This window comes from Sminthopsis crassicaudata, chromosome 4, assembly GCF_048593235.1.
Source record: "Sminthopsis crassicaudata isolate SCR6 chromosome 4, ASM4859323v1, whole genome shotgun sequence".
Classification (NCBI taxonomy): domain Eukaryota; kingdom Metazoa; phylum Chordata; class Mammalia; order Dasyuromorphia; family Dasyuridae; genus Sminthopsis; species Sminthopsis crassicaudata.
This window is the reverse complement of record NC_133620.1, coordinates 107,846,715-108,135,072: the sequence shown is the minus strand read 5'-3', so window position 1 is coordinate 108,135,072 and position 288,358 is coordinate 107,846,715. Positions and strand designations below refer to the sequence as shown.

The following is a 288,358-nucleotide window of genomic DNA, read 5'->3' as shown; positions in this document are numbered from 1 at the left end:
ACATAGAGTCAAAATGTGCCTCTCTGAAATGTCAACTGTTATTCATAATTCTACTCTATGGAAACCAATAAAATAATTGTTTCTCTCTCTTGTATAACAAGCCTTCAGATTATTTTTTTTTAATTTTCAAGAGTATTTTTTTCCAAATACATGTAAAGATAGTTTTCAACATTAATTTTTTGTAAGACTTTGTATTTCTCCCTCCCTTCCTTACCTTTCTTTTCCCTAAGACAGCAAGTAATCTGATATAGGTTAAATATGTTCAATTTTTAAAAACATTAAGTGGAACTATGCCCAAAGGGATATCAAAACTGTGCATATCCTTTGATCCAGCAGTGTCTCTACTGGGCTTATATCCCAAAGAGATCATAAAGAAGGGAAAGGGACCTGTATGTGCAAGAATGTTTGTGGCAGTCCTTTTTGTAGTAGTCAGAAACTGCAAATTGAGTGGATGCCCATCAGATGGAGAATGGCTGAATAAATTATGGTATATGAATGTTATGGAATGTTACTGTTCTATAAGAAACGATCAGCAGGTTGATTTCAGAGAGTCCTGGAGAGATTTACATGAACTTATGCTAAGTGAAATGAGCAGAACCAGGAGATCATTATACATGGTAACAGGATTATACAATGATCAATTCTGATAGACATGGCTCTTTTCAATAATTAAGGATTAAAGACAGTTCCAATGATTTTGTGATGATGAGAGCCATCTACACCCAGAGAGAGTGGGGACTGAATATGGATCACAGCATAGCATTTTCACTTCTTTTGTTGTTTTTTGAGTGCTTTTTGTTTTCTTTCTCATTTTTTTCCCTTTTTGATTTTTCTTGTGCAGCATAATTGTGGAAATGTATAGAAGAATTGCACATGTTTAACATATATTGGATTATTTGCCTTCTAAAAGAGAGAATGAGGAGGAAGAGGGAGAAAAAACTTGCAACACAAGATTTTGCAAAGGTGAATGTTGAAAACTATATATTTTGAAAATAAAAAGCTTAAAAAATTCTTAAAGACAGCTACTATGTCGCATAATCACAGAATTTCCAAGCTGAAAGCAATCCCAGAGGCCATTTAATTAGAACCCTACCTAGAACAAGAATTCCTTCTAAACCATGTCCAACAAATGACCATCTAGTATTTTCTTCAAACCAGGGAGAACCCATTAGCTCCCATGGGAGCCTGTTATGATTTTCAAAAGCTTTAATAGTTAGAGAGTGTTTTTTTTCCTGCAAGGCTGTTTGTCTTTGCAACTTCCTTGTTTCCCTGTTTGCAATTCTGTTTCTACTCTCTCAGACCAAGCAGAGTACATCTAATTCTTATTCCAAATGACAGTTCTTCAGGTGTTTGAAGATAGCCATCATGCTTCACCATCAAGTATTTTTTAAGTGTCTTATTGATGTTTTTCTTACATTTTTATCCATTTCCCAACAACTCCTTCTTTTCTATTTTAACTGTCATTTGTTACAAAGAAATGCAGCTCAGCAAGATAAATCAGCACATTGGTCATATCTGACAATGAATGCCTCATTTAATAGCTCAAACACTCACTCCTTTCATTGTTCACAATTTTTCTGCCTAGGAGAAGGAGACATGCTTCCCCAAAGACTAATTACAGAATTGATCAAAGTTCTACAGTCTTTGGCTATTGTTTTTCTCATATCATTGTGGTTATTGTGCATTGAAGGATGTTCTTTGTATCCCCAATGGTTAGTACAGTTTTTGACCCATGGAAATAAATAAATTTTTGTTGATTGACTGACTGAGATGTGACCAGATGGGCTCTAGAGATCCAATCTATCAATGAAAAATAAGACTTAAGAGATTGAGCCTAGAGTTAATTTACTCCATGTTAGTTATTGGGAAACATGCATCCTTTCAGAAGAAAATACATTTGAAGTCAGAAAAGTTTCACTTTTCTATGTATGCCCAATGCTTAGTGGAGAGTCTCATATGTCTTAGACAGTTAATAAATCCTTATGGTTTGAGTCACTGGAGTAAAGAAAAGGAAAATGTAGTATATAAAGAGATTATGAGATTTTAGAATAGCAGAGACAAAAGAATTTATGAGAATGATCTTTATTTCCTCAATAAATTATGAGGTTATACCCTCTGTAAAGAGGGAAGGAGAAAAGAATAGTATTGGAGGCTTAAAGATAGAGAAGATTTAGAATAGTCACTATGAAATAATACCATTAAATTTGTTAAGGAAGAGTAATAAGATCACCTCACTGCAATAAGAGCCCAGTTGAGATTAGATAGACTCAGTCATTTGGTCATGAGACTTCCTCCAGCACTGTTCAGTAGCAAATGAAAATTGAGTGGGGGTGGAAGATGGAGATGGTGAAGGTGATCCAGCCCTGCGGTTTGTCAAGGCATGAGCTGCAATATGACAGAGGGACAAGTATTAGAAAGTAAATGACTTGAACTGATGAATTATAGAGTCAAGATTAGGAAAGAAAGGAAATAAAACCAGAGCAGGAAAAATGGAGTGGGAGAGAAGAGAGGAATGAAGGTATTGAAGGACTAGGTAAAGATGAAGAATAAATTAAGGAGGAGCCAGGCTCAGGGAAAGATGGAATGGTAGAAAGTCATGGCCAAATAGGGAAATTTCATAATTCTTGATACTTCTATGGCTTTGGCTGATGATATTCTTGGAATTATTAAATATTAGGCAACTGTTATATCCAGTCTTGCTACTATAGAGCTCAGTGGATATAATGTCAAGCCTGGAGCTAGGAATTCTCATCTCTCTGAGTTCAAATCTAGCCTTAGCACTTATTTGTGACCCTAGGCAAGTCACTTAATCTCATATGCCTTAAAAAATATCATCTAGACCATTTTATTTTATGCTCTCCAACTCAAGCAAACTGAAGGATATTCCACTGGCCCCATCCTGAATACTAAGACAGCCTTTAAAATTTGGTTACTTCCATCCTATCTTTCACCTTTGGCTTGTCTGCCTTTAAGTACATTTGAGGTTGCCTGGTAAAGTAAAAATGGCATTGAATTCAGAATTAGAGGATTTGCATTAATCATTGGCTCTAATTAACAATCTGTGTGACTTGGGACAAATTATCCTAGTTTTACTGCTTCATTGTATCCAGAACAGATTTTGTTTGTACATAGTTGTTTGCATGTTGTCTCCCCAACTAAGTGTGAACTCTTTGAGAACAGGACTGGTTTGACTGGTTAATTGCCTTATTTTGCATCCTCAGTGCTTTGCACCTAACCTGGCACATTTTGTTTTTCAGTCATTTTCAGCCTCTTCATGATCCGTGGTTTTTTATTTTATTTTATTTTTGTTGTTGTTGTTGTTGTTGTTGTTTTGGGTTTTTGTTTTTGTTTTTGTTTTTGTTTTTGTTTTTGTTTTTGTTTTTGTTTTTGTTTTGGCAAAGATACTGGAATGATTTAGCTAATTCCTTCTCCAGATCTTTTGACAAATGAGGAAATGGAAACAAACAGAGTTAAGTGATTTGTCCAGGAATCACACAGCTAGTAAGTGTATGAGGTCAAATTTGAACTCGGAACTCCAGGAACAATAACCTGGCATTCAGCTTAACAAATGTTTATTGATTTGACCTCTTTCAGCATCTCAAGGGGCTTCCCTTTCCTGTAACAGACTATGTGTTAAATTTCACAGGGTAGTAAGAAAATTACCTTGAGTCTTCTTCTGAACTTATTTTTATTTTCTTCTAGAGTCAGAAAGATCTGATTTCAAAGTCATTTAACCTTGTTCAGTTAACCTCAGTTTCCTCATCTGGAAAATGGAGAAAATAATAGCATCTACCTTTCAGAGTTATTGTGAGACTCAAATGGGATAATACATATTAAGCACTTTGCAAATTCTAGAATGTCATATAAGTGTTAGCAGTTATTGTTCTTTGTATTTTTTAATGTTTGATACTCCTCTCTTTTTCTCTCTCCTTTCTTCCCTTCCTTCCTCCCTTCCTCCTTTTCTTCCTTCCTCCCTCCCTTCTCCCTCCCTCTCTCCCTTCTTTATTTCCTTCCTTCCTTCCTTCTTTCCTTATTCCTTCCTTTCTTCTAATCTTTCATTTTATTTATTAGTAAAATGAGCTAGTTGGATCAGATGATCTCTAATGTTCCTTCAATTTAAAATCCTTTGAATATATGATCTTTTAAGCCCTCTATGCCCTTCCTTGGCATTAGCAGTCTGATATCTCCACTAAGTAGGAGAATATTTGCCTTGATCAGTGGGAGCATCCATAAAACATCACTGATGACTTAAATTCTTCACACAAATGAAAAACAATTTGTAACTAGGGACTTGACAGTTCAATGAACTTGGCAGTTTGCCTGGAATCCTGGATGTTTAATGCTAGTTGTGCTGGGTGTCTGTAGAGTGCTTTTCTGTGTATCATGATGGGTCCAGTTCTAATAAATGTGTAAATCAATCTGTCTTTTTCTGAGACCTGGGGGGCCTTTTATGACATGGTCAAGACCCCCAAGATTGCTGAGATGGTTGGTGAGCTGAGGAAGGCTGTTTCAGAAATTAGGTTTCAAATTCACTACTGCCAATGTTGTTCTTAGTCAGAAAGAAAAACAGGGAGAGGGCAAGAAAAAGGAAAAATGCCAGGAGATGATGACATGATCAAGGTAGGAAAGAAAAGAAGCAGAAAAAATGAAGAGGAGAAGAGTTACGGACAAAAGAAGAAGAAAAAGAGCACCTTGGAAGGAGAAAGAAAAGTCAAAAAGTACAGAAAGAAAAATAAAAAAGGGAAATATGGTTAAACTGATAAAACAGTTTAGAAAATATCTTAAAAATAGAGGCTTATGGGGCAGCTAGGTGGTGCAGTGGATAGAGCACAAACCCTGAAGTCAGGAAGATCTGAAATCAAATGTGATCTCTCTCAGACACTTATCTGTGTGACCCTGGGCAAGTCACTTAACCCCAATTGTCCCAGAAAAAAAAAAAAAAGAAAGGAAAGAAAATAAAAGAAAAAGAAAAAGAAAGAAAATCTATTGCTCTATGACTAACAAACTATTCTCTCCATCTCTTCAGGAAACTGAAAGATGAGAAAGAATGGGTGAAAAACAGAAACAAAGAAGAAAGGGAAGGAAGGAATGAGGGAGGGAGAGAGGGAGGAAGGAATATGTTAGACTGTTCTGCTCCCTTATCTCATCTCTGCCTATTTCAATTGACCCCTCCAGAACTTCTTTCCTGCTCTGCTCTTCCTTTCTTGTAATACCTGCTGGGATGCTATTATATAGCTAACAAACTGTCCTTCATATTATATCTTTTCCTAGTAGAAAGCCATCTCTTACCAAAAGACCCTCTTTAGGAGGAAGAGCAGGATTACTGTTTTACAACATTTTACCACTCCTGGAACCTCCTTCCACTACTATCTCATAGTAATTTCTCCACCTTGGAAGTTTATATTGTCTTTTGATCACTTTATGGAGCTGTTGTCATCAATTGACCACTTCCCAACCCCCCCCTCCAGGAAATAGTTCTTTCTCAGATAATTCAAGTAACCAGAGGTTTAAAGTCTATCTATATCTTCATATTGGTGGAGATCAATAACAGTGTTCCTATAGGAGGGGCTTAATTTGTGTTTATAATATTTCAGGCTTGATTTTTAATTTAAAATTTTTGATTTTAAGTCCAAGAGAGGAATGATACCTTATACTTGAGTGTGAGGGCAAGGATTGGGGTGAAGAAGATTAATTTGCTTGAGAATGTGCTCATTGGTAAGAGATTGGTTACTCAATGTTGTTGTTTCTTGTTAAAATGTGAGCTTCTTGAGAACAAAACCAGTTTTGTACATAGTAAGTGCTTAATAAGTGCTTTATTCATTTATTCTTTGTAAAGGGATAGAATAGTGTCTTCTCTCCACATACAGCATCCTAGAGAATAACCCTGATTGCCCTGTCCTAGTTACAGCTTTAATTAAATGTGAATGTTTGAGAGAGAAGAAAGGAGAACTAAGAGGAAAGAGGGGAATGAGAGAAAGACACACATAAGAGACAGAGACAGAGAAATACATAGAGAAACTGAGGACAGAGAGAAAAAAAAGAGCGTCTGAAAGACAGAGAGAGAGGAAGGGAAGAAGAGGTGGAAGAAAGAGAATGAGAGACAGGGAGAGGAGAGGGGAGGAAGAGAAGGAGGGGGAAGAAGAGAATGAGAGGGAGAGAGGGAAGGAAGGGGAAAAGGAGATGGAGAGGGGGAGGGGGAAGAAGGAGTAAGGGAAAGGAGAAGGAGGGAAAGAGAGAAAGGAGGGAGAGGAGGGAAGAGAGAGGAGAGGTAGGGAGGAGGAGGAAGAAAGGAAGAGGGAAAAGGAGAGAGGAGGGGAGAAAAAGAGAGAAGGAAAGGAGAGGGAGAGAGAAAGGAGAGGAAGGAGGAAGAGGGAAGAGGAGAGGAAGAGAGGGAGGAAAGGAGACAAGAGAGGGAGAGAGGGAGGAAGGGGGAGAAGGAAATGGAGAGGGGGAGGGGGAGAAAGGAGTAAGGGAAAGCAGAAGGAGGGGGAGAAGAAGGGGAGAGAGAGAGAGGGAGGGAGGGGAGAGGCAGGGAGGAGGAGGAAGAAAGGGAGAGAAGAAGGGAGAGGGAGAAGGAAAGAAGTACATTACCTTACTAAAGGGGATTTCTTTTCCCTCAGTTACTTTCTGAGGTATTTTCGGGATTGAGGCTTAGGTCTGTGAGGACTGGACTGCTATTATCAGAAAATCAGGTATTCAGTATTAAAGGATCATAGATCAACAAGGTACTTGATTGCTTCACGTCTATAAAAGAGCATTCTTGTCCAGGGTGTGGAGAGGAAAGTCACTGTGAGCTGGGCTCCCTTGGTCACATTCTTGCTCCCTTTGTCAGTTGGGTGTTTCAGCAGGGGACAAAGAAATCTAGCCCATAGATATGTCTTGTGTGTATACAGGACCAGCCTTGAAGAAAATTCTGAAACCTTTGGCTTTCAAAACAGAAAGAACAGTGTCCTGCAGGGGTTAAATTAAAAACTCTAGCCTAAGGCTGAAGGCTGCCTGGATTTTTCATTCCTGGCTCCAGAGCATTCAATAGTCAACAGCTTCATATTAGCTATTATTTAACTGGTTTGTAAATTGTGAAACATCTTCCTCTCAACAACTATCTTCATTTTAGAAATTGAATTTAGAAACTGAGATTCAGAGATGATTTGTCATCACCTCTGCCTGCTATGTGTCAGATATTTTGCTAGACACTGGGAAACAAATGCATTGATTGAAACAATCCCTACTTAAAGGAATTTGTACTTCAGTACTGAATAGTGATCATACATTGACTCGACAGCCAATTAAAAAGCTTTCTCTTAAGGGAAAGGGACCTGTATGTGCAAGAATGTTTGTGGCAGCCCTCTTTGTAGTGGCCAGAAACTGGAAACTGAGTGGATGTCCATCAGCTGCAGAATGACTGAATAAATTGTGGTATACCAATGTTATGGAATATTATTGTTCTGTAAGAAATGACCAGCAGGATGATTTCAGAAAGGCCTGGAGAGACTTACATGGAACTGATGCTGAGTGAAATGAGCAGGACCATTGTATACTTCAACAACAATACTATATGATGTCCAATTCTGATGGATGTGGCCATTTTCAACAATGAGATGAACCAAATCAGTTCCAATAGAGCAGTGATGAACTGAACCAGCTACACCCAGCGAAAGAACTCTGGGAGATGACTATGGATCACTACATAGAATTCCTAGTCCCTCTATTTCTGTCTATCTGCATTTTTTATTTCCTTCACAGGCTAATTGTACACTGTTTCAAGTCCAATTCTTTTTCTACAGCAAAACAACTGTTTGGACATGTATACATATATTGTGTTTGATTCATACTTTAACATGTTTAGCATGTATTGGTCAGCCTGCCATGGAAGGAGGGGAAAGGTTGGAGCAGGGGGTTTGGCAATTGTCAATGTTGTAAAATTACCTATGCATATATCTGGTTAATAAAAACTATTTAAAAAAAAAAAGCTTTCTCTTATTACAGAAAGCTACAAGAAATACTCAGAATGGATCTGAAATGGAGAACATGGCTTTCTATCATAGATGATCATCACATAATTCCAGAAATAGGGATTTCAAGTATCTATATCTATAAGCACCATGAAGAGCAGAAGGGATTGGGATTCTTACCAGTTATCCCTCAAGACTCCAGTCCAACCTCCAGTTCCTCCATGAAGCCTTTTAATTCTTCTTATTTGATTCCATAATATCTTTTTTACTCTTATATACTTAGAATGTATAGTAGAAATCATTTAAACTTTCTTGACCATGAATCCCCAGTATGTTTTTATATATAAATTATAAACATTTTATATAATTAATGATAATATATAAATCATAAACATGTACTACTATACTAATACAGTATAAAACACAAAAATAAAAAACTTTAAATGAAATAAAGATAAAATAGGATTTGATGTTTGTCAATAGTAGCCACTAGAACTTGCAGGCAGCAAAGCCTGAACTTTAGAAAGATCAATTTGGTAGCTTTGTGGAAGATGACAGACTTATTGAGATATAGTTGTAGGGGCAGCTGGGTAGAGCCGTGTATAGTGCACCCCAATTGCTACAGCCAAAAACAAAGGGGGAGAGAGAGAGAGAGAGAGAGAGAGAGAGAGAGAGAGAGAGAGAGAGAGAGAGAGAGAGAAGAAGAAGAAGAAGAAAGAAGAAGAAGAAGAAGAAGAAGATAAGAAGAGAGAAGAAGAAGGAGAGGAGAGAGGAGGAGGAGGAGGAGGAGAAGAGGAGGAGGGAGGAGGAGGAGGAGGAGGAGGAGGAGGAGGAGGAGGATTTGGAGGAGGAGGAGGAGGAAAGATGAGAGGATTTGGACTGGGATGGCAAATGTGTGAGAAAAAAAGATGGGGAAAGTATGAAGAAATTAAGATATTTGGTTATTGAATGGATATATAGGAAAGAGAATGAAAAGTAGGTGACTGAAAGGACTTCAACAATAATAGGAAAGTTGGGGGAAAGGGGTGGGGGGAAGAGAATAAAATAAGGACATCTGTGATTTCTTTCCACCTATCCATGTCTGCTCATCCTGTTCAACTCATTCTGTCCCACCCAAATTGAAAAGGGAGGTGATGACATTCTTTTAGTTTATTGTCCTGGAATGCAGAGTCTTCTTTCTGAGAGACATCAGCCATAGCCAGGAGGCGATATTGGGGCAAGGAGTTGAACGTGTGAGAAGGAGATTTTTGCAATGCCATTGAGGTAGTTACTGTTGATGGACAGTTAGTCCTTAGATTATATATAACTCCCACACCTGGCTCCGAAGGGGAGCCTTTAGGAGAGAGTGGGAGGGAGTAGGATTGTAATGGCGATAAACTGCAGGCCTGGCTATGCCAGGAGGATGAGATCAACTCATCTTCTGACCCTCTGATTGATCACTTACCCCTTGGGGTCATGGCATGTTCTCCCTGAGGGTTCAAACCACAATGTCCACTTTGGAGATTACTTATCTATAGTTGGATTTAGCATTTTATCATATGCTGCTTGTTATGTATATTTTGGCATGCATATTTAGTATATTTTGTGCTGTTTGATGTGTGTTTGCCTTGCTTTATGTGTGACAGCCTTGTCTCCCCGAAGGCAGAGGCTGGAGGTCACAGTCCTAGAATTTACAGGACCCCTGCCTGGCTTATAGTAAACACATAATAAAGGTGGGTTTTTGTTGTTTTTTTATTTTGTTTTTTGAATGATGACTGATTGGGGAGGTGAAGAAGAGGAGGGAAGTGTTTTCATTTGGGGAGGAAAATTAAGTTAAATTCAGCTTCTGTCTGAGGGCAGCTCCCTCTTCAAAGGGAAAAAGGGAACCCCCCAGCAAATGAATCCTTTATAACCCAGCTGCACAGTTTAATGAGCGCAGGTGGGGATGCGACTCCCCAGAGGTGGAGGAATATTTTTGTTTAAGAAATATTTAGGCTTGCATTCTGTTGATGTTTGCTTGCATTTTGTTTTCCTTCTCAGTTTTTTTTTTTCTTTCTAGATCCGATTTTCCTTGTAAAGCAAGATAACTGTATAAATATGTATACATATATTGGATTTAACATATATTTTACATGTTTAATATGTATTGGACTACCTGCCATCTAGGGGAGGGAGTGGGAGGAAGGAGGAAAAAATTGGAACAGAAGGTTTTGCACGAGTCAATGTTGAAAAATTACCCATGCATATGTTTTGTAAATAAAAAGCTTTAATTAAAAAAAGAAAGAATGAAATATTTAGACTTAAGGGCTTTGATGCAATTTTCCATTGAGTCTCCCGAATAGGAAAATGATCTGAAAAACACAGGGAAAAAAAAGGTGAATTATCCCCTCCAAAGCAAAAAGTACAGACGCTTCCCAACTCAAGCTCCCATCCCGCTGAGTAAGTGAGGACCGCTCAGCCTCCCTGCTCAGTGCAGAATTTTGCGGTGAAAGAAACACGTCTGCATCGCGTGACCTCGCTGATTTCTCAGTGACTGATTGTTTCTTGTATTTGTGTTTGGGGTAGGAGACGAGAGACTCATCATAACTGGGAAATCCCCCTCCCCCGCGTGTCCGAGAGCAGCTGAATCTGGGGCACGTGACGAAGGTTTATTATAGGGCAAAAACGTATTTCACTGAGTGACATAAAGACTTGTTGGTTTTCCAGGTGTTTCACCATCCCAGATGCCAATCACTCAGGCTCTTCCAAACTTGCATCACCGCTGATGCTCTGGTTGTAATCTGTTTATCTTCAGTTAATAGTAACGGAGGAATTGGGGAAAGGAGAGAGAAGGGTGGATTACCAGACTGAGATTGCAAATACTCAGGGACGGAAGGCTGGGGGTCCAAGTCCAGAGGTCCTCCCAAACCCATCTTTCCTTTCCCTGAGGTGTTAGTTACACTGTTCTGCCTGAAAGTCCGTCCCCCCATTCTTGGACTTGAATAGGAATTATACGTGGCCAGGCTGCCTTTTGCATCATCCCCAGAAGACGTTTGCAGGGTGCTGGAACCTGCTAGGGCCAGGGCCAACCTGGCAAGCTAAAGTGACTCATCACCTATTATCACAAGAATCAGAGTAACTGGGGACTCTAAGGTTACATTCTCTAAGACCTTGAGGTTTTCAGGGCTGGGATGAGGTCAGCTTCACAAGGCATATTGCCATGTAGGGTAAAGAGCAAGGGCTTAGGATTCAGGGCTCTGGGGGTGTAAAAATCTGAAGTTTGCCATTTCTGTCTGGGTGTCCAGTAACAGGATACTTCCCCTCTGACCTCAGTGTGTCAGTCAATCAAATGGAGAATAAGGAGCTTATTGTCTATCTGTCCTAAAGGCAAGTTGGATCATTCCATTTAAAGCCCTGAGATAACCTTAGGGATCGTCCAGTCCAATTTCTGCATTTTACAGATGGGGAATTGAGTCTCAGAGTACTCTGTGAATTACCTAAAGGCAAACCCTTGATCAGTGGGAGCCTGCATTCCAACTTGAGCTGACTCCAAATGCACAGCTCTTGGCTACACCATGATGTCTGGGTTCATTGTCAGTGGTAAGAGGGAAAGCTTCCTTGGGCATGTGATGGAATACAATGTCTCTTTTCATTAGATGGCACTGCCCAAAATGGATGGAAACAAGTTTCTTAAATGAATTTCAGAACTACTCAGAAATCTTTATTACCTTCAGGAGACCTCCAGGTAGATTTACGGTACATCTTGAGGCTATTAAAAAACACCTATTGGGTGGTATGGGAGTTGACAAAATAAATTAATACCTTTCTGCCTTCCCACCTATCAAGACCACCATTGCTTTTCATAGACTCAAAATATTTTTATTTCAGCATAAAAAAATCCAGCCTTAAGCAAATCAGTTCCCTCATAGAATTATATACATTTTAATAAGCAAGTGCTTATTAAAGTGCTTATTACCTTCTGCTACCACTCTATTTAAGGGGTTCATGGAGGAAAAAGGAAATTCTTTATCTTTTCACAATACTGACTTTTTGTAGTTTTCATTATGTTCCTTTGTACATTTTATTATAGTGTCCTTTCTGTTGTTCAGGTAATTCAGTCATACCTAATTCTTCATGATCCCATTTGAGGTTTTCTTGGCAAAGATAGTGGTTTGTCATTTCCTGTTTCAGCCCATTTTACAGATAAGGAAACTGAGTCAAAAAGGGTTAAGTGACTTAAGAGGTCACTTAAGGGGTAGATATAGCTAGTGAATGTCTCAGACTGGATTTGAACTAGAGTCTTCCTGACCCAGACCAGGCATCCACTGCACCACCTTGCTGCACTATATTGTCTCTAATTATATTGAGTTCTGTTTTCATTTTACCTGTTTTTCTTAGCACAAAATCTATCTCCTCAATGAAGTCTTCCTTGATTATTTTTTCCTGAAATCATCTTTTCCTCCTATGGTATTTGCACTCTTACATTATGGTTACTTATATACATATATATTATACATTTTATGTAATATATCATATATATGTATTATATATATATCATATTATCATATATTATCTTACTGGATGATAAGCACTTGTGAAGAATGTAGATCTCATAGAACTTTGTATTCTTCACAGGATCTAGCATAGTGCCTTTCTTACATACAGTAGGAATATACAAGATATTTACTAATTAACTGAATGAAGAATAAGTATGATAGAGTGCAAAAAATACTAGAACTAGAATTCAGCTCTTGCTAGCTGAAAAGTCCTTTTATCTGTTTAGGCCATAATTTCCCCCTCTCTAAAATGAGGAGTTTGGATCAAATGAAGTCTAAAGTTTACTACTGTTTTGGAGAGGAAGAGGGAAGTGGAGTAGTGTTGCATGGATAGTAAACAACTTCCCTACATTCTTAGACTAATCATATGCTCATGACTCAGCACTGTAGGGGTTTGGTGCTCTGAGATTGCAATTTCCTTAAAGATCAACTGAGTAATCAGTACTTCAGGTTCAGTGGTCAATAAAGAGATTGCTTAATAATCTCAAAGCACCAAACTCCATAACTCTGAGTCACATATATGTAATTGTCTGCAAGTTGGCAGAGAAAGTTTGCTATTGTTTTGTGCATTATTACCTTTTTATCTATTTGATCTCATTTGATCCTGAGAACACTCCTTAGGGGTAAGCAAGACAGATACCTTTGTTGTCTTCCAGAGTCATCAGTAACAGGACCAAGGTCAAGACTATTGATGATGGCCAGGATGCAATGGATAACCTTGGCATCTTCTATGTCTGACTAGGGTCTAAGTGCTCCACAGCAGCTACTTCAGCTTTTCATGGCCATTGGAATAAATTGTTCTCCTCTGCCCATTCTGCCAGGGGAAATCTTCATATGCTTGGGGTAGACATGTTTCTAATTCACCAACAGATTTGAGACCTCCCTAGTTTAGCCCTTTTACTGATTCAGTTTACCTGGGTATGGCTGCTGCACATGCTACAACTACTTGAAACCAATGAGAGAGGTGCTGAAAGGTGGACATCAAAAGTGGATAAGGAGTCCCAAAAAGGGCTCAGCAAGTTCTTATATCATAGGTGCTAGAACTTCTGGAACACCATCCACACACATAGCTAGTAAGTATCTGAAGTCATTTTTGAACTCATTGTTTTCTAACTTCAGGTCTGGTACTCTATCCACTGTGCCCCCTGGCTGCTAAAGCATTCTAAAGCCAGGGTTGGAACCCTGTTCCATCATCAAACAACCTTCTCACAGTGCTCCTTATTCATAGATCTTCAGTCCTGGCCAGAATTATGGCCAGAACAAGGATGGAGGTGTTATAAATGAAGCAGAAAGGAATAGGGAAAAAAATGCCATACTGAGAGAAAGAATGGAATTAGATTGAACTGATAGAAAGGAAAGGGTCATAGATTTTTTTAGCTGAAGAGACTAGAAGTATTGATATGGGAAACCACTTTTGGAGTAAAAAAGGATGGCTTTAACTTTGGAAGCACTGATTTTAAAATGATGGTGACATAGCCAAGTGGAAATGGCCTGGCCCAATGCTTTACACATGGTAGACATTCAGTAAATGGATAGAGATGTTGAATGATTCTATAAATAAATTAATTAATATGTCTTTTAAAATCTTTGATTTCTTTGGTGTAATTATTCCATACTTCACCACTGCAGATCAAACCCCTAAAACTCGTGAGATAAATTTTTGAGTTGCTATGGCCAAAAAATTCATTGCTTAGTGGCTTATTTTGGTGATGAACCTCTTGTCAATTAGCTAGAATGGACACACATACCATTGGTATATATGCACTTGAAAGCTTTCCCATTTAGCTGGATGCAACAGGACCTATGTTCAATTGGTGCAGCCTCTCAGAACCCAAAGAACTCCATGAAGTAAAAGGACTTTAGTGGAAAGAATGAATGAACAAAGTGGGACCCTGGAAAAATTAAAACATTCATTGTAAATTATAGCAAACGCCTACAAGAAAATTCATATCTTCTAACCTCTAATCCTAATCCTAGCATTCATGAACCAAAAGAACCTACATCATATGTCCATAAATAAGACATAGTCTCTGAATGGTATGTACATGCAGTCACACCAGCATTTAGTTACGGAATAGAAAGATTTGAACCTCTTTCTCTCCCTCCCTCCCTCCCTCCTTTCCTCTCTTTCCTCTTTTTCTGTCTCTGTCTCTCTCTCTCGTGTATATATATATATATATATATATATATATATATATATATATATATATATATATATAATATATATATATATATACATAAACATACAAATATATGTGTGTATATATGCATATGTATATGTGATTGTGTATACATATTTATTTACTTATTTACACACACGTTACAACTAATAAAGGAATTTGCTTTCCTTGCTGTGCATATTTGTTACAAGGAATTTGTTTGTCTTTTCTCTCTTTTTTTCCCCAATGGAATGGGAAGTGGGAAGGAGACAGAATTGATTTCTATAAATGAAAAAATTTTTAAATACATTAGGGTGGGATGTTTCAGATACTATTACATGTATTTTCAGATGAGTTCCTTACATTATTAGTTTTACTTAGGGGTTTTGCTTTGATACATAGGGTCTCTCAGAGAATTGAGATAATCTATAAATATTTGTAATGTAAAACAAAACACATCAACAAAATTTTTAAAAATCCAACAACCAGTTGTATGTAATAAAATTCATGATTTCTTATCCAATTGCTTTGATGACTTTAGCTGAAGCAATATAAACCTAAAGAAGAAAAATCAAATATTTCTCCAAAATTTTCTATAGCATTGAGAAATGACGTTTCTAAAATGAACTTTAATTAAAAATAGAATTTTGACAGGTTCAGTGAAACAATAGAAAAGTCCATATTAAAGTTAACAGCATTTGAAATGTAAAACTGCTTGGGGATTGCCTAGCTAGCAGAATTAACCTAGTCTTGAAACTCAATCAATGTCTTCCTTCAGATCAAATCTTCAGATCAATCTTTTAAAAGCTCAGAAATAGAAAACAGAAAGTTACAAAAGTCCTTGGAAGAATGACAGGTTACACATTATTCTGAGTCAACCTAGCTGTAATCCCTTATATAGTAAAGATTTTAACCAAAATGTACAGAACTTCCCAGAGATGACATTTGCTATCCATAAATAATGTATAGTATTTCCAAGGGACTTCTGAAACTTATTTTTTATATTATTGATGTTTTCTTTCTTATAAACCTTTACATCTGAACATATTCCTTTCTCTTCCTTCCTCTTAGAGAACCATTCCTTGTAATAAAGAAAGAAAAAAGGTAGTTTAGCTAAACTATTTAAAATGTCAGCTAAATTTGGCTTTATATACAATTTTTAATACCCATGGTGAAAAGGAAGGAAGGGGATAAATTTTCTCATTTCTTCTCCAGGGGCTAAGCTTGAACATTATAATTACACAATGCTCAGCTTCTTTTTCTTGTTCTTTTCATTTACATTTTTATAGTCATTATGTGTATTGTTTTCCTGGTTCTGATTACTTTGTTCATTCTAAATAAGTTTATGTGTCTTCTTGATATTCTTCATTTTCATCATTTCTGGTTTTGTTTTTGTTTTTTTGGAGGGGATGTTGCAAGGCAATTGGGGTTAAGTGATTTATTTGCCCAGGGTCACACAGCTAGTATTAAGTGTCTGAGGCTGGATTTGAACTCAAGTCCTCCTGACTTCCAAAGTCTCTATCTACTGTGTCATCTAGCTGCCCCACCTGGAAAAATTAAAACATTCATTGTAAATTATAGCAAATGCTTGCGAGAAGAATTCATGATTTTTCCTTTTCATAATTTTTATGGTACAATATCATTCAATGCAAAAATACATCTGATTCCTAGTTCTTTACTGCTTATATGCTGCTATAAATATTTCATAGTACTTATAAAGTGCCAGACTTTGTAAATATTATTTCATTTGACTCTTATAACAACCCTGAGATGCAGGTGCAATGTGTGTGTGTGTGTGTGTGTGTATGTATACTTACATACATACACACACACACACACACACACACACACACTATATATATATATATATATATATATATATATATATATATATATAACATTTTGATCTGTATGGGACCTTTCAGTTTTTAATCTCCTTCCAGTATATAATTAGCAATTAGATCTCTGAATCAAAAGGTAAGAATATTTAGTCACCTTTTATTTTTTTAAAGCAAAATTCCAATTTGAAATTTTTTTTGTTTTGGTTTGAAGATTTCTCTCCAGGTCTCCCAGCATGGAATTTTTTCCTAATATTAAATGTAATTAAATGCTTCTTTCTATTAAGGGAAGAACATTAAATTTGGAATTAAAGGATCTGGATTCAGATCCCACTTCTGATACTTACTCCCTCTGTGATTTGGGGGAAGTCTTTCAACACTTCTTATCTATAAAAGGATAATAGATTGGTCTCTTGTGTGTCTAGATATCTGATTCTGTGATATAACCTTGGTATTACTATTTCATACTCCTTCACATTCCTATATGGGTTGTTGCCTCTGTATGAATGTGTGTGTGCTTACATGCACACAGACATATATTTGGGAGGGATGTATATATGTGCTAATGTCTGACCAACAGGTTTTTCAACCCCATGCTTATAGATAAATGATAGTCTGAAGTCACTCCTCATAAACACAACTTGTCTACTTTTCCTGACTGCAGATGCCTGTCAGGAATAATAATGACTAATAAACACTTGGTGAATGATTGCCAGACTGCTATCTCAATCACCTTTAGAAAGGCTTTTTTGAAGTTATATTTCATTGAGTCTTTTAGACATTTCTCCTTCCTGCCTCCTTGTATCCCATATCTTTGAGGCTCAGTTTCCTCATCTATGAATGGGATATAATAATATTTGCACTATCTGATTTCTAGGTTTGTTGTAAAAAATTACTTTAATAATGTAAATGTGCCTAAAAATACTATGGAAGTTGTTACAATTGTTATAGCAGCAATGGAAAGGGCATCTATAACTACATATATTTCTGGTTTCTTTTCTCTTCAAAATCTTTATAAGAATGAGATTGCACACATATGAAATGTGGATCGAGTTCTGAACTTGTAGTTGGGAAAATCTAAGTTCAAATCTAGCCTTGGATAATTATCAGCTAAGTAACCCTAAACAAGTTACTTAAAGTTTCTGCCTCCTCTGTAAATAGCACCATCCTCTTGGGTTTGTTGTTATAAATATCAAATGAGATAAGGTTTGCAAACCTTAAAACATCATATAAATGTTAGCTATAATTATGATTATGATTATTATTAAAATAATTCCAAAAACAGCCATTAGTATATACCAGGTATTGTGCTAGGTCTCGAGAATAAAAATACAATGAATAAAACAATCTCTTGTCATAATGAGCTTATGTCCTAATGGAAAAGATGAGTATTTCAAAATAATATATATAGAAATGCACACACATATTAGATAGTACAGAATAGTTTATAAGGCAAAGCAAGAAAAGAATAAGCATATAGAGAGCACCTACTTCCTGAGAAATAGGTGCTATTTTGATACCCAGAACCTCATTCATTGGACCACCAGCTGCCTAGCATTTTGGAGGATCACAAAAAGTTTTGTAATATATTTGATGAATATGTAAGAAAGGGACAGTTAGGTTTTTGCATGTAATATTCTACAATTCAATTTTATAGATATGTAGCTGACTAACAGGTGCAGAGAACAAATAAATATGTTGCTGTGCTTATTGTGTGTTGATTTTTTAAAAAACATTTAGTTCAATTAAGCAAAATGCAGCAGCCTTAAAGGCCCTTCTACAACATGGGATCTCCCTGCAGATTCTAAGATCATATAAGATTCCTTGTTGGATACGACAACCAAGATCACTTTGTTCAGTGGTCCTTTGGAAACAGATTTATTACAATTGATTGTCACTGTTGTGAAGAATATCAATCAATCAATCAATCAATAAAAAGCCCCTATTTTGTATTAGGGATAAGAAATAAACAAAGACAAAATGGTCTTTACCCTTATAGTCTACTGGAGAAAGCAATACATCATCTTTATCATCAGTCATTATTACTCTGGTGTCATCTTCCTTGCTTCTATTTAAATTAAACTGCCTCCCAAGATTTTCTATATCTTCCAAACTCACAAATTCCTCGAGAGAGAGAGAGAGAGAGGTCCCTTTCAGGGGTCTTACTTGTCTAAGGTCAGAAAAGAACAAATACAAAAGATCAAAGGCAGCTAGGGGTCCCAACCAACCTGTCCACCAGTGGAAGGAGGTAGGATTTATATGTAAGGTTGCCATGATACTGTGGCCTTTACCCCTCAATGGAATCACATAATGCAACCTAGAGAGTCAAAGTTGAGAGGGCCAACAGCTAGAATATATCTCTTCTTTTAATAGATTCATCACCAAACTCCAATGTGGCCCTCATGGGGATGGGGAGGCAGGATTAAAGAATCACTCAACATTTTGTATGTCACTCTAAAATTCCAAATCCTTTTGCTTTAGACCACCACATATCTGGAAGCAACCAGAGAGTTCATAATCTCCAAAAGGCCAATGTGTCACCATGTCTTTTGGAATCCCCAGAAGTTTCCAAGGGTATATTCATGGTCCCTATAATCTCCCTATATAAGTAAATACAAAACATGTATAAGGAAGATATCAAGTAATTTCTTAGGGCATTACCAGCGGGGGAAATCAGGAAAAGTCTCGGGTAGAAGATGTCATTTGAGCAAAGATTTAAAGGGAACCATGGATTTAAAGACACAGAGGGGAGGAGAAAGTTTATTCCAGGTGTGGATGACAGGAGAGAGAATGTCAGGTATGAGGAACAGCTAGTAAATTAGTTCAGCTGGAGTAACATGTAATAAGCTTAGAAAGGTAGATCTGAGTCTGATTGAGAAGAGGTTTAAATGTCAAAGGAAGAAGTTTTTATTTTCTCTAACAGGCAGCCAGGAGCTGCTATGGTTTTTCACAGGGAAGTGATAGAGTACTTGTGTTTTAGGAGTATCACTTTATGTAAACTGTGAGCATTTTTTTTGTTTTTCTTCCCAGATTATTTTTACCTTCTGAATACAATTCTTCCTTTGCAACAACAACAACAAAATTCGGTTCTGCACATATATATTGTACCTACGATATACTATAAGATATTTAATATGTATGGGAATGCCTGCCATCTAGGGGAGGGGGTGGAGGGAAAGAGGGGAAAAATGTGGAACAGAAGGAAGTACAAGGGATAATGTTGTAAAAAAAAAAATTACCTTTGCATATGTACTGTCAAAAAAAGTTATAATTATAAAAATTAATAAAAAAGGAGTATCACTTTAGCAAGTTATATTATATTGGTAGATTGTCAAAGGAAAAGATTTGTCTCAGAGAGATCAATTAGGAGAATGTTGTGATAAAGCAGGTGATGATGTCCTGAACTAGAATGGTGGCTATGTGATTGGAAATTAGGGAAGAAAGATAAAAGGTAAAATCAATAAAATAGGGTGAATAATTAAATATATGTGACTATGAGTAAGAACTGAGGATGATTCTGAGGTTGTCAATCGGGGTGACTAGAAAGATGATGGTACCCTTGAAAGAAACAGGGAAGGTAGGAAAAGAAGAGGCTGTTGTGGGGAAAGATGTAGCATTCTGTTTTGGACATAATAAGATGAAATGCCTACAGGACGTTCAGTATGATATCCAATGAACTCAACTGGATGTAACTGGAACTCAAGAGAGAGAACAGGACCAGTTGTATATTTAGATCTAGGAGTCATTCATATAGATGATAATTGAGCCAATGGGAGCTGAGGGATGCCTCGAGAGTGTCAAGAGGAGAATAGAGAGCCTAAGACAGAGCTTTGGGATGTAATATATGGATGATGATCTAGGAAATGACCCTGAAGTGGGATTTAGATACTTGACTTCCAGGTCCAGAGCTCTGGCTTCTAAATCACATTACTGCCCAGTCCCACAATCTATGGATTTGTAGTCCATTTGTATGCTTGCCTCGATGCTTTTTGACCTTTTCATCTATTTTCATTAGTCTTGGGGGAACTCCCTGAAAGTTAGACATTTAGTTATTTCCTCTGTGTTCCCATAGTTCATAATAAAAGCCTGTTTAAATCAGGATAGCTCCAGACCTGAGTCAAAGAGCTCCACTCTTGGGCAGAATTTCAGCTCTAGTCCCACAAGCAGGGACTTGTGATAATCAGAGGGCTTCCTGGTTTAGATAAGATCAGACATTCCAAGAATCAGTTTAGTTCCTTGTGGCTGTTTACCTGATCCTCTCAAGGCCAGGGTGAGAGAGAGTAGCCAGGATGCAACCTGGGAGGCCAGGGGCTAGGACCAGAGTCCAGATGAAGGGGGCAGGGAAGTATTTCTTTTATCTGGTCTCACCTTCCCCTAATCTATCTCAAAAGACCCTGATCCACAGGTTTCATGATATCCAGTGTGGTTTCTGGTTCCTATAGAGACTAAGACACATAGCCAAGGAATTGTTATTGTTCAATGGAGAAAAATAAACAACCATAACAAGGGGACTAACATCCCAGGTTCACTGAGTCACTCCTCTACCTCCCCTCCTTCCATTCCCCCAGGGTCTGATGTGTCCTGGCTACCATTTCCTGGTGGTCTTCAGCTCACTTTATCCTTCTCTCTCCTGTTATCTAATCTCTGTTAGTCTATTGGTAACATGTATGGTGCCCAGGTAGTATGGGAAGAGTTTGTTCTGAGGTGAAGCAGGCTGTGTGTGGGGGGAGGGAGTGACAGTGAGAATGGTGGGTGACTTAGGAGGGAGGAGCCACAGTTGCATGGAGGGCATTCCTATTCTAATTGAGGGGTCCCTGGCATTTGGTTCATTCTAAGTTAAATGGCAAGGATAGCACCCAAAGATACACACACACCCAGGGCTCGTCTGGCCATGAAGACTTTGTCACCAGAGATATTTAAATAGGTCACTTGTGACGCTGTGGAAGAAACTCATGTATCAGACCTTAGAGCTGAAACTTAGAGCTGGAAGGGACTCTAAAGGTCAGTGAACCTAACCCCTTCATTTTACAGATGAGGATATTTGGGTAATGAGATATTAAGCGAATTGGCCAATGTCTAAGGCAGATATTGAATTCAGGTCTTTCTGATAAGCCCATTGCTCCAGCCAGAGGAAAGCAGCTAAGTAATATAACCTGACTTCAAATCTGGCCTCAGATAATTACTAGTTGTGTAACTCTGGACAAGTGATTAACCTTGTGTGGCTAGATTTCTAGATTTCTTCAGTTGTAAAATGGGGAAATAATAGTATCTATTTCCCAGGGTTTTTGTGAAGATCAAATGAGATAACATACTATTGTGACCCTCCCTCTCTCCCCCAGGGTTCTCTAGAACTCTTATGGAGAATTGAGTAGGGAGATGAATCCAACTAATATTCCCTCAAGTGAATGGAGGGGCTCCCCTCTACTCTGCTTGTATTATCTGCTAATATTAGATTAGCTTCTACACAGAAATATGTAATCCAAAAGGTATATTCACAAATATCCAAACTTACTTCCCCAACACATGGAAAGCAAAATCTCTCTTCCCTGATATGGATCACCTCAGTCTCTGGGATGATATTAAACAAAGAGAACATTTTGGAAGAAGTAAGTATTAAACTGGGCTCTGGGGGAGGGGGAAAGACATGAATTGGGGGGTATCCTCCAACAATCACCTATCATATATTTAGATTATACATAGTCCTTGGCTTGTGTTTTTTTTTTCCTTTTGAAAGTTATACTGAGTAATCTATGCTATAGGTTATAAATGGGTGCATGTACATATATGTGTGTATTTAGATATATATGCTAGGTTATATATGTCATTTATGGTTTGTTTGCATATGGCTCATATGGAGGCATGAAATCTCTGAAATCTTGTTCATTTGTCTCCAAAGGAGATTGATTCCTGCCCGGAAAGGAAAAGAAGGGGCCACAAGACTGACTACTCTGTTTCCTCTTGTCTGGGGATCAGGAGACAGAATGCCAGAGTAGAATTGCATCTTGTCTAGCCTTCTTAATACTGATGATCCAGGAGCATGATTTTTTTTTTTTTTTAGATTTAGAGACAGACAAAGAAACAAAGAAAGATACTAGCTACACTTAACCAACTTAGACTATTCTTATCTCATACTTGTTACACAAAAAAAATCATTACAAATAATGAATAGTAAATAAACCTGTTTACTCAAACAGGGATTGAGCATCAAAAAATATACAGATTAGCCTGTACTAGAAAATATACAAAGGGAATGAACTCTCCCACTGGAAGCTAAGTGTTTCAATTCAAGTAAGAGAGAGGTCCTATCTCATGTCACCTCCAAAGTCTTTGGGAGGCAATCTGAAAATCAAGGACATAGTCTCTAACCCCCTATATCTGTTGTCCCAAAGATAATCATGATGATAATAGCAATAACAATAATAATAGCTAACATTTCTATAATAACTTAAAGTTTACATATATATATATGTATATATATATATATATACATATATATAATCATTTGATCCTCTCAATGGCACCATAATGGGTACTATCATTACCATTTTTAAAGTAAGAAACTGAGGCTGGAAGAAACTAAGTGACTCACCTAGTGTTACACATTTAGAGAGTGTCTGATGCAGGATTTAAATTGAGGTATTCCTGATTTCAGGTCTTGTACCCTATTCACCTAACTACCTAAAGACAAAGAACCATGTGTGTCCTCTCTTGAAGAAGAAGTGAAGGATGTTTCTCTCCTCCTAAGCTTTCCCACCAACTTTATCTCTCACACAGTCGTACAAAGTTGTGCTAGGGTTCTCTCCACCAATCCAGAATCATATTAACTTAGTACCATGCACTGTCTCTTAGCCAGCTCGATTGGGAGTCAGGTTATATGTGTAAGATCCTTTATTTGGCTCACAGGGTAACAGATTTAAAGTTAGAAGAGAACTTAGAAGCAACTTAGTACAAATCTTTCATTTTGCATTTCAGGAAATGGAATGATGAAGTAATTTAAATAAATTTACACAGGGAGTAATAACAGAGGTCTCAATTGAATTTTTAAGACTATAGCCTCTTGATTCTGGTCAAGCCCACCCCTAAACCATCATAGACAGAGGAGAATCTCATTTGTAAAGAATTTGGAGGAAGGACCCCAAAGACTTTGAGGAAAGTGATCAGGGATCCAACGTTTAATCTTCTTGTTAGTACAATCAGATCTGCAGTCAACCTGTCCTTTTGGCCACTGCCCCCTCCCCAGATATTCTCACCACATGTAAAAGTGTTTTTAGTCACAGATTTGGTAATGCACACAAAAGATACACATCACTGAACAAATGGACTCAGGCCATACAGTTTAATCTTCTTTAGACAATTATCTTTTCTCCCTATGGAACTAATAGTGTTTTATGTAGAAGACAAAAATGGTTAGTAGTCTATTCAAGTTATTTTTTTAGCATAATCATTTCAGTCACCAAACTCCTCGTCTCTCACCTCACAACAACCATCACTCTCAGAATCCTAGCACTCATGCCTCCAGTTTTTCCTCTGGTTCATTTTGAACTGAAAGGGCCTCAGAGGCCCTCTCATCTACTACATATCTGAAAAAGAATTCCCAGTCAGCAAAACCACTATATATATGGTCATTCAGACTTATATGTAAAGATATCTAGTGAAAATTACCTACCTCCCAAAGAAACTCATTCCACCTTTGGAGAGTTTTAATTAATTTTCCTGATTTTGACCCTCTATTTGCCTCTTTGTAGTTTTTCATCAGTGGCTTCTTGTTCTGCCCTTTGGGATTAAGCAAAGAAACAAGAGCACACCTAACCAATCCCTTTTCTACAAAGCACTTCAAATATTTTAATTCAAATATCATGTCCCTTCCACTCAAAGTCTTCTCTAGGCTAAACATTTCTAGTTCCTTCAGCCAATTCTCACATGACATAGACTCAAGGCTCTTTACCTTATTGCCCTTCTTGGGATGCTCTCCAACTTATCAATGTTCTCCCTAAGTGGAGACACCCAGAACCGAACACAAACCTGGGAGATGTTGTCCGACAAAGGCAATCTAGGAGGACTTTGACCTCTTTGTTCCTGGAAACATACGTAGCCTCTCAACTCAGCCTACGATTACATTAGCTTTTTTGGCTACCATATCGCAATGTTGACTCACAATGACTTTGCAGTCTACTCACAAGTCCAGATCTTTTTCTTAGAAACTGCTAACTGACCATGTCTTTCCCATTTTGCACTTTATCTTATCACTGTTAAAATGCTTCTTATGTCAAAAAAATGCTTCTTATGTCTATCCATTTTCCTATCTCATCACAATCTTTTTTTAGATCCTGATTATTATCTAGTCTGTTTTGTGTCATCTGAAAATTTAATAAGCATTCTATGACTTCGTTCAAAGCATTGATAAATATGTCAGACACAAAGCCAAGAACTGATCCCTGGGGCACCCATTGGAGACCTGCCAGCTTTATATTGAACCATTAATGATTATTATTTGAGTCTGGCCATCCCCAAGTTCCAAATCCATTGAATAATGCCCACATTTTATTTAATGTCCACATTTCATTTAACTTGCATTTCTATTTTTCTTAAGAATAGCATTAGATTCATTATTAAATGATTTGTCTAAAAAAACTGGACTAAATATATATATATATATATATTTATGCATATACATACATACACACATATATATACATATACTTATATCAGGGAACTTATATATCTCTATCTATGTATCTCTCTCTTGATCTCTCTCTTTCCCTCTCCCTCTCTCCCTCCCTTCCTGTTTCCTCCTCTGCTTCCCCTCCTCCCTCTCTTCTCTCTCTCCCTCTCTCCTGCGCCCCCTCCTCTTCCTACACTTCTTCCTTCTTCTCTCTCTCCCTCTCCCTCCCTCTCCTTCTCTCTTCCTCTCTCTCTCTCTATCTATCTATCTCTCCCTCCTCTTCCTCTCTCTTTCTCACTCAGGTTCCCTGATCTTCCAGTTTAATTCTTCATAACTGAGTTTTTTACCCTTTCATTTTAGGTGAAGGAAATTGGAGGCTATGGCAGTGAGTTTCAAAGGACAAAAGAGTGAACCACTTATGGTCTAGGAATCTGGAAGTCGAATCCAGGCAGTATTTTGCAATGTTATTTGAAGGACTGTCATGTGGAAGAGAGACATGACTTGTTTTGCTCAGTCCCAAGAACTAAAGTGGTATCCCAGTTAGATGTTACAGATAAGTACATTTAGACTTGATGTAGAGAAAAGTTTCCTAACACTTAAAGTACTCCAAAAGTGAAATGGGCTGCCTTGGAAGTTGATGGATTTACCTTCACTGAAAGTCTTCAATCATACGTTGGATGAAGCCTTGTGGGAAATGTAGAGGTGATCCTTGGGCATGTATGGGTTGGAGTACATTTTCCAAGCTCCCTTTTGATTCTGATGTTTGTAATTCTGAAAAACAAACAAAAAACAAAAGGAAAACTTTAAAATTTTGTTTTAATTGTGTCAAAGTAATACTAATGAATCATTTACCCTAGGAAAGTCCCCTTCCAATTCTTCTTCATCAGTAATCCTGAGTCTTTATGGCTATGCCAAGTCAATACAAGCTCTGGCAAATCAAACGAGTTTCCAGTCAGACATAGTATCTACTATCCAAGGACAAGCTTGGTTAAATGTGAAAAGGTTCATCACTAGGAAGTTGGTGAAAAGCTGATTTTTTTTTTTTTTTTGGCAATTTCAATTCATGAACTTGTCTAATGACTTCCAATCTGTCAATGAAACTAGCACCAAGACTGATGAAATCATAGTTCTTTGGATACTTGAGTAATTTATATGAACAGTTTACTATTTATGGATAATTCATATATGCATGATACCTATGAACGTCCTTAAAATATCTGATAACTTTTTTTTTCCACAACACTTGCCTCTATTTATGTATGCTCGCCTTCTGTTCTCAAGAAATACTTGAATGTTAGAACTGGAAAGGTCCTTTGAGATAATCTAATCCAACATTTTCTCACTCCCACCAATAAGTTTTACACATGAAGAAAGTGAAATGCAGAAAATGAAATTCTTTGTCTGATATCACATACCTAAATGGGAATCAAAGATGAATGTTTTGAGTTTTTAAGGCTAAGTTCAGAAAACTATATATCATATTTCCTCCCTATATAACAAGGCTAACTGTCCTAATTTTTAAAATAGACTTTTATTGATGTTTATTATTTGTATAGTCCCTAGATTTCCCACCAAGTTCTTTTTCCTCTTCCCTTCAAGAGATATCCTTTATGATGAATAATTTTTTAGGAAGGGAAAATATCAACATCAATCAATCAATACAAAAAAATTGATATTATATTCAATATCCCATACCTGAAATCCCCAGTCTCTATAAAGGAATAGAATAATATGTCTTCTATTTCATTTCTGAAGCTAAATTTATCCTTTATAATTTCACAACATTCAATTTCAGTTGTTTTCTGGTGGTTGTTATTTCTGTTAATTTTGTTATAGTTATTGTATACATTATGTTTCTGATTCTGCACACTTCACTTTGTATCAGTTCTTATAAGTCTTTTCTATAATTATCATGTTCATTGTTTCTTGAAGTGATAGCAAGCTCAAATAAAAACAGGATCATATAAAAGGATCTCTGTGAGTCACACATTGATTTAATTTTAAAATAAAATGTTATCTTGTTTAAGTGCATTTTTATTTATTTTGCTAAATATCTCCCATTTACATTGTTTTCTGCTTTGGACTGCACTTGGAAATGATGTAGACTGGTCTGCAGCCTATGTTTGATCTTTCTGTCTTATTGCACAGTATTTTTCCATTACATTCATGTACCATAGTTTAATCTATGGGCTTCTATTTTGTTTTTAGTTCTTTGCTATCACAAAAAGGGTGACAATAAAAATTTTGGCATATCTTTACTGTATTTGTTTTTCTCCAACAACTTCCTCAAGTTATATGCCTAACAGCAATATCACTGGGTCAGAGAGTGCAAACATTTTAGTCACTTTATTTGCAAAATTCCAAATTGCTTTCCAAAATGCTTACACCAATTCACAGCTCCACCTGCAAATGTGCTTGTCTCTCCACATGCTCAGTGTTACTTATTTTTAACAGAAGTAACATTCTTTATATCCTTATTCTTAGAAGCTGGTGATTTTGTTTGCTTTTCTTTATTAGTCTATGAATTCCCTAAGAGCAGAGAGCATGTCTCCTATTCATCTTTAATATAGCTCAGAATAGAGCTCGTAGACAGAAGGTACTCAGACAGCAGTGTTTAAAGGACTGACCAATGCTATTTATATATTCATTTTCTATATGCAAGGCACTGTGCTAGGTACTGAAAATGCAAAGTTAGAATAGCAGCAGTTTTATTGATGAGAAGTTAAGACAAATGTCATAGTCCTTTTAATTTTCTCCATCCAGCCCAACTCTCTGATTTTTATTGAAACATGAGGGTGTATAGCAAGGGGATTAGGGATTTAGAGGAGTTTCTTCACCCCAGTTTCACCTAAATCCTTTGTGATTTTGCTAAGTGGAGTCCATGGGAATCTTCTGGGGAGAGCAGAAATGTAACAGTAATTAAGGGGAATTATATAATCATAATTTAAAATTATGCTGAAGATGTATGAACAAGAATTAGTTCAGAAGGATAGATTAAAATGCCTGAAGGCTTTTAAAGATGCCTATAGGCTGGCTGGAATCTGGATTCTCAAAAGAGTAAAAACAAACAAACAAAAATCGAGGCTATTTTAAGAGCTAAGATCCTAGCAACTGCCAGAGCCATTCAATAAAGAAGCTATACTGAAGTTGAAAAGAAACATATGCATATGGCAGCAAAGAATGGAGAGCAGCTCAGCAGAAATATCCAATAGAGAGTTTATCCATCAACTGGGAGGGTGGGGGGCAACCCTTCCCTCCCTGGTGACTTGTAACTTCTTAGGGGGATGTGCATCCCTTTGTGTGGGTAGGGAGAAGGGGAAGGTAGTGATGATATTTTTCTTTTCATTTACCTATTAGCTGAATGTCTTTTGTTTTGAGCTAATGTGTACTCTGGTTGGTCTCACAAAGGAAATACGCTGGCAGAGTCTCTGGAGCTATAGTTTTTAGTGCATCCTTCTCTACAAAGTGTTTTAAACTTACGGTAGTTTAGAGGCAGAATATGTGAGGATAATCTGAATACTTGATAAAAATATAATTTAGACTTTCCTCTAAGGGAATTTACAATCTGATAAGGGAAATACAAGTACACAAATACGCAAAGGAGAGAGCCAGGCAAAAAAAAAAGCTATGAGAAGTTGAAGAGATTAGTTTTAGGGGAAAATGTGGTACCTTCCTTGATAGGTTCCAAGGAAGGCTTCATGGAGAAAATGGTACCTGAGTTGGTCCCTGAATTCTTTCAAGGGGTAAGTAAAAAAAAATTAAGATTTATATAAGCCTTCCTCACCCCCAAAATTCTGGGGCTTGCATGCACTAGACATAGTCTTTAGGGCTGACTCCCAAAGATTTATTTTCTCCCCTTGGCTTGCTATGCTCCCTATCTAGAGAGACAAATCTCTCTATATTATTCCAAGGTTTCCCTAAATTTGGAGAACAGGGTTCCTAAGCTCTTTCACAAGCACTCAGTCATATATACAAACAAGGATGCAATAATCTATATTTTGTCCTTCAGAAGAGGAAAAAGATGCAAAAACTCACTGCAGCTTAGAAATTTGTTCAGTTGTATCCAACTTTTTGTGTCCCCATTTAAGGTTTTCTTGGCAGAGATACTGACAGAGTTTTTCATTTCCTTCTCCAACTCATTGTACAGATGAAGAAGTGAGATAAGCAGGCGTAAGTGACTCGCCTGGGGTCACACAGCTGGTGTCTGAAGCCAGATTTGAACTCAGAGATATAAGAATTCCTGATTCCAGGCTTGGCACTTTAGCTGTGCTACCTAGCTGACCAACTTTGAAATAGATACAGAAAATATAAGGCACTGAAATAGCCCACAAGTCTCTTGGGAAGTAATTCTTGGAAGGCTACTGAATAGGCAATATATCTCATTGAACCTGCACTGTCTGAATCCCTTACTATAATATTAAGGAGATACTCCTTACTATTCAAAGGTTCAGTCCTATTGCTTCTGCAAGCTAAGGGTCCCATTTACCGCTGCTTTTACCCATGGGGGGGCATTTGAGCAGTCCTTTCCTTTTTCCAAGAAATGATGTTCTTCTTCTTCTTCTTCTAGGTCTCCAAATTTTCTAATTTGGTAAGTCTAGAAGTTGGGGGTCCCTCACAAGGCAGTCCCTGAGGCTGAACCTGGCCAGTATATCTCACTTCCCGGAATACATTCTGAAATCTCCACAGCCTAGGAGGTTGAAATCTCCCCTCCTCTGCATAGTTAGGGCTCAGGAGCATGGCCCATGAGTTTTCCTTTTAGGCTAAATGTGTACTCTTCTGCAGAAAATCTCTAAGGAGCCAGGCTTCTCATTACCATCTCATGGAACTTTTGTTTGCTAATTTAAGACTCTTCACACTACATCACACTACTAAACTCCCACCACTTCAGACCTGAGTGTTGCCATTAAGGGTAAGCATCATTATCATTTCCACTGGGAGAGCCAAAGGCTTAGAAAAAGGAGAATTAGGAAAAAGAAAGTCGGTGATAAAATACTTTAGAACACTAACAGATCTAGAGGTTGAAGGAATCTTGGAAAGCATCCACTCCAATTTCCGTGTTTTACAGATGAGCAAACTGGGGCTCAGAGGAGCTAACTTGTAACTGGAGCCAGTATTGAAACCCTGGTCTTGAGTCTCTTGAGCCAAGGCTCTTTCCACCAATAGTTCTGGTACCCCTCAGTGCCCCATTTTTTCTTCTCATCCTGCCAAGACCAGTTTTTAAAAGACAAACATTCTCCAACTCCCCTGCATTTGTGACTAGCTAAGAGTCTGAGATTCCTTGCTTTTTCATAATTGATCCTTCTCAGTTTAATTAGCTTTTGAGTCAGCTAATCTTCTCTTGCTTTTCACATGCAAAGGATTGCATGTATTTTTAAATGATATAACAAAGCTAGAAAGGTAGGCTTGGCCACAGACAAGGTCTCCTAGCTATTGGTGACAGTACTCCAACCACATACAGCCGTTAGGTAGAACCTTGAAAAAATTGAGCTTGAAACTAAAGCCTTTTTTCCTAACCAACCTTCAGGTTAAGTGATCCAGGTGGTTTTAGATTCTGGGCAAAAGAAAATAATTGGTGTCTTCATTAAGTCAAACCTATAGATTTTTATTAAGAACCTAATATTAGACCAGGATCTAGTTGGGAGACAATAGGAAAACAGCTATGTACAAACAAGATAAATGCAGGATAAATTGGGAAGAGCCTCAGAGGCAAGGCACTAAGATTAAGAAGGCTAGAAGGAGATTTTTGCAGGTAAGAATTAAGCTGAGACTTGAAGGAATCCAGAGAAATCAAAAGGTAGAGGAAGAAGAAGAGAGTCCTAGGGATGGAACACAGCCAGAATCTGGAATCTGGAATGTTGGATGACAGCTAGGAGGCTCGTGTCACTGCATCACAGAGTACATGGTGGGGAAATGGGGGAGGGTATAAGAAGGTCAGTTATGAAGGGCTTTTCAAGTCAAACATAAGATTTAAAAATTCTATCACTACTTTCTGTATTCTTGCTGTTGACTTTTAGTCATGAACTAGATGGACAGGAAAGACAATAGAGGTATCAGAATGGTCACAGCATACCCTCCTCCACAAAACATTGGCATTTTCTTTCTCTGCCCAGAAAAATATCTGTTGATTTGTAGGTGGGATTGTAGATTTTAAGGTCATAAGATCATGAATTTAAAGTTAGAAGGAACTTCAGAGGTCACCTAGACCGATAGTCTAATTTTACAGACAAGGAAACTGAGACCCAAATACTTATACAAAGTCACACAAAGTCAGTGGACAAGATGGGAGGATTTGAACCCAGTTGCTTCAGTTCCAATTCTCCTGCATTCCATGGCTTTGATTTATTTTGCTTTCAGTTTTTTTCCTTCAATTATTTTGTCCTATAAGCCAATGAATGCAAATGGTATCTTTACATGTTTAAAATTCATGTCACCACTTTTCTACCTAAACTTGCTGTCCACTTGTTTTAGTAATGAATTAATAGAGGATACTGACCTTTGAGCTCTCTTCCTCAGGCAGAGTTCCTTAGTTTCTTTGTTGATAGTTTGTTTACCTTGTGTTAATCCCAACAATCTTGTGGTGACTGTGGGCTGGAAGGAATCCCAGAGAGAACTATGATTTCTTCATGGACTATGACCTATCACGGGGTCTCCCAGCAGGTGAATTGTTACTGCCTTCATGGAGTCTCATGGCCAGCAGCAGAGGTGTAACAGAAAAGCAAGTGGCTTTTGTGCCTCAGATGTGAAAATTGGAGGGCACAAAAAACATATAAAATAAGCATCTGTATCCCAAGAACACCTACTCCTTTAGGAGAAAGAAGCATAATTCTATAGAATTTGCTGAAACCACAGAATTAGCTAGTTATGGCTTCAACCAGCACAGTGAAATCCAGATTGGCCCATGAGGAAATCCCAGGGAAATATTACACTATTGCAGCTAAGTTGTTTAGAGGAAATTCAAGAGAGTTGGAGTCAGAAAGACCCGAGTTTAGATTTTGCTTCAAACTCTTACTAGCTCTATGATCCTGGGCAAGTCACCTAACCTCTCACTAACCGGCCTCAGTTTCTTCAACTGCAAACTGGGAATAATAACAATACCTATTATAGTGTTATAGTGAGGATGAAATGAAGTAATACTTGTAAAATACTTTGCAAACCTTAAAGTATTACACAAATGCTAATTATTATTATTATACATTTTACAAATTATAACTAAAATTATCATACATTTAAACAACCAAAATAAATTAAATAATACTAAAATAAAAAGTAATGGAAAAGAAAATCTGAAACTTGATGAAGGAAGTATTTGTTTCTTCTTATTTGGTTTGTAATATCAGTAGAAGGAGAACAAGAAAGATGGAGGGAGGAGAGAGAAACAGAGAGAGAGAGATACAGCGAGAGACAGAGAAACAGAGATGGAGATAGAGACAGAGAGACAGATATTTATATCTATACCAGTACATTTGGCTCTACTGAGCAGTTGTCCTTGTGGAGTGAAATTGAATTGCAAAAAAAAAAAAGTTAAATGGGGCAGGAGCTTCAAACTATTGACTAAATGATATTTTTGCATTATCTTTGGATATGAATTATCCAAACTCACCCTTCTCCCCTTCAAAGTCTTCCCAGAGAGAGACCTCAATGAAAGCATCTTAGAACCATTTACTAGTATCATTAGTAAGACAGAATGGTGTACTGAAAAAGGTCCTGTATTTGGTATCCACAAGCCTGAGTTTGAATTTTACCTCTGGATAAATCTTATTGACCCACCATCTCTGAGCCTAAGATATCTCACTTGTATGCCTTATATTAGTTTATAAAATCCAAAGATGAGGGTCACCTTATTGAATTAGAAGCTATAACTTATTGAGATTTTGGCCTGTCCACCCAGTCCTTAGGAAAACGACTTCTTCAGCAGCTCAATATGATATGATATGATAAGAGACATAAGGGTATGATGGAAACAGCTCATACAAAAGCCAATTGTTAAATTTTCAATGTGATCAATTACCCCCTTGAAAACTGACAAAAGCTACAAACCAGGTTTTAATTTATTGTTTTGATGATTGTCTAGACACAAGAAAATGGTGGAAAAATGTTAATGATGCAAATTAGATTTAAAAGTATATCTTGCTTACATTTTTTTAAAGAGCCAGTAGATAAATTTCTGGATGACAACCTGAAAATGATTATTATAGAAACAGGAAAACAGATCCAAAATACATTTCAGAAGAAGAATAAATGCTTTTATCATCTTGATTATCTTATAGATAAGGAGAAAGAAGTTCATAGATCATCAATTTAGAGTTAAAAGAAGCCTCAGAAGCTGTCGGTAATTCAAGGACTTATCCAGTCACAAAAGTAAAGTGTCAGAGGCAAGAACCTTGTCCAACACTTAGGGCAGAGCCTGGCACTTAGTAAGTACTTTAAAACATCTATTGACTAGCTTCAGAATTCATGTGTTACCTCAATTTGGGAGAGGATCAAAGACATCATGAAGGTGATATCTTGACTTGTTTGTGAATTATATTTAAATGAAGCACAGTTGCTCAGTCTTCTGCTTCATTCTTTTTCTTCCAGAGTTTATGGCAAGATAAAAGTCAAGATAACTGATGATGGTCTGGGATGCCGTAGATGATCTTGGAGCCTTTGGTGTCTACTCAAGCTCCAAGTGCTCCAGAGTAGGTGCTTGAGCCATCATCATGCTCTTTAGAACAAATTGTTGTAATCCACCATTCCACCAGAGCAAGTCTTCACATTCTTGAGATAGATATCCCCCAACTAACAGGGGGACAGGTTTGAGCACCCTCCATTACCCTCAATCTGGTTTAACCCATCTACAATTTTACTGGGATGTAGTCACTGAAGATGCTACAACTTCTTGGAACTACAGGCGAGAGTTGGGTGGCAGATACACAACAAAGATGGATAAGCAGCCATGAAAAGGGCTCAGTGAGCCGTTAGTCCCCCCTGAACATCCCATACCGCCCCTCTTACCTTTGTAACCATGGCTCTATTAATACACCATAGACCCTCCTCATGGCAAGAAAAAAATCCGATCCCGAAGGACCACTGCTTGTCAGGCTACAATTTTTGTTTTAGAAAATATCATCACCATATCTACAATGATATTTCAGTGTCATGGAAGGAAAATTACCTTAATCCTCCCTATCACCTACCTTCTATTGCCCCCTAGTGGCCATGGTTTTCATTGGATTTCAGAACCATCATTACAGAACCCATTGATTGTCAAAGTAGGAAGAAATGGACTTAATGAGATCAACTCATCCAGAGACGTCATTTTTTAAATAAGTATACTGAAGCCCAGAAGTCTCACAGATAATAAGTAACAGATCTGGGAAAAGAATCCAGTTCTTCTGTCTCCAAACCATGTCTCTTTCTACTACACAATTAGTCTCCCAACTCCCCAAAGTGCCTTATTTGTCTAGATTTTGCCCAAGTAAGCCCTCTCCATACCAGCCAGACATGGAGCCTGGAACTAACTTCCAAATTCTTTCCATCACAAAGCTCCATGAGAAGGGTTAAGGGATGATTTTAGACACAGATTGGAGCAATAAATATCAGTGTGATATATTTCTCTAGAACTTTAAGGTTTACTTTCCTCACAACAATCCTGTATGAAGAAAGTAGTCTAAGTATTATTACCCTTATTTTACACTCGAGGAAACCGAGGCTTATTATTCATTTGTGTATAACTCTTCATAACCAGCGTCCGTGGGGTCTTCTTGGCTAGGATACTGGAGTGATCTGCATTTCCTTCTCCAAAGCCAAAATTTAGAGCAGCTATTTGACAAAACAAATATTAGAAACAAGATTTAAACATGGGTTTGGGAGTTCCAAAAGTTGGAACTTTTCCCCCTCTATCAGTCTATCATATAACAGAGCCTTCAGACATGATGATGAGTTTTATTCTCTGTGAATTAATTATAAACCATTTCTGGACCCAGAGTGGAAAGAAGCACTGAACCCTTCTTCCTTTATACTAATGCAACCTCTCATCCCAGACTCCTTTACTTGGTGACTTGGTTTAGTCTTAGGGGAGCTTGGCAGCCTGAGAAAAGGATTATACTCTTTTTTCACACTCTTTGGCTCGTTATATCTTCCACTTAAAGACCACATTTGGCTCATATCTAGAGTTGCCCCAACATGAGGAGTAGAAAAGTACGGATACATAGTATTCCTACTTTTTAAAAGAAGGAAATTTTGTGAGGGTGAGTTGAATTTTCATGAAATATAAAGAGGAATTCTTTATTGTTGCATATATTTCAGAGGTGACAGTTTTTAAGAGATCAAAATATTTATTCAAGAGAGGGCTTAGTCAACCAAGGACCTAAATCTTCCCATTTTCATCCAAAACATACTTTAATCTTTATTCTCATCCTCATTGGAAATGACCAGTTTTAACATGGGACTTGAATCTTAGGGACTGGGTTGAAGTAGAATTTATGTCATACAAAGAAATAATCATGGAAATTCCATACCCCTAAGGAACTTATAAGGAGGAAGAGACAAGACATTCTTGATTTTCCCCATTAATTGAAAGGACTTGAGAGCAAAGCATCTGAAATTCATTGTTATTTGTATTGCATCCATATTATAATATTTTCTTGCAGTATTTTACCTCCATTTATTCTGCTGAAGTTAATATTAAAATTAATTTGCAATCCATGGCACTTTGAACTAGAAAAGGCCTTGGAGTTTATCTTGCTCAAGCCCTCATTTTCCATATGAGAAAACATAAACTCTGAGCAGTCAATATACTTGTCTAAAGCCACAAATCCAATATTCAAATCCAAGTCCTTTGATCTCAGATTCACCATTCTTTCCACTATATTATGGTGGCCTGTTGGTAGCTATGTATCCTAAGAACCAATGATCTACAAGCCTAATGGATAAGAGGGTAGACTATCCTAGGATTCTTATCCTTGCCCACACTTTGACCACAAGTTGAAATTCTATACAATGCAATTGAAAGGTGATTATAATAACTTAAAAATAAACCCATAGAGATACAGGAGTTAGTGGAAACAGCACTAACATTGCCAAAAGAAAATGTGTCCCATTCTCACCATTTATTACTTATATGGCAGTAGACTGGTACATTTTACCTTTCTGAGCCTCAGTTTCCTCATCTGTTTAAAAAAAAAAGAATAATATTATTATAGGCAGTATCAAATAAAAGTAAACTTTTTACCCTGTTAAGCCTTCATGTAAATATAAGCAATTATCTGTATCTGGGTTCCTATACATGACACATTGTCTAATATTCATGAGAGGAACATTAATTATCCAATTAAGTAATACTTAAAGTAAAAACTTGTTTACACTTCTATTAGGAAGGCAAGTCATTAATTTGGAGTAGCATGTTTTTCCTTCACTTATAATAAAAAATTCTATTCATCTCCAGAGAAAGAAATGATGGAATCTAAATGTAGATTGAAGCATATGTTTAAAAAACTTTCTTTTTCTAGTTTTTTTCTGTATTTTCTTTCATAACATGATTAATATGGAAATATATTTTGCATGACTGCATATATATAAGATATCAATTGCTTGCCTTTTCAATGAGGGGAAGGGATAGAAAGGAGAGAGAGAACTTAGAACTCAACATTTTAAAAATGAATGTTAAAATTGTTTTTACATGTAATTGGGGAAAATATTAAATGAATATATAGTTTAAAAACATGTTTTCTCCTTCATTAAAGTCATTATTGCCTATAAACAAATGAAAATATGTTTGAAATTTCTTCAAGTCTGTTGGGAGCTAAATGCACTCAACATTTTTCCTAAATTATGATCCATAATCAAGTTCTACTTGTAATGTCAGGACTAATAAAGAGGTATTGATTTATTAGACTGACAGCTTTTTTAAACATAGTAGTGTCAAAGGGCCCATCTTGTTCATGAATGAGAAGCCTAGGGTATGATAAACACAATAGGATGAATTAGCTCATCAAGGTAGTAACTCAGCATCCTGCCATTTGGTGTCAGGTTTTAAGCCCGCCAGTCTTAAATGTGGATGGGGTGAAGTGGGCCATCCATGGGTCATTAAAAGCATGGATCATCATGCTTTTAATATCCAGTGCAAACTTCATCATCAATCCTCCTTAAAGGTTGGCTCTATGACCTACCTCTAAACTATCATTATATGGAATTTATACATTACTCCTGCTCATATACTCTAAGGTCAATTGACCTTTTTGTACTCTATGTGATTTTCCTGGAATATTCTCCCTCTGCACCATTCCTTTTTGAAATCCCTTGTTCCCTTCAAGGCTCAGTTCATTTGCTGCCTTTCCTGATTTCCCCATTATTTATGTTCCCCTCCTTTCCAGAAAGCATTTTATATTATCTTGTATATGTTTTGTATTTAATTATCTGAGTACAGATTATAGTAACCCAGTTTCCCCATCTCTTACCATCCACAATAGAGTAAACTTTGTATCTGCAGCACTCAGCTCATTCCTACAATGTACCTGACACATAGCAGGGGTTAATAAAGACTATTTGAATTTAAAATACCTTTATCTCTTTGTGATTCTCTCTTCATTCTTTCTTGTCTCAGAATAAAAGGCATATAGTCACCATTTCAAAGTCAAACCCTCTATTTGCATTCCAATTATCACCTCCATCCTTTCCCCCCCACTTTCAATCTTATTGGTATATTTTTACATTACCAACTTTTACAGATTACCTCCCATCTATTTTATGAGTGATTTCTTAAAACAATTAAGTAAAACCAACAATACAGTGACCAATTTGAAAGTACACACATTTTACATATGTCCCTCCCCCCCACCAAAAATAAACAAAAATCCATTTTCTCTTTCTTTCACCTCATCCTGAACCTATTGGGGGAAAAAAGAAAAAGAAAACAAATTTCTTATAACAAATCTGCATAATCAGCAAAAACTTCTCCCAATGCTGCAGATTAAGAAAAAAAACAATGTTTTATTCTGCATAAAGGTAAGCATATTTCGTTATCAATACTTTAAAACAATTGATGCTAAACTCAGATAGAAACAGGACCACTAGAAATAGTCATAGAAATTCATGGAAGCTGCACATTAACTCACATATTAGCATTTTTATGTTCCATTTAATTTATTTTGTTAAATATTTTCCACTTCTATTTTTATCTGGTTTGGCAGCATTGGAAGTGTTGCTGGATAAAAAGAGTCTCTGAGCTACTCTAGAACCAGAAATAGTCTCATAGCTTTCAAAATTTGGAGGTTTGTTCTATTTTTTACAGTGTTGTCATTGTATAAATTGTTCTGATTTTGCTCATTTCTTTCATCAGTTTGTAAAAGTCTTCAAAATTGGTCATCTTTTTAATAATGATGAAATGGAATAAGTTATTCTTCTGGTTCTGTTCACTTCACACTGCATCAGTTCATTTAAGCAACATGTCTTTTAGAAATTGTCTATTTTCTCGTGTTTTACAAATAACATGATATTCTGTCATATTCATATACCACAACTTATTCAGCCACTGCTCAATTGTTGAATATCTTCTTAGATTCTGATTTTAGGTTTTCTTTTTCTTTTTTAAAATGTCAACACAATAAAGAATTGCTATACGTATTTTGAGGTCTTATCTCAAACATATAGGCAATTGAGTCAAATTTATAAAAATAAGAGCCATTCATCAAATGATAAATAATCAAAGAATTTAAACAGGAAGTTTACAAAAGAAGAAATCAAAACTATCTATAATCATATTAAAAATACTAAATCACCATTTACTAGAGAAATGCACATTAAAATGACTCTGAGGGTACCATTGAAGCCTCATTAGAAATTAATTATTAGAATTATTAGAAATGACAAATGCTGGAAGGAATGAGGGAAAACCCATACACTAATAAATTATTGGAGGAATTGTGAACTGGTCGAAATATTCTGGAGAACAATTTCCAAAATTGTTACAGAGCTATAAATTTGTACTTACCTGTTGAACCGCCAAAACTATTCTGTATCCAGAAGAGAGCAAAGAAAAAGGAAAATTACCTACGTGTACAAAAATATTTAAAGCTACTCTTTTGTGGTGATGAAGAATTAAAAATTGAGGGGATGCTCATCAGCTGGGGAATAACTGAACAAGTTAAGGTATATGATAGTGATTATTATTGTGTTATAAGAAATAATGAAGGAGGTGGTTTCAGAAAAAAAATCTGGCAAGACATATGAACTGATGAAGACTGAAGTGAAAAAAATAAGGAGAGATCTTTGTATACAGCAATGTTATAATGATTAATTTTGGAAGATTAAGCTACTCTGATCAATTTAATGATCTAAGATAATTCCAAAAGATTCACAATTTTTAAAAATGCTATCTACCTCCAAAGAGACAACTTCTAAGAGCAAATTGAAATATAATTTTCTCCTTTCCTTTATTTTTATATGAATTGTTGAAACATGTTTTGTATGATTTCACATATATAATTGATATTATTTGCTTGCCTTCTCAGTGTACATAAGAGGGATGGGAAGGCAGGAGAAAATTTGGAACTCAAAATTTAAAAATAAAAGAATGGTTAAAAATATTTTTTTAAATCATATAATATAAAAAGTAGGCAAAATAGATATCTTGATGTTCTTCCTGATCCTTCTCCAAAGAAGACTTGATTTATTGCCAAGAGGGAAAAATAGAGGTTGGAACCAAAAGCTTGACCACTCTGCTCTCCTTAAAGAAAAGTACTGAACTAGAATTATATTTATCGCTCCCTTAAATATTAATAGTCTTAGGAGGATATGATTTTAGATTCAAGCTAACTTTTGATCATTGTTTCTTTATGTAGAAAGGAGCTTTGTACCCCAAGCTTTCTATCCAAGGCTTGACTTCTTTCCCAACAAATATAAATTCCATAATGGACACAATGGAGTTTGTGGTGAAAAAAAAACATTTGTCCAATTTAAAAAATAAAACAAATCAGAGAATATCTGCCAGATAATACAGAGTAAAGGGGCTCTCCCAGTACTAGAGAGGTAACAGCTCAACTGAGAGAGAGAATCCCAGATTTCACTTACAGGGAAGATCCCTGAAGCATTTAGTGTAGCAAGATGAGGATAAGATCATTATATAGACTGCTAGTTTCTCATGTCTGCTTCTTCTCTCTAGTGACCTGAAATACAGTTGGTATCATCTATCTATCTTCTCTCTCAAAGCTGGAAGCCAGAAATACTTGAAGATCAAGGAGAACCAAAGAAACCCCCCGCCAAAGACCTGAAAAGACTGGGGCTTTCTGCTTTCTGTTCTTCTGCTCTTGACAACTCCTCAAGCATATGCAAAGCATTGGAAAGATTCCCACATAAAGGGCCTTTTGGATTCTGATAAGAGAGCTAGAACAAGAGCCAGAGAAATAGATAGATAGATAGAGAGATAGACAGACAGACAGACAGAGGGGTGAAGGGATGGAGGAGTGGAGAGATAAACACATTTATTAAGGGCTTACTGCTATACTTACTACTAAAGATATAAATAAAAACAAATAAAACAGCCTGTGCCCTCAGGATTCTTACATTCTAATAAATTTATAGCAAGTAGAGCCTTTAAGCATAAGCAAATTTGGGAATGCTGGATATGTGGCCTGAGAACTGGACAATCACCAAAATTCTAGGAAATAGCTTAGCTATCATAAAGTCCAGATGAGATATCAATGTCATTATTCTTAAGAATGTCCTTATGGGGGGCAGCAAGGTGGCGCAGTGGATAGATCCGAGTTCAAATGTGGTCTTAGACACTGAACACTTCCTAGCTGTGTGACCCTGGGCAAATCACTTAACCCCAGCCTCAGAAAAAAAAAAATGTCCTTATTTAGTCATGATATAATTTTTTTCCTCCTCTTCCTATAACATCCATACCTGATAACAATAAATTAAATAAATGGGAAAAATTATTAATAATATTTTCAGCAAAACTAAATAATAATATATCAACCAATTCTATAATTTTATATGCCTAGTTCCCCCCCAACCCCTGCACAGAAGAGAAGGAAATGCATTTCTTTAGGTTTTCTTTGAAAACAAGTTTCATCTTTATAATTACACAGTGTTCAATTTTAGGTTTTTTATAATGTCATATTCTTCATTTTTTTATGCATCTCTGTTTTTCTGTGAATCACTTCTTTTGGTATAATCATAGTTCACTAATGTATTTACTTAGTTAATTTGATAAAAATTTATCTTATATTCAGTTCTTTGTTCCTACAAAAAGTAGTGCTATAAATATTCTAAGGCATTAAATAAAAAGAATGTCTATATTTGGAGGCTCCTGTGAACTTGCAGATAACCTGGATGATAGAGGTCTTATGGAACCATATGATCTGCACCCCTAGACCAGGGCTTCTTAAACTTTTTCTACTCAAGACCCCTTTTTGCCTGATAAATTTTTACATGACCCTGGTTATGTAAGTATATAAAATATATACTAATAAAAAATCATAATTTTGTGACCCCCACATTCAGTTACAAGACCCCCATTGGGTCAGAACCACAGTTTAAGAAGCTGTCACTGTTACAATTGCCTTTGACTGATTCTTTTAAAAGACAAAAAAACCAAACAAACATCTAAAATGCACAGCCCTAAATAAATCTTCTTCAATAAGAATGTTTTTCTGAAATACAATTTCCAGTTTTCTTCTTTCAACTCCCTTTACCATAGTTTCAGTACAGAGTCACCATTCCCAAAATCAGTTCTTTCCTTTCCTTCCAGGGTTTTCCAGTAAATTTTCCTCAGATTATTTCTCGGGGGAGGCTTGAGAGGTCACAAGATTCTGGTTGGGTTGCTATTTCTGACTCATTAAACTAAAAGAAATGTTAGGCACAAAAGCGGCAGACAAAGGCCTGCTTTGGATGCCTGGATAATAACAGGTGTGGGAAGTGACTCATCCCTAGATTGGCTGGCACATAGTCACCAAAGAACAGTAAGGAGGGAAAGAGTCGCTTTCTGGTGTGACTAATGGCAGCCTCTCAGGACTGGACCAGTACATCTCACAGAGGGATACCTCAGCAGCCTGCAGTCCAGGGTGGGATGGGCCGTCTGTCACATGCTGCCAGGAGCTTCTGAAAAGACCTCGGACCCCACTCAGGACAAAAGAGGGGAAGGAATTTGAGTCCCAAACAATAATGGACAGTGCGTTGAGAGGCACTGTGGAACAGACTAAGGATGCAGATGGTGGGGGGAACCAACATCAGTCATCCCTGGGGGGAGAGAGGAAGTGCCTTGCTCTGGCACTTGGACAAATCACACTATCTCTATTTGTCCCATACCCCATTTGTAGAATGAGGGTCATAATAACATCAGCCTCCCAGGGTGATTGTACTACTATGACTACTACTACCACTATTACTGTTATTACTACTACCACTACTATGGTACTACTACTACCACTACTATTAATATTACTACTACTACTAGTACCATTATTACTACTATTACTACTAGCACTACCATTATTACTACTATTATTACTACTATCACTGCTACTACTAGTACTAATAATATTACTACTACCAGTATTACTATTACTGCTACTTTGACTACCACTACTACTATTACTATTACTAGCACTAATACTATTACTACTACTTCTATTACTACACCACCACCACTACTACTACTACTACCACTACTACCACTACTACCACTATTACTACTATTACTACTACCACTATTACTGCTACTTTGACTACCACTACTACTATTACTACTACTAGCACTAATACTATTACTACTACTTCTATTACAACACCACCACCACTACCACTACTATTACTACTACCACTACTACCACTACTACCACTATTACTACTATTACTACTACCACTATTACTACTACCACTATTACTGCTACTTTGACTACCACTACTACTATTACTACTACTAGCACTAATACTATTACTACTACTTCTATTACTACACCACCACTACTACCACTACTACTACTATCACTACTACCACTACTACCACTATTACTACTATTACTACTACCACTATTACTGCTACTTTGACTACCACTACTACTATTACTACTACATTACTATTACTATTATTACTATCACTATCACTATTCCCACTATTACATCCTTACCACCACTACTATGACCACTATCACTGCTATAGAGGAACATAGCACTGGTTCTGGAATCAAAGCAATTGGATTCAATCCTGATTCTGCCATTTATTATCCACACCACTTTGTACAAGTCAGTTGACCTCCTTGGACCTTAACCTTGCCTGTATAATGGCACATTGAACTCCTTGACTTCTGGGGTTCTTTTTATTTCTAGTTCAGCGATCTATGAATAGGGGTACAGAGGTACAGTCTTTTCCAATGTCACAGAGCTAGTTAGTAGCAAAATTTTAGAGCTCAGTCCCTGGCTCCCTCTCAGTGGAGTTATATAACTGCGTAGTTATTACAGTCTCTATATTTCTTCCTAACTTACCTCTTCCCACAAGCCTTCCATGTACTTATAAGAGTCAAAAAAAAGTCAAGTTCTTGTTGTATACTCAGGTTCCCAAGGAGGAAACAAGATGAAAGGCGAATTTTTCAGTAAGATCCCCAAGAGCAGGAACCCCAGAAGAGACTGACCTTGATGTGCATGTACACAGATGTTCCCTACATTATGGACTCACAAAAACATTAAACACAAATTTAAGGTCTCCCTGCTTTCCCCTGGTCCTAGGTGACAGAGACACTTAAATGGGTCAAGCTCCAGAGGTCCTGAAAATAGTCTTAGCAGGGTTCTGGCACCTATGTAGCCCCAGGCAAAATTGTAGAGATTGATGTTATCTTCATTGTTTCCAACTTATTTCTCTTTTGTGCCCTTTCCCTAAAACCCCAGGTACCCAATGTCTTTACTTTACTCATTAGCTCCTGTCAAAACTGGCTTTTGAATCCTTCATTCTTGCTTCATTCACTTTCTAATGTCTTAGCTTCATCTAGATTATAAACTCCATAATGGTAAAGATTGAACCATTCCTTTTGTTTGTTTGTTTTTTTGTTTTGCTATCTTTTGTTGTTGTTGTTGTTTATTAAAGCTTTTTATTTTCAAAACAAATGCATGGATAATATTTCAACATTGACCCTTGCCAACTCTTGTGTTCCAAATTTTCCCTCCTTCCCCTCACTCCATGGCAATTCATCTATGTTAAACATGTTAAAGTATATGTTAAATCCAATATGCAATTATCTTGCTACACAAGAAAAATCAGATTAAAAAGTGAAAAAGTGAGATAGAAAACATAATGCAAGCAAACAACAACAAAAAGAGTGAAAATACTATGTTGTGATCCACATTCAGTCCCTACAGTGCTCATCACAGATGACTCTCATCATCACAAGATCATTGGAACTGGTTAGAATGATCTGATCTCCTGGTTCTGCTCATTTCACTCAGCATCAGTTGGTACAAGTCTCTCCAAGCCTCTTTGTATTCATCCTGCTGGCCATTTCTTACAGAACAATAATATTCCATAACAGTCATATACCACACTATATTCAGCCATTCTCCAATTGAGAATTTCCAGTTTCCAATTTCTTGCCACTACAAAAAGGGCTGCCACAAACATTTTTGCACATGTGGGTCCCTTTCCCTCCTTTAAGATCCCTTTGGAATATAAGACCAGTAGAAACACTGCTGGGTCAAAGGGTATGCACAGTTTGATAACTTTTTTGAGCATCGTTCCAAATTGCTCTCCAGAATGGTTGGATTTGTTTACAATTCCACCAACAATGCATCAGTGTCCCACTTTTCCCACATCCCCTCTAGATTGGTCTCTATCTTTTCTTGTCATCTTAGCCCATCTGAGAAATATGTAGTGATATCTCAGAGTTGTCTTAATTTGCATTTCTCTGATGAATAGTGATTTAAAGCACCTTTTCATATGACTAGAAATGGTTTCAATTTCTTCAGATGAAATTTGTTCATATTCTTTGACCATTAATTGGAGAATGTCTTGAATTCTCATAAATTTGAGACAATTCTCTGTATATTTTAGAAATGAGGCCTTTATCAGAACCCTTGAATGTAAAAATGTTTCCCCACGTTATTGCTTCCCTTCTAATTTTGTCTGTGTTAGTTTTGTTTATACAAAAACTTTTTAACTTAATATAATCAAAATCATCTATCTTGTGATCAATAATGTTCTCTAGTTCTTCTTTGGTCACAATTCCTTCCTTCTCCACAGTTCTGAGAGGTAGACTATTCTTTGTTCTTCTAATTTGCATGTAGTATCACTCTTTATGTCTAAATCATTAACCCATTTCAATCTTATCTTGGTATACAGTGTTAAGTGAGGCTCAATGCTTAGTTTATTCCATACTAATTTCCAATTTTCCCAGCAGTTTTTGTCAAATAGTGAGTTCTTATCCAAAAAGCTGGGGTCTTTGGGTTTGTCAAACACTAGATTACTATAGTCATTGACTATTTTGTCCTGTGAACCTAACCTATTCCACTGGTCAGCTAGTCTATTTCTTAGTCAATACCAAATGGTTTTGATGACTGCTACTTTATAATATAGTTTTAGATCTGGTATAGCTAGGTCACCTTCATTTGCATTTTTTTTCATTAATTCCCTTGAAATTCTTGACTTTTTGTTCTTCCATATGAATTTTGTTACTATTTTTTTCTAGCTCTATGAAGTAATTTCTTGGGAGTTTCATTGGTATGGCATTGAATAAGTAGATTAATTTAAGTAGTATTGTTATTTTTATTATATTTGCTCAGCCTACCCATGAGCACCTGATATTTTTCCAGTTGACTAGATCTGACTTTGTGTAGAAAGTTATGTTCATATAGTTCCTGACTTTGCCTTGGCAGATAGACTCCCAAATATTCTATATTATTGACAGTTATTTTAGATGGAATTTCTCTTTGTATCTCTTGCTACTGGACTTTGTTGATAGTATATAAAAATGCTGATGATTTATGTGAATTTATTTTGTATCCTGCAACTTTGCTAAAATTGTGAATTGTTCCTAGTAGTTTTTAGTTGGTTCTCTAAGTATACCATCATGTCATCTTCAAAGAGTGATAATTTGGTTTCCTCATTACCTATGCTAATTCCTTTAATCTCTTTTTCTTCTTTTATTGCCAGAGCTAACATTTCTAATACATTATTTAATAGTAATGGTGATAGTGGGCAGCCTTGTTTCATCTCTGATTTTCTTGGGAATGGTTTTAGTTTATTCCTATTACATCTGATGCTTCTTGATGTGTGCCCTTCATTGTTATACTGTCATCAGAACTTAGTACCATGTGGTATGCTAATGGGGGCTTTAAAAATCCTTATTAAACTAATGAATGAATTTGCAGCTTAAAGTGTTATTTCTCACAGAGCTATTTGCATTCTAATAGGAACAAACTATTTAATGAAATACAAAAAATTTCAGACATCATCCAGGCAATAAAGGAGGGCTTGAGAGCTATAAAAATCCTCCTCTAGCCTCTGAAATCTCATCATCATATAGGCAACCTCCTACTTTACCTAATCAACAAGACACTGTTTAATGCCCTTCCAGATCTTAGTCCTAAGATACTATGAGTCAGGCTTTGGAGAATGCCTTCAGTAACGCATGTTAATTGAGTGTACATCCTCATACTGACTAAGGTGGGAGTATAACAGGAATTTTTAGGAAGGGAGAGATTGAGAGAAAGAGGGGGAAGAGGGAGAGAGATAGGAGATAAACAGAATGACACACACACACAGAGACAAAGAAAGGAGGAGGAAGAGGAGAAGAGAGAAAGAGGAGGAGGAGAAGAGAGAAAGAGGAGAAAGAAGAGGAGGAGGAAAAGGAGAAGAAGAAGGAGGAGGAGGAGAAGGAGAAGAAGAAGAAGGAGAAGAAGAAGAAGAAGAAGAAGAAGAAGAAGAAGAAGAAGAAGAAGAAGAAGAAGAAGAAGAAGAAGAAGAAGAAGAAGAAGAAGAAGAAGAAGAAGAAGAAGAAGAAGAAGAAGAAGAAGAAGAAGAAGAAGAAGAAGAAGAAAGAAGAAACAGCTGGATAGATAGTAGAGAAAATAGGGAGTTAATGAAGATTTTCTAGTAGAGGGTGACATCATTAGGAAAATTTTAGCACTATACAAAGAATAGAATAAAGAGGAGAGATCCTGGATACAAAGAAACCAGATAGGAGGGCCAGTATAGTGATGGGGGAAAAGTAAAAGAAGCTTGAACTAGGGTGGTGGCTATAGGAGTAGAGAAAAAGGAATGAATGGGAGAGCTATCTTGGATGTAGAATCTAAAAGACTTAGAAACTGACCACATATGGAAAAGGAGGAGGAGTGAAGAATCAAGAATGACTTCAAGGTCACTCTGGGCCTTTAATTCCTGGAAATTCCTCCCTAAACTACCAACTGATATAATATGCAATCATTTTACTATTTGCTTTGGAACAGATATTGCTACTCTTGCTGAAAAAAAAAAAATCCACTTATCCTCATTGAGTCATTTTTGAGTCTTCAGGCTCCTATTTGGGGTTTTCTTAGCAAAGATACTGAAGCAGTTTGCCATTTCCTGCTCATTTTACAGATGAGGAAACTGAGGCAAACAGAATTAAGTGACTTAGCCAGGATGACAGACAGTTAAGTATCTGAGGCCAGATTTGAGCTCATGAAGGAAAAGTGCTCCTAACTCCAAGCCCTACATTTGATCCACTGTGCCATCTGGCTACCCCAATATAATAATCATAGTGCAAACCAACTATAAATGCATTTGATTTATCCCTACTTTGAGTTATTTAGGTTAAAGAGTGGATTACTTTACTAATTTGGAGAACAAAAGTACCTAGTTTATTTTCCATCTGAAGAGTACTAGCAATAGACTAAACTAGGAATTCTTAACCATTTCTATGTCATGGACCTTCTTAGAAGTCTGGTAAAGTTACAGATTCTTTCTTAGAAGTTTGTTTTTAAATAATTAAAAGAACTGCTAATTTTTAATTAAAGATGAATGAAAATAAAGAAGTGATTTCCTCTCCCCTACTCCCATCTCAGTTCACAAACCCTTGAAATTCTAATTGTTCTAAATGATGGCTAAGGTCCTTCCAGCTCTTGGTCCTAGACATTGGAGAATGCTACATATGCTTGTTAATTATATAGAATAAGGTGCTTTTCTGGACTTATATTAGCAATCACTTTTCTTTCATAGCTTCAAAAGATGCTCCTACTTCCAACACCCCCCCATCTTGGTACATCTGGGGATTTAGCTTTAATCCAGCAAACTCAATGAGACCCAGTCCCAGGCCCCCAAAGTTCCAGGTGGTTGTAACTTTGAGAAGCCTTTTCCCTGTGAAAACAGACAGAGGCACACCCTGGTGTGGTTCTGGATGGGGTGTGGGCTGAGGAGATCCAGGCTATAAAGAAACTAAAGTCCCCTCCCAGACCAACCTAACCTGTAAACCTGCTCTTTTGCATTCCTTTATTGGAGGCCAGAAAGTCATGCTAACCACGTTACCCCCTAGCTTTTACAGCTGCTCAGATTCTTTTTCCTCTCCACTCTACATCACAGGCATAAAAGTATTATAATAACAACAATAAAAACTACATTTATATAGTGCTTTGAGATTTGCAAAGTGATTTTTTTTATTATTTCATCTTATCTTTATGTCTACCCTGGCAGATAAATGCTATTATTATTTTCATTTTATAGATAAGCAAAGTGAGGCTGAAAGAGATTAAATGACTTGTTCCATTCATACAACTAGTAAGTAACAAATTCAGGTTTTCTTGACCTCAAGTCTAGTGCCAATGTCAAAGTGATGTAATATTGTTTCTAGGAGAGACAATGATAATTTTAAGGTCCCCTGATCTTAGGGGGCTTCTGTTCTAACAATCTGTCTGTGATTCCAAATCGTCTAGCTTTGGAATCTGTGATCCTGAGGCCTTCTGATATAAGAATGCTATTGTTCTCTCAATGATTGTAAAAGTCTTCTGGCCTAGGAATATAATATTTTCACTTAAACTTTAGGGAAGATATATTAGTGATCCTGAGACTCTCTAATCTTAGGATGCTATTGTTCTAACAAGCTTATCTGTTTCTAAATGATTCTAAAGTCTTCTGGCTTTAGGGTAATTCTAGATCTGCTGGTCAGTGATAACCAAATTCCTGAGACCATTCCTCAGTTTTACCTGTAGGCCATAAAATTAGCATATCAAAATATATGAACTAGATAAATTTGTCTCCTTGCTCCAGGTTCTTTGCTAAATTCTCCTGGAATTTAGACTGCTTCAATTGGTGTTACAATTACAATAAACTTTGCCCTTTGATTTGGATATGAGTTCAAGCCTGCAAATTCTTTTGAGACACCTCACAACACCAGTCTATGACCCCCAACCTTTTGGGGTTCCTTTCCAACCTCAACAAAAGCATTCTCTTTCTTGATCATCCAAAGATATTATTTTGGAAATCATCCTTGCTTTAGCTTTGGGATCTCTTCACTTTTTTTTGGATTTCCTCTGGAATCATGGTACAATGGAACAAACTTTAGACCAGGAGTCAGAAAGGGGTTCAGGTCCATGATCTCCTATTAACTTTTTATGTGTCCTTGAATAGATAACTTTTTTTTCCTTCTCTGGACATAATTTTCCTCATCTTAAAAATAAAAGATTGGACAGGAAAATCTCTAAAGCAGAATATCAAATTCCTAGTCCAACAAAACTCTTGAGTGCAGCCTGAACCAAATTAAAATGCAGTAGGGAAATGTTTATCAAATAAACAAAAATATAATGCAACATAGAAAATGTTAATTTGTGGTTTTCTAAGATTACTAGTCTGACAAAAAATCTATTTCTATTTGAATTTCTCACCATTGCTCTAGAATCCCTTTTGGCTTGAAGTCTATGTAACAACAGGCTAAAGTACCTTAATAATGGGTAGGGGTGAGGCAGATGAACTGAGTTCATTAATTCAGCTGATTTTAATAGGGCACAGTAGTATGAAGAAGATGGAAAAAAAGAATTCTCCACATACCCCTTAGCACTCATATCTGGATACTGAGGGAACAAGCATTATTAAGCACCTACTAGGTGCCTTGGCACTTATGTGCTAAGTACTTTATAAATATTTCATTTGATCATCATGACAAACATTAGGAGGGAGATACAATTATTATCCCCATTTTATGATTGAGGAAACTGAGGCAGCCAAAGCTTAAGTGATCTGTCCAGTCTGAGGCTGGATTTAAACTCAGGTTTGTTTGTTTTTTTCCTGAATCCAGGCTCAATGCACCCCAAAATTGCTCTCTAGAGTCAGAAGTCAGGATTCAAATTCTACTCTGACACTTACAATTTGGCAAGTCAGTTAATGTCTGTCACCTTCGGTTTCTTTCACTGTAAAATTGAGGGGTTGGTCTAGGTCAGGGCTTCTTAAATTTTCTCCACTTGAGACCCATTTTTGTCTCAGAAATTTTTACATGACTCCTGGTATAAAGATGTGTAAAATAGGTATACAAATCAAACACTTACTGATAATAAATCATAACTTTTCAGCCTTCACATTCAGTTACAAGACCCTACAATTTAAAAGACTGGGGTCTAAGGGGCCTCAGATTAGGATCTTTGATCCTATGACTTTTGGAAAGCTCATTAAATTAGAAATATAGATTTAAAAAATGCAAAGTTTCCTATTGGGACAATATGGTCCTTGATTTACCTGGATGAACTGACTTTCTGAGGCTCAGAAATCCCCTTGTTGATCAGAGCTGCCCCTGCTCACACCCTCTTCCTGGATTTCTTTGTCTTCCAGATACCTGATTTCTCTCCCTGCTATTCTTTCACTGGGCAGGTTGTGAAGGCCTGGGTCGTGTAACTGTGTTGCCCTCTAGCTGAACTGATGATTCCTTGCATCTCATTCATTCATGAGATCTAGCAGTTGGACTCGTTATGTTGTTCTTCTTGTCTGTCCTTCATTCTCAAAGAGGACCATATCAGGGAGGGGATGCCATGACATGCAAGTGAATTGGATTTGGGTGAGGGTGAACTGGGCAAAGTCACCAGGCTCATTTTTCTCTTGCGTAATCATTTAGGATTCAGGGGCAACATATGGATCAGACAACTGGAAATAGGTCTGGATACAGGAGGAGACATTCTCCTTTTTAAGCTAGGGTCTTTAACAAAGGGATAAAATGTGCTACACACTGATGTATGGGAAAGAGAATAAATGGGAGGAAGGGGCGAGAGGAACTGGCTTTGTCAAGTTGGAGAAAAAGATGTCTTCTAAGGCAATGGGAAAGGAGGAATGGATGGGGGGAGATAGAGAAGTTTTTGAAGTCCAGAGAAAAAAATCGAGTGATCTCAGACTGCAGGGAGTGAGGGGACTCTAACCTTGCAAGAACCATTTGTTAAAAGTTTCGGTGTGAACCCTGACATCTCCAGGGTAGCTAGGTGATAGTGGAAAACTCATTCTCCTCAGTTCAAATCCAGCCTCAGACGCTTAACAATTTGTGTGAGCCTGGGCAAGTCATTTAGCCCTGTTTATCTCAATTTCCTCATCTGTAAAATGAGCTGGAAAAGAAAATGGCAAAGTGCTCCAGTGCCTTTGCCAAGAAGACCCCAAATTGTGAAGAGGCAGATATGACTGTAATGACTGAACATCCTACAGGTGTTAAACATTTACCAGAACTCCTTTATATTGCCCCATAAACATTGCTTAAGCTCAGTAGGAGTGCAATAGAAGGCTCAGAGAATGAAGTCATTACTAGACTAGAAACCTGGTGATTAGAAAATAATAATAATTATACTACTAATAATAACAACTGGCACTTATCATAGGGTTTTAAGGTTTGCAAAGTACTTTATATCCAGGATCTCATTTGAGCCCCACATCATCACCGGAGTGAAGCCATTTGCTGGGAAAGGAAGAGTAGGAATTTGAACAGGTCATTCAGTCACTAGCTTTAATTAGTGACTAGCATTTATTAAGTAGGCTCTGTGCTAAGTGCTTGGGCTACAAAGGAAAAAAACAAACAAACAAAAAAACAATCTCCACTCAAGATGCTATGTGTGTGTGTGTGTGTGTGTGTGTGCAGGGGGCATGTATACATGTTCTATATATGTATAAATGGGAAACTAAGAGTCTTGAAAAGAGTGAAAAATATTGGCAATCCTAGGCTCTGCAAAGACTCTTATGAGGTCTATAATACTGTAATAAAAGGATTACTTGAGCGGCAGTGGGAACCCAAATGAGATTAAGTAACATTAATTGATAACTGATCCAATGAGCTATTTTACAAATTATCTGTGTGATCCTGGGCAAGTAACTGTATCTCTCTTCAATTTGGAGTTGGATCAAGTGATCTCCTAAGGTTCTTTATAATCTATGACCTTGTGAGCTTAATCCTATATCCCTCAACTCAGAACCAAATTTGGGGATTAGCAGGATGAGAATAGCTAAAGGTCAACGGGTCAGAGATTCTAGATAATAATAAGTGGAATCATTGAATTTCTTTTTAGCTCAAAATCTCTGATACCTATGTAAACAGATGAGGTCCATATTGGGTCAGAAGCAAGTGAAGTGAAGAATGGGAGAAGAGAGGACTGAGGAGCAGAGGGCAAAAAGTGAACAAAAGCAAGTTCACTAGGAGTGAGGGCTTGAGTCTGGTGATTCACCTCACATCTATAATCCCAGCTAGAAAGAAGGCTGAGACTGATGGATGTTTTGAGCTCAGGAGTTCTGATGGGCAGTGGGCTAAGCCAACCCATTAACCAATACTATGGTGAGCCCCCAGGATTAGGGTGAGGTAGGGGGACACCAGGAAGGGCCAAACAAGCCAGGGTGGAAACCAAGCAGGTCAAGCTCTGTGCTGATCAGAGAGAGACCTGGCCCATGAAAAGTTCTTTCCTTTGCTTTCCTTTCCAGATGGCAACAAATAGGGAGACCCAGTCTTTAAAAAAGAAGAAGAAGAAGAAGAAGAAGAAGAAGAAGAAGAAGAAGAAGAAGAAGAAGAAGAAGAAGAAGAAGAAGAAGAAGAAGAAGAAGAAGAAGAAGAAGAAGAAGAAGAAGAAGAAGAAGAAGAAGAAGAAGAAGAAGAAGAAGAAGAAGAAGAAGAAGAAGAAGAAGAAGAAGAAGAAGAAGAAGAAGAAGAAGAAGAAGAAGAAGAAGAAGAAGAAGAAGAAGAAGAAGAAGAAGAAGAAGAAGAAGAAGAAGAAGAAGAAGAAGAAGAAGAAGAAGAAGAAGAAGAAGAAGAAGAAGAAGAAGAAGAAGAAGAAGAAGAAGAAGAAGAAGAAGAAGAAGAAGAAGAAGAAGAAGAAGAGAAGAAGAAGAAGAAGAAGAAGAAGAAGAAGAAGAAGAAGAAGAAGAAGAAGAAGAAGAAGAAGAAGAAGAAGAAGAAGAAGAAGAAGAAGAAGAAGAAGAAGAAGAAGAAGAAGAAGAAGAAGAAGAAGAAGAAGAAGAAGAAGAAGAAGAAGAAGAAGAAGAAGAAGAAGAAGAAGAAGAAGAAGAAGAAGAAGAAGTGGGAAAGGTGAAAGATTGTAGTCAGGGCAATAGCAGGATTCAGGATCTGCAAGGTGGTACACTTCTAGGTAAGGGTAGGGCTTAAGGTGTGATCTTAAGTGTGGGTAACTGAAAAGGGGTGGGGATGAAAGACAATAGAATTGAGGAAGCTGAGGAACTATGAGATCAGGGGTTAAAAGAAAGGGTCATCTTGTAGACAGACTCTCAATATGTTACATGGGATGCAGTGGAAAAACAGATGGTGACTCAAGAGATTCCTGGAAATTTACAGATCAATCAAAGGGCACTTAATAAGCTCCTACTTTGTGTCAGGCACTATGCAAGGCAAAAAACAAAATAATTCTTCCCTCCCCCAAAAGTTTAAAAAATATTGGGTAACCACCAGGAGGAGTGTTCAATGTAGTTCAATAAGCATTTGTTAAATTTTACTATAGTCAAGATGCTGGGGGATAAAAAACCAAAAATGAAAGTCTCTGATCTTAAACAAAGAGAGCCTTCAAAATCGGATGGCTGAAATACAATTTAACCTTGCATTGTTTAACCTCTTGTATTCTTTATCTGATTCTTATACCCCTCAACAGACATCAAGCTCCTGATGGGCAAGGAACCAGATAAATGTCCAAAGCTGATTTAGGACTATGACAGCAGCTTTGGGGGAGACATGTTTTACTAAAGACAGAGACTCACTGGCGTGACCCCTTTAGATTGTTCAATAGTCTGATGTTTATCACACCAATGACGAATGAGGTTCCAGGAACTTCATTCTTGCCTAAGAAGAATTTGTGGGTGGAGGAGTTTTGGAGTTTTTGGTAAGCACAAAGTGGGGAATTTGGCAAACACAAAACTTTTAGAAAAAGTCAGAGAAAAAAATGAATAGACACAGAACCCAAGAATAAACCTTTAGGTTTGTTGAGCTCTCCACAATTTATAGTCATTTTATCTGATTCATGGGGATAATACTTGAATGTGTGGGATTTGGGGCAAATCACTTAATTTGTTAAAGCTCAGGTGACACCCCAAATATTTATTTACTAAGTTATGTATAACTTGTGATCTTTGGACAAAGTTCCCACACCAAAGCCACGGGTCTTTAATATATAGATGTGTCATAGAGTTGTTGGGATTCTTAAAGTGCAACATAAATTTGAGTCATTTTCATTATAATTATTTCTCATATGGGAGTCCCTAATATCAAATGAAATAAAAAATCTGACTCCTTATCTCCATTAATATCATTATCCTTATCATCATTGTCAATGTCATCATCATCATCATCATCATCATCATCTTTTACTGTGGAACTAGAATTTGGACTTGGATCTTCTGACTCCAATTGAGGTTTTCCCTCTGCTTAGTGATGTTCCATTCTAAAGACTAGTCTTTTAATAATTTCAAAATTTACTCCACATAGACCTTTGTTATTCAAGGGCTAATTATCCAGTTTATGGGTTATTCAGAACTCTTATTTCAGTTTTCTTTTCACAGACCATCACTTTCTATTCCAATCCATTCATTCATGTTCTTGAATCCTTATTAGTCCTCTGATAGTAGAAGAGCCTTATTTCATTCTCTCCTCAGTTTGAAAGCTCTTTTATACTTTTCCTTCATGCCTGATCTTGTTATGCATATACTTCCAATCTTGTCCCATTTCCTTTCCAAACTAGACTGATTTTTTAAAATGGCCAATCCCACACTGAATTTTTTGAATTAAAATTTTTTTTGCCCACAGTCACACAGCTGGGAAGTGTTAAGTATCTGAGGTCAAATTTGAACTCAGATCCTCCTACTTCAGGGATCTATCCACTACACCATCTAGCTGCCCCTAAAAAAATTTTTAAAAGGTTTAAGATCAAGGAGCAGGGTAGTTTACCTTGCTGGTGCTTCTTGATGGTGAAGCTAGAAGATAGTACAGAGCCATACTCTGGTCACACTACATTTGAAATACTGTGTTGGGTATTACATTTTAGAAAGCTATTGACTGTAGCACAAAAAAAGGGAAGAAGCCATTTAGATGAATAGCAGTTACATCACACAGGAGCTCATGAACAACAGGGAACAATCTTTGGAAACCCCCATTTGCCCTCAGTTCCAAAGACTGACAACCCACTCCATGAGTTAGCTCTGAATCTACAACATATTCTGGTCAAAGGCTTGATTTCTTCAGGGCTCAAACTTACAAAGAATTTCCGACAAAAAATTGTGATGGTAATAAATCGCCTGTCTTTCATGAGAACTAAGTTAAATAATTTGGAAATGAGGAAATTTTCTGATTTCTTAATAAAAAATGAGAAATGAGGAATTAGGATTCATATCCTGAGTCACAAAAGCAAGAGGAAAGTGAGGATGATAATGCTCAATATCCTGATTTTATTCATTCTTAGCAAACATGCATCCTGGGAATAAGGGCCAACTGAGGCAAACTGATTTTCACTGGTTTGTATGAAGAAACTAGAACTTCTCTGGAGGTGGGAAGGGACAGGGACCATGATAGTAGAGGATAGGGAATCATGCCAAACAATGATTGGCTGAAAAAATGGTGAATATTTAGACCAAAAAAATCAAGATTTAGAAGGGCTATGATAGCAGTCTTTGAATGTTGGAAGGGTTCTCACATGAAAGAAGAATTAAATTTATTCTGCTTCATTTGGGAGAGCAGAAACAGGGACTATAGAGAGGCAGAGTTCTTTTTAATATAAGAGAAAATTTCATAATAATTCAAACTGTCTAAAAGTAGAATGAGTAGGCTCAAGAGGTAGTAAGTTGTTGAATTATTTCATTTTGGGTATATTGTAGAGAAGATTTGTGCTTTAATATCAGGTGATTCTGGGAAGAAGAGAGGGAGAAGGAAAGAAAGAAAAAGAAAAGAAGGTTATTGAAATATACTTCTGAAATGCACAGAAGGGATAAGAATGAAAGGTGAATAGTTCTTTCAGACTTCAGATTACATTATGAAGCAATAGCTATTAAAACAATTTAATATTGATTTAAAATAGATCAGTGGAAGAGATTGGACTGGGAGAATCAGAAACAATGGAACTTAGTACTTAATAAACTGGAAAAGATAAATTACTTGGGAATGAACTCCTTATTTGATTAAAAAAAAAAAAAAAAACCTGTTAGGAAGAGCAGGAAACAGTCTAGAAAATATTAAGCTTAGACCAAAACTCTATTCTACTATAATACTAAATAAATTTGTGGCTTGAATATTAAAAATTGTACGCAAAAAAATTTAAGAGAAGCAAATTATATATCCTCTCACAACTGCAGATAGGAGATGTATTTTTGACCAAATAAGGGACTGAGGCAATTACAAAAGATAAAATGGATAACTTTATATGAATCTGAAAAGTTTCTGAACAGTAATAATGATAATGATAATAATAGTAAAATGTTTATATATTTCCTTAAGGTTGGGAAAATGCACTTGATCCTTGTGTCATTGCCAGAAAGGGAACAAAAACAAAAACAACAATAGTTAGCATTTATATAGTACCTATTATGTGCCAGGTACTGTGTCAAGCACTTTCTAGATATTTATCTTTTTTAATCCCCATAGCAATCTTAGGAGCTAAATACTGTTACTAACCCTGTTTTATGGATAGGGAACTGAAGCACAGAGAACTTAAATGACTTGCTCTGACTCACATAGTTAGCATCTAGGGTCAAATATGAACTCACATCTTCTTGACTCTGCCCAGCTCTCTGTTGGGACAAGAAGGGAAGCAATTAAAGGGGAAAAAAAATTTTTGCATCAGATTTCTCAGATAAGGATTTGGTGTCCCAGATATAAAAACAACTAATAGATATGTATGTACACATATATGTTTTCATATGCATGTGTGTATTTCTGCATATATAAGCACACACCTGTATACACATACAAGATCAAGCCATTCCTAATAGTTAAATGGTCAAAGGATATGAACAAACAATTCTCAAAAGAATTGCAAACTATTAACAATCCTGTGAAAGAATGCCTTGAACCACTAATAATAAGAGGGATGAAAATCAAAACAACCATGAGGTTTCACTTTATATTCTGCAAAGTAGCAATAATGACAAAGAACTTGTTGTCATCCTTTAATCATTTCTGTGATGTCTGATTATTCATGACTCCATTTTCTTGGCAAAGTCACTGGAGTGGTTTGTGATTTCCTTCTCTAATTCATTTTACAGATGATGAAACAGAGGCAAACAGAATTAAGTGACTTGCCCAAGATCTGTTGCAGGAGTAAAGGAAAGAGAAGCACACTGCTGGATTGCTGGTGGAGCTGTAAATCAATATAACTATTTTAAAAAGAAATTTGGAATTATTCAAATAAAGTGACTAAATTGTCCATCTCTTTAATTCAATGATTCTACTACTAGGCTCATATGTCAATGAGGACACTATAAGAAAAAAAAAATCCCCATATGCACCAAAATATTTATGGTAGCATTTTCTATGATAGCAAAGAATTGGAAACAAAATAGATACCTAAGAATTGGGAAATGTCTAGACAAATTTGTGGCACATGAACATGATGGAATATTACTATGCTTAAAAAACAACAAATATGATGAATGCATGGAAGCAAAGAAACATTTCTATGCTATGATACAGAGTAAAGTAAGCAGTCAAAGTATATATATACATATATATAAAACATATAAAATGACTAAAGTAATGTAAATGGAAAGAACAATCACAAATCAAAAATGAATGTTGATAAAAATATAAAAAACAAGCATGGCTCCAAAAAAAAGAGATATGAGAAGATGAACTTTCATCTTCACTCCTTTGCAGAGATGGGAATTTCATTGTATATATTTTTAGACTTTCTTGTTTTTTAAATCATTTTTCCTCATTTCTCTCTTTTTTTCCCTTTAAAAACATTGTATACTATATTTGGGGTGGCTCTCTGGGAGAGGGAAGGCTTCCAAGAAATTGTTCTCTGAGAGAAATTTTGGTGACATTTTTAAAAAAGGAATACATGTTGAAAATTCATTTAGTTGTCTTAAAAATCAAGTATTTTTCTGGGGTTTTTTGCTTCATTTAAAAGCAAAAATAAGAATACACTAAGTTACATGTTTCCCAAGTAGATTTGAATCCTCAACTTCCTAACTTCCAAGTCCATTTTTCTCTTCACTATTTGGTACTACTTTGTCTGTTCAGTGATTGAATGACAACAAAAAAGTAAATATGTAGGATTGTCAGTGAATTGTAGTCACAAATTAGATTCAGATCCTTTAGAACAAAGAGTTGAGTCTGTAACCTTTTCTATATCGTGAATCCTTTTGTTAGTCTGGGGAAGCCTAGGACTCCTCAGAATAATGTTTAAAATAAAGGTTAGCGAAAATAAAAATGAAATCTTTCCATCTATGTTCATGGACCTCCTAAAATATATTAATGGATCACTGAGTTTCTCTGGATCCTAAGATCTAAATCTCCAGTTTTAGAACCCTTGTCTTAGAAACTACTCAAAAAAAGGAAACAAAACTAGATGTGGAGAAAGAGCAAATTCCATGTATTGGCCACCAGGTGATGCTGTGGTCTTACTCAAATTAAAAATGGCAGCCCTATAAATGGAACTTGTTCTGAGCTAGAGATCTTTGTGAAGATCTCAGTTGCTCCATAGCTAGACATTTCTTGTAAACCACAGAATCTCCCCTTTCAGAATGTAGGATAGAAAGGGTCACTAATCAAAGGGCAGAAGGCAAGAGTCTTTTTGCATAAATTGAGTCTCATCTCTCACCCCATTCCTTTAAACCAAATTGCTGACCATCATGGGAAGTTTTCTTCTTCTTCTATTGGTATCTAATAATTGGTTTGCATATGTCTGAAATTTTGGAGCAACTTTTAACAACTAACTTGCATTCATACATGGTATCTTAGAAGATTTTGGGGATATCCTGCATGTCACTTTAAGGCTTATAAAACACTTTACTCTGATCCTCACAACAACCCTGGGAGGTAGTTGTGATTATTATCCCCATTTTACAGATAAGAAACCGAGGCCCACAAAGGTTAAAATACTTGCCCAGGGTCACATAGCTAGTTTCTGAGGCAGAATTTGAATTCAGATCTTTATGATTCCAATGGCCAACTAGCTTCTAAGGATCTGAATCCCACGCCCCAGTCTTGTAGATAGCCTTATAGATTCCAAAGTACAGCATAATGGATAATACACTTTGAGTCAGGAAAATCTGGGTTCAAAGCTACCTTGGGAAGATCAGTGAATTTTTCTGAGCCTCAGTTTCCTTAAACATAAAACGGAAATAATGATAACACCTACTTCACAAGGTGCTTGTGAGGAACTAATCATTTAATGTATGTAAAGCACTTTGCAAGAAATGAAACACTCTGTGTGTAATATGTAATTTTAATAAGTATTATTACTCTGTGCAGAGTCCTGGATAAAGCTCTAGGAAGGTAAAGAATCCAGAGGAGAAAAGACAAAAGAGGATCATAGATTAGAACTAGGAGTGACTTTAGGGATCATCTGGTCCAAGAATGTCCAATTAACAAAAATGGGTCACTAAACCATACAGAGGGAAACCTACCTATCTATTGTATATTGACTTAGAAAATCACATGTTAACATTATCTGGATTCTGGTATATTTTTATTTATTTTGTTATTAATTACATTTTAATCTGTTTTGAGATTACTCAGCTGAGAGCTGCATGTTTGACACTTCTAATAGTCTAGCCCACTTATTTTTAAAGATGAGAGGACTAAAACCCAAAGAAGGTGATTTTTCTAATATCACCACAAGTAGGAAAAGCTGGGATTCAAATCCAAGTTGTCTCACTCTAACTTTAGAATTTTTCCTGTCCTCAGAGATCATGGATTGGACAAATACAAGAAAGAGACATGAGAGTATATGCTCCCAGAATATCAGCCTCCTCCTCCAGAGGCAGCATGATGTCTTAGAAAGAGTGCTGGAGGCTTAAGAACACTGATGGATTTAATGTTCAACCATTACTCAATAGGATCAAGAGTGAAGCACCTTCTCTCACCTCTTGACAGAGAGGCCATGGACAATTTTTTGAGACTATAGGCTATTTTTGGATATGGTCAGATATGTATCTGTTTTATGTGATTGTTGATTTGTTACAAGGAAAAGTTTTTTATTTGGAGGAAGTGGAATTGGAGGAGAAGAGGATAGTAATATTGAGGAAGGAAGGAAACAAGGAATAAAAAGGGAGAAAAAGATGGGAAGAAAATAAAGGATAGGAAGGAAGGAAGGAAGAAAGGGAGGGAGGAAGAAAGGAAGGAAGAAGGGAGAAAAAGGGAAGTAAGGAAGGATAGATGGAAATAAACGAACACCACCAAAAAACATTTAAAATTCATGTAGAACAGAAGGACGTTTACAAGCAGGGTAGCTTTTAGAATTAACATGCTGAATTTTGTATATATTTAAAAATAAGATTTGTGGCTTAATACATAAAATTCTGTTTGTATATGGAAAAATATACAGGGTTATGCAACTAGTATATTTTTATATATATAAATGTTCATGTTGGTTGGTATTTATCAAATTTAGCATAAAATAATTTTTAAGTATTTTAAATTTTTAAGTAATTTAAAATTTTAAGCACCTTCTATGTGGCAGGAACTGTGCTAAGCTCTAGGAATATAAAGAAGCAAAAAAACTGACCCTTAACTTCAAGAAGCTCACAGTCTAATGAGAGAAGGAAACAAACTCCATCAAGTCTAAAATAAGAAAACTGAGGCACGGGAAACATTAAGTGCCTTGACAAAGTTCATACAGCTAATAAGTGTCTGAGGGAGATTTTAAACTCAGATCTTCCTAACTTCCTAAGTCCAGTGTTCTATCCCCTACACCCCCCAACTTCCATTTTGTTCAAACAAAGGCACTGGATTTCAGTATAGTCACTTGTGGGCAGTGCCAGTAAAAAGGTAGAAGAGATATAGCACTACTGGAAAGTTAACCTTCAAAATTTAAGTCAATAACTTGGCTGGATCTATGATCTCAGATGTGGATGCTCCACCTAAATATATAGATCATAACTCATTCTTGCTTCCTCATCCTGGGTAACTTTTGTTCACTACTATGAGAAAGATAAGACAAAAATAATCCCTCGTGTGCCTGGAATCCATTTTACTCGTATTCTATCATCATAGCTTTTCTTTTCTTTCTTTTCCTTTTTTTTTTTTTTTTTTTTTAATTTTTTCTTGGAGGGAACCAAAAAAAAAAAAAATCAGAAAGAAAAACCAGATTTGCTGTTTAGGATGGAGGGACCCATTATCTAAATGATAAAGAGAAGTCAATCCTTATTTTACCTCTTTTCTCTATTAGGGAGAATGATCTTTGGCATTAGAAAAATAGAACAAAAATGGTTAACTTGCAGTTAAACATCTCTGCCCCACTCCACAAATAGAGATAATGGCCAGAGAACAGCTAGCTGTTCCTTAGCTAAGTGCAAATCACCAGACCTGAACCAACTACATCTGAAGTACTGAAAGATCTTTTAGATGTGACGGCTCAGCTGCTCCTGGTGATCTTTGATGTTATCTCCATTTTCGGAGAGGGAATGAAAACAGATCGTTAAAACTATAGGCTAGGAGTTTGTTTCCCTTGTGGGCATGGGGATCAGGATATATGGAAAGTGTTATTAAAAGCTTTGTTTCAGGATATTGAGAAATAGAAGGGGTGACAGTGAAATTAAAATGCCAAGTTTTGCACCAAAGAACAAATTTGAGAAGATAATTCTTCCTGATAAGTTGCAAAAGTAGGGGCAGTTGTTTTGAGTCGTTTCAGTTGTGTATGACTATTTATGAGCTTTCTTAGCAGAGATGCAGGAGTGGTTTGCCATGTCCTTTGCCAACTTATTTCACAGATGAGGAAACTGAAGCAGACAGGGTTACGTGACTTGCTCAGGGTCACACAGCTAGTACGTGTCTAAGATCAGATTTGAACTCAGGAAACTGAATCTGATTTCAAGCCCAGTGCTTTACTATAAGGCAATGCAAGTGATGTCAGACTATTTCAGTTGTTGGTTAGTTTTGCTGAACTTCTCCCCTCCATCCCTTATTATTCTTTATTATAAGGAATGGCTTTTTGGAAGGGCAAGGGATGGTAGAATGAGAAATGTATGGGACATTAAATTTTTTTGCTGAGGCAATTGGGGTTAAGTGACTTGCCTAGGGTCACACATCTAGGAAGCATTAAGTGTCTGAGACCAGATTTAAACTCAGTTCCTCTGGACTTCAGAGCTAGTACCCTATTCACTGCCCCTTAAAAAAAAATTATCTTTTAAGAAAGAAAAGATGTGATAGAAAGAGCCAGAGAGAGGACTGTGGGGACTGAATGTGGATCACAACTTAGTATTTTCACTCTTTTCATTGTTATTTGCTTGCATTTGTTTTCTTATTTTTTTTCCTTTTTGATCTGATTTTTCTTGTACAGCATGATAATTGTGGAAGTGTGTATAGAACAACTGCACATAAACATATATTGGATTGCTTGCCATCTAGAGGAGGGGGTGGAGAGAAGAGAGGAAAAAAAATTGGAGCACAAGGTTTTGCAGGGATGAATGTTGAAAAATGCATGAAAACACACATATGTCTTGAAGATTAAAAAGCTTTAAATTTAAAAAAGAAAGAAAAGACAGTGATTTCCTTTTTAAAACAAGACTGAGAGATATAATTTAGTATATTTGGGTTCCAACAAGATATTTATCAAAGTTACTTCTAATACCTTGGTATGGAAGGTGAACATGTACTTATATAGATTCAGAGCTGACCAGACTAGAAATGTCGTGATCAAAGGATCAATATGGAGGGAGATCATTAGTGGAATGACTCAAGGATCTTTTCTTATTCTGATTAACAATTTTTAACAATGATTGAATGAAGATATGGAAAATAAGCTTATGAAATTTGCAGATAAAATGAAACTGAATAGTACAACTAACTTCTTGGGAAATCAAATAAGATATATATATGTATATGTATATGTATATGTATGTATGTATATATAAAATAAGAGTAGTGACAATAATAATAGCCGGTATTTATATAGCATCTACTATGAACCTAGTGCTATACTCAGTATTTTATAAATGTCATCTCATTTGATCCTTACAACAACTCCAGGAGATTGATACAAATTTTACCCTCACTTCACTATTGAGGAAACTGAGGGAAACAGATGTTAAATGATTTAACCAGGATCACACAGCAAGTAAGTGTCTGAGGCAGCATGGGAGCTCCGGCCTTCCTGACACCATGACCAGTACTTTATCCACGATGCCAAATGAACTGAATCCAATAGGGTAGATTTTAATAGAGATCGATTAAATATGGGTTTGAAAAATCAACAATACAATTATAGGATGATTAGGGAAAAGTTCATCTACAGAGACTTGAGGGTTTAAATGAAGTACAGGTTTGATGTGAGTGTGATGTAGCAGTTTAAAAAAGTTAATGTAATTTTGAGCTGCATTAAGAGAGACATAAGTTCCTAGACAATGCTGAATTAATAGCTATATCCTGCCCTGGTTAGACTAATTTGGATTATTGTGTTAAGTTCTGAGCATTTTAGGAAGGATATTAATCTATTGGAGTCTATCCATGAGGTGAGATTATGAGATATACAAAACTCACCATAAAGGATTCATTGAAGAAAATAGGATTGTTTAGCCTGAAGGGGACATGCTTAGCCCAAAGGGACATGATGACAACCTTTAAGAATTCAAAGGGCTTTTCTGTAAACATTAGATGTGTTCTATTTGGTCCCAAAGGATAGAATTAGGGCTAATACCTAAAAGAGGCCAGAATGAAGATTTTGGTATAAAAAAATTCTCTCATTGCTGCCCCAGGATAAAATGGGCTACTAAAAAAAAAGAAAAAAAAAAGTAGGATCTGCAATGACCGTCTAAGTTATCCAGACACACCTTCATTTTATCGATAAGGAAGCTGAAGGTCAGAGAAGTGAAATTATTTCCCCAAGGGTATATACTCACAACAGTAGCAGAATTGAGATTTGAAGACAAGCCCTTGGATTCCTGATATTAATAATAATACTAATAGCTAACATTTGTATGTACCAAGTACTTTACAATTATTATCTCATAATCTTAACAACAGCCCTAGGAGGTGGTTATTATCCCCATTCTAAAGGTGAGAAAACTGAGACAGAGATTGAGTGATCTTGCCCAAGTGTCTGAAGCTAGATTTGAGTTCAGGTCTTCAAATTGTTGAAGGAAAAAAAAAGTGGTCACTCAGGAGTTGGGCCAAACAAAAAGTTCCGGCTTCCTGTGATCAGGCTAGCTCTGAATCTGCGGCCCTGGAGAAATGCAAAATCCAGAGCAGACGGTTTTCTGTTTGAAAGGAATCATTCCTCACATGGAATAACCAAGAATATGGTAGTCTAGAATAGAAGAGAGTAGCTTAAAAGAGAAAAAAAAATAGCTAAGAATAGGAGAGAGTGTAATTTAGAATTAGGGAATTACACCTAGAATGGGGGAGAACAACCTAAATTCAGAATCACCTAGGATAAGCAGAGCAACTTTTCAATGGAATGCTTGCTTCTGGGCCTTTGGGGAGGCTATTTCCAGGAAATTGATAGGAATCAAAGATGCAGCTCCCATGGCTCTTTGGTTGGGCCAGGACAATATATTTACTGTATAAAGCAGAATTAATTTCTCTTTCAATGATAACTGCACCATTTACTATGTTTGTTGCTAAGGAACCACTTGCTATTTTCATATATCCCCAGGTGATGGGGTTGGTGAAGCAGAGAGATTTGGGTAAATGCACATGCCTGAACAGGAATAGGGCCAGGAAAGGACTCCACAGTCATTCTATATCCCAGATGTTTGCAAGAAGATAGATAAGAAAAGAGGATCTGAAACTTAGTTCTAGGTCTCAAAAATGGCAGGAGGATTCTTGGGAGTAGGATATGGCAGTGGTCCAGTGACCTACTTCATCCTGGGGCAGGTAGATAGGATGATCTCTCCATCTCAGGCAGCAAATTCCCAGGAAGCCAAGCTACTGGGCTGGCTTTGAAGGTACTTATGGTAACTGCTTCTTCTCTTCCATTACAGGCATAAAAAGTACAGATTACAATGCAGGTTACAACATAGGTTTCCAGGCCAAAATGATAATAATGATCTGATTATGGAAAGAGAAGAATTTATTAATAAATAAGACTTAGAGAACATTGTGGGATTTAAAATGGATAATTTTACTTACATTAAATTAAAAATTATTTCTTTTTTTACCCTGAGGCAATTGGGGTTAGGTGACTTGCCCAGGGTCACACAGAAATGCTTTGCTTTTTAACAGCAAATAGTTAATTCGTTCAATTTATAGATTTAAAGAATTGCCTGGGGGGAAAAAAAAGGAATTGCTTGAAACAATGAGAATAAGAAACAGAAAGTATGCATGGAAGAACATAAAGTCAGGTCTTCCTTGATTCTATGGTCTACACACTTCCCCAAGCTGAAATAAATATGTTGAGATAATTGTTGACTCTCCTATGTATTTCCTATTCATGATCACTATACCAAATATGTAGGAAAAGAAGTCATTTACCACAGGGGATGGCCAAACACTGAGACTCTCCCTACCTCTTATTCAGTGAAAAGAAATGGTGTCCAGCGTTCACTAGCCCAGGAGTTTCTAACAACATTTCAGCTAGTGTAAGAAAATGGGGAACATGCTACTAGAGATGGTATGGTTTAGTAAGACAAAGATAATTCAGTTGGGTTCAGGTGAAAGATAATTCAGGTGAATGTGAGGATTAGTTAAGAGAAATAATGGATATTTAAAATGTTTTTAGTTTTCTTAGAGAAGGCAGCCAGAAGTGATGGAGAATAATAAATAAAGAGAGCCCCAACCCCCATGCTGGGAGATGGCCAGGAGAAATGCTTATCAATGAAAACTGAATATGAATAATAGCTCAAGACAAAAAGTAAAATAGTCTCCATAGAAATGAGTGAGCACATTCCAAAAGAAACAATCAGCCCTAAAAGAAGACTTCTAAAGACAGATTGAGAAGGTCTAGATCCAGGACAGATAAAGGAGTCTTTCTCTTGGGCTGGTCCAGTGAGGAGCAAAACTCTTCTCCTGAAAAGAAGGTTCGGGCTAATCTGCACCCAGAGAGAGGACTATGGGGACTGAGGGTGGATCACGTCATAGAATTTTCTCTCTTTTTGTTGTGTGCTTGCATTTTGTTTTCTTTCTCATTTTTTTCTTTTTTGACCAGTTTTCTTGTGCTGCTAGATAATTGTGGAAATATGTACAGGAGAATTGGATATATTAAACATAGATTGGATTACTTGTTGTTTTGGGGGAGAGAGTGGGAAGAAGGGAGTAGGAGGAGAAGGAAGAGGAGGATGCATGATCCTGGTCAAGCCACTTAGCCTCTATATAGATTAGTTTCTTCATTTGCAAAATGGAAATAGTAACACTTTACAGGGTTGTTGTGATGATCAAATGAGATAATGTTTGTAGGTACTTTGCGAGATATAAAACAGTATATTAATTATAGCTATTATTTATTAGTATAGATCATAGCATTATGTTAATAAAATTATCATATATTAAAACAAGTCAGAAGCTAGGTGGAACAGTGGATAGAGTGTCAGGCCTGGAGTCAAAAAGACTCACCTTCCTGAGTTCAAATTTGGCTTCACACACTTACCTGAGTGTCTCTAAGCAAGTCTCTTAACTTTGCCTCAGTGTCCTCATCTGTAAAATGAGATGAAGAAGGAAATGAGAAGTCACTCCAATATTTTTGCTGAGAAAACTAGAAATGGGGTCACCATGAATTAGTCATGATTGAACAACAATAAAAGGAGTCAGATTGAAGGAGAAGCTAAGAGAAGCTAGCTTTGGACACCTAACATGCATAAAAGATCAGGATTAACTGAAATATTGTCTCCATCTCCCAGTATGCTCTCCATAGTACCTCCATTGTTTCTCTTTTCATTCCTAATAACCCCATGGACCACTGAACAAATGCCTACCCCATCCCAATAAGAACCCTGTGTCTCAAAATCCAAGAAATATTCTGGTTCAGAAAGGGAAGGAACCAGAGTAAATTAAATAAAGCATTTATTAGGAACTTGTTATGTACCAGACAATGTGTACTAAGGGCAGAGAAAGTAAATGCTATTTAATGACATTGCAGGTGATAATCAGATTTGGGTCACTAAATAGAGTTCTTTCTGCATTCATGAACCAGGCAGTTCTGCCTGACAAGTGAGAGCATCCAATATTTCTATACAATTTAAGGATAATATCCCTTAACTAACCTGTGGGATGATCTTTCTGGTGAGGCCATGTGCTATCTCAGTCATATTTGATAGAGAGAGATTCTGGAATCTTTAGAGATGCTGTCAGCTGGATAATTGGATTCTCTGGGGCTAAGTAATAGTGTATGATTCTGGATAATCTCAGGGGAGGAAAATGTACTTCGGAGCCATAATATCATTGACAACTGGACTTGGCATTCATTCATCCTGCTCTTGTCTTCCAAACAATGGTCTTAAGATGCCCTATGGGCTCACTTTTGCCAAGATTTGTAGAGCATCCTTTGGAAAAGATGTAAATGTGGAGGTGGATATGGTTCAATATTTGCTTTACTAATTCTTCTAGTTTTTTTTCTTCCAACATGAGTTGTGAAAAACCTATTTTTCACCTTGTCAAATACTGAAATATTTGGCCAAAGTTTATAAAACCTTGATTCATGGAGAAATTCCTAAAAATAATAATTATACTTATTGGAGAGATTGAATATATGTCTGACCAGAGGCAGAGGAATAGACCATATGACCTCCCCTGGAAGTCCTCTCAAAAATCCAAACAGAATTAAGCACCCTAAAATTCTCATCATACTCCTCTGTTCCTACTCTCTACCTTACCTGGGAGATCCGTTACTACAGATCCCTTTCCCTACTTGGCAAGGCTTGACAGTGGGTTTTTTCCTAATGATGGTCATGCTTGACATTCCAACTTTCTTGTTTCATTTTGTGAAGTTTCATTTCCCTCATAATAAAAAAAACATTATGAAATACCAGCTCCAGCAGGTTCTGGGGAGGCAGTCATATCTACACTGTCAATCTAAACACCAAGGCTGCTCATTCCCTGTGGCCAGGGTGACAACTCTGGAGACCTGACCCGGCTCCTATATCTCTCCTGCTTCCCACAAATTAAATCTCTCAGACAAAAAGTTCCTCAAGGTCAAAAAAGAAAAACTTGGAATCTTCACCCACACATATATGTCCCTCCATTCCTCGGTATTTCACTAATATTTTTATCCCTAGAGCAACTTCTGGAGTTCTCTTTAACTTCCAAAAGAATTGAGACATGTTGCAGATAATGAATAAATTGAAGCCCAGACAGTGGGATACATTTGTCCAGGATCATACTGAGGATAAATGAAAGAGCAGGGACTTAAGTCTCCTAACTCAATGTTCTTTCCACTAAAAACACTGCCTTCTGTGATCTTTGATCTTTTGTGTATGTCTGTCTTGTTTTGTCAATAAGACCTTAAACTCCTTGATTACAGGGATGGTGGTTTATATTTCTGTGAAAGAAAAAAATATTAATACTATATTCCATGTTTTGGCCATGTCTCACATGTCCTCCAATAACTCCAACAAATGGGGGTAACATTTAAAGGAATCTTAAATAAGACAACAGATCATGAGATGAGGAATCCAGGAGACTTCATGGCTAGAGGACTGGGTCTAGAGTCAATAAAACTTGAGTTCAAATCTACCCTCGGACACTTCCTAGATAAATCAATAACCTCTATCCATATCAGTTTCCTCAACTGCAAAATGGAGATCATGATAGCACCTATCTCCCAGAGTTGTTGTAAGGATCAAATGATATAATTGTAAATTTCTTAATTGATGCTTGATAAATACTAAGTTGGCTCCTTCTTACCCATATTTTGAAATGAAGTTTGGAGCTAACATTCCAAAACAATGACCTTTACTGGATTCCTTCCTTGACCACTCTCTCCATAACTGAAAAAAGATTCCTCCCTATCATTAATATCAACAGTCTTTTTTGGATGAGGATGGGTCATACAATAGTCCCACATCATCACTTCAGGGGATGAGAGAAGAAACTGCCCTTAATGAATCAATAGCCTAAACACTTCTGAGAGTAGGGAAAATGAGATTCTTAAATTGGAACTAAGGATTTTTGACCAAAGGTTAGTTTCCACCCTTAATGCATTTCCTTAGGAAAGACTTTTTGTTCTTGATAACATCATAGAAGGCAAATTTAAAAGTTTTTAGATTAGATTGAAAAGAGTTTATTTCTTAATAATTTTAATTGAACTAAAAAGGAGGTTTTTAATATGTTTCCACACTTCTGGTGTTACTACCTCAGGCCTAATACCTTTTATATAATAGATAAGGGATGTATTGATGACACACTACCATTGACTGACAGGAAAGGAGAACACATTGTCAATGAATATGGGGTAAAATATATTTGAGAAGATAAAATGCATGTGTAGAGATGAGCAAGCTGAAAGCTAAGCACAATGCCAATCAATGAATAAGGGAGATTCATGGGACTTCAATTACTCAGACAGAATGGATTTAAGGGAAATTGTCATCTCTCTTTCTCTCAAAAATCCAGGGAAACTTCCAGGCTCAGCTAATCCTTGCTTTCTCTATGAAAGAGCCAGTAGAAGAGGGACCTGTTGGATATGAAGAACTTCTTAATGCTACCTGAAACAGAAGTAGTAGTAAAAACATTTATCTAGTGCTGTTAGATTTACAAAATAATGTGCTAGGAATCATTATCTTGATCATGAATAATTTCCTATATTATTCTTTCTGGCCTACCCTTTCACTCTCTGATCCTCTCCTCATTCCTCAGCCTTCTTTCCTTCAAAGTCCATTCTTCTCTTTATATGCTGAATCAAATTTTCATTATGTGCTGAATGAAGCAAGTGAAGAAAACATTGTACACAATAACAGCAAGATAGTGTGATGATCAATTGTAATAGACTTAGCTGTTCTCAGCAATACAATGATCTAAGACAATTCTGATAGTCTTTGAATGGAAAATGGCATCTGCACCCAGAGAAAGAACTATAGAGATGGAATGCAAAGCAAAGGGTGCTATTTTCACTTTTTTGTTTCATTTGGGAGGAAGGATTTGCTTGTTTCTTGTGGTTTTCCCCTTTGTTCTGATTTTTTCTTTCCCAACATAACTCACATGGAAATATGTTCAAAATGAATGTACATATATAACCTAGATAGATAAATAGATGGATGGTGGGTGGATGGATAGATGGATGGATAGAAAGAAAGGAAAGGAAAGGAAACAAAAAAGAGAAAAGAAAAGAAAATAAAGAAAACCAAAGAACCAAAGAAAGAACTGTGGTAACCTCCAAGGAGGCACTGTATTTACTGATGCTTGTTAAGTTCCTAATACAAAGAGAGAATAGTGTGGTGAGTCAACAAAGTCTCTTATCATCACAAATTATTGTTGTTTGTCCTTCCTTTTCTAAGAAAACCAATGACATCAGAGGATATTGTCTTAACTTGTACATGAATTGAAGTGAGGCAGGATCACACAAGTGCCTCCTATCATACAGTTTGGCATAGTAGGAAGCGTGCTCTTTTGTTTCATTATGCAAGAGACTTGGATTTGAATCAGGATGTATGGGAGCTATCTTTTACTCCATCAGGAGAAGTGATTGTTAAATCTCCAGTGTGAGCATTTATATCTCAGAAATAGGCAAGCATTACAAATCAAGTCTTGAATCAAATTGCTTTGTTGATTGTCTCTAGATATAAGAAAGTGATGGAGAAAATGTTAATAATTCAGATTGAATTTAAAAGGGTGTCCAGCAATATTTTTTTTCCGGAGACAGCCTGTATTTAAAAATTGATCAGCACCGTTCTAGTTTGACTAATGGCCTCTGATTTTTCTTGTGACTCTGGACAAGTCACTTTATCTAGACTCAATTTCCTCATCTGAAAAATGAGAATAATGATATATGCACTATCTCCTTCCTGGCATTGTTATGGAGAGGACAATTTATAAATCTTAAAATGCTGGAGCATCAGATTTGTTACTAAAAGACCTTGGTTGAAATCCTGGTTCTGCTGATCAGAATTGACTGACTATATGATCTTGTTGAGGGCAGTAGCCCCTTGGTATTCCTTGTTTGATCTACAACTTCCTTTGGGACTTGGACCTTTCATAGAAGATCTGATCAAACTAGTCTGGGCTTGTACCCAGCCCCCCACCGGATCTGAGCTGGCTTGGATAAAGCCCGCCAAAAATCTGGCCTTCAAGGAATTAACCTGAGCTCCGCCCATTACTTCTTCAAGCAGATAAAAAGAGCAAAGCTAGAATCATCTTTGGTTCAGAGATTTGAAAGATGCCAGCTAAGATGCTTGCATCAGAGATTCTCTGTCCCCGCCGCTTTTGGCGTGTATCTTCCTCTATCTAATGCCTTTTACTAACCAGACCTTAACCTTGCTTCCAAACCCTGCAATAAACATGTTTTACCCATCTAGGTTTTCGGCCTGTAAATTCATTTACAGGGGACTCTCACCGCCACTAGACCTGATTTAACTTTGTATCCTTGCGCCGAATCCTAAGGGGGTTGCAGGGGAGCTCCATGTGACTCCCTGTACCCCAAATCCTGCCACTAGACCTCACTTAATCCTATTGAGGTATATACTTCATTATTAGGTATTTACCTCATGATTTGGTTCAAGTTACCTCATCATTTTGAGGTTCCCTATTACCTCATCAATCTTGGAGGCAATTAGATGGTACAGTCAAAAAAGCATGGGGGTCTGGAGTCCGGAATCCAGCCTGAGACATTTAATATCTGTGTGACCACGAGCAAGTCAATTAATCCTGAGATATCCCCAACCCCTCATTAATCCTGAGGATACCTCATCCCCTGAGATATTCAGGATAATAACAAGGTTGTTATGAGGATCCAGTGAAATAAGGATCATGCCTTAAACCAAAACCAAACTGATCCTCATTGGCCAACAATAAGTCCTAGGCCAAGCCCCATTTGGTCATTGTTTGGATCCTGATTGACTCAGATTGAATGTAAATAACAATCTTTTCTGTTTCTGTTTTCTGGCCACTGGACCCAGATGGCTCGGGAGGAACAAGTGAGACAGGTGACTTTGCCCAGCCCTCTCTCATGTAAACCCAATCCCCTTTCATGTCATGGCGTCCCCTCCCTGATGTCACGGTTTTCTTCAAGAACAAAGGACAAACAGCAACAAAGAAATAAGAGTGCCAGCCAAGTGCCTGGCACATAGTAACATTAAATGTTAACTGCTATTATTATCATCATTATATCTTTCTGAACTTTAGTTCCCTTATCTATAAAAGATGCTGGCTGAACTAGCCTGCTTCCAATTTTTTTTTTCCAAGTCTAATTCCATGACCCTATGATCTTGTGTTCTATGTGAGTTATCATCATCATCATCATTATAATGGGATACTAAAAGTAAATATATCAATAAATATTTGTTGAACTAAATTGAATTTCAAAGGAACTGAATTAAGCACAGCCTTTCCTGTTGTCTGTATATAATTCTTTAGGGAATTAGGAAGATTTTGTCAGCTCCGATAGGAGTCTTTAAGCAATATCTTTTCTTTCTTTTTTGTATCCTTCTGAGTTGATTTTCATCACCATTGGATGTTCTCTACTCAGACCCCATATTCCCTATTATTTAGCCCATGAATCATACAAAGCTCTTTGCAGAAAGCAGCAACAGTTTAACACCTCATGTTGAGTCAGTTTTAACAAAGTACAGCCTGAAATACGTCAAAACAATCATGAAGGTGACTCTTCCTGTATGGAACAAACAGTTTTTGCACACAAAAGAATGGGGCCAGAATGAGAATAGGTAGAATAGTGGTTAGAGCCCTGCCCTGAAGTCAAGAATATCCGAGTTTACATTCTGCCTCAGATGCTTACTAGCTGTAGGATCTTTGGAAGGTTGTTTTTTTTTTTTTTTTTTTTTTTACCCTTAGCAGTCTGTTTCCTCATCTGTAAAATGGGATGATAGTAGCTTCTACCTAACAGAGTTGTTCTAAGGATCAAGTAAGACAGCCTGTATAAAGTATTGCATAAATGCTTTGTGTGAAAAGTGCATAAAACATAGGTCATGGTGATTAGAGATGATTTAAAAAAAAAACCCAGAAGTTAATGAAGCTGAGTTTCTGGAGTTCACATTTTTAAAAGGACAGAAGTAGATTAAGGAGGAAATGCTTGGAAACCACCTCATGGCCTGGCAACAGGCCATTTTCCCAGTGAAGATCATGCTGCCCTTCAGAAAAGATTGAGTCTTCCTTGCAGAATTACTTCCTTCTCCTCTAATGTTACTTGGCATCTATTCTATAGACATAGCTGTTTATGTACAAGTTGTTGCCCCCAAGAGAATATATGCTCCTTCAGGGCAGGAGCTTTTGTTTTATTTTTTATTTTATAAAACTAGAATCCCTCCTTTCCTATTCCCTATCTCCATTTTTTCCTGGATGATTGCCCTGGAAGAATTGAAACAACCCAGAGGCTTTTGCCCAGTGATATTTATAGGCTATACCAGATATCAAGGGAATGCCAGATGCCATCTGTACAGCTCCAACTCAAGCCTATCCACTGGGGATATCACAGATAAAGGAAATATTGAAATTTTTCTCTTTCCTTTTTCTATTTGTGTACAAGAGAATAAATAGTATGTGAGGGTATGTGTGGTGGGTGGCGATAAAGATAAAATGTGGAGTACAAACTGAAGGGGGAAGAATAAGAGCTAGAATGATCATACCCAGAAAGTTATATTCTGGAAGTTTTGCTCTTTTAGAATGGGGGAGATATTATTGAAAGATTGGAGAATGAGAGCCAGCCTCTCCCTGCCTGACAATCTGTATTCAGATCATATGGACCAGCAGGAAAGGTTGGGGGTGGGGGTAGGGAATCAATCTTTCTCTCACTAAAGTCAGCAGAGAGCAAGAGATGATGATAAGACTTAGGAATGAGACTCTGCCAAAGCAGCCCTTTTATTTAGGACTGTGAATGATAGAGAAAAGGCCAAATTAGAGAGATTTCCTACAAATGGTGAGGTCCTACAGAGGCCATTGATTGGGAAATGACATTGTGCTAATTACATAAAGCCCAAAAAAACTGCAAAGCCTCCTAAACTGATCCATAACTAATCAAAAGAGTTTAATCTAATTACCAAATGAATGAAGAATGCCTTATTGTCCAGACCAGTTAGATGGACAACCCATAGTGCTTGTTCATCAGTTCATGTCTTAGGAAGGCAGTGTTGATGGATAGTAACAGAGGTGTTCAGAAGAGGGGTGGATTTAAAGTATATTGGTTTTGGACTGTTGAGTCATTGAGTTGCCTACTGGAATCCAGTTTGTTAAAAAAAAAAAAAAAAGTAATAGCTGGAATTTACATGGTGTTTTAAGGTTTACAAAATAACTTTACATATATAAATCTTATTTGATCCTCAGAATTACTGTGTGAGGTAGGTACAATTTTTATTACCATTTAATAGATAGAGAAACTGAAGTTGAAAAGTTAAGTACTTTATCCAGGGTAACACAGCTAAAAAGTATCTGAGCCAGGATTTAAATCCATGTCTTTCTAACACCAGATTAGGCACTATATCCATTTAGTAGGTAAATCTGTCTTTGGGAAAGGTATTTTGACTTTTTTTTGGAACTCAGTTCCCTCCTATGTAAAATGAGCTTATTCCATGAATTGATTTCTAAGGCTTCTTTCAGCTCTAAACCCTATGATCTTGTGAGTGAAACATGCAAACAAAAAGAAGAAGAATGAAGAAAGAAAAAAAGGAGCAGGAAGAGGAGGAGGATGAAGAAGATGAAAAAAGAAGAGAAGGGGGAGGAAGAGCAGGAGAGAAGAAGAAGAAGAAGAAGAAGAAGAAGAAGAAGAAGAAGAAGAAGAAGAAGAAGAAGAAGAAGAAGAAGAAGAAGAAGAAGAAGAAGAAGAAGAAGAAGAAGAAGAAGAAGAAGAAGAAGAAGAAGAAAAAGGAGGAAGAAGAAAAGAAAAGAAAAGAAGAAATGTTTTATGTAAAAGTTCATTTTATTCATATCAAAAAGTGATTCAGATATTCCAAAATGGGACACTTTGAGTACTTCTGATGTATGAAGTTACTTCTTTCAATCCTCAGCTAATGCAGAAGTCTACTGAGTTCCCTTTGAGTTCCACCTTTCCATCAAGGGATTGCCTCTGGCAGACTGTCAGAACTCATCCTTAATGTCAAAATGGGGCTGGTCCTCAGGCTTGAAGTTCCTGTTAGGGCTGCCATCATCATTTAGGATACGACGTGCTGTGTAGCCAATAATAGGATATTTGGCTTTGTATACATTAGTGAAGATATCATCCAGGGACTTTAGCTCTTCTTCTGTGAGTCCAGTCTGAATGAGGAAAAATACAAAAAATAAAACAGTTTAAAGGAAAAGACTGATTTTACATTGGGATTTCTCCTTTCTTTTTTGCCCTCTTCACAAATCAATTGGTAAGGAAAAGAAACGTTTTGACAAAACCAAATGTAGAAAATTTTAAAAATAAATGGCCACTTCAGAATATGTCTTTGGTATATATAACACTAGGCTGGATATAAGATTACATTGTTGTAGGGAGTTCCTAATGAGGAAACTCTTTTTATCAATGAAGATTGGAATCTGTTTTGCAACTTACAGAGAAGGCAGAAAGAAGAAATTAGAGCCAAAGTAAATGAACAATAAGGAATGACTGAACAAAGTATGGTATATCATTATATACAACTGGACTTTAACTAACAGGACAAAATAAAAAGTACATTAAAGACCAGTCTGGGGACTTAAAAGAAATTAGACAGTGGGCACACCCTCTGTTCTGAGTATTAGGCTCCTTTTAATGAAGTCTAACATCACAACTTATACCAATGATTTAAAGAGAAACTGGAAAATGAGGGTGAGCATTGATGAAATATTTGGAGAAGCACCAAGATTTCTGAAGATGACAGGTTTGGGGAAGGGGATCTCAAAAATTACTTACAGTATCATGTGTGAGGTCTGCAGGATCCAAAGACATCTTGGCCACTCCTCTTGTAGAGTCTTTCCCAACCAGAGCATTGTATGGTGCCCCCCTCCCATAGAACTCTGTACCAGGAAAGAAGAAAGATTTACTGAGTGTGGAACTTTAAATAAATGTGTATATCGAGTTAGGTCAAAACTCATCAAAAAGAAATTATCAGCCTGGAGGTAGGGAAAACACAATATCCCAAAGGCAATATATTGTGAACACTATTGAAATAATAATGTCTTATTATTTTATTGTTATAGATTATATTTATGTATATACTTATGTAATATTTTATACCCCTCATTCAAGTATGGACTAAGTTGAGTTTACATCTGAAACATTTACCAGTCAATAAATCCAAAAGTAGTTATTAAACTTCTACTTTATTCCAAATATTATGCAAAGGATTGAGGATAGAAAAGTGAAATAGTTCTTGCCCTCAAGGAGTTTGCATTCTAATGGCAAAGAAAATATGCACACATATAGATAGATATTTAGAATATATTCAAGATGGTTTGGGGTGGCAGGATACTAGAAGCTAGAGGATAAGAATTCCTATAGAAGGTGATAATTGATTCAAATTTTAAAAGACACTAGAGATTCTAAGAAGCAAAAGAGAAAAGGTAGAATATTCCTGGAATGGGAGATAACCAGTGAAAAGGCATAAAGACAAGATAAGATATAAAAAATATCAAGTAGGTTGTAATGGCTAGATCATAGAATATGTGAAGGGAAGGGACAGGCTAGGTTGTAATGCTTAAGAGAAGTCATATTTAATCCTATAGATAAAATGGAGTCACTAGAATTTATTGAGTAGAGGAGTGACATGATCACATTAATGCTTTAGCCTGGAAAATTTTATATGAACTGATGCAAAGAGAAGTGAGCAGAACCAAGAGAACACTGTATACAGTAAAAGCAATTTTGCAACAATGATCAACTGTGAAAAAATTAGTTACGTCAATCAATAAAATCATCAATGACAATTTCAAAAGACTCATGCTGAAAATTACTATTCATATCCAGGGAGAGAGATGATGAACTCTGAATTCATATTGAAGCATACTTTTTTCGCCTTATTTTTCTTGCATTTTTTGGTAACATGATTAATATTGGAAATATAATTTCACAAATAGATTCTTTACCTTCTAATATATCACAATTTCTTTATAACATTTTCACTCTAGCTAATTATCTGAAATAGATTACATTCTATATAGTGTGTAGGTGATGTGGTAGACAAAGAACTAGACCTGAAATAAGGAATATCTGGCTTCAAATCCTGCCTTAGATACTTACTAGCTGTTTCCTCACCTGTAAAATGGAGATAATAGTACCTACCTCCTAGGATTGTTGTGAAAATTGAATGAGATAATATTTATAAAGCATTTTGTAAATGATAAGGTATAATATAAAACTTAGTTTTTATTATGTATGTAATATTATTATATTATTATTATATAATAATCAGACAGTTGAACTGTGCCCCCTTTCTAAGGCACACGCGCACACACACACACACACACACACACACATATATCTACATATACTATAGTAGATATAGTAGTATACTATAGTAGATAAGTAAGGGTTAACTTGTATTGATCAAGTTAGAACCTAGTGTGGAAAAAAAAAACTTTATTATTTATAAATTATATTATTTGAACTTAGCTTATGTGATTAGAAAAGCTTACTGTAGAGGTCAAAGCCATTTCTGGGAAGGTAGATTGCTTTAATCTTACCCGGGTCTAGGGTCAACACAAAGCTTGAGTTTTGAAATTCTCTAAATGTGATTGTTTAAGCTTAGATTTCAATTTTGACCTGCTGTGTGATTTATGTCATACTTGGAACCCTAATGTAAACCTGGCAGAGACTTGACTGTGTTCTGCTCTCTCCCCTAACAAATGATCCCAAAAAATTCTAAAACTCTTTCAGATTTTGGGTTTTGTTCTTGTGATTAGCATTAGCAAAGAATAAAAACTGAGTCTGGTCATGGAAGTCAGGACTTATAAATTTATATGGTACTTTATAATTACACAAAATTCTTTCATGTCCTCAACTACTATGGGAGATAGGCAGGGCAAATATTACCAACACTTCCATTTTATATTTGAGGAAAATTGTGGCAAGGTGGAGTGATCTGCCTATAATCACACAGCTGGAAGAATTGAAATTTAAACTCATGTCTCCAATCTCTAAATCTTGTCCTCTGAACTACAAGTAATCCCCCAACTTTTCTATTGATTCTGCCCTCCAGTCCCTTCCCCCTTCTACCTCCATTTCCCAAGATTCTCATGAAAAGAGAAAACTCAAGGAACTATACAACTCACCCTTTCCAGAAGTGACATCAAATACTACCCCTTTCACTGCCAGGTAAATGGGCTGGTCTTCCTAGAAGGCAAGGAGAAGAGGTGAAAACCTTTTCCTGAAAAATCTAAGGGGCAGACGTAAGATTTTAAAAGATCCCACACCTCCATTGGCCAGGAAGGGCAATCATGTTATTCAGCACTCATTGTACATGTAAGAAATTCAATATAAGTATGACCAAGAATCTCTTCTTAAGGAACTTAATTCTAATCAAGGAGATCTCATACATAACCATGTATCCAGAATGATTGAAAAGTACATAAGATGTTCTAGTGTGTGCAGCCACTGAGTCCCTATCAGTGTTTTTTGAAAGATCATGGACAATAGAAAAAGTACTATAGGACTGGAGAATGACAAATGTTGTCTTGATTTTCAAAAGAGGAAAGATACCAAGAGACTGCAAATTATTGGCCATTAAATCTGACTTTGTTTTCTGGTAAATTCTAGGCCATTTAATTATAGGATTGACTAATGGACTCTGGGGGGAGGGGGAGCATGGGAGAATGATGATCTAAGGAGCTAGCATGACTAACCTTTTGGTAGCTAGGTGGTGCAATAGATAAGTCTCAGGCCTGAAGTTAGGAAGACTTCTTCCTAAATTCAAATTAGACCTTAGATTATTTACTAACTGTATGACCCTGGGGGCAAGTCACTTAACCCTGTTTACCCCAGTTTCCTCATCTATAAAATGAACTGGAGAAATAATAAACACTTTGGTATCTCTGCCAAGAAAAGCCCAAATGGGAACATGGATAGTCAGACACAATTCATGACTAATCTAATTTCCTTTTTTTTTTTTTTCCCCCCTTTTTCTGAGGCTGGGGTTAAGTGACTTGCCCAGGGTCACACAGCTAGGAAGTGTTAAGTGTCTGAGACCACATTTGAACTCGGGTCCTCCTGAATTCAGGGCTGATGCTCTATCCACTGCGCCACCTAGCTGCCCCTTAATGATATTACTAAATGAGTAAATAAAAAAAATATTGTAGATAAATATCTTAGCAAAGCATGAAATCTTTTTTCTATTCAATTGGACACAAGATAAAGAGATATGGATTAGATGGCTAGTACTGTTAAACAGAATTGGAATTATTTGAAAGATTGGACTACAAGAGTCATCATGAAAACATAAAAGATGTGTGATTTTTGTTGGTGTAGGGCATTCTGGGTGTGGGAACTCCAATTCAGGAAGCTCAAAACTTAGTCTATTAGGGAATCGCCTAAAACACATAGAGGTTAAATGGCTTATGTAGTGTTATATGAAAGGGAAAACTAGAGGGCCCAGTGAATGGAGTACTTAGTTTGGAGTCATGAAAACTCATCTTCCTCAGTTCAGTCTGACCCACGACACTTACTAGTTGTGTGACCTTGAGTAACCCTATTTATCTCAGTTCCTCATCCAAAAAAAAAACCAAACAAACAAACAAATAAACAAAAAAAGCTAGAGAAGGAAATGATTGAAATGACTGAACAACAACAACAACAAGCATAAGAGATGCAAGTAAAATCCAGTTTTTCGGAACTTCAAGCCCAGTGTCCTATCACCTATACCTCTCAGAAAGTTATTGATCATTACATGTAAGATTGGAAGTAAGCCTCTACTGGAGTGTCCAAGGGAACTGTCCTTGGTCCTAAGCTGTTTAACTCTATTTTTTCAGATTTAGTATACTTAAATAGTATGCCTGTAAAATTTATAGATGGCACAAAGCTCAGAAAGCTTGTGACCATGTTGGATGACACAATAAGAATTCAAATAGATTTCAAGGGTTTGAATGTTAGATCAAATTTAAGAACAAATGTAAAAATTTATAATGATCCATTTAGAGTTAAAAGAACCAGGCAACCTGCCATCTAAGAGAGGGGGTGGAGGGAACAAGGGGAAAAATTCGGAACAGAAGGGAGTACAAGGGATAATGTAAAAAAAAAAAAAAAAAAAATTACCTATGCATATGTACTGTCAGAAAAAAAATGTTATAATTATAAAATTAATTAAAAAAAAAAAAAAAAAAAGATCCAGGCAACCTGGGTGAAAAGGCCACAAGGTCATGTCATACAATGATAGAAAGTGAAGTGAATATGAAGAATTAAAGTCCTAAGGAGAAATTTAAAGGATTATAGCCAAGAAAAGAGATTAGCTTTGAGGTTTGTTTGCCCAAAGGGAGAATTAGAAGTGGAGTAGATGCTGCAGAGACACAGATTTAGACTCAGTTTAAAGAAAAACTTTCTAATACTTTATAACTATCCAAAAGTGAATTTCCTAGAAGATACTGGACTCCTTTTCTCTAGAGGTCTTCAAACAAAGGAGGATGATCACTTGTTGGAGATGTGGGGGATAGGGTGCTAACAAGCAGAGAAGTCAAAAATCTTTGAACATTACTATTCTCTGTAAAATGTGAGAGGTTAGATTGAAGGATCTTTTGAGTCCTCTCATTTTATGAAATTGTTAAGATTGAGAGTGCCTAAGAGTGAAAGTAATTACAGTGGGATTAAGCCAGAAGACTTCCTGCCAGAGTGTGAGCTTGTGAAATTGATAGAAATTAGGAGCAAAGCAGCAGGAGAAATGATAGGCAAAGAAAAGAAGGTAATGTGAGATTTGATCAGGGGCTCACATTACATAACTAGACCCATATTAAAAACAAGTTTTTAGTTCAACTGAAATTATTAAGGAATAATATTTCTAAAGTTCTTTATACACTTTTCCCTTTATGGAAGTCTGCAAAAGATTTAGTATAATAGCTGACAGTCCAGAGAATGGATCATGAGCAGTAGCCCAATTTAGTGCAAGATGTACCTCTTGCCTATCTCTCTAAGATCATTATCTTCTCTCTTCCCAGAGGGATAAGACCCACGTCTTATCTGGATCAGATATATGCTTCTAATTTTCTTTCCCCATTTCCTGAAAGGATTAAGGTATTAATTAAGGTAATAATTAAGGAATTGATCAGAGGGAGAAGAATCCTTTGATTATTTCGGGTGGAGCTGTGGATAGAGCACTAGACTTGAAATTAGAAGAGCAAAGCTGAAATCCTATCTCAGATACTTAACTTTTTGCGGTTCAGTCTTTTTTCAGTCATGTCCAACTCTTTAAGACCTCATTTGGGATTTTCTTGGCAGCGATACTGGGGTGGTTTGACGTTTCCTTCTCCAGCTTATTTTACAGAGAAAGAAACAGAGTTAATTGACTTGCCCATGTCACCCAAATAGTAGGTCAGATTTGAACTCAGGAAGGTGAGTCTTTTTGACTCCAGATCTAGGACTCTATCTACTAGAGGCCTCTTACTAGCTACATCACTTAACTGTGTGACAAATCCCTTACACCATTTTAGCCTCAATTCATCATCTAGAAAACAGAGATAACAACAGCACTTATTTTTCAGGGCTATTGTGAGAATAAAATGAATTAATATGTATAAAGTGCTTTGTAATTACAGAAATGCTAATATGATTTTGCTTATGACTATGTTGTGGGGGGAGCCCTTGAGGAAAGTGGTCAAAGAAGGAATAATTTTAGGAGAATAGTTCTCTAGGTATGTTCCCCCAAAAGATTAAGTGAATATCAAATTGCTTACTGTCCTGGGGAGGGCAGAGGTAAAAATGGAAGAGAGAAAAAAAATTGGAAATCAAAATCTTAGAAAAACAAAAGTCTAAAACTATCTTTATATGTAATTGGAAACACAGCTTTAGTGATTATCATTCTATCCAAAAAACGTTAACCCCAAATTTAAGAAAAAAAATTCTATTATGATCTTTTCCTTGTTCAAAATTCCTTTAAAAGTTATTTCAAATGGTATTAGAGACATGTCCAAGGACACGGGGATTTTTCTAGGTTGGACATTTCTCTCTCTACCCTCTTCTCTATTTACCTATACATCTTTTAATATAGGATAATATTAAATTAATTTTTTAGAATTGTGGATGGACAGGAAAAGATAATGATGAATGTTGGAGGGAATGTGGGAAAACTGGGACACTAATGCATTGTTGGTGGAACTGTGAAATTCTGGACAGCAATTTGGAACTATGCTCAAAGGGCTATCAAACTATGCATATCCTTTGACCAGCAGTGTTACTACTGGGCCTATATCCCAAAGAGATCTTAAAGGAAGAAAGGGACCCCCCCACATGTACAAAAATGTTTGTGGCAGCCCTTTTTTTAGTAGCTAGAAACTGGAAACTGAATGGATACCCATCAATTGGAGAATGGCCAAATAAGTTATGGTATATGAATGTTATGGAATATTATTGTTCTGTTCGAAACAACCAGCAAGATGAATACAGAGGCTTGGAGAGACTTACATGAACTCATGCTAAGTGAAGTGAGCAGAACCAGGAGATTATTATATATAGCAACAACAAGACTATACGATGATCAATTCTGATGGACGTGGCTCTTTTCAACAATGAAATGATTCAGAGCAGTTCCAATTATTCAGTGGAAATGAGTGTGGAAACAACATAACATTCTTACTCTTTCTGTTATTGTTTGCTTGCATTTTTATTTTCCTTCTCAGTTTTTTTTCTTTCTAGATCCTATTTTCTTTGTGCAGCAAGATAACTGTATAAATATGTATACATATATTGGATTTAACATATAATTTAACATATTTAACATGTATTTGATTACTGCCTTCTAGGGGAGGTGGGGAGGGAAGAAGGGGATAATTTGGAACAGAAGGTTGTGTAAGGGTCAATGATGAAAAAATTACCCATGTATATAAATATGTCTGAAAGACGGGTCTAAAGCACAATCATATTTTTTCTTATAATATCCAGGATAGAGAGCCCTATAATCACTAATGACATTAATTACTTCCTTTCTGACTTATGTCCGAATTCATTTCTGTATTCAGTAAACATTAATTAAGCACCTACTACATCCAAAGCACTAAATGTGTGATCACTACCCCCAGTTATATTTATAACAACATCAATAAGTCAAAGAACAAGCTATAACTAAGGGATCAAGAAACATGGGAGGCAATACTTGAGCTGAACTTTAAAGGAAATTAGGGATCCTAAATGACAGGTATAGGAGAGTGAGGTTGCTGTAGACATAGGGCTTGATCATGGGACTCCAGAAAAAGTCATGAGTCAGAAACAAATCTAAGATAAATCTATTAAGTTATATAGTTACTTTGATGAAAGGAATTCTCATGCCAACAAAATTAGAGGTCTTTGACACATTGACTATTATTAATAGACAGACAGATGTGTAGTACATAGAGTATTCAGCCTTAAATCAGGAAGATGTGAGTTCAAATCCAATCTCAGACACTTAGTAGTTGTGTGACTCTATGTCAATGAGCTTTTAATCTGCCTTAGTTTCCTCATCAATAAAATGAGGATAATAATAGTAGCCACATTCCAGATTTATTATAATGAAATGAGGATATTTGTGAGGATAAAGTGAGATATTTACAAATATTTCATTTTGCAAACTTTGAAGTATTATATGAATGCTCTGTTGTTCAGTCATTTACCTGGGTCCAAATCTTTGTGACTCCATGGACCACTGCACACCATTCCTTTCCATGGAGTTTTCTTGGCAAAGGTACTGGAGTAGTTTGCCATTTTCTTCTCTACTGGGTTAAAACAAGCTTGCCTAGGGTCATTCATTTAGTGACTATCTGAGGATGAATTTAAACTCAGATCTTACTAACCTCCAGGCCCAGCTCCCTATTCACTGAGCCACCTAGCTGATTACATAAATGCTAGCTATTATTAATAATTACCATAGCTGTGGGTAAAATAGAGGATGTTGTTCTTTCCTTTATGGAAAAAAAAAAAAATCATAGAGGAACCAAAATCAGGTGCCTAAATGGTCAGTCAGAGAAATCAGTGTCCTTTGAAAATAAGTAGACCTCTCAAATGTTAGAGCTGAAAAGTGATTTACAGACTGTCATCCAGTCCTCTCATTTTGGTAAAAATGAAAATTACTAGAGTAGATTTAATGTTAAGTACCTGACAACCACACTGAGTAGAAGTATTATAATTCCTATTTTTCAGATGAGGAAATCAAAGTTCAATGTTAAATGATTTGCCCATGATCTCAAAATTAATAAATGACAGAGTTGAAACTTGGTTGAATTCAGATCTCCTGATTCCAAGATCAGTACCTGTCTACTAAATAAGTTTTCATCAGCATTTTAGAATATGAGAACTTTCTTTCCTGGGATGGGAGAATTCTCTGATTCCCTAATCAAGGGCACATATAGGCTCAGAGAAGTATTATCATGTAATGTACTACACATTTTGTCTGCTTAAGAAAGTCACAAATTCCTAGGGAACAATCACCCTCTCTCCATTCTCCATCCCTGCATTTAACTGCTAAAGTTAATGTCCTTGTTTGACTAAACTGTCAGTAGTTTATACCAACAGTAGATTTGACAGCCCTTTTCTCCCTCTCCAGCAATGCCTTGGGAGAGTAAGTAAAGAATGTGGTGATGGCAAGTTGACCAGTGACAAGATAAAATGGCTACAGGCCAAGGCTGAGGGGGGTGATGGCTTAGTACAAGAAAGAATACAGGAAATAATGGCTGAAAAAATGGATTCATTGATACTAAGTCTCCAAACATAGTCATAAGAGAAAGATCTTGAGACAGAGGCCTTGGCAAGGACTCATAAATTATAGGTACTTTGCCTCTTGATATGCCCTCAGACATGACCTAACCACTGACAATCAGTGCATAAATCTCATACTCCTCTTTTTTCCTCCTCGAAAGAATGGAAATAGAACTTTCTAACCTTTCCTTTCCAGAAATTCCTTAATTTCTAAGTTATAATATAAAATGCAAATATTTGTATCTGATTTCATCCTGCATTTTATCACTGACTTTGTTTTATGTCTGTCCACAGTAGTACTTTCTGAATAAATAAGCCTTTATTGTACTAGCTAAAATTCAACTTTGGAAAATTTCTAAGTTTTGTTCATTAAAACAAGTGGCCCTTTCCCATATTGCTGGAGATTTCAGGAAAAGGGGCAATAAGTACAACCAGAGAGTGGAGTTCTCTAGTTTGAGATAGACAAGATCATAGTATAGGAAAATGCCACTTACTCAGGATAAATATTTAATTGCAATATTAATTCAGGTACTGATGGCTAGTTTCAATCAGCCTCTCAGAACCATAAGATCCCAGAATTAAAAGAGATGTAGGATGTTGCACAGTGTAATTGACACATTTTACAGATGAGGAAAACTGAAATCTACAGAGAACAAGTGATTTACAAGCTAGGGCTCTTTCAACTGCACCATGTTGCTTCCCTCTTATACCAATTCTGCTTATTTCAATATTATATAATACATTATCCACTAGAAGTAGACCAATGTCAAGTCAAATCATTAATAATATATTAAGGATGGGGGCAGCTAGGTGGTGCAGTGAATAAAGCACCAGCCTGGAAGTCAGGAAAGGAAGGAAGGAAGGAAGAAAGAAAGAAAGGAGGGAGGGAGGAAGAAAGAAAAAAGAAAGAAAGAAAGAAAGAAAGAAAGAAAGAAAGAAAGAAAGAAAGAAAGAAAGAAAGAAAGAAAGAAAGAAAGAAAGAAAGAAAGAAAGAAAGAAAGAAAGAAAGAAAGAAAGAAAGAAAGAAAGAAAGAAAGAAAGAAAGAAAGAAAGAAAGGAAGGAAGGAAGGAAGGAAGGAAGGAAGGAAGGAAGGAAGGAAGGAAGGAAGGAAGGAAGGAAGGAAGGAAGGAAGGAAGGAAGGAAGGAAGGAAGGAAGGAAGGAAGGAAAGGGGAAAGGAAAAAGAAAAGGGGAAAATAAAAAGGAAAGGAAAGGAAGAAAATATTAAGGACTTACTATGTGCCCTATACTATTTTAAGAATGGTCCCTAAAATGGACAATTGCCAGCAATGACATATTTCTGCCAGAAGTAGGTTAGGGAGAGAGGATCTAATGTTGAGAATCCAGAAGTTAGACCAGAAATAATCTATTTCTTTGACTGGGTAAATGCCACTTCATGATCCCCTTAACAAATCCTATTCATATTTAGCTTCCTGCAAGATGATTATAGCTGTAGTTCTACTCTCTGCAGATAATGGATAATATCTTGTCTTAGGATGAAAAGACTATAAGAGGGTAGTCAGCAGGCTTTACTCCCCCAAATTTAATCTCTTCTCAACATCTGTTTTGTTTAATAGGCTGATTCTTCCCTCGTCCTTTTTTCTCCACCATCTAAGACAGGAAAAATATCATTCGTCAGTAAATGACATATCAAGTGAATCTCCTACATCTGGGGAAATTGTTAAGAAACTAAATAGACTGCCTATTCACCAAAGATCACTACCAGTGATAATTTGCAAAAGAAGCACTTCCTACTCCATCCTCCTTGCCTTTACCGTTAATATTCCACCCTTACCTTCATGAACAATTGGCAAATTTAGAAATTATCCTGTTAATCATATTGTTCCTCAATTCCAAAAGCTAAATAATTAATAAAAGTTATGCCTTCTCTTCTGATCAAAAAGCACTCACTGAGCTTAGTTAACTGATATAAAATGCAAGACTTATCAGATGCAGTTTCATGGGTGAAAAATCTACTGATTCAAGCTTGATAGAATTCAATTAAAGTCAACCATTTTTTTTTTCCAATAGCATTTCATTTTTTTTCCAAATACACATAAAGCCAGCCATTTATTAAATGATTTTTAAATGTAAGGTCATTTTCTAAATGTTCTAAAGATGAAAAACAAACAAACAACAACAACAACAACAAAAAACAAACAAACAAAAAAAAAAAAAAACAACCAAGAACAAGTATAGTCTCTGCTTTCAAAGGGACTACAATTTAATAAAGGATGCAAGTCTACAAGTAAGTTTCACAATGTAGAAAGTAATGAGAGCTTAAAGGAGATCCATAAAAAGTGTTTCAGTAAAATAGCAGTAAAAAAAGGATTACTTTCACCAGGGAGATCAGAGGTTATTTCTTTGAGGACATATAATTGTTTTCATCCTAAACAAAGAAAACTTCATGAGTTTGCTAAATGTTCTTCCCAAAGAGATCCATTAACTCTAGCCCCAGACAAATGTAAATACCATAGAATCCTATTGCCAAGGTGAATCAATCAGTCAATAAGTACTTATTACTCACTGTGCTCGCTCGGAACTAGGAATACAAAGACAAAAGTGGTACAATAGCTGATATTATACCAGTGAAGCTAATTATTTTTAGATACCCAAAATGAAAAGTGTATTCAATTATATAGCAGAACTGATCCAGAAATTTATGATAAAATAAACAACAGACCTGCCTAGGTGCCTTTAATCCACCTAGTACCTTTAATCCAAAAGCAATTAATTAATAAACATTTGTTAAATGCCTAATGTGTGTCTCAAAGCTCACTCCCACATCTCAATATTCCTCCAAGACAAATGTCTCCAAAAGTTATTCTTATATTGCTATCATTCCACTACTTCCAAATGTGACTTTATCACTCTCTACTATACAAAATTTTAATATCTTGACAGACTTGTCCCTTATCTAAACTATGCTCACTTCTGCCACTTAACTTGCTGCTTCCCATTCCCATTCTCCCAATATCCATAGAATACTAATCTTTTATCCTCAACTCCTCTCTCCTAATCCAAAATCTTTCAAAAACTAACCCAATTCCTATCTCTGCCATGAAGCATTTGTACTATAATATTCCCTGAACTTAGCCTTTTCTGAATTCCTATTGTCTAAAACAGTGGTTCTTATTTTTTTGTTATTGTTCAGTTGTTTGGGGGATTGCCATTTCCTTCTCCAGCATCATTTTACAAATGAGGAAACTGAGGCAGAGTTAAAGTGCCAGGGTCACACAACTAGTACATATCTGAGGTCAGATTAGAATTCAGGACCATATCTTCTTGATTCCAGACCCAGCACTCTATTATCTGTACCACCTATATGCCAGCCTTAGTGGTTGCTTAAATTGGATCATCAAACAACTTTAATTTTTAATTTAATGTCCACCCACACCCATACACAAAGGTCCAACGTTACAGTCTGAACCAATTCCTAAAGTATAGTTATATGTCATTATTTTCATTGTTTTTCTGTACACTGCACTACAGCTGCTCCCTCCATCTTTTCTGTCACTATATAATCATACCTTGTCAGCTGTGTGATTAAGTGATGGAGATATTAGGAATGTTTGTGTTCGAGGGCACATGTCAGATGGTTTGAAAATCGTGATCACTGGGTGCATGCTCCTTAATTAAAAGTCATTTTGAAACTATCACTGACCATCAGAAATGTTCTGTATAAGCAAACCATATATTACCCATTGTAATTTTAAGTTGCTTTCAGATTTAAACTTAGGCTTGGCTTATTAGTTACTATTTATTTGCTTATTAGTTACTTAGTTACCATTCATGCTTTGCTTATTAATTACTGTTGTGTGAATTTTTAAGTGATCTATTTGGCAACATTGGTTAGTGAATTTCTGTAAGTATATAGCTGGGGTGCTAGTGGTAGAAAAAAAGAAAATCATGTCTAATGAGATTCTTTCCTTATATAGATTAGCTTATTTTTAAACTGTTAAAATGCAGCAATATTTGCAATTTCACTTTAAGAGCATTTATCATTTAAGGCAGTGTTTGTCATTAGCCAGTGGAAGAGTATGCATTTTATATATTATAAATCATCTGGTTAGGTAGCTAAAAGCAAAAAATAAATTTCCATCTCTCAGCAAAAAAATTTTCTTTTTGTAAATATTTCCTATCATTTTTACCTCATATTTTTATGAGAAAGGATTTTCATTTTATTTTTGCTATAAATCAAAATACAGAAACAAGGTTAATGAGGAACCAGGTTTGACTGTTTTTGTTGTTAAACCAAATATTGTAAACTTTTCTTCAAATAAAAGTCTAACATCAAAATTAAGTTAACAAATGATCATTGTTATTATTTTAAACATCTTTAAAATTATAACTTATATCATTAAAATTGATATTTACATTCAACAAAATTTGTAAAAAATTTTAATATGAAATCTCACAGATAATACATGAGATTTTGAATTAATTCTTTTAATTCTTATAGGATGTCTCACAGAAAATATTTGTAATTACTTTCTAATTTTATATTTAGCTTTCATAATTATAAATAGAACAAAATATTACAGTTCATATGCTCTGCTATACAAAGCAGAATTAAATTTGTCCAAAAGAAATGGAACATGTGCAGAATTGAAGAAGCCACCCCAAATGTCCATGTGGACTATTTATATCCGACCTGTGGCAGAGCTCAGGTTGGTCTGATCAGCCACGGTTGGACACACTGTAACTGGACTCTAACACAGTGATGTCATTTTGGGCCTTTTAAAGGGCAATACTCAATCAGCCAATCAACCAATTATGATACAACATAATGTAAATTTTAATTTAAAGCTTTGGAGGGCAAAAGATAACATTGCAGTAGGTAAGCACTTCATGAATAAATCTAAAAAGACAAACGGTATATTAAATTACCCTGTAGTTCACAGCATATTTCTGTTATTGTTGAAAATAGTTCATGGAACAAACAATAATGGGATTCACTGTCCTAGTTCAGCGCATACGTGTGTAATCAATATTTGTTCAAATGAATATAGGTCTTAATTTAAGGTGCTACTAAGTCCATTTTATAGATGAAGAAACTGAGGCTGAGGGAGGTTAAATGATTTGCCCAGCAGCAAATGGCACACATCTGGTATCTAAAGATAGATTGGAACTCAGATCTTGCCCTCCCCATGTCATTGCCTATACCTTTTCAGTACCGAACACAACTTTGTTAAGAGCTAAGTTTGGATGACGTAGGCTGGATCACCCAACGCCTGGGCAGAACGCCTGTTCTGCAGCTATGACATTACCTACCACACCAAGAGACTGAAGATTTACTGAGAGATTGGGGATGTGTGTGTGCAACGAGAGCCTGAATTATAGTAAAAATCTTAAGCAGATGTTTTTTGTTAAGGGACCTCCATAAATATAATGAAATACGTTTAAATGATAGAGAAGGGAAGAGGCAGGGACTATCTGCCCCCAAATTCCCTGTGGACAAATCATTAAGCCGCAACTATATAGAACTATATAGAACTGCCTAGAACTAGGAGATATTAAGAAATAATATCTTATTTCTCTCTCAAAGAGCAGAATCTAATGGACATTCAAGTCTGATGTGCACATGTGGAGGGGACAACAAGCAAGTAACTATGTACGAACAAAATATTCCCAGGACAAAATGGACATCATCAACAGAAGTTTTTAGTAGAAGATGGGATTTTATCGGGGACTTGAAGGAAATCAGAAAAGTCGGGAGGCAGAGGTGTTGAACCCCCTCATTTCACAGACGAGGTCCTTTCACAGTGAGGTCCAGAGAAAGGACCGGAGCCACTTGCCCAAAGAATTCACCCAAGGAATTAGTGCTTCAGGACTAGAGGCCAGGAGATTACTGAGGTTTCACTAGGGGAAGGGGATTTCAGACACAGAAAGAAGTCTCCCCTGGAAACAGATTTGCACTTTCTGCTTTCTCCCTCCCTTAGGGGCCCGGGACTCAGTTTAAGGCTAACAGTCTCCTCCTCCCTAAGTCAGCCGCGGGAAGTCCCGCCCCTTAGTTCTCGACAGGACCCAGTCCCAGCAGCTCGCTGAATCTCTGCCACCTTTCCCGTAGCCCCCAGTCTCCCACCCCCTCCCCCTTCCCTACCAGGACCAGGAGCCCTGGGCAGGGCTGCCGATCAGTTCTTGGATCTGTCTGTGCCCACTCCCTTCATCCGGTCCCGTCCCGCCCCCCTGCTACCTCTTCCCCGCCGTAGCGGGCCAGCTCCTCCTCCGTAAAGAGCCGCACCGGGGGCCCGCGCTCCGGGGTGCGAGGCGTCTGCTGGGCTCGGACAGCAGCCAAGTTCAAGGCCAGCACCACCGGCAACAGAAACTGCCAGAGGCGCGGCCTCCTCCACGGCCCCCGAGCCGCCATGGTGAGGAGCGGAGAGGTCAGGCTGGGAAGAAGAGGCTCAGGCTGGCGGAACCGGGAGAGCCAGAGGCTCCCAGCCCCGCCCCGGCCCGCCTCTCCCAAGGCCGGCCCCTCGCTACCTCCCCACCTTAGCTCGGGCCCAGCTTTCCACCCCTCCCCATCCCGAGCTGGAAGGGATTTAGATCTCAGCAAGTCCCAAACCCTTCCAATCCTCCCTTTCTGTTTTTCATACCTAGAGAAACTAGGACTCCAAGTCTCACCAAGTGGTGAGAGAGTCTGCCTGGCATGCGGGATTCAGAGTCAGGTTAGTTGGGCCAAAAGATCTCTTAAATGTCTCAGTTTCTCCATCTCCAAAATGAGAATAATAATGCTTACGAGGTGTTGTGAAATAACAAATGCACTTTACAGTTGCTATATAAATGAGTTAATATTGTCCAAGGTCACACGGCGACTATTGATAAATTCAAGATTTCCTCATTCAGCTCTGTGTCCTTTCACTTCATCTCTCCTTTTGCCAAAGTACAAGGAAGTGAAGAGATTACATAGAAGAGTAATCCATTGAGATATTGTGTATATTAAAAGAATATGAAAGTCTATCTCTTTATGTTTTTTTTAATACACCGACATGGTGTTTGTTATGTTGGGGGATCTAGATTTATGATTTCATTGGTGCAAAGGTACTCCTAGGAAGGATACTTCTTCTGCCAATGGGAACCGACCACTTCACAACTTGAAATCTTAAGAGTTGCCTCTTCAGTTCACTGAAAGGGTTAAATGATTTGGCAAGGAATACATAGCTAATGTGTCTCAAGCAGGGATTGAATGTAGGTTTTCTTGCCTACAAGGTAGGCTCTTTGTCCATTACCTGAACAATATTATGTATGATAGTCATAGGTTTTATATTTATGTGTGTGTATGTGTGTATATAGTGTGTATATACATACATATATAGAGACATTCAGTATATACATTACACACATCCAGATATACATATGCGTACCTATATGTATGTGTGGGTAGATACACAGATCAGATCAAGCATTTATTCTCTATTTTGGGCACTATTAAGTCTTTTTTAGAGAAAAACTGTTAGTCATTGCATCAACAAGAGAGCTCTTAAATCTTTCAAAGCCGTTTGTCTTTCCAGTATTATTGTTGTTGTATACATTTTGTTTTCTAATCCTGCTCCTTTCACTCTGGATCAGTTCATACAACTTTTTCCAGGTTTCTCTTTCATCAATTCTTCCAGCACAATAATTTTCCATTATATTCCTATGCTCATTCCCCAGTTGTTGGGACTTATGAAATTTTTGACCTTTGTCTAGGCAGTAAAAATATCTTCTTTGGGTTTTGCTCATGGGGTAGTTTTGTAGTGCAAGGTGCTATGTACATATGAGATATTCCTATTATTTCCTCTTTAATAAAATAACTAACTAGTTAAATGTAGAGTCCTTCATATAAGATTCTAAAGGCTACTGTGTAATCTGGAACTGTTGGCTTGAATGATTTTATATAACTAGATCAGAGGAATTTGTGGACTTAAAAAAAAAAAACAATCAGCCTCAAAGTCACATTGCCTGAAAATGAGATCTTCCCCTAAGATACACTGACTGATTAAGGGCTATGTCAATGTCAGTCTTCTCTCAAAGGGTCTGCCTATTATTGATTTTCATATTTGATTTCATTTGCTACCTGCTGTGCAAAGAGCTCATGGTATTAAACTGAGCAATATCTCTGTCCCACATGCTGTCCTTGGCTTTATTAAAAGATATTTTTTCTATCATAAACTTAATAACCACTTACAAAAACAATCAAATAAACATACAGAACAAATAAGCATAATTAAATAAACCAAATAAATTTAGAAAACAAGGGGCAAATACTCCCATAAAACCTTTGACCTTGAACATAGAAGACTCAAAGGAATGAAAAATTAACTCAAACACTCAATAGGTCCTGTGATCTCATTAATAACTTCCCTACAATTATGCCATGCATTAACCAACCATGATTGACCATCCTGTGTTTTTGACTCTTGTGTGTGAATGTTCATTTAAATTTGCCACTAGGGGGTCCATCCAACATCTTAAATTTCTAATGACATCTAACATTCTCAATATCTAATGACAAAAAGAGGATACCAACAGCATCTTTCCAGGTTCACTAATCCTTCTTCTTATCATGCATTTCCTTGATGACTGACATATTTTATTCCCATTCTATAATGTTCTTCATTGCTAACACTTGGCAGACTTTTTATACTCACTATCTGTCTCTCTCCATTGCCCTCAGATAGAAACTATTTTAATTTTTTGGAAACTATTGAATTTCTTGTTCTTTTGGAAAGGGCAAGAAAAGGTGAATAAAATAAGCATTTATTAAGCACTTAATAAGTGCCAGGCACTGTATGTACAGAGAAGCTAAATAATTAATTACAAAGAAGCTACATACAGGATAAAATGACAATAATCAATAGAGGAAAGGCATTAGAATTCTTTATTTTTAATAGCTTTTTCCTCCAAATACATGCAAAGATAGTTTTCAACATTCATCTTTACAAAACCTTCTGTTCCAAATTTTTCTCTCTCTCCCCACTACTTCTTCCACAGACAGCAAACAGTCTGATATAGTTTAAATTCTTCTACATACATTTCCATATTCATCATGCTACACAAAAAAGTCACATCAAAAGGTGAAAGGAAAAAAAAGCAACAACAAAGTGAAAGTACTGTTTTGAACCATAATCAGTCTCCATAGTTTATAATGTCATGGTTAGCTTTCTGGAGGTCTCAGGACCAGCCTAAGTCTCAGCAGAATAATCACCACAAGAATAGTCAGGAATAAAGTCCAAAGTCTTTATTATCTCCTTTGCCTGCGGCAAAGCTTTCTGGGAGACCTTCAGATGAGCCTTGGTCTTCTTAGTGGAGGAATGCAGGAGGCACGAGAGCCACCAGAGGCTGGTCAAGTCTTCTCTGTCTCTGGCTGAGTTTTTCCCCAGTTTATATGCTCTATCACAATTACATCATTACAGTATACTGAGTATAAACCAGTCATTATACCACTAGGGAATCATTATTTGTTGTAAGATTAAATCAATCATTCTGAACTAGAGAACTATTAATCACCATGCTAAACTAGATAACCATTGTCTTATCAATTCCACTGAGTGAACACCTTTCTCTAGAGTTCTGGAGAATATCTCCTGCTTTCTTTTGTTTTAGAACATAGGTGGCCATGCCCTCCCTGACTTCTCAGAAAGGGGGATGAAAACACCAAAAAGGAGGTGATCACATCCTCCCTGACGTCTCAGGAAGGAATTGAAAAACACCAAAGGGAAATGGGGAGTCCAACCAGATTTTGTTAGTGGATTTTTAGGCTGAAGGGTCTCACTAGAAACAGGTATGCACATACCCATCAGCATGGGAGGTATTACATAAGCACATAGTAATATAACACAGGCTAGCAGTGATGGCTCTTCCCGCAGCAGGCACAGGCTCAATGTGGTGTAACAAACATGAATTGTACATGTAAGTAGTGATATAATAAACAATATTAATAAACATGGTATTGTAAAAGATTTCCAGAAGTCCTAGAAGGAGGATATATAAACAGCAGTCACACATGTGCCTCCTTCAGCAACCAAGAGTTAGTCCCAAACCAAGCTATTGTCCATTAGTTCAAGTGTTAGGAAATCCAATGATTCCTGCAAGTTCTGCAACAGTCATATTATGTATTAGGGAATCCAATGGTTCCTGATGGTTTTCAAGTCCTGCAGCAATCTTATCATGTCTCAGAAAATCCAGTGATTCCTGTGGGTTTTGAATTTCTGTAACAGTCTCATTATCAGCCATGATTTTTTCAGTGTTAGATGTTTCTTAGGTCTTCTCCTTTGTTTTGAGGTTTTTCTCTTTTTCTGTCTCTCTCTGATGGACAAGGCGAATATGGCTTGATGGCACCCATCTGATTCCTTTTCTGTAGAGATCTGTAGAGATACAAGCTTGTATCTGTAGAGATACAAGCAAACCCTCTCCCCCAAGCAGTTAACCTATCTGGTCCTTTCCATTCCTCATTTTCTGGGTCTCTCCTGATCACCTAGAGATTATATTGGAGCTGCTTGCACTGGACACTATTCTTCTGTTAGGCTAAAAAGCCTGTATTCTCCCCAATTATAATCCCTTTCTCCCATCTGATTGCTTATTGGCTGATTGATCATATAAGAGTCCTGAACTTCCAAAGACTCTCTCAGCTGCCATCATGCTGTACCTGTTTTTTGTTTGAGGTCTTGGAGCTGGGCCCTACCTCTTATTTTCCTGGGTCAATCTACATTCTTAGGCCCAATGGAAGCCTCTCTTGCATTTTGGACATGGGGTTTTGGGTCTTGTTCTCTCACCCTGTCTTCTCATTCTATCTCTATGCCAACATTGAGCTTTCAGATGTGTAAAGTCTGGGCTTGTTCCCTGAAGGGTTCAGAATCAGTCTTTGCCCCACGCTGGGCGCCAAATTGTAGTGCCCTTTTGTCTTTCAATTGTAATCCTTCTCTGGGAAGAGGTTTCTTTTCTGTAAATCCTTTTCTAAACTAAATGTGTGAATCCTGAGCTAGAGGGTAGCTAGTTAAGTACCGATTTAGCACCTAGTAAGAACCTACTTTACCACATTGAAAGCATTGATGAGTTTCTCTGGAAGTCCCTTGTCAAGAGGGATTCCATCTTCCTATGTTCTACATCATAGCCTGGGTATAAAAGGCATTTGTGCCCACTGTGGCACAGTGTCTTCCTTGTGTTGTCCTCATATAATTCTTCTACATACTTCATTAGCATTTTCGTTAGTTGTCTTATCATAATTTCTGTAGCTGCATTTTCTCCAATTGTTGTATGACAGCTGTCTACAGAACTCCCCCAAAATCAGCAAAGGGTTCATTTGGACCTTGTTCTATTTTCATGAAGGCTTCCCCTCTATCTTGTTTTCCTGGGAGGGTACCCCATGCTTTTATAGCAGCAGAAGCAATTTGCTTATATGCTGCTATAGGGTAATTAATCTGTGCTGAAGCATCTGCATAATGACCTATACCTCTAGTTGATCAAAAGTGACTGGTATATTAACTCCAGTTTGCCTATTTTGTTGGGCTTGCATTCTACATAGATCACTATATTTCAAAAGCCACAAGTTTTGTCCAGGTTCTAAACATGTCCTTGCTATAGATTTCCAATAACTAGGGGTTAAAATTTCAAAAGCCAAATTCTCTAATACCATTTTAACATAAGATGATGTAGCCCCATAAAGAGTGGAACCCTTTTTCAGATCTTTGATAACTTCCAGATCAAAAGGAGTGTATCTTCTCCTGACTTTATGTGAAGAATCAAAGCAGATACTTGTAGACAGAGCAATCAAGAGGCTATTTCAATAGCTGATATGTGAGGTGATGAATCAGGGTGATTGGCAGTATCAGGAGAGAAAAGGATACATATTTGAGAGACGGCATGAAAATGAAATCCACAGGCTTTGGCAACAGATTAAATAGTGGGGGCAGGGAGAGTAAGAAGTTAAGGATGATTCCAAGTCATCAGCCTAGGTAACTGGGAAGATGGAAGTATAACCAAGAATATTAGGGAAGTTAGAAACCAAGGGTTTTTTTTTTTTGGAGAATATCATGAGTGCAGTTTTAGAAATGTTGAGAGGTAAAATTATAAATTAGGAGAGAGATTAGGGTAGATGATGAGATTTGAGATGTAGGAAACTTAGTCTGGATCTAACTCAACAACATGCAGGTCTTTTTTTTTTTTTTTTTAATCTAACTTTTACCTATTGCTCCAAGTTCTGCCCCCAGGGCTGAAACAAAATTAACAAATAGACTGGGCAGTGAGTAACAGTAACTGCCTTAAGGACAAATTCAGGTAATTAATGTTTGGGCAAAGGACAATCAGTCCCTTGGTTTTATTTGGACCAGGTGGCCTATTAAGAGCCAAACACCTTCCAACTCCTTTTTCATATAACTGCCTTTTAAAAACTTGAAAATAATTACAATATTGAATTTTTTTAAAGTCTTGTTTTTCAGACTAAACAATCTCAATTATCTCAACTTATGAATTTCACACCCTTCACTATTTTAGATGGCCTCCTCTGGCTATTCTTCTAGCTTAACAATTTCTTTCTTAACTCGATTTAAAAAATTATCTTTACATGTAACTGAAGAAAGAAAATATTATTTAAAAAAAGAAATGTTTCAATGTCTTGCCTAAACTGTGGTATCTTGAACTGAATACTTGTGATCTTTAACCAGGTGTCAGTCACAGCGCTAAGTGCTGGGGATGTATAGAAAGGCAAGAGGAAGTTTGCCTGCCAAGTGGTATCACCTCTTTATTGAGGGTCGCCTTAGGAGGAAAGATATAAAAGCCAAGGTCTACTAGCTTTGTGACGTCACTTCTCTTGAGATTTATGTACTTATTTGAATAAAGTGGGAAGTCGGGATGGAAAGGATGATCTCAGAGCCCTTCGGGTTCTACCTTCTGCAGCTTTCCCCAGTTCTGCTCGTCCATTTAGAAAGGAAGAAACTGATTCGGGCTCGGGGCTCCCAATGTGCGCGGGGTGAGGGGCGCTGCCTTCCCCCACGGGAAGGAGCTGGGCTACGGGTCTGCAGCTGCGGCGGGCACAGAGCTGCATTCATTAAGGGATAAGCAACCACTATTGGCGGTCCTTCGGGGAAGCCTCGGATGGGAGCACAAAGAAAGGCCATTCATTCCGTGCAGTGAGAGAGCGCCCGCTGATTATCTCTGAGGCGGGAAGATGCGGCCGGAGTTCCAGTCGGGCCGCACCGGCAACATCAAGGTTCCCTCAGACTCCAAAGTTGAAGCTTGCGCCCCGGGGCGCGCTTAAGGTTTCCAGGCACTGCAGGATTCTAGCCCACTTCCGACTCGGGTACTCCCGACCCCTTCACGCATTCAGCTCCCACATTTCTCCGTTCCCCTCAAAAAAAAAAAAAAAAAAAAAAAGTATAGGAGGCCTGCCCTTGCGCCGCTGGGCGAACTGACCCAGTTCCTTCCTGTGAGGCACTTAACAGCCTCTGAATCTCCACCCCCCCCCATGGAGGACTACATTTCCCAGCAGCCTCTGAATCAGTGCTCCTTCAGCCCCGACAGTTGCCTTCAGGCGAGACGCATGCGCCTCTGAGCTTCCCGGGGGGCCGGCACTCCCGGGAAGGTTCTGTTGAACCCGTTTACCCGGGCACTGTTCACAGTTCCTGCTGCTTGCTACCCTCGAGGTGCTCCTCTTCCTCCTCCTCCTCCTCTACCCTGGGGAGCACCGCTGGCTCCGGGTTTCAGCATCTCTTCCAATCGATGCCATGATCAGGCAGGAGCTGTCTTCATCTTATCAAGAGGTAGGGGAGCGGGGAGCGAAAGAAAAGTTGATTCGGACGGCGGAGGGGGGGATGGTGGTGTAGGTTCCACTTCTCAAGCACGAGTTGCAGCGGGGGGCGGGGAGGGGAAGAAAACTGCAGAAGAACTCAGTTTGTCCTCGTTGCTGGGCAGCTGGGGGAGCTCCGGTCCGGAGGGTGGTGGTTCAATAACAGCAGGTGAATGATTCACGCGTCTCGGGCGCTGGGGGAAGTCTGGGGCCCGGGGCTGCCGTCGGGGCGGGATGCTGCTGAGAAGCGGCGTGCCCCCTCCTCCCGGACCTTCGGGCGCCGGGCCAGGGCTTGGGAAGAAGGACGAGGGCAGCTCCCCGCACTGGCGTTAACTTCTCGCCCATCTCTCCCTTTCCCGGGACACCCCCTCACCCAGCTGTCACTCCCCCTCCGTGCGGACGGCTGCCGAGGCTCGTCCCTCAGCCCTGGGTCTTTTTCTTGCCTTCCTTCCCGGTGTCTGTTGGAGGGACCTTTTCCAATGTGGATGGCTCAGCTTTCCAGAGCCGCACTCATCACCTTCCCCTCCCCCAAACCTGCTCATCCTCCCGACTTCCCCATTTCCACAGTGGTATCACTGTTCTCCTAGTCACCCAACCTTGAAACCTCCGTGTCAGCCTCTGATCGCTCCTGTCTCTTCCCTCCCCTCCCCCATTGTGGTCAGGTCTGTTAATTAACTAGTTCTTCCTCCGAAGTGTCTCTCTTCTTTGATGACTTTTCTTTTCCGTTATCCACATCCGTACCTCTTATTACTTCATCAGAATGTTGCTATCTAGCTGTTTAATTTCTCCCCTTCCCCCAGTCCATCCTTCACGTTACACATGCAAAATTGATTTTGACACATACCTGGTGTGACTGTGAGCAAGTCCCTTCATTTCTGTTTGTGCTAGGCTGCTCCATAAGACTAAGTTGCAGAAAAGGTAACACTCTGCACTGACAGAGAGAATTCCTGACTATGGAATTCATTATGCTAAAGAAATTACTGGTCCAGCTTAGTTTCCTCTGCAGATCTTATAATTTTGCTTCTATGCTCAAAAAACTCCAATGGCTGGTCATACTTCTTTTATATGTATGTATATATATACATATGCACATACATGTTATTAAAGCTTTTTATTTTCAAAACATCTGCATGGATAATTTTTAACATTCACCCTTGCAAAACCTTGTGTTCCAATTTTTTCCCCCCACTCCCTTCCCTGGATAGCAAGTAATCCAATAGATGTTAAACATGTGCAATTCTTCTGTACATATTTCCACAGTTATTATGTTGCACAAGAAAAGTCAGACAAAAAGGGGGAAAAATGAGAAAGAAAACAAAATACAAGTAAATGATAACAAAAAGAGGTGAAAAATACTATGTTGTGATCCACATTCAATCCCCACAATCCTCTCTCTGGATGCAGATGGCTCTCTCCATCACAAGTCCATGGGAACTGCTGGCCATTACTTCTTGAACAAAATTATAACAATTTGCCTGAAATTCAAGATGTCCATGCCAATTCAACCTTATCTCCCCATTTCTCTATACATATACATTCAATTCAGTTTTAGGAAATTGATCTGCTGGTTCTTCCTCAGAGAATCTTGTTCTGAGATTCACATGAGAGAAAAAAGCAATTTGGAGAAGTCTACATCATTTTTGCCTACACTGAGAGAATTTAGCTTGAGGTTACAACATCTGCTGAATGCAGATTTCTTTGGGCTGGGTCATATGAATGAGTGAGTATGTTTAGAACTTGCTTTCAGAAAGTGTGTATGGAGCTTGGTTGGGGGTTGGGGTCTAGAAGATTGTGGGAGAGGAAAGGGGCCAGCAACTCCTGGGCAGATCCTACAGTGCTGCTGTGGCCTAGACCTAAATAAACAACCGAAACCCTAATATTCTTTAGGTCCAGTGTGAGATGCAGTGTGACCTACCAAAGAGAGAACCAATCTTGAAATTAGAAAGTTCCTTAAAAATTGAATGTCTCATGCTATGATTTGCTAATCTCATTAATGAAAAGAGTTTTTATACATCTATGGCTCCAGATCTTTTCTGATCATTAGTCAGAAACAAACAAACAAAAAAAACTTTGAAGACAACCATCTCAGCTGTTTCCTTAAGTCTCAGTGAATCCTCAGCTGTGAGCAGGCCTTCTTTCTGTCCCAGGCTCCTCTTTCCATCTTCCTTAATCAGCCTTCCTAATCTCTTTTCAGTTGCTCTCATACTTTGTTTCTCTTTTTAAAAAATAAGTAAAAATTGTCAAGGCGACTTGAATTCATGTAGAATCTTAAAAATTCAGAGAAATTTCTCATGTCATTTTGATGGGAATCAGAATGACATGGTGACTAGAGAGTTGGTCTTAAAGATCCAAAGTTCTGCCTATGATATATGTTTGTGACCTTATAAGCAACTGAGTGGTGCAGTGGATAGAACTGGGCCTCAGACACCAACTGGGCGAATGATTTAACTTTTATGCAGTTTCCTCAACTGTAAAAGAAGGATAACAGAACCTACCTCCCAGGGTTGTGGTGAGGATTAAATGAGACATTTGGAAAGCACTTAACACAGTACCTACTACATAGGAGGGGCTTAACAAATGCATGTTCACTTCCTTTCACTCTCCTGGGCAAGTTATGTAATATCTTAATGCTCATTGCTGTAGGCAACTCTAAGTTGCCTAGAAGGTGCTGATTGGAATCTGTAGAGGGAGTTTCCTCCCCTGGGAATTCTTTATACTAGTGAAAACATCAGTCCTTATCCCTATCCTTCTGATAGTCCTGCAGTATGAGAAGGGCTGTCATATAAAGAATTTAATCTGGAGAAGATTTCTGGGGTACATGATAGCTCTTTTAACATTTGAAGAGCTACCGCATATTAAAAAAAAACCATATTAGACTTGCTTTGTATTATTAATCCAGAAACAAACCTGGGTAGGAATTTCTAAGAGACGAAATTCAGCTTAAGTAAAAACAAAACAAACAAACAAAAAAACCAAACTTCTGTCTTTTAGATCTGGCTAACAATGGAATGGTTGATTTGTACTGAATGGTGATCTCTTGGTCACTGGAAATACTCACTTTATACATACACACACACACACACACACACACACACACACACACACATATATAAATTTTAAACTTTTTTTCTTTTTTAAGTAGTATTTTATTTTTCCAAATACATGCAAAGGTAGTTTTCGGCATTCACCTTTGCAAAACCTTCTATTCCAAATTTTTCTCCCTCTCTTCCCACTCTTTCCCTCCTCAAAACAGCTAGCAATCTGATATAGGTTAAACATGTGCCATTTGCAGAAGATATTCTTGCAATGAGTAATTTAGAACAGATGATTTCTAAGAATCCTTCCAATTCTTAAGATTTTTTTTTTTATGACATAATGCATGGTGATATATTGTGTACCTATGGAAAAGTCTGTGTGGTGCATTGAATGGAAAAAAACACTGAATTTGGGAATTAGGTAATTGGAAGAGAATATCTGCTCTAGAAGTTACTAGCCAGATAATTGGAAAATGAGGATGATAATATTACACTGTATAAAAGTCCCTTTTCAGTGTTTTAAGACTGACATAGTAATCCTGGGGGATTGGTGGGTATTATTCCCATTTTGCAAATGAAAAAACTGAAGCTCAGCGTTAGAGTACCGAGTCCAAGGTCATCCCATTAGAGCTGGGATTCAATCCCAGGGATTCTAGCTACACATCCAGTGCTTTTTGCACCATCCCAAGGGTGAAGGGGAGGGGCCCTGAGGTAGGCCACTTGTGAGATGATAAGTTTCCTCTCACTACAGATCCTTTGCTTGATGATGCTTCCCTCCTAGCTAAATGAAGATCTGGATCAAGTGGTTGAGAACTCAGACAGAGCGGAGGAGAAAGAAAGGAAGGACTCCAAAGACAAAGGCTCAGGAATTTTGCCAGGTGAGTTGGGGAATGAAGATAAGGGACAGGTGTCTTTAGCTGTCTTTAAGACTTTGTTGTGAAGAATCTTTAGTACAGTCTGCAAAAGGCATTGGGAGCAACAGGAACCCTGGTTAAGACACTTAGGGGCTAGGCAGTGGCTCCAAGTAGATATCTGAACATCTTCACCCGCCTCTGGTGTCTGGTTGCTTCTGTTCCAGATGGGGCTCTTGTTACTGCCCCATTGGGGAGATCCCCGTTCCCCTATTTCTGAAGCTATACATATTTAACAAGGTTGTGCAGACATGGGCAATGCTATCTTTTTTGTCTAGCTATGTCTCACACTCAAGGTTGAGTTGATCTTCCCCAAAGCCATCTGGAGAAACTCAGTGATACCAGGTAAAGTATCTAGAAATTCAGAGATTTTCCACTGCCTCCATCCTGCTAATGGGTTATTCCTCAGAGTGCCTCAGGGCACATGTGCCAGTCCCCTTTAATTCTCTTCAGATATCACTTAGTATCAGAGTTCTTAACTTTCTTTAAGTTATGAACCCCTTTGAGCAGTCTGGTGGACTCTATGGACCCCTTCTTAGAATAACGTTCTTAACTGTGTAAAATATATAGATTACAGGAAAAAAAGTTATATTGGAATGCAGTTATTTAAATATTAAAAAGAAAATGGACTCCAGGTTAAGAACAGCTGGTGTAATGGGAAGGGATCTGGCCTTGGAGTTAAGAGTTCTTGTTCAAATTTTATCTCTTGGCACAAGCTGTGGGATCATTGAGCCCTAGTTTCCTTATCTTATAACGTGGGATAGTAACTCTGACACTATGTATCTTACAGGGTTGTTGTAAGAAAAACTGCTTTGTAAACCTTAAAGTGCTGGAAGAATATGAGTACTTATTATCTCTCAGATGGGTACACTTGCAGCCTGCTGGGCAGGTAGTTGACATGTGATAGTCTTAGCTTTTCTTAAGTTTCTGAGTAGAGTTAGGATAAACTTGATGCTCTTTCTTCCTGTACCTTAATCAGGGAGGTAATGAAGTAGGAAAGTCTATGAAGTCACTATGCCCTTAGTTAGGAAAGGTTCTCTAGAGGAGGTTCGCCTTGTCCATTCACTTTCCTGAAAGGAGCAGGATCCATTGGCTTCTCAGGGACCTGAGATACAGGAAAGAATCACAGAATCTCAAAAGCTCAGCATTGAAAGGGACCTCAGAGGTTGTCTAGTCCTATACTAGATGCCCAGCACATCATCATGAAGATCTCCAGTGATGACCAACTCAACTGCCTTTTGGGACAGCTCGTTTTATTTTTCAATAGTTCTAATTGTTGGGAATTTTGGCTTTAAATTAAGCTCCAAATATATTTTGGCTTTCCCTTATTAGTCCTAGTACTGTTCTCAGGACCAAAAGAAAACAAATCTAATCCTTTCTTTTAAAAATTTTGTTCTTTCATTTGTATATTAGCACTAGAAAAAGTGGAACACAAAAAGAGGATTGGATAAGAAACCATAAATCTCCATTTTACATATGTGTGTGTGTATGTATACATACACACACATATTATTTTATATCTAATTCTCTTTCCAACCCTTCAAGTACTTGAATACAGATAGCGTATTTTCCCTAAGTCTTCCCAAGATTAACATTACTTACTCCTTCAACTGATACTTAAATGGTATAGCTTTCCAGTTTTTTCTTGTTCACCATCCTCAAAGTCCTCCAGTTTATTCATTCCCTTTTTAAAGTTTGGTGCACAGAAAGGAACATAGCACTCCCAAATGTACAAATAAACTCTTAAGGTTCTCTGAAGACTGGAATTGACTGTGAGACACGGGAGACACTGGTGTGGGACCATCCGGCATGGTGAGCCTACATGAAAGACATTGGACCAAACCCTGGAGTCCTTTCTCACACTAAATTGCCAAGCTATGCAGCGAGCACAACCCCAATGGGTTTGCCACATGGCTTTAATGCCTTTGCCTAAAATGCTGTTTTTTGGAGAACTCAAGTAAGGAAGGTGCTCACACAGAGGGCAGAAGTGATACAATGCCATTTTTAAGGGCATTGATTGCATGACAGGGGAGATGCTGGCAAAGAACCATCTAGCATAGCATACTGTTCTCTGTGAGCAAAGCAGAATTGCAGAAGCTCAAAAGAAATGAGAAAAGAACAAATTTAGAGACATCTTTACAATTTGCATCTGGACTAATTGTGCCCAATCTGGGGGTAGAGCCTTCCATGCTCACCTTGGTCTGATCAGCCACAGTAACTCAACCCCAACACAGTAATGTCATTTTGAATCTCTTTGAGAATGAAGGACCACAGCCAGCCAACTGACTCCCAATGTGATCAGAGCAGGTTAAAAGCCAGTGTCATTACATCTTTTAGTATCCATGCTTCAGAGCAGCCTAAGATTTAGCCCTCTCATGACACTTATGCTATATGGCATAGAGGGAGACACTCATGCTGAACTGGCAGCTACATTAAAACAAAGAAAAAAAATTCGACTTGAACTGCTCTCCAACTACTCCTCATCCTGTTTGTATGAAGGGGACTTTTTTTTTTTTTAAACCCACTAAAAGATTGTGTGGACATGCTAGGCTAAATCCATAGAAAGGTATTTCTTTTGTGTTTTCTTTTATTGAAGGAACAGACTAGTCAGGAAGCGATTGTAGAGAATTTTAGCGTCTGTAGCCTTCAGTCTCCATGTTTAAGGTTCCAGGGCACTATAAAAACTGTCAGAGCAGGAAGTGAAGTCTACTTTCAGATCTGGAGTGTTATCTAGGAAGTTCCACTGACAGCCAAGATCCCTGTTTCCTGCCTTTAGGAGACAAAAGTCTGCCTTATTTCTTTTTTGAAGAATAGAAGTAGACACTATCAAGATTTTTGTCAGAGATGGGAGACTTTGAGATCAGAGATGGCTTGGAGGTTCTTGGAAGGATGTGAATTCTTTCTGAAATGACTGTATTTTCTTTTATTTATTTTCTCTTAAATTTAAGAGAATTTTCTTTCTTTTTTCTTTTCTTTTAGAAATATGTTTTTATCCAAATTTAGAAATTAAAACTGAGTCCCTAATGTTGAATATAGAAAAATAGTTGGAGAATTAATTTACTTAATTAACCATAGAGATAATGGATCTAAAACATTTTCCAGATTACTTTTGAATAAAAGTCCTTTTTGATCTTCCTTTAAAAAAAATTGTTTTTAGTTATTTCATTAAACATTTCCTAATTATTTATAAAAAGTTAATATTCATTTTAAAAAAATTTAAGTTTCAAATTCTCTTCTTACCTCCCTGAGAAGGCAAGCAATTTGATACTGTTTATAATGTGAAGTCATGAAAAACATATTTCCATATTAGCCATGCTGCAAAAGAAAACACAGACCAAAAAAAAAAAAAAAAAGAAGAAGAAGCAGCCAAGGAAAAATTGTATCCTTCAATCTACATTCAGAATTCATTGGTTTTTTTTTTCTGGAAGTAGATAGCATTTTTCATGATAGGAAATTTGGATGATCTTCTATTTACTTTCAGAAGGCTCCATATTTATTTATCTGTGTATTTCACCAAATAGAATGTGAATTTTTCAAGAGTAAAATGTTTCATCTTTGAGCCCACAGCACTTATCAGAGTGCCTTGCATATAGTAAGTGCTTAATAAATGCATGTCAGATTGAATCTAGTAATTCAGTTGTTGTTGTTGTTTATTCTTTTATTGCTGTTGTTTAGGGAATCATTTCTTATAATAAAGATTTTTTTTAAAAGGAAAAGAAAGTTCAGGAAAACTAATTGACATAATAAAAAAATTTTGATATTATATTCAGTGTGCTCCACCTTTGTTCTCTACATCTGAAGAAAAAAAAATAGTGGGTCTTTATGTGGATGGCTTAACTTTTTGAGGGAGCTGAGCTTGATCATTATAATTTTGATACATTCAGTTTTGATTTGGTTGTCATTGTTATTATTGCATTTACATAGATATTACATCAACATTGTCACAGTCATTACAGATGTCATTTTTCTGGCGCTGGTTGTTTTTTTAATATCTTTTAAAATCTTCCCATATTTCTTGGTATTCATCATATTGATGGTTTCTTACAACATAATAATATCCTATGTCATCGACACTGTGCATCTCTCAGTGTCGCCTAAACTATTCCTCAGTTTGCTTTATTTCCAGATATTTGCTTTCACTAAAAGTGCTGCTCTCAATATTTTGGTGTATATGGGACCTTTCTTTAATTATGGACTTGATTTGAGTCAATGTCTAGCAGTGGATTCCCAAGGTCAAAGAATGTGGACATTTAAATCATTTTCTCAGCAATTAAATTTAATTTTTAAAAAAGAACTTTTCTTATTTGAAAATTTTTGTTATTGGGTCATTTCACTTACGTCTGGCTCTCTGTGACTCCAATTAGAGGATTTTTTTGGTTTTGTTTTTTGGCAAAGATACTGGAATAATTTGCCATTTCTTCAACTTATTTTACAAATGAGAAAACTGAGGCAAATAGGGTTAAGTGACTTGCTCAGAGTCATACAACTAATAAATATCTCAGGGTAGATTTGAACTTAGGTCCTCTCTGACACTAGAGCTGGCACTCTATACACTGTGTCACCTAGGGGCCCCATTTGAAGCTTATAAATATTAATAAAATATGTATTTCTGTATATAAAATAAAGCATCAAATTGCAAATTTCTATCATTTCAGTTACATACTTAATACATAATACATAAGCTCAACATATATCTTTCAAAACTGTCTTACTAATTTGTGATTCTTTTTATCTCCTCTATGCTTTTTTCAAAAAGACTTGATGAGTTTTTCCTTCATTTCTTCCTTACTTTCCTTCTCTCCTTCTCTCTTTCTTTTCCCCTCCTCCCTCCTATCCTTTCCTTTCTTTCTCCCCCTATTCTTAATCCTGACTCTCTCTCCTATCGCTTTACACACACACACACACACACACACACACACACACACACACACACCCAGGTAAAAAATATTTAGCAAGTCAAATGAAGAGACTTTTATCAAATGCCTACAGTGTTTATTGCCCTGTGCTAGGTGCTGAGAGACATACAGAGATACATTATAATGACTATCATGGCTGATATAATTGCACATATAATTTGCTATGTTGTTTTGCATCTCATTGTGACATAGGTACTGTGGGTATTATTATCTTCATTTCCTCTTTACCCATTTTGCAGACACAGAACATTTTCTAGATGAAGATGCAGATGAGTAGCTCAGAGAGGTTTATATTACTTTCCCATTGATGAGATTCAAACACAAATTTTCCTAATTCTCAATCTTGTATTCTCTCTACTGAGTCATTCTCTATGATTTAACTTTTCTGGATTTTAGTTTCTTCAACTGTAAAATGAGGGGGTTGGACTAGTTGGTCTCTGTGGCTCCTTCCAGCTCCAAGTACATGAATTTGTGATTCATGTTGCTTCAAGAAATAAAGACAGTCAGAAGAATGTATGTAATAATCATCAAGCTCATGTTCCCAATCTTGAGCCTCCCTTCTGAGAATCTTTAGATCTCTTTTCTCTACTCCCACAAGAAAAAGAGATTCTTAGCTTCTGTAGTTATAATCAAGAAGCATTTACATAGCTCTGGCTATTGGTAGATGATACAGTAGTACAGTGTTTGCACTTGAGAAACTTTCAGTCTAGTTTGGGAGATAGGACATGGCTACATAATATATATTATCATAGTACTGGCACTAGCCATAAATGATATAGGAGTTCATAGGATCACAGATTTAAAACTAGAAGGGACCTTTTTTAAAGGGACTATATAGTTTACTCCCTACATTTTATAAATGAGGAAACTCATTTTGTAAATGAGTTAGATAAATTACCAAAAAAAGTTCCAGTTTGTACCCTTAAGTCCATCACCTATCAGATCTGTAGTATTTTTCAACACAGTCCCTTTGGAATCATTGCTGGTAATTTTGTTCATTAGAATCCCTCAATCTTTCAAAGTTAATTGTTTTTATATTTTTAGTGCATAAATTCTCCTGGTTTTTCTCATTTCACTCAGCTTCAGTTTATACAAGTCTTTCCAACTGAAACCATCTACATCATTTAAAAAAATTAATGATATTCTATCACATTTATATTTTTATAATTTGTTCAACCATTTCCCATTTTATGGCTACCCCTTCAGTTTCCAATTATTTGTCACTAAAAAGAGTTGCTCTAAATACTTTTTAACTACTTGGTTCATTTTCATCTTTCTTTGATCTCTTTGTGATATAGATATATTGCAATGATATACCTCAAAGAGGTTGCACCAATTTATATTTTGAGATTAGAGATCCAAATTATTTTCCAGAATGGTTGGATCCATTAATCATTAGCTATTTTTATTATTTTTAAATAGCATTTTTTCAATTGTAAAGACAACTTAAATTTTTAAGTGCTTGTTAATTGATATATTGTTGGTTGATATAGCCACAAATAAAACTATACTTTCCACATTTCTTTCTTTCTTTTTTTATTGATAGTGTTTTGTTTTTTCAATTACATGTAAAGATAGTTTTCAATAAAATTTTGAGTTTCGAATTTTTTCTACTTCCTTCCCTAAGACAGCAAGCAGTCTAATATAGGTTATACATATGCAATCATGTAAACATATTTCCACATTAGTCATGTTGTGAAAGAAGAAACAGAAAAAAGGGACAAGAACACAAAAATAATCCCCAAAGTGAAAAGTATATGCTTCCATCTATATGCAGACTCCATAGAGCTTTTTCTGGATGTAAATAGTATTTTCCATCATGAGTCTTTTGGAAAAGACAATTTTCAACATTCATTTTCTTATTAGATTCTGAGCTCTAAATTTTTCTTTCTCCTTTCCTGCTCCCCCTGCCAAGACAGCAAACAATTTAATATAGGTTATACATGTGCAATTTTGTAAAACATATTTCTACATTAGTCATGTTGAGTCACTAGCTATTAATATAATTTTTATTAACTAGTGAGAAAAAAGCTTGGCAGGGTGGTTTGTGGCCAGGCTGTGGGTGGTCTTGAATGCCTAGCTAAGGATTCTGTAGGCTAGAAAGTATAGCATTGAAATGGCTGACTCTGGATCCTGGGTGAAATCAAAAGGAAGCTGTTGGCCTGGGAACATAGAAGGGTATTTGGTGTTGAGGATAAATGGTAGGTTCAGTAAGTGGGAGAAGTAAAAAGTTTGGAGCTTGTGGTTAGAATAAAAGCCTTCAGTTTCTTGCCTACTTTCATTTATTCAACAAGAGATTATTAATTTAAAAAAAACAGTTAAATGTATTTATATGTGATTGGGGGAAGTGATATATATTTTTAAAGAGTTTATTAAATGACTTTTATATGGTAGGCACTTACTTGATGCTTAGGTTACAAACACAAAATAGCTTAAAGGAACTTGTAGTGTACTGGAATGAAACAACAGGTCCTCAGATAAATAAACATGAAGCAGCTTTAGATGGAGGAGGGGAAGACATTAACTACTAATCTTGGTGGATCATAGTAGTCCTTATGTAGGAGGGCTTGAGATAGGCCATGAAGGAAACTAGGGATTCTGTGAGAATGAGTGAAGAGGGAGAATTTTGAGTGGATGGCAGCCTTTCCATGTACCAGGCACTCTGGTGCAACAGCACAGGTACTCAAGACAGTATGAAGGTCTTCATGTACATGGAGTACATGAAGAAAACTAATATGTAGTAAGCATAGAAGTATAGGCCCTGAGTCAGATTGTGCAAAGTTTTGCTGCTCAAAAGAGTTTTTATTTTATCTTAGAGCTAGTAGGGAAACCATTGGAGTTTCTTGAATAGGGGACTAGAAAATCAGTTGTTCCAAGTAAAGAGGAAGTCTCCAGAGTGACTTTGCCAATAAGTGGCTAAAATGGAGCCAAGATTAATAATAATGACAATAATTTACATTTTTATAGTGTTTTAAGGCTGACAAGGAATTTTTCTCACATTCACAGTTTGAGGAAGGTAGTTCAAGTCTTAATATCCTCATCTTACAGATGAGTAAACTGAGTCTTGAAAAGTGACTTTTATGTGACTTGTCCATGGTCATAGAGCAATAAGTATTAGAACCACAGTCTCTAGGCTCCTAATCCAGTGCCCTTTTCACTAGCCCACTAAAGTTAAAGAGTGACTGTCATCAATGGGTTTTTGAAGTCTTAGAGAATGAAAGCAGGAGACAGGAGGGTATAAAAAAAGGAAAGCTCAAATGGGAAGAGCTCAATCATCAAAACTATCTTTTGGTTCTCTCTAATCTTTAACATAATAAATGAGTAAGCGTCATCCAAAGTGCTGCTTCTGCTGCCTCTAGGAAAGGAAACTTTGGGGATCCTCACTTTTCTCATCTTAGATATAGGGAAAAACACTGTTTCATCCCTTAGCTCTTCCAAAACAAGCTTATGATTTTCCCTGAAGAAACTCTACCAGATAACTATGGAAAAATAGAACAAAACAAAACAAAATGCAAAAGTATAGAAATGGTAGAATTTATAGAGCATAGAGATCTTATCATCCTATAATTATGATGAATTATAGCTGGTAGAGTTCTGTGTTCTGCGGTATCTCTTTCTGTCTGCATTCTTATCAGATTTCTGTTACTGGTATTTTTAAGAGAGTCACAGTGTGCAAGTCATTGTTTTGATTTTATTTTCTTTGATCCATATGTGTTTTCTTACATTTCATTGTATTTTTTACATTTATTATTTTAAAAATAATTTTACATTAATGTCACAATTAATTCCATCCATCCAAAATTCTCTTCCTCCTTACCCAACCTCACAGAACCCCCAGTTTCCTTCAAGGACTAGCTCAAGCCCTCCTAAGAACTACTCTGATCCATTAAGATCAGTAGCTAGTGTCCTCTCTTCCTCCATCCAAAGCTGCTTCATGTTTATTTATCTCTGAGTACCTGTTGTTTCACTCCAACACAATGCAAGTTTCTTTAAGCTAGGGGTCATTTTGTGTTTGTCTCTGTTACCAAGCATCAAGCAAGTGCCTAGCATATAAAACTAGCATCTAGTTTTCCATTTTTAAGTAAGGTTATTATATTAATATTTTATAATAAATCATTTATTTCCCTTTAAATGATATATCCAAGAGACTGACCTGGTAGTAAAATCCCTTACTCAAAAGGTATAATCAGTTTTGTAACTCACTGTAAGATAGCTCTCAAAAAGATTGCAGAATTTGTAGTTCCACCAACAATCTACTAGTATGCCTTAATCCCTCCAATGTTTATCATTCTTAGCAACCTTTGCTGGTTTGGGAGAATTAGGTAGTACCTCTGTTTATTTTATATAAATTATCCTGGTTATTACCAAAAAAAAAATTGAAGTTTTTCGAATGATTTCCAGAATCCCTGAATCATAAATATGGAATATCCAAAATGCCTTAACTATATCATGATTATAGATAGCTTATGTCAATGGTTCTTTTAAACCCCTAGTATAGGGGCAAGGGTAAAAATTTCAGTCCTTTTAAGGGCTAGTTATTTTTCCTCAGTTTTTATAGTCATAGGCTTTTTGCCTTTGTAATATATACATCATTTTTCATAAGGGTATGTATCTGTGCAGTTAATCTCTACAGTTGGGAAGATGACTCACAATTGAAGTACCTTATGATTAGGTGGATTAGGAGGATCTTTGTATATGAGGGACAATCTTTTCAACTTTACTTTGTCATCTCCAGTCTTAGACAGCGAATCTGTCATCAACAGCATCCGCTTCAGCAAGGCCTGCCTGAAGAATGTGTTTTCAGTACTGTTAATCTTCATTTACCTGCTGCTCATGGCCGTGGCTGTCTTCCTGGTCTACCAGACCATCACTGATTTCCGGGAGAAGCTTAAGCATCCAGTCATGTCTGTCTCCTACAAGGAGGTGGATCGCTACGATGCACCAGGTAAGGCTTGCTCCCAACTCCTGTTGCCAGCTTATCATTTAATGACAAATCTCAAAAATATGATTGAGCTGAAAGATCTTTAAAGAACTAAAATCTGACACTAAAACTCTGTGGTTTTCTTATTGAGTACATAAGGAAGTAGCTTGGTATAATAAAAATAGCATTGACTTTGTGTTCAAATTTTGGCTTTGTTTTACTCTTTCTTGATTTGGGGCAAGTTATCCACTTTTTGTGCCTCAGTTTTCTCATCTGTGAAATGAGAAGATTACATTCTATATATGATTTCTAACATTCCTTCTAGTTCAAAATCCCATGATACTAGGGGTGCCAGAGATGAAGGGATTTGGGTTTTTGTGTTGCTCTTTGCTCAAAGAGAAAGTGAAAGAGTTCATATTCTAGGCTATAAGGGATAATGGCAGAGGGAGTCAAGGTGATAGGAAAAGAATGTAATTGCAGAATCAGTATGTTGGAGGTAGAATGGAAAAATGTTACATCAAGAAGGAAAGGAAGAAAGACCACTATAAATTTAGACTAAAATCATTTATGACTTTTTATGACTCTTCTTGAAGAGGAAAGAGTTAGGTATTTTGGAGAGGAAATATTACTGCTTGACTTTTAAGCAATGATGATTAGAGCAGAGCCACAAGTACTGTCAGATAAGTAAGGGTAAGAGAAGAGAGTTATGGTGGTCAGTGACTCTCTGTTTAGAGTACTGATGATAACAGTAAAAGTCTGCTGCCTACCTGGATGCAAGACATGATAAAAAGCCTCCCAAGACCTCTCAGAATAGATTACTACATTATAAATGGCAAAAATGCCGCTGGAAGGAACCTAGAAAGCATTGCCAATATGGCAAAGCTTGAGCCAGAGAAGGAAAATCGGAAGAGTTCAGCAGGTATTTTCATCAGTGCTCACCACTGAAAGTAAAGATTACAGAAAAAAAATATTTTTTTTTTGATTTGGGAAACAAACAGGCTAAGATGATGATGTCTATGAATGAGATTCAGATTTCTGGACCAAGGCTTAAAATAAAGCTTTGACAGGCTATAGGACACCTGCGTGGTGCAGTGATTATTGGTGTTGGACCTGGAGTCAGGAAGACTTTTTTTCTGTAGACATTAGATACTTAACAGCTGTGTGATCCTGGGGACGTTCCTTAATTAACTGTTTGCCTCTGTTTCCTTGATGGAGGAGGAAATAGCCAACCTTTCCAGTATCTTTGCTAAGAAAACCCCAAATGGTTTCACAAAGAGTCATACATTATTGAAAATCTCTGAAAAGCAAGGCTACTGACCAGAAATGAAAAGAATAAATAATAATTAAATCCAAAGTCATGGGAGGAGGGCACTAGAAGTTGGGGGGAATTGGGAAATGCTTTATGTAGGGTATTAAAGGAAGAGAAAGCTCAATTGAGGCAGGAATTAAATCCAGATATGGGGGACAGCCAGTATGAAGGTGCAGACGTGGAACAGAGACAAGACAAATTGCATTGGATTAAGGGCTGGAAAGATAAATTGGGGCCAGACTGTGAAAAGCTTTACAAGCAAAACAGGAATTTGTGTTTTTATCCTAGAGGCATTAGGGAGGAAGAACAGAGAAGTTAATGACTTCTAGACTTGTTCAAACAATAATTTCATCCTTCAATAAGTGGGGGAACAAACAAGGGAGGAAATTCCATCCTAGATCAGTCTCACTAACTCATCTCCCTTATATTAGAAGCTGGGACTCTGCCCCTGTCACCCCCAGGCTCTGATAGTTGAACTTTTCCTTTGTCTTGTGTAGAAGCAGACTTTCAGGTTCTTTCTGCCATTTTTCATACCACATCCACTCACTCCCTCATCCCTTTTTTGTGTTATTTCACACCTTAGAATATAAGGTCCTTGAGGATAGGGACTGTCTTGCTTTCTTATTGTTGTATCCCCAACCCATTGTACATAGTAAGTGCTTCATAAACGCTTTATCTTCCTATTTATTCCAGGAGAAATGCTATATGCAATGGGGCTCAGCTTTGTCTTGGACTTTGCCTTTGTCTTGTTCTAGTTAGGAGATAATGTAAGGCAGCATGATGTAGTGAGCAAAATGGGGGTAGAGTCAGGAGGAGGTATAGATTCTGACGTAGATCTCTATCATTGGTAAACTCTCTTAACAGCCCTGAGCCTTAATTTCCTCATTTGTGAAATAATATGTACACTATTATTTCACAGAGTTGTTGTGAAAGAAAAAGTAAATCTTAAAAATTTTTGCATAAATGTGAGTTACTAATATTTAGCCACCCTCTCCCTCCCATATCTACCTTTCTTCTCCTCCTCCTCCTTCCTCCTTTCTCTTCTTTTTTTTTTTTTTTTTGACTTGCCTATAGTCACACAGTATTTTTATTATTATTTACATCAAGAATGCATCCTTTTTGAACTGGAACTGTGTTCTTTCCCATGAAGCAAGTAGACAATTCTGCTCCACTGTGGCAGAATGTGGGGAAAATCTGTTGCCTCTGGTGCTCTTTGGTTCCTTATATTCAGCTAAGTTGTATTACAGTGATGTGAGAGACAACTCACAAATTCTTGAGTGCTGATTATTGAATTTTTAGTGTGACCATGTACACTTTGTAAATTGGTAAATGCTACAAACTAGGAATTAATTTATTGTTTTGTTGATTTCTAGACTTAAGAAAGAAACTTAATTTGATTAAACTTAAAAGTGTGTTTTGTTGCATTTTTTTCCCTTGGAAATTGATTGTTAAACATTTACCAACATACCTCTGATGTGATGTAAAATTATAGGGCATCAACTTTTCAGACAAGTCTGTATCTGATCTCATGGCCAAATAATTTTGGAGAAGTCCGAGGCAACTTTTATGCAGTCCCAAGATCATGGATTTAGAAGTGGAAGGGACCTCCATGTCGAGCTAATCCACCTCCTTCTTTTTGGAGGAGTAACAAATAAATCAAGCAAAATTAACCCCCCAAGTTTGGCCATTTCCACAAATGTGAGTCTCATTCTGCATATTTAGTCTATTGACTTCCTTTCAGGAAGAGAGTACCATTCTTTATTATGGCTGATTTTTATAGTGATGAGGGTTCTTAAGTTCAAAACTGCTCATTTTCATGTTACTATAGTATCAATTGTTCTGGTTCTGCTCATTTAATTCTGCATCACTCTCCTCAGTTTTCTCAGAAACGGTTCATTTTGTCACTTTGGGAGCACAATAATATTCCATTACATTATTATACACTAATTTGTTTAGCCATTTCTCAATGGGTAGACACTTCCTTAAGTTTCAGGGTTTTTCCACTATAAAAAAAGTTACTTTAAATATTTTTATACATATTGATCTTATTTCTCTTTCTTTGACCTTTCTGAGGTACTGGCCTAGTAGTGGTATTGCTCGGTCAAAGAGTATTGACAGTTTAATGACCTTTTGGGTATAAATCCAAATTACTTTACAAAATGACTGGACCACTCACTCCATGATAGAAAAGGTGATGAACCAAAAATAAAGAGACAAATATTTTTGGGGTGGTACTGAAAAAAATTTTTTTGGCTATGTAAGACCTTACTTTGAAGGGGTTGTTTTTGTTTGTTTGTTTTTTGTTTTAGTTGTTGTTATTTTTTGGCTAGTAGGGCTTTCATTAGACAGCTTTTTGTTTTTGTTTTTAATTTTTTCATATTACTGAATGGAGACTTGTGGGAGGAATAATTTTTTTTAAATGCTTTTAAAAAACCAGAATGGATAAATCAATTCACAACTTCACCCACACAACAGAAGTATGTTTGCATATTTCTGGCCTATTTCTGACATGTGCCATTCTCCACATTTTTCTTTTTTTGCCAATCTGATGAGTATGAGGTAGAGCTTCAGAGTTTCTTTAGTTTGCATTACTCTAATTATTAGTGATTTTTGAGCATTTTCCCATATAAATAAGCTATGGATAGCCTGGATTTCTTCTGAACTTTCTGTTCATATGTCCCTTGCCCCACACATATTTTATAGATGAAGAAACTCTCTCAGCATTTGTAGAAACAATAACTTAGTGGAAAGACTGTTATATTTGAAGGTCAAGAGATGGAAGTTTCAATGCTGTCCCTGATACGTACTAGCTGTCTGTCCTGGGCAAATCATGTAGTTTCTTTATCTGTGAAATGGGCACATTAATACTTGTACATATATCACTAGTGCATCATGGAAAACATTGTCAGCCTTACGATGTTTTGGGAATTAGTGATGGGAGTAATAGCAGTAAGAAGGGAGTCTTTAAGGCAGGACTATATTTTTTGGTTTCTCACAGGGTTGTTCAATATAACTTGCTGGTGGTGAAAAGTACAAGAAAAATAAGGGGTCAGATCTGGGGCCTGAGGATTTCTGATTTTTGCTTTTCTCATTTTATCTTATTTTTCCCAATTCAGGTATTGCCCTGTACCCTGGGCAGGCTCAGTTGTTAAGCTGTAAGCACCATTATGACGTCATCCCCCCTTTGAACAGACCCGGGCAGCCAGGAGATGTGAACTGTACTACCAAGAGGATTAATTACACGGACCCCTTCTCCAACCAAACCATGGTAACTCTTCTTAGGGCTGGTTCAAGAGCCAAGTCAGCCTGAGAAATCCAGAGAACCCTTTTTCCAGCCCAGCTTCTGAGAGGTTGATTTCTCAGGTTTTGTTGGATGGGCCCCTATTTTCCTAATAATGTCCTCCATGAGGACAGAAAATGGAATTAAATGGAAATGTGGCTCCAGCAAGATCCCTTATATTGGGTGATGAAGTGAAATTTGTTCCAGGTCTCTCCTAAGCATGACCAAATAAACTTGTGAATGGCTCCTGATGGGATGCCACTTTGTCTGAGGACAGGTAGAAAGGGCTTCCCTTGTGAATACAATGTTCTTTTGCAAACATCATTCTCTGCCTCAGTGGTTAATTCTTTGAATGTCAATGTGTGTGATGGAGAGGGGCAGTGGTGAGGAGATTTGGACATCATTGAGAGAAGGGCTTAAAAGATGGAGGCTGATTTCTTAGGATTCTTTTTTTTTTTTTTTAATATTTTAATAGTTTTTATTTACCAGATATATGCATGGGTAATTTTACAACATTGATAATTGCCAAACCTTTTGTTCTAATTTTTTCCCTCCTTTCCCCCTCACCCCCCAGATGGCAGGTTGACCAATACATGTTAAATATGTTGAAGTGTACATTAAATACAATATATGTATACATGTCCAAACAGTTGTTTTGCTGTACAAAAAGAACTGGATTTTGAAATAGTGTACAATTAGCCTGTGAAAGAAATCCAAAATGCAGGCAGACAAAATTAAAGGAATTGGGAATTCTATGTAGTAATCATTTCCTAGAGTTCTTTTGCTGGGTGTATTGTTGTTGAAGTACACAACGATTTCCTAGTCTTGCTCATTTTACTTGGCATCAGTTCATGTAAGTCTCTCCAGGCCTGTCTAAAATCATCGTGTTGGGCATTTCTTACAGAACAATAATATTCCATTACATTCATATACCACTATTTATTCAGCCAATCTCCAATTGATGGGCATCCATTCAGTTAGTTTCCAGTTTCTGGCCACCACATAGAGGGCTGCCACAAACATTCTTGCACATACAGGTCCCTTTCCCTTCTTTTTTTTTTTTTTTTTTTAATTAATAATTTTTATTATATATATATATTTTATAATATTATCCCTTGTATTCATTTTTCCAAATTATCCCCCCCTCCCTCTATTCCCTCCTCCCGACGACAGGCAATCCCATACATTTTACATGTGTTACAATATAGTCTAGATACAATACATGTGTGTGAATATCATTTTCTTGTTGCACAATAAACTTTAGATTCCGAAGGTACAGGTAACCTGGGCAGACAGATATTAGTGCTAACAATTTACATTCACTTCCCAGTGTTCCTTCTCTGGGTATAGTTATTTCTGTCCATCACTGATCAACTGGAAGTGAGTTGGCTTTTCTTTATGTTGAAGATTTCCACTTCCGTCAGAATACATCCTCATACAGTTTTGTTGTTGAAGTGTACAGTGATCTTCTGGTTCTGCTCATTTCACTCAGCATCAGTTGATTTAAGTCTCTCCAGGCCTCTCTGTATTCCTCCTGCTGGTCATTTCTTACAGAGCAATAATATTCCATAACCTTCATATACCATAATTTACCCAACCATTCTCCAACTGATGGACATCCATTGATTTCTTAGGATTCTTTTGGGTGGATTTCCTCTTAAGGCATTCTTGGACTTATGGATTCTCATAACAATTCTAAGAGCTAGGTGCTATTATTATCCCCATTTGACAATTGAGGAAATGGAGGCAAATAGCAGATAATTGCCCAGAGTCACATAGCTAGTAAGTGCTGAGGATGAATTTAAATTCAGATCTTCCTGATTACAAGCCTGGTTCTTAATTTATTGGACTTCCCAGGTTCTAGATGTCTAGATTACAAGGTATTACTATTATTTAGTACTTGTAGTACCTAGTACTACATGGTATTAATATTAAGGCAAGTGTTCTTATTATCTCCATTTTACAAGTGAGGCAGTGAAGGTGCACAGAGGTTTTAGGGCATTTTTAAATCAGGTCTTTTCTGACTCTGTTGCCTCATGTATATATTTTTATTTCCTTAATAAATTGTCCATTCTTTATGTCCAGTGATTGTTTAATATTTCTATTTTCCTGGTGGTTAACATAGAGCTCTACCCACTATAAATATACAATAAATATTTCAAATTGATGTCTTTGGTTTTTACATCACCTACATCAGTTAACAAACATTTATTAAGCACTTCCTATGTGCTTAATAAATAGAAAGAAAGTCTTTCCTTTCAAGGGGGAGATTCCTCTCATTTTAATGGGGGAAGACAATACAGAAATGGAAGCTAAAAAGGAGAATGGAGGTTCCTGGGAGCTTAGTAGAGAAAGTCCAAAGGAATGAAGACATGACTGAAGTGGATGTTCCGGGGGGAGTGGGGGTGGGGAGAGGAGGATAATCTAATTGGAGGGAGAGGCAAGAGGGAAAAGAATGAGCTTCCAGGATGAAATAAAATCTACATCTATGAATGTACTTCCCTTGTCTCCACAGAAAGTCTCCTTTTTTCATCAAGGCCAAACTTGGTCATTCCTTATAATTGTATATTTCCCACTTACTGTTATTCTTTTCCTTTATATTGTGATTTTTGGGTATACAGTTTCCTAATTCATAATATCTCTAGATCTTCTAGAAGAAACCTCAGATGCCTTGTAGTTCCACACCTTTATTTTCCACAGGAGGAAACAGAGGCCCAGACTGGTTGCCTTGTCCAGCTCACACAAGTGTGGGCAGCAGAGGCTGGACTCTTAAAAGAGTCATGGCTCCATTCTTGACTTTGCTTCTGCTCATAGAAGCTTTTCTGTGCTTCTCTTTGTATTCATTGCATCTGATGGCTCAGAAATATTCCAGAGTATTCACGTGTTGTTTAGCAGTTCCTGATTTAGGTAGGCTTCTGCTGGGCTGAGTAATTTCATGTGCTCCCTGACTTGACTTGAATTATAGGGATGGAGTGGAGGGGGAAGAATAGGTGGGTAATTCCTGAATGGAGTAGGATGTTGCCTGAGGGAGATAACGGAGAAGCAGAAGAGCCATAGCTTCTTCTCCATTCCCATCCTCCCACCCTCATCCCCTCCAGCTCTGACTCCTACTTTTCTTCCTTTCTTTGCTCTAGAAATATGCTCTGATTGTCCAGGGACCCCAGGAAGTAAAGAAGAGGGAGCTGGTCTTCCTTCAGTTCCGCCTGAATGAAACCAGTGAGGACTTCAGTGCCATTGATTACCTCCTCTTCTCTTCTTTCCAGGAGTTTGTGCGGAGGTAGGGCTGTGCTGGCCTCTGCTAGGCTTGGATGCTTGGGCTGTGGTGAGCTGGATTGGGCTGGGCTGGGTTAGGCTGGTTAAGTTAGACTGGGCTGGGCTGGGCTGGGCTGGGTTGGGTTGGGTTGGGTCCGGTTGAGTTGAGTCCAGGCATCTTCACAGCAGATCTGGAGCCTTCCATGAAATTGCTGCATTAAAAACTGATCTGGAAGTGCTAGAAGGAACAATTATCTGGATGAGCAACTTGTCTGGCTTTCTTTAGAAACAGAATTCCAAGGCCCTTCCCCTTCCTCTACACCAAACCTTTTAAAAATCTGATCTTGGCAGTGACTGTAATCACAACTAAACTATAGAGTTGTATAGAGGTGACAGGGAAATTAGTGAGAAGTAGGATGCCATGCTTGTTCTGCCAAATCCTAGTAGGATCCTTGATTGTCTCAGGCAACCCCTTATTCCCAAGTAACTCTTGTCATATCTCTCAACAGTTGTGAGGAAAGAATACATGGAGGAAGATATCGATTTTGTTTTTTCCTGATTTTAAAGAGTTTTGAATTTAAGTATCAGCTAAAATAAGCACTTCCCTGTGTATAATAAAATGGAAAGAGAAGATTGTCCATGAAACTGGGAATCTCTGTCATGTACAACTTATATTCTTTTTATGTATATAAGTTTGACATGTTATTTTCAGAGCTGTCCTTCATGTCTGTGATTCCTTCTGGCTTCCCTTCTGTTCTCTTCTGTGCATTTAAAAAACATTTTTCAATGACCCTCCTTTTCTTTTCTTTCTTTTTGATGATTCAATTCCTAGCTCTTACCATTTTTCTCCCCCATCCTAATTGAGAAAAAAGAAGAAGAAGAAAAAAAAAAGAAAGCCTTCGTAACAACTATACATAATCAGGCAAAACAAATTCCCCCAATGGCTTTAACAGAAATCTGAAGATGTTTCACATTTCATAACTTGAGTCTATCACCTCTCTGTCACAAGATGGTAGTGTCCATCAGGCATCATTGGTCCTTTGGGATTATGTGCCATGGGAGTAAAGATGTCCAGCAGAATTTAGAGCTGTGGGACCAGAGCTTAAGAGAGAAGAGATATAAAGATCTGAGAGTCATCTTGGTAGAAATGATAATTAAATTCCTAGGAGCTGATGAGATCGCTGAGGAAGGATATAAAGAGGGGACATCCTGACATGCTCTGGAGTATACCTACATAATAGAACAGATTTAACCAAAGATTCGGTAAAGGAACAATGAGACATGTAGAAGACAGGATAATAAGTCCTGAAATCATGCTGTGTAAGGATTAGCTTAAAAACAAAACAAAACAGGGCACATGTAGCTAAGTGGAGAAAAGAGAAGACTCGGCAGGAGCCTTGAACTGTCAGATGGAAAAGAAATTAACTTTCTTTTGTTTGACTCCAGAAGGAGAGCAATAGATGAATCTGTCAGAGGTAGATTTAGATTTAGGATCATGGATTTAATTTGAAGGGACCTTAGAGTACATCTAGTTCAAACCCTTTATTTTTACAGATCAAACTGGTAGAAAGAAGGAGAACCAGAATACAAAATGAATTCTTCTAATTCCAAATTCAGTATTCTTTCTACTGTATCATAGTTGAAGTAAGGAAAAACTTCCTGTTAAAACCATCTACAAATGAAATGGGCTGCCTTGGAAGGGAGTAGTATTAAGGGAGAAAGCATTTCTTTGGAGTGGATATAGGTTGTTGGGTCTGGCTGCTACCATTTTTCTCTTAGGATTGGAGATCAAGTAGGAATTAAAACCTGGCTTTGCTGCTGATTGGTCCTGAGTTAGTTATATAATTTTTTTTTCTCTCTGTAAAGTGGGAGATGGGGAAGTTTGAATGAGATGATTGCCAAAATCCTTTTTATTTTTTAATTCTATAAATAAATCTGGCCATTTTCCCCCATCTCACCCTTCCCCTTCCTTCCAAGCCCAGACAAAGTACGCTTCATGCAGGATTGTGAGAGTGCCTATTCCAGCTGGAAGTTCTCTGGGGGTTTCCGGACCTGGGTCAAAATGTCACTTGTGAAGACGAAAGAAGAAGATGGACGGGAAGCTGTGGAGTTCCGGCAGGAGGTAGTTGATTCTAGGTTTCCTTCAGCACGGATTCTGCCTTGGGCAACAGGGAAATGATAGGGGACCCCTGGTGGGGGACCCATGTGCATTACTCACCATTTGGCCACTGTTATCAAAAACAAGTTACTAGTATGATTGAGAGATCTCAAACCTGTTAAAAGAACCAGGAGTACAGTATACCCAGTAATCAAGATTGTGTGATGACCAACTATGAAAGATTTGGTTCTTCTCAGTAGTTTAGTGATCCAAGGCAATCTCATTAAACTTTGGATAGAAAAATTAAAAAATATATATATATATATATATATATATATATATATATATATATATATATATATATGCACACACACACATATATATATACATTTATAAATTTTTATATATTTGAATATTTATTTAAAATTCTTAGCAAGACGATACAAGAACAAAACTTAATATAAAAAAACCATGAAGAGTAGGTTGCAAATATTTTCTCACATCTCTTCATTCAAATCATGCTTGAGCTTTAGAGTTTCGTTCCATTCATTTTTGGGTTTGTTTGTGTGTGTGTGTGTGTATACTTGTTAGTGTTCTTTTCATTTACGTTATTGTAGTCTTGTATATTGTTTTCTTGGCTCTGCTTACTTCATTCTGCATCACTTCATGTAGAATATTTAGTATAATATTTCATGTAGTATATTTCCATGCCTTTCTATATTCATCACATTCATCATTACTTACAGCCCAGTAATATTTTATTACATTCATTTACCACAATTTATTGAGCTATTTTACTTTGTTTCCAATTCTTTGCTACAACAAAAAGTATTCTAAAAAGTAGTAGAAACCAGGACAGACTTTTTGAAGGAAATGGCACTTAAAATGAGCTATGAAGGTCACTAAGGATGTCAGGAAATGAAGGGAAAATATTTATTTCCAGCAGGGGATATAGCCTAGGCAAAGGCATGGAGGCAAAAGTTGGACTGTTATACATGAGAAATAACAATCAGGCCAGTTTGGCTGGGATGTAAAAAATATATAAAGTATATAACGTAAAGTGAATATAGAGTCAGCAAATATTCAAGTACCTTCTTTGTGTCAGACACTGGGCCAAATTTTAGGTAGTAAATCAAAGTGTGGAGTAGAATATAATTAGCTTGGAAAAATAGACCAAAACCAAATTCTGCATAGCTTTCAGTGTCAAACAATGGAACATATTTTATCCTTAAGTCAATAAGGAATAACCAAAGCTTCTTGAACTAGAGTGTGATATAGACAGACCTGTGTTATAGGAAAACCAGTTTTTCAGCATCTCGCAGCCATGTGGAAGATGGATTGGACAGGGACAGCAACTGGACACTTGGCTGCCCTTCACATACTCTATAATCCAGTAACATTAAGCTGGGCTTTTCCTTGAACAAAACACTCATCTCCCAATTCCCTGCCTTATCATTGGCTGTCTCCTCTGCCTGAGATGCTCTCCTTCCTCTTTTCCCCTTCCTGGCTTCCTTCAAGGCTTAGCTCAATTGGTTCTTCCTGTCAAAAGCCTTTCTTAATCTCTTGCGAGCCTACTTATCTCCCTCTGAGACTCCATTTATCCATTCTCTCATCCATTGGAATGGGAATTCGTTGAGAGTTAAGCAACCCTGCATCCGCTTTTCTTCCTATTCCCTGTGCTTATCTGATATATAGTAAACTCTTACATTTGTTGACTGACTGGCAGAGAGGTAGAGAAACCCCAACACTGTATGGAGGGTGAATCTGATATGAGTAGAGGGACTTTGAAGATTTGGAATCTCTGAGACTCGGCTCCAGGTAAAAGATTGTAGTAATGCAGATTTTAGCTTGGCACAGTGCTGGCACAGGCACAGCCTGTAACCTTTGCTTCTGGGGAGGCTCTCTTGACTCTGAGCTCTGGAGCGTTAAATTGTAGTGGGTTACACCAAATAAATGTCCACTAGGTAATAATTCATTCCCAGGAGGGGGGAAGGAACCACAGAAGGGGCCAAACAGCCTGTGTCAGAAACAGGTCAAAGTTTCTCTGCTGATCAGCAGTGAGATTGAACCCATGTTGCAGCATGTTGGGCCTGGGAGAGGGGGGGAGAGCCTGCAAATTTGGATTTTGAATCCTTTTGTTGTACTTTACTGGGGCTGAGATGAGACGAGGCAATAAAGAGACCTCAAAAGTAGTAGGAAAGAGAGAGGGAGAACCTGAGGGAAGAAAGGTGCACGACGAGATAGTCAATAGTAACTCTGCTTTCTGTCCTTCCAGACAAGCGTGGTGAACTACATTGACCAGAGACCAACAGAGGAAAGAAGTGTCCAGTTGTTCTTTGTGGTCTTTGAGTGGAAAGATCCCTTTATTCAGAAAGTCCAGGATGTAAGTCATGTTTTTTGATTTGCAGCTCTCTGCACATGTAAGGATGCAGCTTCTTTTCCTTGGGCAAAATGGCCTCATTTTGTACTTTTTATATCCTAACTTCAGCTCACTCCTGTTGGATGTAATCTAGGGAACACTAGGGGAAAAAATCCAAAGTGATTACTGCCATAGGCAGAGCAGAAAAGTACAAATCGTGTAGAGGCTAGGGAGGGAGCAGGAGCCAAAGTTTTACTTAAATGAGAGATTATGAACCAGTGCCCCTTGTCAGGGATGGCCGAGAGTCCAGATGCTCACCTCTGACGTTAATGAGCAAGGATGGGGGAGGATGGATGGGTGCTGAAGCTGGAGCCAGGAAGATCTTTACAGCTACAAGTGTTTGATGCCTACCTCACTCACCAGTTGTATGACTTGGGAACAGTGCCATGGTGTGTAGCGTGCTGGACCTGGAGCCAAGGGAGATACTGAATTCAAATCCAGCCTCAGACACTTCCTAGCTGGGGTGAACCTGGGCAAGTCACTTCATCCTGCTTGCCTCAGTTTCCTCATCTGTAAAATGGGCTGGAGAAAAAAGTGGTATCTTTGCTAAGAAAACCCCAGATGGTGTCACAAAAATCAGACATGACTGAAATGACTGTATGACCTGAGCAAGTCACTTCAACTCAGTGTGCCTTAGCTTCCTTCTCTGTAAAACAGGTAGAACAGTAACATCTACCTCTGTGTTGTAAGGATTGAATCAAGATAGCAGGTGTTAGTTATTTTGCAGCAGACGTCATACTGTCATCATCATAGCATCTCCAGGTTCTCACTTTAACATTTGTAAAGTGAGGGGGTTTGACCAGACCAATCAGTGAACACGTATGTATTAAGCTTCTACTGTGGGTCAGAGGTACTGTGCTAGATTCCAGGGATTCAAATATAATGAATCAAACAATTCCTACACACAAGGAGCTCACATTCTAAGGAAGATATAGCTATATAGTTTATGATTTACAAAGCTTTTTTCATACCAAGTTTCACTTGATTCTACTTCTTTGTGAATTAGAGTGTAATTATAAACTTAATAATAATCTTTAAAGTTTGCAAAACACTTTACATATATTATTATCCCACTGATCCTCACAACACTCCTGAAAGGTAGGTGTTATTATCCCCAGAGAGGAATTTATTCAGGTCTTCCCGAATGCCAGTCCTGTTCTTTATCCACTGTACCTACCACCTGGCTGCCCGGAGAGTTTCATCCAAGGATTTGCCAGAGGAGGACAGATCAATTCTCAGAGCAGTCCCCAAGGAAAATAATTGCTACATCAGAGAAAGACCTTCTGCAGACTTCTCTGCTTTCCTGAATTGTCCGAGTATGATGTGTCTCATCTTATGCATTCAGCAGAAGCAGAGCCATTCATCCAAAACATAGAATGCTTGATGGAGAAGTTAGAATCTTAATGGTCTAGAAACAATGAATGTGCCCAGCAGCCCATTATGTAGGTCAATAGCTTGGCACAAGGTGTGAAAAGTAATCAGGGTGTTTATATGTATAATTTTAAAAAAAACTGATTAGTTTTGGAACCACATAATGATGAGTAATTGGGCAAATTTGGGAATTTTAGAAAGATAATAAGAAAGTAAGTTGTATATAATAAACTAAGACTGAATAAACATTTGAGAATCAGTTTGAATTCCTTATGCAGAATAGGGCCTGGACTTTTAATTTCATTAGTACTGGGAACTCCCATGGAAGGAAACTCCTAGCCCATGCCTTCTCTGTAATTCGTAATCTTAGATAAGTGTTGCCTGCTACCCTTGCCCAGGGTCACACAGCCGTCTGTGTTTGAGGCAGAAGTTGCAAGCTGGTCTTCAAAGACTAGCTCTCTTTATTCATGATGTCACAGTGCCCTTCATAAAGAAATGCTGTTATCTGCAGTACAGATTTGTTCGTGGTGATCTCAACTCCTCTTGTTAACTAAATTCTAAAATTGTGATTCATCATGTTAATCAGATTTAAAATCTAGTTTAAATGACTTTAAAATTTAAGCAAGTGGTGTGAACTGAGACAGTTTGTTCTAAATATGGCTTAAGGGAAAAATGAAAATTGATTGAACCAAATAAGGCAGGGGGGGGGAACCTTTTTTCTATTAAGTACCATTTTAGTATTTATAACATCATTCACAAGTCATGCAAAATTATCAATTTATAGAAAAACTCAAGTAGTGAGAGGTGCTTGTATCTAGCTTTCAGCTTATCAGTGCCTGTAGTTACCTTGCCAAATGATTTATCCAGTCTTACATGACTCATGAACTGGACTTTCCCCACCCCTGATACAAGGTGAGCTATTGAATCAAGTACTATTCCAAATTAGAAAGCATTTATTAAAAAGGAATTACATCATTCTAAGTTGTAACTGTTAGACTAAAATTTACTTTTAAAAATCAATCTTATTTGTAACAGTGTTAGGTGGCTTGACTATTTTTTTTTTAAATAATGTGTCCCCAAAGTCTTAATGTAATGTTAAGCTTTAATAGCTTCAAAAGCATAAATGCTACATTAAAAACAACAACAACAACAACATTTGGAAGTTTATTTAAATTTCTTTTTAAAAAAATTTTGGATAATTAAATTTTAATAAGATGGGACTCCCTGTCAGTGTATTTTGACATTTTCTTCACCTTAGATCAGAGACTCTTGAGTAGAGGAGGTTCCTTTTCTCTGGATCACTTCATTCACCTGATACGTTCTCAATTAAAACTTTTTCTTGTAGGACCCTACATGAAAACTGTTATCTGTGGGTCCAAAGCTTATTCTGTCAATAATCTTAAGGTTATGATTACAAATTCAGTCTTTTCAGTCACTGACTAGCAGCTGATAAAAGTTTTTATAAAGATCAAAAATCAACTAGGGAGGGCCACACAGAACACAAGATTGTGATTAAATGGAATTTGTTAAGAAACTTAATATCTTAAAACTTTAGATGATTTAGATCAATTTTTTAAAGTTTATGGTAAAATAATAATACATATACTATATTATATATACTATATATTATATTATGCATCATCACATACTATATGTTATATATTACTATATTATTACATATTACACATACTATATTATATATGCTACATATTACTATATATTACATATACCATAGTTATACACATTATATGTTAAATTATATGTTATGTATACCACATAAGATATATTACTATATATTATGTATGGCTGTTATATATTTACTATATATTATATATCATTATGTATTCTCTATATATTATATGTCTACATACTGTGGTATTACTGTACACTATATATTATGTTATATATGTTACATACTATATATTATATATTACTATATATGTTATATGCTGTTTATTATATTACTATATGGCATATGACATTACAGTATGACATATATTACTATACACTATATACACTATATCACAGGGGTTCTCAAACTACGGCCCATGGGCCAGCTGGGCCCGCTGAGGATGTTTATGCGGCCCACCAGGTTATGGCAAATGGGCTGAGGGGTGGAGACAGAGTGTGAGGTTTTGTTTTTACTGTAGTCTGGCCCTTCCACAGTCTGAGGGACAGTGAACTGGCCCCTATTTAAAAAGTCTGAGGACCACTGCTATATCATATACTATATATGTGGACAATATGTTTATATATAGCATACAGTATATAACATAGTTATTATATACTGTATATTGCTATATACTATATGCTATGTAATATATGTATATTACTCTGTACAATATATACATACAATATGTACCATTTATTATATACTTTACTGTAGTGAGCTGTTGTCTCTAGAAGCTGCTGGATCGCTTCTGGGAAGAGATCTGCTGTGTCAACTCAAATCTTTAAGACAGATTCTTCTTCCTGTAGTGAACCGTTGTCTCCAGGCAGTTGCTGTTACTCTTGTCCTTAGAAGTGACTTCCCTTCCTGCAGAGAGCCCCATCAGGCCTGATGTAATGCAGAGAGTCTTCTTCTTTCTCTGGGAGTCCTCTCTTTTATTCTCCCAGAGAATGGGCGTGGGATAATGCAAGGGCTTCTGGGAAGAACCACCCCAGCCAATGAGCTTGCCCCCTCTATCAAGTCAACTGAGTTCTCACCTTGTATTGTCCACCTGAATTCTCACCTTGTCACTGTCCAGACAACCTCAGTTCTCACTTAGTAATCCTAACACTTTACATATATATATACTATGTTATATCATGCATACTATATTTTCTGTTATATACTACATTCTACATATTACATTATATATACTATATATTACATATTATATGTGCTATATATACTATATATATTATATACATATGCTATAGTTATACATTATATACACATATACATGTACTGGAGTTTATAGCAGGGGTTCTCAAACTACAACCCTCGGGCCAGATGCACTGCTGAGGACGTTTATGTGGCTGCAGGATTATGGCAAATGGGCTGAGGGGCAGAGAGAGTGTGAGGTTTTCTTTTTACGGCCCTCCAACAGTCTAAGGGACAGTGAACTGGCCCCCTATTTAAAAAGTTTGAGGACCACTGGCTTAATAGTATTAACTTTTGAAGTTATTTAAGCTTCAAATTGAGATTTTTAGGACACCCTGTACAATAGTTTCACTCTAAGGATTTTAAAGTTTTATTTAAAATCAAGTGTTCCATTATTGCAGAAAATTTGCTAATCAACTATCCCCTTAAGCTCAGAACTGTTGAGTGGTGGGTCAGCTTTACAAAGGGCTCTAACCATCCCACGTAACCTCATACCTGCTACTGTAGCGCAAAGGCAGAGCTGCTGATTTACCTGTGAGTCCCTCAGGTGTCCCGATGCTCAGCAGCAGGCAGCTCTTTTCAGGAAGTGCCCAGCGGACCTTCGTGGCCAGCGTGTCTGGTGTGAGGTGAAGGGGGGTGAGGGGAGATTTGCCAAGGGAAAAAAGCAAAGGTGAAAGCCAGACTCAGCACTCTTCTCCTGCTGGATTAGCACCATCTTCAGGAAAGTTTTAAGAGCCCCTTATTTAATGAGACATGCCAAGGATTGTAGAACTAAATTTAAAATTTTAAATAACCTTACATTAGGGCAGCTAGAAGGAGCAGAAGGTGCAGCGTCAGTCCCGGCATCAGGAAAACCTAATTCAAATTTAGCTTCAAAGACATTACAAGCTGTGTGACCCTCGGCAAAGCCCTTCCTTTCTGCTTGCCTAATTTTCCACATCTTTAAAATGGGGATAACAGTACCACCTACCTCCCAAAGTTGTTATAAAGATCAAATGAGACGATACTCATAAAGTGATTTGCAAACCAAATGCTACATAAATACCAAAGGCTGTATTCTTTTTATTATCTTTATATTTGAAGGCAGCTAGATAGTACAGTAGAATTCTGGGCCTGAGTTCAAAATTGGCTTCAGATACTTACTAGCTCTCTGACCCAGGATAAGTCTTTGACTTGATTACCTCAGTTTCCTCCTGTAAAATGAATTGCAGAAGGAAATGGCAAACTGCTCCAGTGTCTTTGCCAAGAAAGCTCCAAATGGGGTCACAAAGTCAGCTATGCCTGAAGGAGGACTAACAAATTTCTGTTTTTCAGATCATCACTGCCAACCCATGGAACACAATAGCTCTTCTTTGCGGGGCCTTCTTAGCATTGTTCAAGGCAGCAGAATTTGCCAAACTAAGTGTGAAGTGGATGATCAAAATTCGAAAACGCTATCTGAAAAGGAAAAGTCAAGCAGCCAACCATATCAGCTGAAAGTGCTTCTGCGGGGTGTTGTTTACACACTGGGTTAGAGCTGCGAACTTGAGGGATGCTAACACCACCAGCTGTGACCGGGCCAGCTGGTCACCACTAACTCTGTATTTGCCTGAATGGATATTTGTTATGTTTAAGTGACAGTTTGGAAAAACCACCTTTCCAAGTGACTTGGCCCAAGAGGAGGCTGACTGGTGCTGAGGATAGATCCAAAGGCAACTCCTAAAGTTATTTAAATGTTTAAGTTATTAATGAATCATTTAAACATTGGACCAACTTGCAAATTGGAGTAGGAGTTCAGGGAGCTCAACCAATGACCAATTAATTGTGTAAGATGCTGTGACATGTCTTTCTCTGTGTTTGAGATGCACTTCGACATTCCTCAACGATTCTGATGGAACACAAATGCTTAAAAAGCCTAGAGTGAATTGGGGCTCTTGTTACTTAAGATGGTTATAAAGGCTCTGAGTAACTCATTTTTTTCTTCTCATCCACCAGAACAGCAGTTCTTAGACCCGAGTCTATGCACTGTCCTATAGTACATTATTTCTCATCAACATGAGAATGTCAGCAGCTGACAAACTTTTTCATGTGGAATATGAAGTGACATTATCTTTTAAAGCTACTTGAAATGAGTGATTAAATATCTCCTGAATGACCATTCACTTAATTGTCTGAGCATTATTCAATAGCTACATAAAAGCTTGAGGAAATAAGTTCTACTTGACCCACGAGACCCTTCCATGTAGCGGGGGAACAAATATTGTGGGGAGGAAGCAAGCCTAGACAGTAGTGGGCTTTGAGGGCTAAATGCAAAATTTGCCCAAACTGCTCATTCATGAGGGAGAAATGGTTAACACTTTACCTTTACTTCCAGAATGATCCAGTTTTTAGCTCAGCTACAGCCCATCCATGTCAAGAGGAAAGGGACAGTGACATCCTGTTCAAGCTGGCCCCCAGCAAGGTTCTACCAATGAACTGTGCTAACTCTATTCTCTGTACCCCTCTCACCATCCTATCTGTATAAAATTCTCCTTACTGCTCTGAGACTTTTAGTGCTTCTACTCCAGTAAATTGGGTCTCAGTGCTTAGTAGAGGAAGGGACTATGACATCTACTATGTGCCAGTGTCTGTGCCATAAATATGTTACAAAAATCCCATCTGATCCTTACAAGGGTAGGGGCTAGTATGATTCTCATTTTACAGCTGAGGCAAACAGAGGCTGGCTGACTTGCCAAGGGTCACCCAGCTAGGAAGTATCTGAGGCTGGATTTGACTTCCCGACTCCAAATCCAGTGTTCTAATCCACTGTGCCACCAAGAAATGAGTTTTACAGACAGACAATACCCGCATGATTTCTTTAAGTCTCTTCCAGTTACATAAGAAATCATGGACCAAATTACAACAGTTTCAAAATTTTCACTTTGCTGTTGCCCTTCAAATGGTGGGGGGGAAGGGTGAGGAGTCCCAAATTGATGATAAGTGGGTCACATTTGTCTAGTGTCCAAAAAGGAAACTAGTTCTGTTTTTGACTAAGGAAGCCCATCTAAAACTATCCCCTTGCAATTTGTCTCCTCCACAAAAGCTTAAGAAAACAATCCCAGCTATGCTTTTTCCCCTACATCTTAATTCTAAGGCAAATGCAGAGCCAAGCATACAATTTATTTCAAAAACACTTTTGAAAGCTTACATTAAAAGTACTAAAAGTAGCCTTGTTAGAAGTATTTTAGAAATAAATATCTTTTAAAGATGACAGGTCACTTTAGTGTTGCTTAAAATTTAACAAAAACATGTTTCGAAGGCCACCTTGAATTGGATTGCTGAATCATATAAAGTTCACAGAGACCTTTTAAAATGCATTTTTGACAGAATAAACTCTGGAGAATCAAGAAAGGGATACAAAAGCATCTTAGCTATTTAAAGAACAACACTGTTAAAACAATTAGCTATATAACCAAGCCTGTACTATAGTCCCTCTTCAAGGGGGAGGGGGGGGGAAGTACTCCTCTTATCCTAAAATAGAAACTTTATAGAAAGGGAGCTTCCCAGCATACAGGAGGATGAAACTATCTGCCTACCCTTCCTTCTCTTGGAAGGTGGTGGCTGCTGCTGCTGCTGCTGCTGCTGCTGCTGCTGCTGGCCCATCTCCTTCACCCACACTTCTGTGGTTGGGAGGCACTCATTGAATTTTACTGTCAGTAGTTAGTGCTGGCTAGCATTAAATGGGTATTTTTAGTTAAAACACTTTGAGTAAAAGCATTTTTAAATTTTACAAAGAACTCTACTCATAACAAGTGGACAGTGGCATATTCCTATTTTACAGAGAGGAAAAAAGGGGAGAAGAGAGGAGGAAAAGATATTTATGTCCTACCTACTATATACCACACCCTGCTAAACTGTGAAAAATGGAGATTCAGAGAAGTTATTTGCCCAGGATCACAGAGGTTCATGAGTGATGTGAGTGGGATTCAAATGAGACAATGGGAATTTAGGAAGACTGTTCTGGGACAATGAGGTGACTAATTCTTGAATGTATTAAAGGGGACTGCTTCAGCAGGAAAAGGCAGGATTTTTTAAGCAAAGAAAGTATGGCTTTTTGGGGGTTCTTAGTCTTTTTTTGTGTGTCATGAACTCTCAATGTTTAGCATAAAGGAAACAAGTATTTATTAAGTCTTTATGAGTCACAAGGCACTGTATGTACTAAGTGCTCTGCAAAAACTATTGCAATTAATCCTCACAACAACCCTGTGAGGTAAGTGCTATGACTATCCCCATTATCCAATGTAGGAATACTAAGGCAGACAGAAGTTAAGTGACTTGGCCAGGATCACACAGCTAGTACCCTGACTCTAGGGTCCTTTATTTTATCCACAGGGCCACCTAGCTACTACTCTTTAAATGTGTCAAACAAAATACATAGGATTACAAGAAAAGCCAATTACATTGAAGTATGGTTATCAAACTATTAAAACAGAAATAAACATTTACATAGAATTTACTAGGTTGCTAGGTATAGTGCTAAATACTTTACAATTATTATTTCGTTTGATCCTTAGTCACCTTGGGGACTAGGTGCTATTATTATCCCCATTTTGCAGTTGAGAAAAATGAGGCAGAAGTGAAGTGACTTGCCCACACAGCTAGCAAGTGAGGCCAGATTTGAAGTCCAATCTTCCTGACCCCAGCCCTAATAAAGACTAATTTTCAAATCAATTCATATTCTCTAAGTTCACATGGGCCTTCTGAGGTGCTGGGAGGGCATTGTAGGATTTTAAAATTTCCTACAAATCAATTTATCAGAGTAAGCTCCAGTTGACAACTGCTGATTACTGGCTGCAACCCTGACCCTTGGCAGCCAGATTTTTGTTTTGATAAACAGTATATATACCCACGTGCTCCATCATCATTTTATCTTCTTACTAGCTATTTTATCAAGTAAATCTTGCTCCAATCGGCAGTATTTCTAGAGCCTACTGGAGTAGACAAAGATAACAAAGATAACATACAACAGACTACAAACATAGACTTTATTAAATGCTGCTCAATCCCCCAGTGAAGATCTTCCATTACAAAACAGCTTTCTATGCAACCGCAAGAGATTGGAATGGTACACTGATAACAAAAGATGTGAGAAATATCTGATCAAGTAAAAATATACAAGGCCCCCTAGAATCAATTTCTTGAATCTTCTATTTAGGAAGCATACTGCATTTCTTTTAAATAAAGCCAGGCAGTGATCATTAGAGCTCTGCACCTCCTACTGAGGGACCCCCTAAGCCTCCATCAGTGTGATGGGAAGGGATCATGGTCCCCCTAGAGACAGTGAAGGTCATTAATGGGATGGCAGGTAAAGGGGATGTTCTCCTAGTGACCACAAGGAACATTCTGAGATAAATTTGGTTTATTTTCCCAGCTTTTATTTCTAACTTGTGCTTTAAAAATATCACAATTAATTTTTTCCTGAAATTTAAGTTTTCATCAAATCCCAGAATAACCGTAATATCTTAAAGACACAATTTTTTTTTTCCTGGAAATTTTAAGTTTTTCACTCAAATCCCAGAATACAGTAATATCTTTAAGGACAAAAGGTAAAAGGGCAAGTTAGGCTATTCCTCCCTTTGTGTTACTGGAAGGAAAAAGAAGGAAAGGAAGGATTGTACCTTAGTTTTATTTTAGGAAATACTGCTTTTCCTATAACTCAACCAAGGTGTGCAGCAATGTGAAAAGCACATTTAAAAAATGTACATAGCAGACTACTACATCTATGTGCAATGCAACACAATCAAAAAAAATTCAAGTCATAATTCTCACCACTCCCATAATTATCTCACTCATATCATGTATAATAAAAATTCATTCATTTCTGTGAAACTTCAGAAGTGACACAATAAATCAATGATTAGACAAAAAGTTACAATATACTGTGGTCATGATGTAACATATGGCTATGTTTAGTCCACAAATTTTTCATTTACAGATGCCAGAAAAAAAATTGGCCTTTTAATTACATTATACTGTTGAGGTTTTTTCCTTTGCAAATTTTTACATATTTCAAAAAAGTGTGTACAAAAAGTCTGCCTTTCAAGCAGAAGTCGTCATCATTTCATTTATTTGGCACTTGTACTGTTGAGTGCATTGTGCACATTGTGAGTACTGTTATGCTTTTCAGTCAAAGCTTTCTTTAACTTTAACTCCTCCAATTTTTTCCATAATTCTTCACGTTCCAATTCCTTTTTTTTCTCTCTGCAGAAAAGACCAAAAACAAATGTAAGCAGAAGTGTTTAGACCAGTGCTAAGAATAATATACCACGCACCAATACACTAATGGTGAGAATAGACCTCATCCATGTTCACTTAACCGCCTTTTGATAAAGCATTTGATTCCTATTATTTCCCAAATAAGATGCATCTGCCTCATCCTAAGCAACAAAAAAGTATGTGTGCTCATCTCATTTTTATAGCCCCAAAGTGAAGCTTTGTAGGCAATGACTTATGTAACTTAACTGTCTTTTCTAGAAAGGAAATGCCCATCTACTCTATGGAAGCTCTTGCTAATTTATCCCATGTAACTAGTTTGTATATATTTGCATTTTTCCATAAGACCATTATAAAGGCTCCTTAAAAGCAGGGCTGCTTTTGACCTTTGTAACCACAGTGTCTAACATATGACAAGCATTTTTATTAAGTGGTTGTTGAATGGGTTGACTCGGTCAATGACATATCTAAGTTCTAATTTCCCAATAAAGAATGGTGCTGATATCAAAATACCATTTATTAATAATTTTGATTTACTAAAGCAATTACAAATAACTGCAAGAACAGTTCAAAGCAAGAATATCCACGTCAAGCATGATGGAGAAATAGAAACAAACATGTGATGAGAGTTTATTTTAAGACATTTAGCTGGAAGGGAGAAATGGAAGATGATCCAGATCAATGAAAAGCAAATACATTAAGTAAGTAATGATGGGGAAGCTTTAACTATTTGGACATCAAGTTAGAGCTCTTTTTCTGCTTTAAAAAAAAAAAAAAAAGCAAAACAATTAGGATAACTTGCCTTGCTGATAATTCCAGGATTCAGAAATCAAGGCAAACAATGAAAAAGAAGTTTTATTCTGGTGTTTCTAACCAGTAAGGAAACATTAGATGCCAAAGTAAAAATTAAAGTAAGCATGCTACCCTAGAGTAAGTAAAAGATATGGAAATGTTGAGTATAATCATACATGTATCTTCTAGATGATGGAAAAGTTTTATTTTTTAATGAAAAACACAGTCAGGAACAGTGCCTCAGAAGATGTCAGGTAAAAAAAAAAAAAAAAAAGCTGGATCCACCCTTGAGTAACAAAATCCTGATAATATAACAAATAATTCTGATGAAGAAGAAATTGAGGAACCGTCTTAAGAGACTGATATGCTTCTGAAGGAACTTAGTGACCAATGAAGAATTATAAGTAACACATGGAAAAGATGGATGCAAGGTAAGGAAGTTAGAAATAAATATAAAAGAGGATAGCCTTATAAGAATGTCAGGAATGCCAAAACTCAAAATAGCTGAAGTTTGTAAAGGATGTTAAGGACAGCCAAAAGTTATTTTCTAGATACTATACATTATGAGGGAAAGAGAAAGATCAAAGAAAAGACTGGGCAGCTACAGGGAACAGATGAATCATTGATAATGGAAGATTAAAAGAATGCAGAAGTACTCAAAGACCTAATTTTGCCTCTTTTTTTCTACTAAGAATAATGTTTTTCAGACTTAGATGGCTAACAAAAATTGTTGAGAGAGAATTGAAAAGCAGCATACAGAAAGATAATAGTCAAAGCTGCTCTCAATGGCCTTAAATCAAAAGATTCAGATGTGATGAGATATTTTTGGTGATCTCTGAAAAATTTTGGAAATAAGTTATGAAGATAAGAAATCAAAAATCCAAAAGGATCCACGATGAACAATGCCATCCACTTCCAGAGACAGAGAACTAATGAAATATGATTGAATACTGAAATATTTTTTCATTTTATTTTTCTTGCTTTGCTGCTCGACTTCATATATATGATCATATTGCTTGCCTTTTCAATGGGTGAAGGAGAGGTGAGAAGGAGAAAGAGAATTTGGAAATTGAAACTTTAAAAAAAATGATAAAAATAACATTTTGAGGGAAGAAAATATTAAGTTATTGTAACTGGGAGAAATAATTTCTTTAAATTATCATTGTTAGGGGGCAGCTAGGTGGTGCAATGGAGTTAGCCCTGAAGTCGAGTACTTGACTTCAAATGTGGTCTCACACTTAAGACCTTCTAGCTATGTGACCCTGGGCAAGTCACTTAATCCCAATTGTCTCAGCAAAAAAACAAACAAATAAATAAATAAATTATCACTGGTATCTGGTTTTTGATTCTTAGCAAAACTTTACATATTAAAGGGATGGTTTTGTAATCATTAAGAGCTAGGCGGGGAAGGGAAGAGAGAATATGAGCTCAAAAATTTAAAAAAAAAAAATGTTAAAATGGGGGCACAGCTAGGTGGTACAGTGCATAGAGCACCAGCCTTGAATTCAGGAGGACCTGAGTTCAAATGTGGTCTCAGACACTTAACACTTCCTAGCTGTGTGACCCTGGGCAAGTCACTTAACCCCAGCCTCAGAAAAAGAAAAAAAAAAAGTTAAAATGCTTTTTACATGTAATTGGGGTAAATATTAAATCATTGGGGAAAAAAAAGAAACACTATGGGTTCATTGAAAACACATTCTTAATCTCTCTGTGCCTCAGTTTCCTTATTTATAAAATTAGAATTAAAGTAAATTGAAAATTTCTTTTAAGCACTAAAGAAACGATTTTATATCATGCCAAAATAATCCCTTTAAAAATGTAATGATGTTACTAGACTGGATAGCTGAGTGTTCAAGGAAATGACAAGGCTAAGAGATAATGTGGTGATTAATGGATCAATGTTCAAATTGAAAGGAGGTTTTCTAGTGAAAGCATCATCATCTTGTTCCTTTTTAACCTTTTCATAAATGACTTGGCTGAAGGCACAGATGGCACAAGAGCTTAGCAAATCTGGAAATGACCCAAAGCTCAAGAAAAAAATTATCATACTGGATGACAAAAATTAAAATCCCCCCCCAAATTTTAGGCTAAAATTTAACAAATCTTATATAATGATATTTCATAAAGATGAATGTATTCTTAGTTTTTAAACATTTAAGACGCTTGGAAAATCAATAGATTATATATAAAAGACCTGGAGTTTTAATGTTTTAGAAATTTAACCTGAGTCAACAGTGACAAACGGCAGTCAAAAATGAGGTTGTACTAATAGAAACATATGCTCCTGAATGAGAAATATTTTCATTTTACAATGCCATTCTCTGGTAGCTCATTGCCACTAAAAAAAGGGGGCATTCCATCCTGTATTTTAAACCCAAGTTTTCTGTGGTCAAATTATTTTGGAGAAATGCTGACCTGCACACAGAAGTTTTATGATATCTTTTCCAAGATATGACATAGTTTAATAGATTTATGCTAATTAGAAATAGTTAAAGTGAGATAGTACATGTGAAAATTTTTAAAGGGTGCTGTTTAGATAATTTTATTTAGCAGAAAGCTCAAAATGCAACTAATTTTTCCATAAATACTCTATATCTTCAGTACTTATTTTGGTCAGGATTAAATAGCATCCTGATATTTTCAATATGAGACACCTGAGACCCCTGGCTATGAAAACTTTAGTCATGTCATATTTAAAATAATAAATACCTTTGTCTTTCAGCTTTGTATGAGCTCGTAAGATCATCAAAAAGCTTGCCATTCATCTCCATCAACGTTTTCAAGACATTGTATACTAGTGCCACAATGGTTCTAGAACAAAAAAATCCAGATCTATTATTGATGTTGATAGATCATTTGGTTGAGTTAAATATGGTTATTTTCATTTCTGCTCTGTGTTTCATTCTGCTTGAAACACTGCACTTTCAGGAATAAAGGTAGAAGAGGTGAATTAAAAGTGCCCCCCCTTTTCTAGCATTCTTGAATTCTATCATTCTAACCCATAACGCAGCCACTAGGAAGAAAAGAACAGTACTACAAAAGGTTATTGTAATCCAGAAGCTTACTATACAATAAACAAGAGACCTAATGTCAAACCTGAGACTTTCAATGGCCCATGAATGCCCAGAACTTAGGTAATAATGCTTCAAAAGTAAGAGGTCTATAATTTTGATTGGTTAAATTAGTTTTCTGCTCCACCTACCTTGTGCTTTGAATAAATTAATAAAGCTTTGTTATCACTTTGAAGAGATAAGCACTCTCAACAAAGAGATCATGAGTCCATACACCAAATCTGAACATCCATCAAGCACCTATTAGCTAGAGTAGAGTAGAATGTTGGATTTGGAGTTATGGGATCATCAACTTAAGAGCTGAATGTGACCTTATATGTCATTTCATTCAGTCCCTTGGACCTAAAACCCCAATTTCACATATTGTCTAGGATATACAAAAATAAGGCAATGGCAGAGCCAGTAAACCAGGCCTTCTGACTCAACTCCAGAGATTTTTCTACTATTATCCTGCTTCCACTCTCAAATAATCTGGTTTCAAATCCTATTCTGCTTATAAGTAGCTGTGTGTGGCCTTAGACAAATCCCTTCTTAGGACATTAGTTTCCTCATCTGGAAAATTAAGAGGTTGGATTAAGTTATCTCCTTTTAACCAAGAAATTTATGATTCTATCATTTTAAAGAGTATGAGATAATCTCTGCCTTCAAGGAGATATAATTATAGCAAGAATAAAGACTAGAACATGTTAAAAAGAGATATATACAATAAAATCCAAAATTTTACAATGATGCATGTTGCAAGAAGAGGAAAGAAATGACTAGGATAAGCTGTGGTTAAAGAAGGTACACCAAATTTGATTAGGTTTTAAATAAAATTTAAAGGCCAAATTAGAAAAAAAATTAAAAAAAGAAGTACATACGGATTCCAGTGTTCTTTGGAAATTTTGTATAAACTGGCAAACATGATTGGAAGAATTTTATCAATATTTTCCTCAATCAAACTAAGAATATATTCATTATTCCAGAAGTACAATGCCCTTTCTGCAACCTGAAACAAATATTTGGCAAGGTTAGAGCCAGAAGAAAACAAAAGCGACCAGTTTTTACATGAAATAGATTCACTGAAAATAAGTCATCAAACCTGGAAATGAGAACTTGACACACACTTGGATATTTGCTTAAAGAGAGGTTCTTCAATTTTTTTGAATTGTGTTGGCTCTATCACATCTAAGATTTCTTCAATTTCTCCTAAAAACATTACCTATAAAAAAAAGAAATAGTAAATATGATAAAACACTGATAGTTAGAAATCATCATACCATTGACAGCATTCACCTGTCAAACACAGGGGAAAAAAATTGAATTGCACTTCTAAGTAGGGGGGTATAGAAATACATAACCTAAAGAAATATTGTATGAAATATTCCCCTCCCCCCCCCAGGCTGGGGTTAAGTGACTTGCCCAGGGTCACACAGCTAGGAAGTGTTAAGTGTCTGATACCAGATTTGAACTCGGGTCCTCCTGAATTAAGGGCTGGTGCTCTATCTACTGAACCATCTAGCTGCCCCCTATTGTATGAAGTATTGAAACAAATTGAAAACTTGCTAATGAAACGATACAACTATTGGGGAGGTGAGGGTGGAATGGAATGTTTTTTGTCAAAATAAATACAAACTTTGAGGTTGAAATATATTTTCTAAGATTTACCTCCTTCTGACTGCATGTTTTTGGCCAAAATTTCAGCAATCCTCTGATCACCTATGAAAAAGAAAAATTTTAATTGCAGGCAAAATTTTCTTTTTAAATCAACCTAACAAACTAAGCTTCTAAACGGTACAATGAACATATTTGTACCAATTAACCGTAAAAGTTTTAACATGTAGTTAGACACAAATATGGCCAATAATAACACTTTTTATTTGCTTAGTAATTTACAGTTAATTTGCTTTTATACATATTATCACATTCGATGCACTTAGAACAATCCTGTAAGCTTGGTAGGGCAGTTGTTATTTTACACATTAAGAAAAAGCTGACTCCAAGATTCCATTTGCTTTTCACACAACCTTTTCTGTGACCAATATGCTGCCTTATCATGATGATGATCATACTAGTGTCATGATGGATAAGCATATCTCAGTTAAAGACTTAATATATCACATGTTTCCTTTCCACTATGTTTCCCTTATCACTATGATCCTTTTAAAGACATATAGAAATCAAGATTAATTTTAAGAATAAAAATTTGAGTTACTTCAATTTCAAATACAAATGTTTATGACAGCACCATACTTGATTTTCATTTTTTGGCTCAAAATTAATTAAAAACAAGTGTCTAGTTTTATTGGCAATTCATATAATATCAATATACTGGTTTTTTGTATAATTTTCCTTGAAATTTTCAAGCTCTTTACCAAAGATCAAATTTAATCAATAATCTTTTCTGCTTTTTTTTTTTTTTCTGACTTGAAGTAGATTTTTTGGGGAGGGCAGGATGGGAGGGTAGCTGTTCAGTTATTGTAGTAAACTAGAAATGGTTTTCTTTAAACAGATTTTTAAGTACCTCCTTCCCTATCCCTACCCCCCCACCAAAGATCCAATTTCTTGAGTCTTAATTTGCACCAATAAGCCATGTAATCAATTATCACTAGATATATCGTCATTAAGTACATGATACTAATTTGAAGACTTTATTAACCATAAGGCATCATAAACATCATAACTTTAAAGCAGAGTAATGTACCTTTGCTTCTTTATATACAAAATAAAATTTTAATTAGATTGATTTAGAAATATTTTTGCTGTTTGTATATACATTCTATTCCTTTTCCTTAAATCAGTTTTAAACTTCAAGAAGAGATCTCATTCTTAAACATTTTAATATCTTGTTATAGCATTTAGCTCAGTGATCTCTATATAGCAAACAAGTTAATAAATATTTATGGAACTACATAAAAATGAATGAAACTTCATTTGAAACAATCTTTAAAATACATATATGCTACAGTCAATAAATATTCTCAATCCACCAATTTTGTCTCCCTCCATCTTATCTTTTTTCCTCCATATCTCAAAATCATTTTCTTCATTCACCTCTTCTCACTCCAGTATAAAAAGTTATAGGGGGCTTTTTTCTTGTCAAACAAAGATCTCTGCTTGTGACTTTAGTCCCATCTTTAATCCCAACTCCTCAAAGATCTAATATTCCCCAGATCCCTGTTTCCCTATTCCACTTTCTTTCTCTAATCTGACTCCTACTCATTTTCCCTGTAAACCAGCTCATATGTTTTATCTTTCCTAAAAACACAATTCTTTGATCTTCAGTTACTTCCTTTGATATATTAACATATTTTTCTAAACTTATGTTCAGTAGTAAATCTGTAGAATGATTGTCTCTGATGCTTCTCACCATCCACTTACTTACTCTGATCTTACTCTGATCAGGAATCTGGATTTCTTCCAGATCCATCACTTCACTAATATTACCCTCTCTCCAAGGTCACAAATAACCTTTCAATTGATAAACTAAATGGCCTTCCCCCCCCCCCAATCTTTATTAATTCTTGACCTCTCAGCAGTATTTGATAACACTAATGGCTCCTGCTTGTTAAGTAGGCTTAAGTATTTTATACATGAAGGAAAAACTTACAATTGAAATAATTTTCATCATTTGAATTAATTCAGAAATATTCAAGAATAAAAAATCAATAGGATTATGCCCTGAGACAAACTTTGAACTCGACCTAGAGTAACATAAATGATTGTAATCTTTTTGTCATTTTTAGACCAGAAAAATATTTTTCTTAATGGGAAAGGAGAATGGAATCATATAAACTACTAAATAGTATTAAATAGCCTAAAATCTTCTATTTAAAATACACTATTAAAACTCTTATTTAAAATTTTATAAGTATAGATGGAGGAGGGCACGGAAGCAATTGGGATTAAAGTGACTTGCTCAGGATCACACATCAAGGAAGTGTTAAGTGTCTGAGATCATATCTGAACTCAGCTCTTCCTGACTTGAGGGCTGGTGCTCTATCCACTGCGCAACCTAGCTGCCCCAGAGGGCACAGAATCTTATTCTCTCTTCTCATTGATTAACCAATACTGCATCTAAATTCCAATAATGATGATTCATATCTCTAAAAGTTACATTTGGTATTACCTTGAACCTATTTTGGGAAGGAAAGTTATGCTGTTTAAAACAGGTAATCACCTATTTCCTTTTAGAAAGGTTGCTGATAAACAGGAAGGGTTCCAGAAGATCAATAAGGTTGATAAAAGGTCTTGAGGCCTTGCCATATGAGAAATGATTGGAGGAATCAAAAATTTTTAATATGGAGGATAAAAGGCTTGGGGAGGTTGGCCAGGGGTATTTACATATATATTTTCAAATATTTGAAGAGCTGACATGTATAAGGATTTAACTTATTCTCCTTGGTTCCAGAGGGGCCAATGTTGTAGAAAAGATAATTTGGGGCTCTGTAAAATGGCAAATTTTCCTTCCAAAGTATCCAAAAGCAGAATGGGGCACCTTGAGAGAGAGCTGGCACCTTCTTACTGAAACTTGGTGGGTTTAGGTTTGCAATTATTGGTTAGGTTTAGGTACCAAATAGATGGTTTCTGAGGGAGATCATTTCCAATTCAGATTCTAAGATTCTGTACAAAATGTGCCCAAAATACTATCCAAGCCCTGCAAATAATGGGATTTGAGAACAGGCACCAAAGAGATGATTTTTTTTTTTTTTTTTTTTTTTTTTTTTTAAAAACAAGAACTCTATTTGACAACCAACAATAGGTTTTTAAATTTTGACGTGGAAACTGGAATTTAAATTTATACAAATGCTTGCTACAAATTTCAAGCAAGGAAACCTAATTAAAACCTGTGACTACAGATGGTAGCACTCCTAGTAAATATTAAGTATTTTTAAAACACATTAAGAACAAACAAAACCCTACCCTATTACCCCCACCCACCCAAAGAGGTTTTACACATATTGAATGAAATTGCTTTCTCTACTACTAATCCAGCACAAAGCTTGGTTTACTATGCATGAGTGGGTGAATAGCTATTTAAAAGGTTTTCTTACTGTGAATTCTAGTGAATGCTCCTGTGGATTTGGGTAAAGCATAAACCTCATAGTTTATTGCTGAATTTTATTTATATTCACACTATATAGTTTATGTGGACTTAAGTGTATTTGTTAATATTTTTATTTTAACGTGTCATTTTACAAGTGCTTTTAGCTGTCTCCACGATGAATTCTAAATAAAAAAAAGTGGAGGTAGTAGAGAAATGATTCCTGTTGCTTTATGATGACAGTGTTATAGTAATACTACTCAGTACTTTTTAAAAAAAATACATTTCAAAGCATATCTCTCCAAAAGGTAATATATTACATAAAGAAAAAGAAAATTCTAGTATTTTAAATATTTAACTTTTTTATCTTATATATTTTTGAATATAACACACCAGATTTGCCTCTAAAGGTCAAATAGGTTTGCTGATTAAAAATAAAAGGTTTGTCTTCTATCTGTCTACTTCATATTTTTCTTCATGTTTTTGAAAATACATTTTTCTACTTCATGTTAATTATGTAGCTCTTGAATCAGAAGTAATTTATGAATTTAATAATATAATGATATCAAACCCCATGACCTTTATTCCACCATCAATGTGCATTACTTTCATTTTAGTCACAAAGTAATTGAGATTTCTTAGTAAATACTATTTAATTCAAAATTAGAAATAGTACAATACTATCTCCATCAAGGATAAAGAAATGTTTTTGTCTCTAAAGAATTAACTTGAATAATGGGTTCTGATTACAGAGGTAGGGAAGAATGCCACATTTTAAAAGCTGCTTAAGAATTAAATGTAACTTAAAATTTTTAATTTCATTATATACCACATCACAATCACTTGATCCAACCATCTAAAGGATCTTATTTTTTTTAAAAAAATCTACATTTTCATTATTCACACTAATTGTTGCAAAGTTTTTAACTTTACATACAATTTTCCAGAAAAGTAAGCTTCATGTGCGTTGTTAGCACTACACACAAACAATAATGTTGTTCTACTGAACAGATAAAAATAAGTGAAACACTTACTGGTTCTGTTAGTGTTGTGTCCTTCTCCAGGAACTGTACAACACAATAGGCTAGCTAAAACACAAGTGACAATTATATGAATATTACTGTGCAAAAATATTTAATGATGTTTTAGAACATGAATAACTAGAAAGTATTGTCTTAACAGATGTTATTTTATTTTTATATATGTAAACTTCTAATATAACTAGCCACTTAATTTCTCAATCTCTGGAAAAGAAGTGTTTTATACTATTTTCAAAGATACATTTTTCACTAAAAAGATATTATGTCTTCATATTATATAGAAAATACTGAATTTGTTTGACAATATTTTATATATTATATATGACAAAATAAAACATAACAAAAAGGGCAAATATGATATTTTAAAATATATTTCTTAAGCCAATATTTCAATTTTACAGGCCATTTTAGTGACACAAGTACTTTGATTTCCAATGTGTTTCATTATGCACATTTTATTCAGTTTTTATGTCTTAACTGGAGGATACCTGAGAAGCTAAGAAAAGTTAAAAAATTTGTTCAACATTATATAACAGAGATCCCAGTAGAGATAGGATCTTGAACATAAATCTTTCTCATTTTAAAGCTGGCTCTATTCATTAGGGAATAAGTTGCATTCCATTATTCTCTATGATATAATGTGTGCATGTTATAGGGCAATCTACCAAACAAACTAATTAAATTAAAACATCTTTGCTATCTATGTTGTACTTCAAAAGTCTATTATTAATTCATTCCATTTTTTTCCCCCTTAACCTACCTGAGCATGAAACAAGGACAATCCTTTCGCAGTGTGCATAGGAATTAAAACCTTCATTAGAAACTGTTTGTGTTCTGCTTTCAGAGGCAGGGCAAAACCGTTGATAATACTGAAAAATATAAGGAGTAAAAATACAATTACTCATTTATGTGTAGTTAAAGTAGGTATCCATGTTTTCCAAGATAACTTCTTTTAAATTTTCAGATTTGTGATTTAGTAACTGACAAATTACAAAGATTACTACTAACTTTGGCTTTAAGTCACTCAGTAATGTTTGATGAAGGAGACTTGAAATTATCTTCCAAACATGCACCACTCTCATTTAACAGATGAGAAAAATGAGGGTCAAGGAAATGAAATGTCGTACTCAAGGCCACATATATGTGCACTCTCTAGACACAATTTCCTTTTCTTAAAAACTTTTAGGACAATTAGTAACCTAATTTCTACTTGGATACAAATTTTGTTTCTTCAAAAATAAATAGGGTAAATTCTCTAATTAAAAAAAAAAAAATTTCATCTTCTCTTCCCCTCACCTTCCCTTCCCTACTCCTTCCCTCCACTATTGAGAAAGCAAGAACAAAATCCCTTTTACAAACATGTACAGTCAAGCAAACAAACATTGGACATTGGCCATGTCCAAAAGAAAAAGAAAAATAATAAGAAAAGAGAAAAAGAAAAAGAAAAATGTCTCAATCTACAAATGGCCTCATCAGTAGGTAGGTAGGTAGTCACTTTACTGATGAATGATCCTTAGTAGTTCAAAGTTGATTGTCTTTGTAATCCTTTTGTAAGACTACTTCACTAGCAAAAAATTATTAAATGCCGGAGGGATTGTGGGAAAATAGGTACTTTAATGCACTGTTGGTGGAGCTATGAACTGGGTCCCAGCCATTTTGGAACTATATCCAAAATGCTATTAAACTGTGGCCCAATGATATACACTAAATTTTTACCCCTCAAAGAGATCCACAAAAGAGAAAATGGGCCCATATGCATAAAAATATTTATAGCTGTTCTTTTAGTGGTGTCAAAGAATTAAAACTTGAGATGGTGCCCATTAACTGGGGAATGACTGAATATATTATGTCATATAAATATGATAGAACATTGTTGTCCTGTAAGAAATAAAAGGAAAGGCTTCAAAAATTTCTGGAAAGACTTATATGAAGTTATACAATAACAACATTGTAAAAATCATTAATGTTGAAAAGACTTTGCAACTTTGAGCAACACAATAATGAACCATAATCCCAAAAGACTCAGGATGAAGCATACTATCTACTTCTAGATAGAGAAGTGATGGCCCCAAAGCACAGACTAAAGCATTAATCTCTCCCTCCCTCTCTCCTGTCCCTGTATAATTTGGCAATTTGTTTGAACACACACACACACACACACACACACACACACACACACACACACACACACACACACACACACACACACATTTTAAATGCTTTTTGTTTTTATTTCTTTTTCAATGGCTGAGGTAAAGTAAAGGAGGGAGATAATTTTGGAACTGAAAGTAAAATAGAATTTTAAAATACTACTCTTGTTATATAAATTGTTCTCCTAGTTGTGCTCATTTTATTCTGTATCAGTTCATAAGTCTTTTTCAGTTTTTCTAAAAGGGTCTCCTTTCACAATATCTCATAACAAGATATTACATTTATAAGACACTAGTTTTTAGCCATTCTCCACTCCTTCAGTTTCTACTTTTTCACCACCACAAAAAAGATCCTATAATTATTTTTATATATAGGTCCCTTTTTCTTCTTTCATCAGAGTATCTTTAGCTGCAAACTACTTCCAAACATTGGGCTAAAATCCCCAAATAAGAAAGCTATACTATTTATGTAATGAAAACAGAGTAAGTTACTTAAAATTACAACTTTAGGCATTTCTATATCCTGTAAGAAAGCTGGATTAATATAGATTTTTAATATATCTTTATTATAGTAATTGCAGAAGGAGACATATTTTTGAACATAGCCAAAAAGGGAAACTGTTTTGCTAGATTATACATATTTGTTACAAGGATTTTTTTTTTCTTCACCAATGGGATAAAGGGTGTGGGAAGAGAAAACAGATGTTAAAATTTTAAAAATACAATTTAATTGTAAAAATCTCCATCATTATTCTCTATAGTTCATTTTAATTCCTTCCCATAGAATGAAAGAGTATAGGAAGTAGTATCTGGCAACTTAGAGACTCAGGCAGGAAATATACCATAACCTCAAAAGCTAGAATCTATTCTGATTTTATTTTATTCTGAAACCATGTTTCAAGTAGCTGATCTCTATGAAATATAATTGAAAAACCACACTTTGTGCCTTATTTTTAAACATGAAGCACCCCTAGTTCAATTTAAAATCATAATTCAAAAAGCATTTAAGATCTATTAATAAAATTTATCAAAAAGTGACATACCTTCCTAATATCTCAAGAAGTTCAGCAACACCGTTAAAATGTTCTGTTTCATATATAAACCTGCATTTTAACAATTAAAAGGGAGGTACTGTTAGTCAAGTAAATCAGCAAAGTCAAACTAAAAGAAGAAAATAGAAAGGAAGAAATCAATCTCTCATCAAAGACAATCAGTTGAAACAAATAAGTTTCATCTTAGTGACATTATTTAAGACCAGTTGGGAGACCAATAGTCCTCTTGTTATCAGAGAATATTCAAATTTAAATTCTTTCCAATGTTAAATGTGAAGGAATTTCTGATTTAAGAAATGTCTAATTTCTTATTAAGTCACATCTGTTTTTATCTTGATTCTTTGAACTATATCAACTTTAGAAGAAAAACTGAAATATTCAACTTCATTTTACAATGAAGAGGGAGGATGAGTCTTGTCAAATCAATTTTCAAAACAGGCAAGGAAATAATACACAACTCAATATATAATATCAGGTGCAATAAATAAAGTCAGTTTAAAGCTCTATTGGTCTAACTCACAAAACTTAGGTTTCCACCACATTCAAGTTAGGAATAAGTTTAATTACTCCAATATTTATTTATTGAATATCCTCAGTACTTGTAAAATGTTGTAGATTCTCAAAAGACAGGCATCCAACTAAGAATGTCTTTGAGGAGACTTACATTCTATTTTAATAAAATCAATTACCCATCATCCAGCTTCCATTTCTAAAACAGTAGCGATAGAAACTTTTAACATATTTCAGTACCCACATTAGAAAAATTAAAAGTTTCCCTATTTGTGACATCAGAGGTAGGAGATCAAAAGACACACAAGTAAAATGAGACTCTTGATTCCCTGCATAAATTCTGAACTGTCCTGAAGAATGGAGCGAAGAGGCCTCCAAGAACATCACAGATTTTTTCTTGCCCCATAGTTGCCCCCTAGGCCTCAGTTTCACTTTGGAGGTTTTAGCCATAGTGCCAATGTTGAGGGGGAGGTCAGTATTTTTTCCTTCATCCTATCTATACTACTTTTAAGCAATGATCTTCAACACTTTATATAAATATTTCTTAACTAAGAGGAAAAAAGACTAAGTTTAAGTTTTTAGGGCTAGAATAGGTAATCCAAATATTTATGAGACTATTCTACTAAAAAGGTGAAAGGTAATATAGTAGATACATATGTGGATATATATTACTACTATAGTGAATTTCAAATATGAAACATTAAGATCACATTACAAAAGAATCTTCATTTTATCAAAAAATTACCTAGAAGCTATTAATTTGTAGTTTTCTTAATGCTCAAAAATTAACCTAAATGAAGCCTATGTAAAACAAATACTATGCAAAGAAAGGAATAAGTTGTGCATGTAATTAAGAATTTACCTGAGGAAAATGTTGTTAATCTGTTTTCTGATGAATGCTCTTAATCCAAGGAATTTCCCATAAATTCGATGCAGAACCGTCTTCAGGAAGTCACGCTCTCTGGGATCTTCACTATCAAAAAGCTCCAAGAGCTTTAAAAAAAATCTGAGAAATTACTTTTTAAAAAATAATCAAACTAAAAATTAACTATACTTTTAATTACTAGATCACACTATTTAAGTAGAAACATTTCTCACCCCCTCCCCTTTTTTCCCCTTGGGCTCAATTCTGTTCTTAGAAACTACAAAGTGAAAATACACAAATGTTTAATAGCAGGTAATTACTCCTCCTTATTTTCTTTCTTTTCTTTTTTTCCCCCCTGAGGCTGGGGTAAAGTGACTTGCCCAGGGTCACACAGCTAGGAAGTGTTAAATGTCTGAGACCAGATTTGAACTTCGGTCCTCCTGAATTCAGGGCTGGTGCTCTACCCACTGTGCCACCTAGCTGCCCCCCTTCTCCTCCATATTTTCAAGAAAGGAAAAAAAAAAAACTCCCCAAATTCTAGCTTAGCACTAATTTTCCCATCTATGATATCTTTTTTTTTTTTCTATAATAGCTTTTTATTTTTCAAAATATATGCAAAGATAGTTTTCAACATTCACTCTTGCAAAACCTTGTGTTCCAAATTTTTCTTCCTTTCTCTCCACCTTCTCCCTTTCCCCACATAGCAAGTAATCCAAGATAGGTTAAACCATGTACAATTCTTCTAAACATATTTCCACATTTATCATGCTGCACAAAGAAAATTCAGATCAGAAAGGGGAAAAAAACGAGAAAGAAAAAAACAAGCAAACAAATGACAACAAAAAGATAAAAATACTATGTTGTGATCCATATAGTTCCCATAGTTCTCTTTGCAGGCAGATGGCTTTCTCCATTCACAAGTCTATTGAAACTGGCCTGAATCAGCTATGATACCTTTCTATAAGAGTATGTTTTTTCCCCCTTGTACAATGCTGAAATCTAAACAAACTTTTTTTGTTGTTGATGTTTTTTTGAAGATAAGTTAAGACCATCTCTAGACTTAATGGATTTTAGATTTAAAATTACTAAATAAAATTGTTTTAAAGCTTAAAAATATATATACATTCAACCATCAAATTTATTGTAAAATTTATACATATAATAAAGAAAAAGGGAGCACTGGTACAGGGATTACATTAGCACCTATTCTCAATTTTAGGGAGTCATTAGGAGGTCCTGAGAATTCAAGATATGAGACTAGGGACAGTCAGCATATATAACAAGTCTTCCTTACTTCAAGGCCTTCTTTCTCCCAAGGATATCATACCACCTCTAAGAGCTGTCAGAATTACACTAGTTTTACAGAAAAAAATGAAAATGGCTAAATTTGTGTTCAAAACAAACATATTCAAATTCAAGTTCCTGATTCAGAATCTTATACTAAGGTAGGTACTTAAGGTTCTAAATAATGTTTACATTTTAATTTTTTTCTTCTTTTTTTTTGCTGAGGCAATTGGAGTTAAGTGACTTGCCCAGGGTCACACAGCTAGGAAGTGTAAAGTGTCTGTTAAGACGTCAGATTTGAACTTCAGGGCTGGTATTCTATATACTGTACCATTTGGTTGCCCTGTAATGTTTGGAACTTTTTTTTTTTTAAACAGATTATGAATATGACCAAGATGAGCTAGGTAAACATGTCTCTTCAGATATTTACCTATTAACCTCTAAGTTTTATGAAGTTCTAGTCTTAAAACTTGCCATATCTATTCACCTAGAATAGATACTTTGTTGTAGAGACTCACTAAAAATACTTCACACTTAAGGTCATAGCTATGGAACCAGGGATCCCTAAACTGCTAAGAAAGAAAGAAAGTACAAAATGAAAACCAGCTATAAATTGTATCAAATAATTTCAAGATGTTATCATAAACCTATTCATTCATATATATATATATATATATATATATATATATATATATATATATATATATATATATATATATATATATATATATTATAACTACTTAAATAGCCCAATTCCATTAAACTGAATAATTTTACTGAAAGGTATTTGAAACATAAAGTTATTAAAGAGTTTAAAATAAAACTCTAATTTCTCTACCTTTTATTAAATGCTTTTTGAATGGCTAAACTAATGAACCAAATTCAGGTAATTATGAGTTAATCTTAAGCTGCCAATGTTCTTTATTCGTTGCATTTGTTTAAATTTTTTAAGAAAGAAGTTTGTATAACTATTGGATAAAAATAAACATCCAAAATATGCAAATAAAGTTTAATCTCTAACATAACGGTCTCAAAATTTCCAGTAGTTATTTAGAGGGTACAGAACTGAACAAAAAGTACCTCTCCTAAATGAAGCCACAAATTCTATTATATGAACATCCATTCCTTTGTATGAATCCCCCAGTATCATGTGGGTATAATACAAATAGCCCTGGAAAAGGTGACCTTAAATCATGTGAATGATTTTATTTAAAACAAAGAAAAAACCTAGATGAGTCAGGAAATTCATGGGTCAGGAGATAGGAATTGACAAAGAGGCATTAAAAATGTCACCAAACACTAATTTCAGAATCGTTCATAATGAAACAAACAAAAAAAACCTTTCATAATGAAAAAGATATTTAATCTCATTTTCACTTAAGACTTAATAAACATTGAAAATATCTTTACATATTGGGTAGTTTCTAAATTTGGTTGACTTATCAAACTTGTCTACCTAGTCTTTTAGTTTAGAATATAAACTATCTAGCCTTAAAACAAAAATGCTTAAAGCTGGTTTTAGACTGTATATAAGGTTCTTAGTTAATGTTACAGGACCGACTACCTTGTACAGATCCCAGAGATCATTTAGTTCATACCTCCTCCATTTTAGAGATAGGCAAAGTGAGAGAGGGGAGAGAGAGAGAGAGAGAAGGGGTGTGACTTGCCCAGCATCACACAGATTCTAAAGTAGCAAAGTTAAGATTTGGACCCAGGTCCTGTGAGACTCTAAAATCTGGTGCTTTTCCTTACTGTACCATGATGAATCCCAGGTTTTGTGTTAAATTAGAATGGAGCCTGAAATTAAGACAGGGATATACAGAAATTGCAAAAATCAAGGTCTAAATAAAAAAGAGGAAAGATTTGCTGTTCAATGGAAAAGATAGGGATGAAAAGGAAAGGGAGTGAGTAGAGGAAAAAAGGGAGATAGAGGCAGAGAGCTGAAGAAAAGAAGGGGGGGAAGATAAAAAGAGAAAGAGAGGCAGAGAGACACACAAAAAGAGAGATGGGGAGGGGAAGACAGAAAGAGAAGAAGAGAGTCACAGAGCAACAGAGACAGGGAGATAGAAGAGATCAGAAAGCAGGTGAGACTAATCACAAAATACATTTAAGAAAAGTTGAAATTACATTAAAGTTTTCATTTGGATGAAGGCCCAATTTGCCTGCATAATAAAGGAAAGGTGTTTGTATATTAGTGTTTGGGTGCTGTTACTACTAAATTTGTGGAAAGAAGTGTTTGCTGGCTTGGGAAGTAAATTGGTTAGGGCAGAAAAAGTCGAATTTTGTGTTAGATATTAAAGAACTACAAGGAACTTGAGTTAATTTGACTCATTTTACAAGAAGTTCACCCTTTGTTCAAAGCCTTGTATTCTCAGACGCTATTTTCCATCTGTTTCAATGATGAAATATCTCAGAACACAAATTTCAAGAAAGGGTATAACTAATAGTCTTGTAAGAATAAAAATATACTACACCAAACTAATGTTTTGAGAAACTAAACCAATCTTCTTGAATGTGGTGTGTGTGTGTGTGTGGAGGGGAGTTTGAAATGTCCAAGGATGGACATCAACATAGACCAAATGAAGTCAATTTACTACAGTATATATTTAATACAATATTAATTTCCAACCATCAAATGATTTAAAATACAAGAGTTTCTTACCTGCTGTACAAATTTCTGGTCAATATATCTCTTTGCAATACTTGGTTGGAAATCAGGACTCTCCAAAAATCTTAAGAAGAACTCGTATACCAACTATGACAGAAATTTAAAGGACAAGTAAGACTTATACAACTCTATTAAGATTCTATTTAATAGTAGACATCATGCAACACACATAGCCTGGAGTGAACTTCAGAACTTATAGATTCTAAACAGGGAACAGAAGCTACCAAAATGGATATACCAGGAAGCAATTAGAAGTAGCAGCAGGTATGAATGGAACCTGAAGATCATCTAGGTCATTAGTTCCCTGGAGGCATGACCACAAATCATTTTAAGGGATGACTAGTTAGACTGAAGTTATACTCTCCTCTCCCAACACCCCTACAGTTGCTACAGAGGCAATGAAATCTGCCCAGATCAAAGAACAAGCTGGTTGGGCTTGTAAACCACTTCTCAAAATGTAATATTAGTCTACTATAAGAGTTATTGGACCTGCTTTTTTAAAGCAGCTTTTCATTCCATCTCAAAGGAAGACTGTAAACACATGCATCTTTTGAAAATCAGCAAGCTAATTAACCAATTATATTAAATGGTAGATTATTCATAAAGATATAGTTGTAAGAACCATATATTTTTATTCATTATATCTTTTTATTTACAAAACATATGCATGGGTAATTTTTCAAGATTGATCCTTGCAAAACCTTCTGTTCCAAATTTTCCCCTCCCCTAGAAGACAGGTAGTCCGATACATGTTAATTATGTTAAATTATATGTTAAATCCAATATACACATATATTTGAAAAATCTGATCTAGAAAGAAAACAAACAACAACAAAAAAAAACCTGAGAAAAAAAACAAAAATGCAAGCAAACTATAACAGAAAGAGTGAAAATGCTATGTTGTGATCCACACTCAGTTCTCACAGTCTTCTTAGTGAGTATAATGGCTCTCTTCATTACTGGACAATTGGAACTGACTTGAATCAACTCATTGTTGAAGAGAGCCAGGTCCATTAGAATTGAAGACCCATATATTTTTAAAAAGCAAAATTTTAGTTATTAGTTTATTATTTAGTTTATTAATTTAATTTAGTTTATTAATATTGGTATGGTTTATTAATATTGGTGTGATTCTGATTATACATTTATTTCCAGAAGTAAACAGAGTTGTTTAAGTTGTATCAGTTTAAAGTTAAAAAAGAAAATTTCATTAAACAAATATTAGATATTAGGCAGTTTTGCCCTTGAGGTTAAGTGACTTGCCCAGGCTTATGGTCATTTCACTTCAGCATCATTTGTGGCTTTCTTGGCAAAGATACTGGAGTGATTTACCATTTCCTCTTCCAGCTCATTTTATAGATAAGGAAACTAAGGAAAACTGAATTAAGTGACTTGCCCAGGGTCACACAGCTAGTTAAGTGTCTGAGGCAGGATTTGAACTCTGGATGATGAGTGTTCTCTCCATTGTGCCACCTAGTTATTTGTTTTCATATATATATATATGTTTTATATATATATATATATATATATATATATATATATATATATATATATAATTTTTTTTTTTTGGCACAACTCAAGATGCTTCTGTATGTAAAGAAATTAATTCTGCACAAAGTCAAGATTCCTTCAGCTTCAACATTTTCCTCAAGTTGCACATGCCCACTCAAGGGGAAAAAAATAATAATTGGGAGGGAGATGCAGGAAGGAGGAAAGATAAAGTGTAGTGAGGAAGACTTTAAGGAATAGAATTCTCAATAATTGTTTCTTTAGAAAATAAGAAAATGTTAAGTGGGCAAAAATTTAAAATAAAGTTATCTATTAATTTAATAATCAGAATCTAAAAGATACAACAATGAGCAAAGAAAAATTATCTTCACTTTGAATGATTCATAAATAGAATAAATACAATTCTATTTCATACCTGTATGTGAGGCCACGATGCCTCAAGAGTAGGCTCATCTTCTTCAGGATCAAAGTCTGGATTATCACTTGGAGGAAGAGTCCTGAAGATATTGACACTGATCTGTAAACAAAAACACATTTATAGACTTTAATTCTGTTAGGTAAGTATAGTCCGACAATCAAAGAAGACTTATTTTTTAAGATTACTTTTCAATAACTCAGAAATTAAAGCAGCTAGGTGGTACAGTGGATAGAGCCCTGAAATTGAGGAAGAAATTCAAGATCAAATTTGAGCTTTAGCTATGCACCCCAAGGCCAAGTCACTTAACTTGGGCTGGTCAACCTTCCAATCCCGAAAAATGGGAATAATAAAAGAACCTATCCCCCAGGCAGTGTTAGGGACCAAGTAAGATAGTATTTTTAATCTTAGAGGTAAAAGCTCAGAGTTAACTCCACAAGTTTATAGGAAATTTAAAGAAACAACTTTCTCTTTTGAAAATCAAGACATCTTGCTTTCTTTTCCTCATTTCTTATTTCTTTCTTTGACTTCATGAAATCTCAAATCCCAGACCCAAAGAGGTCTGGCCTTAGGTTCTCCCTCCTATTCTCTGAATTACTACCACTTTCTTTCACTGTCCTGAAAAAGATGACACGAATCTTTAAAATCAACAAGCATTTTATTAAGCACTTGCTAAAACATGGGTATAATTAATTCTCCAGTATGCTCCTACCTCTCAAATATTTGGCAAACTTTTTGCAGTGAACAGTATCATTCTTCAATTTGTACAGATGTCTAATTCCAAACTCTTTGAGAGTACTAACTGGCTCATTTCCTTTGTCTCTCTTGCATCTAGCATAGGAGGCAATTTGGTTAATTAAATTCAATCTTTTTAAAAACTGTATACAACTTAGATCTAAGGAAAATTTCTTTTGTATCTTACCTATACATTCACAAAGTCCTCTAGGGAAACAATATTTGGAGATAGCAAGTAAACCTTAACAAGTAAACAAGAAGATCAGAGGCTAATAAAATCCCCTCCATCCCCCAAAAAACAAACAAAAAAACCTTTAGTTAAGTAGGCAGATTAAGTTACATAGTTATAAACCCCAAGTACAGACAAAGGAAATTAAACACCAGTGGACAGTACAGACAAATAAGTAAAAGGCAAGGGATGCCAAATTCACTAAAAATTTCAGTTGGATCACAATAAAGCAACAGGTCCTTGAGGCTCTTGTTATCATCGATGAAACAGCATTCAATAAGTAACAAACACTCCAATATTGTTGCCAAGAGATGGTGGTATGAAAACTCAGAGTCCACTGAAAACAACAACAATGGATCTTTTCCCACTAAAGTCAACAATATTAATGGAGAACATAGCTGTCTTCTTAGAAGCTACAAATATTTGCAAATCAAGTTCACTAAGACAAGGAAGACATTTTCATTTTCTTCATCAGATTTTTATGAAAAAAAAAAAAAAAGCAAGCAAAATTACAGATCAGAACATTTAGGACTGAAGATCTGGAAAATACCTCATAGATCTGTCTATCCCTTTTTTTTTAATAAGAAGTTATTACAATTCATTCATGTTCAGTCATTTCTAATGACTCCATTTGAAATTTTCCTGGCAAAGATAAAGGAGTGCTTTAACATTTCCTTCTCTAAGCCCATTTTACAGATGAGGGAAATGAAGCAAACACGGATAAGTGACTTGCCCAGAGTCACACAGTGTCTGAGGCTATAATTTGAACTCAGGTCCTTCTGACTCTAGGCTCAGTGCTCTAAGCACTACACCATCCATTTTTACAGTTAAGGAAATGAGGCTCAGGGAAACAAAATAACTTGTTCACAATTACATAGTAAATAAGAGTCTGGATTCAAACACAAATCTTCTGAAAAACAAAAGCCAGCACATGTTCTGGGACACCATGTTGTCTTAGATCAGGAGATCTTAACTTGAGGTCCATGGACTCCCCAAGAAGTCTATGGATAGATTTTGGGATAATCTCTAAATTTATTTGAGAAAAGATTATATCATCCTGATTTTTCTCTAACCAGTAACTAAAATTTAACCTTTCCTTCAATCATCAATGTAAGCATTAAGTCATTAATCTAAGAAGCAGTTCACAAGATGCAGACTGTCAAAGAGATACTTGACAGAATAAAAGATTAGGAACCCCTGCTTTAGATTTAGCTTTAGAATGACTTCCTTATAATAGATAAGAAACAGGGATTTGTGCCTTTTAACAAACTCTTTGATAGAGCATAATGCATAGTGAAAGAGTCCTTTCTAAATACACAGCAATTTTTATCAGATTTTCGATGAGTATTTTTATGGCACAAAAGTACACTATTACCACCAAAAGGCACATTTCTAAGGCAAAAGATTCTATTAATATTTATATGCTGTCTTTTTTTTTTTTTAAACCATCTTTGGACTTTAAAAGAGTCAAATTAATTTGGATTGGCGTCTCTTGGCACTCTATCTGTTGCTATTAAAATCATGTTTGGGACATTTCTCTCCAATACCAAATGAAGAATTATTATTATTTTAAGTCTTTTAAAAAATTAAACTTTTTTATAGAACAAAGATCTATTTTCTCTGTCTCCTACTTCACCTGCCCCACTGAAAAAAGAAAGAAAAACAAAACAAAACAAAAAACAAAAACAAAATCCGTGCAACAAATATACCTAGTCAAGCAAAACAAATTAATGCATTGCCCATGTCCAAAATAAATGTCTCAATCTGTACTATAAGTCCAATACCTGTTCAAGGGATAAGTAGCATATCATAATGAATCCTCTATAATTGTGTTTGACCAGAGCTCTTTTTTCAAAGTTGTTTGTCTTTACAATGTTTTTGCTTTGGTAAAAATAGTCTTTCTGATTCTACTTACTTCATTCTGTTGCAGTTCACAGGAGTTTTCTCAGGTTTTCTGAAAATACTCCTTTCATCACTGCTTATACTAAAATCACATGTTATTATATATGTATTCATAATTTATTCAGTCATTTCCCAATTGATGAGCACCTTTCTTCAGTGCCCCTCCTGTCCCTCCCCCAGAAGAAGGAGATATTTAAAGATGGGAAAAACTTTAAAGACTAACATAGGCTTTTGTCTCCCAACTTGTATGACTTAAATTATCTATGTGGTCTTTTAGCTTCTAATCTCTTCTTTTCAAGTCATTCATCTCTTTGCCATTTTAATCTTTAAAAATGGAGCTGATGCAGCAGTTGTTCCTGATCAAAACTCTTCAGTGGTTCTTTATTGTGTACTGAATTAAGTACATTTATGCCTGCCCTAGTATATTCAAGGCCTTCTGAAATCGGTGGTACCTTACTTAGCCATCTCTTTCCCATTGTTGACTATCAAGCCAAACTCACTAAAATTCACCATGCACCAATATTTCTTGAGGTTTTCCCTTTTGTGCCTAAGATCATACCATTCCTTATGCCCAAAGGGTCCTATTCTCCTCTCATCTCTACCTGTTGAAATTGTACCCATTTTTCAAGATCCATTTCTGATGCCACCTCTTTCATGGAGCTTTCCTTGGTCACAGATTAGGAGAGAAAGGCACGAGAGACTTTGTCTTAAGTCATTGAAAGCACTTACATTCCAGCAACACCTAAACAACACAAGTTAGCATCTACAAATTAGCAAGATTTGTATAAAAAGGAAGGAATCAGCTTTCTTTCTCCACCCCACCTCCTCCCTGTATCTCAAATAAATTCCTCTCTGATTGGCATTTCCCTTCCTTAGGATTAGTTCTGGCAGTCTAGGTGAGCTGGCATATGAGAATTCTATATTCTCTACAATTTGTCTTAAATTGATTTGAGGGTTCATACTATTGTTTCTATCCATATCACTCAAAGTCCCAGCCAGGAGGCTCATTTCTTTTCCTCCGGTCACCATCCAATAGGATGTCTAGATCTCCCCACACCCAATTATTATTTCATCCCAGAATTGACTAGAATAGATGATGCCCCCACAAGGAAGGGATTATTTTGTTTTGATAAACCCAGTGCCAAGCACAGTGCATTAGCATATCATAAGTACTTTATCTACTTATCTTTCTAGATAGAGAAGGCTGGACCAGATTATACCCAGCAGAAATTATTTTATCACTTCTCACACTTTTCACATGTATTTATACTTGTTTTGTAATTTACTTAGTGCTTGTTTGTATCATCCACCTAAATGGGGAGAGGGAGGGTATTGGGATCTTTTACTAAGAAGGTATTTAACATCTAGTCTGTGAATGTGGATCACAACATAATATTTTCACCTTTATTTTGTTTGCTTGCTTCTTTTTTCTCTCATTTTTTTTCCTTTTTGACTGATTTTTCTTCTGCAGCATGATAAATGTGGAAATATATTTAGAAGAATTTCACATGTTTAGCCTCTATTGGATTACTTGCTGTCTAGGGGAGGGGAAAGGTGAGGAGGGAAGAGAAAAATTTGGAACACAAGATTTTGCAAGGGTGAATGTTGAAAACTATTTTTGCATGTATTTTAAAAAAGAATAAGCTAATATTATAAGAAGAAATCTAGTCTAGTGTTTCCTAATTACTTGTCTTAAAGACGATTCATTATATTACAGTACAGATAGACCCACAAACAAGAGAGGAATCTGAATTGGCTAAGCCAGATGGTAAGAGGCATTATTACTTAAGAATAATCTAAATTTTAATTTATTTACATTTACTTGCTGCATTTAAATAACATATTTGAATTTAGGATTAAAAAGCATATCTATTTAGCTGATAATAGTCAACACTAAATAAGATGCTCAATGACAAAAGAAATAAAATCCCATTTTGTTGTTTTAATAAAGCAAGAAGTGATCCAATGTATATGTATTTGAGATTTTAAGTTGCATGCTTTCAAAAATCCATACCATTTAGTTACTACCTGTTGATACTATTTATTGTAAATAATTTCAAAGAAGCCGAGAGTCTTGGCGTTGGAAGGAGCCTTAAGTCACATAATCCAACCAGTATCTGAACAAGAATTCCCTTTGACACATACTCAATAAGGTTACCCAGTTTTGGCAAGAAGACCAAAGACAGAGCAATACACTATCTCAACAGGCAGCTCATTCCAGGATGTGGGGCTCCAAGGGTTAGGAAGCTCTTCCTTATATGCTAATATTGCCCTCAGAGGCAAAGACAAAAAGCTGATCCCTTTTACATAAAACAGCCATTCAAATACAGGAAGACAGTCATCTCAGCCAGCCTCCCTCCCCACCCCCCAAGTTCCCCTTCTCATCCTCACTCCTACTTTTCTTCCCCTGGTTAAAAATCTTCAATTTCTTCAAAGATTTTCATACAGAATGAACTTTACTATCTTGTCAATTTTTCTATATGTAGGCTTAGAATATAAAAATTATCTGTATTTGTTATCACATTTTGATAAAATAGGCATCCCTTAAATCTGGGTGTGTTAACTTCAATACCTCTGGTAAAAGCACAAAAAAACTTATTTTTGGAAATTTTTTGATAGGGTGGAAAAAATAAGAAACAAGCAAGCAAACAACAAAGATGAAAATAATATAATGTGATCCACATTCATAGACTAGATGTTAAATCAAGCCCATTAAGTGCCTTCTTCGTAATTGATCTCATTCCCATCTCTCTCTTGGGTAGATGATACAAAACAAGCATAAGTTTTATGTTTCAGTAATATATTCTTTCCTTCCTTGTTTGGGTCCGAGTTCTATAAATTGTCAAATGAAAGAGCTGGACTAGATGGAACTACTTTCTAATTTTAAAGTGCTTGATGAGACCTCATACAATAAGTCCTAAGGATATAGTTACCTAGGAGCCCTAAGAGATTAAGTAACTTGCTTGTGGTCACTCAGTTTATACTTGTCCAAGGCTGGCCAGCCAGAGGTCTGACAAAAATATGCATAGACACTCAGCTCAAATGTATAGGAGGCAAAAATGAACCCAAGTCCTTTAAAACAAAAACAAAAAATTCCAAGGACAAGCAGATCTTCATCCATTATAACTATTACTTATACTTTTTATTTGTTATTTTTGTCCCTTTCCTCAATGTCCTAAGATTCTGGAGATCAGAAGTCAAGTCTTATTCAATCTTTGTAACTTCAGCTCATTTCAACAAATATTCAAAAACACAGATTCTTTAGACAAGGAACAAAGAAAGACTCTGAGATCAAGAAATTTACACTGTACTAGTGAGATGGGGGAGAGATAACCTATATAAGAATATGAGTACATACAAAATATGCAAAAAGTTATGCAGAATAATTTCAAAAGATAAACCACCAACAAATTAGAGGCTATTTTAAAGAATGTGGCAGAGCTAAGCAGTTATTTAAAAAAAACAAACAAACCAGATTCCATGAAGTACAAAGTACAGGTGAAGAAGAAGGGCAATCTAGCCACAAAAGATCATCTAGACACAAAAGTATGAAGAATCATGGTATGAGGTCCTGGGTAACTAGGTGGGGTTGGCAGAAGAAACTTGAAATACTGATAAGATTAATCCCTGAAATAAGCAGGGAAGGGAAGTGATGCAGATCAATTCAACCTTATAGTCCCATCTTCTGTGGAAGTCTTGTGTAGTCCCACCTTGTTGTGTCCAGTCAGAAACCCAAGTTATGTCAAACTCCCAAGATTAAATTTGTCAATGGGCTTAAGCCATCTTTGCTGAATCCCTTTTGGGTTAGCCCATCATTCTTCCTCATGCTATTTCTTTCCTGACTCTCCCCTATGCCTCATGGTGGTGTTTCTTCTTCTTACAGCTAACTCTTAAAGAGTGCTAAACTCCTTCATGGATTTAGCTTGCCAGTTCATGGCATACTCTTTCCTTGGTCACGCTATTGCTCTCTCAATTCTATCTCATATTTACCATTCCTAGTATCTATTGTATCTTTACATTTTGTCTATAACCTCTTTTCATAAATAAACCTACCTTTTGCCAAAGAAAATGGCCATTGTGAAGTCTTCACATGACCAAAACCCATCATTTGGTGCCAATTGCTCTCCTCAGCCTCAACATTTGGTGTGTCTATATCAATCTCATCATTAGTGCTGAACCACAAATATATTAACAGATGGAATGAAATGGAGAAATAACCAGTGGGCCAAATTGAATGGAATATGAGAATATGTGAAGGGAAGGAAAACACATAGTAAGCTTGATAAATGCTCACCACATTTTTCACTAAGGACAAAAAGCTTCTTTTTAAACTTTTGGCTTAGGTACATTTAAACAAGATGTTCCTAACAAAATTTCAGCTAAATTCTAAATGATAAAAAGAAAATCTTACATTTTACAAGTAAATTATTAATTGAGCACTTCTTTTATTTAATAAATAGAAGTAAAACATGTCTACAAGATGAAGTTAACTTTGACAAACTCATCTTCAACTTTTTTTAATGTAGTTTTAAAATTTTAAATTTATTTTAAAATTAAAATGTGTATTTCCATATACACAGTAGATAAAAAAGATTGTCTGTTAAACTATGTCTCACTATTATGTATAACTTGCTTTTCTTAATCATTAAAATAAATTCAATATGTAACTTTCAAAGTTGTCCTACTTGTCTGTGATTCTTTCTGGTCTTCCTTCTGTTTTCTTCTGTAGCTGTAGCCAAGTTCCAAGGTGACTGTTTGGATATATAAATTCTGAGATATTTGCTTTTTAAAAAAAGGCAACTTTATTACTTGGGACAGTTATATAGACATACTAATTTTAATCAGGGGGTAAATATAAAGGAACATAAATCTAGGAGCTTACCATTTTCACTATATCAGAATATGTTGATTCAACAAGCACACCACGATTTGTTGAAACATACTCAATCAGTTCGTTTAGTGTTGCCCTTTTAATTTCTTTGCTTTTCAAGTCTGCAACAGAGTCCATGAAATCAAATAGTATGCAACACTGCTCCAACTTCTGACAGAAAAGTTCTTGTTGTTCATTTGAAGCGGCATCTAGAAACAGAAACAGGAAATTTTATCATCAGAACAAAATTTACTGAGACAAATGACAGCATGATTATAAATAGTATACATAAAACTAATATTTCAATGAAAATGGAATTTCAATTCTGAACTTTACACCTAATAATAATTCAAATAACCAGCTCCAAGACTAAGTTTTCAAGTAATTTAAAAATTTAATTAGTAGACCTTTCCATAGTACAGATAAGCCAATGAAACTATTCAGAATCATTAGAGATTTTAAAAGGTACTATTTCATATTGTCTTCCTACAAATGGTTTTCCTAGCAATGCAAAAGAGGTCTATTGTTTTCTTAAATAGTCCAAATTTTTTCAAATTGTTAAAATTTCTTATGTCTTATTTGTAAATTGGAGACTACAGATCATGTCTTTTACTTCAAATATTAGATTTTTTAATCTAAAAATAATCCTAGAAATAATTCAACCCTCCTTCTTTACAGATTAAAAAAAAAAAATGAGGTCCAAAGGTATGAAATATCATACCCTCCCCCACCATACAAGCCTATTGCTGGCTGGTCTTCTGACTAGTGATAGATATATCTCTACACCACCACAAGTACCCTTTTTTGATTCAATGACTTATTATTTCATTTAAGACAATGTATTCTACATTTCCCAACAAGTGACTATCTTTTACTTTTGGATATCCCTACTGAATGAGTTTTTTTCTTTTCATCAAGTCTAACTCTACACCTCTCAAAGTTCCAATTCATAGTCCAAGTTCACCTACTGCCATAAAGTAAATGGAGTCCAAATCTCTTCTACATATGTCTTTCAAATAGCTAAAAATAGTCATCACAACGTACCCTATTGGTCTCTTCTTCTTTGAACTAAGCAGTTCTTTCAGTGGATCCTTATATGATGTAGTTTTCAGTTCCCTCACTAACCTCACTGTCTTCCTCTGGATGCACTCCAATTTATTAGGGTCTTTCCTGAAATGTGTTATTTTGAACTTCAGTATAATATGTGATGCTGAACATGGCAGGGTATAATAGGACTATCACTAGATATTATGCCTCGCCCCTCTTAATGAAGATAAAGATGACATTACTATTTTAGCTGCTGTATCACATTGATGACTCATACTGAGCTTGTAGTCCATTAAAATCCAAATATATTTTTTCTCCATGAATGGTTGCCTAGCAACATTCTCTCATCATGTAGTTGGGTCCAAAAAACAATCACACAGAAAATTTTACATTTCTCCCTTTAAAAATTTCATCATCTTGGATTTGACCCATTGCTTTAGACTACACGGGTCTTTTTGGATCCTATTTCTGTTGTTCAATGAATTAGTTCAAACTTCCTATCTGCAAATTTATCTTATCTATATCATCATCCAATTGTTAAAAAATATTGAGCAGAAAACTGGCACATTCTACCACATAAACTCAATTAACATTCAATTAATTATTCCTTTAGGCTGCTCATTCAACTACTTCTGAACCCACTTAATTCTAGTACCATTCAGTCCACATCTCTCCATTTTGTCCATAATGGCATAATGGGAGTCTTTGTTAAATGCTTTGTCTTGAATAGACTCTCTCCATCCTAGTTTTTTACAATTAAAGAGACTTTATCCCCACCCCCAGCTTCTACCAGGGTATAATACAGGTGCCAAATTATCTATAAAGTTTTTTCTAATTCATCTACTACCCCCCTCTCTCTCCTTTTCTCTCATAGCATTGTTTCATTTATATTTATACTATTTTAATTTATATTATACTTATTACTATAATATTTTTAGAATGGGGACTATATCTCTTCATTTTTCTATACCCAGCCCTCAGCACCAATAAATTGTGAATGGTTTAACAAAAATAACTATTACAAATTGAGTTTGTGGCATCTGTGGATGAGTTCAAAAGGGTAAGCTCCTCCCCAGGAGTTCACAGAAGTAAAACTCCCAGTAAAGGCCGGAACTAGAGAATTGTTAAAGTACCAACTTAGCACTTAGTAAGAGCCTAATATCTCATTAGCACTTAGTAAGAACCTAACAGTTTTGGCCACATTAGTTAGTATAATATATTTCTATTCAGTTAACTCAAATTGATTTCTTGATTTTCCACATAACTTGACTATCTGTGGAATGCACAGCAAATGATTTAGGCTGCAACAGTTTGGTGATTACAGACAATTAAAGCTACCCTAATTTAGCTGGGTCAAGTTTCCTATGCCCTGACTTTTTAACTATCTCCAGGGTTAATTTAGCCTTGCTACTCTTTCAGTCTTTGGCACCCTTAAAAGTCTCAGCTAAGAGACCAAATGTGATATGGATTCATATGACATGAACAAGCCTTTACTAAGAACTAAAACAAAATTAATTCATATGAGCTATGTAATTATAGATGATTTCTTTTTTTAAAAAGTCCTTAATTTTAACATAACTTAAAAGACATATGAAGTTATAAATATAATCATTAATTTCCACTAAATCAGTATTACATACCACATGTATTTAGTTTTTAAAGATTTAATCTAAGTATTTATTGAGAGTATGATTCTAGGCACTATTATGGAATAAGAGGAGAAAATAAATGTCACCCAGCAACTTAATCTAGTTAGGGAGAAGTTAGGAAGGAACTTTTGGATAGTCACAAAGCATGAGTTATCAAAAAGAACAAAATATGACAACATTCTGGGGAAAGACTTTTTTCTAAAGAGGTTTATATTAATAAGGAAGATATCAGAAGGCCCTAAATGTTAGGCTCAAAATCTTGAAAATTTAAGATTCAAGCTACACCAAGAGAAAAGGAAGTGTGTGTGTGTGTGTGAGGGAGAAAGGGAAAGAGAGAGAGAGGGGGGGGGGAGAAAGGGAGAGAGAGGGAGAAAGAGAGATGAAGAGAGAAAAATTTAGAGTTCAAATTTTTTTTTAAAAGTATGATATTTAGGGAAAGTACATAGAATCAAAGACATTTAAAGACTACTATATTTAATGTGATTCAACAGCATATTACATATGCATAATTGAAAGTGACAGAGGACTTTTAAAAGGTTCACAGACTCACAGCAAGAAGGGACCTTAAGAGATCACTTAGTCCAAATTTCTTATTTTACAGATAAGGAAATGGCAGAAAGGTGAAATGATGTGCCCAAAGTACTACAGACAGTAAAATTTGTAGAGCTTGGACTGGAACTCAAATATCCTCCTTTCCAAAGTCAATTCTCCTTTGCTTGTTCCATGCTCCTTCTTACACATCGCTACTAGTTCTATCCAATTCACTTGCAAATCAAGACATTACCTTCATTATATCATTGGTCCTCTTCAAGAATAAAGGAAGAACAACAAAAACTAATTCTATTTAAACTGCCTTCTCACTTCCAAGTATTTGATAAGAAGTCTGGTACCACGTATCACCTACAGTAACCCAATTGCTTTAAAAGAGTATTATGGTAGATCCTTTCACCTTTCATCATTCTAATCTTCCTCTAGTGCATCCTTCTCCTGTTTACTTATGTCTTTCCAGAAAAAGGAACCTCAAACTGAAAACAATACATCAGATTAAACCTAATCAGGTTTCTTAAGAACCTTTGATCCTCATTCCGAATACTGTGCCTCTCAATTATAGTCAAGTTTTGGTTTAGAGGGTTTTTGGGTTTTATTTTTTGCTTCCATGTCACTATTGATACATATTGAGCTGTAAAAGAAACCTCTCTCCACTAAAACTTTTTTCACAGGAACTGTTTACTAGCCACATTTCATGTCTTCCATCTTGTGCTTCTTAATATATGAAATGTACATTTCAATGGCACCTTGCAACAATTCTATGGGGTACATACTATAAACATGATCTACATTTATAAATGAGAAACAGGTACATGATCATGTAGTTTGGCATGTAAGAAGCTAAATTAGAACTCAGTTCCTTTGAAACTAAGTCCAACCCTTCATCCATTCAGTTACTCAAATAAAGCCTGTTCCTGGCTCCTGATACTGAAGCAAAGAGCTTGGCCTACAATAAGCATTTCCATATTTGTAGAATATGCTATGAAATGATAAAATATAATTTTAAAAAATTAAAACTTACATACAACATTTTATCACTTCCAAAACATTTAATGAATTTCTTACTATCAGCAAATTATGTGTTAGATATGAATTAAGTGCTATTCTTGCTCAGTCTGCTTTCCTATTAACAGAATCCACAATTGTAGAATGTGAAAATACTTAATTCCTTGCCAAGCAACAGATTCCTCCCAAAATTAAGAGATACTGAACAAGACAGAGATTTGTCACTTTGGAGTAACAGCAGAATCAGCTTCTGCCAGTATAGTAAAAAGAAATTTATAATAACTGACACAAAAATTTAGTGATTTGCCAAAGGTCATTCATGAATTAATGTCGGTGAATCTTCAGGTTATGTAAAGAAGATTCCTGAAGTAAATAACCTGCTTTCCTTTAGTTTGGTTTGTTGAATAAATTAGAAAAAAAAAACAACAAACAAAAAACTTGTTTCAGGAACCTGAATTCATGCAACCTCTTATGGCTCCCCTAGTAAAGTACTGTGTTGAGTAGTTTTGACATTCTGTGCATGTTGGATATGCCAATGGTAGTACTTCGGTCTTGCCACTTTGTTAACAATAAATCCCAGAATAGTTAAGAAATTAATATCTGCTAAACCTATTTTTACAACTAACTGAGAAAATAAGAGTATATCAAACATGATCACTAGAAGCAATAAGGTCACAAAATGTAATAACCATAAAGTTCATAAAATAAAGCTGTTTCCTTAATTAAAGTAGACTTTCTGAACCTCAAAATCAAACTGATATTTATTAAACACCAACACATAGATCTCTAATGCAATGCTTCTTTTCCAGAGGAAAAAAAAATTCTGTTGATATTCTATAGTATTCTGAGGCTTGAAACTCATTTTTTTTCATATTTGTCACTATGTATATGAGATTTGCTAATGACTTTCAGTTTATATAAAATAATCTATACCCTCAAGGGAACTTTTATTTATTTTTTTCAGTAAATTTATTTTTAGTACACATTGCTTTATGAATCTCGATGGGAGAGACAAATCAGAGCAAAAGGGAAAAACCATGGGAGAGATTGAAAAAAAAAAAAAAAACCCAAAAAAAACCAGAAAAAAGAAGTGAACCTAGAATGTGTTGATTCACATTCCAAGGGAACTTTTAAATTAAAAAAAACTTAAATCACTGTCATTCAGCTGACTATTTTGCCATAGGCATCTTTTATTACATTTTAGCTCTAGTGACTAAAAAGTCACCATGTTGCTTGTCAAAAATTTTAAAGATTCTCTTCTCTCTTACCATAAATAATTATTTGATGTATTCTGAATTGCATATGGACTAAGAATACATAGTGCCTCAAACTACTAGAGTTAAGAAGAAAAGCATTTATAAAGCAGCCACTTTGAGCAAAATTTATTAGTTAATTGGAGAAGAGGTAAAACATACCCCCCCCAAAAAAAAGAAAGAAAAGAAAAATAAAAAGATGCTCTCCCTATCCCAAGTTCATTGATAGGAAGTAAAACATAATTAGAAAATAATAGATATTACTAAAAAGCAATGTTATCAAGTGTGTGACATGATACAAACAGAACTATATATAAAATACAGGGGAAATGCATAGTAATTCTGATGAGAACTCAATGAAATTAACTGAGATTTTATTAATTAGAATGAATGTATTATTTTATATAGAAATTTTCTTAAATTCTTTTTGTAAATCAAATTATTTTTGCTAAACACACATTCCTTGATATAACTGACCACCAAAAATAAATAAATAACACCATAATTCCTTGTAAAAACAAATATATCAATTTTTATAATTATGTATTTTTTAAAGAACAAATTTGTTTTTAAACCATATGATTTATGAACTTTTATTCAAAGCATATTCACTGAGTGCAACCTATATACAAGACAATGCAACTGACACAAGAACACACATTGTTAGAACGGCCATTGATCTGGCTTCCAGCAAAAATAACAAAAACAAAAATAAACAACAGCAACACACATCCACATGCACACACGCACACTTTTACAATAACATACATTGGTTTATTCAGATGTTATTAATCTAATTTCTCTTAGTCTGATATTTAAACATGCAATTCCAAATTTCAAAATCATTTAAAACCACTGTATTCAGGTTTGTTAATTTAAAAAACATGGCAAAAATAGAATGGTATTGCAAAATTATCTTGCTATTTAAAAAGGTTATGGGGGGGGGAGACTAAAGCAAACAAAAACACTTAATGAAATTCTTTAATCTTTAAGATATTTGGGCCCTTAATGCGAGAAAATCATTGGGAAGGATATTACAAAGTAGATTGAATTCAGCACTTTATCCTCAGAGTTTGCATATATAGGGAAGAAAAAGGAACATCCATGAAAATATTAATAATATTATATTCTAATTATGTAAGAACTTGGTAAATCCAAAAGCTTTTTTCTATATTCTTATGTTACAGCAAGTACTATTCCATTTTTTTTTTTAACACATGTAGATAATGAGAAGTTAGGTGATTCCCCTCCCCCATCATAAGTGTAAAACAGGACAAAAAAATTTGCATTGTGTCAAAACAAAAGTGCAGATAATACTTGAAATCAAAATTTTGAAAAAAAGAGAGATCACTGTGGGAAATAAGGTTAATAAGGAAAGTTTCCCCAAAATAGTTGCTAACCATTAGATCTTGAGAGATGAATTAGAATATTTAATTACCAACAAGAAAGGAAAGAGAGCAAAAGTTGGGAAGTGAAAGGAACATTGGATGAAGTAGGGGATTTATACAAAAGGATAATAAGAATTTGAATTTTATTTGTAACCACTAGAAACATTTTTTTTAAACATAGAAATAATATGATTGAAGCAATATTTTCAGGGACGTTAATCTGTCTAAAAGACCTTCAAAAATCTGACTTGCCACAAAGAGAGGGATGAAGGAGAAGTATCTTTCTTTCATATAGATAAATAGATGAATAGCTATCCCTCTTCATTCCTACCTATTCTCTATATGGCTTATTTGAAACACATTAATTTACTTATTGTCTTCCTTATTATATAGTTAGTTCCTTGAGGGCAGGAACAGTTTTTTTTTTTTTTTTTTTTTTTTAATCTCCAGAGCTTAGCACAGTGCCTGTCACATATTAGGCACTTTAAAAAGTTTGAGTGTGTATATCTCTATTATGATATTTTGATACAATTGGTAATCTTTTTCATCCTTTTGGAATTTTTTATCTCAAGAGCATTAAAAAAGCATTAAAGAGATTACAAACAATGGAAAATACTATAGACTACTGTACCAAAATATCAACAACATAAAATGACAGAATAAATCTTCCCTACTAATTAATAAAGCTCTCTCAACCATAGAAATATTTTGCAAAAAAGTGCTCTATGCCAACATATGTAGACAAACAAAAAACTCTGACAACTATAGAATATCTACTTCAATGCACTATTGTATCATGAAGCTAAGAGTTGAAAGAGGCAAAAGATTGGCTTCAACAATTCATGAAGTATGACCAAAGGGACTCCTTAATATTAGCAGTTTCCTTTTTACTTTGACAGTGATTAAAACAAAGAAGAGACACAAAGCATAGACTTAATATACCAAAACACAATTTCACTGATGGCATTCTTAAACTGTGGTTTTCATCTAGCAATGAAGAAGCCAAATGCAGGTAATAAAAAAACCACAAATACTATGTTTGTACAAGAGTGACAGTCTTAAACCTGTGTTTAGGAATAGCTCTTTGGGAACAAAATGCAGCATTGGGATGGGGAGAGATTAGAGGAAGGGAAATAAATGAGGAGGCTAGCCATAGTCCTTGCAAGTGATTATGAGACTTTAAGATTATAAATATATATAAATTGTTTCTTTGCATTCCTAGGTCCTACTACAGTACAAAGTAGGCATTTAATAAATTCTTGCTGACTGAGGGATTAGGGTATTGATCACATGAGTGGACATCAAAAGAAAAATTAATCAGCCAGATTTATTAACTGCTTGGATGTATGGCATAAGGAAGAGTAAAGGATTAAGGAAATCTTAGTTTGTGAAAAGAGGTGAAAGAAAAAATTATGGCATCCTCAAAAGAAATAGGGAAGTTAAGTAAAGTAGTTTTAGTAATAAAGATGAGGAGTTCTGTTTAGATCATGCTGAGTTTGAGATAGAATATTAGATATAAAAACTATTTCCAATAGGCAGTTGGTGACTACAGGACTAAGCTAAAGATAAGAAGATTCTATGTACAACCCAATCAAACATATATAAATATTTTGGGTTAGGTTGACAGAGTTTAAATAAGCTACTGACTGCAAAAAGCAGGATTAGAAAATTAAAAAATATATATATCCTTTTATCACCATTCAATCACTTTTTTTGGGAGAAATTTAGAAACATAAAATAATTGTAACAAGGTGGTCCAAAAAAAGTCCCAAATTACCTCAGCCAATAGTCATTTACTCTCCTTTCTCTTTTTTTGTTATTGGTCTAGCATACAAGCTTATTTGCAAAACATTACAGAAGGTGGTCACAGAAGACTACCAGAAATATTGTCTCAGAAAATAGCATAAAATTGTTGAGGAAAAAATAAGCTAATTGCATATCATATAACCCTGATAAATCAATTTATTCTCAGAACCCAAGATTTCATGAAATTTTTATTGTGACCTAGTCTTATTAGTGATAGTAGTGTATATTATAAATAGATTCTTAGTGTCTCAGTACTCTGAACAATGTGAGAAAATGGCATTGACTTTTTAAGTATGAAGCTAGAAAAAGTAGCTAGATCTAACAAGATATAGACAGGGGGGAAAAATCTTTGCAGGTGGTGACATAATTTTAAAGGTACTTGAGGAGTGATTTTCAAGTTCTCACAAAATGGATAAGGTTCCAAAATAATTGGAAAGACCAGATGGTATTCTAACTGAAAAAGCAAATCAAGAAGATGTCAGCAACTACTAACCTATATGAATACTTTTCATTTTCATAGAAGCTTTGTCAGAACAGTCTATGCATGCATCAAGGCTATCCATGCTTCAGAGGCATATGCTGCATGAGAACAAGGAAAAAGGAAGATTTTATTTCTTTCCTTTAAAAAAATTATATTGACGCTTTTGTTTTTACATCATCTTCATTTTCAAATTATATACTTTCCCTTGCTCAGTATACCAACTTTTATCATAAAGAATAAAAAGATGGAAAAAAAGCAGTTCAGTAAAAGGAACCATTACATCAACAAAGCCTGACAAAATTTTGTATCAGGCTTTTATTACTCAAGGACAAATTTGAACAGAAATTTTCTATAACAGCTATCTTTATAATCATATTATTGATACAGGTTTTTGAAATTCATTATGTCCAAACATTCATTTTTCCCAAACCTATCTCTCTTCTCAACTTCCCTATTATAGTTGAAGGCCTTACTATTCTAATTACCCAGGTTTATAATTTTGGCATCAGTCTTGTCTTTTTACTCTCTTACCCCCACCTTTCTAATGAGTTATCAAATCTTGTTTGTTCTATCTCTATAACATGTGGTGTTTATTCTCTTTCCCATTCACATAGCACCACCTTCATTCATGAAGGTACTTATTATTTTTTGCCTTGATTACAGTTATAACCCTCCTATCTGGTCTCTCTGTCTTAAGTATGTCTGTATTTCAATCCCTTTTCTATATCAAAGATTTTCCTAAAGTACAGGTTTGACCATGTCACCCCCAAATTCCACTCAATAAACTCTAATATCAAATCTAAATTTCAGCATTTAAAGCTCTTCATAACCTGGTACACATCTCCTTACCTTCCCAGTCTTTTTATACATTACTCCTTTTCTATGTACCATAAAGTTCAGTCATTGCTGTTTCTCAAATACCATACTTCATCTACTCTTCTTTGCACTAACTCCATATCAAGAATGTTAAGTTTCTGTCTTCCTTCATGACTCAATTCAAACGTCATCTTCTGCAAGAGACCTGTATCAGTCTCCCAGATGCTAGTATCTTCTAAGATTATTTTCCATCTATTCCCTATGCAAACCAGTATGTACCTGTTCATATAGACTGTCTCCTATTAAAGTATAAACTCCCTTTTGGCAATAATTATTTTTGCTTTTTATTTCTTTTTATTTTGCTTTTTATTCCATCACTTAGTATGTCTGATACACAACACCTCATAATTTCTTAATACTTGTCGAGTCATAAAAATAATGTCTGTATTTATTATTGATTTATTTAAAAAGTCATTTAATACAAAAATAAAGCATATACCTCATCATTTGCCTCACTTGATGTTTCTCTGACATGTTATCTTCATGCTAAGTTTCATGACATTTAGTATAAACATTGAATAAGGCATAAAATATAAATAGGCAAATTCCTCTAAGATATACACCAGTGTCATGAAAACTTTCTTGTATAGAGAAAGGATTCTCTCCATACGGCAATACTCTCCAAATACCTTTACTCAAAGATAACATGCATAAAATATTAAAAATCTTCTCAATGGATTGAACACTATATGGGCACTTGAATAGTTGGCATAACCATACACATTAAAAAAAAAAAAGCAAAGTGAATATCTATCACCCACTTTGTTATACACATAACATGCAGAAACTCTAAAATTTAACATGCTAAAGAAATGGCATAAAGGGCATGGGACAAATCAGAAAATGTGTGAGGCCAATTATGGAACAACAGATGGAGAATCTCATTCTTGCACTAATGGCCCCTAAACATTAAAAGTATTATTAGAAAATCTGATACACTAGGAAGTTCCTTTATGATCGATTTATGGAATGATAAAGTCAAAAGAAACAGGAAAGTTGTGATCTTCCCCATGTTGAGAATAATTATATCAATATCACTAATTCATTCAAGTATTATCCTTGAAAATAAAAAATTAATATGTTAATATGTATTAGTACTAATTTCACTAAAGGTTTTTTTTTAATGATTATCTTCAAGAGATGAAAGTTATCTATGAATTCCTGAAAATTATGCTAATTGAGTGCAAACTCTAAAAAGTCCTACCAATTTAGAAAGGCTTCAGATATGTGAGATATGTGCAACAATTTAGTTTCTGTCATCTAACCTAGATGAATTCACAACAGTTTATAATCAAGCTGACTATGATGATGAATTTTTCTGGTCACCTGAATTCAAGGGGGGAAAAACCCTGTGACACAGAGGAGTTGCAATCTGCATCAATGGAGGGAGAATCCATATTGATAAAATTGCACATCCTTCAAATTATGAAGAAATGATCAACTACCATTATCTCCTTTTATTGTTGTAATTAAGCTGAACTAAGGAATTTAATAACAATAGTATTATGTAATGCAAGCAAAAGCTCTGGCAGCGCAGAACAGAAAAGTGAGAAACTATCAGGTCCCTGTCTACCTAACTTGAACGCAAATGATAGGTCAATGAATGCATTCAATTTACCAAATACATTCTTTTATTTCCACTTAGTGTCTCAAAGATCTTCCCTGAGCTTCTTCCCTAAGTACTTTGGGAGTCTTAAAGTATTAAATAGAATAACATTTCCATAGTCTAAGGGAACATGGATTTCTTCAACAAAGATATCCTAAAACAGGCTAGAGGCCAGAAAAGAGGCTAGAAAATATTATGGCAACTGCTCCACTAAGTACTGCAGTCACAGTTACTCAAGTCCCAGGCAAAAAAATTAATAAAGTTCTAGACAACAGCAAATGGTTCAATATAAGAAAATGTTATCATTTTAGCAGTGGAAATGACATTAAAGATACATTGTGACCTTTTGCTCTGCTGAACCCTAAAAAGTATGTATTTTTTCATTTGACTTGCAGCTGAAACCTTCTATGTGTTTGTTTCCCTCTATTAGAATATAAGCTACTTGTGCAAGCAAGGGCTGTCTTATTTTTCTGTTTGTATACTTAGCACAATGGCTCACATATACTAAGTGCTTAGTAAATCTTTTTTCATTCCTTTATCCCAATCCTCAGGGAATTTTCAATCCAGTAGGGAAAGACAAGGCACATTTATACAGATAAAGGTGATATAATAGTAAGTTTAAGTAAGTTCAGCTACTTTGTTTTATTGAGTTGAGGAAATAGGGAGAAAGCATTATGAAGAAATATTAGAACTAGATTTTTTGGGGTACTTTTTAAAAATTTGCTCTAATAAATGCTTTAATGAAGTCTTCTTAGGTTTCTCTGCCATTATTACAAAATTCAGTTCTCCCAGAACCTAATGGCACTTTTTTTTTCTTCTTTTAATAATTTTTTTTTTCAAAATACATGCAAAGGTAGTTTTCAACAATCACCATTGCAAAACTTTGTGCAGAACCAAATCTTGAAAGTGACTATGTCAAAAGTCAGAAGGTATTCAAGGTAGGAAATAATGGAAGCAAGGAGAGAAGCATAAAAATGCAGAGCATGTTCACTAGACAGCAAATAGTCCATCTTGTTTGGAGTATAGACTATGTAAGGGGAGACAAGTATTAGATGCAATTGGAGAGCCTTAAAAATAGATTAAAAGCATCAAAATCTAAGTTGGAAGGAATCTCAGAAAATATTTTGTATAATTCCCTACTTGCAATAGGGATCACTTCTACAACTGAAGTGGTTATCCAGGTTCCTCCTACAGATATCCAATGACAAGGAACCCATTACCTAACACAAAAAAAGACAATGCATATCCCTTTTCTGAACAGCTCCATTAGCAAACTTTGCCTCACTGGAAAAAGAAAAAAAAAAAAATCTGCTTCCCTAGAACTTGAACTCACTGGTCCTATTTCTTTCCTCTTGGGCCAAGTGGAGTAATTATAAGCTCTTCTTTAAAAGAGCTGTCTTTAGTGACAACTAAATATTTGAAAACAGCAAACATCTGAAGTCTCTCCTTCCTCAGGATCAATAAACCTTAGTATATGGCATGCATCATTTTTATCACCTTCTTTTAGCTGTATATCAGCTTGTGAATCCTGTTCTTAAAATATGGCACTCACAACTAGACACAAGATATGATCTGATCAGGTAAAAAATACAGTGGGACTTCACCTATTGTTTTGGACTCTATATTTCTAGGAATACAGCCTAAAAACCTTAATTTCTTGATGTCTCATGTCAATTGAGATTTTAGCCCATTACCTCCTCACTGAACTTTTTCATGTCTAGTCATGTCTTCATTCTGTATTTGTGAAGATGATTTTTTTTTAATCCATTTACAGCAGTGAATGTTTAGCCATTAAATATTCTCTTAGATTCAGGCTATTGTTTTATGTCTTCAAGATCTGAAAAAGGGGGGTAAATGGGGTAGGCAGCTAGGTGGCACAGTGTATAGAGTACCAGTCCTGGAGTCAGGTGAATCTGAGTTCAAATCTAATCTCAGACACTTAATACTTAGTTCACTAGTTGTGTGACCCAGAGCATGTCACAATATCACCCCCCAAAATATCTTCTGATTGCTGTCATCTGATACATTCATTATTCTTCCAAATTTCCCATCAATAACCATGTAAGTTGTGCTTTTATTTAAATCACTGATGTCCACAAATCACAAAACATCAAGATTTGGGGGGACCTCAAAGTCCATGAAGTATGTTACAAGATGTACTCTAACATATACTTGGCATTTATTTATTTAACCTTTGCTTTAAGATCTCAAATGAAGTCTTTCTTGATAGATAGTCTATTCTCCACTTTGGAACATCTAATAATCTGGATTGCTATAAATAAAAACTTTCTAAGTCTATTTTTCTAAGACCACCACATGTTTTATCATTTACATCAAGTGATTTTAGCTATCTGGTAAAAATGTATTTATTAGAATCTAGCATCCTCCTAGGACATTCTACAAATTTTTTTTTTTTCCCTCAAAGGAGGACCAAGGAAAGCAGAACAAGTTTTAATTTTTAGCCAGGATGATAACCCTTAAAAAGAGCTGTTGATTCTCTGTTGCTTTTTTCCTTTTTCTTCAATTAATCCTTATGTCACATGATTTCAAAGCCATTCATCATTCTGGCTGCCTTCTCTTGGACGTTCACCAGCTTATCAGTGCCCTTCCTAAAATGTGGCAACAGTAATTTTTTTTTTTAATCGAGTATAAAGATGACAATAATGTAACTTAAAATAATAAAATTAAGCTGAACAGTATATAATGATCAAGTTTGACCTGAAGAAGAGATGAGTTAATGCATCTCCTTTTACTAGGACTGTAGGGAACTCATCTGGAGTATTTCACATACTAACATGTGGTAGGATTTTATTTTAGTTTATAATTACAACTCACTGGAGGGAGGCCTATAAGCAGAAATGGTTGGAGGTTTTTTTCCCCCAACAATCAAGAATTTTTTTTTTTTTTTTTGTAATGTCACTTATGACGACATTAGCTTATGGGGCGCCACTATGTTAACTACTGATTTATAATTAATTTATAATATTATCTCATGTTTATGAAATTGATATTTTGATCCAAAGGTAAGACTTTATACTTGCATCCCAAAGTTTTATTTTTTAAATTCATTTTATCATTTCATGGCTTTTACAACTTTTCTCTCTAGGAAAAAATAGTGATTTTAACTATTTGGTGTGAAGGTATTCATTACACATTATCCCAGGAAATTCTAAAACAAAGGTTAGTTCTTCCAGCATTCTGACACCTTTAGATATTAACATTGGAAATTGGCTAAAATTATTCATTTATTTATGAAGGATCTCTAATCCCTTGATTATAAATCAATCTTGTTAAAAAAAAAAAAAAAAAAAAAAAAGTCACTAAAAGTGTGCCTGCCTTCTTCAAAACCATTTCTAGTTGGGAGGGGAAATGGCTAAAAAAAAGCCAATTATTATTTCATTCTACCCACAGATCCCAGGAAGCCAAGAACTTCCCTCTTATATCCTTTGCCTGTTCAATGACTAAAGAATTCTTAGATCTTTTTCAAGATATTTATGTTAGGGGGAAGAAGAGGCAAGATAGAAATAACTAGATCATCCCCACAACAGGTTGAAGAAGTGTGACTTAAAATGAAATAGTATTTTTTAACTGAAATGGTACTTGGAAAACTTAACACACACTTTCAGATCTGATTCCCTTTCTTCCCTGGGCAGCTATGTGAAATGTGTTACAGAATGCTATTTTTTTCTTTTACCAGAAATCATGAAAATATCAGGATGTGCTTCAAATAAGTCACTCAAGGTTTTGTTGGATTTTTTTTTTTGTTAAATATTATGGGAACTCTTATTTATGACTGTATTTAACCAGAGGAGGAAAAAGAATTTGTAACATGTCTGAATAAAACTATTAAAAATTTTATGTAAAAATGAAACCTCTTATACACTTTTTTGGAACTTATCTTCATTATCAGACTTTTAAAAATACCAATTATACATACAGATTTTATTTTAAACACATTCTAAGATATTATGGGAATGGGAGAAATGACAAGAAGATAGCAAATTCAATCTTCTCAATTCTTAGGACAACTATGCTGTCAAAGTTTCTAGCCTTACTGCAGCAAATTCTCAATTATTTGTAGTAATAGGGCTGGGGCATGTGTATAACTGAAATTTACAGAAAAACATAAAACCATCTGTTGGGTACAGACTATGTTCTAAGGAGATAGAAACCTAAAGCAGCTCTAGTCAATTACAATTTGTCCTTCTAGTCTTCTTTTTCATGTGGCAAATTTACTTCAGTAAAAGACCCTAAAATTCCTAAGTGCTCTCCCCCTTCCTCCCATCTCCATCCTTAACTTTTGCATAGAAACCTAACAATTCAATATGGATGGCTAATTTACTTTGTAAAATAATCACATTTAAAATCATCTACTAAGTTAGGAAATGAGGAAAAGGAAGAGGGAATAGGCAAAAATGATACAAAAGGAGAAAGATAAGAGGACAAAGGTTATTACCAAATGATACATGAAGTAGTAAATAGGTTTGATGAGAACAAAAATCTGCAACCAATTTCACATTTTACAATCCTACAAATGATTTGCTAAAGTCTGTTACATTGTTTAGGTGGAAAGAACTCAAGTATAATGATAAGACTAGTTCTAACTCAGACAATGACTAATTGGCTGTTCTCCCAGGCAAGTAACTTCTCTGAAAACTTTTCCTCTCAGATGGTGGTTAAAAAAATCAATCAAGATAGAACTTACCAGTGAATACTTTATAAATGTCGGAGGCCAGTCATACCATTATTTTATTGTCCTCTTGTAATGTAAATTTAAAAACAGGAAAACCTTCATAACAGAATGCTCATATTATTTTAAAAGCCTAATCTTAGTTTTATTTTATATATTTTACTTAAAGTGCCTAATAGAGAAGGCTGAACTGATGGGCAGGAGACTTAGGTTCTAGCATCCACTGTCACTGAATAGCCATCTACAAGTGGAAGAGGCTGCACTAGAACCTCCCAGTATTCAACTGGATTAATGTTTTTAATTTTTGTACCTTTTGATTTGAAAATTCAACTATTACCAATTTAAGTGAAAATGTAAGAATAAAAAAAAATTTTAAACTAAACTTTTAATAACCTGTATTTATTAAGGAAATTTAGAGAGATGGCCTGAAGAGCTTGGCCTTAAAGCCAGCCCAAAAGAACTGGATTCAAGTCCTCCTTCAGACATCTGCTGGCTAATGAGGAATTTCTAATGAGAAATTCACTGAACTCATGAAATCACACATCTAGGCTCCATTTCCAATTAAGGAAAGTAGTGTCACAGATAATTTAAACAACAAACTCCCAGAAAACAAGAAAAAGGCTTTAAATTTGGCTTTCAAATACAAGGAATTTGGGGATCACCCTTAAGATTTAAATTTTACATAGGCAATCAAATTTGTTGAATTTTTAATATTTATGCCAATTAATTTCTGAAAGTAAACATATCAAAGAGCAATGAAACACTCAGATTTAGTATCATCAACACAGAGAAGTGTTCTCGAACAGAAAGGATATATATTTTCATTAATATCCTTACAAAAAATTTTTCACTGAATTGCTCATTTCCAACTGATACTCAAAAAAAGACTGTCTTTAAACATGACATCTCAGTTTCTTTATCAAATCTTCTCATTCTCTATCTTATAGTGAACATTGAAATTCCCTACTCCAGTCATAATTCCCCTATCTTTATGGTATCTTTATGGTAACTGGAAAGGCGGCAGGAAAGAGGAGAGAAAAAAAGAAAGACAGAAGGGAAAGAGATAGTGGGACAGATAGAGAAAAGCATGAATGAAGACTGCAAAAATCCAAATAAATAATGCCAAGGGTATTAGAAATGCCATTTGGATATACACTTGGGAGTGTGAATAGCTGCCACATAGAAGATCCTGTCATCATTCCCTCATTTATACTATCAGATATGAGACAGAGGGGACCTTATTTACAAAGATTAAAAATATATAAAGCTAAATATTAAAAAATGTAACTTAAAAGTTAGGAAATATAGGTTTGCTAATGCAGCTGCTTAAGTATGATTTGGGGAAACAAAGTTAAAAATTCTGATACACTAAAGAATTCAAAATTTTTAAAACGAGTCTTTTGTGAACAACCTGATTTACACACACACACACACACACACACACACACACACACACACACACACACACACACACACACACGTGTTAAAAAAAAAAACCCAAATGTAGTATATATAATTTCTCAAAACTTTTAAAAACAGGGAAATTTCATCAAGACATAGAAAGACTGAGATTTTATCAAGGCCATTAACAGATAAAACTCATTTACTTCTTTAAAAAGTTAATTAGGTTGATTTTAAAGGACTGTAACAGTGATAATTATTAAAAACTGTTCTTGCTTAATTCTGTTTTACATTTAAGAAAAATCGACAAATTTAATTCATGAGAATGTGATAGAAGAAACAGAGTTAGCTGTTTGACAAGTACAATTTTACTTTTAAAACAAAAAAGGTACCAAATATTCCAAATGCTATTGCTCACATATTTAAAATTTGAAGTAGGATCTCCTATACGATTCATGCTACAAATTTTAGAACAAGCACTGTATCATAGCAACCAGTAATACCACCACAGTGACACGCTGAGGATGCAATCCAAGATTCTAATTTAAGAAACTGGCACGGAATATAGGACATGTCGCTTTTTTTGGCATCACCCCTAGAACGTTAATAACCAAGAGTCTAAAATCAGTTTTTATTTGATACCTTGGTGGATCAGGTTATTATAAAAGTAACTTAATGGAAACATTCAGTCTCAGATATTTTCTATGATTTTATGATTATTTTTTCTATGAGTTTCCTATTTTTCTATGATTAAAACTAAGCTTCAAGGCTTTTTTTTTTTCTCACAAGAATTCAAAATCATTGCAATTAAAAAACTATTGAATCTCACCAATATAGCAATTTGATGGTATCCAGCCATAAGAAAACAAGAGGGCAGTGGACTACCACCCTAAACAAACTTGCCAAGACATAAAATTACTAATTCATTTAATATTCTAAGTTTAGTGCTACAGGAAAGTCCACTTTATGATTTGTTTAAACATTCCATATCATATCAATTATTTTAAAAAACAATTAGCATTAGGCCTTTTAGACCCTGGATCTGCCACTATCATTCAAAAATCTATTATTTTGCTTTTGATCTCAAATGAGATATTTGTAAGGCTCAAAACTAGCCCAGTAATTAGCATATAAATAGTAGGTACTATACAAATACTTAGTCTCTTCCCTCCCCTTAGAGTATGATATTATTCTAAGATATACTTTCTACCCCCAATGTCCTCTGGTCCATTGGCTTTTAACCCCTTTACAACTAGTTCCCAACATTTTCAGACTCATTCATTCACCTGCCTCCACATTTTATATTCAGTAAAACTGACTTCTCTGTTCTTTATACAAAAGCAATTAATTTCTCTTCCATCTCCCACCTCAGTGCTTTTGAAATGAAATCTGATGCCTGGAAAGCTCTAGTCCTCTCACCACCTCACAGTGAATCTCTCTTCCTTCTAAAGACAGTTTCAAGCACTACCTTAAAAACATAAGCTTTTCCTGATCCCCTTTTCCCACCCACCATTGATTCCCTCCCCTCCCTAGCTACCTTGTATTTTACTACTTTGCTTGGATTTTGTATTTCTTCTCTTTGTACAATTCCTTGAGAGTAGTTTCATTCTCAGTATTTGTATCTCCAGCACCTAGTACAGAGAAGGTAGAAAATACTTGCTCATTGGCACAGTCATCTCCTGACCTACAAAAGCCAACACCTTGCTCACAATTTTACTCTCTCTCTTTTCCCTTGTCATTTTCCTGGTTGACTTCAGCAGCTTCATTTATGATCTCAATACCTTTGTTCCCTCAATTCATCTCCCATGTCCTCACAATTCTCCACTCCACTTCATGATCAAAATACTCATGCTTTCAACCTTACAATTATTTGAAATTGCCACAAGTCCTGATATTGAACTCAAGTTCAATTCTCCAGCCATAATTCCCTATTTTCAGGATACTGACATTTACCATAATGCTTCAAAGTCTGCAAAAAACCATATTCTATATGACATCTCAGTTGAGCCTCAAAAAAAAAAAATGTGTTATTATAAGAATTATTATTTCTAATTAAGTGGTATAGTGGAGAGTGCTGGACTTGGAATTGGGAAGATCCAAGTTCAAATCTGAGCCTGAGATAATTTACTAGCTAAGCTGTATAATTCTGGGCAGATCACCTAATCACTACCTGACTTGGTTTCCTCAACTGTGAAACAATAGCAAGTACCTCCCAGTGTTGTGGAGATCAGATGAATAATATTTGTAAAGCACTTAGCACAGTGCCTGGAAAAAAAGTAGGCACTTTTAAGTGCTTCTTCCTTTCCCCCTTCTTATTTTAGAGTTAAGTAAAGAAACTTACTCTTGGTTACACACAACTACTAAGTTTAAAATAAAGGTTTTGAACTCAGGTCTTCTTAACTCTGAGGCTAGCATTCTATTGCTACACACTTCCCTTCCAATCCTTAGTACTTAAGAATATATTAAGTATATAAGTATACAGCAGTTACTTTTAAAGTGCTGGTGGAATTAAAATGTAAGAGATGGCAACTGAGTTGGGATTTGAAGGCAAATTTTTAAATCTTTGTGTTGGGGAAAAACAAGCAGTCTAGTCTCAATGGAAGATGTATAGTGTATGAGAAGGTTAGAAAGACAGAGGGAGTAAAATTATTGAAGCTTTAAATATTATTTCTAACAAAATCTCTATATCAAATTTATCCATAGTTTTAATGTTCTAAATCACTATTGATTAAAGAAATGAAAATTAAGACAACTTTAATATATTACTTCATATCTCTCAGATTGGCTAAAATGACATGAAAAGATATATTGGAGGAAAAGATATGTGGGAAAACTGTGACACTAATGCATTGTGTGAAATAATCCAACCATTCTGTAGAGTAATTTGGAACTATGCCCAAAAGGCTATAAAATTGTGCGTACTCTTTGACCTAGCAGTATCTCTCCGTGTCTATAGTTATATGATTGAATCTATATGGTAGTCATTAATAGGTGAATGTCAAGGTAGAAAGAACTTAGTAGTAACACTTCCAGTGATCTGTACTTAGCCCTGTGCTATACAATATTATTTATTATGGCAAAGATGAAAGGATTTGTAGAGGTAAACAGGCTTGATTTAAGGAACATTTTCTTGTAATAGCTAATATTTTGCAACATGCTTTACAGATATTCTTCTGATTCTCATGACAATCCTATAAGGTAGGTGTTATTATTGCCATTTTGCAGACAAGGAAATTGAGACAAAGGTTATGTGACTTAAGCAAGATTACCTACCTAGCAATTGCTTGAAACAGGATTCCAAAAATCCTTCAATATTCTGTCCATTGTTTTCCTAATTATTAGAGTTATCAAAGAGTAGAACGGAATGTGAGAGAAGTAATGAATTCCCTTCCATTACATGTCTATATAGAAAGTTACATATCTACTTATTGGGAATACTGAAGAGAATTTTTGTTCTAGTACTATTTGGACTGAGAAGTGGATTGGTATATGGTGTACCAGGTTTAGAGTCTGAAAGATCTATATTCATATTCCACCTCTAACACTATATGATCATGGGTAAGTCACTCAGACACTCAAAGCTTAAGGCAACTCTATTAGTAATACATAGATGGGATAGGTAAGTTGTGACCTGGTCCAACCCAATCAAAAAATTTTTTTTAATTAAAAGCTCATATGTAGAGCATTGTATTTGATATGAGAGGTACAAGAAAAGAAATGCAAATGCTCATGCTCTCAAGAAACATATGCTACAGAAGGCTACAACATGTAATCAGATATATAAAGTATTATTTCAAAGCTCAAATATCTCGAGAATTGAAAGGGGTCTGAGATCAGTAGAAATAAACCCAAACTGTAGCTTGTTATGGTCATTCACATTTGTGTTGCTTTTTTGTCTGGGATTTAGTTCTCTTAAGTTAGTGTATATTTGTAGTTATATATCTTGACTATTAACGCTTCCATTCAGTCATCCACAATGGGGGCTCATAGATTTAGAGCTCAGAGGTGATTTGGTTCATTTCCCTCACTTTACAGATGAGGAAATTAAGTAAGTCTAATTATTTTCTCAGGATCATAACAAAAGTAGTACGTAATGGTAATGAAGAAATTAAAACCCAGATCCTTTGACTCAAATTCAGGATTTTTTCATTGTCAGCACAGTGATTCATAGGTATTGGTGAGAAAAATATTTATAGGAAAAGAAAAAATACAAATGGACATATTCTGTTATATGATCTGCTCAAAGATTGATTCTAAATTAAAATGATGTGAACTTCTTGTCACATGTTGCATTCCTACCAATTGCTGGCAGTTAGCAACACTGACTGAACATATAATATACACAGTGCACAACCCCAGACCACAAAGCAAATTAGGTTCCTGTATCCATCCATTCATAAACCTTTTTTCTCAAGGAACCCCTTGAACTACTTCACATAACCATAAAATCTCACAAAATGAAGTCTAACAATTGTTGTTTTAATGAAATCAAGGTTATTTGGATCAAGTAAAAAGGTAAACTGCTATCCACCTCCTTCTACCTTATAATTTTTCTATACCAGTTTCTTCAGTGTACACATACTGAGTGTTAAATATCCTACTACTAGGATATTTTTAAAAATTTCTTAAGTATTCAGGATTCATTAATCTTTCAGGAATTGACATTTCATTAAATAATTCACCAGATAAAAAATCCAAATTTCTAGATATTACTCTCTTCCTCTACCACTATCCTCTAATTTTTACACTTGACCCAGAACTACCCTAAGACCTGTTCTATTTTTCCCCCATCAATCTGCTCTCAAGCAGACAGCTCTGCTGCTACCTCTCATCCTGTTCCTTTTCCTTCAGTCCAATTACAGTAACACATCTGCGACATCAGTATCCTCTCCCAAAAATACCAATTTTGTTTGAGCATAAGAACTTTGCTGTGATGACCAGACTGACTATTAAGAAAACTATAGGAACCATAGAAAATACTCTTTATTCTTTCTTAGAGTTGAAGGGTGGGGAATAAGATGTTGTTTTCCTATTTCATGTTTGATTCTTTACAAATATATTGAAGTGATTTGCCCTTTCCTTTTCTAGCTCATTTTACAGATGAGGAAACTGAAGCAAATAGGGAAGTAACTTGCCTAGGGTCACATACATAATAAGTGTCTGAGACTAGATTTGAACTCAGGAAGATGAGTCTGTCAGACTTCAGCCCAGCACTCTATATCCAATGCTATCTACTACCTAGCTGCCACTCAGGTGGAATAGGAACCCTTAAATGCAACATTTTGAAACCTAATAAACCAAACATTTTAAGAAATCATGACAATTCATTTAACATATTTATATTAACTTACTAGAAACAATATTCCAAAAGATGACTTATTTTTAAGTGGAATGACTACTAAGTAGAAATTTAAATATGAAAGAAAGTTGAAATTCAGGGAAATAAAAGGAGGAAGAAAGAGAAAGGCAAAAAGTCAGTAAGACATCCCAGATTCCACAAAGAGATTATCTTTTTTCCCCCGAAAGAGTAAAATGGGGCCCAAGAAATATGTTCTAGATTCTTAGAGAGAGATGGATAGATTTAGAAAGAAAATTTTAAGTTGAATCCGCAGGAATAAATCACAAGGGTAGATTACTTCCTACTTGTCACTTTAGCAGAAAAATGGCCTTTAAAAAAAAAAAAATCAAACTATGGGTCAAATGGCAATATCAAGATAGCAAAGCCTTTTAAAAATAGCATTTGATGTGGATTATAAAATACATGAAAACATAGGATAACTAAGTAAATCCCTCAATTTCTACATTAAAAAAATTCATTCTTCTTGACATACAGCTCTACTATAGTTAAAAGATATTATTCCAATTGCATAATAGCTCTTAATCTCTTCTAGTAAATATTTTTTTCCATTGATTTACAGAATTTGAGATTAAAGTAACAGGATCATGAATTTTGAGTTGAAAAAGAATTTAAGGGGCAGCAAGATGGAGGCCAATTCCACTTTACAAATAAACAAACAGAAATACAGCAATCACATAGTTCCTAAATGTCTAAGGAAAGGCAGGATTTGAACCTATTTCTTCATGATTCCCAATCTAACACTATTCACTATTTCATATTGCCTCTGAAAGAAATAATTCAGTATTTCCTAATAAGAAATAAGCCTATTTCTACTACTGGGCTTATATCCCAAAGAAATACTAAAGAGGGGAAAGGGACCTGTATGTGCCAAAATGTTTGTGGCAGCCCTTTTCGTAGTGGCTAGAAACTGGAAGATGAATGGATGTCCATCAATTGGAGAATGGTTGGGTAAATTATAATATATGAAGGTTATGGAATATTATTGCTCTGTAAGAAATGACCAGCAGGAGGAATTCAGAAAGGTTTGGAGAGACTTACATGAACTGATGCTGAGTGAAATGAACAGAAGCAGAAGATCGCTGTACACTTCAACAACAATGCTGTATGAAGATGTATTCTGATGGAAGTGGATATCTTCAACATAAAGAAGATCCAACTTATTTCCAGTTGATCAGTGATGGACAGAAACAGCTACACCCAGAGAAGGAACACTGGGAATTGAATGTAAACTGTTTGCACTACTGTCTATCTTACCCAGATTACTTATACCTTCAGAATCCAATTCTTAACGTGCAACAAGAAAATTGGATTTACACACATATATTGTATCTAGATTATACTGTAACATATGTAAAATGTATGGGATTGCCTGTCATCTAGGGGAGGGAATAGAGGGAGGGAGGGAGGGGAAAATTTGGAAAAATTAATACAAGGGATAATGTTATAAAAAAAATTACTCATGCATATGTACTGTCAAAAAATTATAATTATAAAAAAAAGAAAGAAGCCTATTTCCATGTATTTAATATTTTACTTTTAGAAATAGTAACTGTAAAAATAAGCTTTCTCAACTGCAATAGAAAGTATCAGTACAATTATATTACAAAGTAATCATGAAAAAGTAGATCTACTCACTCAAATAAGAGAAGGCCTAAGATTCTAAGAAATGACTACTGTTCTGCCAGAAGAAACTCCCCTCCCCCAATTATTATTACACTGTTGCCATATTGGCCACATTATAACATTGTAGATTTTTAGTTACAAAGCTACAAAGACCATCTTTTCCTAATAATTCTGTGCTAGATCCACTACAGATTGTAGCAGTCTAACCCACTATAAATTATGTAATCTCAATTAGGCCCCTCATTTTTATTAATCCTTAGCTAACTTTTTACAAACTTTCTACAGCTACTGTTTCACACTTTCTTTTCTCTAGTTTCCTCTAGCACATTTACACTCTCTCCTTTTAGTTTATCATTCACCATTCACTTTACCAAAAAAAAAAAAAATATGACATTCATCCCAAGAACCTTCTTCCTTGTCCTATCTTAACAAAACCCCTCAATGATGTCATCCCACATACCCACTAACAATTCTTTGTTACTTTGTTCCAGTCTCTAACAAAGGCAGCAGATTTTGATCCTATTCCATCTCTTCAACCATCCTCCTTCTTATCTTTCATTTCTGCCCACCTTCTGGTAAATTCCCTGTTTCCTTGTTCTCATCCTTAAAAATATTAATTTTTTTTTAAATCCTTCACTTGACCCCTACCATCCTATTAGTCTCCGTCACTGCACCCATTCCCAGCTAAACAAGTAGAAAAAGTCATCCAAAACTCTGAGAAGACTTAGATGAACTAATGCAACTTGGAAAACACTGTACACATTAATAGCAATATTGTAACAAAGATTGACTGTGAAAGATTTAGCTAGGCTAATCAATAATGATCTAAGAAAATAATCAATAATGATAAAAAATTCTATTGGCTTCCAGTGAAAGAGAACTGATAAACTCAGAGTACAGATTAAAATCTAATTTTTTCACTTTACTTTTGTTGCTTTTATTTCTCCAATATGAGTAACATGGAAATGCTTTGCATGATTTTCAAAGTATAATTGATATATTGCTTGCCTTCTTGATGAGAAAGGAAAAAGTTGGAACTAGAAATTTTTTTGAAAAAGAATATATAAAATAAATAAATTTCTATTTTTAAGTTAAAAGAAAAAGTCATCTATACTTATCTTCACTTTTTTCCCCGTCCCATTTATATCTCTCAATTTACAACAATATGGTTCCCAATCTCATCAAATAAACTTTTCTGAAGTTTATCAATAATCTCTTTACTGTTAAATCCCAATAGCCTTTTCTCAAGTTTTCATCTCTTAGAACCATCAAAAGTCAATAAATAATTATTAAGGGGCAGATGGTAACCCAGTGCACCAGCCCTGAAGTCAAGAGGACTTGAGTTCAAATACAGCCTCAAATAATTGATATTTATTAGCTATGTGATCCTAGGCCAGTTTTAACTCTAGTTGCCTGTGAGGAAGGAGAGGAAAAGAGGAATCATTAAGCATTACTATGCCATCGATGAGAGCAACTAGACAGCACAGTGGATAAAGCACCAGTCAGGACTACCAAAGTTAAAATCTAGGCTAAGAAACTGTGTGACCCTAGGTTAAGTCACTTAATCCTGTTTGCCTCAGTTTCCTCATCTGTAAAATAAACTGGAGGAGGAAATGACAAACTACTCTAGTATCTTTGACAAGAAAGCCCCAAATGGGCTCATGAGAAGTAGGACTGAAATAAATAAAAAATATGTATCAGAAATAAAGAGAGCTCACAATCTAATGGGATAGATAATATACAAATAATTTGTAAAACAAGCTATATACAAGGTAAATAGGAAATAATTAACAGGGAAAGCACTAGTATCAAGAGAGATAGGAAAAGGCTTCCTAAAAAAGATAGGACTGTAGTTGGGTCTTTGGAGATGAGGGAGAGCATCCCAGAAATTCAGGATAACTGTGAAAAAATGCTTAAGAGCTTCTTGCTCAAGGAGCAGCTAGGCAAGGTTGGCGGGGAGGGCAGGGTGGAATAGGTTTGAACACCAAATAAAGAGTTTTATAATTAATCCTGAAGAGCATAGAGAAACACCTTTTACTGAGTCCAAGGAGGGGGTGGGGAATGACTAGATCAAACCTGAGCATCTGAAAGATCACTTGCCTTGTTCCACAAGGCTCTGTTTCTGGCTGATTTTATCAGATCCAACTGGTTCAATTATCACCTCTGCATAGATAATGCCCAGATATAGATACCAAAGATCCATGCTATCACCATATCCACATATCTAGATAGTTATCTAGTGCTAGTCTCTCTCTTGAGCTCCAGTCTAGCATTACTAACTGCCTGCTGAATATTTCCACTTGCATGGCCTCTAGGCATCTCAAACTCATGTTCAAAATGGAACTGGTCTTCACCCACTTCTAAGCATGTCACCATTCTCTAAACCTCTTCATCTGTTATTTTTCCAATTGCCTATTTATAAACTCTTGTTTCATCCTCTTGTCCCCACCAAATCGAATCAGTTTGTCCAGGTCTTGTAGACTACTTCCATATCCAATCCATCTTCTCCCTAACCACATGATTATTATAGTTGTGGTCCTCTCCCCTAGGTGACCAAAATGGGTCTCCTCCTCTAATTTCTCAATTCCTATTCCATTCTCAATCAATTTTCCACATAGCTACCAAAATAATCTTCCTTTAGGAAGTACAAGTTTCTCAATATTACTCCTCAGTTCAATTTTTAGTGGTACTCCAAACTAATATCATCTTCCCTCTCTTGACTATTTCCAATTTATCCTGTTTGTACATGGTTGTTTGTTTCCCCCATTTATCCTCTAGGACTCCTTGAGGAGATGAAATGTTTGCCTTTCTTTATATTCTCCAGCACTTAGCATAGTGCCTGGTGCAGAGTAGGCACTTTATATTTCCTGATTAACAAAACAAATTCCTGAGTTTGGCCTTTATAATTTAAAGTCATTCACAATTTGGCTCCATTTCTAGACTTATTTTACACAATATGTTCTACTCAAATAGGTCTATGTGCTTTTCTCAGACCTTGACATGCTATCTCCCATATTCCACATTCCCATATATGGGACACTGCTGTCCCTCATAATCTACCCTAAGAGTCTCTAGCTTCTTTCATGGATGTCTCTTGATGTGTGTGTGTGTGTGTGTGTGTGTGTGTGTGTGTGTGTGTGTGTGCACGCGTGCTTGCTCTCAGGCACACAAGCATGCCCTGTTAGTGGTAGCTTTTCACATAGAAGAATCTTAAGAGTTAAAAGAGTCCTTAGAAATTACCTAATCTATCCTTAGGCTAAAGCAGAGAATCTTCCCTTTCCTCTCCCCAAGAACATCTCTGGAAAGAGACCATCCAATCTCTACTCAAATAACTACAATTGTAGTGAAAAAATAATCAGACTAGAATAAATCATGACAACCAACAGACTACCACCCACCTCAAAAATTCAAGTAGTAGAGTAAGGAAGAGAAAATGGAGATATCTCTGAATCTCATCTCTTTCTAATTTGTTTAGTTTACTTTTTTTGTGGTACTACCTAGAGTTCTTATACTGTGTTATTTTTGCAAGAAGACAGTCAAAGCTACAACTTAACCTATCCAGTTTTTCCAAATCAAAACTCATAGTTATTGATGATTAAATTCAATGACTTGGTCAGGTGACCCCAGTGAAAACATCAACACCTGTCTTATTTCTCATTTTAAAACTGAATAATGTCTTCTTTTACAAAACATTTTGGTGGTAAAATTCAGGTTATTTCAAAAAGAAAAAAAAGTAAACACATAAGTAAAATAAATCAAGATTAAAACAGAGACATAAAATACCAACCACAGTTTTGAGTCAAAAAGATTTCAAAGGATATTTATGAAACAAAGAGATTGATATGTAATAATAAAAATTATATGGGGCCAAAACCAAGAGGAAAATTAAGATATTTTATTTTATAGTCCCTCAGTAAAATTTATTTCTCACGTTCATTCTTATAGCATAGAAAAAGAGCTATTTGACTTACATTATTGTTGGAAATGCAAATGATCTTTTCATGCTGATATGATTCCAACAGCAACTTTAAAGGATAAGATCAATAGTAGATTAAAAGTCTGATATTTCAGATATAATTAAGTAAATAAATTTTATTCACAAGAATAAAACTTCCCACAGGTAGATTTTTGTAAAAGACTGTAAAAATTACACTCTACTTCATATTCAGTTGGAAATAGTTTCCAACTTACAAAATTGCAATTTTAGTAAATATGAACATCAACCAGAAAGTTTTCTTTTAAAAAAACACTGAATATGTTACAAATCTAAAGAATCAATTCTGTAAAATTTGAGAAGTACACATGCTTTTAACATGGTGTGGAGGAAAGATCAGGGCAATGAAAAGAATACTGGATTGGAGTTATGTTGAAATCCTTGCTCTGCTACTTACTACCTATTTGACCTTAGGCAAATTGTTTAATTTTTTAGGTTTCATTCTCATCACCAAAATAGGGGGTAAACTAGATGACCTCTAAGGTTCCTTGAAGCTTTAAAACTATAATCCTATGCTAGGACCTTACTCATAAGTTTGCTTATGTTGTACCTCTGATTATATTTTTAAAAAACATATAGAACAAGCATATTATGGTTTCAAAAGGGAAAGAAATTCAAATCAAATTGCAAAGCTAATTTCCCTCACTTTGGTCAAAAAGAAAAGCCTGAAAGTGCAACTGAAAAAACAGCAGACTCTATTCTGCTATAAATTACACTTTACTTTTAGCTGGAACACATGTTCTTCGTATTAAACAATAAATACCATGTTTTAAGAAATTACTTCAATTAGCCAACTTAATAATAATAATAATGCAGTCAATAGAAGAAATACCCTGTTTTGCTAATTCAAGGATAAGAACATCTCTGTTCTGAACACATTTGTCATATACAGTTTAAAGACAAGAATGAAGTGGACTTTAAATAATAATTTAATCTTTCTTTTGATTAGGAAAGAAGAGTTTTAGAATTATCCTTACAATTCAATCTTTGCTTCATATTAAAAACAATACTATGACATAATTTAAACAGAGATTTATTATTCCTATGTTGTGTATTTCTAGTACTATAGGATACCGCCATAGATACATGCTAAGAAAAAAAGTTAGCATAAAAATTTAATATCTTAGCTAATCTCTAAAAGTAGATCTCTGGATCAGTCTGTTTATTACCTAAGGCAAAAGTTTTTGAGTACCTAAGTTCACAAATTTAAAATGTTCTTTTCCATAGATCTTGAAAGAAGCCTATTTTTATTAAATAAGAAAATAAATTTTTATTGACAAGTAAAATAAATTACTGAATCAGTTTTCAAATTATATACGAAACAATAAAGCATACTCGTAATGCTGGTGTGGATGCAACTAACAGCATCATTCCACCAGGAGGAGTTTGTTCCCAAGGAATTCTTTATTCACCTTAAGTATCCAAGTCAGTAACAGAACCATGATTTTGATTCTGTGAATATATCATTTCTCAGCTATAAAAACAAAAATAAAAACCTTCATGAAAGTTGTTTATCTTTGGAAAAATAAGAAAGTCTTTAAAATTCTACTTGATTTCCCTCTCACCCCAAAATACATGTGAATTATTACATTATTTCCTTCAGAAAAGAGTTCAAAAGATATGTATAATGAGTAGGCTTGAAACTGCTTATTAGTCTGTATCCTGCACAGACAAGTAAAGCCCATTTTGCATAAGCCTAGCTTGTCACATAAAACTTAAGAGAAAAAGCACTCAGTTCTCTTGTTACATAATGGTGAACTTACAAGTGATTATATATTTTAACTCTGTTCTCAAGAACATTCTGACAAAGAATTCACTTTAAATTTGACAAATCTGTGCATACTTCTCTAGACTGCCTAATTACAAATGTGTAGTACACATTCAGTATCAAAGTTACCACAATAGAAATAAATTATTTTCCTAACAAAGGTAGCAAATTCCTTTTTAGCCACAATGAAATAAAATTTTTAATCAATATCACATGTCATACATCTCAGAGAATCGGAGAGTCAACAATCTCTTACTTTAAATCTGTACTTGAGGGGGCAGCTAGTGGCGCAGTGGATAGAGCACCAGCCCTGAATTCAGGAGGACCCGAGTTCAAATATGATCTCAGACACTTAACACTTCCTAGCTGTGTGACTCTGGGCAAGTCACTTAACCCCAGCCTCAGGAATTTTAATTAATTAATTAATCAATCAATTAATTAATTAATCTGTGCTTGAGTAACATTAACCTGGACTTCATTTTCTTAATATTAGTGCTCAACTTTAACTCAAGAATAGTAATTTCAGTAGAGATACACCTATTAACAGAGTTTTTGAGGTGAAAAGTTCTTTAATGTCATGGTGATGAAGCTCTCTGTTGTCATAGACTTTTCAGAACTCTATGTTCTCATCACATCACAACGGGATGCAGGAAATGACTTCAGTAGAATTTTGGTTTTAAACACTAAAACTTATTGGTGTTCATTGGCTTTTTTTCCAAAGTGTTTTTTATTCAGACCATGACTAAAGATCTTTTAGGGATACAACAGCACTAAAAACAATGAAAAGATTGAAAAAACTTTGGGATGTCAGGGTAAAAATTGATAAAACTACTGAGACATAATTTTATAAACAAAATATCCAATTTGTTTAGGTTACATCAACTAATGGTAACAGTATATGAATTCCTTGCTATATCTAGCAGGTCAAAATGTGTTGCAGAACATTCTAATAAGAATTATATGAAGCAAGAGTAGAAAAGCTGGTTTCTACTTTCTTTGAAGTTGAGGGGATTGAGGCATATCATTTGTATCAGATGGAATATTGGTGGAACAAATGTCCAAAAAGATGAAACTAAGGATCTTTCAGTCAAAGTAAGGAAGCCAAATGTAAACTCCAATATATTAATGAAAAAACAATAATATAGTAAAAGAGCAACAAAGCAAACCATGTAACTAGAGGGAATAGATTCTAGGTCTCATATCTTCTTTAAAAAAAAATTTTTTTTTTAAATAAATGTGGTGATGATGTGACAAAAATACAGTAGGAGGACATTTCAAAAACTCATAGAAACGAACATTGATGGTGAGTTTTTGTTGTTTAAATTCCTTTAGTATAGTATATGAAATGAGTCCTGGGTCTGGTTTCTGTTTGCTCTATCTTCTTTATCCTGCTAGTTTGAATTAAATGAGATGTGAAGATATGTGGGGAGGAGTAACCAAAAGTTTTATGTATTTGTATTATACAATAGCTAAGTTCCATAATAGAAACGTATGTGTTTAACACTTAGTGTGCTGCAGGCTTTTGTTGGGTAATGATACAGATAAATTTGCAATGTTAAAATTGTTTGAATATGTGACCAAAAAACAAAAACAAAAAGGAAAAAAACCAACTAGTTCCATCACTGCACCTTACATAGTTTAAAAAAAAAAAAGCTTAAGTCAGTTGAGATTCTACCATCTGGTCTGTCCTAGCCCTGACTTTACCAAATCTCATGAGCTAAAAATAACTAGCATAACTGCCAAATGGAAAAAAAAAAAAAAAAAAGTTGGATTTTCTTTTTTTCTTAAACCCTGATAAGTAGTAGAAGAGGAAAAAAATAATAACAAAGGTTGGGATCATTTCCACCACTTCAAAGCTGAGGGCTAACAAAAAGTCTCTATTTCAAAAACTAGCATATAAGAAGCTAATAAGCCACATGGAGTAAGAGAAGTTTGGAAGAGAATAGTAAAAGTAAGAAAAACAGCAAAATATATTATAATCACCGAGAACAAAAAAATGGCATAGGTGTCAAAAGAGACTAAGATCAATAGGAAAAATAGTTCAGTTGTGGACTTAAGTTAATCTTTAAATGAAATAATGAAACTGGTCTCTCTCATACATTTGAAAATGATTTTAAAGGTAATAAAAGTTAAGTATAATTCCACAAACATCTCAATTATTCTTAATCAAAGCCAATCTTGTTACTAAGCAATACTTTCAATTCCAAAATGACAGTGCTTCAATTAATTACATTAGCTTTTATGGTAAGATGAGGGTGGGTGAGTAAAATATTGATAAATTTTAGAAAAAGGAACTAAGGGGCAGCTAGGTGGCACAGTGGATAGAGCATCAGCCCTGAAGTCAGGAGGATCTGAGTTCAAATTTGATCTTAGACAATTAATACTTCCTAGCTGTGTGATCCTGGGCAAGTCACTTAAACCCAATTGCCTCAGGGGGAAAAAATTTTAAAAAAGAAAAAGGAACTGAAGTTCAAAGACAACTTGTTTGAGGTGACATTGAAACCCTTAGGGGGGTAGGGGAGAAAAAAAAAAACACTTAGAGAGAAAGGAAAGAAGTCTCTCACTTGCTCAAGCTGCCTAACTTGATGTTTCTCTAAATAAATTTTTGTTTTCTAATGTGATTTGTTCTATTCAATTAGACATTTACAACATAATTCTCATTAAGGAATAGAAAGAGCAATGAACTGGAAAAAGAGAAATTTGATCCTAAATAGGCAAATACAAGGCTGAAAGGCTTAAATAGAAAAGTCTGTATTGTAAGGACTAGCAATGGATACTATATTTAGGAATTGCTCTTACATGCATATTCTAAGAAATAAAAATCACTGTGTTCTAAGGATATATGATAGATCTTCAAGAACAAGTTTCTAATATGAACAAACTAAATGCATGTGTAAATATGTGTGTGTATATATATATATATATATATACATTTATAAACTTTTTTTAAAAATCAACAAAATATACATTCCTATATTCAACACATTGCAGCAATTTAAATGAATAATTTAGATGAAATAAAACTAAGATTTATAGACTGTATAAAACTTCAGAAAAAAATTGGAGGAAAGGAAGGGTTGTATTTTTGCCAACAAAATTCTAAGAAACTTCCAGATTTCAGATAAGAAGAATTTTAGTCTTGGAAGAATGCATTTTCTGGAATATTTCTATGATAGTTAGATGGGTGTTTTATCCCCAACTCCCACCAAGGCAAATGACCCTCCAGTCTCCAATTTCTTATTCTATCAGTCAACTTACTGAATGTCTTTTATACTTCCAAGTGCTAAGTCACCATGACTTTTATAAATTTTGTCAGCTTTTTTCTTTAGTCTATACCAAAGAAAGTGCTACACTTACCTGTGGCTTCCATATTTTTGTGAGCTTACTTTTTATTCTTATTCATTTCTATACAGATGCATCTAAAGAATGTAGCATGTGTATTGGGCAAATGTTGATTTATCAAAATTAAATTTACATCCAAATTATATTTTTGAAGTACAGGAAAACTATGTAAATTAACCAGGTTTAAGTAATTAGGTAAATCTGAGTCTTTATTTAGTAAATAAGTTATGAGAAATTTTTTTCAAATTCTTTTGAAAAGCAAATCATTTCCTAAGTTATCTTTTGTGAAAACTGAAGTTTTAAAACAAGTTTAAAGCAAGTGTTCTTAACCACAAGTCCCTGGTTAAATTTCAGGGGACTGGGGGAAATTACAGCTTTATTTTCACTAGCATCTAACTAAAACTGAACATTTCATTCAATCACTTAACATTATCCTGAGGGTTCCATGACCCACAAAAGGTTAAGAACCCCCAGCCTTACAGCAAGTTACAACTATTATTAATATAGACATTTTGTTTTACACGTTTTCACACCTACTCAAGGCTGAAGTCCCAACAAATTTGATAATATGTCTGCAATACATTGGAAAAGTGGCTCCTTACTCAGGTTGGAGATAAGAAGGAAAAATTTTTTCTGGAAAATTATACCTTGCTCTGAAGTAAATTCAAATAAAGAAAAAAAATTGTATATTATTGCCATATAAAGTTTAAAAGTCTGTCAATTTTATTACTTAGGGTCATTGGGAGACTCAAGTGAAACCACAAATGTTTTGGAAAAAAGTTAAGTGCCATACAAATCCAAAGTGGTGGTGCTTTTCAGGCCCCATATTTTTTAAACATTTGCTTACTTTTGTGATAACAGATTTACTAAATACTTACATTTTCCCCATAAAACACCAAAATCCATTTTAGAAATCATTTTAGCAAAATGAGCTTCTTACAGAGATAGACTAAAGATTGGATTATTTAGTTAAATAATCCCTGCACATGTTACACTGGAGAAAGCTAGCTGGCACTCTGCCAGCATTGGGCCTACGTGAATAAAGTTGTAACATGAGCAGGTTGGTACAAACACATAAGAGTTTCTGAATGCATGTATATTTCACTTTTATAGTAGGATAAAATCTGGGGGCATGGAGAAATATGCAATTTCCCACATATAATATAATCTTCTTTTTGTTTATTAGGGTTACATCTAAGCATGAGAGAAATCGTAGGATTTGCCGAGACAGAAAATATTGTATTTGGCACTTACATTGCCATATCACTAATTTGTTACAAATAATGCTAAGAGAAGCAATGGGTTAAAATGTCCTTTCTCAAAATTTTAGAAATGCTATTAAATTAAAGTTTTCCCTACTGATATAAATAGAGCAAAGAAAGATTAAACTTGCTTAGGGGCTCATTTTATTTAAAAGCACTTTCCTTTAAAAAAAAAAAAAAAAAAAAAGTTTGTTTTCCAAAAAAAGATCTTGGTTGAAAAATCCAAGCATCAAATCTATATTCACTGCTATGTTTACTTGCTAAAAAGTTCTCATTTTGTGTTCTCTTCCATAAAGACCAAACACTAAATAAAATGAATAACTTTTTGTTTGCTCAAATTATATGCCATTATAAAGAACACACTTACATTTGACCTTGAGCAGTAAGTAAGCTAGCACCAATCATATGAAATGGAGCAAACATCTCTCCAATTACCTTTTAGGACAGTATGAACAGCACTGAGGGGTTGGGGGAGGGGAAAGTTGTAAAGGTAGAATTTCCTACTTTACAGGATAGTCAAGAGTTTTTATTTTCAACTTTTCTTTTTTATTTAGCAGTTAAAAGTGGATATAATATTTAAAAGTTTGAAACTAATTTACACTGTACTTTAAGCTTGCCTTTAAAGCAGTGAAATGAAACTATTTCATGCTCTTCTAACTACAAAATCAAATTGATAATTTAGAATTAAATGGTTTTTTAAACCCCAATTTTGATTATTTAAGTTAAACAAAGGACCACCAACTCAAGTTTCTTATACATGTAAATGACATCACTTGAAATACCCACCCCTGAGTTGAAACTCAAGTGTCCACGATATCTAGGCTCCAATTAATTTTTTCTAACATACTAAGAAATAAACTTAAAGCTGATAACAGAAGCACTGTGTGACTTTTTTCTGGGGAAGAAAATGCCTCCTATTTAGAGACTAAGAAGAAGAATTAGTTCTAGAGATTTCATAAATACTATAAAGGTTTTTTTTTTTTTTCTGAGGCTTTTTCTTTCAGGCTTAACTGGATTCACACAGCTGGGAACCAGATTGGTTTTAGGACTGGGCAAAAAGGGGGGAAAGATTTTAAAATGTACTTTATGCATTTTATAATTAAATATCTGAGTGTGAAGCTTTATCTTTCACGCCTTGAAAAAAAATCTAAATTTTTACTGAATTTCTTCTTTGGTGACTAACCAGTCTTTGTAACTTTTGTCGATAAGTTTTCTAAAACTATCAGATGAAACCATACTTCAATCTCAGACAGCATCCTTACCCAATAAATCGTCAAAACTACATGCAAAGTATTTGCTAGAAAAAAAGGAAATGCAAAGTACTTTTTAAAAGAAAAAGGAAATTACAGTATTTCTCATCAACACCAGGGAAAACTTATTCAAAATCTTTTAAATTTAGAAGAAAATCCAACGGGATTGCTAATCTCACTCTGAATTGCAATATAAAGCTATATTCAACTCTGACGACGCACTCAACGGGAGAAAATTCCATAGCACGTAAGAGACTATTCTATTTTATGCCTTTCCCAGTTTACTCTTGGTGCATCCGGAGCCCACAGGGATTATAAAGTCTTCCTGGTTCACAGGTTAGAAAAATCTATTTGTTCTATCCAGTCAAAAGTTTAACTTAAAAATAAATAATACCTAACTTAATATCCTAAAACCCAATTGACGAAGACAGCTGTTTACATTTAGCAGTCTTCATCAATATGGCCTCTAAGAGTACTAAGTGGGAGGGCAAATTTGGCTAGTGGGGGGGAGGGGAAGGTTGCCCGGTGGGGGTGTAACGAGAAGTGGGCAGCGTATGTGTGTGTGTGTATGTGTGAAACGAGGTGTGTGTGTGTGTGTGTGTGTGTGTGTGTGTGTGTGTGTGTGTGTGTGTGTGTGTGTGTGTGTGTGTGTGTGTGTGTGTGTGTGTGAAACGAGGGTGTGTGTGTGTGTGTGTGTGTGTGTGTGTGTGTGTGTGTTTTGCCAGCCCGGTAGTTGCCTTAGAAGTCAAGAGAAAGGCTTAGAGTAAGTAGCAGCAGAGAAAAGTAAGGAAACCCGAGGAAAGCGAAAGTCAGAAGAGAACACACCGGGGCCGATGATTGCAGCAAGGACACAGGCGAGCTTGACAGAAGCACGCCTAAATTTAACCCGAGTTCAAATCCGAACCGCGGGCAATCGAAGGACCCCAGGGCCGGAGGAGAACCACCGCCAAGAAGATTGCAAACTCCAGCTCAAGAGAAAAGGGGGACCCGGACAACTTTCCCTCCAGGAGGCCTTCAATGCTTCGGGTGCTCCAGAGATTTTATCTGGAGCGGGGCTGGGGGGTGGAAGAGAGATGGAGGGGAAAGGGAAGGGGGACTTTGGAAACAAAAACGCCACCTCGGTACCTACGAGAAGGGGGGGCCAACCCCTTTTGCCCTCCGAGGGCTCAGGGTGAGTGAGGTGGCGGGATGGGCAGTGACCCCGAGCGGGGAGGAAGGGAACAGGGGCCCCAGCCCGGGGCCAGGGACGACGGCGAGGACTGCGGTTACCTTTAAGCTGGGGCAAGGGCTGCAGCTCGGGCAAGCTGGTCTGACAGCGGAACTGCGACGAGCCCTGCGCGCGCTTCTGCCTCAGAGCCTTGCGCACCGATTTCCGGGTGAAGCCGTCCACTTTCTCCGAGGCTGAGATGGCGGCGCTCGCCGGGGACGACGACGACATCGCGGCTGCTGAGCTTGGCAGCTCAGGCTGGCGCTGCATGGAGGCGGCGGCGGCGGTCACGGCAGAAGGAGAAGGAGGAGCGGAAGCCCCCCCTCCGGGCCCCGTCACCCCCAACTGCCCGCACCCTCCCCGCCTTCAGCTCCCGGGAGAAGGGGAACCAGCTCCCGCGCTGCCGAAGCACCCCGTTCCTTCTCCCTCTCCTCTTCTTGTTGCTCCTCCCGCCCCGGGCCAGCCGGCCGCCCCGCGCCTTGCCCCCAAAGTCCTCAGAGCCCCATCTCGGGTCGGGTTCCCAGCGCCGCACGCGCTCCTCCCGGGCTGCAAGAAGTTGGGGGCTGCGGGCGTCGAGGGCGGGCGGAGCTGGAGGGAAGTTCCTGGGAGTGCAGGGAGGAGAAGACTTGAAGAGCCGTCCAGGAGAGCGCTTCAGTTGCTTCTGCCGCTGCTGGTGCTCCTGCCGGGAGGCTCCCCCGCCGCGGCCATCCCGGGGCTCCGCACGGCTCGAGCTGCTGCCGCCGCTGCCGCCGCCCGCTGCTACCGCGGTGTCCCTCCCACCCTCTCTGTGTCTCCTTGCTCCTGGTCAGTGGCAGTCCCTCATTCCCGGAGCAGGAGGTGGACCCGCAGTCCCTGACCCTCCACACCACTCCCAGCTCACCGCCGCTCTGCTCCGCGCCGCCAAGTTCAAACCCCCCTCCCCCACCCCGCCCGCCTGCCAGTCTACAGCCCACGGCCAACCCCCGCAGCGCAGCGACCGCTACAACTTGAGAGGGTGGTGGATACTGAGGAGGGTGTGCGCGCCCGCTCTCCTAGCCTGGAGTTCGCAGAGCGAGAGGGAGGGGCCTGCGGCGGGGGAGGGGAAAGCGAGAGGAGGGGGAAGAGGAGCTTGTGTCACTGACGAAAACCGTGAAGCTAATTAAGGCTCCTAGAGGGGTGGGGTAAAGTTGGGGGGGGGAGGAGGGAAGAAACCATTTGGGACAGAACCTAAAAGGGGTGGTGAACTAAACAAAAGTGATAGGTACTACCGGCCAATGCAAGCCGAAGAGAGGCGGGACACGCCTAACAGTCAATTAGGGAGCTTGGGGTGCCACTTGGAAAAGCTCCGGAGAGATTGAGGATTGAGGAGGGAGGGCAGAGTAGGAGAGGAAAAAGGGTGGGGCTGCTGTGTGACGGACATCTCTCTCACCCAATTGCCCATAAGAGGGGAAGGCGCGCTGCTAGCGTCATAGAAGTGGAACCAACACTCCAGAGAGGGGAGGTACCGTCACCCCCAACACACAAACGCACATATACACATACAAACACACGTGTGTTCGCGTGCGATTGCTTAGGTTCCGCTAATTTTCCGGTAGCCAATGAAAGAACTGAGAGACCAAAAAGGGGTGGGGGGAATTAGGGTCGCCGGACGCTTTCCTCACCCCCTCCCCGCCCACCTCCTAGGACCGCTGGCCAATGAGCGATTGAAGCGACTGACAGCAACCATAGGGACGAGCGCGGAGAGGAAAGAACGCCAGGTGATCTGTCTGTTAGAAGGGCAGAGTCACGGTCCAGTCCGAGCAGAGCGGGCACTGATTGACAGCCTGTGGGGCTCCTGGGGAAACTCGAGGGGAGGGAAGGAAAGGATCCTAAAGGCGGGCGTTGGAGACAAAACCCTTCCCCAAAGTTTTTACGTGTCTCGGAGAATGTAGGCCCCTCCCCCTTCTCTTGACTCGATGAGCGTAAGCTCTTAAGTACTAGCTCATCTTTCCAAAAAGTCCCAAGCCTCCAGAAAGATCTTTTGGACTAAACGAGGTTTTTTTCCTCCCTTCTCCAATTCAAGGCCTACAAATATCAACCAGCCAGAAGTACATATTCACTTTTTTTAAAAATTGGTTTGTTTGTCCAGAAACTCGTCATATACCCTTGGTCCGACCTTTCTTCCTACTCACTACACCCTTCTCTAAACTAAGTCTTCAATAAAGTGCAAACTCTTTAGCCAGGGCTTCAAACTCTGCCTCGTAAAACCTTTCTACTCCTTGTGCTGCCATTCTCCGAGGAGGGCTTCTTTCCCTGGAGTCATGCCTAAATTTCAGGAGGTTTGTAAATTTGGAAAAAAAATTATTTTCTCTAACTTCTAGCTGAAATTCACCTTTGTAAGAAGGAATGAAACCGCTTTATTCAACAAACCATCCAATGGGACCATGACACACACACAAACGTTTAAGAATCCCTGATATGTAAAATCCATCCATTAAAAAGGCCTATTATTCATTTTCTCTAAAATATTCCTTCTTGATTTTCCCATCTCTTTAGTTTTCCTTTTGAGCCTGAAGTAAAGAAAACCTGAATTCAAATATGGCCTCAGATACTTCATAGTTTTGTGACCCTGGGCTAGGCACTTTACCCTGTTTTCCTCAGTTTCTTCATCTGTAAATGAGCTGGAAAAGGAAATGGCAAACCACAACAGTATCATTGCAAAGAGACTCCAAATGGGGGTTACAAATCAGAATTTAATAATATAGGATTTTTTAACCCAGGATCTGTGAATTTTTCTTTTAAACATAGATATATGGACATAAATACTTGCATTGCAACATGATTGGTTTCCTGATTCTATGTATTTTTATGCGAACATTCTAAAAAGTGGTCCAAAGGATTCACCATGTTACCACAGGGGATATAATACAAAAATTAATTCTTGGCCTAGAACCTGCTTTTACTTCCCTAAACTCATAGGAGCTGGACCTGAAGGTGAAGACTTTAATTCAAATCAAAAGCAACAAAATAGTACGGTGGATATAGGGCTAGGGGTGGAGTCAGACCTGGATGTGAACCCTGGATGGTGGTTCTATTGGGTGAGGCTATAAAAATGTGATTTCTGAGCCCCCATTGGTGTGTTTTATATAAATTATAAGCCAATAGATAAACTCTTAGCAGAGGCATTTACTAACATGATAAGAGTAAAAATACACAAAACATTTATTCCATAAATCTGGAGTATACGCTCCCACAAAAACTCCTAGTTTCAATGGGGAAAAATAGGCTTAAAACTTGCAGCACATTGGTAACAATACCCATATATTAAAGAAGTCATAAAAATCCTATGATCTAAAATTATTTTTCCTTCTAGTCTGAAATCTTAGAGGATATTCATATTTTCATCATCATGATTTAATTTCTCAAAGCATTGAATGACTTCCAATGACTCATCACTATTGATTAGAGAAACGCAAATTAAGACAATTCTAACATATCACTTCACACTTAAGATTGGCTAAAAAGACAGGAAAAGATGATAAATGTTGGAGGGGATGTGAGGAAACTGGGACACTAATACATTGTTGGTGGAGTTGTGAACTGATCCAATCATTCTGGAGAGCAATTTGGAACTATGCCCAGAAGGCTATAAAACTATGATCCAGCAGTGTCTCCACTGGGTCTATATCCCAAAAAGACCATAAAAAAGGGAGCAAAACCCACATGTGCAAAAATGTAACATCCCTTTTTGTGGTGGCAAGGAACTAGAAATTGAGTGTATGCCCATCAGTTGGGGAATGACTGAATAAATTATGTATATGAATGTTATGGAATTATTCTGTAAGAAATGATCAGCAGGATGATTTCAGAGAGGCATGGAAAGCCATGAATTGATGCTAAGTGAAGTAAGTAGAACCCAGAGAACTTTGTACAACAAGATTATGTGATGATCAATTCTGATGGACTTGGTTCTTTCCAAAAATGAGGTGATCCAGGTCAGTTTCAATAGACTTGTTGTTAGGATTACAAGGTGAGAACTCAGTTGTCTGGACAGTTCTCTGGCTCAGAATTCACACCTTTAGGGGGAGTTTACACCTTTGAACTTCTGAAAAGGAGTTTATAAGTTCATTGGTTGAAGTAATTTTCCCACAAGCCCCTGAGTTCTCACTACAATCTCTGTGAGGATAAAAGAGGGCAGCATTGGGTCTGGAGAGTAGTCTAGTCTGGGACAGAGTTGGGAAGGCAGGCTGGAAGGAGAGTAGTCTGGAAGGACAAGAGCTGGAGGAGATTCAGAGAGAAGGATTCTAATTGAAGAGACGACAGGACCTTGACATTTTGGCGCCCAACGTGGGGCAAAGACTTTTGCTTATCCTGACAAGGACTGATTCTGAGCCCTTCAGAGGACCTTCGCAACTTGTGATGGAGAAAACTATCTGCATCCAGAGAGAGGACTTTGGGGAATGAATATGGATCACAACATAGTATTTTCATCTTTTTGTTTTTTACTTGCTTTTTTTCATTTTTTCTTTTTTGATCTGATTTTTCTTTTACTGCATGACATGTGGAAATATGTTTAGAAGAAATGCACATGTTTATCCCTATATCGGGCTATTTGCTGTCTAGGGGAGAGGGGAAGTAATGAAGGAGGGGGAAAAAATTGGAACACAAGGTTTTGTAAGAGTGCTGAAAACTATCTTTGCATGCATGTATTTGGAAAACTAAAAAGCTATCATAAAAAAAAAATCAATGACTGGTTCTTGGTGTACTTTATAGTATTTGTTTTCATTTAGGGCTTTTTAGATTTTATTTGATGCCAATTCTAAAATCATAACTATATAAGAAGGTAATATCTTTTGGTAATGAAAAATCATTGTCATGAATTTAGAACAAGGAGAGAGCATAGAGCTCATTTAGTCCAGCCCTTTTTATTCTCCTTAATGCAAGTAAGAGAACTGAGACCTAGAGGAATAAATGATTTGTCTATGATCATAAAGATGGTGAATAGCTGGTTCCATTTCTGCCCTATATTCCCAAAGTTTTAGCCAACTCACTGTCTCTAGTCCCTCCCTGGACCTTAATTTTTTTTTTAAATGTGATCTCTTGATCACAGCCTATGAATTTTTATTATATTTCAATAGAATATAAAAGGCAAAACATTTTCAAGAGAGGAAATATAGTTCAGTAAAAAGAAAACTTTTCTTAGAAGAAACGTTGGTTTAAAGCCTCCTTTTGTCATTTACTGACTGTGTAGATGTAAGCAAGTCACAAAAAATGTTGGAACATCAATTTCTTAATTTTTAAAATGGAGATGATAATATTTATTCTACTCCAGGAACTATCCAAGGAAATTACTTTGTAAAACTTCAAGCACTATCTTAATCTGAGTTGTTATACAACAGAAAACAAACAAATGTAGTACATAACTAGTTGCAGATGTATAAAGCTACATTTATGAGTGTCAGGATGAGGTGGCTGGAAAAATCGGAGTAACAATGATTTGGAATGAGTCTGGGAAAACTTTTTTGGAAGCGATGATTTTAAAGGAGAATTTTAAAGGAAGAGAGATAGAAAAAAGAAAAGATTCTTTTGGACAAAGTTTGATCATTAGTGATTACCCAGTAGAGAGGAAATTATAATCCCTGGACAAAAGTTAAAGTCTGGTGTGTGTATGTGCCTCCATGTGCATTAAGGAGAAATATTCTCCAGCACCCCTCCTCCACTTATCCAGCTATGTAGTTTTTCTTAGTCTTATTTCAGGATATCTGCTTCTGTAACAGAACTATTTCATTTGTACATGACATTTCCCCCAGATCTGATCCTGATTCTGATTAAAAAAGGATTTCAGGTGAGGTGGAGGGAGGGAGGGGCATGCCAGTGTTAGCAAATACTTATAAGCATATTCCAATATATGTGGCAGTTTGAAAATAGGGAAATGTAACAACAACAACAATAATTTGTATAATACTTTGTGGCCACAAAACATTTTTACAATATATCATTTGATTGGTACTACCATCCTGGAAGGTAAAAGTTGCAGGTAATAAGATGCATGATATATGGAGCATGCTCAGAGATACTCTTCCTGGGCCTGGGGGGGGGGGGGGGAGGAGGAGAAGCACTTTATCACTTTAGTATGATATAGCAAATACTAAGAAGTATTATGGTTGTTTCTCCATTCCATGATAGCAGCAAGGATATGAGACTCTGTCAGTTAAGAGAAGAGATTGCTTTTCCTTCAGTTTGCTGGCTTCTATTTTCCCATATGAGAAGTAAATTTTTCTGTTTTTTAAACTTCCCTAAGGCAGGTAAAGAATTAGATAATGGATAGAGCACTGGGTCTGCTGTGTAACACTGGACAAGTCATTTAACCTCTATCTGCTTCAGTTTTTTCAAATATAAAATAGGGATAATAGTGCCCCTCATCCAGGATTGTTTTGAGGATCAAATGAGACAATATTTGCGAAGTGCTTTGCACAGTGTCTAGCATGCAAATACTATGCATTTAAATGCTTGTTTAATTCCTTTCTTTCTTGCACCCCTACTCCCTTGGATCCTTAGCTGTCTTTTTCACTTGATGTTTCCTTTTCTGAATAGGTGACATCGACTTCAAAATGTAACCAGGCCACCTCACCTTTAGTAGCTTTCTTGTCAAGAAGCATTATCAAATTTCAGAAAAGCCTGGAAATTCATGAACTGAGGCTAAGTGAAATAAGCAGAACCAGGAGAACATTGTACACAGTAACAACAAGAATATGTGATGATCAACTAACTATGATGGACTTGGCTCTTTTCAACAATCAGGTGAATCAAGATAATTACAATAGAGTTGAGATGAAAAGAATCATCTGCTTAAAGAGCATGTTTTTGTTTTTGTTTTTCCTAGAGATATTTTTCCCTTTTGGTCTGATTTTTCTTGCGTAGCATGATGAATATTGAAATATGTTTTGAAGAATCGCACCTGTTTAATCTATTTTACATCGCTTTCTCTCTTGGGGTGAAGGGAGGGAGAAAAATTTAGAACACAAGGCTTTACAAAGGTGAATGTTGAAATTATCTTTGCAACTATTTGAGAAACTAAAATTCTACTTTTAAAAAGAAGCATTATCAAAAACAATTCTAATACTATGTTATTTGATTTTTTTTAAAGTTTGAAATGTTTTTTCATAATATCGATATCTTTCTTTCCTCCTGCAAAAGAACAGATGGAAAACAGGAGAAAGCAAGGAACTGGATTTCTTTAAAAAGGAGAAAACTTAAGGTGATTTAATTTCTGTTTGTGAGTATAGTGTGTAAAAAAGCCTTGATGAGGAGGATAAAATTATTGTCCTTGTCTGTGAGATATGAAACAAGAGGAAATGGAATTTAAATTAAAGCAGAAAATATTGCTGTTAGATATAATAAACTTCTTTCCTGTTAGGTGGCAAGAAGGAGCTACTGAATCAGGATATGGAATCTCCCTCTTTGAAAACATTCAGCAAAAGAAAAAAGTACCACTGATCCTGATGATTAAAACTTTCATTTATTTGATTCACTAATGCCCACTTACTATGTATACAAGGCACTATTGCTTTTTAAAAAGAGCTTTTTATTTTTCCAAATACATGCAAAGATAGTTTACAACATTCATCTTTGTAAAACCTTGTATTCCAAATTTTTCTCCCTCCTTCCCTTTCTCCTCCCTCTCCTAGACAGCAAGAAATCTAATATAGGTTAAACATGTGCAATTCTTTTAAACGTATTTCCAAATTTTTCATGCTGTACAAGAAAAATCAGATCAAAAGGAAAAAAGAAAACCTGAGAAAGAAAAAAAAAACCATAAAGAACATAACACAACAACAAAAGGTGAAAATACTATGCTTTGATTCACATTCAGTTTCCATAATTCTTTCTCCATATGTGGATAGCTCTTTCCATCAAAAATCTATTGGAATTAACTTGATTTACCTCATTGTTGAAAAGAGCCAGATCTATCACAGTTGATTATCAATAAATTTGTTGTTACTATGTACAATGTTCTTCTGGTAAACTTTACTTAGCATCAGTTCAGGTAAGTCTTTCTAAGCTTTTCTGAAATCAGCCTGCTCATTATTTCTTAGAAAACAGTAATATTCCATTACATTCATATACCATAACTTATTTAGCCATTCCCAACTGATGAGCATATCCACTCAATTTCCAGTTCCTTGCCACTACAAAAAGGACTGCTACAAACATTTTTGCACGTGGGCCCTTCCTCCCCCCTTTTTTATTTCTTTTGTATACAGACCCAGTAGACATACTGCTGGATCAAAAGGTTTACACAGTTTGATAGCCCTTTGAGCATAGTTCCAAATTGCTCTCCAGAATGGTTGGATTAGTTCACAATTCCACCAACAATATATTAGTCTCAGTTTTCCCACATTCCCTCCAACATTTATTATTATCTTCTCCTGTCATCTTAGCCAATCTGAGAGTTGTAAAGTGGTACCTCAAACAGCAAAAGTGCTATAAATAACTATTGATTAGAGAAATGAAAAGTAATTTCTCTAATCAATAGTGACTTAAAGCACTTTTTCATATTAATATAAATGGCTTTAATTTCATCATTTGAAAATTGTTCATATTTTTCAATTTATCTAGTAGGGAATAGCTTATATTCTTATAAATTTAAGTCAATTCTCTTTTAGAAATGAGGCCTTTATCAGAATCACTGGATGTGAAAATTGTTTCCCCAGCTTTCTGGAAAATTGTTTCCCTTCTAATCTTGGCTACATTGATTTCGTTTGTACAAAAACCTTTTAATTTAATATAATAATCAAAATTATACATTTTGCATTTCATAATGTTCTCTAGTTCTTCTTTGGCCATAAATTCTTCCACAGGTCTGAGAGGTAAACTATTCCTTGTTCTCCTTATAGTATCACCCTTTATGTCTAAATCATGAACTCATTTTGACCTTATCTTGGTATAAGGTGTTAGGTGTTGGTCAATGCCTAGTTTCAGGCATTGTGCTTTTTTTATTCCAGGGACCAGAGAAGGGGGAAGGAAGGGAAGGAATAAGTTAAAAAGTATAAATAGAATTTAATGGACCTTACAGAGATACATGTCCTATAAAGGGTAACTAAAGCAAACTGTGGAGGTGTTTGGAGGACAATCTTCCTCCCCCTCTAGGAGACTGGGGTTAAATGACTTGTCCAGGATCACACAGCTAGTAAGTATTAAATATTTGAGGTCAAATTTGAACTCAGGTCCTTCTGACTTCAGGGCTGGTGCTCTATCCATTGTACCATCTAGCTGCCCCATGGAAAATACTCTTAATATGATAATATGATATGAAGAGCAACCACAATGTTCCACAAAATGTTCTCTGATAGCTCTTTCACACAAAAAATGTTTCTATTTACCTGCCAGAATGGAGGGAGTTATTTGCAGAAGTCTCTGAGTCCTATAATTTTATGTTCTCTTTTGTGTCTGACTTGAAGGTTTTTCATGATAATCCATTTCACTTCCAGAAATGGTTCTTTGATTTGCAATCATTTCTAGTATTTCCCATTAATCTTTCATGAAGGTCAATTTCTCCATTCCCTTTTTCTGCTACCTTTTCTAGATTTATTTTTATGGAACTAGAAAAGAGGGGACTTTCAACATCAAGACTTTTCCTAATCAGCAATATGAATCCTATAATTTTACCTACAATGTTCAAGGAATATGCATTGTTAAGCATTGTGCAAGGCATTATAAGAGATATATAGAATGCAATCCCAAATCTCAAGAAACTTACAATATTATTGAAGAGCTAAGACATATGTACATGATAAGATAATTATGAATGTGAGGAAATAGATAATATGACTGAGAAATGGTTTAGACAGAAGTTCAGAGAAGGGAGATAGTATTTTGGGTAGAGGAGGCCAGGATGTGCTTCCTGGAAAAAAAGCTGGTAGGTGAGCTTTATGTGGAAATGTGAATAGAATTTCAGTAGACAGAAAGGAGTGGGAGGAGCATTCCAGGAGGGCCAAATACCATGATACTGATATGGCCAGTATGGGCTATATATTTGTATGCTCTTTGGTATTCTTTTTGGTCCAACAAGAATATTATTAGGACTGTGTGACGTTAGCTAGGCACCTACTTAAGCTGCATACCAAGGAGTTCAGTAAGCAGTAAAAAGTATTGACTTTGCCCCTCTCATTGTATTGGATTGTCCATTGTTCAAAGCAAGGTTAAAGAAGATACAAATGAGGAGAGAATTTTTCTCTTCATACAGTGTTAAATACTAAACATTCACATATGTGAATAAGTTTATGGGGCTGTTTTTGGTGCCATCTTTAATACTTTTGGGAGGCTGGATCTCCTACTTCCACCCTTTTCCTGGGGGGAAATATCTTTTAATTTTATCTCATCAAATATCCCTTTCCTGTTTCAATATTGGTTCATGTATGGGGATTTTTCTGTCTATCTACATGAAAATTTCAAAAGACTTAAAGCTGATCAGCACAGTGATCAACTCTATCTACTGCATCATGCCTTGCAACCAACACACTGGAGTCTCTGGCTCTTTTAATATTTTGTCATTACTGGTACAATATTAGGATATTCATTCCTTTTCTCTTGACTTAATTGCAGATTCTCTACCTCTCAGTTCTTTCCTGGACAATCACCTCTCCACTGGCCATACCTTCCCCATTTCTATTTCTATTCCTTGATGAACTAATTCAACTTTATGCTAACTTTATCTCTTATATTCCTTGCACTCTAATCAATCATAAGGCCTCAGCTTTGTGCTATTCCCATCATCTACAAACTTCATTTCCATATACATGGGTTGCTGAATGAAAAGTGAAAAAAAATATAAAGCTACACATTTATATCACATAAATTTATACTGCGTGATAGCAACTGGTGCCTCACTCCTGCTAGGCAATCCTTTTAAATTTTCATTATCAGCTCACTATTCCATTCTCCACAGTGAATTTTCCAAATCTTTTTATCCTTCCTCAAACCTCCAGTAGCTCCTTTCCCCCCACATTTTCAACTTGAGAATTTTGCTTTACCTTTTGCTGAAAAAAAAAAAAATTGAAGTCATTTGCTGAGAGCTCACTCTCTCTCCTCTCCTTTTCACCTCATATCACTCAGATGCCTTCTACCATTATTTCTTCCTTCACTCCAGGCTCTCCTTGTCAAGGCAAACCCATCTATTTGCACATGATATGATTCCATCCTGCCTCCTCCAAAAGATTATCTCTATCATCCCTACTTTCTCACTTATCTTCAATCTCTGCTTCTCTGCTGTCTACAAACATACCTATGCCTCCTTCATCCTCAGAAAGCCTTCACTTGATCCTTCCATCCCTGATAACTATTTTCCCATATATCTTCTGCCTTTTTTGATTAAATTCCTGCAGAAGGCCATCTACCATAGGTGCTTCCACTTCTTCCCTTATTCTTCTCTCAACTACCTAAATTTGGCTTCCAATCTTATCATTAAGCTACAATGACTCTTTCCAAATCTATTAATGATCTTTTAATTGCCAGTTCCCATGGCTTTTTATCAATCCTTGTCTTTCTTACTATTCTGCAGCCTCTGATATTTTTAATTACTCTCTTCTCCTTGATATTCTCTTCTCTCTAAATTATCAGGACACTGTTCTCTCCTGGTTCTCCTTCTGCCTTTTTGACCGCTCTTCAGTCTCCTTTTCTAGATCTTCATTCAGATCATGTCCACTAACTTTGTGTGTCACATTAAGATCCATTTGTCCTGGATCCTTTTCTCTTCTCCCTATATTGTCTCACTTGGTGATTTCATCAGTATCCAGGTATTCAATTATTAACTCTATGCTGATAACTCTAACATCTATTTATTTAGCCCTACCTTTTAGTTTTGCATTTCCAATTGCTTATCAGACATCTTGAATCACATTTCCAGTAAGACATTTTAAATTCAAAATATCCAAAACTGAGCTCATTATCTTTCCTTTCAAACACAACCCCCTTCCAAACTTCTATTACAATCAAAGGCACGACCATACTCCCAGTCCTCCAGGTTTGCAATATAGGTTTCATCATCAACTTCTTACTATCTCTCTCCCCCCATATTGTATCTATTGCCAAGGCCTTTCAATTTACCTTTGCAAAGTGCTTTAGATGTAAGAAACATAAGTGAAACTTTACAAAACTTATAAAATTCTAAACTTTACAAACTTTCTTTAAAAAGTTTTTAAAATCTTATATTCTAAAGGCAGCCTCTCCCAAACTCTCTTAATTCTAGCATCTTCTCTATGTTGACTATTTGCTATTTATCATATGTTTTATCATAATTTGTTTTTAATGGTTGTATGCATATTGTCTTTCCCATTAGATAATGAGTTCCTTTAGAACAGGAACTGTCTTTTGCCTTTCTTTATATCTCTAGAACTTAACACATTGCCTATGCAAAGGTACATAATGGGATTGCTTCAAAAATACTTATTGACTGACTGACTTTCCTGGCCATTTCCAGATTCTTACTTGATGATGTCTTTCATATTACTTCATTCTCAAAAAAATTTTTTTTAAATAACAGGTTACTGCCATATATATGCTGATGAATACCTATTTGCTTTCTGAATTTGTCCAGATTTGATTAAAAGTAATGATCACATACTAGCACAAAAAAATAAAAAAAAGATTTGGGAATAGAATAGTGGTCAACATGGAGGATCTGCATCCTAGAAATGGTGAGGTTGAGATGACAATTAAATATTTGGATGGGGAAGGCAGACAAAAAAAGCTTAGAAAGGTCTAACCAGAAAGAATGAAAGTTGTTTGAATCTACACAACTCTATTTTATGGTCTTTGATACAGTAAATGCATAGATAAGTTTATTACACTGAAAGGAAGGAAGAGTCCCTGAGAAAGAGTTGTGAGGTATTAAAGAGTCTGGGAACAGAGCCCTGAGAGATGCCCACCCACAGAAAAAGGGAGAATGAAGTGCTGATACAGAAAAAGCTAAAGGAACAGATGGGTTGCTAAAAAGAAAACAAGGAAAATACAATTCCACAGATGCCTAGGATAGAAGGGACATAGAAAATGGTCTATGTCAGTATAAGTGAAATAATGATTAGAAAGAAATTTGGTTTGACCAGGAGACAATTAATTATTTGATTTTAGAATGAGAAGTTTCATCAGCACAAAAGTCAAACAGAATAAAGGTCACATTATGAATAAAGGCATTTTTTTTTCCTTAAATAGGAGATACCAGGATAAGCAGGAATTCAGAAAAGCAGAAATCAGGAGAGGATTAGGAGGAAGAAAAAGAAAATAGCAAGAGCATGATGAAGGGACAGAGCATTTGAGTGAAAGAAAATAAAATTTAGAGAAAAAGAAGTTGGGAATAAAGCAGAGGAAGGCAACATAAGAATGAAAAATGATGGTGATTTTTCTTGTATCAGTATTCCTTTCTCCTCATTCTAGTAACAACCTCTAAAAAGGCTTTGACTACCACAAAGACTCTAGGAAGTATAGTTCTTCAACAGTCTTCAATAAGTAGCCCAAAGTTTTGCCAGAAGTTTTTATATAGTTACACCTTCCCCATCACAGAAGTTAGGGGCACAGCATCCTCACGATCTGGGAAATCTGTGGAAAATTTTTTGGCTCTCCCTTTATACCAGTGAAGAAGACTCAATTATTATGGTACTAAATGATAAAATATATTGATATTATACTATATCAAACATATATTTATACATTTCTTATTTTCTAAACTTTTTCCATGTTATCTGCTAGCCTTTGTGAGTGTGTATGTGTGGCTTCCACAAAATTTCTCCCAAATTCTCATTTAATTTCTTCTATTTATCCATGACAGTTATTCTTGTAGGACCTCATTATGTTAGGTCAGGAATATTACCTCCCAGCTAGTTTCACTGACTCAATTTAATTTAATTTTATTAGCTTTTAGAAAAGAGTATTTACTAAGCTGGCATAGTAACAACAGTTGGTACAAAACATTCCCCTCCCCCAAAAAACCCAGGGTACATTGTCCACCTGTATATCTAAAGACTCTAGGGAAAATGGGCTCAAACATCAAAAATAAAGTTAGTGAGGCACATGTATATAGAATGTATAGGAAAAAGAAATATCCCACAAATCCTAGCACTATTTTTTCTTTGTGAAACAGTCATGACATTAGGAGAGCTCTCTGTTGGGTCCTGAGGAGAGGTTCCTTTTTAGGGGACATACACAGCAAGCCATTCTCACCACTATTTACCTGGAGGGGTATGGGGAGAATCATACTCCTGAAACTTCGTTCTCCCTTGGGTAGCTATCCTGTTGTATTCATTTGTATGTGTGCTTGTTCATGATTGTCCTTGATGTGTCTGTCTCTGTTAGATGTATTGTCTCCAATTGGTCCCTTCCCTGTGATGACATAGTCAAAGTACAGGGGTCTCTTTTCTCTACTCTTAATCTGTCTGCTTCATCCTGCACATCACTACCAAACTAGCCATCCTAAAAACCACTTTCATCACAGAGCAGCTTCTCTCAAAAACTTTGTGGTGCTGGAATACACCAGGGAAGGCTGAATCACTATCCTAAAGAAGCTCTTAGCCAGACAAGTTGTTGCTGGCCCTACCTGGGAGGACCAGTTATTAACATCTACTATGAGGAGCATATAAAATTTCTGGCTTAGAGCATGTTTGACACCTCATATTCTCAAGACCTCTTTGCCTCTGGTAACTTTTGTCCCTTCTTTCCTCTTACTTGCCGTGAGTTGTGGTTACTGTTTGTGATGTGTGACTGCTTTGTGACACAGGTCTTGCCTCATCTTGGAATTCTACTTGTATGTAAAAATAATTTTTGTAGTCATTACGAGAAAAACGTGCTCTACATGCTTTATCTCATGCGATTCTCACAATAACTCCAAGATGAAAGTAGCACACCCTATCCCTCCTATGGATTAGGAAGGAGGCACAAAAAGGTGAAATGAATTATCTATGTCACAGACCTAAGGGTAAAGATAATGATGCTGAGATTCAAACTCAAAGCTTCTGATGACATCCATTAAGTTACATAGCTACCTCCCTGCCTGCCTTGTCCTAAACCCTCATCCTTAATGGCTTACTTGGACTCTCCTGATTCTGCTTTGTGGCCCTACTGGTCTTTTTTTTTTTTCACTTAATTTATTTTATTCTTAACTTAAGAAATAAAATAATCATTTCCCTAACATGGTAGAATAGAAAATAGAGGACTGAATATGAAACTGCAAATCCCTTATGTACAACTTGCTATTCCTTTTAAATACCTAGTAAAGTTATCATGTAACTTTCTTTTTTCCCTTTTTTTTCTTCCTCTCCTCACCTCCCACCTTAGAGATAGTTACCATTAGGCACAAATATATGTATGTATATATGTGTGTATGTGGATACACATACATAGAAACATACATATATTATTGATTTTGTAAACTGTATGCTCTTTTTTCATGAAAGTCTATCCATGCCTTTCTAAGCTTGAGTTCATCATTTCTTATAGTACAGTAGTATTCTATCACAATAAAATACTTGTGCCTTGTCCCAATTTTATGAACATCTGAACCTCATAGTGGTTAGAAATTTTGCAATAGAACTACTCAGGAAAAGGAAATTATCCTTTGTGAAAGTCATCTAGAAAGGAAGAAGTAGGAGAAAGGAGATAACAATGAAGGCCAGAACGGAGTTGATGTGTGAAGAAAGGAAGACAGAATTGTTTTATTAAGGTAAGAACAGGGATCAAGGAGGAAAATATAGAACTATTGCCCCAGGATGTTCTCAGAACTCATGGATGATTCCTGTTCTTCCAAAACCCATTCAACAGTCATTTCCAGCCACACTCATCTCTAGAAGGTGATACTTATACCCCATACATATGAAAAATTATTTTATAATCAGTAAGCCTTCCCCCTGGCATCTCAGGCTGCTTATTCCAGGACATGAGAATTTCCTTCCTCTCATTCTACCAGCCTTTTCTACATACAAATGTTTAAAGACCTTTGGAAACTTCACCTCCTCCAGGAAGCCATTCCTGCCTAGCTAAAAATAAGGTAGCAAACATTCCCTCAGCCTTTCTGTTTTTCTGAACAAGTAATGCAAATACCTCATCTTCCTAGTAAACAATGAATACTTGTTCTTATCTTGCACCGAAATTACACAGTCCAAAGTCACAGCTCTGTTCCCTGATTGGGCCAATTAGTCTTAAAGCTGCAGTGGTGGAGCCACAGGTCCCAGAGGGGACAGAGCCACAGAACATGCACAAGTGCTCCTCGCCTCCAGGATAGCCCAAGTTCAGCTCTCATTCCAAGATTGTTCCTTTATTTCTGCAATACAATAAGTGGCGAACCCATCTGGCACAGCGGCAAGGGAACTGGAAATAGGGATGAGACCTTGATTCTAATCCTGCCTTTTTGACTATCTAACCGTGTATGTCTTTGATCAAATCACAACCTTTCAGGACCTTAATTTCCATATCTGTAAAATGAGAACATTGGACTAAATAATTCTAACAGCTTCTTTTGATCCCCAAAATTCAATATTCTAATGTACTATCTTGTGATTCATTAGCTAATTCTGAAATCACTCTTGGACAACAACTGAAAACAACTCAGAAAACAATTTACTGTAGGACCTTAAGAAAATAGGCTATCCCAGTCTCTGTAGCATTAGTAAGAACAAAGAATGGGATTGAGACATGCCAGGGTAAGTAGAGAAGGAGCTGGTTCCTACTTTTATCTCTCTTTCTTTTCTTTTCCTGAAAAGCAGACTGAAATGCTGGACGGAATGCGAGGACAGAAGTAAGGAGAACCTGTATTTACACTTCTGAAAGGTTTACTGTGTGACCAATAAGCAAATTATTCTCTTAGTCTCAGTTTCCTTATCTGCAAAATTAGGATAATTGTGATTGTAATGCCCATATCAGTGAGCTGTAAAATGCTATATAAATAGTAGTTTTTAATTATTTTCTATCTTTTTATTCTAGCCTTTTTCAAAAAACCTTCCAATTACTCCAACCCAGAGTCATATTACATAATTAGTTACTGAATAAATGTTCTCTGATGATGATTTTTTTATGAAGTTGGCCAAATGCCACTTCCTGTTTTGAAAGAAGCAAACCCATTTAGAAAGGCTGTCCATTCTTCCAACCCCCACTGCTTCCTGGACATTTAAAGAGGGTATTTTAACTGTTTTGGTGGCAATGAGTCAGACATAAAAGTTAAAGTTTTCTGAACAAGGGTATGCCTTTTAAAGAAGGAAGAGGAATTCCCCAGAAACAGAATAGATTTACATAGTCTAAAGAAGTATGAACTTTTCCATCACTTTCAAGGTTGTTTTAGGGACCAGTTTAGGGAAAACAATTTGTCCTTTGCTGATAACTGAGGCCTGCCTCTTTTCAGTTATTTATAGGAGGCATTTAAAGGACATTGAGGTTGCACCTTTTTGCACTTCATGAGGAAAGAGTTTCCCTCTCCCAGAGTCATCTGCAAGAGAAACCATAGGATTTACATGGAGGAGTAAAAGAAGTAAAGTACGGTTTCTTCTGTATTTATAGGTTTGGCATCTCCTAAAGTCCCACAGATACTTGATTTGAGCCATGATTATTTAGTTAAGGAACTCTAGATTTGGAATTCAAATCTAAGTTCTGCCACTAACTTCCTATGTGACCCTGGGCAAACCATTTAAACTCTATTTCAGCTTTCCCATCTGTAAAATGAAGGAAACAGACTAGATGATCTCTAAGGTCCATTTTAGCTTGAATTCTGTGACGTATGAATATCTTCTTCTTAAGTCATGTCCCTTTCTTCAAAAAAAAGATGCTCCAAATTTCTTTTCCTACAAGTATTAGCTTAGTGTCATGCAAAGAGTGCTAAACTTGGTATCAGAGGACTTTGGTTTAAATTCTACCTATGTCACTTATTAACTGTTTGAAGTTGAATAAATTACTTAAGTTCTCTGGACTTAGTTTCCTCATTTGTAAAACTGTATGATATTGTTATGTTACATTATTTTATTTTCCATTGTATTGTGTTATTGTGTAATATGTTATATTATGTGTATTGTGATAAAAATAAATAAAATAAAATGAGAAACCTCTGAAGTTCCTTTTTGTTCTTTATTTGTGAATAGAATTTTTCCATCACACTTCTATGTTCCTTAGTAGTTGTGCATAGCATAGATTTTGTTATTATTATTGTTGTTGTTGTACTTATTCTTATATGTAGTTTTATGACTTTTTTTTTTTTTTTTTTTTTTTTTTTTTACTAAGGCAACCGAGTTAAGTGACTTGCCTAGAATCACACAGCTAGGAAATGTTAAGTGTCTGAGATAAGATTTGGACTAAGGTCTTTATGACTTTTTTAAAAAGTATATGGTCTGATCCAACCATTCTGGAGAGCAATTTGGATCTATGCCTAAAAGGTTATCAAACTGTGAATATTTTTTGATCCAACAGTGTCTCTTTTGGGCCTATATCCCAAAGAGATCATCAAAAGGGGAAAGGACGTATGTGTGCAAAAATGTTTGTTGCACCCCTTTTTGTAGTGGCAAGGAACTGGAAGCTGCCCATCAGTTGGAGAATGGCTGAAATGGTATATGAAATGGTATATGGTATATGAATGTTATGGAATATTATGATTCTATAAGAAATGATTAGTAGGATGATTTCAGAGAGGCCTGGAGAGACTTACATGAATTAATGCTAAGTAAAATGTTCCCTTCATTAAAAAAACAAAAACAAAAACAACAACAACAAAAAAAAAAAAAAACCACTTCTGATTTATTAATTCTGATTAAACTTAGATATGTAAGTCAATCAGTGACTTTATTATTGTGAGCTTTTCTTTATGTACAAATCACAATATTGTCTCATTCTATTTGGTTATGTGCCTTTGCTTTGACTGTTACAAAGAGGTCCCACTCAAGGTCTCTGGAAGTCTTCCTCTTATTCTGATTCTTTTAATATTTAGAGAATACCAGCAATATCAGTGTTGTTCTTCATAATTGCTATGTGACTGGTTTACCTATCCTTCATGATGTCTTTTGTGTCAGAAAGCAAAGGTGTTTTAAGTTGGTTATTGTTGTTATTTTGTATTAGTGGTGATTGACTTGCTAAGTTGTCAGAAGCATGAATGGAAATAGCCAGGAATAAAGGTGCTGTCTGTGGAAAACAATTTGAAATTAATGGGGCGCATGTGGAGACCAAGCTATGACATTGGCCCTATTAACATTAGAATGACTAGGATTTGGGACAAGAGGCATAATAGAAGTAAATCTTGGCAAACAATCCCCTGAGAAACTGCAGCTTGCCTTGCCGTTGACTAGGCACAGATCCACATACCTCTTGGGATAGCTTGGCCCTAGGCTCCCAATTCACCAATTCTCTAAAAGTAGCTCCTAGCCTTTGATGATCTGTCTGAGACAGCAGGTGGTAAGACGCCAACCTTCCTACAATTTAATAGCAGCCTAAAATGCTCAGAGTAAGGTATGCAAGACTATTTCCACAACTAGAATTCTCTCAGCCTATAACCCTTATCGACTCTTGATAAATCTTCAGTAAGCTTATCCTTCTTTCTAGGTTCTCTGTAGAGTTGCTAGTTTAGGAGTTCCACCAGGACCAGGCAATCAGAGCATTATGTCTATGAGCTTTTTAGAATAAGAGAGGAAGAAGCCCCGTGGTTGTGGAGAAGTGACAAAAGAGGGTAGATGAGTGGGCTGGACTCTGGGAGAGGAAGTGGGTTTGTGGTGGGGTATAGGAGGCGGAAAAAGAAAGGATGGGCAGAACTTGAAAGCTTCTTAGCCGGAAGGAAGACAGTTGAGAAAATATAAAAACCATTTCTTATTGGTCTTAAATGCTAATTTTCAGATGATGCTTTTTTTTTTTTTTTTTTTTTTTAATAGGATGAAAATGAAGTCAGAGAACAAAAACATAAAACTTGCTTCCTAGGGTATCCCCAAAGCAACTGAACCTAACTTTAGTTTTTCATCTCTTTACTATTAACAAATTAAAAAAAGGAAAAGAGAAATGGATTGTCTCTTTATAAAATAGTTGAACAGACTGAGGGACCAAGACCCGAAGTGTCTTTTTCACCCCTTAAGTCACTTATTGCATAACATTATACTGTTTCCCCCAGCAGCTGAAGAAACTTTGTTCTCGAAATCCTGCCCCATTGGATCTTTTCCCCCTTTGTTTGCTCCCCTATTATTAAAAAAAAGTCATGATAGAGGAATCTTCCCAACAAGCTGTGGGGCTGAGACAGACAAGAAGTATTCAGTTAGTCAGCCAACATGCAACATTTATAGGGTCAGAATATCATAGATTAAGGGCTAAAAGAAACTTTGCAAGTCTTCTCATTAGTACATCAAAAAACATTGATTAAGCACCCAATATGTTTCAAGCACTGTTCTAAGTGAAGTCTGGAGAAGTTGTCATTTGTCTAAAGTGACAGATCCAATATTTAAAACCAGGTCTTTTGAGTTGAAATTCATAGTTTTGGCCACAGCACCACTGCTGCCTTCACAAATGTAGCAATTATAGGGTACATGTCTCTACTAGTTGCTTAGAGTATAGAGCAATGGTCCCCAGACTTCTTGATTGCACACATATATCAGTAAAAAATGTTTGAGCAATCATCCCTAAAGCATTATATATGTATATGGGTGTATGTAGACATATGTATACACATACTTATTTACATGTGGATTAGCACACTGATTACTTTACATCATCAAATATATACCAAAACTTTTTTTCTTTTTTTTAATTAAAGCTTTTTGTTTTTCAAAATATATTCATGGATAATTCTTCAACATCAACCTTTGAAAAACTTGTGTTCCAATTTTTCCTCCTTTTCTCCACCCATCCCTGCCTCTACATGGCCAATATATACTAAATATGGTAGAAATATATGTTAAATCTAATATATGCACACATATTTATACAATTATCTTGCTACACAAGAAAAACCAAATCAAAATAAAATGCAAGCAAACAACAACAAAAATAACAAGAATGCTATGTTGTGTTCCACTCAGTTTCCACAGTCCTCTCTCTGGGTAGATGGATCTCTTCATCACTGAACAAATGGAACTGGTTTGGATCATCTCATTGTTGAAGAGAGCCACATCCTTCAGAATTGATCATTGTATAGTATTGTTGCCATGTACAATGATCTCCTGGTTCTGCTCATTTCACTTAGCATCAGTTCAGGTAAGTCTCTCTAGACTTTATGAAATCATCCTGTTGATCTTTCTTACAGAACAATAATATTCCATAACATTCATATACCACAATTTATTCAGCCATTCTCCAAGTGAGGGGCATCCATTCAGATTCCAGTTTCTTGCCACTACAAAAAGGACTGCCATAAACACTTTTGCTCATGTGGATCCCTTTTCCTCCTTTAAAATCTCTTTGGGATATAAGCCCAGTAGTAACACTGCTGGATCAAAGGGCATGCACAGTTTGATAACTTTTTGAGCATAGTTCCAAATTGCTCTCCTGAATAGTTGGATCCGTTCACAATTCCACCAACAATGCATCAGTGTCTCAGTTTTCCCACATCCCCTCCAACATTTTGTCATTATCTTTTCCTGTCATCTCAGCCCATCTGAGAAATATGTAATGGTATCTCAGAGTTGTCTTAATTTGCATTTCTCGATCAATAATGATTTAGAAGTCCATTTCATATGACTAGAAATGGATTCAATTTCTTCATCTGAAAATTGTTTGTTCATATCCTTTGACCATTTATCAATTGGGGAATAGCTTGAATTCTTATAAATTTGAGTCAATTCTCTATATATTTTAGAAATGAAGCCTTTATCAGAACCCTTGAATGTAAAAATGTTTTCACAGTGTATTGCTTCCCTTCTAATCTTGTCTGTATTAGGTTTTTTTGGTATAAAAAATTTTTAATCTAATATAATCAAAATTATCTATTTTATGATCAATAATGATCTTCAGTTCTTCTTTGGTCACAAATTCCTTCCTTCTCCACAGATCTGAGGTAAATTATCCTATGTTCTTCTGATTTGTTAATAATATCACTCTTTATGTCTAGATCATGAACCCATTTTGACCTTATTTTGGAAAAAGTGTTAGTCATGGGTCAGTGCCTAGTTTCTGCCATACTAATTTCTAATTTTTCCTGCAATGTTTGTCAAATAGTGAGTTCTTATCCCAAAAGCTGGGGTCTTTGGGTTTGTCAAATAATAGATTACTAATTTTTTTTAAATGACTAAAATAATCCTTTCTAGCTCTAGAAAAAAAATTCATATAAACAAAAAGTCAAGAATCTCAAAAATAATAATAGGAAAAAAGATCAAAAGGAAGAACACCTTATTACCAGTTCTCCAACTTCCTTACAAGGCAATAATCATTAAATGGATTTGGTATTGGTCTAAAAAAAAAGAAGTGATCAATGGAACAGATTGGATACATGATATAGAAGTGGTAAAGTATTTTTTTTAACTCAAAGACCCCAATTATTAAAGGAAATAATTTGATAAATTTAACTCATTACTAGACAAAAGCTCCAGGAAAAATGGAAAGCAACCTGAACCAAGTTAGGTTTAGGCCAATATCATACATCATATTCCAAAATAAGCCACAAATAAATAAATGATCTAGATAGAAAAAGCCTCATCATAAACAAATTAGAGGAACAAGGAAGAAATTACCTTTTGTTTCTCAGGATGGGGAAGAGTTTATGACTTAACATGTGACAAGGAGGATCATAAACAAATCAAATATGGTAAAAAAAATTGTAGGGAAACAGGTAATTGGGGGAAAATATTTTTAACAAGTTTCTCTGATAGAGGACTCACAATAAAGATATGTAAGGAATTGATTCAAATTCACAGTAAGACTAAAAGTTACTTCCCAATCAAAGGAGATAAACAAGAAATTTTAGTCTTTAAGAAAGAAATCCAAACTTTCAATAATTACATAAAATGCTCTGAATTAGTGATAATTTATGAAAAATTAAGATAAAAGAAACTTTGAGCTTCTCCCTCACCCTTTTCGGCTGACACAGAAGACAAAAGAAGAAAATGGCAAATGCTGGAGGGGAAGTGGGAAAATAGGCATGCTAGTTTATTGTTCATCTTTTTTGTTGTTGTTGTGAGACCTTTTTTAATGTTCCCAGTTAAACCATGCTTAAGAGGGAGTAATCTCATGGATTTGGTTGAAATGGAAATACTAATGCAGGGTCATCCTTTTTTTTTTGAAGAGAACCAAATCACATCACAAAGTGATATCTTGACTTTCAGGTAAATTAGTTTTAAGTGAGGCTGAGTTGCATAAAATCACAGCCTTTCTCTTCCAGAGTCATCAAAGTCCAACAGCAAGACAAAAGTCAAGATAACTGACAATAGCGGGGGATGCACTAAGTACTTTTGTCACCTTCAATGCCTCACCTAGCTCTTAGCTCTCCTAGTAAGTAAGCTACTTTACTAATTGTAGCAACAAAAATGTTCTCATCTGCCCATTCCACCAGGGGAAATTTTCACTTGCTAACTCCCTCCACCTGGTTTAGCCCATCTGTCAAAAAGGTCAGAGTGTAGCCACTGGGTATGCTACAACTTCTTAGAAACACAGGTGAGAGTTGAGGATAAGTGGATGCTAAAGATAGATAAATAGTCTTGAAAATGGCTCAGCAAGCATTCACATCAGAGGTATTAGTCCTCCCTGAACCTTTAGATATATTAACAGGCCATATATTCCTAGAGATGTTAGTATGAAGTTGGTGGAACTATGAATTGGTCTAGCCATTTTGGAGAGCAATCTGGAATTATGCCCACAAAGTTAACAAACTGTGCACATCCTTTGACTTAGCTATAGTACTTATTAGGACTATAGTCTTAAATTAAGAGAAAAAGGATCTCATATGTACAAAAATGTTTATAGTTATTTTTATTTTATTCAAAAATTGTAAACGAAAGGGGTCATCCTATTGGGAATGACTAAATAAATTGGGATATATGAATGTAATAAAATATTACTGTGCTATAACAATTTCAGAGGAAACTAGGAAGAACTCTATGAATTGATATAGACTGAGATGAGAACTAGAACAATCTCTACTAGGATAACATTATAGATAAAAACAACTCTGAAAGACTTCAGAACTCTGATGTCACAACAAATCATGAGACCAAAAGAATAGAGATAAATGATACTCATCTCATAAAGAGATGATGAACTAAAAATTCAGAAAGAAAATTTCAGATATGCCTAACATCAGAATTTGCTTTGATATGTCTTGAGGATTTTTTAAAATTTGCTTAGTTGAGGAGAGAGATTAATTTTTAAACTGCTTATTAACTTTAAAATTTAAAAGTTAAAAAATAAAATGAGAAAATGAAGATAAAATAATATTTGTTCCTAGAATCAATTGGAAGCCACTGGGATTTATTGAGTCAGGGAATGATATGGTCAGACCTGTTCTTTAGGAAATTCACTTTAGTAGCTATGTGAAAGGTAGAAGAAAGGGAAGAGATTTGAGAATGAGAGACAAAATGGGAGTAATAGATAGCACAGTGGATAGAGTACTGGGCCTGGAGTCAGAAAAACCTGAATTCAAGTCTAGCGTCAGACACTTATTAGCTGTATGACCTTCAGGAAGAAGATTGTTGAAAAAAGATTGAAAGACAAATTAAGAGTCAGGTGTAACACTCTAGTGAAGAAGTGATGTGGGATTGAATTAAAATGGTGTTTGTCACCAAATCCTTCAAGTTTCCCCTTTCCCTCTCTTTCTTTCATTTTAAATTCTTTCTTCTTATGAAACATTTCTGGCATCTATCTAATTTTTTCTATTATCACTGTGGCCACTGGCCACTATACCACCTATTTATATCAGGCCCTTCATCACACCTAGACAACTAAGATACCCCCACACCCATCCTACATACTGATTACAGGAAAATCTTCCTGAGTCACTGATTTCCTAAGTGCCTGGAGGAGAGGCAGTGGAAAACTTTTCCTGAGTAAGAGCCTCCACTGGCTCCACATTTCTTATTGTATAGGCTCTGAACTCTTCAGCCTCACATTCCAGACATTTCTCCATAATCTAGCTTCACCCTATCTATCTAACTTTGCTTGCCTCTACTGCTCAAGAGGCCGATCTGTCCCTCAAACATTCCAGACTCAACAAAAAATTTGCTCATGCAGTTTCCATGCCTGAAATGTCTTTTATCTATCCAAATCTTACTCACAATTCAGAATTAATTTATGTTCAGTCATTTCAATTATGTTTAACTTTCTGTTTTCTTGGCAAAGACACTAGAATGGTTTGCCATTTTCTTCTCCAGTTCATTTTCCAGATAAGGAAACTGAGGCAACCAGGGTTATGTGATTTTGACAATGTCACACAGTAAAGTAAGTGTCTGACACTGGATTTGAACTCAAGTAGATGAGTCTGTCTAACTCTAGGACCAGTATTCTATTCTCTAGCTTCCTGCAATCAAAAAGACCTCTATTTAAATCTGTCTTCAGATACTTAGTAGATATCTGACCATAGGCAAGTTATTTACCCTTCTCTCTCTGCCTCAATTTCCTTAACTATACCCCTTTGCCAGCATTAATGTAAGGATTAAATGACATAATAATTGTAAAGTACTTACTTAGTGCAGTGCTTGATACAAAATAAGGACTATATAAATCCTTGTTCCCTTCCCCAGTTCCCTTAGTGACAAGAACTATGTTTAATCTAAATTTTGTGATTGGTCTAGCATTTAAAATGTTCTGAGCACACATCACATCCTTAATAAGCATTTGCTATTTTTATTGCCTCCTGCTAACTAGATGACACAGTATATAGTGCATTGGAAACAAAGTTCAAATCCAGCCTCAGATACTAGGTGGGTGATTCTGGGTAAGTCATTTAACCCTGTTTGATTTAGTTCCTCATATGGAAAATGACCTGAAGAAGGAAATGGCAAACCGCTTCAGTATCTTTGCCAAGAAAACCCCAAATAGGGTCACAGAGAGTCACATATGAGTGAAATGTCCAAACAACAACTGTCACTTGTGTAGCAGTTGTTGAAAAACACAATTGGCAATGTCTATGATCACATATTATGTGCAGGGTATTGTGATGGGTACCATGGACAGATACAGGGGACAGAAAAGCAAATGGAAAGCTTTACATATATTATCTTATTTGATAACCAAACAATCTGGTAAGGTAAGAGCTATTATTATTATCTGTGTTTTACAGCTGAGGAAACCATGGCTACAAGAGGCTATTTATTCACTAAGCTTGGCCTCTAAATTCAGGCCTTCCTGAATACAAATCCAGTTCCACTGAACTCCAGAATATGGCCTGAACCAGATTAAAATGTAAATGGGAAATATTTAACAAAATAAAAATTAAAATACAGTTAACTTTACATTTTAAAACTAAATCAGTAGGCAGTCAAAAGGGATCCTTGTGTAAGCAACTCTATTTCTATTTGTCTTTGACACCACTAGACTAAATCTTAATTTGTTCAGGGTTCCTGATCTTTGAAGCTTTCAATCTCATTAATATAGGATATATATACATAAAAGACTTGACTTCCCTCACACCTGGTTTTTTGGATTCACTCCTTTTATGTCCAATTTTTTTTTCCCTTCTTGCAATGACATTCTGTAAAGCTAAGAATTCTATGTAAAAAACCTACGATCTGCCTTCTTCTTCTACCAGCATCTAATGTAGAACAAGCATTATTCATTTAATAAACATTTTATGCTTCCCCTCTCCCTTTTCATCCATCACTCCTTCTGGGAGGGCAGAAACCTGAGATAGAAACCCAGTCTCAGATGTGATCCATATTCTAGGTCACATTCATGAATAGGCCTGCAAGAAAAAGGGAAGTAAGGATACTGTGTATGGGCTGTATTTGGCCCTGCCCACTCAGAAGGAACAGGCATAATGCCAGATTCTGAACAAGGAAATGACATCCTTATTCATCCAAACCTTGCAGAATAAACACTCAACTTAGTTTGGGTCTCTGGAGACAGATTCCCTTATGAAGTCCAGGTCCTCAGAGGAGCAATGTGATTGTGATCATCTCTTTAAAAAGATCAAGTGGGAGTGGATCAGTTTGAAACCATAATATAGAAATTGTTGAACAAAATTACTTTTTAGTCTGCAGATATCAAGGAAGAAATAATTATGAAAAAACTCAACTTGTAATCAAAGATACTAAACTCAAATGTTTGTCACTTAATTAATACCTGTGTGATTCTGGGTCAATAATTTAACATCTCTGGACCTTGGTTTCCTCCTCTAAAAAATGAAGATTCTGGACTAAATTACTTCTAGCCTTTTGTCTAAGATCCTATGAACTCAAGATTCCATTTTAGTAGGCTAAGACATGCACAACTTGCTGTAGGTGTCTGGATAGAGTAAATTTAAGTTTCAATTAAACAGAGAAAACCTTCTTTCCTCTGGAATTTCCCCTTTTGGAAACTTTTGAATAGATTCCAGTGAATAGAATTTAAACTAATATGGATTAAAGGACTCATGGACCTTAGAAGCCCTCTCTCTAGACCAACATGATCATTTTATAGATAAGGAAACTGAGGTAAAAGAAAGTGGAGCAATTTATTGAAGTTCACAGACATATCTAAAAAACAATAACAAATGACTCAGTAAAAAAAATCTGAATTCTCATAGTTGTGTTGCCACTAACTATTTTGGGCATGCTATAACTTCTCTAAGCCTTGTTGTTTTCAGTCATGTATGATTTTTCATGATCCCAATTGAGGTTTTCTTGGCAGAAATACTGGAGTGGTTGGCCATTTCCTTCTCTAACTCATTTTACAGATGAAGAAACTGAGGCAAATATGGTTAAGTGACAGGGTCATACTGGTAAGTGGTTTGGTAAGTGTCTGAGGCCAGATTTGAATTTGGGAATAGGTTTCTTACTTTATCTAAGTCTGGTATTATGTCTACTGTGCCACTTAATTGCCTCAGTTTCCTCTAAAAAGTTAGAGAGATTGGAAAAAATGTAATTCTTTTAGTTTAGTCTATTTTGATAAAAAAAAAATCAACACCAGCTTTAATAAGTTTAATCTCTATCAGAAATAAATGAGTGAATAATTGAATGATAAAGCATTATTGAGTACTTTACATCTACCAAATACAATGCTAAAAGCTAAGAACTGAGAATTCTGATGGAAAATCAGTCACTATCCTAATGAAGTGATTAATATTAAAAAGGGAATAGGGGCCATGGAGAAGCAATTTGTTCCAGAAATTTACATGCATAATAAGTGGGCCATAAAGGAGTAAATTGATATATCTCTTTTAGGAATAATGGCCAACTTGACCATAGTTCCAAAACTGGAAGGGAAAAATTTTTTTTTTTAATTTTTATTTAATTTTATAATTATAACTTTTTTCTTTGACAGTACATATGCATGGGTAATTTTTTTACAACATTATCCCTTGCACTTACTTCTATTCAGATTTTTTCCCTTCCTCCCCCAACCCCCTCCCCCAGATGGCAGGCAGTCTTATACATGTTAAATATATTACAGTATATTCTAGATACAATATATGTGTGTAGAACCGAATTTCTTGTTGCACAGGAAGAATTGGATTCAGAAGGTAAAAATAACAGTTTACACTCATTTCCCATTGTTCCTTTTCTGGATGTAGCTGATTCTGTCCATCATTAATCAGTTGGAATTGGATTAGCTCTTCTCTATGTTGAAGAAATCCACTTCCATCAGCATACATCCTCGTACAGTATCATTGTTGAAGTGTATAATGATCTTCTGGTTCTGCTCGTTTCACTCAGCATCAGTTGATGTAAGTCTCTCCAAGCCTCTCTGTATTTCTCCTGTTGGTCATTTCTTACAGAACAATAATATTCCATAACATTCATATACCATAATTTACCCAACCATTCTCCAATTGATGGACATCCATTCATTTTCCAGCTTCTAGCCACTATGAAAAGGGCTGCCACAAACATTTTGGCACATACAGGTCCCTTTACTGGAAGGGAAAATTATTGAGGGAGAGAGAAAAAAAGGTGCTCTATGGCTGAAAAGGCAAATCAAACATCATTATCTTGTCTGGTAAAATAAATTTGCTTTCTGGCTAGAGAAGATGAATGGCATTCAGTATCTCAGTCATGGGTCAGGAAATTTGCTAGGCATTCCTATATCCCCAGATTCTTGTAATATTGTGAAACAAAGATAATGAGATCATCATCAAATAGAAGAGTGTCCTATCCATGATCAGTGACCTACACAAAGCAGATCATGCTGGCAACCCTAACTCTGAGGATCATGAAAGGGAGGCATTACTCAGGGAGTCTTCTGAGAGCAGAGGACTGAAACAGATGCCTTTGCAAACTTTTGCTGTGTGCTAAAGATTTAAATGTGTTGCTATTTCGCTAGACTCTAGTAGCCTTGTAGTCTTTGTTATGGAATTTTATACTTGATATGCAGCCATGTTGTTCTACAATCTTCCCAATTAGACTGTAAGCTTTTTGAAGGCAGAAAGAAGCCATGTCTAAAATACTTATAAAGTCATATACTTCTTCTGTATTTCCTATAGTGCTAGGTATGACTGAGCACAAAGTAGGTACTTAAGTTGAGTGACAGAATTCTTCAATTCCATGAGTAATTATTTTCATATTCAGATGTATATTCGAATTCAGATGTAATGAAAATTTGGTCCTCTCCATCCAAGTTCAGTTGATGTATTCATTGGAGTTATAACCACATATGCTGTAGTTTGGTTGTGTGCAACTTTTTGTGACCCATTTGAGGGTTTCTTTACAAAGATGCGAAAAGGATTTGTCATTTCTTTCTCAAACCCATTTTACAGATGAGGAAACTGAGGCAAACAGGATTAAAGACTTAATCAGGGAAGAAGAGTTAGTAAGTATCTGGAGCTGGATTTGAAGTTATATCTTCTAAACTCCAGGCCCTGTGCTCTACCTACTGTATCATCCAGCTGCTCATAATCCTAAGTGGCAATGAATTAATATGGTGGCATGGTGTTAATGCCTAGTAATCTCTTGATGAAGTTTGAACCCTTTTTTTCCTGATGAAATTAAAGGGAACCTGGCCATTGAATAAACAAAGAATCTGGCCATATCCCTTGTAATTTGAGGTATCTAAGCCTTGCAGTGGTCCTCAAACTTTTTAAATAGGGGGCCAGTTCACTGTCCCTCAGACTGTTGGAGGGCCGGACTATAGTAAAAACAAAAGCTCACACTCTGTCTCTGCCCCTCAGCCCATTTGCCATAACCCATTGGGCCGCATAAACATCCTCAGCGGGCCGCATCTGGCCTGCCGGATGTAGTTTGAGAACTCCTGCAGACTATTGGACAATCAAGTAGTGCTAGTAAATTACAAAGCCAGAAGAAGGTGGAGAAAAGGCAGCTCTTCACTTTTTAGATGAGAAAGGGGAATTTATTTTTCTTCTCTTCCCTTACACACTCATCATGGTATCAAACAACAGCGCTACTGGTCCCACAAGGCATAGCTTAGCCAGGAGATAGAAAGCTCATGAATTCAGCAGAGTCTGGGCAGGAGCCACCACTTAAGCAGACACACTCTTTCACACAGATACTAATGTAGTCACTCTAGATTGGAAGCAACTTTAAGGACTGATCTCTGACATCAGAGAAGAGAGCCAAAAAGAGAGCATTACAAAATACAAAGTAGATTATTTTGATTACATTAAATTTTAAAGCTTTTGTACAATGCAACCAAGATTAGAAGGAAAGCAGAAATCTGGGAAACAATCTTTACAGCAAGTGACTTTGATAAAGGTTTCATTTCTCAAATATATAGATAATGGAGTAAAATGTATAAGGACACAAGCCATTATCCAAATAATAAATGGTCAAAGGATATGAACAGGTAATTTTCAGATAAGGAAATCAAAGCTATTTACAGACATATGAAGACGTATTCTAAATAACTTCTGATTAGAGAATGCAAATGAAAACAACTCTGAGGTGCTACTTCACACTTGTCAGATTGACTATTATGGCAAAAAAAGAAAATGATAAATGTTCAAGAAAATGGGGGAAAATTGGAACACTAATGCATTTGTTGGTGAGGTTGTAAATTGATCCAACTGATGCTGGAGAACAATTCGGAACATGCTCAAAGGGCAACCAGACTGTGCATATCCTATTCATCCAGTAATACTCCTACTAGGTCTGTATTCCAAAGGGATAATAAAAGAAGGGAAAAGGAACTCCATATGCAAAAATATTTATAGGAGCCCTTTTTGTAGAGGCAAAATATTGGAAATTGAGGGAATGCCCATTTATTGAATAAGCTGTGGTATATGAATGTAATGGAATACTATTGTGCAATAAGAAATGATGAACATCCAGAAAAACCTGGAAAGATTTATAGGAACTGATACAAAGTAAAATGAGCCACACAAGGAAAACATTGTACAAAGTATCAGCAACACTGTGTAATGTTCAACTCATATGAGTCAAAGGACTCATAAAGGAAAATTAGATTCATGTCCAGGGAAAGAACTGATAGATTCTGAATGTATTTCAAAGCATACTTTTTTTACTTTATGCTTTTTTTGTGCTTTTTTCCCTTTTGATCTGTTTCTTCTTTTACAACTGTGGTTAATATGGAAATATGTTTTACAGATTAATGCATGTATAACCTATATCAAATTGACTACCATTTTTTGAAGAGGGAGGAAAGGGAGGGAAAGAGAAAACTTTGGAACTCAAAATCTTGTTAAAATGAATGCTAAAATTGTCTTGATATATAATTGAGGAGAAAATACAATATTATTAAATATAAAGATTAATCAACTTAAAAAAGAAAAAGAAAAGAGAACCAACAAGAGAAACTCAAGAGAAAATGCCATCACATTGGGTTACAGAAGGAACTGAACAAAGAAAGTACTTTGTTCCTGCATGCCAGAGTTGAATTATCTTAGCCATAAACATGTTCCCTATGTCCAGTTTTTACAAGGCATCACGTTTGTGTGTATATGTGTATGTGTATTAGTAGAAGAATGTTCATTACATTTGTGAGGGGTAAGGCATACTATTCTTACTCTGTTTTTGTTGTGAGCTAATTGGGTCTTCTAGTTGTTAATGGGAAGCATGATTATGGGGTATATAGGAGCCAGGATTCATAGGGTACCTTACATCCTATGAGAACAGCATTCTCTCACTTGGGATCCAACCTGTGAATGTGAACATCAATTTGGGATAATTACCCATAGGGAATTTTATGTAGAAAAGATCTGAAAAAAAAATCATGGGATGAGTACATTATCTAAGTCTCCAGTAATCTAATCTCTACTAAATATGAATATCAGTAAGAAAACTGAAGTTCAAACAAATTGGGTTTTTGTTGTAAAATGAAAATATAAATGTTAAATGCAAATCTTATTTTATGATATACAATTCTAATGGAAATAAATAATAAAATAGTAATTAATAATAAAATAAATAATAAAATTCAATAATATATTCAAATTTTGATGTAAGAGATTTAAAAACATGTATTTCTCACCTTAAAAGAAATATATAAAACAGAGCTCATCACAGACTATAAGATAGATACAGTGTCTTCTGGGGTGTCTCTCTGACAAGAAGAATATATTCCCAGTAAAAAATTCTTATTATTATTTTTTTTGCATTTTTTATTTATTTATTTAAAATTAAAAATAAAATAAAAAACAAAGTAGGAAGACAGAAAGAGAAAGTACAAAAAGAAACAAAAATTGTCATGTGTCCAGCAGAAACTCAGGGAGGATTCAAAATATGTGACAATAAAATTTCCATTTCAAGAAAGCATATATAATAATACTCCTATTTTTTTTTAATTTCTCCCCTCTGCTCCCTCCACTTCTCATGCTTCTACATCTTATCAAGTTCATGACTTTTCAAGAGGTTTCCAACAAATCTCTTTCATCCTCAGTCACCTCATTTATAAAATAGAAACAATTTCCTTTCTAAACTTTATTTTCTTAATTTTGAGTTCTTTGAGGATAGGTCTTTTGTCTCTTTTTGTATCTTCAGTGCCTGGAATATTAATAGAAACTTAAATATTTATTGAATAATCCATTATCAGTATCAGAAGATTTCCTAAACTAAATATATAATTTCTATTTTATAAACAATATATATTTATTTTATTATATATTACATTACCTATGAAAATAATAATTGCCATTTTAAAATTATATTTTGTTCTGGTCCCTGTGATCATCTCCTTAAAATTTATAAGTAGTCAGTATAAAATGGCAGTAACAGGAAGTAAGATTATAAAAGAGGAACTTGGAAGTCAAACTGTCAAAAAGATCAAAGGAGCATCATTTACAGATTGTATTATATATTATCTAAACTTTGTTGTCAGGGATTTTTAGTCCTATGATATAAATCTTATGTCCTATGTAAACTTCAAACAAGTTCCAGATTTTAACAGTAAAACTAGAAGATGGTGTGAACTTTGAGGTGACTTAGATATATTAATGAACTAATCCCAAAATGGCACAGAAACGAGTTAGTCTGTTTCCATAAAACACTATAAAACGGAGACTTCAAACTCCTCTTCTGGTCCTGACTCTAATCCATGGTTACCTCTCCCCATTTTATTATTGTTGTTATTCATTTAAATCTGATTCTTCATGATCCCATTTGGAGTTTTCTTGGCAATATCTCCTCCAGCACATTTTACAGATGAGTAAACTGAGATACAGTGATAAGTGACTTGCTCAGGGTCACACAACTAATAGTTGTCTGAGGATCTGAGCTGGATTTGAATTTAGAAAGATGGGTCTTCCTAACTTTACTCTTGGCACTGTCCCCTGCACCAATTAATTGCCCTTCCTCCCTCCCTAGCTTCTTCTCCATTGCCAACAGCCTTCCTCTATTACCCTATTCCCTTTTCCCAGCTGTCTGCCTCAATCTCTGCCTTCTGCTGCCTTTGTCTGTACTTTCTGTGCTGTTTGCCCTGATGCCCTCTGTGCCTTATTGAAGTCTGATTTCAGACCCATTTCTCACTGCCATCATGGTCTTTCCTGGTAAGTACTCAAAGAACCAGGCATGCCTGCTTCTATTTCATAATTTCATAAATTAATTATCATTTCACTTGCCTTGGCTCTTTCACAGGGTGGTTGTGGAGATCAGCTGAGATTTGAAGATGCTCTAAAAAGTATAGACAGGTAAGATATATTAACTGCTATTCAGTATATATAGACATCTACATTAAGATATTTATATACATTAAGATATGTTAAATATATATGTCATTTACCATCCATTTGGAAAACAGGCAGCAGCTGCTATGACAGATTCCCAAAATTTAAGCAAAGAGGATGTATATACTTGGATTCCTTCACAAGGAAGTCTTGGGGAATCCCAGTAGGAATGAGCCCAGGCAATTAACAAGTACTTATTAACGTAGGGATTGGGAGTCCATTTGGTTCCCCAAGGCCAAAATCAGGACTAAAGCTGTGGGTAGATCTAAACCATCCACTAAGGAGAAAGGGGAAATAAGGGAAAAAGAGGACAAAAGTGGTCCCTACATGAGAATTCTAGAGGGTCTTTTGCTTCCATAGCACATGGCCCCCCCATCTGTATAACCAGTGTCTGCACTCCATTATTCTTAAGATTCAGTCCAGTTCCACTCTCCTACAGCCCTTGGCCAGCTGGGTCTTAGTGAGACAGAAAATTCCGATAAGATAGTTCCTATGCTCTAGGATTTGTTACTTGAAATTATTTAAGGCTATGACACAGCTGGCCCTTCCCCCCGGGACTGGGAAGCTCAGGCCAGCCACACCCTCCCAGAAGCCCGGCCCTAAACGGTCAGGTTTCCTCTCCCAGTTCATAAAATCCAGGGTGAGGCTTCCCCAGGTCCCTCTGCTGACCTTCTTCCAGGCTGGGTATTGAAGATGGCTGAGCAAAGCCAGAAGACAGCCTCCCTGCCCAGTAAACAGAGAAGCCTCAGTGAACGTGGCAGCCCGTAAATTGTCCTTTTGTTTTCCAGGAGTTACTGAACACAGCCTTTTTTCATGTGACTGCTATTTCAGGAGGAGTAAATATTGCCGGCGGTCTATTTAAAAAGGCCAATGACCTGAATTTCTTTTTTTTTTTTCCTTTTCTTTTCCATTTGAATTATCTCCAAGAGGCAAGGCCGTCTAATCTTTGTGGGGATTTAACTCTTTGGTTTGGGGGTTTTAACTCAATAGTGCCAATGGGCACAGTAAAAAGAGATTGCCGTCCTGGGCCTGATGGGGCCTGTAGGTTAACTGTGGTTAAGAAATCAAGGGAAACCCTCCTGGGTTTAGCCCAAGTTGGGGCCTAGAGCTAAAGCTAGAGCCATGGGAACCCCCACAACCTGCCATGTTTTTCTGAGCCGGTATTTGACTTGCAGTGACAGTCTCTTTCCTTTGATTACTTCTGTGAAAATAGCAACCTCCTGTTAGGTTGAAAGTAAAGAAAAGGGGGGGGGGGGTGAGGAACTAGACAAAGCTTCCGAGATTTATAAATATAGTTTAAATTACAGGATTGTTTTTCCACACAGTTCTTTTCCCCAAAATTGGGATTTGGGGGAGGGAAGGATAGGTCTTGGAACTTGCCCCAGAGAACAAAATCATTTGCCAAGCTTCTTTGTTTGGGGATTGAGGGGAGGGAGAGAAGTTGCAGTGGAGAAAGAATTAAATGAGGCAGCGCTGGCTGCTGTTCTTTGAGAATTCCAGATTCTAGGTCAGGAATATTTCCCTTATTCCTTGCCTTTTTCCAACTTAATCCAAAGTACATAACACAACACATTGTTTCCTAGGCAGTATAGCTTCAGGGAATTCCAATTCTGCCTTAACCATACTTTGGGATTTAAATAAGATGTTTCCTCACTCACTCATCTGTAAAATGGGATGATAGGATAGTGCATGTCTCTCTCCCACCTCACTCTTCCAAAGCAAGCTAGACCATATATCTCCCCAAGGGTTCTAGAGATATCTCCTGAGGACTTTCTCCTTGAATATCATTGGCTTGAGCACCCCTGATATGCTCCTCATACTCTTAACTATTAGTGACTAACTCCCTAGCTACATTTAATAAATTATCAGCCAACTCTTACAAAGGAATAGCTACTTAAAGATATATCATTTCTCCTAGTATCTTGAGGATATACTCTTCCCTCTTATAGCAGGCTCTAGGGAGAGTGAGTTCAGATCTAACGCAGTTTGTTTTCTATGCAGTATTAGTTCCACCAAGTTTGGGTCTAAATCTATTATCTCCACCAGATGAATCTTCCTCTCAATTATTGTTGGAATGGGTCACAAAGGGTGATTCTCAAAGCTTCAGTACTGCCTGGTTCCAAATTCCAGAATAGATCCAGCTCCTAAACTCCTGAGGTTGTAGCCTCCAGCTTAATCACTTTCACATAAAAAACAAACAAACAAATAAAAACCAAACATCTATGGTAAGTGAATGTGATAGAGTACTATTGTGCAGTAAGAAATGATGAGTACTTGAATTTCAGAAAAAACCTAGAAAGATTTATATGAACTGATGCTGAATGAAGTGTGCAGAATCAGAAAAACATTGTATACAATAACAACAACATTGTGTGATGTTCAACTATGCTATAGTTAGCTCTTCTCAACAATACAATGATCTAAGACATTTCAAAAAAACTCCTGATAATAAATAGTATCTACATCCAGAGGAAAAAAAATGATGAAATCTGAATGCAGATCAAAGCATACTATTTTCATTTTTTTTCTTGGCTTTTTCCTTCTTTTCTGCTGCTTTTTTCACAACATAATGGGGAAATATGATTTACTTGATTGCATGTATATATATATATATATATATACATATATATATATTATCTCTATATATAAGCATATAAATAAATAAATAAATAAATATGTGTGTATAATGTATATCAGATTGCTTTACTCTCTTGGGGAGAAGAGAGAAGAACAAGAGAAGGAGGGAGAAAAATTTGAAGTTCAAAATCTTATAAAAAATGAATACTGAAAATTGTCCTTACATGAAATTAGGAAAAGTAAAATTCTAGTTGCATTGTTAAAAAAAAATTAATATTGAGATATGTATAGAACAAAGATCCTTACTCATGGAGCTACATTGGCCTTAGAAGGAATGGGCTCAAGGCTTCTTTTCTTACAGAATTCTCTCACCAGATACTATCAATGAAGGAGTCAAACTAAGAGCAGGGGTTCAACAACAGAGAAATCTTTTGAAGTCACTTCTAGTACCAGCCAAACAAAGAGGCTGCCGTTTGTTCAGGGATGAGTTGATCAGAGTCCATTATGAAATATTTTCATATTCCCCAAAGTCTCATTACTTTACACATTTCCTTTACACATTATTACAATTCTCTTGGAAGAAGGCTCCCAACACTCTTCTTCATGGGGGCCAAACATGCTGATGCTCTCTGCACATACCTATAGCGACTGGGTCTATTAGTCCTATGATTCTAACAAAGGAATATTTCCACTGTTCAAATTATAAATATTAACTAATAACATTTTTTATCTTAATGTTTGCCTCAACAAAATTTCGACATTGAAGAAATGTTCACTTGCTATTTGTTTTTATTCTTTTGTTGGAGTGAGGTGGTGGTGTTGGGAATGCTCCTGTAATTTCATTGGTGTAAGACTTTCAATAAGTCAAGTCAAGTTAACAAGCATTTATTATCCTCTCACTGGCACTGGGCTGAGGAAATGTGCCAAGGAAATGCCCTTCACCAATAAAGATCAATAACTGCTACTATTTGCACTTTTAGAGTTTCCAAGGCCTCTCAGAGATTAAATAACTTGCCCATGGTCACACAAACAATATGTATCCAAGGCAAGACTTAAATCTAAATCTTTTGTATTATTTTTTAACTATTATTATTGAATGAACTTTAGGAAAAATGGATATTGGAAAGAGACACAAAATTACTCCCTAGCAGGATTTGCAACTCTTAACAATAGCAGGTCAGGCAGAAACCTTAAGGGCACTTGACTTCAAGTAGAGCCCTACTTAAGATGTTAGAGAAAACAGAAACCTCAAAACAAGAAACTCACATCTGTTAGAATTTCTGATTTCACCTTTCTTAAAATCTTAGGTACAAGATTCCTCACTTTTCAAAAAACGTATTTGAAAACTGGTTTGCTAGTTCTGTGTACTTGGTCAAGTCCCCCTGCCCTCCTTTTCTAAAGTTTCTTCTCCTATAAAGTTCCTTATTCTATAATCCTGCATAATTTTTGACACATCATTGTTCATTGAAAATAATTGCTTTCCCTAAGTGACCTCTTGAGTACATTTAAGCCACACCAAACAATTAGAAAGATTATCCTGACTTAAAATCACTTGGTGACACACCTTTTGTGAAGATGAACCTGGTAGTATTGCAAATAGGTGGTCAAGAGATCCCAGAGCTTCCCCTACCTCTCTTCTTCAAAGTATACAAGGATATTTCTTATTTTTCTCTCTTTCCCTCCCACTTAACTATAAGAAAATTGTCTCATCTTGTCTTAACATTCAACCCAATTTCAGACCTCTGCTCATAATGAACTCGTAAATCTCTTGCTTTTAGGTTCTATTTTCATTTTATAGCTCTCTGATCGGTCTGTTCCCAAGCTTGATGTGGGTTTGCAAAGCCAAGTTATATTGTTAGACAGTCTTTATCACCATCATCAGCAAGTATTTAAATGTCTAACTGCCTGTAGCCAACAATTCTGATTTTCGTGTTTCATTTGTGTAGAATTTACCAGTTTTGCTACTTACTTGCTCAAGTGAAAGATATCTTCCTTAAGTCTCAGTTTTCTCTTCTATGAAATTTGAAATAATAATGTCTATATTATCTATTTTCATGATGTTTTGCTATGGAAATTTTTTATGTGCATAGTGTTTAACTTTTTTGAAACTTAATTTCCTCCTTGACAAAATGGGAATATTAATCCTTAAATTACCTTATATCACCTTACATCAAAGGACTATTTGGAAGATAACACTTCTAAACTTCCCAATGTTATATAAATTTGAGTTTTGTTTATAATCATTTTAGAAAAGGGATGCTGTTGATAGAGCCATAAAGAGGAACACTTGCACACAGTACAAATTCAATTAGGGATGCTCAGGTGAGGAGGCAATTCATTTCTCAGAGATTCGGGTCAACATCCTTAAATCGTAGTTGATGGTCCTTCACCTCTTTTCCCTGGAAGGAGGCAGAAGATGGAAGCAATGAGGAAATTTTGGGAAAAGTATACCATAAGCATAAGAACTTTGGTATGATGGCCTGGTATTAGGTGAAGGAAAAGAAGACATTTGGGTACATAGTGTGTGCTTAAGGGATGGTGACTCCTTGGAGAGGAAGCTTATTACCACCACCACCGTGTTGTCATCTTAGAGCAAAGTCCTAATTGTGGTACCCAAAGTAAGACTCTTCCTATTGACTTGCTTTCTGTAGGACATGAGCTTTTTTGATAGTGTGGCGAAGAATGGGAATGAACTATGCTGAGTCATCCATATCTTTTCTCCATCACTCTTGTGACTAAGAAACACATTTAGAAGCTAATTGAAGTTCAATTATGTGTTGAATTTTCCAGCTCCATCACTAATTAGCCCAAGTAAATGACAACCTCCTTAAGCCTCAATCTTCTCTTCTATAAAATGGAAATAATAATATTTGCACAGTGAGTAGTCATGGATCTCAGTGTACTAAGTTGACTAAATTATTACAAAGAGTGATCTTACACTTATAATAATAGTAGGTAGCACTTACATAGTGCTTTATAGTTTAAGAAACATTTTTACAAATATCTCATTTTATCTTCACAATAACCCTGAGAGGTGCTATTATTATCTTCATTTTACAGAGGAGGAAACTGAGCTAGACCTTCTTATTATAGGAATAGATAATTGAGTGAGATATAGTTATCTTAAAAGATGGTACAAGGGAAAACAGGAATGTATTTACGATCCTACCTCTGATATTTCCAGTATAACCTTAAGCAAGACACTTAACCTCTCTCTGCCTCAGTTACCTCAACTGTGAAATGAAAGGATCGGACTAAATAGTCTATGAGTTCCCTTTTCAGGGATTTATGCTCAAACTTATGATTCCATAATTTTGAGGATAAATTTCCGTTAGAAATTAAGTTCATCCTGCTGTACAAACTGTTTCAAACCTCATTTGCCAAATACTTTGCATTGGTATCATTCAGTCTTTCCTATTTTAGACACACCTAAGAAAGAAGTCAGAAGCAATGCTTTTCAAATACAGATCACTTAATAATCTTTAACACCTAAAGGTTAATAATGAAAAAGGTTACTGTTCATCTTTATTCTCCCTGAGAGTTTATCAAGAGGAAATAGGATAAAGTATATCTATGGGATCTAGGTTAAATGGAAAAAGAACTGGGTAATGGAGGCTTTTAAACATTGGAAGGCTTCTTGAGAGAAGAGAAGGTATGATTTCTTTTTACTGACAATTTTCTTAGTTGTAGAAGTGTCTGAAAAGAGGATTTCCTGTCTCAGTTTCTTCTAGTGAACTTTTCTCACTACATTCTCATGAAAAAGTATTAAAAGGTGATCACACAGAAAGACTGTAAGGAATGAAAAGAAAAAGAATATTTGGCAGGTAAAGAGGAGCTTGGAATCCAATTTAGAGGGTTGGATGAAGCTTATTTCTAAACAGATTTTGTTCACTTTGAATTTTTTGCTCATTGAAGGGAATTGGAGGCCTGAGTAATTGAACATAGGAAGAGAACACTTTTGCGGACTGTTTTATCTGGGAGCCTGTAGGGACCTTGTACATTATAAAGATGTTGCACAGATATATATTCCAGGCTTATGTTCCCAACTCACAGTCACATTAAGAGGGTGGGACCCCAGAATCAAGCTACTATTACTCCTTCTTTTAGTATCCTATGAGTAACCTGAAGAGTTTGGGAGGCATTGTCTCTTGTACTATACTATATCCCCAAAGCCCCCAATTGGGATATTCCCCCTAATATCATTGCCAGTTACTATTTCCCCAATAATATCTAACCAGTAGTTCCTGGCCCAATATAATTTTGACTAATTAATAAAAATTGGCTTTTATGAAAAGATATTTTCAAAGAAGATATCAAGAACTGGCTCATATTTACCGTGTTTCCCCGATAATAAGACACTGTCTTATTATTTTTTTGGGACTAAAAAACACCAGAGGGCTTATTTTCAGGGGAGGGCTTATTTTATCCTCCATCATGCCCCTTTTATCCTCCATCATGCCCATTTTAGCCTCCATCATGCCCCTTTTATCCTCCATCATGCCCATTTTAGCCTCCATCATGCCCCTTTTAGCCTCCATCATGCCCCCTGAGTGCTTATTTTATTCTCCATCGCTTACTGAACTTACCGAGTTTTTAGATGGTCCTGTCTCAGCTCTACTCCGAGGCGCTGCTCTCAGTAGCGCCAGCAAGCAAATCACCAGGGAAGAAGAGCATGACGCGCTCACTGCTGCAGCTCTGATTGGATGCAGCTCGGAGCGCAACGTGCGTTTCACCCGGGAGGGGAGGGCGGCGCTGCTTACTGAAGGTACCGCTACGCAGCATATAGCGCAGGGGATCACCATGATGACCGTTTTCATAGTAAGTTCGATAGGGCTTATTTTCGGGGGAGGGCTTATTTTAGCGGAATATTAAAGAGTATGTGGGTGTCTTATTTTCAGGATAGGTCTTATTATCGGGGAAACACGGTATAATCTCTGTTCTCAGTGAGGCTTCATCTTTACAGCCTTGAGCATTGTGAATTGTAGTGGGCTAAGACAATTGAGTGCCTCAGCACTAATATAGTGAGCTCCTGGGATCAGGTGCCACCAGATTGCCTAGGACAGATAGAACTAGCCCAGATTAGAACATAGGGCAAGTCAAATCTGTTGAGTGATCAGAGTGGGTAGGGACCCATGAGTAGCCAGGGAGAAAGAGCAAAGACCAAAGATATCTTTGAAACCTTAAGGAGAATGGATTTGTGCTTAATGTGCTTAATCTTCCCTATCAAGTTCACTTCTGATTGTAGGGTAAGTAAGTCAAAAGCTGCTAGGCTAGGTCTAGCAAGTTGCTTTACAGGACTGGCTCCTTCTCTGGGCTTGGCTGCTATAACCATATTCAAATTTTGCTATGGACTCATGTTGGGGGACTTCTGGTGGCTCTGCTGACTTTGCAGAGCTCACAAAATGAAACATTTAATCTCTAATTCTCTTATGATCAAGAAAGAATGAACATGAGGAACAGAAGAATAATAGGTGGTCATGAATTCATGACCAGAAGGTGGCCCGGATGATAGATAAAACAGCTACCATTCCCACCCACTCTTTTTCTCTGTCTCTCTGTCTCTGTCTGTGTCTCTGTGCCTCGGTGTCTCTCTCTATCACTTCCGTCTGTCTCTGTCTCTGTCCTTATTTTTTTTTTCTCTCTCTTTCTCCCTCTTTTTTCTCTTTTCTCTTTCTGCCTCTCAAAAGCTGCCAGAGACACAGAAAACCTTAATCAATGAGTTTTGTATGTACACTCAATTTAGACACAACAAACCAAGAGAAAGCTGTCAAAGACCAGACATTCCTTGGGCAGGATGCCTTCAGCACACACAATCACACATTCCCAGAGTCAGGTTCATCAAGCTTCCATTAGGAATGCCATATCAAGCAAAACTTACAGCACGCTAAGGGTTGGAACTCGTAGTGGCCAGTCTCCTGTTTCATTATATTAATACAAAGAACTCATTAAGTTCATTTTCCTCCTCAAGAGATCTTTGACCAGAAATGATTACATGAAACAATGTAGACTCTTTATGGTTTCCTTTTGAGGCAATGAACTAAGAAAAAAAAAACTTAAGTTGAAAATCAAGAGACCTTGGAACTTGGCTCTGAAGAGGCTTCTGGCAGATTAGATTTTCCTTTCCAGGTCTCTCTTTTGAGGTTGCAGCACATCCCACCAAAGATGTTGTAATAACATCCAACACTGGCATAAGCCATGAATCCCTATGGCAAATTCAAGAGAGACCACATACTTTGTTTTTATTACAGATACTCCCACAGACTCGATGATCTATCCATGTAGGAGTGAAATAAGTTGGGTAAATCCCATGTCTCTTCAGGGTGCTAAGAACTAAGCTCTCTGTTTAATATTTTTTTTAGGGTCAGGCTATGTGTACATAATGCAAGGAGTACTGGCCAGTCAGAGGAGTTAGGTTCAAGTCCTTCATCTGCTTATTAGAAGTATGACCACTTCTCTGAGCCTCAGTTTTGTTACTTGTAAAATGGTGATAATAATTCTATCATCTTCATTGTATTGTTGTGAAAAATGCACTTTCAGACACCTCAGAGCACTGTGGAAATGCATTAATGTAGTTGCTATTGTTATTGTGCTTGTTTAATCTTCAGATGATCCACAGATAACATAGGAGAAAGGTGATCAACATATTCCCTTCCAAAAAAAAAGCCAATGTGAGGTCCTTTTCTAGGATCTTTATCAGCAATAGAGAAACAACACCAGTAAGAATAATAAGATTAAAATGCAATGTATATAGTACAAAAATGTTTATGGCAGCCCTTTTTGTAGTGGCTAGAAACTGGAAACTGAGTGGCTGTCCATCAATTAGAGAATGTTTGGGTAAATCGTGGTATATGAATGTTATGGAATGTTATTGTTTTTAAAGAAATGATCAGCAGGATGATTTCAGAGAGGCTTGGAGAGATTTACATGAAGTGATGTTAAGTGAAGTGAGCAGAACCAGGAGATCATTGTAGATGGCAACAAGATTATACGATAATCAATTCTGATAGATGTGGTACTTCTCGACAATGAGGTGATTCAGGACAGTTCCAATGATCTTATGATGAAGAGAGCCACCTCCATCCAGAGAGGGGACTGTGGGAACTCAGTGAGGATCACAACATAGCATTTTCATTTCTTTTGTTGTTTTTTGCTTGCATTTTATTTTCTTTGTCATTTTTCTTCCTTTTGATCAGAATTTTCTTGTGCAGCAAGATAATTGTATAAATATATATGCCTATATTTGATTTACATATATTTTTACCATGTTTAACATATATTGAATTATTTGCCATCTAGGAGAGGAGGAGGGGGGAGAAGAGAGAAAAATTGGAACACAGGTTTTGCAAGGATCAATGTTGAAAAATTATCCTTGCTTATGTTTTGAAAATAAAAAGCTTCAATTAAAAAAATGTGATGTAAAGATTGAGGAGCCCATTGGTAAAGCCATTTACCAGTCAATCAATCAATAAAAATTTTTTTTAAATCACTTATAATGTGCTTACAGATATTGTGTTAGGTGCTAGACCCTTACAGTGACCATTCTGGAGGAAAGGGTGGTAATCCAAGATGTCCACATATAGTATATTTTAAGAAAATAGGCATTTAATACATAGTTATAGAGTTGAAATACATAGGACATACTTCTGTGCAATATCAGCACAGGAAAATAATTTGTTAACCATAACTAATATATAAAATGTATAAAAATAAATAATTTGCTGTATGGGGCTAATGTCCATTTTATTTTAAATTCCTGACCAGACTGATTTTTCTGTATTGTGCATATATATATATATATATATATATATATATATATATATATATATATGTATTCAACGTAATTATAATTCAACATATATTCAATATAAGTAATGATGTTGTGGGCAAGAGAGGCAGTGTAAAATTGTGAGTAAAAAGGCCTCCCAGTTAGGAACACCTGGATTCAAGTCCCATCTCAGTATTATTGGCTGTGTAATCCTGACCAGGCATCTCACTTAAGCTTGTAATAGCCCAGGCAGCTCTCAGATGCTAAGTTGCAGAGACGTTGATCTGAATGGTGTATGGAGTTTTTTTCAGCCAAAGTTCCTTATACAAATGTAATCATGAGTCTGTCTTTTAAAAACCCACCCACATATCCACCCCTCACCCCCTTTTTATGGCATATTACTTATCTAGACCTTATTTACTATATTTACTAAGGCTCCCAAAGTGATCTGAAGATTTGTTTTGTTTTGTTTTCAGAAACTATTTCTACCCCATTAGAACAGACTATTAAGGATGTTGCATCTCCTCTTTTCTCTAGAAAACCCCTTGGCTGCTGGAGTACTGATGTTCATGAAATTGTCATTTAATCCATAGTGTTCACTTACCAATCAACTGATTTCTAAATTCATCAAAAAATAAAATAAAATCAAGTTTCCAGAGAGACCAACCCTTTATTCCTTGTTCTTTCCCTAATTGTTCTCCTCCTAATCTATTAGGATTGTAGATTATAAAAATTATAGATTCAGAGCCGAAAGGGATCCGTTAAAGGTCAGTTAGATCAATTGCCTCATTTTACAGAGGAGAAAACTGAGTCCCAGAAAGGTTGAGGGACATGATCACACTTAATGACAACCAGGATTTAAATCTAATATTCTCTGATTGCAATTCCAACACTCTTAACAATGCTTCTCATCTTCCAATTCAGACTTCAGTATAGCCACATGCACCATGTACACCAACAATCTCATATTATTTGCTTAATCTTATATCACCAACAAGAGTAAGAAGGTGGTGCAATGGATGGAGTACTAAGCCTGGAATCAGGAAGACTCATCTTTCTGATTTCAAATCTGATCTCAGACTAGCTATGTGACCCTGGGCAAGTCACTTAACCCAATTTGCCTCAGTTTCCTCATCTGTCAAATCAACTGGAGAAGGAAATGGCAAACCATTCCAGTATCTCTGCCAAGAAAACCCTAAATAGGGTCATAGAGTTAGACTTGACTGAAAAATTGAACAATGACAATAAATGTTGCTGAATATATGCTGTGCTTCAAGAGTAGTCTTTCCCTCATGCTTAATCTCATTTCTACCAAAAATTCAAAATTATCTTGGAATTGATAATTCCAGAGAGCATTTGGGAATTCATCTACTAAGGCTGGTTACTCTCATCTTCCTAGTAAGGGTTGGGGCAGAGGTGGGAATACTAATTCACTTTTTTCTTGTATTTTAGTTCTATAAAGTGACTTCCTGAGCACTTGCAAATCCCTGGAAGACTTACTCAGCAGCTACATGACAGCTAGGTGGTGCAGGAGAAAGAATTCAAGACCCCAAGTCAAAAACATCTGAGTTTAAATTCAGCCCCAGATACTTACTAGCTGTGTGATCTGGGCAAGTCACTTCTTTTTATCTCAGTTTCTTCAACTGGAAAACAGAGATAATAATAACATCTACCTCCCAGTGTTGTTGTGAGGATCAAATGAGATAAATTGCTTAAATAATACCTCACATAGAATAAGCATTATTACCACTGTCTGCCAGAATCCCTACACCCTGTTTGTTCTGCCCAGGAATCTAGCATTATTCCAGGACAATGGCCTGGAAGCTGGGTGAAGGTTATGAACTTTGAACCTCTTAAACCAAATAAGCCTTAATGAATGTTTGGAGACAGAGAAGGAAGAAAACAGTGAGAGCATCTTAGGAGTAATCCCGTGGAAGACAAATCTTAAAGTGAAGGAACTGAAATATAGCCTCCTCTTAATTTGCCCCTCCATTTTTCTCTCTCTGTTGTTAACAGAAAAGTTGAATGTACTTTGGAAGACTCATTTAAAATGATTAACTAAACCATCAAGATGATTTCAGAGTTATTGGCCAACAAAGAATGCTTTTTAAAAAGAAGTCCAATTCAATAGCAAAGTTTTAAAATCACCAGAAAACAAAAACCCTATGTTTTTTCTTGATTGTAGCCTTCTTCTCCACTCTGAGCTGAGGTTAGGACCACCCACTCATTGCTATTGCATATAACTACCCTCTGTTACATTTATTATTCATACCCAGGGGAAAGATGTCTCACCCCAGAGATGGCTCCTAGTGGCTCCCTCCTCCAAGTGCCTACCCAGAACCATTTTTTCAGGGAGCACCTAGGCTTATGTTCACTTCATTTCTTTCCTCTCATGAATATGGACTTTTCCACCTTGATCTCATGTGGATACCTTCCACTCCCAGACCTTCTACTTTACAGTTCCTCTTTCTATGTTGTCTTTGCCCATTAGAATACACTCTTTAAGGAGAGTAGCTGGAGTTTGGGGAAGTATTATTGTTCCTTCCTTCAGTCATGTTTAACTCTATGTCCATAGGGTTTTCTTGGCAAAGACACTGGGATGGTTTGCCATTTCCTTCTTCTGTGAATCCTCATTTTTATATCAGGAGCTAGGGCAAATAGGGGCAAATAAGGTAATACCCAAGGTCACACAGCTAGCAAGTATCTGAGGTCACATTTTGAACTCAGATATTCCTGGCTTCAGGTATGGTGGTTTATCTACTGCACCGTCTAGCTGCCTTTGGGGGTGGTGGTGGAGGGAGTGCTAAAGGGCTTAATTATTGTATTCCCAGTGCTTAGGAAAGGGTTCTTAATAAGTGCTTGATTTAAAGGGAAAAGAAGGGGTGAGAATTCCATTAGGAATAGATGATTAACTGTATAATTTGATCCTTTTAATGATGGAGAAATGTGGTACAGATCATTCATTTGACAAGCTTTTATTAAGTTTCTACTATGGAATATAAAGATGAAAATGACATCATCTCCTGCCTTACCTCTTGTTCTCAAAATCCCTGGTTTCCTTCAAGACTGTTCAATTTATTTAGTATTTTTTGTTCCCCCCCAAAAAAAAATTACATGTAAAAACAATTTTTAACATTTGTTTTTAAAACTTTGAGTTCTAGATTCTCTTCCCTCCTTCCTTCCCTATCCCACCTCATTGAGAAGGCAAGTAATTCAATACAGACTGTACATATGTAGTCATGCAAAACATTTCCATAATTGTGAAGTTGTAAAAGAAAACAGACCAAAAAAAAAAAACAAAAAAAAAACCAAACCCTCAAGAAAAAAATAAAGAAAGCAGAAAGAGTATGCTTCAAACATATACTCAAACATCATCAGTTCTTTCTCTGGGGAGGTATAGTATTTTTTATTATAAGTCCTTCAGGATTGGCCTGGATCACTGTATTGCTGAGAATAACTAAGTCATTCACAGCTGATTATCTTACAATACTGCTATTACTTTGTATTTAGTATCAACTTAGTATCAACTCATGGCAGTCTTTGAAAGTTTTTCTGAGAGCATCCTGCTTATCATTTTTTTTTCCCTGAGGCTAGGGTTAAGTGACTTGTCCAGGGTCACACAGATAGGAAGTGTTAAATGTCTGAGACCAGATTTGAACTCGGGTCCTCCTGAATTCAGGGCTGGTGCTCTATCCACTGCGCCACTTAGCTGCCCCCCCTGCTTATCATTTTTTATAGCATAATAGTATTCCATCATAATCACATGCCACAATTTGTTTAGCCATTCCCTAACTGATGGGCTTCCCCTCAACTTCCAGTTTTTGCCTCAAAAAAAAGCTCCTATGAATATTCTTGTACATATAGGTTTATTTCCTTTTTTTTATTTATTTCTTTTGGAATACAAATCTAGTAGTAGTATCTGCATGAGGGCAAAATTCAGGGATACGTTTCAAAAAAATTAAAAGGGATTGATTATTATGTAGAAAAATATCATCAAATATCAACTTAGGTAGGGTCAAATATGCCAGGACACATAAAAGATGAATTGGGGAATCTTGTAAAAAGAGAAAAGTTAGAGGAAGGGTAAAAGTTTAAACTAGAGCCTGTGGTCAAATTAGAAACTTTTGGGGAAGTGAAATCAAGCAAGGGCCAACCAGGCAGTCCTCAAAAACAGTCAGTAGCATCCATCAGCCGAAATTTGGACCACTATTCCAGTGGGAGTCATCTGATTAAAAAATGATATCAATTTTCTTCTTCCCATCTCCAAGACATTTCCATCCCCATTTCTTCAATTAAATTAGATCCATCTTCAGGTATAGCCTTATTTTATTTGATTTCAGAACTCCCTCAATTCAAAAACAATTCTACCAAGTTCGGATTATTTAGCCAGGTGTAAATGTGGATCACCTATGAAACACAAATGGAGAAATTCTAAGCTTCCTTTGGCTACTTCTAGGGATGCCCAGATGATACAGTTTGCTCTCTGTCTCCATGACAACATCAGGAAGAGAGGACTCCATAGAGAGGAATGGCCACTGAGATAGGAAGAGCCACATACTAAGTAGACTTTAAAAGGAAAGCTCTCTTTTTTTCTTCTTCCTGAATGCACGGAATGGAAGTTTTTCTTTTTGGGACTTCCTATGTTAGCTGCTCAAAAAACGGCAATGAGCACCGGTGCTGCCCTAAGTGAACTGAATCTGGATCTTGGGCCCCAGTTGCTCCATCTGCTTTGTGCTTAGTTCCCTGAAAAATATGCCCCTCAAAAGCAATCCTGAGGAGATTGTTTCCAGCTTTGGTATCAGTTTTTTGATTGGACAGTCTGGGAGCTCTTGACTTCATTAGATGGAGTTGACAGGAAGAAGGAGGAGTTTTTGGCAATCACATCTTTTTCAGAGAAGATGAAAACTGACAGGAAGAGGACCCAAATCACATTCTGGCTTGCTAGGAGATAGACCTTGATGAAATTATTTGTACATTGCAAAGCTGGGGTGAAAGCAAAATGGTTTACTTAGGCAGTACATTTGCTTATTAACATATGTAAAGGATGAGGAAATTTAAAGAAGTCCCTCTATCACACTTAGGAAGACCCAGAAAAATAGTTCTATCCACATATCCTAGAGAAAGAAAGAAGAGATCAAGAGTAGAAGTTGGCTCTCCTTTTAAAGTCTACTGAGTGAATGGCTTTTCCAGTTTAGTGGCAATCATCTTTGGCACAGTTCCTTACTCCTCTTGCTGACTCTCAGACTGATGAATTGATCATCAGTCTCAGATTCTTCAGTCTTGAGCACATTTACCTCCAGAAGTGGCCAGGAGAAATTCTGTTTAGCTTCACACATGTTCTTTAGGGTATGTGCTATCTTTGTTATACTGGGGGTAAAAGCTTTAACTTCTCCTATTAGATACATTATTTAAAAAGCTTAAAATGTCAGTGCCTGGTTTAGGTAGAAAATTAATTCCCAGTTTGAATATTGTTAGTTAGATGACAAATATAAATGACTAATATTGACTGTTTTCCTGTTTTTGTAAAGTGGAGGGGTTTAAAGGGCCCTGGGATATAGAAGGAGGACAAATATATGGAAGGAAACAAGAAAAGCCAGGCACAGAAAAGGGAAACTGAAGAGGACAGTAAATTTTTTTGATTTTAAAGTTCTGTCCAAGGTTGGCCTTTTTACTCTATGATTACTGGGGACAAATTGAAGTGATTCAGAGATACATAGCAGCCCTATATATCTGCTTATGTTTTTTTTAAGATAGATTTTAATCTAGATAAATTTTGTTTTTGCATCTGCTAGACTTCCTCCCCCATTCCCTTCCCTCCTAGAAATCTATATACTGAATTTTTTTTAATGAGAAAAAAGAGCAAAGAATTAACTTGAATGTATCTTTAACAGTTGCACTCTTTTGTAGATAAATTTGAGGCTTAAATTTGAATTACAGGGATCATTACATATGGGGATTAGGTGCTATGCTTCAATAAGGATAGCCATGTGTCAATGGCTGCTTCAGACACAAATAGCTTTTCCCACCCACTTTTCTTGCTCATCTTGAGGGATAGTTGTACTTTGTCCTAGACATTTTTCTGAAGTCATAGGCACCATGTCATTATAGTTATATAGTTTTATCTTTATTGATGACTTAGAGAGCTTAGTTTCTACCATAAAAGCTTGTTTAGAATTAATGTAAGGGGAAGAAGAGGACAGGAGATAACTTCCTTTTTAATTTTTGAGTAAACTGTCTTAAGTTGAGCAATAAAACCAACAATCTTTGGATTTTTATGTCCTTGGAAGTCTCCCTAAAAAGTCTCACATTCACTTTCCAGGGAGCCATCTTAACACCCTTCTAATTTATTAAGTGCCCTTTCCTTTTTTTCAACTGATACTTTTCTTTTCTTTTCTTTTCTTTTCTTTTTGAAAAATTGTCTCTGATAACTATCTTGTTTTTATTGATATATTTTATTTTCACATCACTTTTATTGCCAAATATAGATTTACTATATCTTTTTCCCTAGCCTTCCAACCCGTATCATAAAGATTAAAAAAGAAATAAATCAATTCTGCAAACTAACTGACATATCAACTATTATCGGATAGCATATATAATATCCACACCTATAATCTTCTCTCCACTTCATGAAAAAAGAAAAGGCACATTTTTCAACTTTTTTTTCTGGAGCCAAAAAAAAAGCCATCATCATTAAACAATATTTGGTTTTCTTTTCTTCTTCCTCCCTATATCATTGTAGTTATTGTTTCTTTGATCCTGCACATTTCCCTCTATCAGTTCATATATCTCCCTATATTTCTCTGTATTCTTTACTATTTGTCATTTCTCATAGCATAGAAACATGTTATCACATTCATTTGCCACAATTTGTTTACAAACTGGGACTTTAAAAAAACAGTACATATTTAGAAAAAGTACTTATAAATGGTCAAAGGAGTTTGAAATGTTTCAGCCATTCTGAAAAACAATTTGGAACTATGCCCAAAGGGCCATAAAATTGTGCATACCCTTTGATCCAGCAGTGCCACTACTGAGTTTGTATCCCAAAGAGATCATAAAAAAGGGAAAAGGACCCACATATGCAAAAAATGTTTGTAGCAGCCCGTTTTCTAATGCCAAGGAATTGGAAACTGAGTGGATGCCCATCAATTGGGGAATGGACAAATAACTTATGATGAATGTGATGGAATATTATTGTTCTATAAGACATAATGAGCAGACTGATTTCAGAAAAACTGTACTTAGATGAAGTAATGTTGAGTGAAGTGAGCAGAACCAGAACATTGCACACAGTAACAACAAAATGATGTGATAATTAACTGTGAAAGACTCTTCTCATCAATACAGTGATCCAAGATAACTCTTGCAATGAAAAATGCCATACACATCCAGAGAGAGAACTATGGAGATTGAATATGGATGAAGTATAATATTTTCACAATTTTTTTGGGGGGGGGTTTGTTTGTTCGCTTTTTCTTTCTTGTGGTTTTTTTCTCTTTTGGTCTGATTTTTTTTTTTTTTTGCACAATATGACAAATATGGAAAGGATTGTGCATGTCTAATCTTTATCAGATTGCTGTCTTGGAGAGAGGAGAGATAAGAGAGGAAGAGAGAAAATATGTGGAACACAAAATCTTAAAAAATGAATGTTGAAGACTATCTTTACATGTATTTGGGGAAAAAATTCTGAGGAAAAAATTTGCTGCTTTCCCCAAGGCCCACAAGTACTTAGATACAAAATTTTCAATGATTATATGTGTTGGGAGTGGATATAATAGGGGAGAGAAAAAAAGGACGACAATCAACAAGTAGTCAAGCTCTGAATAGTGGAAGGCTCAAGTGGAACAGCCACACAAGTAGACTGCTTACCGTAAGATCCTAATATTTTCCATTTCCTTGAACATTAAACCTGCTCAATCCAGCCCTGGATTCCCTGGACAACTTTCTAAAACTATAAATTATAAAACTGTCCATCTCTATGTGTACAGGGAGCTCCCCATACTTAAGAAATTACTGGTCATTTGTCTTCTCTTCCCTTCCCCAAATATACAATATGTAAATATGAAGAAAAATGTAAAACAAACAAAGAAAAAAAGTCTCAGCCCTTGCTTTTGGGGAGCTTTCTATCAAGGACTGACATTTAAACAGATATAAAATGTTTTGAGGAGGAAAAAAACATTAACAGCTAGGAGGATCAGGGAAGACTTCCTGCAGGAAGTAGCTGCCAACATGAGTCATGGGAAACTAAGAATCTTAAGAGGTGGAGTTTAAGAGAAAAGGAGTTCCAACACACGCAATAGTCCATGTGAGTCACAGTGACAGGAGAGATAACATTAAATTGAGGGAGCAGTAAGCTGATCAGTTTACCTGAAATAGTTAATGAATATGAATAATGACAAATGAATTTAGAAAGTTAGACTAGAGCCAAACTGTAAAGAATTTTGAAAGGTCAATCTATGGACTTTATAGTTCATACTAGAAACAATTGGAAACCACCTAAGACTTTGGAGAGAGGGTGATATAGGCAGACTTATAATTTAAGAAGATTAATTCAGCTGCTATGTGATAGAGCAATAATGGATTGAACCAGCTACAAACAGGGAAAGAACTCTGGGAGATGACTATGAACCACTATATAGAATTCCCAATTCCTCTATTTTTGTCTGCCTTCATTTTGGATTTCCTTCACAGGCTAATTGTACACTATTTGAAAGTCTGCTTCTTTTTGTACAGCAAAATAACTGTTTGGACATGTATACATATATTGTATTTAATTTGTACTTTAACATATTTAACATGTATTGGTCAACCTCCCATCTGGGGGAAGGGGTGGGGGGAAGGAGGGGAAAAGTTGGGACAAAAGGTTTTGCAATTGTCAATGCTGAAAAACTACATGTGCATATATCTTGTAAATAAAAAGCTATAATAAAAAAAATTTAGCTGCTGTGTGGAGGATGGATTGTAAAGGAGAAAGTATGAGAGGGTAGTCTAATTAGGAAGCCATTGTAGTAATCTATTACAGAGAGTTTAAGATCCTTAATTTAATTGCTGGCCAATGCTAACAGAGAAAAGGATTACATTGATATGATTTGGCAATTTGTTATATTCCTTATGATCTAAATGATCTATACAATATCAAGTGATCAGTTAGGTATAAGAGAGAGTGACAAAAGTATGTGAAGTCACCAGCTTGGGAGGAACAAATTAAATATCAAGAAAGGCTTCTTAAAGTAGGTGACATATGAGTAAAACTTTAAAGAATAGTTGGAAGTTTAATTTCACCAACAAGCAAAGGAAGGGGAGAACACATCATAGGCTTAGAAAATAGTGAGCAAAGTTGGAGAAGCAAAGGATGTGTTAATTGAGGGAAGCACATATGAAAACGATATCTCTATTTGACATAAATTGTTTCTCTGGAAATATTGGGAAAGACACTTAACTTACCTAAGATTACCTCATCTGTAAAATGAAAGAAATCATCATTTGTAATATGAAGAGGTTGAACTAGATGGACTCGGAGTCCATTTCTAGATCCAATTCTAGATCTGTCATCAGATGACAGCTAGATGGCAGAATGAATAGAGCACTGAGACTGGAGTCAGGAAAACTCCATGAGTTGAAATCCATCCTTAGACATTTAATAGTTGTGAGATCCTGGGTAAGTCACTTAATCCAATTTGCTTCAGTTTCCCCATCTGTAAAATGAGCTGGAGAAGGAAATGGCAAACCACTCCATATTTTTGTCAAGAAAATCCCAAATGGGGTCAGGAAGAGTTGAACATAACTGAAAATAATTAAATAATAAAACATCTTCTGATCCTAAATACTAGACAAGAGATGTAAATCAGGCTCCTAATTCCAATGCCAAGGCTCTTTCCTCTAAGCCAACAGGTTTAATTTATGAACTGGTTAATCTATTAGATATATAACATGTTATAATAAAATAGGACTTTACTCTGTGCAATGCTAAATGACCCTTGCATGGATATAACCTATGACTTTGACCTCATTCTCTCTTTTCTCTAACTACCTTGCAACTGGCAAAACTGTCAAGCCTAAAAGTTGACATGACCCAGTGTCAATAAGCTAGCTAGTCAAGTTGTTTGTTATTGGTCAACATTGGGGATATTGAGCCTTTGTTCCTTACAGCTAGCCTTTGCTCTTGGGGGGAAATGTAAGAGCTGGAGAAATCATGTAAAAAGTCAAGCTGCAAACATTATAAATACCAAACTCCCTAGAGTTTGGCAGTGAAACAAGTTACTTCCTTTAATGCCCATTCCTTACAAAGCCTGCTCTTCTGTTGGGAGAGATCTCCAAGGGAGCAATGCCACAATTCTCTCACAGCCTTGGAGAATGAAGACTAGTTCTCATTTACTCTGGATTAACAACTTTTTTTTTTTTTTTTTGGTAAACAATCTGGCTGGAACAAGGAACCTGCCCCTGGGAATAAATATAAGGACCTGCATGGAGATGAGAACCAGCTAACTACTAGAGAAGGAAATCTCTTATTATGCATGGTTGTTTTAGCTGATCTTATGAACTTTCAGAAATCCAACACTTTCCTAATGACATCCCTTCAGTCTAGTAACCAGACCATCTAAGGCAGTTTCAGCACACTCTGAAAAGAGGCCTTGTAAAGATATAAAGTTCAAGTTGTCTCTGATGACTTTAGCTAAGCAGAATAAATGGAGAGGGAAATAAAAAAAATCTTTCCAAAACGTTCTAACAGGAAACCTCAGAAATCCTGAGAAATGACAAGTATTTCCAAAATTAAGTTTGACTTAAAAAGCCGGAGGTGGTTCTGAATGAGGCACTGGAGCAATTGGAAAGTATTTGTTAAAGTAATCAAGTTTAAAGGTGTGGGGCCAATGAACTACACTCCCCTGGCCCTGGTCTTTCCCTCTGCCAAGCCAAAGCTCTCCTCCAGCATACCAGGACAAATTAACCTTCCTAAACCACTTAAGTATTGGATCTGGACCCTGGAGACCTGGATACTTGTCCCAACTCCAATATTAAATTGAAGTGAGACTTTGGACAAGTCATTCCCTTCTCAGTATTGTTTTCTTGACAGGACTGAAGTTTTTCTGGATTTCTCTAACACTTAGGATTTTCTTCTCATTTGCTTTATTTTTACATGCTGGAACCTGTTAGAATCTTACATCCTTAAGAGCAAGTTAAGTTTCTGAGCTTGTATCCTCACCACTTTGCACAGTGTCTTGAAAATATTAGGTACTTGTAATCAGTTTTTATTGAATTGAACTTCATCTCATTTACCAGTTTTATTACCTAAAAAAATTAGGTAAATGGATTCTTGTTATTCTTCATGATCCCATTTGAAGTTTTCTTGGCAAAAATACTGGAGTAGTTTGCCTTTTTCCTTCTCCAGCTTATTTTACAGATGAGGAAACTGAGACAAACAGGATTAAGTGACTTGCCCAGGGTCACACAATAACTGAGAATGAATTTGAACTCAGATAGTTCTGACTCCAAGTCTAGAGCTCTATGCACTGTGCCACCTAGCTCCCTGAAGACAGCTATTTTGTCCCACCAAATTCTTTTTTCCATTCTAAAAACTGCCATTTCTATCACATCTCTATCATTTACTTAAAAAGAGTTTAAGCAAGAGTGTCAGATGCATTGCAGATATTTCACAAATACTTGTTGATTGATCTCCAGTTCCTGTAACCAGTACTTGAATGTGCAATTTCTAGTTTATTATAGTCCTATAGACAACTAATAAAAACAATAAACTTAAATAGGCCAGTGACAGGAAGATCTGAATCACCTCTAAGTTACTTAACCAGGAGAGGAAAGAACCCAAAAGTCAAAGATATGATATTCAAATATTCAATTGGATATAAAACTTTGACAATGTGCAGCAGCAGCAGCAACTGTTTCTTCTAATGAGGAGTCTATCTTCTGTGATTCTTATGTGTGCACTCCTACAAATTCAGCAGAGGGTCCATCTAATTAGCTTCTCCTAACATCCTAAGTATACAAGAGTAACCCATAGGCTTTCTCCATGACCTGACACTGCCTTTCTGATTATCCTTTTCTCTGATGAGGTCTTTTATTCTGGTTCTTTTTTTATAGTTCATATTTTTATGTGTTACAACCTGCTCACATCCACAATAATGTACCCCTCCCTTATTATCTGTGTGATATTAATTTTTAATTTTTTGGAAACTACAATATTCCAAACAAGAACTAGACAAAAACAATAGTAAAATATTGGAATTAAAATGATAGGTTTTCATTTTGGGGATGATAGGATCATTAAAAGAAGTTTTCTATTTCTACAAGGCAATCTAGCCTTCCTTTCTTGTGTTTAATCCTATGCCCAATTTCTTGTTCATTTATACTGTTTGTCTGAAATATATTTTTGAATGAGTTTAAAGGGCTCTTGATCTAACTATACATCATGATTTGGACAAATAGCATTTTTTTTTATTCACTTGGTTTACTCATGTGGATGATTAACACTCTTTGTGGGGTTATAAATTTCTTCCAACAATATTCCAGCAGTTGAAACAGCCAGATTATTATCATACATAAATAGGAGCATCTGGAGGACTTATTCTCTGTAAAGAATTCCTGTTGAACTTGGACCCTGTGATGGATGTCCTGTAGGACAGTGAAGAACACATTTGTTAAACGTATATTTCCTCAATAATGCTTTTCCTGATATTAACTAATGTTGTCAGAATAAAGTTATTTTTGCTGTTATGGCTTTCAGTGAATCCTGAATAATTTTGATGTGTGATTAGGATGTACCTTTTGGAAAGAGAGAGTGTTCTATCAAATCAAACACTTTCTCATAAACAACAAACAATAAGTACAATGGGATCTTATATTCTCTATATTTTTCAATCAGTTGTGTGATGGTTAAGATGTGTTCTACCATGGAACATTGCTTGCAAATGCCTACCTGTTTTCTATTAATATTCTTTTTGAAAATGCTTGTGTCAGTAATTCTAATAAAACTTTATATAGTTGGGAAAGGGAGCATAAAGGATTACCTCCTTGTTCTTTCAGTTATATTAATAAGGTCCATGATTTTGCACACCCTTCGGTATCTTATATTCAGTATCTTTTAGAAACTTTGTGAATTGATTCTCTGATACTCTCATAATTGTATGGAACTATTCTATGTATATTCATATGCTTTCCCCATCTTTTTTTTTCCTTAGTGCTATTCCTATCTCCTCTATAAACAAATCTGGTGTTCCCATATTAAACTCCAAGGTGATGCAAGCAATATCTTAAGTCCCTGCCCCATACAGACTAGACCAGTTTTTGTTTTAAAGGATTTGAAACCATTCTCTTTACTTAATTGGCTCTGGAACGAAAGACTTTATTGCTTTAGCTTTTTGTCACTGCCTCAAATATGTAATACAAGGTGTTAAGTAGCAACCTGATCTTCCCTTAAGTCTTCTAACTGAGGACCATTGTGGGCAACACAGAAACAAGGAAGCTATACCCAGATGAATCGATACTGTATCCTTGCTGGATATCCTTCCCCTGCTATGGCAAAGTAAACTTCCACTCTCAATCTTGAGTTACAAGCCTAGGTTGAGTAATGACTGATCTATTAATTACATAGTGGCTATATAATGATGAAAAGATATTTTTATTAAAATATTTGTATTCATTAAAGAAAGGCTGCAGGGCTTTATTTTTTTTCCAGTTTTCTTACATTTGCTGTCCTGTTTTATTATTTAAATGCCTTCAGACAACTGCTCATCGAACTTTCTTTAAGCTAGATTTGATCTCCATTCCCTGCTATTGTTTTATGAGCAATAAGATCTTCCAATTAAAGTTATTCTAAACTTAGTGTTTGTTGTCCTTGGCTATCAAATCCCTTTATTTGTATTATAATTAAAATATTTGTTGACTAAGGTACTGGGGGGTGTTTTGATCTCCTTGTTATAATGATTGATTAATATTGGTTAAACTTCTATGCTACTGATGAAGAAACTGAAGTTCTCACTTTTTCCTGGAGAGGTTACATGACTTGCCTAAAAGAACATAGATGATAATCAAGATTTGCTTCACTCTAAGATTTTTGACTCCAAGTCTAGTGTTCTTTACAATACACTAGAGTTTCTTGTTTATATATGAATATTTGTTGATTAATTGATCTGTTGACTGATTAATAAATGTGAAAATATTAAGTTACTGGCAGCTAAGTGGCCCAGTAGTTAACTTGGAATTACTTGCCTCAGATATTTTACTAGCTGCCTGACCCAGGACAAATAACTTAACTTCAGTTTTCTCATCAGTAAAATGGGGGAAAAAATAATAGGACCTCTCTTATTGGGTTATTGTGAGAATCAAATGAGATAATAGTTGTAAAGCACTTAACATAGTACCTGGCATATAGTAAGGACAATGCAAATATTAACTATTATTTATATTTATTCTTACTGGATAGCTTATGTAAAGTGCTTTACAAACATTAAAGATATACATAAACTGAGCTATTATTGTGATGATGCTTTTTGTGGATACCCTGAAGAATAATATCAGAGACTGAATCTTCCCCTCAAATTAAAATCACTTTCCTGATAAGTAAAAAGCAGGAAGCTACAAAACTGTCCTAGTATCTACTAACTTTCCCTTTCCTGGACACTTTCCCCAGAGTCCATCATTGGCCTGTCTCCCAGGCTGGATTCTGCTCTCCCTTTTCTAAGCCAAGTGACTCAGAGGCCACTTCAGTCACATAGCTAAATGTGATTGGTCTTAAAAAATGCTTGGCCTAAAATATCCAATTGCCTCAGAATAATCCCTGCGGGGTATGCTTCTCTTAGAGTCACTGAGTTCATCTAAACTGTAGCCCCACTAATTTACAGTAGACTTTGTAACCATTGGTGGCTATAATTATTAATATATGCAGACATCCATAGTAACTTTTGGAGATGTTTTCTTTGCTTACTTAAAAGCTTCAGAATTAATAAGCTTTTGAATTGAGGTCTTGGGGTTTGGGGAGGAATAATCTCCCACTTGGGATTTTTAGTCTCCTATTGTTCCACAGTGCCAATTGCTTAAGAAGTTTAGTTGTCTGGACCAGGGTTATTATGTACAAGGTCCCTACAGGTTGCCAGCTAAAACAGTCTGCAATTTTTCCCTCCCTAAATCAGATCAATCTCTGGAGCATGCTAATATGTGACTGTGGCATGAGCTCCTACTTTTTCAGCTGGACAGAATAGTAGCAATTAACCACAGACCTTCACTCTTCTTATCTCAAATTGGTTTCTTGATAACAACATGCAAGAAGCCCTTCACCACATCATTATTCCCCTTGCCTAGAAGTCCTTTCCAAAGACCTGTGACCAGGTTGAGATCCTTTCGGTCAAAAACCAATGCAATGGTAATAGGATATCTTTCTAGCAATGGTTCTTAAATGCTTCTCTCTCATAACCCAACTTTTACAGGTTCAAATAGTCAGGGTTCATATATTCTCATTCTGGTCTACCAACTAACTTAATGTAACAAGGATTCCTTTCAGCCTCAGCTGGATCAAGTAAGGTTTGTTTTAATGATGAAAGAGACATCAGGGAAGCAATCAGGATGAAGAGAGATTGAATTTGGTGAAGGCAGCCATCTTTTGGAGAAGATAGAATGGAATGGGAACATGTAGAAGGATTTGCCTTAATAAAAACAGGGACAACTTCTTTATCTGAGACAGGAGTAAAGGTAGTAGGAGAAGACACATAAATGAGAGAATGATCAACAAATGTCTCATTTTTTTCAGTAAAGTATAAAGCAAGATTCTCAGCTGAGAGAGGAAGAGGAGAGCCATGGAAGGAAAGTTTGAGGAAAGATGAAGAGGTTTGAAAAGTTTCATGAATAGGGACATGAAAAAGTTGTGTAGGTCAACGGTGAATGAATGAAATGAAGAATTGGGAAGTTAGAGTTTAAGACTATGCAAATTAACTTGAAGCATCCTTGCATTCCTTTCATTATGGTGAAGATCTTCTGACGCACATTACATTAACAGGCAAGCAAATTTCTCTCTATATGCCTCAGTTTTCTCCTCTGTGAAGTAAGGAAATAAGCTAGATAAGGGCTTCTTCAACTTTTTTCATTCATGATCCCTTTTCACCTGAGAAATTTCTATGAGACCCTGGGCATATAAAATAGGCATACAAATCAAATATTTGCTGATAATAAATCATAATTTCATGACCCTCACATTCAGTTATGTAACCCCATATGGGGATACAATCCACAGTTTAAGAAGCATTGATGAAATAATCATTAAGATTCCTTTTGGTTTTGATAGTTTCCCATTATGACTATGACCAAGATTTTTCATCTGCATTTGTGATTCTATTGCTATAGGGATCTCCCTATGATGGAACTGTATTCTGCCAAGGAAGACTGGCATCTTCTCTGCAACTGATAATTTTGTATAGTTGATTGGGCTCTGAAAAATATTATTTATCCAAGGTCACACAACCAGTATATATAAGAGGAAGGATTTGAACACAGAGCTTTATGATTCTGATATCAGTTGGTCATAATGGTCAGGGAAAGTTTCTAAGAAGAGTGAAAATTTGACCTGAACTTTAAAGATTAGGAACTTTTCAGATGGAGAAAGAAGAGGAATGATGCTTCAGACAAAAGAAATATGCAAGCAAATATTTTAAGATGGTAAAGGTTAGGACCTGTTGGGCAGATGGTCAGTTATGACAAGTCAAGGAATTTAAATTTTGTTCCATAGAAGTCATTGTAGGAATTTGAGTGTAACTAAATGAATGGATAAGGAAGGTAACACTGGGAACTATATGGAAGGATGGTTTGAAAAGAGGAGAGAGTAAAAGAAGGAAAACCTGGCAGGAGATTATTTTAAGGTAGATCATAAATAAGACATGTACTAGAGTGATGACAGAAGCAGTACAATGGACAGAATTGTTTAAGAAATACTGAGAAAGTAGACTAGATATCACTTGTCAACTTGTTGGTAATATGAGATGAGAAAGAGGAGAATAGTCAAAGATTACATCAAAGTTTCAAACATGGGAGAATGGATCAATGTTGATATTGCTACATGTAGTGTTTTAGATTTTGAGGAACATAGAAGTTTGGGTTGGTACTTGCTAAATTAAAAATATTGGTAGAACATCCAGACAGAGATATATTATAGGCAGCTATCAATATGTATCTGGAGCTTGGAAGAAAAGCAAGAGCAAGACCTTTGGATTTGAGAATCATCTATATCTATATCTATATATTATACATATATATGTATATAAATTTTAATTGAGGCAGCAGGAATGAATGAAGGGAGAGAGAGTGCAGAAAGGGAAGAGCAGTGGGCCAAAGACAGAACTTTGGGTGACATCCATCTTAAGGTATTAGGAAGAGGATGACAGCAAACAGAAAGGCTTGTTAGAAGTGGGGGGGGGGGCAGTTAGTAGGTGCAGTGTATAGAGCACCAGCCCTGAAGTCAGGAGGACCTGAGTTCAAATCTAGTCTCAGACACTTTAACACTTCCTAGCTGTATGACCCTGGGTAAGTCACTTAACCCCAATTTCCTCAGAGGAAAAAAAAGGTAAGAGGGGAGCCAGGAGAATATACATACTATATTTGAAGTGAAAGGAAGAAAGTCCAAAGGAACAGCGATGTTTAAACTTTTTAGTTGCTGCAGAGAGATCAGATAGGATGAGGACCCTCTCAAAAAAAGGTTTTTGGATTAAGCATTTAGGAGAACACTAGTGTGTCCTCTTAGGGATGGAAACAGAAGCCAAATTTATAGGATTTGGTGAAGGAATGAGTAATAAGGAAGCAAAGGTATTATATGAAAGTTTTTCAAGAAATTTATAAGTGAAGGGGAACAATGAGATGGGGTGTTAGCTAGATAATTTTGAAGAGTTAAGGAAAGAGTTTTTTTAAATAATGAATTAGAAAGTCCTTTAAGCATTTTTATTAACTATTAGGAGTCTATGGATCAAAAGAGACTAAAAGTATATGAGAAGGTATATCCTGGCATAAAGAAGAAGGGCTAATATCAGAAGCACAGAGAAGAGGGATTGGCTTTGGTGAGGAATTGAGATATATATTCCTCTGGGATAGAAGAGAAAGAGGAGAGTGAGTGATAATATTAAAATGTTTTAAGCAGAGGAGAATGGTAAAGTAAGAAGCAAAATCATGATGCTTCTAGTGTTCTATTTGTGCCACACAATTTAGTAGAATTTTTCCCACCTCTAATTGTTTTGTGAGTCATCTCTGTTAAAGTTGGAGACGGTGTCTTAAACATACTTCCTTAACACTCTCCCCACTGTGGTAAGTACTGCCTGAGCAACTAAAATAAACATAAATATAATGTCAGAAATTGCTATATCTAGAGGAGGAGGGATGTGACCTATGGGTTACCTTGACCTAATTTAAATAGTAGAGCTCTCCTTAAAAATTTGCTGTGTTCCCTTATAGTCAAACATTTCCTTAAAATTTTATTTTATTTTTTAATTTTTGGGATAAAAACAAACATTTCCGTAACAGTGAAATTTTAAAAAAATTCTTACACATGAAACTGCAACTCTCTTCTGTACAACTTGCTATCCTTTTAAAAATTATCATATAAATTCCTATTTCCCCTTTTTGTCCTTTCCCCCATTCTACAGAGGGCTACTATTAGACACAAATATGCGTATATGCAGATACATACATATATATAACATATATATCATACTTATAAATTACTCTATACATACTTCTCTTTATCAGTTTTTTTTTTTTTGGATGCAGATAATATTTTCTTTTTTTTGCTTGCTTGTTTTTGAGGCAACTGGGGTTAAGTGACTCGTCTAGGGGTCACATAGTAATTCTTAAATATCTGAGGTCAAATTTGACTCTGGAGTCAGTGTTCTATCCATTTCACCATGTAGTTGCTTCAGTAAGTATTTCCTTTTGAAAACTCTGTTGGCCATATATATTCTAAAATTTGCATATTCTTTACCTCATGTTTAGTAATTGCCTGTAGAAGTCTTCCCATTTTCCTTTTAAATGTGTTTTTCTTCCTTTATTTACAGCTTTACTTTTGAGGATATATATATATATATATATGTTAATATGGCTTCATTTTATAATAATAATATTTAGATAGCACTTTAAATTTTGTAAAATTTATCTCATTTGATCCTAACAACTATTCTGGAAAGTTGGTGCTATAGCAACCCCATTCTACATATCAAAGAAATGTAGACTTGCTTACCTAATAAGTATCTGGGACTGGATTTGAACTTTTCTGACTCCATCTCTAGCCCTCTATCTATTTCAGCACCTAACTTTTTACAAACTATGCTAGTAATAGAGGTGGGGGAGAGGAAAAAGCACTGATCTTCCATTGTATAGTCTTGATGAACTATAACAAAATATAGTAAGTTTTAGTCACAAAGGAAAGGCTATTCTGAATTTATATAAATAAGAAATAAGAATTGCCTTTTTTTTCTGTCTTTGTATGTTGGCTTCCAATTTTTAGACATATGAATCTAGGTCTGGAAAGCATTTTAGAGAATTGTCATTTTATTGAAAAGGAAACTTAGATCCAGAGGAAAAGATTTGTCTTGCTTAATATTACGAGCTATGTTAAAAATAGTCACAATCAGTTTTAGTATCACAACAGTTTCATTGTACAAATTGTACCTTTCTATGTTTTAGTAGAAATAGAAGTCCTGAGGGAAGGAATGGAATGGGTAAAGGGATAGAGACTAATAATAGTTAACATTTATATAGCCCTTTAAGGTTTGGAAAGTACTTTACTTTTCTTACCTCACATGATCCTCACAACCCTCTGACAGGGTAGGTACCATTATTATCCTCATTTACAAATAAAGAAAACTGAGGTTAAAGGACCAAGTTTACAAAATTTAATTGTCTTTTGGCATGATTTGAATTCAGATTGGAATCCTGACTTTAAGTACAACACTATCCACTTCACCATCTAGCTGTTTCATTATTAGATTTGACAATGAGATAGCTCAATTAAACCAAACCATTTTATTCTCTAGATGGAAAAAAAAATGATATCCACAGAGTTTGAGTGATTTGTCCTAAATAACATAGCTACCCAGTGGATAAATTGGGATTAGGATCCAGGCAACTCTGATTGTTAGTCTAAAATTCTTTTCACTATATCACAGAGATATTTATCTTGGAAAAACGTGATATAAGGTAGGAGCACTGAGCCCCCTAGCACAGGCTTATAACTCCAACTACTGGGGTTACTGAGGTTAGCAAATGTCTTGGGTTTGGGAGTTCTGGGCTATAATGGGCTTTGATGACCTGATATCTGAAATATATTAAGTATTACTATATTAATATGATTATTCTGCTCCTGCGCCTAACAATAGTGGCTAAATTTTCAACCTGAGAGAGATAGAAAATCCCAGACTTTAAAAAATAAATAAACAGAAACCAGAAGACCAATTATTGATAAGGCAACATGGCAGCAGAATGGTATAGTGGAAAAATGTCACCAGAAGAATGCAACCAGAAGACATGGGTTAGAATTCTTCTTCTGCTTGTACTGCTTGTGAACTTCAATAGCTTGTTTCTCCTCTAAAATGAGGAACTACCTGGTCTGTAGGGTATGTTCCAGGTGTAAATCTTTTGATTCTAGTAATGGGACCAAGATCAGAGTGACATCAGTAGCATCATCACATCACCTGCTGGCTATGACCTCTTTATATTACCCCTCCTTTGGTCATAATTGGTCCATGAGGTATAGTGGAACCTGTAGGTGAAATGTAAATGCCTCCAGGTGCAAAGGTTGGAGAGGGGGAGGGATCCAGGTAGAAGGAACCAGATAATCCTCTGCACATCATCCGTCCTACCTACCTCCACCCCATAATTAATGTTTTGGCTACTATCCCCAAAAAGCTATTGTTATTTTTGTAACTACAGTATCCCTCTTAGAATCCCAGCTTATCTTGGTGATGGAGAGGGGGGATGCAGAAAGGGGAAGTAAAAAAGGGTGACTCACAGTCTATTCACCTACAAGGTAGTTCACCCCTGCCACTTGCGTCAGCTGTTTCATCATGCTATCACTCTGGTCTCTGTGGCCCCTGAATATCCAATGAGCAATTGCTACCAATAGGAACTAATCATATACATGACTCTCATCCTAAGCTAACTCTTGCTCCATTTAATTTATCTGAGCTTTATATGGGCTGGGTTGTTGTCATGGAAATTGCCTTCTCTGGGGACCAAACAAAATACAAGAGCAACAAAACATGGCCATATTGACTAACTCCCAGGGAGTTAGTGTCCACAAAGTCCGTATGTTGTCCATCTGATGGAACTTATCCCTGAGGACTTCCTCCCTCTACTTCTTTTTATTCCTCCTCCCTCTAACCTCACCCTCAGTGACGAATTTCCTCCTTCCCCCACTCTTGGTTAATTCTTTTTTTTTTTTTTTTTTTTAATGCTATGGAGAAACAAAGAATGGGAGATTTAAGAGATTCATATTATTTTTCTCCTTCAGCTGATTCAGCAAAGTTGATTATGAAATAATATTTCTTCTTTTTCTCTTATTCCTGCCTTACACTAACCTCACTCTTTTTTGCAACAGTTCATTTCTGCAACAGTTCTGGCCCCAGACCCTTAACTTCATATGGGTCCTTATGGACAGGGTTAGCACACCCTGTTAACAAATAGCATTCATGGGTTCTCAATCGCTTCATGGACAATTGTTAGGAACAATTGCTTTTGATAGTAGAGCTCTTCCAAGCCTTAGTGATATTTTTAAGCAAGCGCTTCACAAGATCTATACGATTTAATTAGTTTGTCTGTTCCCTCCACTAATTCAGATAACCATCCCTCAGTGTCTCAGTTGCATGAATTTTGTGACCCCTGAAATTCCTCCCCTAATGGCTAATTTTTTGTTGTTGGATCTTTCTGAACATAGCTGGACCAGTCCTCAGATGGCAGATATACAGTACAGTCCCTTATTGAACTTGCCTTTAAAGACTTTCTAGTGTGGCAGGACCTTCTAGAATTGGGCTCCATTCAGCACAGTCTCCTTGAAATGAGGACTCTAGTCCTGGTGCTCCATCACCAAGCTACTCTTAAATAATGCTATGCAAGCTGTACTAAGTCTTCTGGGGAAAGCCTGTATTATTAGTTATAGACATGTGACATTTCTTCATATATTCTTTGTCTCTGACTTTTATCTAACACATAACATTTTTATCTAACATTTATCTAATTTTTTTATCTAACATTTTTAATAAAAATGATTTCCCAACTTCTTTTTTTTAATTTAAAAGATATTTTTAATTGTACAAAATCCTTTTATTTCTGTATGAATAAATCTATCAACTTTTTATTTGATTACTGAAAAAATGCCCCTTCCATGGTTGAGGTAAATATATTTGTAGTTAGGGCTGTTTCTCGCGTGTAGCATGAAACATCATTGCACATCTCAATGGAAACTAGAATAGACATCTCTAATTTCTTCTCTCCTCACCTTCCTCCAAAAGAGACTTTTATTCCTGCCAGGGCGAAAGCAAGAAGTTGAGTTCGGAGGCTTCCACTTTGCTCTCATGTGAGAGAGGAAATTACTGGACTAGAATTACATCTGTCTATTCCCTTAAATACTGCTAGTCTAGGGAATGTGACTTTCAGGTTCAAACTCTCTTCTGGTCATTGTTTTGTATTGGGAAAGCAGGACCCCAAGTTTTATATCTATGGTTATACCCTTTTCCCGTCAAATGGACCAAGGTACATCATCTCAGCCAGGAGAGAAAGAGTCCCAGATCTCACTGAAGGGGAAAATTCTAAGTCTGTAGTGTAGCAAGCTGGAGGGAGGGACACAATAGGGACTGCTAGCTCCTCTCATGTCAGCATATATTTTGAAAAATAAAAAGCTATTAAAAAAAAGTAACCCCCCCACAACAAACCTGTAAGATAAGCCCCTTTGAAGCAGCTACTTGGCACAATGGGCAGCATGCTGAATTAGACCTGATTTTGAATTTGAATTCAGAAATAAATCATGCTCCAGATACTTACTATCTAGTCAAGTCATTTAACCTTTATCCACCATGGTTTTCTCATCTATAAAATGGGGCTTATAATAGCCCTTATCTAGTAGGAAGTAATAAGCATCCAATGTGATAAATAGAGTTTTAAAGCTTTAAAATGCTACATATATACTGTTTCTTTCTCTTTCTTTTTCTGTATCCGTGTGTGTATCTATCTATTTATCTATCTATCTATCTATCTATCTATCTATCTATCTATCTAGATATATGTGATCCTGAGCAAGTCACTTAACTCTGTTTAAAATCCTCAGTTTTCTCTTCTATAAAATAAGCTGGAGAAGGAAATGTCAAAACACTCCAATATCTTTGCCAAGAAAATCCCAAAGGAGTTACAAAGAGTTAAACATGACTGAAATGATTGAACATAGTTTCAGAGGCAGCTAGGTAATTCAGTGGATAGAACGCTGGACTTAAGTCAGGAAGTTCTAAGTTCAAATCCAACCTGAGATACTATCTGTGTGATCTTGTACAACTCACTTAATCTCTATCTCAATTCTTGCATTTGTAAGATGAGTTTAATAATAGCTTCTATTTTCAAAAATTATTGCTGAGGATCAAACAAGACAATCTTTGTTTTTTGTAATAATAGCTTTTTATTTTCAAAATAAATGCAAAGATAGTTTTCAACATTCACTCTTGCAAAACCTTGTATTCCAAATTTTTTCTCACTCCCTCCCCTAGATAGCAAGTAATCCAATATATGTTAAGCATGTACAATCAAGATAATCTTTATAAAATGCTTTGCACCCTGTAACTGTTAGCCATCAACATCATTAGATAGCAGAAACAAGTTATAGATGGGGATAGCAGTTGCTGAAAGAGGTTTAATTTAGGGGTGCCAGTGTCAGATTTGGGATTCGAAAGCTGGTGTCCAGACACTGAAGTCTAGTGTTCTTCACTTTAGAACACAGTTTTTCTGTTGTTTGTTCATTTTTTCCAGCCTATTTCTTGACTCAGAGTTGGGCTCTGCTCAACCTCTGGTGGCAGGGATAGCTTGCCTGAGCTTCTGCAAATTGATCTGGGGGCTTGTATGTGCTTTAGTGTGATCGGGTGTGAACACTGCACTTCTAGTCTATACTCTGGTCCTTACACAAGTAGAGTTAAACCCTGCAACCAGGACTTGAGTTAATAGACTATGGCCAAATCATACAGATCCTGTGTCCACTATCCAGGGATTCCCCTGGAATCTCCCTCCTTCTGATCAGACATTAAATCTCTTTACTTTCTTTGTTCATTGAGCACACCCAGTATCCTCACAATTTTTCTTTCCTTAACTCCTTATAGATTCAGCATAATGCAACTTCTTGAGTTTAATTTGATCCCAGTGAATTAGTCAAGCCCATCATAAGCCAGATTGTCTTTTTTTTTTTTTTATCATTACACCCACATAATTAGGACCTATTATGTGCAATGCATCCAGAGGGATGAAGCTCAATGCTTTCCTCTCTACTTTCAAGCCTTAAATCCTTAAAATTTAAGTGAAAAAATTCCCCTTGTCAAAGGAGGATAGTTGATAGTGGTGGATAAATGTTCAGCCTTTAAATTATAAAAATGAAGACCATTTTTAGAATACAGAGATTCTTAGGGCTTTAAAACTAAATCCAGGCTCCCCATACATCAGTAATGAGGTGAGAACATTTTCTTTTCTTCCTGCCTTTTTCACCCTTTGCGTGTGCATGTAGTTTTCTATTTCTGTCTTTCTAGGTCTGTTCTTTGTCTGACTCTACTTTTTATTTTTACTTTGCTACTTAGCTCATTTCATTTAAAGGAAAGAGATAGGCCTGGGAGGTGTCCATCAATGGAGTGGAAGCTTGGAATCATTCCAGTCTCAGGTCTGTGCCCCAGCATGAACCCTCCCTCTGCCAGCTAGGAGATGGAGCCTGTTTAATAAGTCCCAAACATTTCTCTTCCCTGCCAAGAAGTAGGATATCAGCACAACAGGGCACTCAGTTCAGCAGGATTAACTGGCCAATCCCATAGCTTCAATTAAGAACCTTTCTGGTCTGTGCCTGCCACCATACAAAAACTACCTGGGCCCCAGCTTTGCCTCCAGGTATTGCCAGCTTAAGACTGTATTGACATACATAGACTGTTTAAAAAAATAGCTGGTTACTAATGGACAGATCTAAATAACTAGTTGAATTAAAATCTTTTCTTTTCTAGACCAATTTGTGGGGATGGGATACAGTGACAGGAAAAGTCTGAGAGGTGGTCATAAAACAGTAAATGAGCTTGTGATAAAGATAGCTTTAAAACAAAATAAAGAAGAGGCTAAATATTTACATTTAGTTCAGTAACATAACCCAAGTTCAGATTTTTTTTGTTTGTTTTTTTGTTGGGTTTTGTTTGTTTGTTTTTGAGAGTTGGTCTCCCCTATCTTGCTCAAGCTAAAAATTCATCAAGGTATTCCTGTCTATCCATTAGTGATCCAATCTGGGAGATGTGACCTGTTCTATTTCTGACTTGGACTAGTTCAATCTCTTTAGGAAGCCTGGTGGCTAGTGAAAACACCTGATAGTTAATATCTGCTTCCTGCAGCAGAACTTCCATACTCCCGAGCTCCATCAGCCTCGGAGTCCCCAATAGTGGAATCTATTTTGAGCTGATCCCTTTTCCATGCTTTGGGATGCTCATACAGCCTCTGAAAGCAACCTCCTCTTGGAACCCCATTTTTTCACTTCTTCCCTTATCTGTTCTCTGGTTCTTACAGGTTCCTTGGTTGGGAGCCACACTTGAGTGTTCTGGTTTTAAAGTCCTTCTGCTCAGCTCCAGTCTACAAGAGGAGTAAAAACAAACAAGGGAAAGTAGCCAGTGTAAACAACGGTCTGAGTCTCAGCAAAAATGTCAATAAGAACTTGAAAGGAAAAGAGAAAAGAGCAATAGAAAAGGCTGAGTTTGGCCTTTTAGGTTTGACTCACTTTTTTTTTCTTCACAGACTACATCCCACCTTCATGCCCACCTCCAAACCATTTTAGGATGGTTTTAGTTTTAAAGTCCTAAGAATCTCCATATTCTAAAAATTGGTCGTCATCTTTATAATTTAAAGACCAAACATTTATTGACCACTGTCAACTCCTTTGACAAGGTGGATTTTTTCACTTTCACCTTAAGGATTTAAGGCTTGGAAATAGAGAGGAATTCCAAGAAGTAATTGATTTTACCTTACCCTATGTCTCCCCGATGACTCTATAGGAGATTAGCTCACCTCACTTGGTAGGGGAGAGGGGGATAAAGGGAAAGATCATGGTATTTAGAATTGTTGAGACCTTATCTGGAATTTTTAAATGGTCCTTAGAGATAATCCAGTCCAACCCTCTCATTTTTTACCAAGGAGGGAATTTAGTCTGGAGGGTATCTGGGAACTACACAATTAGTAAATAATAGCAGAGTTTTACAATTTAAATCCAAATCATCCAACTTAAATCACATAATTTTTTTTTACTATCCTAAATGTCCCTTATGGCGAGAAGAATTTATGTTAGAAGAACTGAGTTCATATAATTCTTCTACTTAGTGTTTAGAATAGATAATCCTGAAGGTTCCTTCTAACATCAAAATTTTGGTCATAGTTATTTTGAAATTGCTAGTTCTCTATCATCTTAGTTATCTTTGTGTAAAAAGGACCTTCTTTAGTCCCTGAACCACTTCTTGTGGCTGTTTGTTGTTACTGCTTTAAAATACCAGGGCTTTATTTCTTCTATTACATGAAGGCTGTAAATTTGGTGGTAGGTAGAATGAGACATTAAAGAAATTCTTCCCCAGGGAAGCAGCCTGGCTTCCTCTTTTTAGACAGGACTTTCTCCCTTGTGGAATGTTTTTCCTCCCTAGTTGCCAGGTAAAGGTTCTTAATCATTTTTGTTGTCTGTTCCCATTCAGGGACTAAAGGAGATCCTAACACTGTTACCCTCACCCCTAAAGCCCCATTATCTTCTAGAGGATCTTCCCTCTGCTTTCCCTCTGCTTTTATTGATTATAAATCAATGGGATTTATAATCCCATTGTCACATAGGAAAACAAAGATGGGGGAAAGAATGGCAAGGGAGGCTTCATGAATTTAGATTTCTTGTCTTGTGCTTGGAGATAAACTACCCAAAAAGAATGCCCTATTTGTACCGTAAGTTCCATTTTCCTTAGGAGGAAAAGGAAGCCTTTCTCCTGCCTATGCTACCCTTTGTCTCTGTTCCACATTAATTTTTTTGCCTGGATTGCCTTCATCAAAGGTATCACTAGTCCTGGGATTCTCTGTTTGCCATAAACCTCAGCGGGCAGAATGGGAGCCCTATTGTTCTAGGAGCTATCTTTTGCTCAGGAAGCCCTATTTTGTTCAGTGCTTTAACATGAGTTCTTTATGAACAGCTCATTTGCTGTGGGGGCTGCTTCTCTTTCTTTGGAACACTCTAGCTTTCATTGACGGAGTTTCCATGACTCAAGGGTTGCATCCTGTGAATCATATAACTTTCTTTCTTCTTCTTCTTTTTTTTTTTTAAATTAAAGCTTTTTATTTTCAAGATATATACATGAATAATTTTCAGCATTCACCTTTACAAAATCTTGTGCTCTATTTTTTTTCCTTCCTTTCCCCTCACTCTCTCCCTTACCTGGCAAGTAATTCAATATAATCACATAACTTTCTATTATTTTTAGTATTTCATGAATAAGGACACTAACCAGTTCAATGCAATTTACAAATAATTATTTAATACCAATTAAGGGTCCACCACAATCTTGAGAACCAGAAGATCAAACACAATACATTTCTTGCCCTTGGGCAAGGAAATTATTTAAAATACTGTACTAATCTCTAGGGATACATGAAGAAAAGGAAGTTGGTCCCTACATACTAAAAGGGGAGGCAGCACATGCAGTGTGGGAGATTTCAACTGCAAGAAAAATTTAAAGGCTTCATAATTGTTGGGTTGTAGTAGCAAAGCAGATGTCATTCATGTTTCTTATTAATGTTGTTTTCATAGATAAAACCATATTGACGTCTGATGTTGAACCATTTAACAGTCATGGTGAAAACTCTTTTTTTTTTAATTTTCTGGTCTTCAACAGCTGTCACACTTGCAGAGATAGGTTCCACAAGGATTGATTCCCTGAACTTTGGTTTACTTGGGTATTGAGATTCTCCTAGAATTTGATCATAGAATGGGGTGTATTTCTAGACCCCCTCAATCCATCTCTAAATTCCTTCCATCCTTTAAGAGGAAGTATATAATCTGGCTGTCTATGGGAGGTGAATGGCAGGGAAAGGGGGGGGACGGTGTTTGCATTGAGGAAGCCCAGAAGGGTCAAATGGTTTTGTTCAAAGTCAAGGAAGATGGGAAAGGAGGGAAAAAGGGAAAGAAGAAGAAAACTAACATTTATTTAATATGCTATATGCCAGATTCTGTGCTAAGCATTTGCAAAGGTCTCATTTGATCCTGGAAAATAGGTTTATTATAATCCTAATTTTATAGATGAGGAAACTGAGGCACACAGAGGTAGAGTGACTTGCCCAAAGCCAAAGATAGAAGTAAAGAAGGAATGAAGAAAAACTAGCATTGATTAAACATCTATTTACATAGATGTTTATGCTATGCTAAGCATTTTTACAAATATTACATTGTTTGATCTTCCCAACAATCCTGAGTGCTATTATTCTCCCTATTTTACATCTGAGGAAAGTGAGACAAGGAAGAGGTTAAATGACATGCCCAAATTCATTAGTAAGCATCTGAGGCTGAATTTGAACTCGGTTCTTCTTGACATCAGTCCCAGAACATTGGGCCCCCTAAAGCTCAGGTTGAGCCTTGGTCTAATTCCAAATCCAGTTCTCCATTTACTTTTGTTGTGTCTCTTCTTTGTATGTCTATCTCTTTCCCCCCAAACATACATGAGAGGGAGCATGTTGAAGTGGATAGAAAGCCAGTATTGGAGGAAGGATAATCTAGGTTCAAGTTCTGCCTCTGACACAAAGCCACTCTTCATAAACACTCCTGGGTAAATTGCTTAATCTCTGGGTGCTCCAGGCAATTTTATAAATCTATAGGTTGCTGATCAGTTGCTAATCTCCATTAGGAGAGGGAATTTCTTTCCTGGGGAACTCCTTACATTTATGAAATTACAGATCTAACCAAAATAATAAATAATAATAATAATAATAATAATATCCCTTAACGAATAAATATGCTATAATGGAGAATGTGATAGGAGCAAGGAAGCATCTAGGCAAATACTCTAAGAAATAGGAGGGAGGTGTCTTTTAACTTTTATGATCAATGATCCAAGAGGAAGACATGGCATCTGAGCAGTTAAAATCACCAAAGCTGAAAAATAAAATCAAATGAGAAAATGGAGCTCAGGAGGCCAGGAGCAGGGACAGAGGAGCATGGAGTTCAGGGTCAGGGACAATTGACAGTGATGATGTTGACATTTCTCCCTCACCACCACCCCCTAAAGTGCCTTTTTACCTTTTGTTTCATAATCATAAGCTTTACTCTGCAGTCTAGCCAAACTTGCGGAAATTAAAAGGAAAGGAAACTCAAAGAGAACTGCAGAAAATAAGAGAATAAGGATTCTGAAAGCAGATGAAAGCAGATTCGGGAAAGAGGGAGTCAGCTCTCCCCAAGTACAGAGGAATAGTTTGGTGGTTAAAGCAGAAAGAACAAAACCAAGAGCCATATGAGAGTTATCTGCTGTCAGCATTGGGATGCTGCTGGTCTTGTTACCTCAGGACCAAAAGTGGTCCTCAGTGGCTTTCACAATGCTGAGACCTTTCTTACTCTACAAGGACCACATGCTTATCGTCCAACCAATCCAATTTAGTAGTACAGATGAGAAACTAAGGAGCCATTTGTTATGGGTCCAACATTGGCCATAGACAAGAAAGATCAAGACCAGGGTTCTCCAAGATGAAGTTTTTATCAGCAAATTTCTCTCCCAAAATGGATTTGCCACCAAAACTGTTATAAAATGGGAAGTCAGTACCCCAGAGCTTGACTCCAGGAATAATTATGTGAAAACAGGGAGCAGGTAGCGGTATTCATAGGGCCAGAAGGAAGCATGGGTTCCAGACAGTAGCACCTGCAAAGACAATGATTAAAAGCACAGGAGTTTTGAAGACCCAGATTCTGGCTCTACAGGAGCTCACTCTGACTCTCCACTTACAAGACCATGTTTATTTTCCTATCCAACCATCTAACTAATCAATCAGTGAACATTTATTCACTATTTACTATTTACTATTCCAAGAATTGTGTTAATTAAGGATTGAGGAAATAAAAGAGAAAACAAAAATAGTGTCTATCCTCAAGGAATTTATATTTTTTTTAAAGAAATTTATATTCTAATAAAAGAGACAACATATATGTCAGCACATTAAAGAACTATAGAATTAATCCCCTTAGATAGGAGAGCACTAGCAGCTAGGGGGACTAGGAAAGGCTTCTTAGAGGAGATAGTAGTTGAGCAAGGATTTTAAGTCAGGTTGGGAAGGAGATCATTCCAGGTAAAAGGATTAGTTTCTCCAAAGGCAAAGAAATTGAAAATGGAGAGTTTTGTGAGGAAAAAAATAGGCCTTTTTGACTAGACCAGGGGGTATATAGAGAGAAATAGAATATAATATTAGAAAGGCAGGAAGGAGCCAGGTTACAAAAAGCTTTACATGACAAACACAGGACTTTGATCCAGGAGGTAATAGGGAACCATTCCAGTTTATTGCAGGGGAGGAGGGGTAAGGAATGCCATGGTTAGACCTCAACTTTTTTTTTTTCCCTAAATCAATCAGTATTTGTTAGGCCTTTACTTTGTGCTAGATACTATGTTCAACATGGGAAATGCATGCTTTTTTAATTTTCAATTTTTCAATAGTATTTTTTCCAAATATATGTAAAAATAGTTTTCAACATTCATTTTTGTAAGACTTTGTGTTTCAAATTTTTCTCCAAGATAGCAAGCAATCTGATATAGATTAAATCAGTTCAATCCTTTGCATTTTTCCATGTTTGTTATGTTGTACAAGAAAAATCAGGCCAAAAGGGAAAAAACAATGAGAAAAAAAGCAAACAAACAAAAGATAAAAATAGCATGCTTTGAGCTCTGAATATGGATGGCATTTTCCATCTCAAGTTTATTGGAACTGTCTTGAATCATCAAATTACTAACAAAATCCAATTCTATCATAATTGATCATCACATAATCTTGCTGTTACTGTGTACAGTGTTCTGGTTCTGCCCGTTTCACTTAGCATCAGTTCATTTAAGTCTTTCCAACCTGCTGACCATTTCTTATAAAACAATATTATTCCATAACATTCATATACCATCACTTATTCAACCATTCTCTAAGTGGGCATCCATTCAGTTTCCAGTTCCTTGCTACTACAAAAAGGGCTGCTATAAACATTTTTTGCACATGTGGGTCCTTTTCCTTCTTTGATGATCTCTTTGGGATATAGACCCAGTAGTGAGACTGCTAGATCAAAGAGTATGCACAGTTTTATGGTCCTTTGGGCATATGGCTGGATCAGTCCAGAACTCTCCCAACATGCCTTAGTGTCCCAGTTTTCCCACATCCCATCCAACATTTATCATTATCTTTTCCAGATCTATACTTTAGGAAAATCACTTTAATAGCTGTGTGGAAGATGGTTTGGAGTGGTAAGGGAAGGGTTTAGATAATGATAATGAATTATGTTTAGTTATATCCTACTTTTCCTTTGCCCTCCTCTAATGCATAGCACTTTTATGCTTCCTTCTGGCTTGGTAAGACATCAACTTTAGGCTTCCCTAATAGTGACTCTATGCTTTATGCTTTTGCTAACTTACTACCCTATATCAAAGATTATTAGTCCCATTTCTATTTCTACAAAGCTTAATCTTTACTGTGTAACATAAAAAATTAATCTATTCTTAAGATATTAATGGCTATTATTGATTTAATATTTTGTCCCTCCAAGATAACATATGCACATTTTAGCAAAACCTTTGGTAGGCAATGCTTTATAACATCAGAATAACTCTAGCGACATGACTTCCGGATACCAGAGAAAATAACTAAGTGCTGGGGAGAGCAATCAAGATGTCAGAGTAGAAAGAAGTAACACAGCTGATCTCTTTTCTGTATCTTCTCCACAAAAATCTAGAAAATGTTTTATTTCCAAACCAAACTGAGTCCTGATTTGAAAATCTAAGAAAAAAATCCATAGTGAGCCATTTTTCCAGCCCAGGTCAGATAAGACAGATAAGGTAGTCTGTGGATACTGGAGCTAAGATCTAGCCAGAAATATACTACATGGAGCTTCCAGCTCAGAAAATGAATAAAATCCTGTCTAGGTCTAGGCAAGAAGTCCCAGATCTAGCCCAGAGGGACCTCATCTCATGCAGGGAATTGAAACAGGCTCTAAATTATGGCAATGTCACTCACTACCCGCTGTCTGGTCACAGCTTTAGAGTTGCCTGAGAAAGGAATTTGTCCCTAGGAAGGAGAGCCAGGTCCCAGGAGTGGTTGTGAACCCTAGATTGTTTATTGAGTAAAAGTCTACTGAAGCAAGAAGGAGCTTGCTCTAATCTTAAGAGTGGAGCAGGATCTCAGATCCTTCCTTAAGCCTATCTGAAACTTACAGTGGACTAGGACAAGAAGATGGCATCAATGGGGAGCCTGCAGTTCTGTTACTCTGAATATACTCAGCTTTCTTGCAGGCCTTAATATCTGAGTCCAATAGCAGTTTACTGGAGCTCCAACCAACAACAAGCCTGCAAGCAGTATTTCTTATACTAAACCCAGGTCAGGAACTTGCAGCAGATTTTACTTTGTATCAGACTACTTTGGGAGGACTGAAAGCTTTCATATCCTCAATTGAGCTGTTTCTAAAATTCTCGGATAACACAATACTCAATACCCCCTAAAAAGCAGCAGCAAGATACAGGAGAACAAAACATAAGACCAAGAAAAGGTAAGTCTTTCTTTTCAGGACTATACAGACCATGATCCTAAAATGAAGTCTAAAGTGAAGAAGTAAGGCTAGACACATAAGTAAATAACAACAACAACAAAAAATCCCATGATTAAGAATATTATGGTGAAAAGAATACTCAAGACATAAATACATAAAGTATGACTTTAAAACATCTACAAGCAAAACTTCAAAGGAAAACATAGCTTGGTCACAAGTAGAAAGAAAGAAAGAAAGAAAGAAAGAAAGAAAGAAAGAAAGAAAGAAAGAAAGAAAGAAAGAAAGAAAGAAAGAAAGAAAGAAAGAAAGAAAGAAAGAGAGAAAGAGAGAAAGAGAGAAAGAGAGAAAGAAAGAGAAAGAAAGAAAGAAAGAAAGAAAGAAAGAAAGAAAGAAAGAAAGAAAGAAAGAAAGAAAGAAAGAGAAAGCAAGAAAGAAAGAAAGAAAGAAAGAAAGAAAGAAAGAAAGAAAGAGAGAAAGAAAGAAAGAAAGAAAGAAAGAAAGAAAGGAAGGAAGGAAGGAAGAGAGAGAAAGAGAGAAAGAAAGAAAGAAAGAAAGAGAGAAAGAAAGAAAGAAAGAAAGAAAGAAAGAAAGAAAGAAAGAAAGAAAGAAAGAAAGAAAAGAAAAGAAAAGAAAAGAAAAGAAAAGAAAGAAAGAAAGAAAGAAAGAAAGAAAGAAAGAAAGAAAGAAAGAAAGAAAGAAAGAAAGAAAGAAAGAAAGAAAGAAAGAAAGAGGAAGGAAGAATAATGTGCATGTTTCCACCTATAATGTACATGGCAACTCATTCATCTTTTCCATTCTGTATGACTTATCTGTGTCATTCAATCTAAGCCAATTAAATATTTCTAGCTGCACTGCCCAGTTTTTTCTAATGTACATTTCATGCCAAGATTATACAAATATTTTATAGTTCTACCTCATTGCTTAACATGGAGAGCACCAGAGGAAATTACTAAGTCATAAGCAAGTCCCTTCCCCTTTTCTAATATTCATCTCTGCTGTGTTCCCATCCTTTTTCTTCTATTTCCTCTCTTAGAGTCATTTCTATATCTGTAGACCATTTAATTAGCCAAGATTAGTCATTAGAAAGACTTCCAGCTTGTGATAGGATAGAATACTGGCAAATGTTTGACACTCTCTGGTAGTAGAGTGGAACTGGCTGCCTCTGTATCCCAACTGTCATTCAACACTGCCCCCACTAAAAGTCCAACAAAAAATCAAGAAACACAGTTATTCATAATAATAATGCTGCCATTTCTAGTTCCAAAATATCCTATTAAGTCTTATCACCTCTTGCCTTCACTTCCTCCCTAATCGGCCACTTTGCTTCCCCTTTCATTTGTCTCTCAGTATTTCCCTACTCCAATTTGCCTTCCACACAGTTGGCAACGTGACTTTTCCTAAAGTGCCAGTATAACTCTGTCACTTTTCTACTCAAAAAGCTACAGTGGTTTCCTAATACTCCCATGATCCAACATGAAATCTTTGTCATTTAAAATTTTTTATGTCTAAGTTCCAAATGACCTTTTCAGTCTTGTTATCTATTGTTCTCTTTTTCTTATACCATAAGATCTAACCAAATTAGCCCATTTCCCATCTCCGTACCTTTGTTCCAGCTGTTCCCCATTCCAAGAATGTCTTCCCTCTTTACCTCAACATCATAGAATCTCTGGTCTCCTTCAAGATTCAACTTAATTCAATAAACATTTATTGTGCAGTATATTATATATGTGTGTGTGTGTGTGTGTGTGTGTGTGTGTGTGTGTGTGTGTGTGTGTGTGTGTATCACTGTGCTAAGATTCGATTCAAGGGCCACTTTCTGCATGGAGCCTTTCCTGATCTCCACAACTACCAGTGCCTTTTCTCACCCAACTTACCTTATATTTCTTTTGTATACAGCTAGCTAGTGAAAACACTTCCTATAGATCTACTTTTTGATTCCCTTGATAGAATGTAAGCTCCTAAAAAGCAGGGAATGTTTCCCCAGTTTCTAGCAATTTCCTGGCACATGGAATTTATGGAGTGCTTTAAAGTTTGTGAAGTGATTTATAGAAATTATATTATTTTGCCTAAATTTAAATTATAAAAGCACATCATAATAATAGTAACTAGCATTTATATAGTATTTAAGGTTTGCAGAGAACTTTACAAATCTACTTTGACATCTCACATCTTATCTCACATCAATCCTGGAAGGTAGGTACTATTATTAACTCTATTTTATAGACTAGGAAACTGAAGCAGACAGATTAAGTGCCTTGCCCAGGGTCAAACATCTGGTAATCATCTGAGGTTTCATTTGAACTCAAGTCTTGTGCTTTATCCACTGCACCACGTACCTGCTTCCAAAAAAGAGAAATATATGTAATAAACTTTATTATGTATAAGATAGAGCTAAGTGAGGTTGACTCCCCCCACCTTGTGAATATAAAATGGGGAAATATGGGGATTTAGGTTCCCCCTGGTTCCTTGCATGCAATTTTGCAGAGATTAGTCTCTTCCAGAAAAACTTATAGTAATTCCATGGGAGATGAGTATAACAATGGAGCAATAGCTTATATACCAACAAAGGAATCTAAAATGAGATTCAGTTGGGACTATGAGAACATTCCTTTCTCCTCCCTCCAAGACTTCTCACCAAAAATGAGCAAGGAAACAAGCAAAGAATTACAATTTCAGCTATTAGCTGAGGAACCATTTCTCTGATTCTCTTGAATTTCTTATTTCTCCATGAGTATTTCTTCGCCCGCTTATCTCCTTGAGCTGGGTAAGAATACTGCAGCAGAACAGCAAGCAACACCAGATTTGGGATCTCCCAGGGGAGAAATCTTCACTCTGTAGCTTGTCATCTCATGCATCATGCTGGCTGCCGCCTGCATCTGCTGTCTTCCTCAAGGCTTCCCTCTTTCCCAGCCTTTAGTATCAGATAGGAGGCCAGGCTTAGCAAACTTTATACAAGCATGGAATCAGCCTTAGCAAGGGAAAGGGCAGAAAGAGAAGGGGGAAATAGGGGCGGCATGGAATGTCTGACTGATACAGCTAGAAATAACAGCAGCCAATGTAAAATGTTTCTGGCAGCAACAGGAGGACAAGTTTCCCGTGCTCAGTCTCTCCCTTATGGGGAAAAGATCAAAGTGATTTCAGAGGAATAGTTTGGTTAAGGGGGAGTGTACTTTCCAACTCTGAGGAAAGAAGGGAAGAGAGTTCATCTCATCCAATCATCACTCTGGCTGAAACCAGACCTCAGCACAGCAAATAACTCTCTCATTGCCCCACTGTTGGCAGCTCCAAATAGCAGCTGCCAAAATCTTTATAGAGAAGGGAAAAGGGGCACAAACGCTCAACCTGCCAACTCCATATAATGGCAATAAGATGCAAGACAACCATAACAAAAAGAAGCATTTATTAAGTGCCTACTAGATGCAAAGCACAGTGTTAAACGCTAGAGGTAGGGGGGAGAAGTGAAAGGCCATCCTCGTCTCACAAAAAAATACCAGCTTCAGCTCTCAAGGAGTTTACAATCTAAGGGGCCCTTCTTCATCTTTTCCTCTTCTTCTCCTACTTCTTTGTGAACATCCCCAGAAAATCTCTAGGTCTTTGTTGTGAGTGATTAGTGGAATCCTTGGAAAGAGTATCCCCCCTTCCCTTTAACAGAAGTCAAACTCCTTCTATTTAAATTAATTTATTTATTAGAGTTTATTTTTATAATATGCTATACTTATAATTTATTTATAATTTTTATACTTTGCATTATTTTTATTATGTTATAATCACATTATAAATAAATTTAATTAATAAGTATACAAAAATTGATAATTAATAAAATAGTGATTATTGTATACTCATTAATTAATTAAGGAGCTGTTTTGATTTTGTATTGGAACCCCCAGGTAAGTATCATGGTAATTCTTATTCCCATTTTCCAGAGGAGAATTCTGAGGTCCAGAGAGTAACACTGCTGGTGTTATAGGTAGCATTAATCCAGGTCTTCCTGACCCCAAGTCCAGGACACTACCCCACATTGCCTCTCAGTGACACATTAGGCTGTCTGTTTCCTGAGGACTTTTTTGAAATACTGAAGTAACAAGTACTTTGTGTGGTCAACAGCCCCAGACCATTAAGGGAAATCCTGTTGAGAATGGGAAAAGTTCTTTCATTGTTAAGATCACTCCCACCTGGTGTTTTCCTCTTTTTGGTGGGGAAGAAGGAGCAGTCAAGCTTTTCATGCTTTAAGACCCTTCTTGACAACAAGGATAATGAATGAGGAGAGGCAAAGGTGGCCTCTTGGCTGCCTTCTTAGGAGTCTATGGAAAGGTTTCCCTGCACTGTGTGGATGTTCCACTTTTCTGTGCAGAAGAAGCCAAGTCATTCTCTGCAAAAAGCTAATTTAGTTAATTCAAGCAAGAAAGACAAGCAGGACTTCTTCCATGCATCTGATGCAGCATGAGGGAGTAAAGGGGATTTTTTTTTAAACTTCTGATGAGACAGGTTCTTAATGTCTTTTCTCTGATGAGGCAGCTAAAATTTGAGGTAGTTTCTTAGCTTTCTCTAATCTTGGAAGAATCACTGGAAAAAAAACCAAACCTGTTCTCCATTTTATTTTGTTGCTGCAGGGCTTTTAGTAGGAAGGGGCTGAGGGGAGAGAAGCACACTACCTTTTTTTGGCAGAGTGGCCTCCTTGTAAAACTTCACTTTTAAATTATTTCTGAGCTCAAGGAAACAGAAAACCTGCCACATGTACTGGGCAAAGTTGTAAGCCAGAAAGCCCACTGTTCAATTCCTTCACATTTTTGGAGGGGGTGAAGAATGGATTCCAAGAAGGAAGTCTGGCAAGCTTGACAAGACAGAACTGGGGAGAGGGGAACAGTTCTGCTGGGGATCTAGTTCTACTTGAAATAGGCTGTGGCTTATGGACCAACTAGAATGGAGAAATATTAGAATTAGAGGAAAAAACCTACAGATTTCCATTTTCTAGCTTTTTCTCCTGCACAGTGCCTCCCACAGAGTAGGTGCTCAATAAATGCTTGTTTCCTTCCTTTTATTTTCCCAGTTACTCATGTCTGCAACCACAGAATTATGGTAGGCTTCCACTCCCTTACCTTCCATATCTAATAACTTGTTTTTTCTATACAACATCTTATACACACAATATTCTTGTCTCTATCACAAAACCTCTACCTAAATTCAGGTCCTCATTACCTCTAGATTATTGAACTAGTTTCCCAACTAATTTCTCTCCTTCTAAGCTCTTTAAAAAAACAAAAAACAAAAAAAAACCTCATCCTATATACATTTGTTGAACTGATATTCCAAAATGACTGCGTCATCCCCTACTCAAAAATCTTCAGTGACTCACTATTGCCTCTAGGATAAAATATAAAATCCACAATTGGGCAGTTAAAGCCCTCCATCGTGTTGCTCCCACTTACCTTACCCATCTTTATAGACTTATTTTCCCACCTTCCAATTCCAGTCAAACTGGCTTGTCAGCAGTTCCCCTTAGGTACCATTCTATCTCCTAGCTTTCTGGTTTGCACAGGTAATACCCCTTGTCTGTAATACACTCCCTCTTCGTTTCTTTGAATCTAGTTTCTTCAAAGCCCAGTTTAAATGATCCAAACATTCTGGAGAGCAATATGGAGCTATGCCCAAAGGGCTTTAAACTGTGCATGCCCTTTGATCCAGCAGTGTTTCTACTGAGTCTGTATCTCAAAGAGATCATAAAAAAGGGGAAAGGGACTCACATGTGCAAAAATATTTGTGGCAGCCCTTTTTGTAGTGGACAGAAACTGGAAACTGAGTGTATGCCCATCAATTGGGGAATGGCTGAATAAGTTATGGTACAAGAATGCTATGGAATATTATTATTCTATAAGAAATGATCAGCAGGATGATTTCAGAGAAGTCTAGAGACTTACATGCTGAGTGAAGGGAGTAAAATCAGGAGAACATGGTACATAGCAACAACAAAATTATATGATGATCTATATCAGATTACTTGCCATCTAGGGAATGGGGTGGGTGGGAAGTAAGAGTAAAAATTTGGAACACAAGGTTTCACAAGGATGAATGTTAAAAATTATCCATGCATATATTTTGAAAATAAAAAGATTGTACAATGATCAATTCTGATGGAGGTGGTTCTTTTCAACAGCCAGGTGATTCAGGTAATTTCCAATGATCTTACAATAGAGAGAGCCATCTGGACTCAAGAGAGAGACTGTGGGAACGTATTGTGGATCACAACATAGTATTTTCAATTTTTAAATTGTTGTTTGCTTGCATTTTGTTTTCTTTCTCATTTTTCCCCTTTTGAACTTATTTTTCTTGTGTAGCATGATAATTATGGAAATATGTATAGAAGAATTGCCCATGTTTAATATATTAATATAGGAAAAGGGGGAGGAAAGAAGGGAAAAAAAATTGGAACACAAGGTTTTTCAAGGGTGAATGTTGAAAATTATGCAATGCTTTGAAAATAAAAGGTTTTAATTTAAAAAAAAAAAAAAGAAGCAAAGCCCAGTTCAAGGTCTACCTCATACAAAAACTTTTCTGAATTTTCTCAGCTATTAGTGCTCATCACTAAATCCATTAGATATGATGGAGGGTGGAGCAGCTAGGGAGCAAAGTAGATAGAACTCACCTTCCTAAGTTCAAATCTGGCCTTAGATACTTACTAGCTGGGTGACCCTGAGCAAGTCACTTAATCCTGTTTGCCTCAGTTTCCTCATCTATAAAAATGAGCTAAAGAAGGTAATAGCAAAGCACCAAAGTTTCCTTTCCAAGAAAATTTCATAATATTGGAATTAATTGTTCTTTAAATGTTTGGTAGAATTCACATGTAAGTACATCTGGCCCTGGAGATTTTTCTTAGGGAGTTGATTAATAGCTTGTTCTTTAAGAAAATTTCAAATAGGATCATGAAGAGCTAGTATAACTAAAACAAGTAAACAACAAAATGATTGCAATTCCCACATGGTTAAAGAGTCAGTATATTTCAGTAGTTTTGGAAACTATAGGACCCAGATTCCAATTCTACCTCTACCAATATATGAATCATTTAACTTCTCTTTGCCTTAATTTTCTAACCTGCAAAATGAGGCACATTGACTAAATAGCCATTGTTTCCCGCCAGTCTAAACGTTATGGTCTTCCCTGGTCTGACCATTTATAATCCTAATCACAGATCCTAAAACTGTGGGATTTTTTAAAACCTCAATAAAGTTTAGTAGTGAGAAGTAACTTGTGATATTAGACAGACAGCTTTAAAGCCAAGAAGAGCTGAGTTCAAGTTCTGATATAGTCTATTTTCTATACAGTCAATCTTCAGCATTTAGGTTTTTGGGTGTTTAACTTTTAGAACTTCAAGCAGTCCTGTGATTTTATTAGTAACCTCATTTTCCCTTTCATGTTGGCATCCATTGTGCACAGTAGAGAAAAAAAATGAGATGCTTATTGCACTCCTCACCAACATTTGCACAGTTCCCATCTCCCCACTCCCCATATTCGGGGTGGGAGGTGGAGGAGCCCTGAGCATCTTGACCAGTTCCTCAATGAGGGGAGGGGGCAGGGATTCACAAGGCACATGCTTTTTATTGCAGAACAGTTCAAACACTGAGCCAAAAGAGAGATTAGAAATGACTTGTTTTTCTTTTCCCTTTTTAACCTAGGGAGTCTTCTGACATCCATGCCCCTGCCCCTCCCTATTCACTCTTACATTGCTTTTCCTGTCCCCTGCACTGAATAGGTTATTTCATGGTTATTGTGTTAGGAAAAGAACATATTATCAGAATTAATATTTTGTTATAAAGAATTATATGTAAAAAGTATATTTTCAGCAATATATAGCAAAAGATTAGCGTTTTGTTGGTCATGGGAATTTAACTAAAATAACTATTTCTCATAGCTCATATCTATATCAACATTCACATTTTTTACTTTTAAGCCATTTCCGTGAAAGTTGAGGACTGATTGTATTATTAGTACACATGAATAAGGCATGAGTGTAGAACCTCTGAGTCAAAGTAATCAACAAAAGTAATATAAATGCTGGGCTTCTTCTAATAATCAGTTTGTTCAATAATTACTAGCTCAATGATTCCCCGATTAACTAAATAATTTTTTTTTTATCCCTCTGGGTTTTTTTTTTTAATGCATTGCTTTTTTGCCTCAGCCAACACACTTTTCTTGTATTTATAGAATTTTTTAGTGATACAAGCTGTGAATGCTTTGTATGAAGTACATAAATATGTAGATGACCTATATTTAGAGGGGTCACTGAAGTTCTCAAATTTTGGTAAAGAAATCAGCATTTCTGAAAAAAAAAAGTGGTATAAAGTGTGAAAGAAAGCCAAGAAAGTGCTTTACTGGGAAGTAATGGAATTAATAATTTTGCATCAATGCTTTCAAGTTTTGCAGAAAAACTATAATTTCAATCATCTCAGTCACCTCTCCTCATGTCAACTATTTTGCCATTCATTATATCACTTTCCAACCTTTCTGTTCCTTCTTTGACTTACTTTGTATTTTCATTGTTTAGAATTTCCTTGAACTATTCACATAACCAGAAATATCATATATCCTCCTTCTTTGGATGTTCTCTTTTGCCTCTAATTGCTTCAACTTTTCAAGACTTGGTATGAAGGTTTTTAACTGAATTATTTATTTTATGCTGTTTAGATTCTTTGTATCATCTTAATCTTTTGACTTTTGTTTTCAATTACTAATTAAAGAAATCTAAGGTTTCTGATATGTTAGCTGCCCAATCCTTTTATTCATAATTTTTTTTGTTCCCTTTAATTGGGCTATGTGGTATTCATGTTTTCTGGAGAGATTTAGTAGAATAAATAATTGTACTCATGTTGGACACACAGGAATTTCCAATTCTGACTCTGAAGCTTTGCTTCTTTTTCTGTAAAATTAGAAGTTCAATTAGATATCTTCTGAAACCCTTTCAGCTATAAATCTATGATTACATATATACATATATAATATGCCTATACACACATATGTTTGTGAGTGCTTCATTATACTGATAAAATTTTAAGTTCAAGCCTACTACCTTAGGAGGGAAAAACCAAAGGAGTAAATTCAATCCTTCTTTATAGCATTGGATGTAAAATTGAAATTGGAACCACAAAGACTTGAGTTCAAGTCTAGCTTTGGATACATACTAGTTGTGTTTCTCTAGGTAAGGTCACAACCTTTTTCCTTCAATTTCCTCATCTGTAAAATAAGAATAGCAAATGCACCAACCTGCCA

The 288,358-nt window shown here is 36.1% G+C and overlaps 3 protein-coding genes across 11 annotated transcripts; 1 reads left to right on the top strand and 2 right to left on the bottom strand.

Annotated features, from left to right (window-relative positions):
• Window positions 1-75,656: 75,656 nt before the first annotated feature.
• Window positions 75,657-92,024, bottom strand: NENF (neudesin neurotrophic factor). The gene is made up of 4 exons (XM_074309115.1): window positions 91,780-92,024; window positions 78,990-79,050; window positions 76,633-76,736; window positions 75,657-76,010 (listed from the first exon to the last, which is right to left on the bottom strand). Exons 1-4 carry the CDS (start codon window positions 91,951-91,953, stop codon window positions 75,834-75,836), a joined length of 516 nt encoding a protein of 171 aa, XP_074165216.1. The 5' UTR covers window positions 91,954-92,024; the 3' UTR covers window positions 75,657-75,833.
• Window positions 92,025-99,091: 7,067 nt separating this feature from the next.
• PACC1 (proton activated chloride channel 1) lies at window positions 99,092-131,867 on the top strand. The gene is made up of 8 exons (XM_074309114.1): window positions 99,092-99,322; window positions 103,165-103,261; window positions 112,946-113,155; window positions 117,557-117,708; window positions 120,855-120,997; window positions 122,950-123,094; window positions 125,346-125,453; window positions 131,041-131,867. The coding sequence occupies exons 1-8, from the start codon at window positions 99,287-99,289 to the stop codon at window positions 131,200-131,202; spliced, it is 1,053 nt and encodes a 350-aa protein (XP_074165215.1). The 5' UTR covers window positions 99,092-99,286; the 3' UTR covers window positions 131,203-131,867.
• A 3,813-nt stretch (window positions 131,868-135,680) lies between these two features.
• On the bottom strand, window positions 135,681-215,966 carry PPP2R5A (protein phosphatase 2 regulatory subunit B'alpha). 9 transcript variants are annotated; one of them, XM_074309109.1, is made up of 15 exons: window positions 215,811-215,918; window positions 192,777-192,830; window positions 173,263-173,348; window positions 164,085-164,281; window positions 156,337-156,438; window positions 154,407-154,499; window positions 150,458-150,588; window positions 149,077-149,136; window positions 146,644-146,752; window positions 145,878-145,931; window positions 141,468-141,518; window positions 140,902-141,021; window positions 140,681-140,808; window positions 139,459-139,560; window positions 135,681-135,945 (listed from the first exon to the last, which is right to left on the bottom strand). In XM_074309109.1, exons 3-15 carry the CDS (start codon window positions 173,330-173,332, stop codon window positions 135,810-135,812), a joined length of 1,353 nt encoding a protein of 450 aa, XP_074165210.1. In that variant the 5' UTR covers window positions 173,333-173,348; window positions 192,777-192,830; window positions 215,811-215,918; the 3' UTR covers window positions 135,681-135,809. The 9 variants fall into 9 exon arrangements, 8 of the variants coding, with proteins under 8 accessions (XP_074165210.1, XP_074165209.1, XP_074165207.1 ...); XM_074309108.1 differs by lacking the exon at window positions 192,777-192,830 and having other exon boundaries at window positions 215,811-215,966; XM_074309106.1 differs by lacking the exons at window positions 173,263-173,348; window positions 192,777-192,830; window positions 215,811-215,918 and adding exons at window positions 201,691-201,892; window positions 203,284-203,373.
• Window positions 215,967-288,358: the final 72,392 nt, after the last annotated feature.

Coding starts and splice junctions, on each gene's coding strand:
- PPP2R5A (XM_074309105.1), bottom strand. CDS start 201,898: ATGCAGCGCCAGCCTGAGCTGCCAAGCTCAGCAGCCGCGATGTCGTCG. Junction 164,282..201,690: donor GCCCTTGCCCCAGCTTAAAG/GTAACCGCAGTC, acceptor TTCTGTTTCTAG/ATGCCGCTTCAAATGAACAA. Junction 140,809..140,901: donor TGTCAAGTTCTCATTTCCAG/GTTTGATGACTT, acceptor TATTTGTTTCAG/GTTGCAGAAAGGGCATTGTA.
- PACC1 (XM_074309114.1), top strand. CDS start 99,287: ATGATCAGGCAGGAGCTGTCTTCATCTTATCAAGAG. Junction 99,323..103,164: donor TGTCTTCATCTTATCAAGAG/GTAGGGGAGCGG, acceptor CTTCCCTCCTAG/CTAAATGAAGATCTGGATCA. Junction 117,709..120,854: donor CCTTCTCCAACCAAACCATG/GTAACTCTTCTT, acceptor TCTTTGCTCTAG/AAATATGCTCTGATTGTCCA.
- NENF (XM_074309115.1), bottom strand. CDS start 91,953: ATGGCGGCTCGGGGGCCGTGGAGGAGGCCGCGCCTCTGGCAGTTTCTG. Junction 79,051..91,779: donor CCCGCTACGGCGGGGAAGAG/GTAGCAGGGGGG, acceptor CTTGCCTTCTAG/GAAGACCAGCCCATTTACCT. Junction 76,737..78,989: donor TGATGTCACTTCTGGAAAGG/GTGAGTTGTATA, acceptor TTCCTGGTACAG/AGTTCTATGGGAGGGGGGCA.